We start from the raw sequence: 261,071 nt of genomic DNA, 5'->3' as shown, positions 1-261,071 counted from the left end.
CTGGCTAACTGTATAATGTACATTTCCCTCTGCATGTCAGCCCTCTCTCCACTCTTAGACATCTTTCTTACCAATAAACTGAGGCTTTTTGAAAAGGCTTAATTGAGGTTAAACCAGCTGATACTCAACAGACAACCAGAGTTGTGAAGAGGGAGAGATTGAGCTGTTTTTTATTTATAAGATGCATTTGTGTGGAAGGGAATGTTTTAACAAAATTATCAGAAATATGAACGGAAATCATTTGTATTTCTCTTTAAGATGTTCCAAAATATTTGACATACACAACAAATCTAGCATCTACACACTTAAATAAAAGCTAGTTTATATTAAGTTTTGCAAAAACTTTTTTCAATTATCATAGTAAATCAAACTTCGCTCAAGGAATTCCACTGAACCTGTTTACTGTAATATAATACTCGACTTGTTTTGATGATTGCATTTGAGCATATGGACAGTTAGACCCATTCATTGTGCTTGCCTCCACCTCCTGTTCCTCCCCACAGAGCCATTGAGAAGTTAACAGGGCACCAGTTCGAAGACTACTCCTTCAAAGTGTCGTATATCGTGGACATGGATGCTGCTCCGCCCGACCAGGCTCCCCGCACACGGCGTGGGGGTCGGTCATCCCGGGACCAGGGCAGCTCTCAGCCCGGGCCCTCAGGAGACTTTGGCCCTCCCCGCACCAGACAACACGACTTCCCCCTGCGCATGCTCGTGCCTACTCAGTTTGTGGGAGCCATCATCGGCAAGGAGGGCCTCACCATCAAGAATGTCACCAAACAGACACAGTCTAAGTAAGCAGATTCCGATAGACCTGCCTGGTTCCTGCTGTGTTTCGTTTTCCTGTTTTGTTAGCTACACTCTAATTTTGTTATGGAGACATTACATAATAATGTAGACAATGTGGCAATGTGCCCGGACTTGCATTTTTAAGACCAGTTGTCTGAGATATAATGCAAGACAGCACACAGTAAAAGCTTTGAGTTGCACAATTTTGAAAAAAAGAAGCTCAAGTTTTTCATGGCATGTTTACTGTGAAATACTTTTTGTATACACAACATCCAATTGTTCCATTTTCTTTTCAACATCTTAAAAGTACCATTATTTTTTCTTTATGTCCTTTCAGTCAGTAATGCACAATAAGACAAATGTTATTATGAATTCATACTCTAACCTCCTTCTTTGTCTTTCTCTACTTTGTGTTTATCCCTCTGTCTGTCTCTCCCTCTCTCAGGGTGGACATTCATCGGAAAGAAAATGCAGGGGCAGCAGAAAAGCCCATTACTATCCACTCTACTCCCGAAGGCTGCTCCTCCGCCTGTCGCATGATCCTGGACATCATGCAGAAGGAGGCCAACGAGACCAAGACGTGAGTCTGCACTTTGACACGCACAAACTCTCAGATGTTGTTTATGCAGAGCAGGTATACACTCCAACAGGGAGATACTGTAAGCCATAATATATACGGGGCTGTAATCTCATCCTTTAACCTGCCTGCACACCTTTTAATCTCACTGTGCATTATCTTGCTTGGACCACTAACACAGTGCACACCACACACTCACAAAGGATAACACGTGATCACAGCTTAGCATTTAAGAAACAAGGCCAACTTGTCTAATTGAGCTTGACACTTTTAACAAGACACTGCACCTTTTAAACTCTTTGAGCTCTGCTGGATCCAAGTGTCAACGCCCAGCTTGCATTTGTATTTAAGTGTGTATTTTGTCGAAGGGTTGGCGATGCGTACACTCAGTGTTGCTTGAATTATAAGAGCTAGATCCTTCATTGCTGGATACATAAAAAATAATTTGCTTCTTTTAAATATTAAAATGTTTCCACAGATTTGCAAGATACATCCTAGATAACACGACACTTAAATTGGTTTTGTCAAAGAGTGTTTATTTTGTTGTTTTGTTCTTGTCCCTAGTGTTTTGAGTCAGTGTGGTCTCCCGTAGAGCCAGAGAATACTTCAGGCTGTCGGGAGGGATGATTATGGCTTTTGAGCATAAATAGATTTTTCTAGCTTTAGCCTCATAGTTATTGTACAGAGAGATATCGATCTTCTAATCTTTTCTCTGCAAGAAAGCAAATGAGCATATTTCCCTAAATGGTTAACTATTCATATAAGTATGAAAATGAATAAGAAGTTAACTGTTTTTTTAAATGGAACGACAATGGCCTGCATTAGTGAGTGGGCTGTGGCTCTAAATGCCACCAATATTTCCTCTAAATTAAAAGACACTCTTGGACAAACAACAAACTCTTGTTCCTGTTGAGTTTTATGTGTGTTGCTAAATCAATCGGCTGCTACATCCACCTCAATAATTTCCCTCTGAGATCAATATTTATCGTATCTGCCTGATCAGTAATTCTCCTCACAAAATTCAAAATAACCTCCACCTGCCGCTGCCAGCGTGTCAATCCTTCCAAAATTAACATGTCATCTCACCACCCTGTAATTTTTTACTGAGCGTAAGGAGAGAAATAAATTCCAAAAAATGAACAATGAAATCGTCAGGCCTTTTATCTTTACAAAACAATTCATAAACTACTTGCAAATAAAAACCATATACCCTATAATACTGGAGAAATCAGCATACATATTATTAAAATGGTTTGTTTAGCCTCCTTCTGCTTTTGAGACATAATAAGAGACTCAAAATAAAAAACACCATTATTTTTTCCATCTGCTCACCAGAATATTTCAGGGTTTTGTGCAGCCATAAAATGGAAAATTAAGTCAATTAAATCATCCATTTTTACAGCACAAAATAAATTTCAATTTACTCTCAACTTCACTGAGAGATACACAGTAGACACAATATGTTTTCGTTGTTTTTAGATCCATCCACATCATAAAAGCAAGTGGAAATATACAACATATCCACTGTGAGGTATACACTCCTAGATGAACCTATATTTGTTGTTGACATTGTTTTGTCAGTCTCAAACTTTCTGTCTGATGCTGTATATCATATTAGTCTTTTAAGTCTTTCAAAAGTAACATTTAGTTTAGAAACATTATTATTCTGTATGTTGAGCTGCTGTGTGCCAACTATAAGAGGTGATGCTAAATTAATAGGAAGTGTAACACACTTCAACTATCCTATACTAACGACTGACAAACTGTATTGTTCCCCCGTAGGAACACCCTAGGTTAAAAACAAGGGAAGCATTCAGGATTGATGATGAAACATTTAAAAAACAAATACAAATTAAATGAAAAATGTCAAATAATGCAAAGATTTTGAAGAAATCTGTAATTTAAGTTTTTGTGACTCTGAGGGACTCCAGCACATTAGGTCTTCTTTGTTTATACCCTCATCTTCTATTACCAGAGGCAGTTTTATGAGCTGTTGTTGTTGCAAATGTTCTTGTTTACTGTAAACTATGCTAAACAGTTCTTGCAGCAGGAATCTTCTGAGTTCATGTGGACGAAATCTTTACAGGAAAATGAGTTTATTACTGATCTTCCTCCCTTTAAAAATCTGGCTATTCTTCTGTGATAACAAAAAGCGGCGATATTACAAACATAGAATATAATGTCTTACATTTATTTACACTCACATTCCTATTCATCCTCATCACTCATCCTCAGACCACATTTGTGAAAGGAATCCTATCTTCTCCTATCTCTCTCTAACCTGAGTGTGTATGTTTGTGTTTGTGTGTGTAGGACGGAGGACATCCCTCTGAAGATCCTCGCCCACAACAGCCTAGTGGGGCGGCTGATTGGGAAGGAGGGTCGAAACCTGAAGAAGATCGAGGAGGACACAGGGACCAAGATAACCATCTCCTCGTAAGTCGCCTCTCCCGCTGCACCAGACTTCCTCACGCTGTCACACTCGCCCACGTCAATCTAGCACCGCCAGAAAATCACACACTGGATATTAAAACACTTGTGAGCACTTGTGTGTGTGGCATTGTTGAACAGCATCAATTTGGACTATTATTAATTTAACCAAAGAGCAAACAGGCAGGGATTTCAACTTCTTAGACTATAGCAACAGCTTTTTTACAACCATTCCCATTAGCCGCTCAACATGTAGTTTTACTTATCTGAGCTGTTAGGGAGTTGCTTATAGCTCCTTTACTCCAGAACATGATATTAAAGGTGGTGATTACACCCCATTTACCAGGCCATGCTCGCCAACCTTTCTTCAGTTAGGGCTAATGAATTGCTCTGTCTCTGTGAGCTGTACAGACGTAATGAGCCTTGAGAAAGAGACAGAGATGAGGAGCGAGATGAACAGGGGTTTACAAAAGGGCGTTGCCGAGATGGTTTGAGTCCAATAATTGCCTTATCTTTACCCTTTACCTTTAATCTACCCTATCAAAATATGAAAGGGAGGAGGCAGCTTCTTACAGACTTAAACGGTGCAGAAAGTCCTCCAACAATTGAATTGTGAAATTGTGAATTTTAATAAACTAATGATTATACATGAAGTGAGAAGACATTTTGTCATAAACTTGGATACAAACTTCTTTTGGCAACCAGGAGATCTACCCCTGCTGGTCATCAGAAAATGCTGGTTTTCTATATGTGTTAGGGTGTTTAGCGGAGGTGGGAGGTGTACTCAGATCTTGTACTTAAGTAAAAGTGGAAGTACCAGAGTGTAGGAATACTGTGTTACAAGTAGAAAATCCTGCAATCAAAATGTTACTAAAGTAAAGTGCAAAAGTATTAGCATCAAAATATACTTAGGGCGGTGGAGGCAAAGTGGTTAGAGGCTTTGCCTGGGAACTGGAACTGGAAGGTCACCAATTCAAATCCCCGAAAGACCAAGTGCTACCGTGGTGTCCCTTGGAGCAAGGCACCGTTCCCTACACTGCTCCCCAGGCGCCGTACATATGGCAGCCCACTCCTCCTAACACTAGGATGGGTCAAATGAAGAATTCTCAAATTTCCCCACGGAAAGTTCCAAAAGTACAAGTACTCATTATGCAGATTGGTCAATTTCAGAATAATATATCTGATATGTTTTATAATTATTGATGCATTAAAGTGTTAGCAAAGCTGGTAAAGGTGCAGCTAGTTTTAATGACTTTGTATACTGCAGGGTAGCTTGTGCATTTACTCCAGGTGTAACTGAAGTCTGATTTAAGTGAATATTATATTTCACATCATTAACCCAAAACTGTAAAGTAACTAAAGGTAGTAAATAAATGTAGTGGAGTAAAAGTACTCTGAATTGTAGTAGAGTAGTACAAAGTAGCATAACATGGAAATATACTCAAGTAAAGTACAAGTACTTAAGTACATTACTTGAGTAAGTGTACTCAGTTTCTTCCCATCTTCGGTGTTTAGTTCATATACCCACAATCTTTCTCTAGAATCACAGACTCCTTACAATTAGATAAACACAAGGACAGGAAATAACTTTAAATGTAACTCAGTTATATGTAACTTCTGATAAAATAATGAGCAGAGTGTCAGTGTGTCTGTAAGCTCTATTTGCATACACTAATTTATGTGAGTGTGTTCTCCCCTGCAGGTTACACGACTTAACCTATTGCAACCCTGAGAGGATCGTCACGGTGAAGGGCACCTTGGATGATTGTTGTAAAGCCCAGGTGGAGATTGCGAAGAAACTGATGGAAGCCTATGAGAATGACATTGCTGCTATAAATGTAAGCCGAGCTTAAAGGTTACCATCTGCAGACCTGTTCCAACGATCAGTGTGTGTGTATGTGTGTGTGTGTGTGTGTGTGTGTGTGTGTGTGTGTGTGTGTGTGTGTGTGTGTGTGTGTGTGTGTGTGTGTGTGTGTGTGTGTGTGTGTGTGTGTGTGTGTGTGGTTATGATCTCAGGTTGACTCACAAAGACTGACAGGTGAACATCGAAGAGGGAGTGATGATATACTGTAGGATGATATCACGTTCCATTCAGTGCATGTTACCACCAGCATTAGTAATACCCTTTGTTGTGTGCTTGGTAGATGGATAACAGTAAACAGTTGCTGAATAGCTCATCAGTGAGTGTTTGAGCACAGCATGTTTTCAAACATGTGTGTGTTTGTGTGAGTGTGCCTGTTCCTCAGAGCCTCTGACTCATGCTCACTTCCCCGCTGTGTGTGTCTGTGTTCCCGCTGTAACACACTGCGTTTCCCAGCATCCATCTGATATCTGTAGGCCGCTCTCTCATCCAGATCCTCTTTCACACTGCCTGGATGACATCACTGGGGCAGAGTCAGTCCGAGAGGTCGACCTCCAGAGGAAGAGAGCTAGTGAAGATGATATCACAGGCTGCACACTCCCTATAATACTGAGACGATTAATGATAAAGTGTGTGGTGATGCTCTTTATGATGAGCAACATTTACTCAGAGTTACTATGCCAGTATGTTTGCTGCTTTCACAAGAGCTGCCCGTGCCCATTTTTCTCACCTAAATATTGGCTAAGAAATAATCATCAGAAGTAACACATAGCATGCGATTAAATAGTACATGCTTGTGAGCGCTGGGCTGGCAGCTGAGCGCCAAACTCCACAGCAAGCGGTGAGGGCCATCTAGCGTGACACTGAGGATATTACACAAAGCTTTCTGGGAAAAAGGAAGTGAAAGAAGGCCGTGTGTCTCTGCAGGGACATGAAACCAGTAGAGCTGACCTGACTTTGAGGGAGACATTTTATGTCATGCCATCAAAACAGCAAACATCCCCATTCATCTCTTTCCTGTGGATCTTTAAATGGTTTATTCAGCTATAGAAGAAACGTATTCTCCAGCCATAAATGTTAATGTTCTTAATATTTCAAAGTTACCCTCTTTGGAGATGCATATTTTTTTTGGCCAGAAACGAAATACACAAATAAAAGTAACACTTGTAATGTGATGTTCTGCAACTAAATTATATTTCTATTAGCAATGAATCTTAACATTTATTTGCTCAAAGTTGTTATTGTTTCCAAGTGCACAAGTTGACAGTTTCAGAGTGCTTGTTTTTAAAACCCAAATATATTAAACTAGTATCAGAGACAACAATGAAAAATAATCAAATACTTATATTTGACTTAAAAGATTGCTTGATTATTGCCCATTTTGAAGGATATATAACACTTCTTTAAAAAAGCCCTGCACAGTTAGATTGACGTCCGGAGTATCTTTGTTGTAGTAAAAAAACATTAAAACAATTATTTATGTTTATTTATCATTTAGGTTTAACTTTTATTTTGAAGAACTCATTTGCATTCTTCTTCCTTTTTCTCTTGAACTCTTAAATGTTTACTTACTGGCAACAGATTGATTTACTGTAAAATGCTTCAGTATGCCTCTTGTTAATAGTCCAAGTGAAAACCTGTTTGATCTGATCTGATCCTTTAAAAAAAAGATTAAAATTGGTTTCAAAAAAAAGAAAGATGAAAGTTGAGATCCAAATAAATCCTAATGTATCATGTTTTGCTTTAAGCTCAAATCTGCCCCTTTTCTTCTGCCCAGCAACAGGCCAACCTGATCCCAGGCTTGAACCTGAACGCTCTGGGCATCTTCTCCTCCGGCCTGCCGGTGCTGCCCCCTGCTGCCGGACCCCGCGGTGCAGTGCCCCCTGTGGCTCCAGCAGGATACAACCCATTCTTAGTGAGTATGCTCTTATTTCGCAAAACCATAAGAGGTGGTGAAAATATAATCTAAAATGGTTGCTTTGCAATGACTTTTCTGCTGTTAGTCTTACCCGCCCTGTGCAGTGATGCGCAGCTCCTACAGGGATTAGTTTTGACTTGATTAAAGCAATTTGTTACCAACAGGTGGTTAACCAATTTTCCACTGAAGTGCTATTTGAAGAAACAACACAATGTTGATTCAGGTGTTCCTGCAAGATATTGTATACAGTTTCAAACAACCAGAATCAGAATTCCCCCATCTTCCGCAGGGATGAGTCAGGTTGTCTGTAAAACAAAGTCTCCACTCATTGCCTGATGAGGTCAAGACCCAGTAGTGTGAGACATTGTGCGAGAATGTATTTGTGTGCTTCATAGTCCAGAAAGTTAGTGATTCACTGGCACTTTATGCCCCTGAAATTCCCCCTAATAGGAGCTTTAGTTGAGTGTGTGCATGTGTCTGTGAATTTGTGTTTTTCTGATTGGTCTGCTTGTCTCTTTCAGAGTCACTCTTCACATCTCAGTGGCCTGTACGGGGGTCCTCCACCAAGTGCCATCACCCACCAGCACTCAGTATGTTCTCTTATATTTTGCACCTAAAGTCAATGTTGCCTTAGGGATTTGAGACCCTAAGAACTAATTGCTTGTGATTTGTGAAGCTACAATAATATTTTAAGATTTGAGAGCATGTTGAGAGCACAAGAATTCTGTGAAACCTCAGGAAGGTATTTATTCGCAAGTGACTTATGGTATGAATGCTGCCACAGTAAAAAGAGAAAGAGAAAGAAAATAATATCCAATGGATGGGAAGACTTAAATAAGAAACCATGACGACCTCTCAGTCAGCGTCTATGATGAACAGAGAGTCTGGCATTTTTGCGTACCATCACCCAGCCACCAGTACACCACAAAAATGTTTGGAAGGCCAGATTTGTCCTGTGGCTCATAAGAAAATCACTTCATAAACCTCGAGTACATGACTGTTGCCATGCTTGGGAAAACATAGGGCACCTAATAGGAAATATTCCATTCAGACCCAGCTAGGGTGGGATGTTTACCCAACGAGAAGGCTTGAAGAGAGCTCAATTTAACTTAACTTGCATGTGGTGTCTTCTTTTTTCGGCATCTCTTCGAGTATCTGACAAGTTCATTTTAATATGTTTGACTGTTAAGCAGTTTTTAAATGTTTCTCCCTTTCAGCAGTAACGTTGAGTAATAATGGAGTGAAATATATTTTTCTGTGTGACTTTTCTTTCAGCAACAGACTCCAGAACAGGAGGTTGTCTACCTCTTTATTCCAACTCAGGCAGTCGGGGCCTTGATCGGCAAGAAGGGCCAGCACATCAAACAACTCGCTCACTTCGCTGGAGCTTCAATCAAGGTGGGTATGTCAGCGTCAATAGAGTGCCGACTTCAATTTGAAGGGCGGTAAAAAAGGTTGTCTACACCTCTGATCACCATGCATTGCATTCTCTGAAGGTTCACACCGAGCAGTAAGGTGAAGTTAACAATTTGCTTGTCCGTTCTGCCAGGATGTTAGTTATTTATGGTCATAAAAGCAGCTACGCTTTTAAAAAATCCTCTCAGCGCCGCCTGGAGAAGTGGGACAGATGCTCATTATTTTTTTGAATTGGCAGACTTCTTGACTGATGATTCAGTGGTTACATGTACTGAATGACCATAGAGAAAAATCACCAGATTTTGGACAAATGTTCTTCTTATTTTCTCTCTATAACCTGTGTGTGTGTTCCAGATTGCGCCAGCTGAGCATCCAGATAGTAATGACAGGATGGTTACTATTACTGGAAATGCAGAGGCTCAGTTTAAGGTAACCACATAAAACAAAAAAGTGCTACTTAACATGATTTTTTTTTGTTGTTGACGGTAAAAGGCAGTGGTCCGCTGTGTGTCCTCATTTCCCAGTCTTTCTTTGTCTCATTCCCTCCTCTGTATTCCAGGCCCAAGGTCGGATATTTGGGAAGCTGAAAGAGGAAAACTTCTTCTCAGCAAAGGAGGAGGTCAAACTGGAGACACACATCAAGGTTCCCTCAACTGCAGCTGGCAGGGTCATTGGGAAAGGCGGAAAGACGGTGAGTTGTTGCTTGAACTGACCTGAATCATGGACAAGTATGGAGAAAAAAAACTATTGCATTTACTTTAGTTACATTAGCCATAAATAGCACCTGGTTTGCTTGGTTTAACCAAACAGTATATCAGTTTACCTGATTTGTTTTTTCAGGTAAATGAGCTGCAGAACCTAACAAGTGCTGAGGTCATCGTACCGCGGGACCAAACTCCAGACGAGAATGATGAAGTCTTTGTGAAAATCAGCGGTCATTTCTTTGCCAGCCAGGTATGCAAATACAAAGCTAAGACCCTGTAACTGAACACAGGGGGTGTTTGTTATTTGGGCTTATTAGAGGTCTGATTATGTATTCAAAACGGTTGCTTAACTGGTGCAGCGGTTTTCTTGTATTAAGTTTTCTGAAGTGTTTATGCAATTATACAGATTATGCATAATTATTATGATTATCTTCTTTAATTCTTTTAGCTCTGAACATCGGTTAAACCCAGGTATACAATCATGTGTTCGATTTGTTTTGTCAAAGGTTAAGTGTTTCAATTTATAACACAGTTATTTTGTATCCATTTTATAAATGGTGCATTGTCAAAATCTTAAATATGGATGATGCTTTGCAATTCAAAAAGTCTCATAGGTTGAACTAAATTGTTTACATGTAGCATTTAATTAAGTCAGTCTTGAACGTGTTTTTACATAACAGTTAACACCTTATCATGTGCGTCATGTTTCTCCGCACAGACTGCACAGAGGAAGATCCGGGAGATCATTCAGCAGGTCAAACAGCAGGAACAGAAACACCAGCAGGGCACCGCCGTGTCACCGCACCACTCCAAGTGACCAGCGGGGCGGCTCCGGCGGGTGCCAGCCAATGAATGTAGCCCTCCCCAATGGACAGAGACCTACCCAGACAAAGGCCACGGCCAAGAGGGACATGCAGGGCAGACCAGCAGCACCGGGATCAAAACCAAAGAACTTCACTAGGGGGGAAACAAGTAAGAGCCAAAGGCTGAGGGCATTGTGTGCACTGCCAGCCCTGTGAGAGCAGATAGCGTTGGAAAAAAACGTACTGATATAATATAACACAAAAAAAGACCAAAAAAAATCTATAAGGAAGGTGGACATGGCAGAGAAATTTGGAACTGTTGTCCTTACAGTTCGAAACAGGAAATAGTATGTCGCCCTGCATAACGTTATCTCTTTAGTTGGACTAACATAGGCCTAACAAACTGATAAAGCAAATGTATTAACACGAGCGTATACGAGGCATTGTGATAAATATTTTAGGTTAGGACGAGCGCGAGGGACAATGGACTCTCACAAGAGTTAGAGATATTCAGATAGAAAGATTAAATATCCTTAGCAGTATTAACACCGAGTAGAAAAGTATATTGATACACACTGAGAGTACGCCCTGTTATTTTTCTTATCAAAATGACAGAGCAACTTGGTTTAGTTTCTAATATTTTTGCTTGTTCCAGAGATTGATTGTGCTCTGACAGCCTCATAAGGCAATTCCCCTTGTGTGTTCACAGTATAGGCCACTGAAATCAAAAGAAAAACACTTATATTAGAAAATATGGTGAATGGGTCTTTTTAACAAGCCTGTGTGTGTGCCAACGCGAAAGATAACGTCCCTTTTAAGTGTCTCTCACCAATCATATCTGGTGCTTCAAAGCTTTTTACTTTTATTTCTTTATTTTCTGCTAATTTCTGCTTTAATTTCTCATCACTCTCTCTCATCTGGCATGGTTTTTAATAGGTTAAAAAAAAAAATTGTTGTCAAGGAACCGTTTTTTTCCCGTAGCCCTCAGATAAAATTGAACTGACTGCCACTTTCACTCATCAGAGGTTAAATGCAACAGATGATTTTTTGTTAACCTGATATCATTCTTCCATGCTGTACAGTAACTATATCAGCATTCATGGTTGTTGTCCTGATATTTAAAAAAAAATAAAACCTAAAAAAGGACGATCAGAGCAAAAATTGACAATTTGTGCACCTTTGCTTGTTTACAGGTGACCAGTCCTTATGAATGTGCAGCGCCACACACTCAGGCTTATTTAGGAAGTCATAAGGTCCGACACAAATTATGACCTGAGGGCCCTGAAATTAGACGTTGGTTTGAGGGAGGGTTCAGACTTTTGGTGTGTGAAGTGGCAGTGAGGGAAAAGTTTTGGGTAAGAGGGTGGGGGGGTGGAATTGTGAGGCACCGTATGACCTGTGGTACACACACAACCGTAAACATGACCGCAGCCGTGTTTGGCTTTAACCCTCTCTTGTCAGGGAGCTTTCTAAAACGGCATGACAGCTGTGAATGTACGATATGCAGCCTTTTAGAAGAATCACCCCTACCGTGTCCAGCAGGCGGGGCCACAGGCACAGACACACAGATTGTCATTCTCACCCTCTCTCTTTCCTTTAACTTTTCATTTTTCATTTTGTTTTATTTTGGCGAGCCGGCCGACCACTCTGCGGGTGCGCTGGACACGCAGGTCCTCCTGATGTCCCTTTGTGCTTTACTTCGGAGACCATGGAAGCTTGTTGCCTTATTTTTTCACCTTTTAGACATCACCCATCAGCTTCATCTTCCAGACGCAAGGTTATTGCCAATACGCACAGCTTCCTCCGTGTGTGTGCGTTTGTGTGCGAGTGCGCATGTGTGTGTATATATATATAAAAAGAGAGAGTAATATTTATGAATCTATTTTTTCCTATTTTGTGATGAGAGCTATTGATAAGAAACAAAAAGAAAACAAAGTCCTTTTCTTTTCTTCCTCAGTGGGACACTGCCATATTATTTTGAAGGGAAGTGTTTATTTTCTTGAAAACTAGACTATGAATAATAATATAAACAAAAACCTGAAAAATAGGAGAACAGTTAAGTGAACCATCGTTAACTTTGGTCAGGATGTGAACAGTGCGCATGTCAGTATTGTGATCTACCTCAGGCTTCAGGGTACCTCAGTCCAATCTTTCCCCTTTTTCCACATTTTGTATGCCTTGTTAACTGATCATTTTGAGCGTTTTTAATTTTCTTTTTTAATGAAAAAAAGACAAAACATCTACAGTAATCTCTAAACTCTTCAGGTGCAGTCAACTAGTGAAACTGTGTCACCAATAGTCAACTCTGTTGGACTGTCTTTACCTGGACACCATACAACCTCTTAATGATACACGTCAAAAAGGATTTCAAAGTACATTTTTGTTAGAAAGGAATGAAGAGCAGGATCTAAGGGGTACATACCTGCCCGAAGTGGTTCTGAATGTGGATGTTGTGTACTGATTTCACCATCAATGAAAGGAAAATAAAAAGTCAGTTGAAAGCAAAACAGAAACTAACCATCTGTACCTCCTGCTATCCCAACTGTACCTCCAGGGTTTTTTTAAACTTAAAAAACAAACAAACAATGAAGTTTATTCGCTTGTTTTTTTAAACAACCCAATTCAACCGTACCAGCTCTATTTGATAAAAACATACTCTGGGGTTGATTTGAAGAAAACACAAAGCTGCAAAAATACACTGACGGGACTCTTGAACATGGTGTAAAAACCCTAGTCTTCTGTGTAGAATGTAGAACAACTCTAGTCGTTGAAATGTCACTGTGTACGACAAGATAACTGTATATCTGTAAACATGTACAATAGAGTCACACATTAATGCATAGTTTTCTGTCTCTCTATAACACTTATCAGTCTACACCTGCATTGTGAGAGATGGTGGGAGAAGTTTTACAGCGTCACATGCCTAAAAACTGACCTCTAAGCGGTTTTCTCTTCAATCTAAAGAAGATTTTTTGTTTTGTTTTGATGTGCTGTACATTTCAGAATTACCTCTCAGAATCCAAGGCTGACTTTAGTTACTAAAACCAATGTAGGGCGAAACATAATTAAATAAATGAATGATATAGTGAAAATTAGTGTTTGTCTTTGGACTTCTTTTAACTGTTGAGAGCTGATTTTATTTTTTTCCCCAAGGGCAGATCTGTCATCAGATGAGCTGGATCATTGCTGTCCCAGTGAACACAGATTAGTAGTGCTGAAATAAAACATAAAAGGTCTATCGAACTCACACAATGCCTGAGGCTGTTACAGCAAGCCTCCCCACAGCCGGTACAGTACCTCATACTGATGATGATCGCTCAACAGACCTGATTCAAATACCCTGACCTTACCCACACAAATGCAGTACAGTGCTTTAACTCGAAACGCGCGACTCCTGTGGTGGTCTGCTTCACTGTAGTAGGGCATGTCATGGAGAAAACAGCTCTTCGCTGTAGCGCTGGAAATTGCGGTTTGTCACTCATGGTTTGACTTGTCAGGACTAGCTTTTTGGAGTGCAGTTTTGAAGGTTCTTTTCTTGCATTGCAGAGGACTCTTCAGATCTCTGTCTCTCTTGTGTTTTTGGATCTTTACACAGTCAGTGCAGGTTTCCCTCCAGCTGGTTCGGTTTCACTGTGTAGGTGTCAGCACAGCGTCCTGGTTGTTCAGACCTCCGTAGGCCGGCCGCTGTCTGAGGAGAAAACTTGTCAAACGTAATAGTTACTTTTTAATTAGAATTTTTACTTCCAAGGATTCGTGTTTCTAGGTTTTGTGGGGTGTTGCTAGGCATTACTATTCAGTACCAGAGAACCACAATTACACACATCACTGAGGGTGTAATGTGTTGTTAGTCATATCACATGGTGGTTGGATAGTTTAGGCTTTATTTTCCTGTTGATTTGGTTTTTTCTCGTCATTTACACTGATTTAATGATCTAGTCAGGAGCAGTAGCTGGGATTCTTTGCTTTAATATTCATTCCTGTTAGATCACTACCAATAATACTAGTTGTTAAGTTGTGGTTGAAAACTATCCTAACTAGAATGTTTACCAGATTTTGGAATCATGATGGAAAAATAAATGAATCTTTGATGCATAAAAGGTGGTTCGACAGAGTAAACCAGGTCAGGCCTCTGCGATTGAACATAAAGAGGGCATTCAAAAACCATCCAAAAAAGATAGTTAGCTAAGGAAGGATTTAGTAAAGTCTGGTTGGATGTATGCAGAACCACAGCAGTGTTTTTGTCTTGTCTTGTTGTTAAATGGGAAAACACAAAGCATTGCATGAGACTGTTGTAGGCGATCCAGTATGTACACTTTATATAGCACTAGACTTTCAGTAGTGGTTTTCCATGGATCCATTTCTTAACTGCTTTTCACCATTTGGGAGATTCCTTTTGCCCTCAGTAGGTCTCAACCCTCAAGTCCTACATTTCCCACGGGCCAAAAGGTCCCAGACACCTCAAGGTAATCGGTGACTGTGCGCTAGACAGACATATATGATCCATTTTTAATCCATCCCGTGGATTCATGCCTTTCTGGTAACAGCCAAGCTGTTGTTTTGAGTTGTGAGTGAACTGTATTGCTGAGCAACCTGGATCTGAGCAATAAAGATTATTTGACAAAAGAAAATGCTGTTTTTTGTGTTTACTGTTGTTTTATTATTTCAAAGCGTTTTTCCTCTGGGATCCAGCACACCTCAATTGTACATTAAATTGAAAATAATTAACATCTTTAAAGAGACAGAAAGCTGACATAACATTTTAAATCTTAACCCAAACGAAGAAAGAGTTTTAAAATAACACTGTGCAGTGTGAATAGCACTGTACAAAAGACTGTAAAAAGAGGCAGAGAGAAGAATTAACTTACCTTAAATAGTGAGGCCAAATTACACAATTTGAAAAACTTTGAGTTCCAACAAAGTTTAAAAATGTTAAAAATTGCCCAACACCCTTTATTACAATTTATACTTAAAATGTGATTGTCAAAAAAGAAAAATACAATTTCCAAGTATATGCTGCAGACCTTTTTCAGTTACCAATACAAGTATTCACACGAAACCAAATACCAATTATCTGAGCCAATAAGCTACAACAAACATGAGCAGGCTGTTACATTAGTTTTCCCAAACTGGTGGAGGTAGAAGTTTGAATCAGAGTCCAGCACTGCAGACAGGCACTTGAAACACTGGCTGTTTACATTGAAGCAAGGTCCCCTTTAAATTCTTCCCTCTGTCCTTATGATTGCTGTACATTCATATATCTTTATACATATTCTGTGCCCAAAGATGCTGGGGCATAGAAACACAAAGATTTGGTTAAACAAAATACCTGGCTACAAATCCCCATGTGCCAGTTCTATTTTTATTTTATTTTTTAAAGCTCTCCATCCTCAGGTGGCTCCAGGTAAGATAAAAGAAACCTTTACACGTTTCTGCAGTTTTTTTCTGAAGAGTCCCCACTTTGATTACATTCAATCTTGGGGGTAGAGAGCCAGGGAAAAAACTCCAAGAACAAATCACTGGACCTTCTTCTCCGTGTTGAGCCCGTTCTGTGATGGGAAGTCAAGTTTGAGACGTTTCTGACTGAAGCGGCGGATGAGGGCGCCGGGTAGCAGCGCCATGCAGGCGATGGCCAGCAGCTGCAGCAGCCTGTCCCAGGAGAACAAGTCGTCCAGCGACGCCACCTCAGACAGCATGACGCCCGTCTGGACACAGATGAAGTTGTACGGCAGGAGGCCTACAGACACAGAGGGCAGGTCAGAAAGAAAACTGTAGTTAGACATCATATGAAGGTTTATGAGCAGTGTTGGAAGAAACGTTCAATACTTTAAATTTGAAGGCAAGTTATAATGTGATGTAAATCGAGTCAAGACCTTGTTGTGAGCCCTTTTACTTCAAAATAACACAATCACATGTTGAAATGGATGATTTGACAGGGGGACGATTACAATTAGTCATATTAATTAGCCTAAACTAATACAAACAACCATTAAAGCAGTCTTTAAGTGTGGGTTTAGGTGAATGTGAGGTCCTTTTCTTTTCATGTTATGTGATCCTTGTGTTCTTACCAATGAAGACTGAGCAGAAGAAGAAGGTGATGGGGATGTTGACAATAGGAGCAGACATGTTCAAAAACCAGTTGGGAGTCATGGGAAAAAATCGCAGGAAGAGTAGAAAGAATAACAAACAGTCCTTGTTCTCCTCAACCTGATAGAAAAGATAATATTGTAAAAGAGATTTTAGAATATATAGGGACAGTAGTAGTGTGTTTGTTGCTTTGCGAGATATTTTCGGTGTCAATGTTATGTCATCTTGCTTTCTAGTACTGTCATTTAAAAGAAAATGCTGTTCGAAATGACATTTGGCCCATTTTGGGGAACAAAAATAGATATTCCTGTTGCACATTTATATACACAGAACGATAACGTGTGAGCATAGCATTCGGGTCAGGAAAATAAAACGTGATAGTCTAAATGAAAGCAAACCATAAAGACTTGTTTATCGTTATAACATACAGTGGAAGTGAATCAATAGTTGTTGCCTTGAATAAGTTGTTTACATGGTGTCACAGATTTACCTTCCTCTGCAGCATGGAGACTTTATCAGGGAAGAGGTTAGCGATGTAGCGCTTTCCAAAGGCCTGGGACAGGAGGTAGCATATGGTGGAGCCCACAGTAGTGAGCACACAGGCAAGCAGAAGTCCTTGATAGGGTCCAAATATAGCTCCTGCTAAAATATTCTGCATAATGACAAGTGGAGAGGACCAGAGTTATTACACATCATAAAAGTGTGTAATGATCCTCACAGACATGCACATCAAGACAGTTTACTGCATATCTCTTCCTGCAAAAAGAAGAGAAGTACTCTCAAACTCTGTTAGGGGAGTTGAATCAATGTAACTGGGGAAGAAAAGCTGTCACACAAGTCTAATAAAGTCTGCACACAAAAGGGAATTCTGACATCCTTTTATTGTTTGAGCTTGCAGGATATTTTTTATCCTCTGCAGTGTGTGTTTAGAGAAGGGGCCTAGCTTTTTCATTTTTCCTTAAAGCCTACTTCATTTGTGTCACACCTACCATACATTTTAATTTTCCAAATTGGCCTTAAATCAATCATTTTTTCTGTAAAACATGTCAATAAATACTGTGACTACATCTCACGTATGAAGATCAAATGACTTGCTTTAATTGGTGTAAACATTTGAAAGACATTCGACATGTAAGATGTCCACATCCATGGTTTTGCCTTGTTATCCCGCATCAGTACAAAGAACACCTTAAACCATTTTACCTTACCAGAAATGAAGATCCAGGAATGGCAAAGGACTGCTTGTAAAGATATGCACTACAGAAGAGTAGCAGGACATATCCAGTGTGCTCCGTCTTGTAAAACTGCAGGAGCTCAGCCAGTTCCCTCAGCTCCTCCAAGTCTGAGGGGAACTTCAACCTGCAAGGACATCCATTCCCAAGTTAGTCCCATCATGCACTTCCTTCAGGAACAAACAGTGTTGGGAATCATGAACAGATATAACAAAGGATATTATGGTAATCAAAAACATTTAACTATTGACATAGTATACCTAATGGTGACAAGTTTATAAATGCTTATATGTGCTTGTTTTTCCAATTTTACACTGAATTACTGTTGATACTATATCAGATGACTGAAGTTAACACTTTGGCCTTAAGGTGTATTGGGTTTATAGCCATTAACAGTTATCTTACAGAGTCCAGCACTGCAGACAGTTATATCTTACAGTACATAAACTATACACGTACAAAGTGAGTGTTTCTCTGCATGATGATATTGAGTGTGAGATAGGAGCATGCTTACATAAGCGGTATTGATATTATCGTTACAGTTAAACACCATTTCTAGATAAAGACCTATATTACATAACTAAGAGATAACTTTATCATCTCTGGCTAAGGTACTAAGCCTTTATCAGTCACCTGCTGGGCTCCTCGGAGCTGTCAGCGGGCTGCCCGTTCTCCTCATGGTGACTGCGGGCAGCTGGAGGTCTCCGTGGCGCCGCAGGAAGGTACAGGGACAGAGAGTACAGGTACACACTGGCTGCAGCAACAACAGCGAGTAGTCCCAAAAGTGAGCGCATATTCCTCCCCACACTGTCAGCCTGGAGACGGCTGCTTCTCCTCGGTGTCAGTCCCCACACTGTCAGCCTGGAGACGGCTGCTTCTCCTCGGTGTCAGTCAGAGCACCGGAGACATGAGAAATGGCCAACCGCTGCCTCTTCTTCTACTACTTTGAGATTTAACTGCAACTGGAATACTTGTTGTTACTGCCATCTTCTGGAGGCCTTTAACCGCTGAAAGATAAGGGGGGTCCAACAAAAATTAAGTGAACGCCGAAAATATATTGCAAGAACGAATTCCCTGCCAATTTCTTTTAAAATAACAACCTTTTTTTTTAAAAAATCATTTTGGGGAATATTCCTTGTTTACAAAAACTCAATAACTCTATTATGCAGCGTATTGCAACCAAAACAAACACCTCTCTAATTCATGGTCTCCTGCTGGCAAAAGTACAACACTTATAGTGAAGAAACATTCGTTTGAATTATTTTGACAATTATTTATTTATATGTTTTTGTAATTAAAAAAAGCATTGCCTTATAATAATAATAATAATAATAATAATAATAATAATAATAATAATAATAATCATCAGCATTAATAATAATAATAATAATAATAATAATAATAATAATAATAATAATAATAATAATGATCATCAGCATTAATAATAATAATAATAGATTATATTTTCTTTGAGCTTGTACTGGTGCTCAAAGACGCGTTATTATGAATTAAACGATACTACACTAAAATAGGCAAATTAAAAGCATACGCAGAAAAAAGGGACAAATGGACATATTTAGTTTTTCTAACTAACTCCAGGCCAGATGGGGGCGCTAAAGCCCGGAATCGTTACCCCCAAAACCGCCCACTATAAACAACTCAGAAAAGAAGTGAAGAAGAAGAGGGACCGCAAAAGTGTGATAAAGGTGATGCAGTCTTGGCAGCAGGACTAAAGTTACAAAGTTCAGTCCACAAACCAGAAACAAGTGCGACAGTGTCTGGTATTCGGAAAGATGGCTGCATATAAGCGTGTTTCGGAGTCTGTCGCTTTGATTACTCTCCAGAATCCGCCTGTCAACGCACTCAGGTGAGCTAAAGTCAACAGGAAGCAGAGCTTCTTTGATCCATGAGCTTACCTGGAGTTTTTTTGTTCCTCTACTGAGAATACTGCATGGTCCTACATGGTGGGACTTTTATAGAAGCGTTAGGGATGTTGAATTCAAAACGTCCACAGGATAACGCACACAAGATAGCGATAGTAATAACTTGTTTTGTCAGAACAATATTAAATATATATAAATATTGCCAGATCAAAGGGGAAGGTATTTGCTGAAGTATTTAGGTCTATTATAGGTGTAGGAATTTCCATTTTCAATTATATATACTTTATCCGACAGAATTGACATGGTAGAGGAAATTATTACATTAACAAAATGTATGATAACCTTGCATACAATGAAACATTGATGTAGACAATATACAATGTATATGTATACAATAACCTTCTATCTTGACCTGCTAGAATTGGCTGCTTACTAGATAATTGATCTGTGAAAATAATTGACAGGGGAAAATTGTGCTGAATAATGAATACTTCTGATAGTTTTAATTGCTTTTGATGATTAGTTTTCTCTAAATTTACTTAAGTGAACTATTGAATGCAGGACTTTTACTTATAGTATTGTGGTGTTGCAAAGCCTAATCTGCTGGTCAATGATCTACTTCTGCAGACGGCTTCAGTTATGGGTTAAAAGCAGCGCTACAACAGAATGGGTGCTTGTCCCAAATATTTATCCTGAAGATCACTACTAAATGTAGGTCATAATAATTAACATTATTTAGAGGAAGAAGTCCTGTAACAGAAAGGTGTAAATCGTCGCTTTACTGGACTTATAACAATTTAAAGGGTTACTGAAAGGTGAACTTTAGAAATATTGTGCATCCAGTATAATGTAAACATGTTATTTTTTTATGCAGTGCAGCGGTGAGGCAGGGCATCGTCGATACAGTGGAGAGAGCCCTCAGTGACCCAAACGTGACAGCTGTGGTCATCTGTGGCCAGAATGGAGTCTTCTGTGGAGGTATGGACATTATTTTTATGTCTTGTATTTTCTGCAACTCTACAATGGTTGCACAAATAGGTCCCAAAATATGTTTGAATTGTGTTTTGACTTGACTTCTTCCAATTGTCTATTACAAACCTTGAAATGGTTGTAGAGATCAGTGCAAAAGGTGACAAGAGTACATTATACAACCCCAGTAGGCTTGCAAAAACATTTTTAAATAGAATTTGTTGATTAAATAAAAACTTCTTCCAATTGTCTATTGCAAACCAAATGGGGAGCAGGGAACCATCTAAGCTGTGTACAGTAAGGATGGGACGCTGTTGACCTCAACTGATAGTGTGTTAGGGCGGTGGAAGGAACACTTTGAGGAACTCCTGAATCCAACAACTCCGCCCTCTATGTTAGAGGCGGAGCTGGAGTATGAAGGGGGATCAACTCCAATCTCACGGGGGGGAAGTCACTGATGTAGTCAAACAGCTCCACAGTGGCAAAGCCCCGGGGATGGATGAGATCCGCCCAGAAATGCTGAAGGCTCTGGGTGTTGAGGGACTGTCATGGTTGACACGTCTCATCAACATTGCGTGGAAGTCGGAAACAGTACCGAAGGAATGGCAGACCGGGGTGGTGGTTCCCCTTTTTAAAAAGGGGGATCAGAGGGTGTGTGCCAATTACAGAGGTATCACATTACTCAGCCTCCCCGGGAAAGTTTACTCTAAGGTGCTTGAAAGGAGGGTCCGGCCGATTGTCGAACCTCAGATTGAAGAGGAACAATGCGGATTTCGTCCTGGTCGTGGAACGACGGACCAGCTTTTCACTCTCGCAAGGATCCTGGATGGGGCCTGGGAGTACGCTCATCCGGTCTACATGTGCATTGTGGATTTGGAGAAGGCGTATGACCGGGTTCCCAGGGAGATACTGTGGGAGGTGCTGCGGGAGTATGGGGTGAGGGGGTCTCGACTCAGGGCCATCCAATCTCTGTACTCTCAAAGCGAGAGCTGTGTCCGGGTCCTCGGCAGCACGTCGGACCGATTTCCGGTGAGGGTTGGCCTCCGCCAGGGCTGCACTTTGTCACCAATCCTGTTTGTGATATTCATGGGCAGGATTTTGAGGCGTAGTCGTGGGGGAAGGGGTCTGCAGTTCGGTGGGCTAAGGATTGCACCTCTGCTTTTTGCAGATGATGTGATCCTAATGGCTTCATCGGCCTGTTACCTTCAGCACTCACTGGATCGGTTCGCGGCCGAGTGTGAAGCGGCTGGGATGAGGATCAGCACCTCAAAATCTGAGGCCATGGTTCTCAGCAGGAAACCGATGGACTGTCCACTCCAGGTAGGGAATGAAGCCTCACCCCAAGTGAAGGAGTTCAAGTATCTTGCGGGTCTTGTTCTCGAGTGAGGGAACAATGGAGCGTGAAATGGGCCGGAGAATCGGAGCAGCGGGACCAGTACTGCAGTTGCTTTACCACACCGTTGTGACGAAAAGAGAGCTGAGCCAGAAGGCAAAGCTCTCTGTCTACTGGGACATCTTCGTTCCTACCCTCACCTATGGTCATGAAGGATGGGTCATGACCGAAAGAACGAGATCGCGGATACAAGCAGCCAAAATGGGATTTCTCTGCAGGGTGGCTGGCATCTCCCTTAGGGATAAGGTGAGAAGTTCAGTCATCCGGGAGGGACTCGGCGTAGAACCGCTGCTCCTTTGCGTTGAAAGGAGCCAGTTGAGGTGGTTCGGGCACCTAGTGAGGATGCCACCTGGGCGCCTCCCTAGGGAGGTGTTCCAGGCACGTCCAGCTGGGAAGAGACCGAGGGGTAGACCTAGGACCAGGTGGAGGGATTATATCTCTTCGCTGGCCTGGGAGCGCCTTGGAATCCCCCAGTCAGAGCTGGTTGATGTGGCCAGGGAAAGGAAAGTTTGGGGCTCTCTGCTGGAGCTGTTACCTCCGCGACCCTGACGGAAAAGCGGGAGAAGATGGATGGATGGATGGATGGATGGATTAAATAAAAACAATACTGTGTCATTTAATAAATGTTTAACAATTGAAGTGTGTGTATATATATATATATATATATATACAGTGGGGAGAACAAGTATTTGATACACTGCCGATTTTGCAGGTTTTCCCACTTACAGAGCATGTAGAAGTCTGTAATTTTTATCAAAGGTACTCTTCAACTGTGAGAGACGGAATCTAAAACAAAAATCCAGAAAATCACATTGTATGATTTTTAAATAATTAGTTTGCATTTTATTGCATAACATAAGTATTTGATACATCAGAAAAACTGAAATTAATATTTGGTACAGAAACCTTTGTTTGCAATTACAGAGAGCAGATGTTTCCTGTAGTTCTTGACCAGGATTGCACACACTGCAGCAGGGATTTTCTCTTCTCTCTTTCTCTTCTCCAGATCCTTCAGGTTTCGGGGCTGTTGCTGGGCAATATGGACTTTCAGCTCCCTCCAAAGATTTTCTATTGGGTTCAGGTCTGGAGGCCACTCCAGGACCTTGAGATGCTTCTCACGGAGCCACTCCTTAGTTGCCCTGGCTGTGTTTCGGGTCGTTGTCATGCTGGAAGACCCAGCCACGACCTATCTTCAATGCTCTTACTGAGGGAAGGAGGTTGTTGGCCAAGATCTCGCGATACATGGCCCCATCCATCCTCCCCTCAATACGGTGCAGTCGTCCTGTCCCCTTTGCAGAAAAGCATCCCCAAAGAATGATGTTTCCACCTCCATGCTTCAGGGTTGGGATGGTGTTCTTGGGGTTGTACTCATCCTTGTTCTTCCTCCAAACACGGCGAGTGGAGTTTAGACCAAAAAGCTCTATTTTTGTCTCATCAGACCACATGACCTTCTCCCATTCCTCCTCTGGATCATCCAGATAGTCATTGGCAAACTTCAGACGGGCCAGGACATGCGCTGGCTTGAGCAGGGGGACCTTGCGTGCGCTGCAGGATTTTAATCCATGACGGCGTAGTGTGGTTTTTCTTTGAGACTGTGGTCCCAGCTCTCTTCAGGTCATTGACCAGGTCCTGCCGTGTAGTTCTTGGCTGATCCTTCACCTTCCTCATGATCATTGATGCCCCACGAGGTGAGATCTTGCATGGAGCCCCAGACCCAGGGAGATTGACCGTCCTCTTGAACTTCTTCCATTTTCTAATAACTGCGCCAACAGTTGTTGCCTTCTCACCAAGCTGCTTGCCTATTGTCCTGTAGCCCATCCCAGCCTTGTGCAGGTCTACAATTGTATCCCTGATGTCCTTACAGAGCTCTCTGGTCTTGGCCATTGTGGAGAGGTTGGAGTCTGTTTGATTGAGTGTGTGGACAGGTCTCTTTTATACAGGTAACGAGTTCAAACAGGTGCAGTTAATACAGGTAATGAGTGGAGAACAAGAGGGCTTCTTAAAGAAACACTAACAGGTCTGTGAGAGCCGGAATTCTTACTGGTTGGTAGGTGATCAAATACTTGTCATGCAATAAAATGCTAATTCATTATTTAAAAATCATACAATGTGATTTGGGGGATTTTTGTTTTAGATTCCATCTCTCACAGTTGAAGTGTACCTATGATAAAAATGACAGACCTCTACATGCTTTGTAAGTGGGAAAACCTGCAAAATCGGCAGTGTATCAAATACCACTGTATATATGCCTCCCGGGGGTTTGTTCATTTCCTCAGAGACAGAAGCACAACCAAACATTTGTGTTGAACCAGATGCAACTTATTATATAGTCTGTTGTTTCTGTCTTTCTTTTTGAACACTTTTGATAACAAAATCCATTGCATTTTGCACAACAGGAGCAGACATCAAGGAGTTTGGGTCAAACATGTCTGGCCCTCCACTAATTCCGATGATCCACGCCATTGAGTCTGCCAACAAGCCGGTGGTGGCTGCCATAGAAGGAAGCGCTTTAGGTGGAGGGCTTGAGTTGGCGCTTGGTTGTCATTATCGAATTGCACACTCTAAAGTGAGTTCATGCTTCAGATTGCTCTCTCTCTCTTTTTAATGTCAGTGTAGTGCTGCATCAGTGTCTAACCAGCATGTTGTAATGAGTAAGTGTTGGTTTATTTGTTAGGTTCAAAACACAACCTTCACTATTGTGCAAAAGGTAATAACCTGTGCAATATATAGTTATTGTTAAGCGTAAGAATGACATGAAAAACCCACACTGTTAAGCCCCTTCTGTTACTCATACTTTATGCCTTCGTGTCCTTTCAGGCCAGGCTGGGGCTTCCAGAGGTGAGTTTGGGTCTGCTGCCAGCCGCAGGAGGAAGCCAACGTCTGCCAAGGCTCATCGGGGTCCCAGCTGCCTTAAACCTCATCACCACAGGTAGTGAAGACAGGTTAACCCAGCTTGACTATTAAAGAAATGATTATAAAAGTGTTGACATTCTTTAAAGTGTCAGGCTAGAAAAAGGGAAGTGTATATTTATATGAATAAGTCACAATGCATCTTAATATAATCCTGATACCCAAATTATGACTTTGACACAACTCCTGCCCTAAAATGATTGATTTTGATACTGTGACTATAGCAAAATCCTGAAATATCAGGCGATGTCATGGATTACTATTGGTGTTATCAGTATTGTGATATCTTTCTAGAATCAGTATGCCATGCAATCATATCAAATGTTGGTCTGAGTGTTCTGTTTTTACACCCACATGTAGATGTCCCTGCATATTGTTGATCTAAAAATGTATTATTAACAATCATTGACTTGGCAGAGCTGTTGATGGACGCCCTTTTCACAACATGCAGCTGCTGCTAACATAAGATTGGTAGTTTACTCTGATGACCAGCAGAGGTCAGCATGTGTCTAATATTCTGCCCTGTTCAGATCATTAGACATTTTGGTTAAGCAAACTGTTATTCTTTATCGTATTCTGACATTTATCAAGGACACAAATGGCTTTTGTCCAAATCTAAAAGGGAATAATGTAGTTATACTGTGCTTGGCTGGAAAGCGTGTTATCCCTCATCTAAGCATTTGAAATGTCACATGTCATCCAGATAGACCTTTGATGCCCTTCTTATCTCCCACAGGCCGCCATGTCACTGCCGCTGAGGCCCTGCAACTTGGCATAGTCGATCAGGTTACTGACCACAACACTGTGGACGCAGCTGTGAAGTTTGCCCTGAGTGTTGCAGGTGAGGCACAGAAAACCGATTGCAAAAGTTTTAAAATCCATTCACTTTCTACTGGCTTAAAAAATGAATTTAGTGGAAAGAAGTTACATTCCTCCCCAGAGAAGTTATTTTGGGCAAGTCCGAACATCAAGAACTGTCGACATGTAGGTTCGTGGAAATCAAAGGAAGCAGAAAACACGGCAGGCAGATCCTCTACCACAGAAGCCATAAATGTTTCATGGCTCTGTCAGATCTGCTCTGATGTCTTCACTGCTTTTGCTCTATTATTTAAAAGGGCGAAAAGGGACAAACTATCCTTGAATATTAATAACTGGCTCTAGCCAGTCATTTAGGAGGATATGGTTTTCTCTGTGTTCGTGAATCAGAATAATTAACACTCTAAATGGACTGATAAAGTGGCCCACATCGCCACAGTTTACCAAAAAGGATTTCTATGTATGTGTAAAGGGTGTGTTAAATGAAAAAGCAACTTTTAGGAACAATTTGTAGTCTATTTTTGTACAATGCTTACATTTTCTAATTCTGCTGTTGATCAGATGATGTTTTATACTTTACAATAATTCAACAGTAGCCAAACATTTATACATCTCCTTTTCATAGTAAAGTAATACCTTTTTATACAACATTTTCAGTGGTACTACTCTTTCAGACCTGCTATTGATTCTCTTACCTTAGCTTATCATAACGACTGAAAGCAGTGAGAAACAGCTAGCCTTGTTCTTTCCATAGTTGCCTAGCAGCAAACCTCTAATCAACGCATTGTGTAGTTTTTTATCCGTTCAAAAGCTAAAGTGTAAAAACCACAAATTGCAGGTTATTTGCTGGACTGGTTCTTGGCCTGAGCGCTCAGACCCCCTAGCTGTTTCCCCTTTCTGCTAGTCTCAACACTTTTTATATTTAACGTACAGATATGATTATGATATCAATAATTTCATACAACTCTCAATAGGAAAGTCCTTAAGCATATTTCTTCAAAAGTATCAAGAAATGCTTTTACCAAGCTCATATTGTGAAGTACTGCACATACCATCTACTCCAGCGTGCAGTTTTGAGTGTTTATATTTTTTCTGATTATGAGGTCAATGTGAATTATGTTTTAGCTGGTTTTACAACAGCCTTTGATTCTTTTGTATAAAGTGAAAATAAGGATGTTTTCATGACTGTAATTTAAGAAGCAAGTTACTTGTCATCTTTAACAGTTTGTTGCTAGCTTACTTGGCAATGATGGGACCTTTTTAAGATATTTAAATTGGTCTGAAAACTGTTAGTTTGTGCAAAATGTTCCACCTGTAGCAAATGATCACTCTAAGTCTGCACGAAATGCTAAAAGCAAGTCCCTAGGATTGCCTGTAAAACAACATTTCACAATCACAAGATGATTGCAGTCTGTTTATTTTTACAAATACACTTTTTTCCACATAGTACTGCCAAGATGACTTTGAGTGGGTGAGAAAGTGAGTGTTGTTTTTAAAGCTGAAGCTTAGAGTGAGTCAGACAGTGAAGCCAACAGCATATATGAGGGGAGATTTGAGGAGACGGGAAGGAAATCTGTGGAGACTTTGACCGATACTCGACTTTTGAGTTGAGTTAAGCAGGGGTGTTAAATTGGGAAGGGAAATATGTATCTAAATTTGCAATCGAAACGTCTGAATGTTTGAGAGATTGAGATGCACGGCCAGTGAGTCAACAAGCATAGAATAGATTTAGATACATTCATACATAAAAACACTAAACAGCAGTATAGCTGGCACATAAATAATTTTTAAAAAACGGTTTGACAACCTTCATTGATCCACGGGGGAGGGGAGGGTTGTACACACACACACACACACACACACACATGCGCAGATTCAAGTCTCTGCTGGTGACCAGATTAACTTTTTTACCTCAGTAGTTGCAACATCTGCCCGCTACATCTGTCAGAACAGCCAGGCTTTCCTCTTGCTGCACAACAAATCCATCGATGCAGCTCAACCATTTACAGATTAACCGCTGCAATAATGCCCTTCTAAAGTACATTGGAATCACATTGCGTTGCCACACAGCATCTCATCGACATTTATAATTGTACTTTTAACTGACCTGTTATGACCTTCAGCATGTACTGTTCTGCAGTGATATATTGATCGTGACTTTATTAGACACAATTGAAAGTTAGTGGACTAAGTGGAGATAACAGATTAGATGTGGCTGCTGTCACTTTAAGCTTTGCCATGGTGACCCAGTTTCTGGCCCAGACCCAGTGAATGTAATTCAGTGAAGCTGTGAGGGATTCCTACTACTGTCTCATGTGATCATGTCAGACGAGACAGGAATGGGTATTAAGATGCTTTTAACAAGGTTTTAGCAGACTGGTGGTCGTCTTCTCTCTCATTCTTCGTAGGCTTTAAATACAGCAGACCGGAAGCTTTGAGGATCTAATTTTAAGTCTTGTCATGTAGTTTCACCTGGAAAATTGCCCTGGTATTGTATCGTTGCTTGCAGGCATGAGAATCACAAAAATTCAATCACTCCCCTCTTTGCTAACAGAGTCGGAAATGCACTAGCTGTATTTCGCCCAGAACCAAATTGTTGCCTTCATTTAGTTTCATATCGGTGTTATTCTAAGTATACTGCATCTGTGAAGTGGCACTGGAGTCTCTATAATTATTTTGAGAATTGATCTATCATATCACTCTGCTCTTTAAACTACTGGGGTACCTAGTGATTGAGGAACCAATTATATACAGGCTGGAGAAAAATGACTAATGGGAAGTAGGAAGCACTTTTGAGTCTAGAAATAATATTCTGCAATAATTTATATTTATTTTTAGAAAAGTCAGAAAACTCCATGTAAACATGTCATTCATGGAGTCATGTTTCCTCCTTGTTTGTATTGCAGGTCGGTCACTGGATCCTCGTCGTATAAGTACTTATCCGTGTCCACAACAGCCTGATTTGGACGCTCTCTTTGAGGAGGTCATGCAGAAGGTGCGTCGGAGTGCCCGTGGAGCTATTGCACCCATTGCATGTGTCCAGGCAGTGCGGGCAGCTGCCACCCTGCCGTACACTCAGGGCATGGCGCGAGAGCAAGAGCTCATGGCCACTCTCTTCACCTCAGGCCAGGCCCGGGCCCTGCAGTACTGCTTCTTTGCTCAGAGAGCTGTTGGCAGGTGGAGGATGCCCAGTGGAGCCCGCTGGGACACAAGCAAGCCCAGGCCCGTACATAAAGCAGCTGTCATTGGTAAAAGCTTCTTTAATTTCTATTTATCTGAGCTAACAATACGCACAAGCTCATCTATAGTTACGCTGAATATATATGGATGAGCTCTCTCTTCTCTGCAGCAAGGGTTGGATTAATGACAATCTGGATACGTTAAGCCCAGCAGCTTGTGCATTAAAATTGCAAGCGTTGAAAAACTCCCAGTCTAAAACTATTTGCCTACTAGCATTATGAGAACACAAACACATTATTTACTGTGATTCTTCTTGTATATATTGTTGTTTTTTCTTGTCTAAAATTGTCTGTGGTATGTGTGAATTGTGATTCTGAGGTATTATTTGATTTGTGATATTGTCTAAAAAGGCCTCGGCACCATGGGGAGAGGCATTACCGTGGCCCTGGCTCAGACCGGGTTGTCTGTGATCGCCGTGGAGACCCAAGAGAAGCAGTTGATGGAGGCAAAGCAGGCGGTATCTGGCATGTTGGAGCGAGGAGCCAAGAGACGTGGTGTGGCTCCTGCGCTTGATAGAATCATCTACAGCCAGAACATCCAGGCTGTGGCGGATGTCGACCTGGTCATCGAGGCTGTCTTCGAGGACGTGGCCCTGAAGACCAAAGTCTTCAAACAGCTTTCTGCTGTTTGTAAACCCGGCACTTTACTGTGCACCAACACTTCTGCTCTAGACGTGGACCAGCTTGCCTCTGAGACCCCAAACCCCGAGCTGGTGGTCGGGATGCACTTCTTTGCTCCAGCCCATGTCATGAAGCTGTTGGAGGTGGTGTACGGGCCTCGGTCCTCTCCTGAAGCTGTGGCCACTGCCATGCAACTGGGGAAGAAAATGGGCAAAGCCAGTGTGGCAGTTGGCAACTGCCGAGGCTTTGTAGGGAACCGCATGCTGAAGCCATATGTTGAACAAGCTTTCTTTCTTTTGGAGGAGGGAGCTACACCTGAGTTGGTCGATCGAGCACTGGAGGAGTTTGGTTTTCCCATGGGTGTGTTCACAATGTCCGACCTCTCTGGGCTTGATGTGGGCTGGAGAGTCAGGAAAGGAGACGGGCTAGTGGAGCCTGGCGGGGCATCAGGGCGATCTGCTAGAGTCCGACAAGGTCGCAGGTACAGTCCTCTGGGAGACCTGCTCTGTGAGCATGGAAGGTTTGGCCAGAAAACCTGCAGGGGATGGTACCAGTATGACAAACCTGGGAGTCGCGTTGCCAGGTCTGACCCCTGGCTGCACAGCTTTCTGGAGGCGTACCGAGCCGAGCACGGCTTGGTGGCGCGACGCATCGACCACCAGGAGGTGCTGGAGCGCTGCCTCTATGCCCTGATCAACGAGGGCTTCCATATCCTGGATGATGGAATAGCTGCCGGTCCAGAAGACATTGATGTCATCTATGTCTCTGGTTACGGCTGGCCCAGGCACCGTGGAGGTCCGATGTTCTACGCCAACATGGTCGGGCTGGCAAAGGTCCTGGAGAGGCTGGAGCACTACCACCAGGCTCACCCTGATGTGCCCCACCTGCAGCCCTGCAGCCTGCTCAGGCGGCTGGTAGCCAGTGGCAGCCCACCTATCCACAGGTGGGGGGAAGTCATCAAGAAACTTCACAGTCAGCTTTAAATCTTAAGTAATTCAGCTTTAAGCTCTTTATTCACTACAATAATGACAAGCTTATACTGTGATAAACGGTAAATTGACTGTGCTTATATGGCAGTCTTCTGATCTTTTTGTTTTATATATTGTGATTATGAATTATTATCGGAGGCTGTTATGCTTGCTGTGATTTAATAATCATAATAGCTTTGTTTGTGCCAATTTATTAGGTACACAATGTATTATAATGAAATACAACAGTACATCTTATCTTAAACGATGTGTTGACATTTTATCAAATACATTGTTTTGACTTGCAATACATTGATGGTTGAATTGTTATCAAAAGATTGTCTCTTGTGTGTGTAAGTAGTGGCTGATCAAAACACTATAAACACAAGAAAGAGAGAATTATATTGATTTTCCTATATTAGGCTTGAATGTTTTTTAAGGAATCATGTTTAATAAATGTTGACACATTTTTTACTGTATGTACTATATGTGATAATAAAAATAATCTGATGTCTAAGGACCTGTTTTATACTGATTTATTAATTTGTACTGTACTTGTACTGTCCTGTTTGTGTGAAACTGACAGTATCTAGAGTAGCTGTTGTTTGGCTTGTTATTCCAGCTCTCAATGTGTCCAGGTAACTGCTTGTGGCATTTCATTTCATTTGTTTCATCAGTCAAACGACCTTCTCTGCAGGAGAGAAAAATCTAACTCTTCTTCATGTGTTAGTCTCTGGTTTCTAAATTTATGCTGACTCAGGCACAGCGGAGAGCCGAGGGGGACACGCGGTAAACTGCTCTTTATAAATCAATGGCTGACTCCCAAAGAAATGTCACGCCTCAGAACAGTAGATGATAGGGCTGCCATCTAGCGGTTTAGGTCTTCAGACTGAGCAGCTGGATTTGACATTATAATGATCTATTTTGTACTGCAGCTACACTGATTATGAACGTTTGTCTTTTAAAAACAGGAAAATAAATGATAACAAAAGTCATGAATTAAGAATGTAAAGGATAATGAAATGTATCCAGGATTACAAAAAAAAGCGGATAATCAGAACACTTGGACTATATGTGAATATTATTTAGGTTGATTTAATCTTTCTTACAGATCCAGACCCTGGTGTTTTGAAGTTTTATAGAGGGGCCGAGCCAATGAAAGCTGGATGTGTGTTTGAAGTGCGCAGAGCAGCTGGCTTTGTGTGAGTGGACTCCTCCCGTTGTGTGATGAAGTTCAGATGCGCGCCGTTGTTCCGTACGCGCGTCACCAGCGCACAGAGGAGCTTCCCTACGCCAGGGGGAGGCTGGAGAGATGTGTGGATCACGACCATGGAAGGCTTTGCATATCTCATTATATGCTTCTAATTGACGCTATTCGACTTTTACAGGATATGTTTCCACCCTCCATATGAGCAGTAACCCAGCTGCTCGGGATTTAGAGATCCAGCGCCGCCTTTCGCGTCTGTCTCCCAGTTGAGAAGCTTCCTGGGCTGCGTGGACCGTACAATCTCGACTCCGTCCTTGGCGATTATGTTATAGTTTACTCGGACGAGGCTTTTTGTTTTCATCCAGGAAATGTTGGCATGGCCGCTTCGCGAGATAAGAAGTGTCCGAAGAGTGAGAAGTTGGACGAGGCACAGGCTTTGGCCAAGAGCTGCGCGGGGAGACCAGACTTCCTGCCTTGTGATGGGCTCTCCATCTGCGCGACCCACAGCCATGGGAAGTGCTTCAAGCTGCACTGGTGCTGCCACCTGGGATGGTGTCATTGTAAGTATGTTTAAAGGCTTCAATAGTATTACCAGAATTATGTGTCACTCTCGCTGTGGTGCCAAAATCTGGCCATTGTGTGGGCAGAAACATCAGTTCGCTAGAGTCTTACAGTCTTCACTATGTGAAGAGGAGAAATGATAGTGAACATTTGCTGCCCTGTGATGTTATAACATCTTAGATAAAACCTCCTAAATATTTACGAGTGTTGTTTGTATTGTTCTAATATAAAGGTGAAACTTGTTATCTAGAGTCAAATTCATCGTTGATCCAAGATTCATAAACAGATACCCTTGAAGGAATAGTTTATGTAGTCTAAACAATGGTGGAGGCAACATTCAGAAGCAGGGAAGTATGTTTTAGATTAAAGGTTTCAGTGTTACTAGGCCTACTATTATTTTGTTTTTGTTTAAACTATTTTTTTTGCACAATTTCAGTATCCAGGCCAACATGGCAGTGTGCTGTAGTTTGTTGAAGGCCATAGATGACATATTCCATCAATTAAGCTTCCAGCTGCCCATAATCTTAGCTGTCAATGGCGATGTTACGTTATTGAATACTACAGATAATTTTAAATAATAATGAAATATTTATCTTTAAGTGCATTTATGTACTCTAAATGGTATGTAGTCCAGCTTAAAGATGAAACTCGAATAACTGAAACATCTCAATTTTGGATATTCTGTTGTTTTCCAAATGATTTACTATAACTCCAAGTGAGCCTATGGCTTTTATCTATCATACTGGTGACGAATGCATCTGTTCGTGTTATATTATTAATTTGATATAAATATAGTATGTAAAATACTCCAAATGTCTGAACAGGAACAAAAATGTCAACCAATTTCACAAACTATTTGCTGAGATACTTGTAAAAATGCTAATTGACGTCACACTTAAGTCCTTATTTTCACTTCTGCTTTAAAGGATGAGTCTTGTGATATTTTTCTTGCCATCAACACATTCCATGAAAAGACCAAAACCAACAATGATTTGATTTTCCTAACAGGAACAGCCTGTGTAGCCACAGCCTGAAACAGCTTATTCCTCTGTGTGATAGACATAAACCATTTTAAACACACTATTATTTCATCATGGTGACCGTGGGCTTTGAGTCAATCCCACATTAAAAACCAAGCACAGTAAATACTCTCTAGTGCATCAAATGTGCATCAATCAACAATTTAAAAATAGTCCCAGCGGATTTAGTAAAGCATTAATGGCTGACATTTTCACTCAACCAAATATAGGGCTGGAACCATATCACAATTATCATAACCAAAACAGTTAATGATGAAATGAAAATTTGGAAAAAGATAATTAATGCTATCAGTGAAATTCTTTTGTTACTTTTCTATTGTGAGGGTTGTATTTTGTCTAAATTGCAGTTAAATACCAAGTTGGGGAGTTGGAGAGGGAATCTGTAACATACCTTCACTAAGTACAAAGAAATTGAAAGGATTAAGGAGGTGATGGATATTTTAATTTATATTTTCAAGTATGTTTTTAACATGATATCAATATAACATTTTTAAAATGTCATGAATCTTTTCTGATACCCTGTATTGCGACACTTCTAGGCCAAACACTTGATTATATCAACTAAACTCAACCTTATTACCACATTATATGAAGAATATGTTTTATATTCAGTGTTGAATTGACTGTGTTGGTAGCAAAGAACAGGGCCGCACCTACTCAGACATGGACAATGTTCGCTTTCATTTTAAATGTATTTTCGAAGTGTTAGTGGCATTTTCACTACCCACGTATCCTGGACACTTTCTCTCCATTTGAACCTTTCTCGACCTGTCACTTACACACAACTTCAGAACCACAATAGCCGAGCTTTAACATGACAGGATGCCCATCTCTTTGTACTGCACTAATTTATCCCAGCTCTGGCTCCTCTACCCTCATAAAATCCTCAGATCAGTGTAAAACACAATCACCCTCCACTCTGCACCACTCAGTCAGGGCTTATAGTGTGCAACTGCACAAGTCACATTGTAATCTTTGCCGTGTAATCATTGGATTTAGATGCCTGCCTCCGTCCAGAATGAGCCAAGCGATTTGAAATATCTGATGTGTCTGATTCTTTCCGGTGTTTATTATGATCCACATCTGGGATTCTCAGAAATGCCAGTGTTATATCATCTGTAAACATTTTGACCTGATCCTCCTTTCTGCTTTGAAATATTCATCACTCATTGAAAATGTGTGACAAAATGGACATAGATAGGTATTATTATTCCTTTATTTATTCAGGTATAGAAGAAAGAGCCAGCCTCATCATAATGGAGCTTCTCACCTTCACATTTCCTACTACTCTAATTCACCGGTTCCCCTCACAGGACACTAATGCACCACAGTTTGAATAAACCAGCTTAGACTGCTGAATCAGGCAGAAACTGGGCACCCGGTGAGAAAGAAATAGCAGTGTGCTGCTGCATGAAATGCCCCCCGTCTCAAACCCTTCTTTGTAGCAATTCATAATAATGCTAGATGCATCTCTCACCTAACCTGGTCACATAATATTTTTAAACATGCCTTTGACTGTTGCCTTGAATATAAACTTGTTCTACGGCTGATAATTGTGCATTTGCCACAGGAAGCCTTGCCAGACCTCCTTTTTAATTACATTTTTAATGGGTTTCTAGGCAAACAAATACAAATGGTTAATGTTTAGTAAGACTTTGCCTCAGCAATTTAATTCTCAAACACAAATTATTTCCCTTATCGTACTTCTGGAACAGCGATTACCTGTGACTCAATTCCTGGCTTCTACTACTTAGAACCATTGCATCCGAAAAATCTTCAGCTCTTCTTTGTCTCTGTCTCTGCTCGGAGACAACACCTTTACAGGCCACATAAACAAAATGATGCTTTGACGGCCCTCTGTTGAAGTTTCCACTTAGTTGAAGCTTTGTTAAACGTCTGGCTGAGAAAAAAAGCGAAAACAGGAATTGGATATACAGCCCCGGAAAAAATTAAGAGACCACTTCAGCATTATCAGTTTCTCTTGTTTTATTTTTTAAAGGTACATCTTTTGAGTTAAATGTTTTTATATTATTTTTTATTGTATTCTCTAAACTACTGGGAATTTTTCTATGTTTTGGAATTCAACACACACTGGATTGGCTGCCATACATGTAGAGATAAATATTTAATCAAAAATTGGAGTGGTCTCTTAATTTTTTCCACGGCTGTATGTGGAGGCAGTGTTCCCAGCTGGTGACAACATCAGTCCAAGCCTCTCATTAGTTGTAATTAGCTGTGTTTAGTGTCACAGCCAATATGTCATGTCTGATGAGAGCTTCTGCTAACAGCAAGCAACGCTGGAACCACCTGGTCTGAATAATCTTTCTCTCTCTTTATCCTCTACTAACTGATTACAATTACCAGTCAGAGCGAAGAATTGCTCATTAAGAAATTCTAACAGAGTCTAATGAGTCCTGAACAGTCTTGTCAGTTTGTTCGTTCCCTGCCAGCTCCAATTTCGTATCTTACAACTTGTACTTCTATTGTTGTTACAAGAAAGTGGGATCTTTCTATTAGACTTTGTCATCTCATCTGTCACATCACACAGCGAGCTTGCAGCTATTTCTAAAGGGAAATCGGATAAAGCCATCGGATAAAGCTCTTATTGATTAATTTGCTTACCGATTCTACATTTGCTGCAGTGCTCGACCATAAAAAGCTTCAACTGTAATCAAAGGATTGATTCATTGTTAGCACAGGCCAGAAGGAATGTTTTTAGCTAGACTGTTGGGAAGCACTTTAACATTAACTGTTTGAAACAGGGCAGCACCAAACAAAAGTTAATCACGTTTTTAAAGGATTGCAGATTAATACAATACCACATGTTATGTTTGTTGCTGTCTACTCATTGCAGTTTAGAAATGAATTGTTAGAGAAAAACTCAAAGAGGCCATATCATTAAAAAAGCAGCTTTGTGAGATACCCCCATCTTTTGATTGCTGAAGACTCATATTAGCTTTGATCTAAATACAAATTTAGTTACATGAAGAAAAAAAATATAGCTGATTGATTGAAATACAACCTATGCCAACCTAAGTGTTGTCTCTGGTGTTATTGGTGATTCTTCTAACTTACTGTAGTGACAAGCTAGGAGATGACTAAAATCTTGTTGTAATGTCTCTTGTAAACAGAATCGTATTTATCAACGCATTTTCAAGTAAGGTGCTGAATCCAAATGGTGCTTTGTGTCATAATTATATGTTCAGCATGCATCAAGAATTTTCCCAGGAAGACATTTTGACATGTCACAGTAGGAAAAGTACAGGTGTAAATAATTGAATGAATGACAGTTGAATTCCATTAGCTGCTTCACTTTCAGGGTCCTGGTGTTTTGTATGCTGGCTCACCGTCACACTGTTATGGCTTAATGGGAAATTGAATAAAATACATCCATCGTTAATGTTATAAGTTCATCTGTGCTTTCTGTGCTCAAAATGTCTGCTTTGAAGAAGACCTATTTTTCTGAAGACACATTTTAAAAATACATTTGCATGGTAATATAAGAAATCTGAACCTATGCGTTGAAGCCTTTAAAGATGTTGCTTAATGTTCACTATGCACAGGGAAATCAGCCCTCAGAAATGCATTTATTCCCTATGGAGACAGATTGAACAGTGAATTTCAAACTGGCTGCAAGTCAGAACAGCCTTTTGCCTCTGGAGGCATAAAACAGGAAACAGGAAAGGAGTTTCAGATGATGCAGGGTCTAACCTTCCCCTTTGCTGAAACCTGAAACTTGTGTTTTTCCTCCTGGCTGCCGCCTCTTTGTTGGACAGATTTAGACACAAAGAGCAGCGGATGTGTGAGCGGATGGTATGCACTGGCCAAATGGGTGCAGCAGCTGTTGATAAATGAGAGCAATTTGCTAAAATAACTGTTTTTGTTCACCTAGTTGCTAGTGGCAGCTTTAAATAAGCATTTAAATTGCATTTACAGTAGAGCAACTGCTCAGGCTGCACTTAAAGACTTCTGGCTCAAATGTGCAAAACATCTGACTGAGGGGTTTGGTAATGAATTAATCACTTCCGAGGCTTTGATATAAGCCAATATTAAAATAACACAATGTATGTGAGATACTTGTGCCCATTTATCTTCACTACATGTTGAGATTGCAGCAATTAAACCTCAATCTCCAGGACATTCAGTCTGCTGTCTGTAGAGCGACAGTAGATCAGAACATTTGGACAAAATGATGCCAAAGCTCTGTGTGAGAGAGAGAGAGAGAGAGTGAGATGAGGAGCTACATTCTGCATTATTCAGAGAGACCTCCTGCTGTATTTAACCAGACTGTGCAGCCATCGCCAGCCACAGGCCCAGGAGAGAGCAGAGAAGGCATGCAAGATGGAGGCAGGTGGGAGGTGAGGAGTTCCTAATCCTGCAGCTCCTCTACTGTACTCCTTCCTCAAGAGAGCAATCTGTAACTTGTGAGGAATGACACATAAATGTATTTTTTAAAATATATTTTGGCTGTACATAAAACTTTCTCTCTCCTCGTCCCAAATGAAGCTTTTCAATTCTTACTCTGACTCATATGATTTTCCCTAATATACACTGTGCATGTTTTTGTAGTATTCTACTATGTTTCAACACCTTTCTTTTTATTTATTCCCCAGATTTTCTGAATTCATAATTACATCTTTGTGTTTTAATTAAGAGCTGTTACTTTCTCTCTTTATGTACCAAACTGCCTTATTTGCATCTCCCAGGCTGTGATCCCTTACATCCCCTAAAATGCCTTTTATCAGTCTCCAGTGAACATGTTGCTCCAAGTGACCTTTAATGATAACGTGACGAAAGGTTTTCCAGTTAAGGATTTTCTTTTGCCTCTGCAGTTGATTTTCACAATATGAATGTAGGTGTAAAGTGTGGGGTCTGCAGCAAACCTTTTAGTGTTTAGTATGAAGCATTGACTCAATAACCTTTACATTTACTGTCATTTTTTTCTTTCCTGACAGCATGTTGTGTAGGGCCATTTTGCTTTAGGGAAGAGAAATTAAACTGGAATAAATAACACAAAAGAGGGTTGTGTACAGTGAGATGTATCACCAATCAATTTCACCATTGTAAAAGACCAAATCCAAGAAGGATTGATCCTTACAATTATGTTCTTTGCAGCCAGAGCATCATTTCCCCCTGGGCCATTGACTTCTATTTCTGCTCAGAAACTATTCAAAACACACTCTGAACAGTGTGGTGTTTTACTTCAATTTGTACTTTCTATCCTATATAAACCATCCTGTTGCCATACAGTAAATAGTCAGCCTTCCAAATGTGTATTAATCCACATAAAATAGCCTCTACAGATGTGACATTTCCTCCTAAGCAAGTGTCTTAAAACCACAGTGATCTTCTGTTTTAGGAAATTATTATTAGCAATTTTCAGTGACCTATACATTTGTCACTGAATTTCATCATCAGTGTGTGTGTGTGTGTGTGTGTGTGTGTGTGTGTGTGTGTGTGTGTGTGTGTGTGTGTGTGTGTGTGTGTGTGTGTGTGTGTGTGTGTGTGTGTGTGTGTGTGTGTGTGTGTGTGTGTGTGTGTGTGTGTGTGTGTGTGTGTGTGTGTGTGTGTGTGTGTGTGTGTGTGTGTGTGTGTGTGTGTGTGTGTGTGTGTGTGTGTGTGAGAGCGAGCTCTCAGTGTCATTACACTATACTAAAAAGTGGAACAATATCATCAGTGTTTTTGAATTTAGGGGTGACTTTGTGAAGAGATCTGGTCTTTGAAACACAAAACCACACACAGGACAGTGGGAGAGGGTGCAGAGGCCACTTAACAACTGACATTGTCATGCAAGGGCTCCAGCACTGGGTAACAGAAGGGCAGAGAACGAGTGAATATCAATAAAGCTGCAGACAGTGTTCACTGGCTGTCAGCGTTTGTATATTTCCAGTTCTAGCAGCTTTTCTAAGACTTAGTGTTTGTCTTTTATTGAGTCAATTTTTGTTAACTTTGTTGCTTTCAGTTGATGGATATGCAGCATATCACTTTTCTGGCAACCAACTCATGACAGGATTTTAAAATTCAATTTGCCCTGTCAGTTTTTTTGAAACTATCCATTGTTGCTCACTTGAATGGAATGTGGAATCTTAGCTGCCTGAAGCGTGCTGAATGCATTTCCTCCCTCAAACAGCGTTTGCAAAGTCGTCTAAAGAATATTTCAAATTATGCAACTGCTACTATCCGTCTGTGGCTTAACGATTTCTGCTTTCTGCTCTATAAGCATGCGTTTGAGCATGATGTAAACAAAACTCGGGACCCACTATAAAAAAGCAATGCTCTTTAGCACTACTAGTGGTAAAAACTCTAAAAGTTAGCTTTAAACGAGTCAAATAATGTGGAGGAATATCATGCAATTAGGCCTAAAACCAACTTTTTTTCCACTATTGATTAATGGGCCATTATTTGTTCCATAATTGATCAAAAAACTGAAAAAACGTTTTTTATTATTTTAGAGGCTAAGTTGATGTCTTCAGTTATTTAAGTCTATTCAGTTAGTTTCAAATGTTGCACAAAAGAACCTTAGATCCTCTAAATAAGAAGTTACAACCTGCAAATGTTTGGCTTTTTAGCTCAAACATGAGTGTCTTCAAATTAGTATGAACCACCACAGTATTGGTAATAATAGCATTTGTAATTGTACAGTATTTGCCATAATCCAACTCAGATTTTCTTAGAGCCTGCATTTAAGTATTAGAAAACATAAACATGTGTTTTGCTTGATGTAAAGATTCTGCTCTTCTACTGTTTGCCAGGCTAAGTGAGATTAATCTCCCACGTAAGGCTCAGTCCTCTGGGGCTGATGGAATCAGTGATATTTCGACCTTATTCCAAAGTGATTCTGCACACACCCTGTTAATCTACAGACAGGATGTGTTTCTTCTGCAAAGCTGTTGTGGCTGACCAGTTTTGGTCTTGTGTTAGCTCCGTATTTTTGGTTGTCTGCCCATGCATCTGTCTGTCCCCCAGAATTGCTCATGGTATTTGAAACTCCAGATGGAAAGATGCAATTAAATGTAATATGCTGAAAACTAAATGTCAACACATTGCCTTCTTCAGTTTAAGCTCTCATTTGTTGCCGCTATGGTGCCTGCCTGAATGGGCTCGTCTCATTATGAACATGGACCATTGAGTTTTTCTCATTATACAGAGGGCGGTTACTGTTCCTCCCTGTTGTCTGTGTCAACATCAGCTCCTGTGTTTTGTGTTAACTGTGTTTACTAAATGTATGGACATTGAGCCTCTTTTCATTGCTCCAAATGGTTGGATGAAGCAGCTGTGTGTCCTTAATGAAAAGGTGGCCATTAGAACTAAGTTAAAAATATTTAATTAAACCAAATATCTTTTGTGTGGAGCGAAAATGTCTCTTCAAACTCTCAAAACAGAGTCACTTCCTCTGAAGTAGTTTGATGATTTCAAGGTAACCAGGGAAAAGATTTCGATTGAATGGACCCGGTGAAACAAAAGACAAGGACACAGAGTGAGAGGAAGTGATGCGTAGGCCTGTCATCTTCTTTAGGTTCCCTCTCTCCAGGGAGCCAGTTAAACACACATCTTAGCCGCACTCTTCAGGCAGTGTTGGAGGCAGTGGGCTGCAAACAATGAGTAACGTTTGGGAGCAGTCACTTTGCACAATCTCCACCAGTATATGAGCTGCGAAAATGGGAGGCATAACTCACATGGAAGGCATTTTGTATTATGAATATAAACATTTTCCTGAAGAAATGTATGCTCAGTAGTTTTATTACCCCATCAAAATCTATTATGTCAGTCAGCCAGATGTAAATCAGCACCACATTTTTGTTTGGCCTTTTGTCTATCTGTTTATCTAAAGATTTTGTTTTGCCTTTAGAGGATGGTGTAGTAATAAGGGACAGAAGGGTAGTTGTAGTTATAGGGCATTGGTTATGACAACTCCGCTATGAAGGTGCCCTATTTCGTAATTTCCCCCAAAAATGAAAGTCTTGCATCAGTGATAGCTGCACAAACTGGGTAGCCTGGATTTTAAAAGTATGTTACACCCTGGCAGGTATTTTTGCCGTTGGCAGCTGGTAATGCTTTGTGATGGGGAAATTGCTCCCTGCTTTTGAAAAGGAGGCATGATAAGTTATCAAAGACACACTTTTTGCTCTAGCCTGCCAGTCCCCACCAACTTCTGCTTAAACCACATGATGGGAAGGGTTCACATTTGAGAAATATGTTCTGCATATGTAAGCCCCCAAGTATCATCAAAGTTATATATCTGGTTGAAAGGAAAGATAAAAGGGATTTTGATATGTAAACACTCAAAAATGCTTTGCAGAACAGTAAATGCAGAGAAACAAGAAAACAAGTTGTGAAATGTTGTCGTTTTTTTTATTGTATCTTTTGAGCAAAGCTTATTTATATGAAATACAATGAAGTCTGTTTTTATGCTGCTGTTTGGATTGCTGCCAAATGTCTCCACGTGGTGCCATAGTTTGGCTTAATGTACTATTTTTGATTGATTTAAAACTTCATTCAATGTGTTTTTGGTTGCTTTGGAGCAGCAGATACAAGCTATTGACACAACACCAACCTCTTATCACCTTTTAAACTGAACCCATTAGTAAACAGAGAGCTACATTATGATTATTTATGAGGAATATTTCTGCCTGGCCACCTAATACAAAACTGAATGGAGTCCACCATTCATGTCTCCAACTTCTCCAGAAAATATCTACACCAGCTAGTTGCTAAGCAGCTAAACTGGGAGCTGTTTTAGTACAGTCAGTTAATCAGAGCTTTTTGTGTTTGTTTTCTCCTTTTAGGCAAGTATGTGTACCAGCCCATGACCAATGTGTGCCAGCTGCCCAGCACGTCGGTGCCAGCGGTTGAGACTGAGTACAGTAACACCATGGACCTGTCCGTCTCTCTGGCTGAGCGCTTCCTGAAGCTCGCCCCCAGCTTCCGGTCTCCGCCTCACCTCGAGTCCCCTAAGTACTGCATCATCGCCGATCTGTTTGTGGATGACTACATCGTCAAACGCATCAACGGAAAGATGTGCTATGTGCAGCGCCCGCCGCCCCCCTTACCAGAACCTCCTCATCCTCCCACTCCTCCCCCACCTGCTCCCGCTACACCTCAGATGCCACAAAATCCCGCGCAGCCTCGACAACCGGTTAAGCCAACTAAACACGTGCCTGCCCCTGTGCAGCCGGTCCAGCAGGTGTACAGTGAACATAAACATCCTACCCCCGTGGATAAGATAAAAGGCCCAAAAATGGACCACTGTTCCTCTCCGTCCAGCTCCGAGGACTCTGGTATCAATGCACTGGGTCTGCACTACCTGGAGTCCTGTGAGGAGGAGAGCGAGGAGGAGGAGGACGAGTTGAGCACCGACGGGAACTCCAGCCCCGGCAGCCTCTGGGATCAGGACGACTGCTCTCTGCTGTCCCCCTCCAAGTCCATGATAGAGATCATCGAAAAGATCGAAACAACTGTGTAACGGACAAGGACCCACGCTGTGAGGGAGTATGAGCTTCAGAGCAGAATAACAGAGAGTTACTCTTGTGGATTCATCCTACATAGACCAATAGGACAAAAACTGCTCTAATGCTTCAGCAGGGCTTTGACAGGTTGTTTAGTTGGAGTTGCTGTCCTGCAGTTGGCCGAGGACTGTACGTCTGCACTCACACACAGCCTCTCATCTGTCGACTTACCCTGCATGGAGTACATTTTCTAGAACTTATTACAATACAGGATAAAGGCACAAGCACAAGAATATCAAGCACATGCACAGTGGACCAAAAAAACCTCCTGTAGCCTACAGTACCTGGAACTTATACAGGAACTTCTAAATGAAATCTAAGCTAAAGTCAAGTCAAGGGGTGGTATAGTGAGTTTTCTGATGATAATGAGCAGATAAATTATTCTTAGTGCTCTCCAGTCGTCAGACTTTGTCTAATTCAACATTTAAGTGGCAGATAAGCCTGACATTACTTGTTCTCTGCTCAATGGCTCCACCTACACGTTTTAGTAATTCTGACACTTCAGCATAATAGCTACAAGGCCAGCTACCTCTCGTGGGCCTAAAGCACATCAGCCTTTTAACCCCGTTAATCACTCAGCGCTGCTGGGAAACGCTTGCTTTTGTCACGTACGCAAAAAGATTCCTGGGCCCACAGTTTGTGTGCACTTTACTAACACGAGGGGTAAGTTAGTCAGTGTTCGACAATCAAGGATTACACAGAAGCACATTCCTTTACTGTACCTGCCAAGGGCCAAGGGTACACTTATATCATTTATCAGACATTAACATGTTGTTCTGACCACATTTCCTGGTCGAGCTTGACTGAACTGCATTGCTGTAGAAGGTCAAACAGGCCTTTAAGTAAAACACGACTTGCATTGACCCCTATTAGCAGCCAAGAAATGAAATAGTGCGAACGTGTCCCTGGCAGAGCTACAGTGAAAAAAGACACAGCAGAAACTAGCAAGACACATAATGAAGAGGGAATATAATTTAATATATATATATATATAAACGTATACAAAAATACAGATGCATTGTTATTTGCTCTCTGGGTTTGACGGTGAAATGTCTTGTGATGCCAGCTGAGAAGGGAGTCTAGAAAGGTGTGCAGGCTAGAGTAGTACAGTGTGTCACAGTTATTTTGTGCTTTGGGGCAGAAAAATGTCACTTAATGAACCATTTTAAAAGACGTTACCGTTTGGAATAGGATGCTGAGTAGGTGTTGTTATGTGATGGACATGATGTATGAGAAATGCTCTCAATTATAATATTTGTGAGACAGCCCCTTATTAGTCAGTTAGTGAAATGAAGATGGGCTGGGTCTTCTGTTTTTTTATTTTTTTATGTTTTACCAAGTTATCCACAGAGTAATCTACAAAAATCACAGAAATATTCACGAATATATGTTGCTGCAATCTAGATGTAAAAAAATCAAGTCATTCTGCATGACTCGAGTCATTTGGTTAAGTCCCTGATGTCAAAAAATAATTTAACAAATTTGTGATTCAGAGTGTTAAAAAAGTGAATGAATAATCTGTAATTCAATTAAAAGGTTTTTTTTAATTCAGGGACAGACCTTGACATTACACTCAACACAGTCCTTCATAACACAGTTTAAAACATCTGTTGTGTTATCATATGTCATATTATTTTCATATGAATAAATCTTAATGAACATTTTTCTCCCTCAGTCTGTCTTTTTGTAGCCAAGTGGGGCAGTATCTCGTTAAAAACAAGTTGAAAAAGCATTCAAACTTCCTCACATTAATAATGCTCCGCAGCGATTGAGTGGAACAGCAAAGGCAAGTAAAAGGTGTACAACAATTCTTTATATTCTCTGAAATCTCTTGAGAAATGTTCTTTCTCTTCGTTTCCCACAATTACTTCTAATAACCCTTTCCCTGTGTTGACATTGGAATTCGATTAAAGCAAGAGAAAAACTCAATTAAGTGAGATTAAGAAGTGATAGGATGACTTTTGACTTAATTTTCATTTTGCATACAATTATGGTGTGAGAAATACAATACAGGTTAGATTCCAGCCCTTCCACTTCTGACCCCATGTTATTGATCCACAGCAGCGACGGCCTCCGGGTCTCTGCAGCAGACAGTCTTTGTCTAGCAGCTGATTTTACCAGAGACCATGCAAGGGACTTTTCTCACCTTGACTTCAAGCCTGGATTGATTTAGCTATGCTTCTCTTTTACCGCTTCATTGTATCTATTGATTGTTTGTGCTCCGCTAATGCAAAGAGAAAACCAAGTCAGGGATAAAATGGTAATTGTCATCCCTGCCAATGTCATTTCTTATTTAATTTTACATTTTTCTGTTATGTGATAAAGAACAGGAAGAGCTGGCTGCTGGAGAGACCGGATTTAAACTCAAAATGGGAGAAGAAAAGAAAGTGGGATGTATTGAGGGAGTGCAGCAGCAGGCAGAGGAAGCTCAATCACTGTAAAGGGATGATGATGCAAGCACATGTAAAGTCTTTGCCTGGACTTGCGTGTCTGTGTGTGCGCATGCTGTAGTCAAACATTTTGAAATTACTTTTTCAAGAGCTACAGACAGATTTCATAAAGAGATAGATAGCTGTTACTGTTAATCCCTCCTTGCAAAGTCATTCAATTGGCAGGCACCACCTTGAGCAGTGGAGATCTCACAAAGTCTCACACACAGGCACGGCAAATCAAAAAACGCCCTTGTTCAAGGACTTCTTCACATGCAGGGTTGGCACAGTTCGTGTCACACAAGCTGCAGAGAGATGTTGTCAGCTCCACTTTGTTTTTCCTTTTGATGTGCATACAAACACATTATCTTACTCAGGAGGTTTCCTTTTAATTTCATACAATTGCTCTTTCTCCCAGAGGCCGTCTATTAGAAGAGCAAAAACCCATAAACTCACAGGAGATTTTAAGAGACAAAAGGAAAACATAGAGTGCCAACAGTGCCTACCAGTTATGCTTATAATTTCATGCCTTCATTTCATTCCACAGATGGAAAGAAGTCCCTTGTATTCCTCAGATAATTTTAACGTGTTTACAATTTTAAGAAGGGGTGTCATGATATAGGCTACTGATGTTGCTATAACCATAATGTTAAAACAAGCATATTTTGGCAAGGAATAATCAAATATTATAATGTTGTGAAAAAAATCCAAAGCTTCTTAAATCACACTTTTAAACATTGATGGTTATAGACTATTTATTCCACGTCTTGTTTTGTTAATATTGAAGTTTAAAAATGTTCAGGTGTTTAAATTGTGGCATACAGTAGCATTGACATCTATAGTGCAAATGCCAAAAAAGAAAACCTTTCTTTACCCCATGTTTGGGTGGGCAACATCATAAAGCTTAAAAGTGGAACAAGCTGACATAACTTATACATTGGGTCTCTTTGAAGCCATCAGTAGAAGTAAAAGGGTTAACATCATCTATAATTTGACAGGGAATCTGAAAAAAATCTGTATTAGTTCCCAGTAGGGAACCACTATATTGCAGGCATACTGCTTCCTCATATAGCCCATCTCTAATCTGAGACATTCAGAGCCAAATTTCCACAGCAGCACTCCATCAAAAAGGTCATTTATATGTCCAATTTACAGCGTAATGTCCCTGTGATTGTCCTGATGCAGGTAACAGGGGACCACACACAGGCTGCTGATAAACAATCAGACACATGACTTTGCCTTGGTCGTTCCTGATAGGTGTGGGTTTCTGATATAGTCTATAAGCGTGAGTGTCACCTGGAGTGCAGCTCAGCACTCCCTGCCTGTAAAATATTCATTACTTTTTCCCGTCACTGTCTGCCCTCGTCTTTGAAATGGATTTAGAGCACTTTTTTCCCTTTTAAACACAGAGCGTGACTTTCTCCCTGCAAACTCCAGACAACAGCTTCAAGTTTTAGTGTGGATAAACTGGGTTGGGTTAGACAGTGCTTCTTTCTTGTTGCCTAAATCAACTTGCTGATTCATCCTTTCACTGCTTCTGCAGAAGAGCCTGTGAGTGCTTTTGTGCAATGGCAGAATGACTCACAGTGGTATACCGTAATGTCATTAGTTGGCTCTGTTGCTGTGGGTTTAGTTAGTATTAGAAGATGATTCTGTAGTTGGCAAAAGTGCTGCATTAATGATCACATTTGCATATAACATTTACAACATATTCTGCAGGTATAACATATTGAACTCTCCATTTCTCACTAAATGGTCCTAAATTAATGTAATTTAAATGGACAAAATATTACTATACGAAACAGAGTTATTATCTTTATACTTTACTGCAGTGCTCATGGTTTAGATAGTGGCCATTAGCAGAGCAATTGTGTGTTTTTTGTGCACTGAGGGAAAGTCTGAATCCATCTTAATCACATCAAAGAGTCGGAGGATGTTGAGGATTCCTTCACTGGCTTTCAACTTGAAAGCCAGTGAAATTAACATGGCCGCCTTCTCTAGTGTTTTCTTCTCACTTTGTTAAATCTCTTCTCCTGTAACTTTTATCCTTTTAGCGATTTCGATTTTTTAGAAACAAGACAAGGGGAACACTAACTGCAGTTATTAGGAATGGTCAGATGATTCTGTTGTCCAAGACTTGAAGGAAAATGGGATTATTGTGCACTCTTGTTTTTGTTCTTTTTATCTGAAGTTTTAGTTCTTCATGTTATATATTTTTAATCATAGGAACTGTGTTAGACATCAAAGGCACACTATCTTGTGTACGCCCTTTACTGAACACTTTATTAGAACATTATATATGATGAAAAGAGAGTATTTTTTGTTCTTTTCTTCCTCACTCTGCACTGAAATAAAACAGAGATTTCACTTGTAGAGAGACTCTGTCCCCAAAGCAGAGTCCAGCATCCAGCTAAAACCAGTAAATGATTGCATTCCCAGTGGGGCTTGCAATCACTTGAACTCTGAGGACACACAAACTACAGTTATGAATCACGTTAATGTAACCTAATGCATGCAAACTGATGTGCTACTGAGACTTTAACTTTATAAAACTCTATTTTCTCTCTGTGTGCAGCCCTCGAGAGTTAATAGTATTACGGTCTGCATTCACATGATTGATGTTGCTCCAGTCCTCTCTCACAACACTTTGGACAGATGTGGCACTCATCTGCGAAAGTATTTCATAATGCTGCTGCTCAAAAATTGCATTGTTCTCCTCTGTTTAATACTTTCTAAAGGGTTGCCCAAAATAGAGGGACACAACTAGGCCATCACTGGACCCAGATTGCTACTAGCAGATATGGCTGGAAAAAATGGGATGTAAGCTTTCTAAATCTAAATGCCTGGTGCCTGTCAACCATAAAAAACATTGGTTTCGGGGGAATTATTGCATTATGGGATCTCATCCATTTTAGCGCCCTAGGATTAGCTTTGTGCATCCATTAATGTGGAGATCTTGAAGGAAAATACTGCCCTGAGAAACACATCATCCTGAACTAACTTTGAAAAGCAATCATAAACGTTTTAGAAACTTTTATCTCATCCAGGGTTTCTAAAACGTGAGTAGGTTTTTATTAAACCATTCGCAATCATTTGTTGTTTCACAGAGGGATGCTGTTGTTCAATCATTCAAAAAAAAGGTGATTTAAACATAAATTAAACTGTCTGAACACAGACATAGTCCAATATGTCTGATAAGGGTGCTTTAAAATGGTTAATATTTTTGACATTTGGGGAGACACGCTTATGTTATATCAATCATCTCATAGGGTTCAATTGTCTTAAAAACTGCAAATAAGCGTATTTCCCAAAATATCAAACAATAACTTTAATTTCCCTTTTGTGAAGCACACTCAATTAACATTAGACTCTTTCCGTGCATGGAAGTACCTGTTTTTACCCTTGTCACTACAGGTGTTGTATACCAGACATGTCTTTTTCTTGTTTGTTTTTTGTGTATACATTTTCAGACGAATTGAAGAATTTCCTATACATTCAATACATACAATCTATAATGTAATAAGCTTCCATATGACCTTGAATAAAACGAAATACAGAATATAGCAAATGTAGAACAGAAACTCGAGATGTTTCTATGTAAATGGTTTGTCTCCCTGTCACAGATTGTTCTTGGTCATAAATGTCACAGTTTCTCTCGTGTGTTTCTCTTTACTGCAGCATCTTCATGAATGTGAAGTGGTGTAAATCTCTACGACAAAACAACCTCTCGTAATTATACTAAGAATCAAGCCAACCTGACCGCTCAACACCCACCCCCACATAATCCCACAACAATGAGGAAAATTATATTAATTCAGCGAGAAGCTGGAGGTCTGGTGCAGCCTATCAGCACCCACAGGCGAAGGGGCTCAGCTGTCATTTACATGCTAATGGTGTAAGTGGAGGGGATGAGAATGGGGCCGGGGCAGGGGGCCACGCTGTGTTGCTAGTTGAGGAGATTTTGGAGGCCATGGTGCGGCACAGAGCAGCAGATACAACACCACGGTGTGAAAACCATCTGCTGGTCCTCGTCTGGTCCAACCAGCGGCTCCCTTTGCTCACTGCTTAATCAAGCTTGACTTTTGCAAGATCCTCCTCCTTCTCTGGCTCACTCACTGACAGGCCTCTTTTTATACACAAATAAGGCTTTCTTATGTATTTCCTGCTGCTGAATTTGGTCACCTCTAATGTGTCGCAGTTTGGGGGAGTCTGTTTTTGTTTGTCAGGTTCAGGCTGACCTGGAGTTATCAGTTTTTGGACATTCACGTATGTTTTGATTTGAACTATTCTGATATTATAATGCAGATAGATTACAATGTACATTTGTTTTCATGAAGATTGAAGGTACTGAGAGCAGGTTTCAAAACACAAGCACCTCCTTTATTTTTCACTCACACGCTGCATTTGTGGTGTAGGTGTTAGGTCCTCTAGATGCAATACAAATGTTAGTGTGGGTGTGCTGCAACTTAAGTCCTCCAGGAAAAGAAAAAACCAAGAATAGCCTCCTAGAGCCACGACTGAATTCAGGTAACACCAACAAACAGCTCTGAGGCATTTATACTCAAATTTAAAATAAAAGGCAGTGGACGATTTGCCAAGCAGCTGAGCAAAATGGTTGGAACATACCTCAATGAGATATTAACTAACACATTTTTGCCAAATTTAATTCATTTGTGAGATTTAGTGGTACTATAAAGCATATTTAGCTACCTTAAGAGTTTGGACAGACCCTGCAGTTTGCCCTCATTTCTGTATACTAAGCTAAGCTAAAAGGCTGCTGGCACCATCTAATGCACATACAGTATAGACAAAGATGTTATTAAAAGGCAAGAATGCTCCCTTGACCTTGAAAAACCAAAGTCTGAGTGCTGTATATAAGGCTACAGCCAGAAGCTGGTTGGCTTAGCTTATCATAAAGATTGGAATTAAGGAAACTCAAGTCAACAGTACTTTTTGTTGAATGTGTACTTATGTAAATATGGATTATATTGACTGATTCTTGCTTAACTAAGCTAACCGCCTGTTACTTCATACTTGCAGTGTATAAGTGGAAGTGGAATCAATCTTTTCACCAAACTCTTAAAAGCCTATTCCCCAAAATGTCAAAGAAATTCTCTGAATAGTTAGAAGGCCTACATTAAGCTGCTCTTTAAAGGGACTCATAAATCAACATGCACCAGTAAGTTGCAATTGCTTTCTGATATAGTAGTAGCCTAAAGGAACCACAAATCTTTCCCACTTTTGTTTTACAAAATATGACACACTGCAGCAAAGTCAATGAGTAGAGTAGGAGTATGCTGTAAACATTAACACTCATTTCAGTCATGCATCTTCATCATGTCTCTTGTGGATTCCTCTGCCTTTAATCCTGATTCCTTGTCTTTATTTCCAAGGTCTATTTCCCGGCTCTGTTTTGTTTGTCATTTTTATGCAGCACATTCAGCTTGTGAACACAATTACAATACATTTGATTAATTGCTGACTGTAAGGCTGCCGTTTTTAGCCGAAAGGCCGCAATGCTCTCTTAACCAAATGAACAGACATTGGGCTACTGAGATGTACGCAAATGCAACTAACAGGACATAAATACAAAAACATTAACTGGAAAACACAACCTTTATTAACTCATCCTTATCATGAACCATGATTCACAAATACATACTGTATTTAGAGCTGGACAGTATTAGAGTTGATTTTATTTATTTATTTAAAAGCGAAAAATGTGTATTCAAACCATGATCAACCTCCTTTTCTCCTCATCCTGACGGTTGCAGGAGTCCAGAGGATGAACCCGAACTATACCCCTGCTGCCTGACTTCATTCTGCATGTTTATATTTTAATCATCAGACTAGTCTACTGAGTTCTTAAACAAACCTTTAATCTGCCTGATTTACACACAGCAAAATGTGCCTTGTGCTTTTGGTGAATAGTTTGGTTTGTTTTTACATAAAGTCAACTCTAACCATTGTCGGTATGATGCAAGTGTTTTTGCAGTCTGTGTTCAGTGTTATATGAAACTGCAGGTATTGAAAATAAGTCACAGAACTTTGGTACACTAAAGTAAATCCAAACAATACAAACAAGAAATAATCTTCATTCTTTTATGTGGTGTGATGCCTTTAACTCCCAAGGTAGTTCATTTAGCAACTCACACACACACACACACACACACACACACACACACACACACACACACACACACACACACACACACACACACACACACACACACACACACACACACACACACACACACACACACACACACACAGATGTATGAAACACCCACAGAAGGTCATGGGTTTAGATAGTTTGTACATACTACACCGTAAGTTCTTCTCAGTGAATGCCTGTGTCCTTCCCTGCTCCAAGCTTTCTGGGGCTGCTCTAAATTATTTAAGAGACAACAGCCATCTCTGAGGAAACCAAATAGACCCTCCTCTGTGTCCCATGAGCCCAAGAGGAGGCAGACGGGTAGCTAGGGCACTGATGCCGGAAATAACATGGCAGTGAAAATTGCCAAAAGCTGCTTTAGCACAGGGCTGGTATCTGGTTCAGAGACTCTTGCTGCAAATGGAGGAGAGTGAAGGTTTCCAAGCAGATGTTTCTGATGCCAGGGTGGAACAAAGGACCCCTCTCTCGGATGGGGCTGGATCACAGTTGAGAGGATGGCTGTTTGTCTAAAGAGCATTTTCAGAGCTGTGGGCACAGCCAGATCCAAACAAAAGAGACTCAGTTCTCAACTCCACCTCTGCTGCCTTTTGGCTCGTTGCCAGAGCCCCTACTTCCCCACACTGAGAAGCTTTCACTCTGTGGAAAGTGACATGCCATCTTTCCTCATCCTCAGGCATGACCAATCAACCCTGAGAAGGGTGATGGATGATCACAGAGTCCTCTCACTCGTGCTCCCAGCACCTTGCTACATATCACCCTGCAAATCCATGTGTGCAAAACCACACAGTCTGTTTTTCTCCCCCCACTTACCTGGGGGAAATATTACAATGCATACATTTGCACATTGAGTTGTTGTACCACTCGCCCACACAAACCGTTATGGAAAAGCTATGCTTCTGCTCAATGATTACCATAATAGATTCCAAGAATTTGGCACTTGAAACTCCACTGGCCACATATCAGACAGGTGTCCCTGTGTTTTTACTTTGTTTTAACCTTTGCTCTCTCTTTTGTCAGCAAACACAAAAGTACAAAAAAAACCTAAAGCTTGGTTTTCCATTTGTGCTGTAAGTAGCAACAGCTTCTAGCTATAGTGCAAAACAAATTTAGAGGAGTCTTGATTCTACGTTCTTAAGCCTGCAGCCAAAACCATCTCAGGTACAAAACCTTCATTCTGCTCTGTACTTATCAGTACGTCTGGATCTGTTTCACGGTTGTCAAAGTTGTCAAAGTTTCTATGGTTGCATGCTCAGCTGTGTCCGTGGCAAAGACAGACAGGCACACAAATCATTTGATTTAATATGGTGTAATTAGATTAAAATTCAAAATGACAGGACACAAGGTTTTACTCACCTTCACACCTACACATGCTTACACAAACATACAGAGATGTTGGCGGTGTGTCCTTTCAAACTGACAAAACGCTAAGTCAGGAGCTGTCTGGTGACCGTCTGGGGCCTGCTGTCATCCTTCTCTCTCCGTATAATAATCACCCATCATCTTTCTCATGGCTCGGATCCATCCTGTCAAAGCACCGGCCTGCATTTAAATATCACTCACCGTCTAAAGCTGCATGAATGCATGTTGCAAAGGTCACTGTGGAGCAATAATGTTAAGCAGCAGATATTGACTCGGAATTGCCTCTGGCTAAAAAAAGTGCACACTAAATGAAGACTAAGTTGTTTTAGTCGGTGTCTCTCGAATGTCTGAAGAGTGTTTTCTCTCACGGCCCAAGACACAGCTGCGCTGTCAGACAAGAGGAAATGCCTTCCTCCTGTTTTAGTTTCCTTAATTTGTTCTCTTAATTTAAAACAATTTAATTTATTCTCTACAAACAGGTGTGTTATGTAATTTATTGGATAAGGCCTGGAGAATTGCCCTAGGAGATGTATTTTTATGCTCACAAATCTCATCCTATTTCCCAGGGACGGCGGTGAGGCTATTTTTTCCTCTAAGATGTCAGGCACATTTTGTTTTGTGGATGACATCATGCACTGCCGCTGTTCATTGTGGAAAACACACAACACTCCTGGGCCCATTGTTAGCGGCTGTCTTGTTTTGTCTCTGAGATCATTCAAGACAGGCTGAAGCTGCAAATATGCAAGCAAATAAAAAACAACCTGGAATGGGAAGTTGTGCAAAAGTGATGAATGTATAAAGAATGGAACAGGAGCTGATAACAGTGTTTTTCAAATAACTTTGTCTCATTTGACAAGTTAAGCTATCTACTTCAAAGGCTGTTCAAGGAAATTAGAAGATACAGTAGATCATGTGCCACACCATAGCTGGGAGAAGTACTCAGATCTTGTACTTAAGTAAAAGTAGAAGTACCAGAGTGTAGGAATATTCTGTTAGAAGTAAAAGTCCTGCATTCAAAATGTTACTCAAGTAAAAGTACAAAAGTATGAGCAGCAAAATATACTTAAAGTACCAAAAGAGAAAAAGTATTAAAGTAGTCATTGTGCAGATTGTTAAATTTCAGAATAATATATCATATGTTTTGATTATAATTTGTTATGCATTAAAGTGTTATCAAAGCTGGTAAAGGCTCAGCCAGTTTTAATGACTTTGTATACTGCAGGGTAACTTGTGAATTTACTCCAGGTGTAACTGAAGTCTTATTTAAGATTTAGTTATATTCCACATCATTAATCCAAATCTGTAAAGTAACTAAAGGTATTGAACAAATGTAGTGGAGTAAGAGTACACGATTTACCTCTGAATTGTAGTGGAGTAGAACAAAGTAGCATCAAACGGAAATACTCTAATAAAGTATCTCAAAATTGTCCGAAAGTACAGTTCTTGAGTCCATGTACTTAGTTACTTCCCATCCCTGTTATGTCCAGAATTTACTTCACATTATACTAGGAACATGATGCATTTTTAAATCAAAACACAGGGCATGACCCTCTCAGAGAGGAATATTTCAGCCTCACAGCAGGACTTCTGTCGTTAATGTCAGTAGCTCTGCATGCATGGTGAAATTTGATACAAACTTTTCCCCAGTTTACTCTAACTCTCCATTTCCCAATTTAATTTCCCGTTGTCTTTAGCTGAAAGTGTCTTTGATTTATGCTTCATTGTTCTCCATCATCGATCATTACAGATGTTGTTGCAAACCTCCCAGCATTGCTCGGCATTGCATTTACGTTCCTATTAGTGGCTTGCAGAAATAGGAGTAATTTAATTTTGAGCTGTTGATGTTGGGAAAAGCAGGCACTTAATGGTTATATTTCCAGCTGTGTCTTTTCTTACCTTTCTATTCCGTTCACAAAATAAAATTGTAAAATATTCAGCAAATTATGCGATTCCCAAAATCTCTAAGTTACTATATCTTACAGTTTAGCCTCCTTAATCTTGAGGGTATGTCCTCCTGTACTGTAACTGTAATATGATTTAAGGTTATCTTGTGTAAGAGCTTTTCTTCTGGAAGTCAGAGACAATGAAAAACTTTAGGCTGTGATCCAGTTGTTCTTTGTTTTGTGACAAAATTAAACAATAATTGTAAGATAATAAGATCTGTTGGATGATATTGTATTCACCAAGGTAATTGCTGAGATTTGCTTTAATATCCAGAAAGTTTGATGTGTATGAGCAGCCAGATGATCAGACAGATTGTAAACAAGCCAACTCTTTAGCTGGATTATCAGATTATCTAAACCACTGTATTTGGAAGTAAAACTAAAAATGAACACACCCATAATGTCTATTAATCTGTCGTTTCACGATCAAAGTATGTCAGTGCACAGCTAGCGTAAGTACAGTAGGTCGAGGTAGAACCAGGTCAGTCTGCAAAGTAATGGAAGCTACCAGTTTGGGAAATACTGTATTTTAAGGTTTGCCTTTGTTTCTTTTACTCCAACTAAACTGTTTCACATAAATTATTTTTATACATCTAACTCATAACACACAACTCTTTTTATAAGAAACAGAAGGCCTCTAAGATTAAATATCAAAAATTGGTTATATTTGCTGAATGCTCACTGACAACATATTTAAATAATTTCCCTGCAAAATATGGTTGTAGGAATACAATATTTATTCATAGAAATTCAATCATTGTCACCTATTTATGGTTATGTTTAAGCACAAAAAGCTCTTTGTTAAAGTGTTAAAAGAAAATGTTGTCATTTGTTGACTATTTTAAAAAGTCACATGTTTAATTATATATATCCTTATGTAGGCCAAACTGTAGGAGCTTGCCAAGAAACTATCAAAGACTTCTTCTTACTCAACTTTTGAACTTCAAAAATATTCTAAATCTTTTAAAAAAAAGTGATACAGCTAACAGTGATGTACCCATACCCCTGGTTGAAAGATTCCCAGCACTGTCACGGCTCCAGTTTGCATGCTGTAACCTTCCTAATCCCTCTCTTCGAAACTTGTAAATTGGCATGTCGTTATAGCTTAAGTGTCAGGATTTGAGTTCCCTTCTCTTGCTATAGGGGATCCAGGTGAATAAGGCTACATTCAAAGGTGAACTGAGTTGTCCTTGGGCGAAACAATGACACATTTTTATTGCAAAGGTGCACCCTGCCTTCTTTGAAAGTTGCAGGTTACTAATCTTCACTTGTCAAACAGACAGGTTGTCTGACTGAAACTAGCACTTTGAAGGTCTCCCCTGTAGAGAAAGTAACTACAGTATGATACTGGTGTTTTATAAGCAGGGCTCAGCCTTAAGGAACACAGTCTCTGAGTCACGACTTTGTCAGAGCCTTTGAAGGATATCATTAGCAGCTGCTGCAAATGGTTAACATTGACAGGGGAAGCAAGCACAATAATGTTATGTACTGTGAAAAAGCTGTATAAAAACTAATTCAAGCTTAGTGTATACCTGCAAAATAATCTACTTCTTATGAATGACTCTTCTTATGATGCACATTTGGTGGTTCCCTGTTGCATAATATGTTTGAGTTGCGCAAAAGTCATGCACCCCAGGTTCTTCTTAATATCACCAAACAGTACAATCACAAGGCTAAGAGTTAGAGGTGAAAGAGAAGGGACTGGAGGGATGAACAGAAGAATGCAGATGAATTGGCATCAGAACTAAAGGCACAGAGGAACAGCAGGTCCCACACGCCCCAGCCCCCTCAGCTGGCTTTGTTCCTGCATCTTCTTTGCAACAATTCAAAAGCAGCTTGCACAAATTAGACCCATGGGAAGAGAGAACAGACCAACGTGCAGCAAACTACTGTCACTCAGACAGCCTTCTACAGAGGAGAGCGAGGAAGGGGACACTGGATACGCCACGTGCACAACAGACGAATTGGCCATGGGGGACCAGATGTTTCTCTACAGTGAATCGTCCTCTAGCTAATACATGCTCTTGGCAATACACTCCAGCGTACACTTACATATTTTCTCACAACTTTATTTGAAGGTGTGGTGGACTTTATCTAAGAGCAGAGGAAGTATTTGTGCAGTAAAGATGTATATATTTCTGCTCCTCAATGGCGCTAAATTATATAACACAATATATGATATGATAAAACGTTGTCAGTTCTAGTTGGACATTTTTATTGTAGCATTATTTGCAACATGAATAAGGACATATATTCCAGACAAGAAAACAGTGGTTTCCACCACTGAAGACAATTTGTCAAGAACTTATAACCTCTGTTTGATCTGGGAACAAACACCGTATTTATATTTTAGGATTAACTGCAGCTCAAAAGAGTGCTTCAGTCCAACATTATTACATAATCGGATCCTGTATCTCAGATATGATGGTGACAATTTATATTCGCTATTTGTGCTCAGTGTCAAACTCTTGCACTCACACACACACACACACACACACACACACACACACACACACACACACACACACACACACACACACACACACACACACACACACACACACACACACACACCTGGTACAGATGGTGACGGCAGGTGCCAAAAATTCACCAAAAGAAAGAAAGACATGCACAGAGGGTAACCACCATGGGAGGAGGTTGGCAGTTTTCTCAACTTTGTAGATTGCAGGTGTTGTGTTGACAATTGTGATGGAGTTAAGAATGCTGCACATCAGTGAAGACTGGCAGAAGAGATGGCACATGTTGTCCATAGAGAGATGCGTGGCATATGCAGATGGGGTTGGAGGAACAGAAAAAAACCTTATTCTGTCAAAGCCAGCCTTGTGATATTCATCTTGGTTAGATCTACTGAACTCAAGCACCCCAACATCTACAGAAGCTGTTCACAGCGCCAGAGGACTCTTGAGTTGAATTATGTGTGTGTGTGTATGTGAGCGCGCGCGTGCGTGCGTGTGCGTGCGTGTGTGCGTTATTTGAATGAAGAAGCTCTGCAGCATTTTACTGCTTATATTGGATTCTCCACACTTTTTTGTTACACATATATTATCCATAGACTATGTGAATGAACCCAATAGAGGGGATTAAACATACGTAATACATGGGGAATGACGCCCCAATATTATGGACCTGAAATTAAATTAACCATCCAAATCAAAAGGGGGTAAAGAGAGCTTTACAGCACAGCAGGTCTAGTTAAAGCAATTAGACTGATACTTAAACATTTGTGAGCATCTGTACAACATAGAAAACAAATGAAAGACATTACAAACAACCATTTCCCTTTAAACAATGAGCTTGTATTGCTCATTGGCAGATATAGTGTTTTAAAGATGGTCGAGGGAACATTTCTTCTTGCGATTTCAATGCCATTGTCACGGATGGCGTACAGTTTGTAATGGCAGCCAATTACAGCAGCTTTTCATCCAGGAGGCAGCATCAAACGATTCGACTGTCAGCTTTTGTTGCTGGAGGCAGACAGGCAGACCAGCCTGGGGCGAGACTGATGCACACAGCAATACTTTCTCCTCCGAATGCACATCTCCACGATCTCAACGGCCTTCAGAGCGATGGGGCAAACTCTTCAGCAATTACCACCCCTGCACGGGTGAAAAGGTGAAAGCACTTTTCAATATGGCAAACCAGCTTCATCATCATCAGGGAAAAATGTAAGCATGTGCATCTGCTTTAGCACCAAAGAGGCATGCGTATATTGGCTACTTTCTTACTTACTTGACCCACCCTGTTTGTCAGTCTGCTGTATCACTCCGTTGCCACCTGAGGGACTTTCTTAAGTACTGTAGCCGGCCTCCTCCTGGGACCATGATAGAAATCACAGATGCAGCATCTGAGCGATGAAAAAGCTCTCAGCTCTCACACACACACACACACACACACACACACACACACACACACACACACACACACACACACACACACACACACACACACACACACACACACACACACACACACACACACACACACACACACACACACACACACACTGTATGCATAAACACAAACAGAGGAAGGCAGTGAGGGACAAACGGTTCCTGCCTGGGAGGGGGTATATTTAGAGTCTTGCGTAATGTGCTTTTAACACAACACAGAGTGGATGAATTTTTAATGCCAGATGAAGATGGGAGGGAGGGAGAGAGAAAAAAAATGAATAAAGTTAAGTATTTAATCTGTGCCGTTGCTTAGGGGTTAGACAGGGATCTGAGATCAGCCTGTAAGCATCGGGCGCGGCACATAGGATAGCCTCCGATGTACCAGCTACGCATGAATGGCTCCTGCTAGAGAGGGGATGGAAAGCAGGAAAGTGAGCAAAGTGAGGGAGGCAAGAGAGAGAGGGGAATATTGGAAGATGTGCAAGGCAAGAGAGTGAGGACGAGGAGAGTGTTTGCATGAATGATCGAGCAGGAATAACTATGAGCCATGTCAGCATGGTGCTGGGAAACCCAGGGGAAACAAAGAAGTGAATAGTGCAACGGTTTCTCTGGCAGAGCCCACACGCTCTCGGATGTGAATGTTTATGATGCAAAGACATGTGCAGACATGTCTACCACATTGTATGGCTGGCAGGAATACTCCTCAGCATGATAAAATATGAAGGAAATCCTCAATTTATAAAAATGGTATTTATGGCTTAAAAAACTGCATTTATTTTTCATTTATTATAAAGCTGTGAGAATAAATACATCAGATAGTGGTGGTGATCACTTCGTCTACAAAAAGGCAACAGAATGATACCAGAGACGTCATTGTCATGACGCTGAAAGGGCATTGATAAGGTGCACTGCCATTTACTCCACAACGGGAGAAGGTTGCTAAATGATTAGAATCTGATTCATTTGTTTGTTGATTTTATGTTCATATTTACTTGTTTTAATTATTCCAAACAACAGTTTTATTCAAAGTATCAACAATATATGAAACATATAATCCCAGGGCAGATACTATAACTGAACACAATATAACACACACATGAACAGACAACAACAAAATCACTTTCAGCGTGGAATAACTCACATTTGAAACTCTATTTACAGCAGCGGAAGAGTGCTAGTGGGATTCAATAAAACACTACAGTGCCGGTGTACTACATATCACCTCACGACCTCTTGACCAATGTAGCTCACTGATGTGTCTTTAATACTTCTTGAACAACAGTGGAAGTCCACGGCCCAGAGGAAGATGCTTCATCAGGCATTGGCTTAACTGAAAACACTTTTAGTTGATTGGTGGCTTATAAACAGTAGGTGCTTCAATGGGGTTTATGTAAGAAAAATATAGAATCACCAGACACATCATTTAAAATGTTAATTTAAATGATTATCTCTATAAATAGTTGATGAAGGCAAACGAAGTAATCTAAAGTCTATTCTGTCTTTTTTTCTACCAAGCAGTATACATTTTATTTGGTTATATGGATATAAAACACTTAAGTTTGTAAATGTTTTGAGATTAATTATTGAAGCGATATATGCAATAAATCCCAAGTCCAAAACATCAAGAGTGAAAACTATGGAAAACAATAGAGTGTTTTTTTTTTGTAAAAAACTAAAACCAAAGCAGTCTTCCACTACATCCCTAAATTTAATTCCCATAACTCTGCCTCATTTCCTTTATATGCTCTTTCCCCTACAATGACAGGCTTTCAAAATTTGCCAACGTATTAGCTTGACAAGCTCCAGGGATTACACGATGGTGTGCCAGCAAAAGCTTTGGGAATGACATTTCATCAGGGTTAGGCTACATGACCGACACACTGACTCACTGACATATTTCATACTCTGAAACCTGTGCAGGAACCAAAAGAGACCAAAACGTCATGTTTAAATTATCAACATATAGCTTCCCTTAACGAAAAAGGAAATACTTGAAACGTCTTGAGATGTCTTGGAAACACCTGCCTTTAAAACCAGCTGGCGAGGCGAGACCCACTGGGGGCTTCATCTCCTGCTGCGTGACTCACTACATGGTTTCCCTCTCAGCCTTTTTTGTTTCTTTGCCAGAGAAATGCTTGAGATGACAGAAAACATACCTCAAAGGCTGTTTGGGCTATGCTACTGTTTGCTTAAAAACATTATGACATGTAGTGTCGCTGAGATCCGTTTGAAACAGATTCTATCCCTTTAAACCGTGTGTGTTTGGTGCTGATGCAGCAGGAAATGGCAGATGGCCGATGAGGAACTGCCTATCTGTCTTCTCACACGCCTTTATTGTACAAGGGAATCCTTAAGGGCAGAGGATTGCAAAACGATCAGCATCCCCGATCAGCAGACGTATAGGCTCACTGTTGCTAATCCTGCCCATATGCTCAAATCTCCTATAAGAGTGACAAGACAGTGTCAGTGAGTTATGATCAGATTGCATCGGTTGTGGGTGATGAGGAAATAACATCAGCACAGGCAGCAGCATTGAAAGAGAAAAGGTCAAACAAGGTGCCAAACATTCAATCATTCTTTCAGATGCACTGCGCAGTAGTTTACCCTCTCTTCACCTCGTATTTCACTCACTGTCAGTAAAGTCGAGGAACGTCTGCTTACAGTTCTTACTCTCTTTCAGTAGGAGTCTTTACTTCCTTAATCTTGATGTATTGATGTACAGTATTTTGGCCCTTAGTTGATACTTAGATTGTATCCACACTATAACACTCAATTGTGTGTAACCATAAGGAGTCTATTTTATTATGGACTTTGGTTCGGGAATGATCTGCACGATAGACTAACTTCTCCGTCCAGTGTTTTTGTCACAAACTGTTCTTTCTAAAATTAGTGGTGATTTTTACATGTCTTGTAGTTTGAGTGTACATCAGTTCTCTAGTTCTTGTAGGATTCTTATGATTTTTTTGTTGTACGTGTGTGATGCTTTTTCACAAATTATGACTTTATTAACTTGTTTGCCATCCAAGCATAAAAGAGATTATTTTTTCCCAATTGGTTTTATCTCGTTAAATAAAAAATAAATAAACAGGACAATCATTTCTTAATGCTTAGAAAAAATGTAAACATCTACAATTCCACAACATGTTGATACACACAATGGCGGTTACATTCAATGACAGCTTTTCAAATGTGATATAATCAAAAGCTGCAGAAAAGCTACAAAATACGACCTTGTGAAGAGACAGTTTTCAAGGTGTCTCCTTAATTTAATTGATGACATGTCAAACATTATTCCACTGTTACATACAGGCATATTTGGTTTGCAAACATTAGGGATTTTACATCAACTGAAGAAGATACGTACTGTGTAACAACAATTTCACATGGGTTTATTTTGTCTTTCCTTCTGTGTATTTTGGTGTCCGCTATGATGACAATTCAGGGAATGTAAAGCCCCACTCTTTACCATGTATTACAAAGAGTATAGTTTTGTTTATTCTGTGTGACTGGCAAAGCCGCACACAGTCTAGTATGCCTCCTATAAAAGATTCGCCTAGTCATTTTCACGCAAATCGCAGAAAACTGTGATCATTTTCTCCATAGGAATGAATGGGAAATCCATTTGAACAGAGCTCAAATACACCCCACTTTGACCCCATACAGATTCTGCATACTTTAACGTAGAACAAAAATTACAAGTTTAAACGGTTCTCAAAACTATGGACTTTTTTTGATAGCTAATACAGTTCTCATGTAGTCACAGCTTACGTTTTGTGAAAATGTCACACTGTTTCACATTTTATAATGGGTGTGTATGGGAGAGCTCTTTAAGACTTAGAGTGGGGGACCACACTTTGAACACACCTATTGGTCGTTAACTAAATCCAGTGGTAATCTAAAGATGTTCCGAAACGATGCAGGAATGTGGTCCAAGAATCCCAAAATGTAATAGATAAACAGTTCAAATAGTCAGCTAAAAGTGAGCTCAAATAATGGTTCTAACATGCCATAGCAACTTGCACACCCAAGTTTCAGTCTCACAGTCAACATTTCTCAGAATTTTCTAGTTCCTAAATAAAATTCATAGCTTTGTTCTCCTGCTCTTTCTATTCTATTCTAGTCAAGAGTGGCAGTGTTTACTGGGTTTTCAAACATGTTTGTATGCAGACTCAAGGGGCATCTCTTCATGCTGACTTTGCTGATAGCAGATATAAACTCAGAGCCCCATCCATCAGAGGTGGGAGTGATCTCTCTTCCAGCCACAGCTTCCCACTGAGGCTATAAACTGATCTCTGTCACATGGAGTAAAAAAGCAGCCTCACCAGACTGTACACAAGTAGCTGTAGCATATACAGGAGCAGGATCATTGCCACAGTGGAGCTTTTTATGTGGATTTTATTCTGACTGGACTCGAAGCTGAAGCACCAGATGTGCTGTTGTGGTTTCCTGTCGAGTTTCAGATGCTGTATAAGACGATAAAGAAAGTAAAGGGGGCAGTGATATTCATGTAATGAAATTGAAGATTTCATAAAAAGAACAACACATACAGCTGTTGGCTCTTAACATTCAAGATGTGTTTCTCTCAAATGGTCATACTGGCATACCACATTGAAAAAAACAACAAATCAAAGTCATCCTTTAGCACCAGCAGCCTTTAAACTTTGTTCCTTCCTCTCTCTTACAGATAGGCTGTGACTGATGGAGCCCAGAGGTGAGGGAGCTGACATCCTGGGCTCATCTGGGCCATGAGGGCCCTGAGGCGCCGACAGTCACCAGCAGAGTCGACCTCCTTCCCCCAGATGTGGTTTCCATTTGGCGGAGGCCGACTAATGAGGACGTTATCAGATCAGTGTCTTCAGCCTGACACAAGCCTAGCCGCCAGCACAACGGATTCAACCTTTTCCCACCTGCTCTTAAGATGAACGACTAGGATCTTCACGCAATAAAGACACAGGAGGAGGGAGGTCATAGATATTGAGCTTTATTTCAAGAAGAAAATAACCTCAGAAATGAATAAGAGAAATGATAATGTAACACAGTTCCATTTTAGAACTTATTTCATACAGTGCTTATTTTAGTTGACGCTTTTCATATTAAATGTAAGCTCTATTACGTAGTAAGCTTGAAAACATGACCATACAAATTTGAATTGCAAACAAATGGTCAAATTCCATGCACTAATAAAGATAACAAAAGTTCCACAACAACTAAAAACGATTTTTAAGGTAAGGTTGTCTGCTGTGTTTGAGAGCTGCAGGAAATAGTCCTAAAAAAAAATTGGGTGGTTTGTGGTTTTCCAGAATGGGTTTTAGGTTTGATGTCTGTAATAAAATATTATTTTAAAACAAGCTTAAGAGACTTTTATGTTTTGTTCTACTACATAAAATACATCATTAATATATTGACCAACCAAGACTGACATTGCATCACTAAAACCACAAAAAAAAAAAAAAAAGATAACCAAAGAAATCCAATTTGGGTGATGTCCTTGGCTTTCTCACTTTATTATCTAACAGTCAGCCACTGCTGTTGATAACAAGCGTGTATTTTTTCACAAGTTGTTGAAATAAGTCATTTAAATATTAAAAAATGTAATTAAAAGTCCAAAGCGTGTGATTAATGATTTGTCAGATTTGCATACTTTGGAATTCTTTCTTTAATTAAAAAGTGTTAATATGACACAGAGTGTGAAGTGATTAAATAAGTGCTGCCGTTTAAATAAAAACACGCTCTGAATCAGTGACAGAGACTCTTAGTCACTCCCCTGAATACGCCTCCTTGGTGATGTGTATTTGTTGTGGTTGTCCAAGTGTGGCTCCCACACTCTGCTGAACACAGTCATTAGAAAAACCATGCACCACAAGCAGGGAAGACATCAGCTAGCTATCTCGCTGTCAACAGTGTTGATGCTGCTTTTAGATGTCTGTGAACCTAAGCGGGGTGCAAATCAAAAGTAAAAACTCGCTCTGATTGCTGCGTATGCACTGCTGATCATTTGCTTGACAGGGCGATGTTACAACAGATGACGACTGAGCAAAAGCAGAGTGCCTTCTGTTTTAACCCCATTCCTGAGACGACGGTAAACATCTCATTGCCATGACTGTGAGTTTACATCATGAGGAACGAAATGGCAACATTTTTCAGCTTTTTCAGAGCAAACAACTTTGCATTTAAACAGAAACATTCAACGCTGCAGCCAGGAAAGCATCATTTTCTCTCACCGGAGAGTAAATTAACATTGTTTGCAATAATACATCAACATAATTATCACCAGTTTGATGGAAGACAAGTATCAGAAAAACATTTTAACTTTCAATCGTCATTTCCAAAACATGGCCATTCTGTCATTTTGAAGGCCTTATGTGGGCCATTAGTATGCACAATGAGGTGCACTTCATCTTCGCTCACTGGGAGCAAATTAACTTCAAGCACTCGCACTGAAGGTGCGTTGTATAATGGTGAGGGTAGATGTTGTTTTTCTGCAGTTGGTTGCTTAGTCAGATAGGGACACCAAGGTTGTGTTTGAAATCCCATACTAGCATACTGCATACTAACATACTGCATACTGTACTACATTACATACTCAATGTGTTTCTAGTACATTTTGCCTACTACAACAACTGTGATTAACTATTCACGCTGAAACAAACTGAAGCAGTACAACTCTTCTGCATTAGATCACTGGATCATAATGCTACTGGTCTGTGCTATAATGAAAATTGTAAATAAACAAACATAATGCAGCACAAAGCATCAGTACCTGTCAATGTTAGTGCCAGGGACATGAAGTAAGATTTAGCTTCTCTCTTTGTGGTTCTGTTAATGAATACTGTATCTGTTTTGTCCTGGTTGAACAAAAGGACATCCTGAGGCTTCTGAGAAATCAGGTCTCAGAAACACTTATGGAAGGCATCAAAGGCTGATGTCACAAGGAGACACAGCAATGCAGAGCTGAGTGCGCTCGGTGTAACTGTGAAAATTGTTGCTATGTCTGACACTGCCAAAGGGCAGCATATGCAGACTGAAAAGGGCCTAGTGCACATCACATGACATCTTATCATTGTATTTATCCTTCCACCCAGTCAGCCGTGTGGGCAGAAATACATCCTTATTTCCTTCATACATTGCATCTATTTAAAAAAAAATAGCCTTTTGTGATCCACAGATCTATATGCTCGGAACATGTTTGAGAGAGCCTCAATAGGTGACAGATTAATGTGGTCGGTGACAGCTAATTTGGCTATGTGGGAGTGAGATGGAGCTGCGGGAGTGTTTGTTACCCTCAGAAAAATCAAGATATCTGATCTCGGGTGGGAGGAAGAGTCATTTGTGTGAGACAGTAACGTCTGTCACAGGCTGCACAAGATCACTGCCTCCTATTTTCACAGGATGCTTTTCTAAATGGAGATTAGTCACAGAGGAATGCTGTTACTAAATGCATGCATTCAACACTTTCCTGCAGGCAACTTAATGAACCTAGCAACCTTGGATGAATATGAAAGAAACAAAGCCACAGTGAGAAATGGAGACAGAAGTACACAGAGCAGGGCCGAGAGCATTAAAGCTGAAAGCCTCGTCACTGTGGTGTATTTCTCATACATTCATTCACATGCTAAGTACAGTAACCTGTATACTACAATCATTGTGAAGATATGTCGTATAAAAAATATTAATGTTGGACTAGGCTACAGTGGAAAGAGCTAACACTATTAAAAGATGTCTTCTATTTGCCTATAATGATTTATAAAATGTGCATGACCACAATTTGTTTAATAACACTTGTGTTAATTATCAAGGGATTCTACAAATCAGGTTTATCTATTGAATACAATCATATAGTATGAATGAATTGTGATAAGATTTATTTCTGTTGTCAGAAAATATCTGAGAGCTCACTATTCCAATACAATTAGCACGAACATCAGGCTGGATTTAAAATGTTCTTGGCTTATCAACCCATTGTGAGATTTAGACAATTATTTTCTTTGTCTTTGGTGCTACATTCAGCGTTGTGAGAGTAAGATGCTCTTTGAGGCTTATTCCCACAACATTCAGATAAAAACACCCACCTTCCCTATTTATAAATCTGATGAAAGTCTCCTGTGTGTGTGACAATCTGAATGCTGAATAGATTTCAATTATAATCCAATATCATCAATGTAATATCACGGCGGCAGCCTTCAGCATGAGCCCGTCCCCGCGCCCAGAGGTAATAAAAAGGTGACCAGCCGCATTATTGTACTTGTTTGAATCACACCGCATCCCCTGACAGCTGAGAGGCCGTCACATTTATTAACACTTCACACAAAGCCCAATGTTGTTGCTGCTCAGGAGGGAGTAACTGGCCATATAAAGCAGAGTGAAAGCCTCATGGAGTCTGAAAGAATGAGCAACAACAACAACAGAGCCAAGGTGAAAATAAATGTATTCTTTGAGCTTGGAAACTAAATTGCCGTCTCATTCAAATTCACAGTGTTTTGTGAAATATGTATCGGTACAGGGACTTCCCCTTTTTTGATCTAGTATTGTAAATCCAAGGTCCGAGTGATGAATCAACCCAGTCATACCCCTCATCTGTTTAGAGCATTTTAACGTCCTGCAGTTCATTGTTTGGGTTTACCCAGGTCTTATCACAGTGATGTTGAGCAACAGCAGGTAGCTGTTTACCAGGGAAAAGCTCTAACAACCTAATACACTTGGAGGCTGCTGTTTTTCAGGACACTGGTTCAAACCTCGTCACCTCAATACTGGACAAAGGCTGAGCACATTGTGAAGGTGATTCGTGCAGCCTCTCCCTCTGTCTCTCTGAGCAGATGGGTGAGTTGGATCAGCGCCTCTAGATTGGCTGCTATCTTCTCATCTGTGGCCTGTCTGTGGCAATCAACAGCTGCCTCCCGGGCAGTAAACGTATTGATTACAGGTGGCACTGATGCCTGCACAGCCAAGCTGGGGCTCAGAAAACAAAAACACAAGGAGGAACAAACTCCAAACAGAGGAAATGTAATATAAAGAGTTATTGCTCATATCATGCGATTATTTCACTGAGAAGGACAATCACAGTATAAAACTTTAGTTCCCCTATGTAGTGCCTGTGTTGTAGAAAAGTGTGTGAGATACTGCTAACTACAGAAAACCAATTGCCCTCAAACCAGGTAACAAGTTTAATTAATGTCAGCGAACATGACAGATACAGAACATGCACACGTCCTCCCACACAGACAAACGCACACTAATTAGTTACAGTGCACTTCCTGAGCGATAAATGATTCATGGCGGCCTTCTCTACAGGAGTGATCACAATTTCTGTTTCCAAGTGTCCTAAGCTGTGTAGGAGGCGTTCTGCATTAACCCTCATTAAAACACCTGATTACACTGACTGACCTCTGACAGTGTCTATTGTGCTAGGATTTACATTATCTTTAATATTCAGATGAATATTTAACAGATTTTTTGGCCGCAGCACTCATCTTTGTCCTTTGAATAACAACTGGATCAAAAAAAAAAAGATTTTCCAAACAATTGACTAACATACAGACATCACATCTTCAGAGCTGCCTGACTCAAAATATAATTTACTCAAATATACAGTAGCAGGATTGTATATTTTGAGGACATTTTTAACAGTACTGCAGTTAATAGGAATGTTATTGGGCTGTCGGATCATATCTAAATATTAGATTTGTGCATAGTATCTGGTAAGAAAAACACATTGTATAGTGGATCTTTGGAAAAAACATAAAGGCATTATACATTTGATCTTATTTGCATTCTTGCAGAGTGTCTCATGAGAGCTACAGGAGACGGACATCCTACAGCTTCAAAGCTAGCCTGGCTCTGTCCAAAGGTGGTTTAATCTGTACAAAAACTGTGTCAAAGCAACAAATAGTGTTTTTACAGGGTATCAAATGATTTCTCAGCAGGTCGCACTAACTTTCTGTAGTTTCTGCTGGTTGCCTAGCAACTTCACAGCAAATACAAAGCTGCAGGATGCCCCCGGCCAAGAAAAAGTCCAGCACATAACCTCCTTTGAAACCACAAATAGCTGCTTTTACATCTTGGTTTTTTATTGCACGAGCTAGAACATGTTAATTAGCGCTCTTCAGACATTCTACTTCCCTCTTCGTCTGTATGCTAAAGCTAGGCTAACCAGCTGCTGCTCTAGCTTCATACTGAACTGACAGAACTGACTATCTTTGTTCTCCTGACAAGAAAGAATAATTTGTAATTATTGCCCTGTTTTTAAGGTGCTTGAACGCCCATGAGTGTCTTTCTTAGCCTGAATGGAATTGAATGTTCCGTTAAGGAATTTATTATTTGAGATCCCAGTGTTAAGAGACCCAGGAGCGGACATCTGGATGACACAGCCAACATGTTTTGTACAGTAACCATGTCAGCATCATGTAAGGTTCACTGGATTCAAGTCAGCATGAAAACATTCTGCACCCTGGAGCTAAAGAGAACAAAGCAGCTATAGAGGGAAAGAAAAGCAACTCCTAACAAGAATGACTCTTAGCTTTCAAAATGTCAGTGAGCACTGACACAGAATTTACTCAGACCTCTCTGTCTAAAATTAGCTTTTGTAACCAGGCCCATCGAGGAGTATTTAAGAACATCTGAAGGTATTTCTCCAAGGCTGCAATAATAAGGTTAGGGCCTTGTGGAGCACTTTTTAATTACGTAGTCATAGCCAGAGTCCTGCGAGAGACACAGGCGTGCTACCCCGCTCCCAAACTTTGCTGTAGAGGCTGCAAGGTCAGAAACTTGAAGAAAAAAAGGAACAGACGTAAAACACTAAAATCAAAGAGTCCCTTCAGGTACTTCTCTTAATTAGCAAAGTTTTACATATTGTGTTCAACTTTAAAACAGTTATGGAGTATGCAGGCCAGGCCTAATTAGAAATGTCTCATAAGAATGTCATAAATCCTCAACAGCACCTTTACCTCATTGAAACAGCGTGTCACAGTATCCTCATGAGCCTGATATTATTGCTAAATGTCATGGTAACAACCTTGCCAAGCAGGGTGCAGTGTATCCCTCTGACAGCCTCCTTACTGACTTTCATCATTAAACTGCACACATGGGCAAGAGGCTTTGAAAAGCCTGCCACTATTGAGCACTCTTGAAAGGAAGGCTCTTTTCATTTAGTGGTCTACTGATGATGATTTGCATTCAGGGTTTTTAATTGTGCCGTGTGATGTTCAACAGGCTGAGCTGATCCAGAGAGCTTGCTTTTCTCATCTGCATTAGTGATTGATGGAGGGCTGATTTCCCCTTGAACTTCGAAGGCTGAAGAGCTCACAGCGCTGGGGGGGCAGGAGAGATGGTGAGGGTGTAGGAGGACGAGTAGGGGGGTGGGCAGGCAGGAAGAAGGGTGGGCTCAAGGAGGACCGGCTCTGTAGTCAGAACCATATTCATAGATAATCAGACATTCAGTCAGAATTACCTTTTGAAAAGGCCTGATTGTAGTTCTCTGTACTGAATATTCATCCAGTAATCTTCAAAATGGGGCTTTTAGATATCACCCGGCGAGCACCATCGAAAAAATAACATTATATTCACAGTGCAGCGGTGCTCTGAGAACACCTTGCATAATTTAACATATGTTCTGTTGAAGGGGGATGTGAAGTAACACATGTAGAGATTGTGCTTACAACTGGAGAAATGAATCAGGGAATAAGGGCAATTTTACAAAGTGTGACATCCCTATTGAACATTTTTATGATAAAGATTGAGTGCAGATAAGAATGTATTTACTTTTGGCACATAGACCTGTACATATATATATAAGGGTATGCAGGATTTGATACAAAAATATACTATATATATTTATATATATTCTGCATTGATATTTGAATTTGCATTTTGTGTTAACAGGCCAGTCACTAGGAACTACCGACAGGTCGACACAATTTTCCAAATCTTGACTTCCATTTCCTCATCTTTTACCCCCCCACCCTAAACAGTCTTTTACAGGCTATTAAAAGCCAGAATAAGACATCCACAGGATTCACTCTTCTCTTTTACAGTTCAGCTTTACCTTAAGTGCAGTGTTAATTAGTGATGCACGCTGGGTAACTTCTTATTTGATATTGTGCAAATTGTGGGGCGAGAAATACAGAAACTCCCCCTGTATGGATGCTATGATGAATAACGTAAAAAAAATACAAAGAAGATAAAATACAAATAGAACAACATAATAAACTTTATCCGGCAGGGTGAGAATAGTGCAAATAACTCATGTACAATGCAGCATTAAAACCAAAGCTGTACGAAGACAAAACATGATGTAAAGAACATATTATTGGTGATTGTATAACTCCATACCTAGGGTTACTTTAAAGTTCTAGAGCAGCTTTCACCTTGTTGTACTAGTCAGATATGCAAGACTTGGCAGAGACAGACTGGGACATTAAGTGTCTGATTCAGTGAAGTTATAGCTCTTTGTAAAGCCATTTCTCAGGCTGGAGGTGCAGGCTTAGAAACCCTTATAAGGTCTACCAGATGAAGGAAGTTTAAAAAGAACGGGGCATCATGGGTGTGTGGAGTCCTGACAGATGCTGGTGGCTTTTGTGAAGCAGTGTGTGCTGTACATGGCCTCCAGGACTATAAGCTTTGTCTCTTCTGTGCTCTGGAAATAACCCACTGCAAAGCTTTCCTATCTGCTGATATGTGGACGAGGGACCAAAAATGCATCTGGTTAAAGAAATGTCATCCTTTAAATCTTGTTTAAATGATGTAACCAAGTCTAGATATTGAACCTGTCAGGAATGGGGGAAAGGACCCAGGCGCAGAAGCAATAGAGGAGGCAGGGGTACAAATTTATAACAAAGGGCGAGCTTTTATTTATAAAAAAAGCTGATAACAAAAATGCAAAACTAGGAACACAGGAAAAGTATCAAATGAAAACAAAGGCAAACCGGTGGAAAAGGGAGGGCTGAAAAAGGGAGATCCAAGACATCATGGGGAAACAGCAAACAATGACGACGACGCGATAAAGAACACAAAGGAAAGACAAGACTAAATACAGAGGAGGGTAATCACAAGACAAGACACAGCTGGGAAGGGGAGGTGAAACAGGGGCAACAGGTGAGCACTATCAGACAATCAGACAGGAGGGAAACTAAAGACAGGAAGTAAACTGGACAAGACAGGAAGTGACAAAACAAGATACATTTCAAAATAAAACTAGAAAAATATAAATACAACAACTGAGATCCTAACAGGACCTACATATTGTCAATAATTGCTTAACAGTTAAGGCTTTTCACTGTGTCTCCTTATCTGAATGTTTCATCACTACTGTTTCATTACTCTACCCACAGGGTTCAGAATGAAACAACATACACAGGATGGCTGGCCGGCACTCATTGCATTTTGCATACCAGTCAAGCAGCTTGTTTACTTAAAATATCAGAGAAGTATTTTTGATTTATGAATCAATTTAGATCAGTCGTTAGAGACAGCATCTCGAACAACTGCCTTTTGCCAGATTATTTAAAGGCAACTCAACAAGGAATCTTAGATGCATTCAACATTGTATTTACACTACAGGGATTCCTACATTTGGGGATGTTGCAGATGATTCAATGATCCTGCATTGTGAGTGTAATACCAGGTAATTGAGTCTACCTTTCAACACAGAAGAAAAAGGAGATTATCTCAGCCTACAGATTCTAGGTGTGCTGCTGACATTATCTGGTGATAAAAGCATACACAGCTGAACCAAAGTGCATGTGACTCCCATTCACTTTAAAGACTTATTTAATAAACTTTCATGTTCCCTACATGCACCTTAAATGGTTGCTGAAATCTACTGCTGAGTGAGAAAATATCCTCTCTGCTGAGAGGTAAACAGAAAGCAGGCTGCATTGGTTTCTAGCATATATAGCAAGAAATAATAGCTTAAATAAGATTGGGATGCTCAATATGTTTACCTTTTCTTGGGAATACTTGGATACTAACAATGGTGGAATGGAGTTAGACTTATAACGTTGATTAAGTAATGGTAAATCTGAGCAGTATTGAGGGAAACAGCTAACTATGATAGCTTATGGTAGCAGTCCATCCTTCAGTGTGAGTCAGGCACATCATCTTTGCTGCATTCAATCTTTGAATAATGCATGCTAGCAAGTGGCATGCTTCAGCAGCAGATGCACCACCCTGTATGGTGTTTCTTCTCCTCACAGCCAGGCTGTTGGCACCCTTATCTGAACCCATCAGCACTGAGGCAGCAGCGATAGTGCTACAGACACAAGAAAGTTGAGGATTGAAAAGCTCACTTGAATAAAGGAAACACTGCATCAGAATCTGTTCTGTTTTTAGAAGGTTGTTTTGGCAGTGTATGTCATGGTGGGAAAGAGATGTCTTAGATTGTGATAGATGAAAGACAGAGACGGAGCTGGTAGTTGAGCACCTCAGCTCTCTCTGCATTTCGATGCCAAAGATCGCAGCTTTTTTTTTGTTGCTATCTGCAGCACTCTGACGAGGCACTTATTTGAGAAGATTTACAATGAGGTTTTAAGATCTTGAAGAAATTCCCCAGGCTCTCGTGCATGTCTCCAACTGTATACTGTCAGTGATCTGCAAAAAAGATCAGGGAGCATTCTGTGGTTTGACAATGTGAGAAGCAGACCAATTGCCTCCCCTCCACAGAGGTTTTGGTTGTTTCACATCTCTCAATCATTGCGTCATTGTCTGAGATATTATGATTATATGCTTAGAGTTTAAGACTATTGTATCACCTCACGGCCGAAGAGGTTTGGTGATCATAAATCAATTGCTGCCATGTAAAGCATATGTGCCAAAAATCAAAGAACTTGGCAGCCGCATTACTTGACAGGAGTCCGTACTCTCTGTGTGTTTTCCAAACACTTCAGCTGCATCAACAAACCATTCAAACAACAGACAGAACTACTGAAAGTAAGAAAAGAGCATTTTTGTCTGTAGCTTTCACAAAAAGACCCACAAATGGATTGGAGGAATGTAGTGTCTGTCTGTTCTCTTCATGACTCACAGTGGCCTCAGACTGATTGCTTTTGTCAAGTGCATAAGAATGCAACTATTGTTAGAGTCACACAGAGCAGTACAAAAATAAAATCTGATGAGTACGAGACTACAAATAAAATCTTATATTCTCATAAGACCTGAAGACAAAGTGAGCAGGAAATGAGGGTATAACTGGTAGGGGAATACATTCTGAGAGAGCTGCAAGCTTCAATAGGAGGAGTCTATTATCTTTAATCATTTGGGAGGCTATCCGAAACAAGACCTTTAAATGACAAGCCAACCCTCTGTGGACTGTCTACCCACTAATAAACTGGCTTTTCAATTAGCACCTATCTGACGTTGCAACGATAACACAAAACCAATTACATGCTGTGCTGCAGATAACTCCTAATCCACTTAATGGGTCTGATTTGACTTTTCTTTTCCCCTTCCACCACTGCTGCCCGGGGGCTTTTTGTTCTCCAACCAGGACAAGGTATCACTCTGAATTATCAGTATTGAAGGCACATCAGAGATAGCAGGCCGGCCAATCTCCTGGAGGTCCTGATAGTGTTTTTGTGTTGGGAGTGTTGATGACAGCTTTGGATGTGAGATGAGCAAAGCCATATTTGGGTGTTAACACATGGATTCACAGTTCAGTGTCACACCTTCAATACCCCCTGGCGCTTCTTTCTTGGTTAATGCTGTTAATTAGCTTTTAACCTTAACCAAAAGTCTGTAGTATAACATTGTTTTTTTGCATATTTTACATTGAATTCTTTTGTTTAGGGATGGAACAAATTATTATTGTATCATTGTTTAATGGCTTGATTTAAAAGTAAGTCTGTAAAGTGAAATATATATTTGCCAAAACCAAAGATGATGTTTTCATGTCTTGTCTTTCCTTATGAGAAATCCAAACTGCAAAAATATTCGGTTTACTGTCATGTAAAAAAGAAAAAAAGGCCAGGGTCATTAAAGATTAAGCATTGAGATTCTAATTGATTATAAAAATAGCTGCCACTTAATCTGCTTTCAAACAACGAATCAATAAATTAACTTATTGAAGGCTCTACTCCTTTGACTGTCTTATCAGTGTGTCACTGTAAAGCACTTTATCGGGCTTATTTTGTGAAATTTAACAATAGCAAAGAGTGTGATGTAAACAGAGAGAGATTGTTGGTTTAATATTTTTCATGGATAGAAAGAATTATCCTGGCAGAAGTAAAGGATTTCTGCTTATCAGTCCAACATACACTGTATGCTAAAGAGAGGGAGAGAAAGTGAGCTGGAGATTTGAGAAGTGAAGCTCTCTGAAAGCAGCAGAGCTGAATAAGTATCTGAGTGACTGCAGCTATTAACCCGGAGCTGCTACAGCTGTGTCAGATAACAGAGACCTGCCTCTACTGATGCCACATTCCTACCAACAATGTTGTACCTTATTTCCGAGAAGAAGACGCAAAAACTGACGGTAACGTTCAAACTACGGTGTGGAGCCATCACTTGCAAATTTGCTGCTTGTGCTAACCAACAAACAAAAGATAAATAAATAAATAATTAAAACATAATAATAATAATAATAATAATAATAATAATAATAATAATAATAATAATAATAATAATAATAATAATAATAATAATAATAATAATAGTGGCATCCACAAAAACAGAATCATTAATTTCCACATTTTAATTAAAGCAGGTCTACTGTGTATTCCCCAAGGGGATTTTCTTTCATTTGATATGAGGCGACCCATACAATGCAAAAGTCAGTCATAATTTGCAAAATGATATTTCACAAGAATTCTTTCTCACGTCTCATTGCTTTTTTCCCATTTTTAAGAAAGCAAACAAAAGGCATTCTTTGCTTCAGGCTGACTTTACAAATGGGGGGGGGGGGGGCTGGTGGATACATCTATCAAACATGGCAATTTGCTTAATGGACTCTGACAAAGCCATTGGCGGTCTTTATTTAGATGCAGATGACTTCCTCCATAGTGGCTTCCTCTGTCACTGGTAGAGCCGCATGTCAGGGAGAAGAGAAGAAATCTCCCTCATGTTCGCAAAGACTGACAGTCAATCACTACCGCTGTCTGTCTGTGACTTTCTGACTGACTGACAGACAGTCTACGCTCCCCTCAACCCCCTTTGACTCACACTAGTTCCCTTTCACTCTGTATAAATTCTCCATTAGGGCAGAAAAAAATAGAACAAACCACCTCTCAGTTGGACTCCTCCATGTGCATGCAGGCACAGAGCCTCAGTCATGCTGGTCACAATGTAAAAGAAAAATGGGAAGTTGTCAGTGAGAAATACTCTTAGGTCTAAAACTGTGTCTATACTTCATTAAATCCCACGGGATAAGTTCAAAGGCATTGCTCTCTTTCCTAAACACAGTCTGGTAAAACAGTGAGATAAAATAGAATTTCTAACTCTTCAGTTTGACAGTATTGGACATTATACACCATGACGTTTAAAATATTTGCCAGCAAAAAATTAAGCTATTCTGTATTCAACTGCTGTATTGCTTATAGGATAAGTTTTAGGCCTGGAAGAGCTGATACGCTTGCAACCAGCATATTAAAAGCAAAGGGCTTTCCTGCTATTAAAACACTCACAGAGCAGTGTGTGTGTGTGTGTGTGTGTGTGTGTGTGTGTGTGTGTGTGTGTGTGTGTGTGTGTGTGTGTGTGTGTGTGTGTGTGTGTGTGTGTGTGTGTGTGTGTGTGTGTGTGTGTTGGAAGGAGTGAGATTGGGAGGAGGGGTGAAACAATGTTGAGGCAACAGTGCCCTCTAGGGAGGAGCAAAGTGACAGCCTTTAAATGAGTGTCTCGTCACGTAGTTCTGTTGTTTTATTAGTTAATTTCGTTGGAGTTTATTTAACAGGTTCCTGAGCAACAAAACTGCTGAGCCAGAGTTAGCTGTACAGCTCATGTATATCTCCAATGGCAGGAAGATATTAGAGAACAATACAGAGCAATATAAACAATTAAAACCAAAACAGTTTTCAACATTTACAAACATCACATATAAGACAATGTCATAGAAATATAATAACATATGGAACCTGTTTGAAAAGGTTTCAACTATTATAATTATTATTATATTCAAACGTCAGCATTTTGATCTTGTATTGACATTGCAGCAATCATCAGCTGAAACACTTCATTCAATTTCATCAATCGATATGTCAATTAAAAGAAAAAAAATAAGCTTAACATAATTGTTACGGTCATTTTAAACCAATAATAATACGATTTCTTTTTAGCACTTTTGGTCAATAATGAAAATAAGTGTTAACTGGTGCCCTACAGCAATCCATTTTGGCTAATGGTGTAATATTGTGTCTCACAGTAGAAAAAGAAAAAAATGTAAGTACACAAAGTATGATATTTTTTGTTTGTTTTGAACTAATTCTTGAGAGTACAAAGCTGCAGACAAACTGGGATTTCTCCAACATTTCTCAGAACAATTAGCTAAAGCCCTTTGGGCCTGTGGGTTGAGGATGGTGGGATGAAGCCTCTATAAAAATAAATAACACAAATGGAGTTATTGTTAATGAGGCTTAAATATGACTTCTGTGCTTAAGATGTGCTAATGGAGATTAATCTTCAAAAGCCTAAACTTCTGAGTCTTCCATCACTGAGGAGAGATTAACAGCAATTCACCAGAGAAGATGATAAGTGGTTTCCTCAAGGCCACATAGGGACCAAATCTAATGAGGGACTTGCATTGTATTGTACCATGGAAACCTTTTACTGTGAGGTAACCAGCTTCAAGCAAAGACCTTCAAAGTCTGTCATACAAATGGGCTGTGGAAAAGACTGACATCCTGGAGAATAATTTTCTCAGAATTCAGTTGAGGGTCAGTGGTGAAGAGCTGTGGGCATTCAAAGTATTTTGTTTGATGTTTATGAAACAGAATAGGCCTAAATATTAAAAGAGCCTATGCATTGAGACATGATTCGGAGGGACAAGTAAACAAAGGTTTGTCAGTAACTGTGAGAGGAACCTAAATCAGACAGACAAAATATTGAAATGTAAAAAATAAAAATTGCCTTCATAATTGTGGTGTGTACAGCCTTGATTTGTCTGAACATGCGCCATATTGACTTGCAGCAGTGATGAATTCAGCTGCACCACTTCGAATGAGTTAGTGACATCTCGTCTAAATACCCTCCAACAATATTCTCCCAGTGCCCTCCCCTGGGACAGAGCAATCACATTGCAGTTGCAGGAGCATATTTGTTCTGCAAGCACGCAGCAGCAGTCATTACTGATGACATTCGACAACACAAAGGCCAATATTTGAATTGGGCACATGGGACAACAGCATCAAATCCATGTTTCTCATTGACTTGATAGAACAAAAGCAATCGCTTCCTTTCATCTCTCTGATGAAAAGTAGAACAAAAACACACTCCTGAATTTTAAGGCACTGTATGAATCTTATTTCTGAGGTCAAAGACCTTGTCACAGCGGCCATGATGGAGGGGAGGTGAGTGTGGTTCCCATATGGCTGTATAATGAGCTCAGAGCGAGACTCAGGGTTACTAATAGAAACATGTCATACAGCAGAGTGAGACCAAAACAAACTGCAGGGCTTTGTCGCTAGCACAAAGGACCCTGCCGTTTGAGTGTCTCATTTTACCATTCTCTTTCTCACTCACTGTTGCAGCGCACTGATTTGTCCTTTTTACAAAATTACTCTAATTGTTCAACTTGTTTTTCTCGGTCCACTTTGAAAAGGGAGGAGGCGGTGGAGCTCAACCGCTTAAGTGCAAGCAGTTCATTGAAATTCAAGCGGGAAGCGCATGCAGAAGTGGTCTGATCTCTAGAGGACCTATTTCACTATTAAATGAAATGTTACAGTTGGAGGGAAACCTCTTTGAGGTGTCAGGATAGCAGTGAGTGAAAAATATGAGCATTTCTATACCAAAGGAAAAATAGGCTACTCATAGTGTTTTTGGAGAAAATAACCTAAATAACTTGCAGTAAACTCCTGATTCTATACAGTACTACAGCACTTGAAGCCACATAAACTAGCATTTACATAACATGGAATAACACTTGGTGGGGGAACTGCTCATTTTAAAATATGTTGTTGTTACTTGCATAGAGTGAACAGTCCTACATAAATATGTGCAGTGGTTTATATGGATTCAGTTTTGCACTTTTCAGCGACTTCCAGGAGAAAAAATAGCAGAGATAAACTAACCAGTACCTCTGGGTGAAGCTCTGAAAAACCTGGATCCCATAATTCCAAAAAAGCAGTCTACATTTTCTCCCACTTAAAAAAAGGTTTTGAGGGGATTTCTTTAAAAGTAGCAAAGGAAATTAAATACCATAATCCTGCATTCAAATTGTTCTTAACTAAAAGTCAATAACACAATGTATTAGGCTACAAATGTAAGTATTAGTCACACTTTGCAGTTGATTAAGGTGGAGCTATTTATAATGGCTTCATGCTGGGCAGGTTAACCGTTAACAATGCATTCCATTTTGTAGTGATCAAATGTGGAGTATTAAAAAATCTCAACGTCAAAAGTTGTCAAAGCTGTGAAATAAATGTAGTTAAAAGTATCTCTATGATCTGGGGAATCGTGTACAGTAAGTAAAGCCAACATCAAAACTACTTAAATCTACAATAATTCAGTACAGTGGTGGGTAACAGCAGACAAAACGTGATAAAGTGCCCTCTGAGGAGCCCTTACACTGGACAAAACAAGATGCAATGCACTGTATGTGTGCCGTTATATAAAGAAAAAATGATTTAGTGCCACAATGGCTGCCCTGAATTTGCTACACAGCAAAGTAGGAGGTGACTCACTTCAAGAAAGCCTGAGTCCACCTATGCCTGAGTAAATGTACTGCTTGAGTAAATGTACAAATTTGCTTTACAACTCTGCTCTGTGCACCTTCTCTGTCATGAAAACACTGCTTAGTCTCTATAGCCCACTTTTTCGATAACATACTGCTTCGAAATCCTAGGAATTAACTCAAAGTAATGCAAAGTTAAACAGGGTTAAAGCTAACTTGGCAAAATGAGTTGTTTCCTGTAACTTTAGTTGTTACATCTTGATGACGCTGTGGCTAATTGGGGTAACTGGGCGTTTACCAATTAGGGTGTCATTGGTTTGATCCCCAGCCCCTGCAGTCAACATGTTAAAGGTCAACATGCAATATTTTGACACAAAGTTTCCCCCATAGGCATGTCTACAGTAAAGAAGTGGTAGTTGCTTTGGTAAAAAAAGAGTCCGCTAAATCAGTGGTTCTCAACTGGTGGGTCGGTACTCGTTGTACATCCATGTCATTTAGCTTCTTTTTATAATAACGAAAAAAAAATGTGTAGGCTGTCTTTCATTTTGACCCACAGAACAATGGCGGCTATCTACCCTTATCCACAATTTAAAGTAATACACACAGCAGCTCTCCTCTCTCCTCCTCTCTGTGAGGAGCAGCAGCTTCAGCTGTCAGAACAAAGTAAGAAAAGATAAATGGCATTAAATATTATTAAATATGCTGGGTAATATTAGATGTATTTATTTTTCTTCTCAGAGTGTACCCGAATGTATAGTTTACATGTTAGTATTTAAAAAAATCTCTGGGGTTGGGTTTACAATATGTCACATTTTTCAGAGTGGTGAGTTTCCAGGATTGATTCCAAGTCTGTTTTGTTTGTTTTTTTATACAAAAATGTGCCTTTTTTATTTCATAAAGTTCCATTTTGATTGTAGAAAATGTGATGCCCATCACCAGTTTAAACTTTTTTTTAAAGCATGCTTTAGTTCTGGGAAGGGATATAATCTGCCTTGCATGGCATATAGCCTATAGGCTATAGCCTACAGCCCCGGAGAAAACTAAAGAGACCATTCCAAATGTATCTTAAATCTTGATCTCTACATGTAGCTGGCAGCCATAATGATTTAACTCAAAGACATACCTATAATAAAACAAGAGAAAAAATGATAATGCTGAAGTGGTCTCTTAATTCTTTCAGCGGCTGTATATAGACTTTGAGTCGTGATTGATTGACAAAGGAAAAAGTGGGTCCTGAGTCTTGACCAGTTGAGAACCACTGCCCTAAATGACATCCAATGCAACGTAGGAGTAACAGGACTGAATTATTTGCATGGCAATAGCAAAAGACATTAACAGATTGGTCTATCAAAGCTATCTATAAAAAATGACAATTAATCATCATGAAATAATTAAGATCAAGGCACCATAGCCCCTGCATTGAGATGTGATCAGATAAATAAAAAATAGTGTAAAAATAACTTACTGTGGTCTCCCCATGGCCTACAGCACATTCACATTATGCTATATCCTGTTGAACATGTTATATAAAAATATTGTTTTCAGTTTTCAAAGTAGTCTTCGCAAAGAGCATGGCAATGCTTATTCAGATACTTTTATTGTGCATGTTATGTTTTGGGGACGGAAACGGAAACGCCCTAGGAACTGCAGTGCTTTAGAAGAGAGAAGAAGAAGAAGAAGAAGAAGAAGAATTGTAGTTCTAGCTCTCAGTCTGACTGCCATGTGTCCTACAATAACCAAACGGTATGACAATACGAAACCCCGACCAGCTTTGGTGTTAATTAATAGGGACAACAACACAAGATAACGATCTTAAAAAGTTAATGAAGCGCACTTCCATCGAAAAACAGAAGGCGGAAAGCATCGTTGCTTAGCGACCAACGGGCCAAACAAGTGCAGGCAGCAATTGAGCAGCTGGATCAAGTAATCAGCATAACGTTTGTAGCATTTCATGTGGATTCAAAACTATAATATTAACTAATGAAATGGCAGGCAAGAAGAAAGAAGCGAGTTTGCAGGTTGGAAAAACACAACATGGCGTCTGTAATGTTGGCAACTTCATGAAGCCCTGATGTTAATTCGTTTTTTTACAGGCGTCTATCACAAACCAAGAGCAGTGGGAGGAGATGCTTGCAACCAAAGGTTTAACAGGTAATAATGTCTGATTTAACTGATTGTAGGTCAATTAGTAGAGCACATTTTAACAACACACTTTGACAAAAAGTGTGTTTTTAAATATTGGATAAACACGCATGATCAAATAATGATGCTGACATGAACTATACAGTCTAAGTAAATGAATAAAAGCTATTGATAAAACCATAACAAACCATGAAAATCAGGATGTTTTTAGCACTGGCCACTCTTCTATAAAGCACAGTTCTGTGGAGTGTACAGCTTAAAGTTGTCTATGGACAGATACTCAAATTTCTTTGGTTTTTAGAATATTTAAAACAAGACTACTTCGTGTTGGTCAATTACATACAATTCAAGTAAAAATCCATTATAATTGCAGGTTCTAAATCAACAAAATGGCAACAAAACTCATTAGTATTCGCACCCCCAACCAATTGTGTCATCCATCCCTAACACGCACAGCCACACAATCACATAGATGACCCAGATCATCCACTCTACCAGAACTTTACCCCCTTTTTCTCTGGACACAGATTTTAACAAGAGGTTTGTAACTGCAGTAAAACGATAATAAAATACGTAACCTTCGCCTAAGTTATAAGTAAACCAGTCTGTAGTTTGTCAATGTTAGTCCATCTTATCTATTTCTGTGTCTTACTTGTTTGAGTTTTATATTCACCCCCTATGGAAAATAATGTCCTCATGAGATTAAATAACAATTTATTCATTTAAAATAATCTTTAAAATGTATTCAGAACTCACTGGTAACAAGTGAAACAAAATTGAATGGTGACTGTCATGAGTATCATTTCTTGTAAGCTTCTGCCACACTGTGTTCATTGGGAAAACTGCAGTTTGAATGCTTGCACCAGTCCACTCACCCTCATCACTCACAACTGTTCCAGTTGTAGATGTGTACCAGCAGTGGTGTGGCCCCTCTCGAGCTGTGGTCAGTCTCTTACGGAAAATAAAGAACGAACTGGCTGATGACCTATTACATTTTGCCACAGTAAGTTCAAATTAAATTTACAAAGTGAATAATTAAAATGTGTAAACAAGAGAAGGAGCAGCCTTAAACGCGTTTTAATGTGTTTGTGTGCTTGCGGTGCAGGCCGAGGCAGACAGTATTGACACTTTGGAGAAGTATCGAGGGAAATGCGAGCCCACTTTCCTCTTCTTTGGGGTGAGTGTGTGTGGATATATATTGTGTTTGCCTGCTTGCTTGTATAGTAAATGTTTGTTTTCACACTGTGCATCCTTTGTTTAAAATGTTCTTAATGAAGTTATTCACATTCATTTCCTGTATATATTTCTTTTTACATCGTATCCTTAATCAGAGGTGTTATGATAATGGCAAGGGAAAAGGACCATCATGATCATGAGCCTTACACATTATAACCTGTGTCTTATCTTTTCATAGAGTTTGTTTTATTCCTAAACCTGCACTCATGTTTTGTTCTTGTTACAAACTCATGCTATTTGTGCATCCTGCTTGCATGGGCCTGAAGTTGTTTCAATGCATTTCAATATGTTTCCACTTGTTAAGTTAAATTGGACTGTGTTGAATGAACAGGGTGGGGAGCTGGTGGCTGTGCTGCGAGGGGCCAACGCTCCTCTCCTTCAAAGGATAATTGTGGAGGAACTGGCCAAGGAAAAATTGGTCCTGGAGCAAGGTGTTGAACGCAAAGGGGTGAGCAGTAAAATACATAAACATACACAGTAAAGTTATTTCACATATTACAGAGCTGGAACCACAATGCAGAAATGTTGTTTAGTATCCCAGTCAGCAATGACAAATTTGAGGTGTTTAAACTGAAGCAGCTAAACAAATTCAGTTGTCAATATGTTTTTATTTACTGCTGTGCTTTTCCTTCTGTGACACGTTAAATGTCTTTCTGATGAAACGGCCGTAGCCACTCGACAAAGAAAGTGAATCAGCAGCTGCAAGTCAATCGATTAATTGTGTTGTTTTTTTTACTTTAACTTTTGACATAACATTGTCTCCTGGGAACCTCTCAAGTATTCACAGGAACAAGTTGAACCCTTGATAAGGTTCTGTTGGTCACAAAATTCCCGGGATGATGATCAAATAAAATAATCAATGGCATTGCAGAGTTTGTACACAACCATGTTCAGGGATTCACTGCTTTATCTGGTATTTTTACAGGTTATAGATGAAGGTCTGGTGGATGATGAGAAAAAAGACGAGGAGAAGACACCTGAGCAGTCAGAAGAAGAAGAAAGCATAATTGGTAATGTGGAGACGGTATAATACTACTTGTGTTCAATATGTTTTTAGTCATTTTTTATTATACCTCAAATGTTGTTACCATGATAATCACTGTTGTTAACCAGCATCATCATGATTCCATTCACCATTTTATTTTTGCATTATCAACCGTCACTCAAGCTGTTTTTTCCTGTAGTTCCTGCCAGTAAATCCTACACAGTTGCCATCATAAAACCAGATGCTGTTGCTCACGGCAAGGCAAATGAGCTCATTATGAAGGTACACAGACTGCTCACATTCTGAGAGACAATATTGCCTCAACCTTTCCTGCTGACATTAGTTCATTAACCTGACTTTAATCCCCTGGCTAGATTCAAGACGCTGGGTTTGAGATCCTGGCCCAAGAGGAACGCATGCTGACTGAGGTTGAGGCTCGAGATTTTTACCAGCAAAAAGCAGAAGAGGTATGGAGCTAAAGCTAAATAGCACATCTCACCCAAACATGAGAGAAGAAATACGACAGATAAATACACTAATTGTGTTTTGTACCTCATTGTAGAGTTGGCACACTCGTCTGTGAGATTAGTCTGGGCAATTTAAATTCTGAATAAACATCCTAATGGTAGAGCAGTCACGACCAGTGCAAAAATCATTTCAATTAGTTTGCAATACATCACACTTCCATCTACATTTCTGCACTGGGCTTAAAATAGGTCTGCTCTGTAAGCGTTTTTGGTTTTTTTGCTTATCGGGCTGTTTGTGATGAGACTAAATGATTAGGGATTCAGAAAAACAAAACATGAGGAAAGGGGCTAGTTAGAGAACAATGTACATACAAAATATGATAATATATATTGTTTATCTGCCTTTCTTCATTCTTTTTCACTTTGTAAATGTAAGGCCTGATTTTGCCCTAACACATGTGTCTTCTCTTGTCTCTGTGTTTATGTGGTTTGTAGGCTTGCTTTGAGGAGTTGGTGCAGTTTATGTCCAGTGGTCCGTCCCACATTCTGGTACTCTCTCAGGTTGAGGGCTCAGCTAACGTTGTCCCAGCATGGCGTGAGTTCATTGGTCCAGCAGACATAGAGGAAGCCAGGAGGGAAAACCCAGAAAGGTTAGTTGTTGGAAATTATACTACATTCACAAAAAGAGTTAAAACTGTAAGATATGATATGATGGGAAGATCATTCTCCAGTATTTGTAAGAAAGAACATTTATAGTGTGTGTGTATTCACACTGTTTATTGCAATGTGTGCAGTGTGAAACGATCTCAGGCTTAAGTCGCGTAAAGCAAATGAACAGCACATTCTTGCATGCTCCGTCAGACACACCCAAACATTATGCTTCTCTCTGGTTGAGCACCAGCCGAGCAACCATCTGCTCTCCTCTCGTTACTCCCCCCTGGCTTCCTGCAGCTTGCGGGCACAATACGCCACACAGACACTGTTCAACGCAGTGCACGGTAGTGAGGACATCGACCAGGCCAGCAGGGAGCTCGCCTTCTTCTTCCCCAACTTTAGGACGGCCTCAGCAACGGAGCAGGATGGGGAGGAAGAGCGTGTGGAGAGGACACTGGCTCTTATCCAGCCTGACGTTGCCAGAGAAAATAGAGGTGGGGTCGGGGCCAAATGCTAAAACAAGTTAACACGTTTGTGAACACAGGTACACGCACATAAAGATGGTTCATAGTGAAATGGTGGGACTGCTTTTTGATTTCCACAGTAAAGATGTTGAATAAAACATCTGCTGTTGCAGATTTTTTCGCTGAATGATTTCTGCAACAAATAAAATATATGACAATGTTTCAAAATAAAATATGCCAATTTATAAGATACACATAGCTTAAACTAATGCATTATAATACAAAACAATAAACAAACTGCTAACAAAAGCCAACTGCTTAAACAATTTGAACTAAAACTTAATAGAAAAACATTCATGATTAGGATTTATTGTATAACTGTTGCATTACACTGCATTAGCTAGATGTCTCGACCTAAACTGGCAAATGAGTGTGTCTTTTATTTTCACCGGTCTGCAGAGGAGATCTTGGATCATATCCATAAGTCAGGCTTCACCGTGGCTCTCCAAAGAGACGTGATGTTGACAGAGGAGCAGGTCAGACAGTTTTACTACCAACACGTTGAGGCGGACTATTTTCCTGCACTGCTTCGAAACATGACCAGGTGACACACGTGCTCTAAAAAAACATTCTAAAGAGTAGTATGTTCCTGCAGATACGTATTTAAACCGTGAGTATTTACAGTGGGCCAGTGCTAGCTTTGGCTCTGTCCAGAACGGGAGCTGTCTATCTCTGGAAGAACATGCTTGGTCCCTCTGACGTTAATGAAGCCAAAGAAGAAAATCCCGAATGGTGAGTGATGCGAGGCTGTATTCATTTACACACTGCAATGAGTCATGAAGTCGCTGTGGAAAAATGACTTCTCCTTTTTAATTGATCTGACGGCTAGTTAGGAATAACTGTAACCTCTTTTTAACCTTGTCAGTTTTTTGCAGGTTATTTAAATCACTAGTGCAATTAAAGATAGAATAGGCTTGCCATTGTACAATCACGCAGGAAGAATTCAACAGTTGAAAACAGTTTCTCTTCTGACAGTAGTACAGCCAAAGGCAAAGATACATTTAGAGAGAACATTCTGTTGTAATCTCTTTCTGCCTGCAATGCACCATGCTCCAGTTTCTGCAGCTTCTTGGAAGGCAATCTTAAAAATGTGGGAAACCACTAGTTGAAGTAGAAGCAGACAAGGCAGGTTGAAGAAAAGTACAATAGAGTACACCACCTAGTCCAAAAATAATGCCATGAAACTCTCAAATGTGAGCTATTAGATATTGATTGTACGTCCCTGCAGAGCTGACTTCTGTATCCCTCCTCACTCAGTCTAAGGGCCCGGTTTTCAGTGGAGAATGAGCCCATCAACCAGCTGCATGGCAGCGAAAGCCTGGAAGAGGCCGAACAAGAGATTAACTTCTTCTTCCCTAAACAGAAAACTCTAGCAGTGATCAAACCTGATGCAATGGAAGAACACAGAGGTACCTTTGGGCCATCAATAAAAATGTATTTGTGTTTGTTAAAATGTGCTTAAATAATCAATTCCATTTTCTATTCACTCTTAACAGATACAATTTTAGAGGAGATCAGGGGCAGAGGTTTCTCTGTAACGCAATTGAAGGAGGCGGTGCTGTCGAGGGAGATGGCCGAGGAGTTTTACAAAGAGCACAAAGAGAAGCCTTTCTTTAAACAACTGGTGGAATTCATGTGTCGGTAAGTTTGTACCCGAACACAGCAAAAAGAAAGGAGCAGAGTGACCCCAGCAGACCCGCCCTAATTCCTGTTGCCGCTGGAAGATTTAACAGTAATGTTGGCTGCATTAAATCGAGGCAGCCTCAGGCAAGTGGCTATGAAGTCCTTCTCAATTTCTTTCTTTGTTCCATTGTGCAAAGAAATATTAGATTTTTTTAGATCTTCTGCCCCGATAGCTCTGTTCACTTGGCTGTTACACAACTGCTCGGTTACTAAGTGCAGAGAGATATGTGCAGCTGGGCATTTCAGCCTGAAAAGAAACACCTTTACTGTCACTATCCCTCAATGTTAGCTCAGGTTTAGCCTAATTTTAGTTTTATATTCTTGCCCAAGGGTGGCCGACATGTCTAGGAGTGTATTAGTACCTGTATTTCCCCAAATGTATCCACACTGGGTAAGGCAGCTTTTTGTTACAATAAAAAAGAGCCATGTTATAGAGGATTTTCATTATTCTACAAATTAATTAAAGTTATTATTTTTCATATATATAACAAAGAGCACATTATGGTGAATAGCTTAACTTTGTTTTGATCATCAAAATCACCTAAACAGAAATAATAAAAAGGTGCAATGCTCTTTCACCTCTTAGTTTGAAGGTGTAACATGCATTGACGTTGAATAGTTACGGTTCTTCAGTCATAAAGCATGTGTCATCAATCACTGTCATATAAACTAGCCCTGCATGTAAAATAATCCAATGCACAGTCCTCTATATGCCTCAGGCTTCAACAGGAAACAGTCAAAATACCCAAATTGACACACATTTTGGTGTGTTGTTTAAACCTCCTTTCAATTTGTGTTTCAGGGGTCCCTGTATGATGCTTGTACTCACCAAGGAAAATGCAGTGGAGGAGTGGAGGGCCATAATGGGCCCCACAGACCCAGACCAAGCAAAGATGACATCCCCAGACTCTCTTAGGGCGCGCTTTGCCTCCGACATGCTCCACAACTCGGTCCACGGCTCCTCCAATGAGCTGCATGCAGAGGAGAAGATCCGTTTTATCTTCGGTGACATCTGCTCTGACGCAGAGCTCACTGCTGATGGAGGGACTAACACAATCACTTCAGGTAATCATATGATGTGTGCGACAGTCTCTTCCATCTGGCACACCATCTGCCTGCAAATAACTAACACCACTTCACAGTTTGTTTCTTGTTGCCTTTTATACTCTCTTTTTGCTGGAAACGATATTTCACCCAGCTATAACTCCTACGATTGAAAAGAAAAATGTTTTAAACCCGAGACTTTAAATGGGTACATTTTTTGCAGAGAAAGAGCAAGACAGTTCTTCAGATGAAAACACAGGAATGTCCAGATCTTCTACTGAAGAAATGTCTGGTAACCTTCATGAAGGTATGAAGTTATTCCAATTTCAGGGCTTGATCCTTCAAAGTCTGTAGGTCAGCTATGTTAACACTAAAGCTGCTACACTTGGATGGTGAATTCCGGACAACATTACTCTTGGTACTTGGTGTTTTTCGGAGGAGACGCATTTGGCCAGACTTCTTTGTGTTAGAATCGAAAGATGAAACTCTTTTCTTTCACACACACGTAAATGCACTCAAATTGGACTTCTGCATTTAACCCAACCTAGTAAGGGAAGTGGGCAGGTATTGTACAGCGCCCGGGGTTTGCTCATTGACATCAGTGTCCAGGAGGTGAACTGGGACCACCCCAGGTACCAGTACACACACCACATTTAGGTCTGTTCAGGGACTTGAACCGGCGACCCTATGGTTACCAGGCCAAATCCATACAGACTGAGCCATTGCCAGACATATGCATATTTACCAGGATTTTGTGAAACAGGGTGCAGTTATTACCACATAACATTGTCAGGAGTCTGAGTATCGAGCAAGTAGATAAGTCTCTTGATAATGAATATTCAGATTGCTTCCAGTGGCAAGAGAGGCCTCTCTTCAGATACAGATAAATGAGGCCATTGATCTTCATATTGTCCCTAACATCAGCTGGCATGGAGTTGTAAAACTGCACCTAGAGTGAAGTTAATCATGACGGCTGCAGTGTAAAGGATCATTTAAATTGAAGTGTGTATATCTTCTCATGATGCCAATTTACTAAAGCATTAGTTTTAGTGCCTGAGGAATATGAACATTGATATTATTGTTTTATTGGTGGCAGGGTCTCGCTCCATACATTACTTATTAATATGTTGCATTTAGATAATTTGAGCTAATTTTCCTCTTTAATTTACAGGTGACCAACATAATTCAGATCCCTGCAACCCACAGAGAGAAGGAAGTGCTGATCCGGAGCAGTGAGACTGAGGTCTTCTAGTGTCTCTTGTATTTTGGGGCTTATTCTGTAACATAATGGTAAAACACAAAATCTGTCACTCCATGAATCATGAAATATACATTAAGAGATGACATGTACACACTTTAAAGACTTGCAGATGATGGATCTATAATAAAGTGACCATGTATTCCTTTCCCTGTTAAAGGTAGTTCTTTTTGATCTTTTCGATAGCCTTTAGCTCAATCGAGACTATACATTCATCTCAGATTGCCAACTACTACAATGAAGGGTTAACTCTGTATGGATGTCGCGATTAACAAGTTAAAATGTGTTACACATTTCTTTATTTTTTCTTATCTGTCAAAATATATATAGGGTTGTTCAGTTATTTTACATCTTTTACAAAAAGTAGCTCTGAAAAGTCATGATAGGCTCAACAGGGAGGGTTTCAGAGTCATCTGCTGAAAAGGTCTATCATGCCGCTTTTGCTGGGGTTTTGTCCGACAACACCATGGCGTTGAGCAGAACTGTTTTCAGGCGGGGTGTCATCCCAGTCGTCTGCAGCCTCCAGTAAGAGGGCTTCATCCATGTCGTTATCCCCAGTGAAAGACCTCTGGAACATCTCCATGATGCTCCTCTGTTTAGGGTCCTGAACAAATCCAAACCATCCGTTCATTCAATCCACTGAAACCATTTCTTATTTATTTAGCCATGTAAGCTCTGTTGTACTGTGTAGTAAATATGGTAATGCTATTCAAAAACTGTGAACAGGATTATACATTTTGTTCTATACGGATGCAGAGCTTACCTTGGAGTGGAAGCTGGCGATCACTGCTTTGTCGGAGAGGTTTGACTCAGACAAACCCACCTGCTCCAAGACATTCATTTTCTGCTGGATCATTGGCCTGGATCAATAAAGATAAACATTGTTAAAAAAAGAGCAGGAACAATTAATGCAGTCCTTGTCACAATCGGTGTCAGACAATTAATGCTACCGTGAGCCCTTGAGCCCTCCTCCCCCCCCATTACAGTAGACGGATGAATATGGAAGGAAAAGGACTTTAAAACATTTGGGTCGCACTGCCCACTTGCCCACATACCACAGGTGATCATCAGCTGTTCCCTTGGCAACCAGGTAGTGAATGTTCACGTTGCTGGTCTGTCCAATACGGTGCACCCTGTCCTCGGCCTGCACGAGAACCTGCAGGGGACAAAAAGCAATTGCAAAAATTAGCATTTGCGTTTTCCTTTTTATTACCAAACCTTTATTCAGGTTTACGTTGACTACTGCGCTGCATAAAGAGAAAAGTCAATAAAATGCTGAGTCACTATTCAGGAATAAAGCTTCCGACAGCTGGAAATGAAAGATATGGTTACTTATGCAGAGTTCAGGTAGAGTGCAAGAATTAGATCCGTTTGAATGGAGTTTTTTTTGTGGATTTGTCCCCCTTTTGCTGCCCAATTTTAGAAAGCCCCATTCGACTGTATTGCCATTTGTGTCACATTGTTGTCACAAAAAGCGACTGGGAAATTCCTATATTGGCTGGAAGAAAAGCCACGAAAAGTCAAATTCAGTTCCATTTTACATAGCAGCAATAGAAAGTGTTTTATAAGTCACTTTCTAACACAGGGCAGATGAAGAAGATGTACAGCTTTGATGTTGGCCCCTGAAGGGCAAATAAACATCTCAACCACCACTATGTAAATCTTCTCTGTCTGTCATTTTTGGGAGATACATCAAAACCTAAGCTTCTGTTGACGAAAAAGAAGCTAAAAGACAAGATGGGCATGAACCAAAATTAGGTTGAAAATGAAAATACTACTAAATAAAAAAACAATCCTAGTAAAATAGCCACAATGAGTACACAGTATGTTGTTGCATTAACTTCCTGTGGCTCACCCCTGGGTTCCAGAAAAGCTCAGCAAAGACCACCAGGTCTGCAGCGTGCAGGGTGAGGCCCATGTTGGCCGCAGTGATGGAGAGTACAGCCACGCAGGTCTGAGTGGTGCTCTGAAACCGATCACACAGCTGCTGCCGATCAGCAGAGGATGTGGAGCCGTCAATACGGATAAAACTCACGTTCTATAGGAAAAGAAAGAAGAGATTAATAGCAGACCAGCACAAATCAACAAAAATTAACAACCCTTGTAAAAAGGCATAATAAAGTCATTGTAGTAGTATAACTGAGCTCAAATGTGCTGCCCACACATGTTCCCTGCAGCTCATTTTTCTTTCACACATGGCTTTTGTATCCAAACATCTGACTCACCTTTTTTCCCAATTCGCTGCTGATATGATCCAGGACTAACCTATGATGGGCGAACACAAGAAACTTCTCCCTCCCACACTCCAGCATGTCTGTGATGTACTCCCTGGCAGTGACAGAAACAAAAAACCCAGTTTAAAAGAAAGCAGTGAAATATTTAGTCCTCAAGTGTATTTATTAAAACTCTTTAAAGACATCTCCAAAACCAGTGCAATCACAATGGCCTGACAAAAGATTCTGTTTCATTTTACATGTTTAATCTCAGTGCTCATCACATTTAAGCTGATTTGATTTACTGATCCCCGACTGTTAGAGGGTCTGCACTTACATAATGGCTTGCAGCTTGGCTTCAGCTGTGTGGTTATAAAAGACGAGGAGGGCGTCCTTCTCTTCCTTCTTCTGAAAAGAGAGATAAGAAAAGCACTAGATAAGAACTGACAGTAGATTTTGACTGATGATTTGATAAGACTGCCATTACTCTGAGGAGCTGTATGATAATAAAGAATCACGCTAAGCGACTCAGTGTGAAAGTATTCTTAAAATAAGACTTGCTGGGGTATTCTGGGTCAGTTTAAAAGCACTCATTTGTGTTCCCAGCCTGAAAGGATGACCTCGTGTGAACCAATTCATGTAACTTTCTTGGGCTATTTTTTAATCTGTTTTTGGCTATGATGACTTTGTAATCACAAAGATTACTTTTCAAGTAGAACAAACTTTTTATTGTTCCTGTTAAATACATTTTATCAAAAGGTTTGGGTTTTGAATACTTCAATATCCTCTGGTATGGATGGATTATGAAAAATTAGATCTCTAAGTCCAACAGAATCTTTTCTTGTAATTTCTGCAACATAATTCAGAGTAGCATCTCTGGAGTAAGGATGTATTCGTCAGGATTTTAAGTTTTTCTTCCAATTCTTCCAGTTTTTGATTTAAAAACTATAATTTCCCTACATGATCTCTGACAAGGCACGATGAGTAGGATGAGTGAATCTGGAGTTGGGTTTCACAGTCTGAGCCCGAAAGAGATTGAATGTTTAGTTTACAATCTGCAACCAGAAAGTCTACACTGTGACTTTAGGGTTTGTGAATACGTGTAACTCCAGAACTTTAAAATGATGTGACTTTATGAGTTTTCTCAAGGACTATAACACACAGTTTTCACTTACATTGCTCTGTTCATTGGCCAACTGCTTGGCAGCAGCTGACAGAGCGGCTTTTATGCGGCTGTTTACACCGTCTATTGTCACTGTGACAACCTTGCGCTGTTTAGCAGGAAGCTGGGAGAGGACTTCGCTTTTGAGCCGGCGCAACATCAAACACTCCTCCAGCAACAGCTTCAATTCTCCCAGGTTAGAGGAGCCAGAGTAGTCCCACCCCCAAGGCGACTGGAGAAGACAGGAAGACGGGAGAGGAAATTGGTAACAGAATATATAATGGTGGTAGGAGGGACCGGAGATAAAAGACATGAGGGGAATTTGACAGAAGAACATCAAGAGTATTTAGACAGAGCCCTGGAGTGCTCATGAAAGTCAAAGCTGAGACTAACTAGAAGTCATAGAAATAAAAGTCATATCCCTAGAGTCTCCATCGACATGCGACGCCATGTTATGCCTCTTCATAGCGGAATAACTGACATTTTACAGAGCAGGGAAAAATCTCCCCAATCTAGAAAATGAGTCATAAGGACCAAATTAGAGGGTTTAATTGGCCTTTAATCATGTAGCATTCTTCCTATTTCCACAGACTAAAAATAATTAAGAAGATTAAGTGTCTAGAGCCAAGCAACAAAAGAGGAGGGAGAAAAAATTAATCAGAGCAGAGGAATCTGCTGATAACTAAAAATCTGTTTCAACATATTTACTGTTCACCAATTTACACTGACGTTTAAGTGAGTGCACTCGTTTCATTTAAACAATCCTGTTCGTCTCATCACACCTGATTTCTCGCCCAAGTGCACGTAAAAGACATCCATTCTAGTAGCTGCAGCCTAAACATTTGGCAGATAAGCAAACATTTACTAAAGCCACACCTGAAGCCATATATGTTCTCTGAGATGTACCAGAATTACAGCTCAGCAGCAGTCAGAATCACAGTTAGACAGACAAGGTTGCTTTAAGGCTGTAGCTACCTGTGTGGCAGCGCAGTAGCGCATGCCGAACTCATGGAAGCGAGGGAATAGTGTAGGTCGGACGGCCAGAATCTGTGTGTAGAGCTCAGAGGGTCTGGACATGGCGGGGGTGCCGGACAGAAGCATCACTCTCTTTGCTGCCTGAGGAAGGACAAACAACTCTGATCAGAGCACTGTAGAGGAAATCCAGCTGACAAAGCAAGAAATAAAACCCAGCCATGAGCCAAACGCAGCAATGTGTCTGCTTCAGCTGGTTTAATGTTACCAGGTGAAATAGAGATACAGCACATGTGCAACGCAATGATTTATCTCCATTTACCACTTAATAAAAGGGACAAAGGGAAAACTGTGCATGCGTTTACCCTGGGACTGATTGTGTATTTTCCCTTTAAATGATGCTTTATTTCCACTCCTTCTGTAACTGCTGGGTCCAGCCTCTTTTGGTTCAGGCTAAAAAAGCAATTGTTGTTTAACGTTAGAAGCCCTAGATCTGGCTTCCCTGTAAATCTTGGTTTTGTTTTGTATGTTTAAAATAAATAAAAACTCATAATTATAACAAATCTGATTTGAGACTTAATGTTAAGACGCCTCCTCTAGGTTTAACCCAGCAAAGTTTTACCTCAATACCCATGTGAACCTGCTTCTGTGAACATATTTAATTAAAAATGAATCAAAAAGAGATTTCACAATAAAACAGAATGACAATGAGCACCTTCAGCAGAGGCAAGGCTGCTTTACACCGAGCAGTCTTCATGTTCTTCAGAAAGTGACTCTCATCCTGCACAGAATGACAAAATAAGATATTTTGATTTAAACATACATAGTAATTATTTTCGAATGCTTAAAAGGGTGAGCCAATTATAAGCACAGCAAAGCTAACCATGATGAGGACATAGAAGGTGTTTGCTAGCTGCTGCTTGTCAATCCTGCTCAACAGGTCGTAGCTGACGATGTTGACCAAACCAGCGTGCAGATTTTCTTTGGCCTTCACCACCACGTTGATGCTGTCAGCACTCAGGGAGGGGAGCCAGCGTCTGAAGGCCTGCAGGCAGGGTAACTCACTCATGTCAGAGACGCAGAGTGAAACAACACAATAACACAGTACTAGCTCTACTTTATCCCCTACCACTGGGAATAAGTCAGACTCCGACATTTGATATGAACACCATAGAAACATTCATAATCATTTTGTGACTGACAGCTGGTTTGAATGATCCTAATCACCAATAATTCACTCCAACTGATATCACAGCATTTCCAATTAAAAAATAACCAATTATGTTAAGAAAAAATCCCCTGTGGCCCAAATCCTTCTGACAGTTCATTTACTTCCTCTCCATGCGCCTGTCAACCTGGCTTACACTCACTAAGTTATAGCCCCCATGTTTTGCAGTAGATTTGGCCAAAGACTAACAGTGGAGATAAGAGCCAAGCCAGACAGAGTAAATGTCCTTTAATGGGCTGGCTTCCTGTGACTAAACCCCCTATGCGATTCCAACTCCTGATTGGGAGACTGTGTTGGATCCAAGATATATATTTAGAGAGCAGACAGTCTTGTCTTGTCAATAGACAGAAGGCCAAGTAAAGCTCTGCTCAAAATGTGCCGCTAGTGGCAGGTTGGTAATGCTGCTGTGAGTTAAGCAGAGAATAGATGCTACAGAAGATGAGACACAAACTCAGAGAAAGAGGGACACATGAAATTAGATAGACACTATTGAAATTATGGAAGGAAAACAATGACAAAACGAAACCAACATTCAATTAAGTTTTGGGTCATCGTAATGATGTGACCCCTAGGTCTTAGACCAGTATATCTTTCCAATATAGTTCAAGCTATAGCAGCAAAATCCAGTGAAGCAGATATTTATGATTGATAATGGCCAAATGAATAACCTATTTTAATAAATAGCTACTATACATCAATTCCCCTCACAATCCAAATCATCCTCTGCAACTGTGAGACATTTAAATGGATGCAAAGATTTCAATACTGCCATCTGCCCTACTCAAGATAAAGTACTTAACAGCGTTCGAGCAGTCCTTGGGGAACAGTATTAACATACCTGGAATGCAGATGATGAGCTTTAATCTGCATTACAATGTGTAAGGCAACACTTTTCTTAAGGAGGCCAGGATAATACCCTTAAGAGCATAACTGCTGAATTAATTCAGACCGATAATGACAATTAAATGGAACCACAGTGTTAACCTCTGACACTTACCAAGTCATTTTCTCTTTTAAAACACACTCTGCAGAATGTTTAAATGTTTTACCTCGGCCCAGGTGAATCGCACAGAGGAGGGAGCCACCACCAGCAAGGGCCACTCTTTCCTGTAGTAAGCTGCTATACAGATGGCCTGCACAGTCTTTCCCAGGCCCATGTCATCAGCCAGGAGGAGGCGGCCTTGTTTAGACACTGCAAAACTACAGGGACACAAGGAAATGCTCAAATGAAAAGCCACAGCCCACAGTGGGTGGGAGTTAAACTGATCCATCCCATTATCTATTATCATATCTGAAAACTTGAAGTCACAGAGGAATGGCAAAGAAATATTGGCTTCTATCAAAAGATTATTGTTGTTTGCACAAGACTGAGCCCATTTTAGATGAAGGCTGCCTCTTTGTATTGATTTATTGGCTACTCCATGCGCAAAGAGCACTGATGGCAGTCCAAAGGCACCTACTTGACTCCTTCCCTCTGGAAGGGCATAAGGCTGCAGGTGAGCGAGGAGTCGATGCTGGAGAGGTCTGCCTCAGGGACGTCTAAAGACCTGGCTTCTGTCCCGTCAAAGCTGGCAGAGAAAGCCTGGATTATTGCCCTGGGCAAAGGCTCCACCTCCACTGCTGCTATCCCACTGAGGACATCCACTGGGTATGGAACACAGCACGGTCAGACAAGATGGCAAATGTACCAGAGACAAACAGTAGGACCACAGAGAGAAACCAGCTAAATAAAGCAAATGTTGACACTCACAGAGTCTCTTGTAGTCCCCTAGCGAAAATTTCCACTTTTTTGTTTTCATGTCTGCCACACAACAACAAAAATAACAATAGTCTGGATCACATAAAACTCAAATTAACCATTATTACATATTGTTAAATGCATAGGTTCACTGTTTACCATAGTTCTTTGTTGGCATCTGCTTGAATGCTGCAATGACGTCTACATGGAAACCGATGTCGACCTCAAACTTTGTCGGAGAAACCAGGACACACTGGCCCTGCACAGTGGCTCCTGGTTTCTGCCAGCCGTTACACAGCTTCAGCAGCGCCCCCAGTGCCGCACCGTCACAAGCTGCGCTGGTGGCTGCCGCAACGTCTAAAACCTCCATTCCCTCCAGAGGCCGCAAAGACACAGAAGCCACCGCAGTAGCTTTCTCCACTGCAAGACAGGGTAAAAAAATAGGGGATGTAGCAGCAACCTGAAGAAAACCAATACTCTCATGCCTATAATGTAGTTTGCTTCAAAATGGGAAGATAAGGGGTGCATGTTCGAAATGATTGTTTCCCTGATGTTCATACTTAGCACTTGATAGTCCTCCAGACCGAAGTTCCACATCTTTGTGGCTGGGTCTAATGCAGAAGATAAGACTTTATTATAAGACAGTGCAGACATAGAAATGAACATACATATATGTTAAAAATAACTACCACTAATAACTAACCAGTATCATTTTTCTAAATAGAAAACTGATACTGGTTAGTATGAAAGATTTAAGCACATGGCTTCTTTAGCAGAGGAAAGCTTTGAAGCTTTTGCCAGATTTATTTTTATAGTGGTGAGTTCAGTTATTGGTTATGTTTCCTTGTATGGGAGACTGTCCTGATTGTGTGTTTATATGTTGAATTGTGGCAGTATGGCTGGGTATTATTTGAAAATTGCAACACCTGCTGCTAACACAAAACAGTAAGTCATTACTTAGGTTTGATACACAGAGCTATTTGGTGCATAATGGTGCATAACTAACATCTTCATCATACAGCCTTGTTATTTTCTGAATGAGCCATATACTTGAAATATATCAATCAGCCTGAGAGCCTGTAGTTGCTTCATATACAATAAATTAGGAATAGACCCTTTGCCCCCCTTTGCTCGGACCATACAGCTGTCAAACAGTCTGCCGGTATATTTGCACTGGCAGATACTTACCATAGTTCTTTGAGGGAATGGATTTGAAAACTGCAATCAGCTCGGCGTGGTAGCCCACTTCTACTCTGAAGCGGCCCTCTGTGTGAACTAAACATTTTCCTCTTACAGAGATGGCAGGCTTTTTTGCAGGTACAGCAGCGAAAGTTGATGAGGTGGAGGAAAGCGGTGCCACAGGACTCTGGCACGGTTTACTGGTTTGCTTGTAGAATGGCACAACTGTACCACCAGAACTGTTGGAGGTTAGGTTAGGTTTGGGATGAGCTGGCTTCACACCAAAGCTTTCTCCGCTGGACAAGACAGGGCTGCTCACACGAGGAAGTGGGTCAATTACTTTTATCTTCAAGGAAAAACAGTACACGGAATGAGGAAACACTTTGTTAATTTGACTATAAATAATAAGTGATTGAATATTACAGCACACATCTTACCTGTCTGGTAGATGCAGAGTTAGTATTTTGGTGGATTCGTTTGTCAGATGTAGATAATAGCTGCTGCTTTGAGCCTTGATTGTAATTATTTAAGCTCCGAGAATCTTTTTGGAAAGGCGGAACAAACCGTTTAGGTGCAGAAGCTGAGCTCAGTGTCTCTCTGTGAGGAGCCGCAACAGGATCAGAGTCAAGTTGACGTTTGTAGGTGTGCAATGAAGTACTGTTGAAGCCTGCCGAGGTCTGCTTATTGTCGCCGATAGTCTGTCCAAGTCTCTGTGCTCTTCTCTCCAAAGCTTTGCGTTTGTTTTCCTCAATCATTCGCTGCTGCTCTGTGGTCAGCTGATTAGACATGATGATGAGGAACCGAACTGCAACTAACGCAAACGCACTTCTAACGAGGTATTCATAAATTAACCTGAGAGTTAGCCAAAACGTTTGATTACTTACAAGCGCATGATCCATACATTGAAAGGAATGTCAGTTCAATTATATCCCTGTTTTTAAACTTTTACCGCAGTCTCCCTTGCTAATGGTACCAGCTAACGTTGCTAGCGGCATTCAACTAGCAACATTAAGCGTAGAAAATATGTCAACAGCGGTTAGAGTAAGCACTTAATCGGAGATCATATGACAAACAGTGCAATCTAAAGACTGCAATGAAGACTGCAAAGTTTACGAACGATGCAGAGCAAAAACATTTGAATCTTATTGAAATGCTGCTAAAAGTTAGCTGGTTCAAGTGTCTGCCATCCAGGAAGTGACGTAGAAAAACAAGCAGGCACGTGGAGAAGGCGTCGGTTGCTTGGCAGTGTAGAGACATGTCACAGTGTGGTATCAATATAAACCAAAGTGTGGAAAGTATTCAGATCTTGTACTTCAATCAAAATACCAGAGTGTAGGAATACTATCTTAAAATTTACAACTTAGTCCTGCAATTAAAATGTTACTTGAGTAAAAAAGTCATTGAAAATGAGGGAAACCTCAATGCCCTACGAGTATAAAATAAAGGTTAGAGAGAAAAGTATTGGCATCAAAATATACTTAAAGTACCAAAAGTAAAAGTACTAATTATGCAGATTGGTCCAGTCAGATATGATATGTTTGAAATATAAATGTTGATACATTAAAGTGTTTATCAAAGCTGGTAAAGGTGCACCTAATTCTAATTAGTTGCAGGGTAGCTTGTGAACTTTACTCCATCATGTTTAACTTCAATATTTTAAGTGTTGATTATATTTCACATCATTAATCCAAATCTGCAAAGTAACTATACTAAATATATGTAGTGGAGTAAAAGTACACGATTTACCTCTGAATTGTGGTGAAGTAGAAGTGAAAAGTAACAAAAAGTTGAAATACTCAACTAATCCACAACTACCTCAAAGTTGAATAAGTACAGTACTTGAATAAATGGACTTAGGTACTTTACACTACTGTATCTATGATAGAAACATGTGTTCATAGTTTTTATTTCTCTCTTTTTGTTGTTTTGTTGATCCAGCTGTCTTCCATCCCTGTTGTATTCAATAGTTATTTCATCAAAAACATACTTGGCAATTACCTGCCAGACAGAAAAGAGGCAGGAGTTAGAGCTACACAGTGATTGTCTCAGTTCAGTGTTGGCATTAAATACCTATCGCCCCATGGCTGCTAGCCTGACGGCATTCTTACATGTATTCTTACACAAAATGTCACAGGTTTGTTCATTTCAATCGTGCAGGCAAGGCACACAGCTGCCCTAAATTGTTCCCACTGTTTCTGTCTGTTCTATCAAGAATCTCTGAATTGTTAACTTTTTTATCCCTCTATTCATAAAATGACTCCAAAGTTAGCATAATCATTGGTGGTGAAAAATAATAAAGCATATTTGCATTTGCACTCATGTTCAATTTTGAGGTCTTTGTAGTTGATTTTTAGTAGTCGATCTACTACATATTTAGGATATGTTATATATTATAGTATTCAACACTAAGTTGGCTTAGTAAAACAGTTTTGCATTACATTAAGTACATTTACAAGTATACGGAAATGTGCTCAAACTTTTACTTCAGTTTACTTTTAAATGCAATGCTTTTTGTATGTGGATAATTGTGCTTTTCCCAATTTTAGTAGCCTGTAATTTCTCCCTTAGACTGACCCTTGTTTAGATTTTAGCCACTTTGTTCCTAATTGATATTTGTGCTGAGAATAATGACACTATTTAGCTAAGCTTTTATGAATAATTTGTGTTGGCCATGTGTTGCCTGATAATTGAGCTGTTTAATTATTGATAATTAAGGGATGCATCTTCATTTCCTGCTTTCTGTTTGCATGATGAAAGGTAGTTAACATCTCCTACTTTGGGAATAAAACATTAACGTGACCTTTAACATTATGTATCCTTCTATAGTGATGAATGTCTCGGCTAAAAGAAGCAATTTAGCATGTTCCTGTGCATTTTCTCAGTTGTAATGAGTTGGCTGCTTGCATCACTGTGCGGAGGTGACGTGCGGCGTCTGGGAGCTGTCCCAGGAATCATGGTGCTGAAGCTGCAGCACCTTTTCAGCAGCCAATGATCACAGGACAATCCGGGGCAACGGATGCTTTCACCCGGAGCAGGACAGTCCGACAATGCTGGTGGATTTTAACGGAGGGATTTAAACCCATCGGCTTGTTCCTCGGACATGGAAATGCGACAATTGGGAATGTAAGCTCCACGCAGACTTGCCAGCGACCTGCAGTCGGCAGGAGATCTATCAAAAAAATAAAACTGTAAGCATTAAGGCTGTGGAAATCGGGATAGCTTGCCAGGTAAGATATATTTCTCGGCACGACATCGATTGATTTGAAAGGATGAGACAGTCTGAGCTCTGCTGATTAAGTGTGTGCATTTCGGTGTTGGAATATTTGAATTTAAAGATTAACCGCTTATGTTATTTGTCAATATCAACCCATTGTAGCTACTACAAGGCATATGTGATTCTTGGTTTGTGCACTCGTCGTGAATCTGGAGGGAAAAGCTTGTCAAGATAGTTTATGTTTTACAGAACAGACAGACCATTACAGCCATGAATGACAGTGGACACTGAGTGAACGAGCCGTAGCCTTATTACTTGAATGCATTTCCTATCAATCTAACATTTGCCTTTCCTCTTTTAGCTGTGACATTTATTGAACTTAATGGCTTCAGACACTTGTTTGCATCGATGGGATTTGTTTGCCTTTCGGATGTACATTCTCGTGGGGAAACAATAAAATACTTTTAATTACAATTAATCAACAAAGAAAACTGCAGACTTCTTAAAGCCCCAACACACGCTCGAAAACGCACCTCGCGACCCCATCCCACAACATATGAGAAAGTGTTGGCTCATGACGGGGAGAGTTCAGATATCCAGTAGGCTACATGCTGTCTTCTTCCAGCACCTTTGCATGGTGCTGTGAGTTTGTGGCCGGTTCAGCCTGATGCTGCGCAGCCAGGGAATGCTGAAGAGCCGCTGTTGCGTCCTGCTCGGTGACCTGAGGGTGTTCCTTCTCGGGCCACCGACACCACTGCCTCCGCTGACCCCCATGTCAGTCCAAGGAACTGAAAGCCATCAAACAGGCATCGCCATCCCCGACAATAACAACACGTTAACGAGGAGCCACCAGCCCGCAGGGGACCGGGTTGCCCCACCTGCAGCAGGAGCCACTTGCGCACCGGGCCGAGACCGGCCGGGCTGGGTGGATGCTGCAGAGCTGTCGGTGGCCCTACGCGGCTGCAGCAGCTCCTCCGACGACTGCTCAAAGGGCAAACTAGAGGAGCGGTTCTCCCTCACAAGCTACACTGAGAGCGGCTTCAGGACTCCGCTGTGCAGGATCTGCTTCCAGGGACCAGAACAAGTAAGACAAGCACATTTAAAATCACATAACTGTTAGAAGAAGATATTTATGTCATGCACTCTGATCCATGCATTAACTGCACACACCTTTCCACTATAATCTTAGTGGGATCAGTTATATTTAGTTAGATTGGAAACTCCTACTACTCTGGAGCAAATCTGCTAACCAGGTGATAGTAATGTTAATCATTTAGCCCCCAAAACATCCCCTTTTACATACAGGCTTTCTATGACCTGAGAATGAACTGGTCGTTTTTTTTTGGGGGGCTTTTTGCCTTTAATCGGTTGGAGAGTGACAGGAAAGTGGGAGAGAGAGTTGGGGTGGGATCCGGAAAGGACCACGGGTTGGGAATCGAACCCGGGTCGCCGGCGTACGATGCAGGTGCCCCAGCCAGTTGCGCCACGGCCGGGGCCAATGCACTGGTCTTTTAAGGGAGAAAACCCAGTGTCTTGGGTTGATATCAATAGTGGAGAGCCCTCTGAGCATGGATCCCAGTGGATCCTGCACTCTTCCCTTTGCATTTCAAAAGACAGACAGCTATAGCAGCGGGAAGATAATGAAAGACAGTGTCCCAATGGTTAACAATTGGAGAATACACAGGGATGCAGTAACAACTCATTATAGCAAAACAGTGTGAATCCATAAAAGTGTTATGTGCATGAAAAAAATCAAATAATACTTCTCTCTCATCTGCTCACATGAAACACCAGAAAACTGACAAAAAATGATGTGCAAAGAACAGGAGCGAAGAGCCTTCAGTCCGTTTGTTTTCGCCTTTAGGGCCACACTGATGATAATGTCACACTACATCAATCAAGAGAGGAAAATCTAAGAAGATGGCTTAGGTGTGCCACAATAAATGATATGAAATGACATCAGAGAAGCAAGTACTTACCAATTGCACACACATTTGTTACACTGTTTGGCAGAGCATTTGAAAATACATTGACAAATATGTCACATCTCACCAATTGGTAATGGATGTATGGAGGTTATGCAAAATGTGAGGCAAGATAACTGAGGTGTAGAATATAACTTTACCCTGAAACCTGTACTCATGGTTTACTGTATCAGTTAATGGTCATTGCACTGTGTGTTCTATAATCTCTCAAGGTTTCATCATCTAATTACTCCTATAGTCTGCATCACTCCACCTCTAAGCACAGACTTTTTAATTATTACTGACATTGGGTACATTGTGAGATTGCAAGACAAGGTCTCATCCTTCTTTTTTTGGCAAAAATTCACATAGTCAGCCCATTCTGCAGTCCATGCAAAGCACCTTCTTCCAAATTTGCAGCGTTTCCCATGGCCTCCTCAAACTCATCTCATCGATGTTTCTGGAGACATTGCAGCTAGTCAATAGCACTTGATTTCATGCCATCTTATCATTATGCAAGTTCTTATCTATCACCGGCCTCCCTTTTCCTGCCGTGTCTGCTGTTAGTTTGGGTGAAGTCCAGATATAGATCTGCTGAGGTGTAAATGGGAACAAGGAGAATGAGGCTCCATCTGAAAAGAGAGATGAGTGGACTTTCTGTGTGTCACTGTGTGATACAGGCAGTGGGGACATTAGTTATACTCCGTTCTCCTTTAGCCTCCAGCATGTCACATAGACCGAGGCAGCCAAGTATCTGGTCTGACAATCCACCTCTAAAACACTTCCAACCCCAAGGCTGAGATACTCAAGACAGAGTAGAGAAGGGAACGGCAGGCATTGCTTTCCTCAAGAACCCACTAGAAAAGGGCCTTGAGTGTCTGACAGAGGCAACCAATGACAAATTATTGTACTGTGATTTAATATGACACCAAACGATGTATAAGTCTGTGTAATCGAATTTCTGTCCGCTTTTTTTGTTGCCGTTTTCTTTGAGGTTCCTTTTGTGATTCATAACCAAAGTCCTGCTGTTTTTACGATGGCCACTGAAAGGCTCTGGTCGCTGTTATCATTACTCTTGGCCATGAAGCTATCCCTTCAGAAGTCTGGAAGCCAAATAAAGTGGATATCTTCCAGAGTTTTTTAAAGTCCCTGTTTGAGTTATTATCCTTTCCTCACAATTTAGGAAATACTATATGAGGAAACTCAAATACAGATTTTATAAGTAAAAGAGTATTGATCAGATAAAACCCAATTGATAACAAAGACTGTTTGTTGCCCCTCATTTTCCCCTTTAGATTAACAAAGGGAGGGATCATTTCATAGCAGATGGCTGATTACAGAGACCAATACTTAATTTAATGTATTTATTGACCTCATCCTTCAAAGAATAAGATATTTTTTCTGCTAGAGCTTTTGACCATAGAGATTTTCAAGAAATAGTCATGTAGTTCAAATACTTATAAAAGGGATATGTAAAAAGATGATATTTGTGTGTAAGGGAACCTTCCCTGAGTTGTTATGCACTATTATATTAAAGTGCCCTTTAGGGCCAGTGCTACCACTGTCCCATCCTTATTTCAACTGCATGTTGATAATATGCAAGTTCCTTCCTGCTGCTTAGAAAAAATGTTGTCTCCCCTTCCTAAATCATAACACAGATAATGCACTCGCACAGTGAGTCTGTCTGAGGCACAATGGGAAGCCTCAAGGGGTCAAGTTAGCATCATTCCTTCTATATGGCCCCACAGTGCCGAGACATTACGCTCTCTGTGCTCCATCATATGCACATAGAATGGTTCCTCTGCCATTTGTTTGAAATTGAATATAAACAAGTTACACAAGCCATGACATGTTTTGGCCTTGCTGAAGTCTACAGACAGGAGCTGAAAATCCATAAACTTAAATTATAAACCACGTTTGTTATACAATTACTTTTTAAATATCCATTAGCTGTCACTGTAATGGTTCCCATAAATTAAGCAATGACTGGAACATCCTCCAGTTTTTTTCTGACAAGCATTAATAGGTAAATAAATGTGAAATTATATGACATTAAAGATGATATTCTCACTGACTCTTTCCCTCAGACTTGTAGAATATGGTCATAATGCTAATATAAAGCTGTTTTTCGATGACTGCATTATTGCAGTAATGCTTGTGGCCTGAATGTCATTGCCTATTGTATAAATTGCTTTTGTTCAGTTTCTGTGGGAGCTACTTTATTATACAGCAATATCCCATCGTCTGAAGTTACTGTAATAGAGTTCCCTTGCATTAATTCCTAGACCCTTAGGAAACATGAATAGCCACCTCTAATTTAGTTTAATGTCGTTATATACACTGGGAGTTAATTCAATTCTATAAGGAAAGAATTAGGCGTACTGAGTTGTTTTTAGGATAATGCAGCCCAGAAAATCTTTCAATACATTGTTCTGTTGTTTTCCTTGAATCATTGCTGTTTGATCAACAAGTGACATTTAGATATCACTTTCAGTATGCGTGGGCTGTAATGCCACATTTGTTATCAGTCTCTCGCTGTCTCTTCAGCCTCAGTTGTACTGGATTGATCTGGGTTTCAGCTCTTGGCTACAAGGAGGCCAGTCACAGTGAGCGGTCTGAGTCCCACTGGAAACGGCAGAAGTGTTCTGCTGCTCCTGCCAATACACTCCCACCCTGACCATCTGTAGATGGGCCTTTTCTGCTCTAACTCCCTGCTCTCCCCTCCCTTCTCCTCGACCAGGGTGCTGCTCCGTCTGTCAGAGATGCCATGGAGAAATAATTTAACTTTTGCATATCTTCCCACAATCTCTATGCCATGTTCATGGTACTGGGACAGGTGATATTTAATATTAAATGAACTGTACCTTGGTTTGGAAAATTGAATGCCTAAGCTTAGAGGGGTGGGGAGCTTTCTTGCAGCACAGGAGGTCGGCCAATTTATTTTTTCATTCACTACAGGCTTTTTACTCAGTCCAATTAAGATTAAAACATCTATACAATACGGCCATAATTTGAATTTTATAGATCCAAGTTTCTTTTAATGCAGGTCAGGTCCTAAAAAGGGCAGCAGGCTTAATATACATCATTTGGGCCATCATCTATATCCAATATGACAAGACTAGTAATGTATTTTAACGAGCTTGGGGCCCAGAGCGAGAGATTATAAATCTCATTTGTTCCTCAGGCTGAATGTGGCACAAGAATAATGGCTGGTTAGGCTGAGCACATATTGCTGTTAAGTGAAAACCTTTTGATGCCAAATTAAGTGAATTATGTATTATCACTTTAGCTGATGAGTTTCTGACTGTTTTTCTGTAAAAACTTGTCAAGCCCCACTGGATAAACTGAAAACACGTGTAGGTCAAGTAATAGATAGGGCTGCTAATTCTCAGCGCATTCTGCTGACAGTAATGCTTCATTAAATATTCACGCGGTTCCATAGTTCACAGGCCGACCACTGAGAACCTCTTCACAAGGAAACTGATGTTTCTGCCCTGCTGAAATGCTTTCCTAAACGTATCTCCACTCCAACAGCTTTTGGTTAACCACACTATACAAGCATACTGTCAGTGAAATCAACACTATATGTATTTGTCACCAGGCTTACTTGAAATGTCCTCAATTATACTTTGGTGGACCTCAGAAAAAGTATTTCAAGATTGTCAACATGATAATATCTTTCCCAATAACTGTACCAGATTGTACATTTTGTTGAATTTCTCTCGTATATAAATGCATGACACAAGATGTTATCTTTTCCTTTTTATAAAGATCCGGTGTAGGTAGAAAAGGAAAGCACAAAATGTGTGTTTTTTTTCCTGTGTTTGCGTTTGGTCTGCTTGAACTTACCATATTTACAACTACAAAAGAATATGTATGTGACAGCTAGTGTACATTCATTGCAGTTTTTTGCAGGTTTGTTGTGGTTTGCTCTTTGAAAAAAGCTTCAGTGACTAATTCTCCACAAGTGTGGAAATCAAGCATTTTGCCTGTCAACTTGGTGTGAGGCAAAGCTTTAATTTCACACCTGAACTCTGCTGTATTATGACAGAGTTGTGCAGAGCTGTGTAGCCTGTATGTGTGTGTGTGCACTCACACGCTTATCTAACTGTGCATGCAGAGCTCTCAGAAAATCAATACGCTGGCACAGCGAACTGCAAAAATATGTACATGTATAGAGTAACCTGCAAAGGGGTTAAAGGGTTATCTACAGGGAGTAAATACGATGATAAAACAAAGGATTATCAGCAGATAAATGATTGTTACACATTTTCTTGATTTTGGCAGCATTTCATTGAAACTTAAATCCAGTACATCAGCATACATCAGCATCAGTGTTTCACCTGCAGCGGCAGTGATTTTCCGAACTCAATAGACTGTAAATGTTTGTGTTGATCTGATCTGAATCTTGGAGGAACTTTCGTCCTGTGGTTGCTGGTATTGATGAATTCTCTCCCACAGGGGGAGCTCCTGAGCCCCTGCCGGTGCAGCGGGTCAGTACGCTGCACCCACCATCCCTGCCTCATCAAGTGGATCAGCGAGAGAGGATCCTGGGCCTGTGAGCTCTGCTACTACAAATATCAGGTCATTGCCATCAGCACCAAAAACCCACTACAGGTGAGATGTTTTTGTAAAGAGCAGCAATGTGGAAATTTTAAAAGGAAAAGAGCTAAATGAGAAGCAATGGTTTTATCCCTTGGTGAAATTTTTAACAAGTTGGCAATCATGACAAAGATATAGTAGACTCAAGACACTGAGGAGTAACAAAGCGTATCAAAAAAACTGAAAGACACTAAGACCTGGAACGTCTGTTTTGCCATGTGACATAGCACAATTGTTGGTGTTTATCAGCATGGGAGTTGATAGCCCAAGGCTTTTCTCTGATGGGACTAATTTGGATGCATTTTTGTTATATTACATGTATTTGGGACAAAAGACAATTTTCAGGGATCACACTAGTTATAATCTGATCACAAACCGAAGAATTCAACTGAAGATGAAAGTTTTTGAATTAAAAAGGCTTTTCCCTCTGATCTCCAGAACAGAATGATTTCATAAGCAATTTTCCTCTCCGTTTTGGACTTTCCGGATATGATAGGATGCTTAGAAATTAGTTTTGTAAGGTTTCTTTCAGGCACCACTGATTATGTGCTTGATATTCAGTTGTATCGTTCCCTGATGTTTTATTTATGTCAAAAAATCTGAAAACGCTGAACTAAATGACAGGTACAAATAATGTGCATGTTTGCAAACACAAATTATGCACAACTGTGTTTTCCCTACCATTGCAGCATTCAGGAGTAGTGTTATGATCAGCCTGATAAACTTATATAGTGATGTTATTGTAATGAATGCTCGTTATCACCTATTAAATATATCTTTCTCTTGCTGGTTTTATTCTGAATATTCCTCTTAATGCTTGTATCTCCAATGTTTCCTTAAATTCAGTAAAGCTAAAAGAGGAATGAGAATTCAATTAAAGAACCCTACTGTGGTCTGTGTCTTCCTCCAGTGGCAGGCCATCTCCCTGACAGTGATAGAGAAAGTGCAGATAGCAGCAGCCATCTTGGGCTCCCTGTTCCTGATGGCCAGTATCTCCTGGCTGGTGTGGTCGTCCTTCAGCTCGTCAGCCCGCTGGCAGCGCCAGGATCTCCTGTTCCAGATCTGCTACGGCATGTACGGCTTCATGGACATCGTCTGCATCGGTGAGGTGCTAGATTATTACATTGACTTGTTTAAGGGAATTTCTCTTCCTCTTTGAATCAATCAGTGAATTAGACAAAGAAATGATATTGTGTGTTTCCAGTCTGGTGCATTATGCATTTAAAACAAACACAATAAAGGTCAAAGATTTACCTTTGAGTCAATAATTATACCAGTCAGCTGTGACATGAGCAGTTTACACTGTTGACAATCAATACGACAAATCTATACCACAGACTACATCATATAAATATGAATATGTGGTGTCTTATTATTGCATTACACATGTTATTGTTTGTCCACCGTTATTCATATTGTTCTAACAAATCCCTGTTATTATATTAGTCATAGCTTACTTTAAGTGTGCATTTAAACATTGAACATTCAGTTTTTTCAGCAGAGTTCATGGCATATATAAAAAAATGTGTCTCACTGTATAATAAAAACTGCAATTGCAAATGCAGGCAAACTTTGAGGACCGCTGTGCACTGATGTAAAACAACACGAGATGATGAAAGTGGATCAAAGATATTTTAATCATCTTCTGGATTTGTGTAGGTGTCAAAATTCAGACTTGTAGCTTCCTTTTCATGCCTGCTGTCTGTCTCTGCAGCTGTTTTGTACTGTTGTGTGATGGCACGTCACATTAAGAAACTCTAAATGCCACTGCAGCAGACAGCTGGATAAGAGGAAGAGCAGATTGATTGTCTCCGGTTTGGTGGCAAGGATTTATTAACTCTGCACTTTACAGAGATTAACTTCTCACCTGGTAGACTCAAAGATCTGGCTTTCTCTTATCCACAAAAACAAACTGAGACTGGATTTTATCAATAAACCCTATAAGTATAAAAGACGCAGGGAATTATTCAGCATCCCTTTGCAGCAGACTGCTACGGCAGTGAGCCAGAGGATAATATTGCATCATAATTGTAATAAGAAAACAATTAAATGCATTAGCTGTAGGATGATGCCTCTATGTATACCTGCTGTAGTGATGATGAATGGTACGGACGATAACAAGTTCAAATGTTAGGCAGACTACAAAACATCCCATTTTATAGTATTACTCTCTGCATGACTTGCAAATGAAATATATGTAGTCAAGAAAATGAGGTCTAAGCATCTTGTTACAGATTGATTTCAATTTTCCAGATACCGAGTTCAATGAACATGAATCAATAAGCAATTTTAAAATGTGATAAGATGTTATCGAACAACCCCAGAGAACAGATGCATCATTTTTGCTAACCTTAATCTAAAAGTAGAGAGTATTGCTGTGTCATAAATTGTGCCACGTCTACAATTTTTCCAAGAAATAAAGATCTTATCTCAGGATTATGGTGCCATACTGTAAAGATAAGTTGCTTTGTTGTCTGCTTATCCCTCAGCTAATATTTCCTGCAGCCTTTAACACCCACTGCAGAGATATATATCACTTTGAGGTGTCATTAAGACGGCTGCCAGACAGTGACATTGACTAATTGATGCTCTGATCTCCACAGCATTAATTGTCCACGAGGGACCTTCTGTGTTTCGAATCTTCCACCGCTGGCAGGCTGTGAACCAGCAGTGGAAAGTCCTGAACTATAGCAAGTCAATGGACAATGAGGATCTGAAGAACGCTGTGGACAGAACTGTGACTCAGCCCAGCCCAGGCTACCAAACTGGGGTAGGAGTGTCCACCTCCACCTCCTCGCTGATGGTGGTAGCCTCCACAGCCGAAGGCTCCATTTCTACAACCGCGGTGACGTCTGCAGGAGGACTGGGAGCACATGTGGATCCCAACAGCAGCAGCAACGCAGTGCCAGACCAACACTGTTCCTACAACATCCTCCACCTCCTCAGCAACCTCAGGCAGCCGGAGCCCCGCAGCCAACCCAGCAATAGCACAAGAGAGCTGGTCATGAGAGTCACAACAGTCTGAGGAGCCAAGAGAGGCCTTATCTCACATGGAGGGGAAAGATTTATGAACCAGCTGACAGTTGAAAAAAAAAAGTCTTATCTTAACTGCACTGGATTGATACCATGTTCTTGTTTGTCTCAAAATGCATCTCTGATGTCCTTACATGGATTGAATAAAAGACGAAGTTGTTTGATTTGCAGAATTGGTTGGAACATTTTTATTTTGGATATTTAGGGTCAAGAATATTTGCTTATGTGTGTTGATATTCATTCCTGATCCTTTTAAACAATATTTGAAGAAAATAATATAATCTTAAAAGGTCCCCTTACTAATTTCAGTTGATGGAAGACCAAATGTATCTCCAGCTCTGTTTGAGGAACAAAGACTTAAAAACTGTAGTTCATTAAGGTTAGATTTTCTACACCTAACACATTTACCTCATCATGTGTTTGCATTACAATGATTCTTAAATAGGAAGAACTCCCTATAGTTGACATTTTTTTTTTCATATAGGTGTAATAAATGTAATAAAATGCATCTGAATTTGTATAAAGCAGTGCAGTTTTTAACTTAAGTTAGTGTGGTATATTGTAATTATAAACAAAGTCTTCATATCTTTGCATGAATAATTGATCAGTAACTTTTATCTAATGTCCGGATGCATTGCATACATTGTGTTCAGGTTGAACGTCTGCTGTTTGTAAAAGCAGAATAGAGAGTACGAATTGCAACCGTGAAAAAATATATGTGCATAATTATTTTTCTTCTACATGACAGGCAAGATATAGAGTCATAAATCAATACAACAATGATGCACTGTTTTGTACTGTTGAGTCTTAGATTTTCTTTCAAGAAACCATTGTGTGATTTTGATGCATGCCACCTTTTCTCAAATTAAAGCTTTTAACAGTACATCTAACAATACATCAATTTACTATCCATCCATACAACATACAGAAAAACGAAACAAGACAAATCTCTTGTTGCAGCTCCAAAGCAGTGGTTACACTTTCAGTCCATTAGGCACACATTCATGTTCACACTCGGCAAAGTCAGTGATTTCCTCCTCTCTTGGCTCTCAGATTCAGATATGCTCTTTGATATATCTCCTCCTCTTTTTTCATGTCCATGAGAGATGAATTTTATCCCAAGAGACTGTAGATATCAAAAGCATGTTGAAGGAGGGAAGAAACACGCTCATAGTGGGGTAGGGATTGGGGCGGCGGGCTTTTTTCATTTTACCCTTTTTTTTCCTTCAACACACCGTGATGCTATGCAGGGAAGTCACTTTTTATAACTGTACAGTTTATCATTTGCAGTGTCCAAAAATGAAAAAGGAATTTGATGCTAATATTATCCATTACGAGCAAAATGCCCAAAGCTGATCATAGTGTGAAACCACTTTCAGGAGCTCTGCTTTTGAGCCGTTTCCAACATGAATTACTTAAGTTGTGCTTAAAATGCATGAGGCTAATAGAGGATGTCATGCAATTTATTTTTATTACTAAAGGATTATGCAATGCAACAGTTCACTGTAATGTTGTTTTATCAATATAACGCTATTTAACATCATTGCTGTGTCAAAGATCAAAACATACAACTAGAATTGCATCACCTGCTTTCTGTTTAGCCTTTAGTATTTCATCTAAATAATGTTAACTGGTGGATATGCTATTTTGCTCGTCTGCTGTGTCTCATTATAATCAAATGCCAGTATCTGCAGAGAATCAGGTAGCACCGTGATTTTCTGCTGAATTATTTAAGCCATCAAGTGCTGATATTAATGGGTGGGAGCTGATGTATAGAAGCGACTTGCAAGAGCTGGGAGGTTGCATCATCAAACTGCTTGCCTCAGTTCTCTTTATACCTTGTCTCTTTGTTCTGCGTTCACATAGCTTTGATAAATCTCACAAAACAAACAAATGCACATAAGAATGTATTTCCTCTTTCAGGATTAATACAAACCACATCCTAAGTAATTACATTTTTGAATTGTGCGCAGCTGCACAAGTTGAGATCATATCTATTTGATGCTTTGGAAGTTGCAATATGAATTGTACTATTTTTAGATTGAAGTTATCTTTGTTCTCTTTTAAACATACACCAACCTCTTCAAGGTGCTTTCCATTTCTATTTTTAGTTTTCAGGTTTTATTTAATCGATTGATAACCTACACTCTGGTCCCATTAGAAAACATGACCAAAAGTTGTTCATGAAACTCAATCAAATGTTAAAGCTTTTAAAATTCCTATCACCTCTGCTAAAGCAAGTAATTGAGGCACTTTGCAGAGCCTGAATGTATGAAATTCATTCGGAGCAGACATTTCAGACACAGTGTCTTTCTCCTGGTTGGTTGTAACAAAACCATTGAATACGCATTGCTTTCATCTGCAGAAAATTGACCCAAAAAGGTTTTTTTGCAGACTATATACAACAGAGAACCTTTGAAACTGGGTAAATTGCATACAGCTAAATGTGCTATTTATGCAGGTCAAAACTGAATCAGACAGGCTGGAAGCATTGCATTCATGTCATGCATCTTCTCATGCCACTGAAAATGAAAAGGAATATTTCTGAAGTGTTGCTCTGTTCTGTTGAGTTGAGATGAAATGATGATAGAAGCAAAGACGGTCAGGCTGCGAAATAGCAGGAGAGGCAGCCATAACACTTATGGTCAGATCTTTCTTTTTGTAACTTTTAAACAAAGACACATTTGTCCTTTTCATATACACACTAACTAGCTTATAGATTCAGAGGCTGCTGAAGCCTAAAGCAGAATCTTTTGATTGAATTATCCCAAAAAGAAAAACAACATATGGTCAATTCAGAGGTCCAAGATAACTAATCAGCATGTTTTAGACACGGAAGGAAACACACACACATACACACTGGAAGAAACTCCAAACAGGAAGTTTACAGCAGACATTCACACCCAAAACCTTCCTAGTGTGAGATGACAAGACTATATAACCACTGAGCCTCTGCACGCATTCAGTTCCCATTCCCATTCCCATTACTATATTCATTACTTTATCTTCCGTCAGCATTAAAAAGACTTATAAAAGCAAGGAAACAATTGAAAAGATAAAAAGCATCCTTGTCCAAAAAAGATCTTCAGTAATATTAATCATTCTTAGCAATAGGTTTTTGTAGCTTGTGTTCTCCCCCCGGTGGCTCATTGATGTACTGCTCTGGAGCACAATCAGCTTTGTATTCACACTCAAGTGGCAACATTTGGGATGTGGGTAGAGATTAAAGGCTAAAGGCATTAGCTAGTATGCTTTTAAAATTGCCATATAGTCAGATGTACATTTACAAGTACAAGAAGGAGAAAAATGTCTTGTTGGCATGTGTACGTGAACATGGAGATCCCGTGCTCACTAAGTGATTGAGCTTGTCTGTGTTGAACCACGATGATACACCGCTTAGTCATCACTAGTGTTTTAAAGTAACTAAATACATGTATGCTTTGAATTCCACCCACACAAATTCACAAAGGAAAAAAGGGGAACAGAGGGTTAACTCAGTGTCCTCAATGCTTTGTAGCATGTGATAAGGTTGTGATTCAATGTTAAGATACGATTCAATGTTAAGATACGATTCAATGTTAAGGAATAATCTAACCAAAAAGTTCACTCCACCTCCATGAGCTGCAACACTGAAGTAGTGATTGGATATCTCTAAATACATAATAATCCAACATTAAAATAATACTTAACAATCCTTTTGTGCATTGTTGTTTTAATACTGAAACGTAATGTTCTTCTTCCATAAAAATGATCTGTTATATGGTTTAGATTTAGATTGTTTAGGTAACAGCATAAACAGTTAAGGGTGTCAAAGCTGAATTGTATAAGATACTGTGTGCCCTAGTTAATGGAGGTTATAATAATCATTGCTTCTCACACTGCACAGCTGCTATTCCTGTAAGTGTTCATCTGGATGCAGCAGGCGTTTTAAAAGACTGTTGCCCAGGAGGAAAAATCTCAGATCGCCTGCTCTCTCTTAATCGTTCACACGCTCACTCAGCATCTCTTTGGAAATGCACCCCCACCTACCACACACACACACACACACACACACACACACACACACACACACACACACACACACACACACACACACACACACACACACACACACACACACACACACACACACACACACACACACACACACACACACACACACACACACACAGCAGGCCACTGTGAGCAGGCTAATAGCAGTACCACTGCGTTTCTCTAACGGAGCCCCTGTTGGGGGACCTCCTGTGCATGCTGCCTTTAAATATTGATAAGTTGACTGCCTTGTGCACTGAAGTATTCCTGCTGATTGTCATATAGCGTCAGAGTGTGACCTGATCAAAATACATCTCAAATGCCTCTAAATGTCCAATCCCAAAAGGGCAGTAGTCCAAAATGTTCCTGTTTAACATGGCTAAAAGTAAAAAACTATCAAATGCAAAGCTTCAATGTTTGTTTGTTTCCCTACATTCTTCTAAATTGCAGAAAAGAAAGTAAATGTGTTTTTGTTTTTGCTTTACTTTATTCCTGACACAACATAGACGATATCAACATAAAACATTTAGAACATCTGTTGGTCACTAAAGCTAAGTTTGTATAAACTTTATAATTATTGTGTTACTAAAGAAACTGTTCCATCGGTTTGATTAACCCAAGCACTTAATGCATCCCAGCATAAAAACATAATTGGTTCATAATGGTGGGAGTCCTTGGTCAGCAATGGAAACACTAACAGTGAAGCAGGACACTTGTGAGTTCAGTAAGTGCCTCACATAACATTTCCACCAAAGGATATCTGTACTTGCATTTAAATACTAAAGTTAAACGAAGCATACAATTTCAATCATCAGGGCCACTAAGCGACCTCATCAGTTACTGCAGAGGGGACGCCTCTCTGCCCTTGACTTATATTTAAAAAAAGAAAAGAATAAAATCATAGAGGCATGAAAAGACAGGCAGGTCACCTGTAATAATCTAAAGCGTCTCAGAGGGAAAACGTCCTTCAGGAGACAATGAAAAATAGATTTGATGTCTCATGGCAGTGCATACAAAGCTCCTGCTGCTGCGTCTCGAGTGCCAATCCAGAGGACCTGTGTGTGTTCCTTTCTACAGCATATATTAAGGTGTTTTAAGAATGAAACAACATAAAAAGAAATTGAAATTAAATTTGGGTGGCATTAAAAACTCTAATAAATGTATTAAAAAAAATCTAAACCCTGAGATAGACGTTGGAACAGTCTTTATTCAAAAGTGCCCTGATAGAGTTTTTGGCCACTAGAGCCATACTTTTAATAGTAGATGATAGTTTTATTGCACTCATGCAAAGGAGTAAGTATTGCCCCAATGCAGCTAGGTGTCAGATAAGTGAAGAAGAAGATTGCTAAGAAAAGATTGATAACATAGTAGGCCTATAAGCTTCAAAGATTTAAGAAAAAGCTTTTAGAGAAAGAAAATGCAATCAACATGTTTGTTAGATCTCAAGGATACGAACAATGCGTGTCGATGAGAACACCCACAGACAGTGTATAAAAATGTTACATGTGGGCCAAGGTCATTTGGGGCAAGCGTTGAAAGGCCCTACTTGAAGGAAATAGAAAAGAAAAGTGGTTTAGGACTAATGCTTGGCTTAAAACATGTGTTGCATAATGCATCATTACATACAGAATAGTTTAAAAAGCGTGTTTTAGTTAACTGCTTCCTGTTGCAATCTCATGTACTACCAAAAGTGTGGAAAAACAGCACTGTGCATGTCAATGTTATGCAGAAGAATGCCCCCCTGAGCCCCCCCTGTTATTATTATTATTATTATTATTATTATTATTATTATTATTATTATTATTATTATTATTACTTGGGGGAACATGTTTACTATTTAATACATTGTTGAAATCAAATACATACCATTCTTAAAGCTTGTGTATGTTTATGTAAAATCTTTATCTGTAGGGCAAGGTGTTCAGAATGTAAAAGTAAAGTAGCAGTATACCTCAAAAACTGCATAGGCTGCAGTGTCTGAGTACATGTACTTGTATTCGTGAGCCACTGCAGATGTATGGGTCCACCACACAAACAGAAAGTAGCAAGTGTTCACAGTTGACGAGCTGAAATAAGTTAATATGTGGTATTTTAGCTTGAAAAAATATGATTGATGAATCATAAATACACTGATTGGGACATTATTTTCATCGACTACTTTATGAAAAAATAATTCGTTGATGTATAGTTGCGGCAGTTAAATTCCAACATGCCATGTCTGGCGCTGTAGGGTCTTAACATCTAAACACTGTGTGAGTGTGTGCAGCTCTCTCCATGTAAGGATGTGAAGCAGAGGAGTGTTTGGACAGAATCAGCCTGTGACTAACATTCATTCTGTCTAATCCGGTAGATAAATAGATTATAAGGCATGTTGTATTTATTTAAAACGTAAATTCCAGAATGCTCTCTCTGAGGCTTTCAGTGGATTTGTCAAACTCAGACTTCATCTAAACATCAGCTCTCCAATGAAATTCCATTCTGCATGCGTGCGTGTGTGCGCGCGCTCCCCAAGCGAGTTCGTGCGTGTGTTGAGATTAAACGGGCGGCTCCTCTACCACGAGCTGACCCTGGCTGAGATGGGTGACCGAGATGATTATCTGTAGTTTACAGTCACTGGAAACCGCTTGAATTTCCTGACAGAGTCGAGGTGCAGCTCACAGTTTCACATTGTCCGCAGAGTCGCCGCGGTGAGTCATTTATTTCTACTTTTCTGAAGGTTTAGAGAGGTAAGGTGTATAAAGCACATACCAGATAAGAATCGGAACATTTTATTCTAGTCGTGTTTTGATTATATGAAGGCCTGCTTAACTTTACAGCGGACGTGTGCTTTTGAAACGAAATAACTCCAAGTTAGGAAAGTAAAATTACAAAGATAGTCTGGTAAAAAGTTTAAATAAGAGGTAAATCTGTAAAGCATCAACAGTAAAAGTGTGGGCCCTTCGCCGAGTTTAATATTATTTATTATAAATTGGACTAAAATAGCAAATTCATTTATATATGGTTGGAGGGTGGAAGGTAACCAGGAATCACATTTTTTGAGGTACTTGTTGACTATGGTTAGTTTCTGCTTTATTCTGATACTCCAGAGGCATATTTAGTAGTTTTTAATCTAATACATTTATACTATGACTTAAATGACGGTATTTGTACATTCAGAATATAATATTTAACATAAATAAACAATGATTTTGTGCAGATTAAGATGAGCCTAATTGAACCCTGGAGGATATATATATAGCAAATAAAATAAATGAAATAACCATCATTAGCCATGCTTTTACCAGCTTTAGGATTTCAACAATGCATCAACATTTATAATTGAATAACACAATATACATTACTCTGCAGTGGGCAGTTTTGCATAGCCTAATGATTGCTTTAGGTAGTACATTTGAATTTGCATTTTGTTTTTAAAGTTAACATTTAAATCCAGGACTTAAAATGTTGTAAAGTACAAAATCAGAGTTTTTCCTTTGATAAGCAGCATTTTAATGCTGAAGTGTGTCCAGTAGAGTAAATACTGTGTTAAGTGTTAAGTAAAATTAATACTCACTTACAGCACACAGCTGTCCTAACCAAACAGTACATGTGTTCTCAAACTCAGGGCCATATTTACACAAACCTTCATCTGGATCCTCGTTTGTCTTTATGTTTTATCGCTCTTGACAAGAAATTGTTTGGGAACACAGTCATAGATGCTTCACCAAGCAGGTGGGATGTAACAACTTGAATTAGGATTTAAGCTACAATCTTAAATATTGAGCTCTTTTTTCACAGTCGGGTCATTCACTGACACTGTTTAAAACAACTATGAACATTCCTGAGCTCTGGAAAGATGCCTTCTGTGAAGACTCACTTGTTTGACAGCTATTTCCTGAATTTAAAAAGAGCGTTTGAGTTAAAAGTAAGCCTTCAACAACTGTTCTCTGCTCTGCCTTTTTTTTTTTGCAGGAAAAAATGGCGATGATTTTAGGGTTGCTCTTTCTGTGCATGCTCCAAGCTGCAATCTCTCAGGATCTGACAGTTCGGGGGCCGAGACCAGTACCTGGGCGAGGGGACAGCCCAGGACCGACTCCTCCTCCTTTCGAGCCCTTACCAAGACCTCAAGGTTGTGACAGTGAGTTCAATATAGAATATATTAAACGGTTATTTTCCTAAAAGTAAAGGCAATTTCATGGTGTAAAAACTATTCAAGTCCTTAACTCAAGTAGAAAAATACAGCTACTGGATGATTTTTGCTGATGATCCCAACATATAAGAGCTCTACTGTCAAGGGTGAGCTCATTCTTATTGCTCTAAATATGTTTTGGGGGTTTGAATTTATAACAATACATCATAAACTGATCATTTGTTTTGTATGAACAATGCAAATCTGGAAAGTATCCAGAAAATATAGCTTTGGGGTAAAAAGATGTAAAGTAAAAACTATATTTCCCTGTGTAATGTAGATGAGTAATACCAGTGGTGGAAACTGCATTCAGATTATTTACTGATGTCATTCTAAACATTATTTAACAACATTTCATTACAATTTTAAGGTTTATCTATGATATAAACATCACAAGCTTAGTTCAATTAATACTTTACGCCTCAATTATTAAAGTTAATTGAAATGATTTAAATGATCATAGACAACAAATCCTCACATTTCAGAAGCGCAAACAATTAAATGTTGTGAAATGACAAGAAATTATAAAAGTGTTGCCAAATAATGTAAACTGACTAATTTGTTTTTGAATCACCCTTTCAGCTCCACTTGACTTGATGTTGAGTTTAATGTTTACAAAGCATAATATATAAATATTAAAACCTCTTTATATGTTTTTTGAGCAAAATTGTTAATACCTAAACTAAATAGTGCACCCTAAATGTTCATCTGAAATGTGGTGGATGAATAATCTCTAAAATAAAAGTGAAGTAAAAAAGACCTGAATTTAGCACTTGAGTAAAAGGACATTGTTGCTTTCCACTCTGCTTGCAGTTGTGCAACACTTAACATTTGAATTGCAGCAAAGCATTAAAGATGTTTACACTGTTGCCAATTTCTCTCCTCCAGCTGGGATAATTGAATGTCCTATCAAGCTGTTTTTCACCCTGGACACCTCAGAGAGTATTGCCTTACAGGAGTCCCCACCTGGGAGCCTGGTGAAAAAAGTCATGGAGTTCACCAAGATATTTGTCCAAAAGCTGGATGATGAGAAGTACAGGGGTCAGATCCAGATCTCCTGGTCAATAGGAGGCTTGAATTTCTCCGACACGCAGCATGTCTTCAGCCAGTTTACTACAAAGGAGAATTTCATCAGGAACCTTAACGGGATTATATACAAGGGTAAAGGCACCTACACCGACTGCGCCATCAGGAGAATGACTCACCATATGACCACCCACTACTCACAGACGAAGGCCGTCCTCTTTTCTGTGGTCATTACCGACGGGCATGTGACAGCAGAGAAATGTGGAGGGGTAAAGGCTGAGGCAGAGAAAGCCCGCGATAAAGGGATCCAGATTTTCTCCGTGGCAGCGTCCAGGAGCATCGATGAACTGGGGTTGAGGGATATAGCCGGCTCTCCCACTGAACTTTACCGAGATGACTACATTGTTGTGGACATCGCTGATGGGAAACCAGAGATAAAGACCGAGTCCATCGATCGTATCATAAAAGTCATGGTGATCTAAACCTTTTTTCGTTTCTCACTACAGGATTATCACAGGCAAAAGAATCATTATATTATAAGAAAATCTGAAATGATTATAGTAATGGAGGTTAAGAGAGAGGAACCATAAAGGCACAAACACAAATGATAATATCATAAAAGGTGGAATGAGTTCCCCATTAATATCAAATTCCAATTCAATTTTTTGTTATCGTCAATACCCGTAAACAGTGTCACCCCTATCTTGCTAATACTTTTTTCAGATTTAAATGACAGTATCATTTTGTACTTTTCACTTACTGTTGTTTTTTCTTTGCAGAAACATCAAGCCTACTTACAGGTAGGAAAGACCTTACTATTATTATTGGTGAAGTAAACACGACAAGTCATTACATGTCAGTTTTTAAAAATGCCCTTGATTTCTCGGTTTTCATGTGTTAGTAGATTTAATGTTGTTTGTTGTCCTCTTTGATCGCGTAGTGTTTTGAATATAAATGCTTTCAAACTCCTGGGATCGATGGACCAAAAGGGCCAATAGGTCCAAAAGTGAGTATAAACAAACAAAATCAAATCAAAGATATATAAATTGTGTATATTATGCTTGACTTTACATTGTTTTGGTGAAATGCTGATATTTCCACTTATTTCTAGGGTATGAAAGGAGACAGAGGTCAAACTGGGCCAAACGGTGTAAAGGGTCAACCGGTAGGAGGAAGTTATTACAATTGAAATTCTGTAAAAACAATATTATATTGTTTTAATTCTGAGTGTGTTTTTTTGTATTACAGGGCGATCCTGGCATTGAAGGTCCAATCGGACAACCTGGTCCAAAGGTTTGCTGAGGTCCCTGATTAATGATCTTGTGTACTATAGGTATTGTTATTCTTAATTTCACTAACATGTCCCTCTGTGCTCTGATATAGGGAGAGATTGGTTCAAATGGTGACAAGGTGAGAGATAAATGTTTATATCCCAGCTTTATCCGTCAAATTAAATGAAATGCTGTTAAATTAATGGTTTTGTTTTAACAGGGGGAAATCGGAACAGGTGGAGCAAAGGTAAATAATGGTTTTAGTTTGTGCTTACACATATTTTACATTAGAGCATGTCTTACACTCGTAGTGTCTGCATACTGTTGTTAATCAGCTCTCTTCACTGACGTTTAAATACTCAGGGAGTGGCAGGAGTTACTGGCATGAATGGAACTGATGGTCAAAAGGTGAGTCTACAACAACAAAGTACAATATATAGTATACAATAATTTAACCTGTTCATTTTACTGATCTTTTATTGTCTACTGGGATATCTTTAGGGTAAAATGGGCCGAATCGGAGCTCCTGGTTGCAAAGGTGATTCAGGTGACAAGGTAAGTCAAGTAGTCCAGGGCTAGTTCACCATTATATTCAATTATGAGATAAAATAATGCATCAGTGGTTAATTTTACAATCCATCAGATATAAAGCTATAAAGAATGATTTGTTTGTTTACTGACCTATCTTATAATTTTGATTATCTGCCTTAAAGGGACCGGATGGTTACAATGGAGATGTTGGTGACACTGGGCCACCTGGTGACAACGGAGCAAAGGTCTGTGTAAAACAAAAACTCGGATCTGTCTCGTCTTTGACTCTGTGAGATATCTGCTTAGGCACCAACGTGCTTTGAGTTAATACTCACACGCTGTTGTAAACATAAATCACTATTTTGTCTTTTTAGCATGTATGCTAGCAACAAAAACTACAGCAGAAGTGGATGGGAATGTTGTTTGTTTAGACAGGCAGTCATAATGTATAAATAAATTCATATCTTGACATGATAACAGTGCTAGGAGAAAAGGGAATGACTCCCCAAAGTTACTACAATGAAGCAAATCTCATTCAATAAAAAATATTTCTGGGACATTTCACTTGCATGTCAACCTGCTGGTGACGTTGGAGGAAAAGACAAAGGATCTCCAAAGTCAATAGGATTTATCCTTCGGGGAATATGAACATCTCCACAGGAATTATTACAGCAGATAATTCAATAGCTGAGATATTTCAGTAAGAACCAAAGTGAAGAACCGAGAATCTGTTAAAGGCTTAAAAAGTACAGTATTTTTAAACTGTAGCCCTTATTATTTCAAATCATTATCGATCATTATTCCACTTAATCAGCTGTTGTATATAAAACAACACTTGAAAACTGTGATTAGCCATGCAAGAGCTTAAGGGATGGAACGTTGCTCATTTATTTACTATGTGCTGTATATACTCAATCGTGGATTTGGCTATAGCTATTAAACCAAGTCTCGATGTTATTGGCGATCCCCAAAAACTTTGGTGCGTTTTCATCTCATTTCACCAACAGGTCACAATTTGTATGACAGGATAGGTCTCAACCTCAAGCCGGCAAATCATTCCACCGTTTTCTGTGTGTTTTCTTTGTTTCAAATATGAATGAGTAGATTTCTTTAGTATTGTATGTGTGTTTGTTTAGGGTGACTCAGGACTTGCTGGAAAGTCGGGTCCCACTGGCCCTAGAGGTGACACAGGACCAAAGGTAAACCTAAAATTTAACATAACAGAGAAGACAGTCAAAAAATGAACATTTTCCTGAACTGCAAAAAAAACTCAGAAATCTATGTTTGTCAGGGTGAAGATGGAAATGCTGGAAATCCAGGACCGCCTGGAGAAAAGGGACCTCGGGTACAGGACAAGATTTATTTTCATCTTCAGTTCTTGTGTGATATGTCACTGTAAGTTAATGTTACAAAGCTGAATCTGATATAAAACTACCATCTTTTGCAGGGGACTCCTGGCACACGTGGACCAAGAGGCGAAGGGGTATCTCAACACTAACATATATATCATCATTTTTAGAATTTGCCATTGTTTGTTTTAATAATCATCAAATAAATATTTACAGGGAAGGAGAGGAGACCCTGGAACAAAAGGAGGACAGGGTACTGGTGGGCTAAAAGGAGAGAAGGTAAGTCCAGCGCCCAGTGAAAAAAACAACCTTGTAAAAATGACAATTCTGTAGATATTCATCTGAAATATTACTTAATTAATTAAACTAAGAACTACAAGATGCTTAAAAATGAACATGCAAAGAGGAACATGGTGGGAAAAAAGCTGGTGTTGGTAATATGAGAGCTAAATAACAGCCTATTTTGAGACCTTCACAAAACAAGGTTCTGTGTTAACTTTACAAGAGAATGTAACTTCCATGAGTTTCAAATCCCTCTGCAGGGATTTGGTCTACCAGAGAAAGATCAGAAACACTTCCTTGTCCTGTTTGATGAATTGAGTTGTTATGGGGATTTTCCTAACCAATTTCTCAGGGAAAATCCTCCCACATTCTATATAGAATTGATGACTCTTGGTTGCATATTCAACATTGATTAATGATTTATTCTGCATTGTAAATTCGGACTCAATCATTTACTTCTCGAGGGAGAGCGAGGGCTGGAGGGACTCAGAGGCCGGCCAGGAGAAGATGGACTCAAGGGCGCAAAGGTGAGGGGATGGTGCTGTAGGTGGATTTTGGCAGAGGGATGACTCAGCAGCTCCCTAAGTATTCCTCAGACCAACAATACTGAACTGCATGTCCTGACTGTGCTGCCAATTTTTTATTAGTTACAGTGAAAATACATTTTTTCTGGGAATTGTTTTTTTGACAAGCTTCTTTAAAAAAACTAGTGTGCGTTTCTAAATTGACATCAACTTAATCAGGTCAGTTACTTTGTCTGGAGTCGAGCTGATGTGCAGTGATGATGTTTTCTTTCTCTTCCAGGGAGATCTAGGACTCCCGGGACCGAGGGGTCAGCCCGGAGAAACAGGCGGTCCCGGAGGAAATGTGCGTTGTTTGTAACATACTTGGTTATTGTTGGAGCTTGAGTTTTGATAAAAAAATAAACAGTGGATGGTACATGTTTTTCTTCTGCAAATTTCAGGGCAGCATTGGAAATACCGGAGATCCAGGACCAAGGGGAGACTCTGGGAGCCCTGGACCAAAAGTAAGTCACAATATTCTGTTCCTCACTTTCAAAATGGCATGTTTTAAAATGTTTAACATTTTCTGAATGATGTATTTCTTTCAAAGGGTGACAACGGAAGAACAGGATTCAACTACCCTGGATCGAGAGGATCTACTGTACGGTTTTCTGTTTACCACACAAAATTCTTGCATGTGGTGCATACCTGAGTCTAAAGTGCCTCTGATCTTTCCAGGGAGACAGAGGGGATCCCGGTAGAAGAGGTCCCAGGGGGGGAAGAGGTGATTGTGGTGCCAAAGGAGAACTTGGAAACAAAGGATCACCAGGAGGGCCTGTAAGATTAATAACAAAAAAAGTGGAATTTGATAGTAAGAAGAGAAAGCATAGTAATGAAACTGCGTTGTTTGAGTTTAGCTGAAGAACATGGTTTGAAGTCAGTAGATATTGTACCAGGTGCAGTTGCTCATTTAGAACACACCAACAGTCACAAGGAATTTGTAAGCACAGTTTGGGATGTTTTGTTAAGCAATCGCGTGCCTACATGGAATATAGTTCTTAAAAAACACTCTTATTACATTAATATTCTGTGGAACACTTTGCTAATCTTCTGCGGAAAAATGTAGAATTGGTTTGAATCAGCTGCAGCCTGTAATGAAAAAAATATAGCTTCTTTTTTAAAATGACTCACCTACTTTAAAAAAAAAAATCCTGTGCAGGGGGAACCAGGTCAGCTGGGTGAGCCAGGAAAGAGAGGACCCAGAGGAGACGCTGGATCTGATGTAAACACCAGCACAACCACTCAAATAATGACTTGACCATGCGTGCAAATTTGAGCTCCAATTGCTTTTCTCTCTCTCTGTGCAGGGCGATCCAGGACCAGTGGGCGATTCTGGGCTCAATGTGAGTCAACTTTAAAAAAGTCACACCATTTTGAAAATCCTATAATGATAAGATTTTCCTGGTTGTATCTGACTTGCACACTTGTCACCACAGGAATGTGATGTCATGACCTACATCAGGGAGACGTGTGGTTGTTGTGGTAAATGTCTCCTCCGATCAAACACAGCTACATCGTTTTATTTCTTTTGCATTACTGATCCTGTTCTTGTCTTTCGTCTCAGACTGTGAGAAGCACTGTGGACCTCTGGACATTGTATTTGTAATTGATAGCTCAGAGAGTGTGGGACTGACAAACTTCACCCTGGAAAAGAATTTTGTCATCAACACCATCAACAGGCTGGGATCTATGGCCAACGACCCAGCGTCATTAACCGGTACAGTGTAGCAAAACCGCCGCTCAGACAGCCCTTCAAATCCCTTTGCAGACACAGTTTAAAATGTCAACAAGTAGATTTTGCTATTAAAGATGAACCATTTCCAAAGAATGAATCACTTAATCCAAATTCAATATACATATTGGGCTGAATATAAAATAACAGTAACCCTTTTTGGCACTGCACTAGTGTTTGACAGTCGGACAGTTGTAACGGCAGAGCATGATTATCATGTTAAATTACCTACCTAGTGTACCTAGTTAATTTTCCTTGGATTTGTTGAGAGTAACAACTAATAGAGCAAAGACAGTTTGATCTGCACCACTTGACTTGTCTTCATCTTTCAGGCACAAGAGTCGGAGTTGTACAATTTAGTCACAACGGGACCTTTGAAGCCATTCGTCTCAATGACCCCAAGATCAACTCCATGTCTGCTTTTAAAACAGCAGTGAAGAGCCTACAGTGGATTGCTGGGGGCACCTTCACACCCTCAGCCCTCAAGTTCGCCTACGACAACCTTATCAGAGACGGCAAGCGAGCCCAGGCTAAAGTATCTGTGGTGGTGATCACAGATGGCCGCTATGACCCGCGCGACAATGAGAATCTGCTGCAGTACCTTTGCAACGATGACGATGTGGTGGTGAATGCGATTGGGATTGGTGACATGTTTGAGAAGAGACAGGATAATGAGATCCTGGGCTCGATTGCGTGCAACAAGAAGGAACGCGTCACTGGGATGAGGCGTTACGCTGACTTGGTGGCTGAGGACTTTATACAGACGATGGAGACTGTGCTTTGTCCCAGTAAGCCTGTTTCCATACACACAGCAGAATGACAATAGAGTTTAAGCACATTGTTAGCAACCCGTTTGGCACTTAGAAGTTTCAGACATTCACAAGTGCAGTATTTCATGACGTATCCCTTCGGCTTGTGTAAACCATGGACCTCATTTTAGGCATCTAACCAAAAAGCCCATTTAAAAAATGTTGACTTTAAGACAAAGAATAGAAGTCATAAATGCTGACTCGAAGTTTAACTATTAACTTGTGCACCCAGTATACTGGTTCTGCTTACCAGTTTTCTAACCTATATCAATTTCATTTCACTTCTAGATCCTGTGGTTGTGTGCCCTGATCTTCCCTGTAAAAGAGGTAGGTGTAATTCACGGCTATATGATTTGTTAATGGTATGATGGAGTGCGGATCAGTGATTTATACACTTTATGTCATTGCAGAACCTGATGTAGCTCCGTGTGTCCAGCGGCCGGTGGATTTGGTATTTTTATTGGATGGCTCAGAGCGCCTGGGGATGGAGAACTTCCGGTATGTCCGTGAATTTCTGCAAAAAGCGGCAGACCGACTGGGTCTGGCTGCGGGCAAGAATGATCGAATGCGAGCTCGCTTGGCACTGATAGAGTTTGGTAAGGAGAACGAGAACCTCGTGGCCTTCCCTCTCACTCACGACCCTGCTGTAATCGCTGATGGCATAGCACACTTGAGATATATGGATTCTTCTTCAAGTGTAGGGCCGGCCATCATCCACACCATCGACACAGTCTTGGGTAAAGGAAATGCTCGCCTGACGAGACGCAACACAGAGGTCTCATTTGTATTCATCACAGACGGCGTCACTGACAGCAAAAACCTGGACGAGGCCATTAGTGCGATGCGCAGCGCACAGGTCGTCTCCACAGTGGTAACCACAAGAAGTGACGTTGACCAAAAAGTCCTCATGAAGCTGGCCATGGACGACCAGGACGCCATCTTTAAAGTAAAAGACTTTGCGGATATGTCCCAGTCCAGTTTGTTTGACCGTTTCATCCAGTGGGTGTGTTAAAGTGCGGCCACATTTAGGCAAAAGTCATTCTGGTGCTACTGCTGTTTATCTAGCATTTTAATATAAGATACAGGTTTACTCGATTCTACTTTGCACTGTTCAATTATCAAATGACAACATGGCCATTGTGTTTTACTACATTTGTCAGGAAAACTGTATTAATTTGCAATATTTTGTTATATATTAAAAAAATCTGTACGTGGAGCATTCATCATCAACCATTAAGCTTTAAGATATTAAACCTGCAGTTTATTGGACAAGGCAGTGCTCTCTTTTGTAAAGTCACAAAGGGTTTTTAGTGCAAACAAATCTGAGATTTTAAGCATTCACTGTTCTGACATTACTGATAATTAACATTGAAATTAGAAAACAATATAAAATAAATTTGATATTAGACAAAACAAATGTCAGAGGCAGAAAAATGGACGGCTGAATTGATGAATGATGCATTCTTCTCGGTTCCCTGCATGTCCGCTGCAGACCTTCCCTATTTTCTTACATCATGTCCAGCTGCACAGGAAGAGAAAAAAAAAAGTAAGACTAGGGAGTTTATATGAACGTCCCAACAGTGCATCCGGCAAATACACAGGAAATGGTCCTTACATGGGTTTTGGGCAATGCAGCTAAATATTTAAAACCTACAAAGGTTTTAAATATTTAAAATTACACAACAATCAAACTTGCCAAGTCATCAACATCTCCAGTATCTTCAGCAGGAGGTGCAGCAGCCTCGTCCTTCTTCTCCTCAGTAATCAGAAACTGAGGACAAAATAAGCTTCAGTTAGAAGGACGGCCACCAAAACAGGGTTTGTTTCCTCGACAGCTCACACTGGTTTATATTGGGGAGTCACCTGATTAGCTTCATTTTTAGACACAGTGCTTCCTTCAACCTCGTCCTTGCTGATCAGTGTAATGGCATCTGTCAATAAACAGCGAGAATTAAGTGAAAAAACACCAAGCTGCTTTAAGCAAACTTGATATTCAGGCTCATTTTAAAGCATAAATGAACTCCAACTTTTGCACTTATTGTTCTCGCACTCTTGAAATTTCATGGAAATGTCTTCTCATCTCAAGGGAGGAATGGTTTTCAAGAAATCCTGCAGCCGTGAGTAAAGAGGCTTATCATACCTTGAACAAGCAGATCCCAGAAGACCTCTAGCCCTCTGTTTGGGATGCTTCTTTTCAGGGACTGCAAGTAGTCATTGTACAGATTGGCATCCCCCAGCTGAATAACGAAAAGACATGCACCATTCATCATCTGTTTATGAGTTTCCTAAAAGCTCTTTCCCACATGCAGACACATAAACACAACTCACACAAGAACTGGCCTTGATTCAAGTCGCGAGAAATGAAACATCCTCATTGTTATCTTCTAAAAGTGTGCTCGTTATCTCCAAAGGAAAAAACTAAATGTTGCGTTCTGATAGGTCAAGATTTGTTCCACACAGCAGTACCACAAATGCAAGATAGGGATTGTTTGTTTACCTTAACAGACTGCTCTCTATAAGCCTGGATGCAGGTGATGCTTTTCATGTAGTAGTGTGTGTTCTTGTTGCTAAGCAACTGCTCTATCCTGCGAGTCAGTTGCTGGCAGACTGGGAAGGACACGGGGGTCACCACAGGCAAACAAAGACATAAACACAATTACAAGGGCTGAACTTGAGTCATGGGCGTTCATAAGATAAACAGAAACATTTTTTATCAGTCCAGCTCCATCGGGAAAATAAAGGAAGAATTTGACCTCACCCTCTTCAAATGAAAGGCTCTTCTTCTTCAGCAGAGTCCGGAAGTCTCTGGCGGGATCTACGCTTCCCACCTAGTTAAGTGTTGAAAATTACAGAGGACTGAAGTGAAATGGAAATTGTAAGATATGATGGCTCAAAAGGGTGGTGAAGTACTCTTCTATAAACAGCTGATGTTTTTAAAAAGTGATTATTATTATTATTATGCAGTCCAGCTCCCTTGATTCTCACCGAAGTAACAGAGCCTTCAGCGATGTCAGCCAGGCTATAACCCTCCTCTTCTTCCTCTTCTTTTGCCTTCTTGGCATCTGGCTCCTCAGAGCTGTACACAGCAAAAGGGGTCATTATAACACTCAGATGAAGAAACACTTCACACATCTATTTCATACGACAGGGGAGGGACAAGTAGTTTAATGGTTGCAGACTTGCACTCCGTCTAGCAAAAAGACCTTATACATTTTATAGGAATCTGCACATTTCATTTGAGCATTTTGAAGGCAGACTTCAGATTGGTTCTATACAGACGTTTACTTTTCTAGCATTTAGGATACTGTTGATCTTATAAGGGTAAACAAATGGTAGTTAAGTCTTTCTATTGCACATGGACAATGTAATGAGGTTATGTCGCAGACTTACAACCACCCCCCATTTAAGATTGATTCTTATTTACAAAATTCATGGCCTGAGAAAGGTCTAACAAAACAAATACATTTATTTTCTATTAAATTAACTTTGACTCTTATGGGCAGTTTGAATACTGAAAATAGTTTTATAAATCTGTGAAACCTTGGCACTGACATACCACAGACACTACTGTAAGATTATGGAAAACATAATAAATAAATCCCATTTCTGATTATTTTACATAATCTCGTAATATACAGCCACGGAAAAAATTAAGAGAGCACTTCAGAATGATCAGTTTCTCTGGTTTGACTATTTGTAGGTATTTCTTTCTGTTACATGTTTTTTTTTATTGTATTCTATAAACTAGTGACAACATTTCTCTGTGTTGGAATTCAACAGACAATGGAATGGCTGCCCCAAATGTAGAGATAAATATTGAAGAAAAATGTGGAGTGGTCTTCTTTTTTTTGTTGTACTACTTTTCATTCCATGGCTAACAGCTCTATCTTTAACCCACCCACCACCGCACTTAATTTAACTTACTCTTTGCCAAAGATCTGAGCACTAGTCTTGACCTTCTTCTTCTTCTCCACTTCTGTGAGAGGAAACTTCCTCTTCATCTCCTCGAGTGGAGCCTGGCAGCGTTCAGTAATGACATCAGGGCGCTCAAGAGCAGCCTTCAGCCATTGCTCCATGGGGGGAAGCGGGGTGCCGGGACTTACTGCCCGATGATGCAGACACTAAAAGAAAGGTCGGTAAGCTGGGTGAGACATAGAGCGACCGAGTGAGAAGAAATCTACAAGCAGCCTCTAGGGTTAGACACATCAAATCCTTTTTTTTGGGTCATTAAAAAAAGTACTTCTCTGTCTCCTTCAAAACTTAACCTCAAAATGAGAAAGTAATACATGTACTGTATCTCTTCAATACATTGTGAAGTACCTGGAAGTGCCTCTGGAAGGCAGGGTTTGGAATGTGATGGACCTTGTACATATCCTTTTCATCCTTATCTACCAACATCATGGAGTCAATGAGGGAGTCAACAGCAGATAGCTGGGTGTCTAGGGGAGTCACATAACACAAACAATCCACTCAAGTCCATTCTGCATCTGTCACTGAAGTTTGAATTATTTTTATATCTGAAAAGATGTACACAGTGTTGATGACATTAGCTCTTGAAGGGGCCACCATGTCATGTTCAGATCCACAGACCTAAATAGGGTAGCTGCTGCTGTGATCAGAACGCTCCCTCTTGTGGACAATCTGCAGTTAGTTTTGCGAGTTATCAGTTAATTCTATGAGGTGTTTTGTACCTGACGGAGTAAACTTTTTGTTGTTTTCAAGGGAAGGGAATGTAAACTGTCTCAGGTCTTCCATGAAGGGCAGCTGGACGTACATCAGGCACTATTGAGGGAGAGAGACAGATCATTAGCTCTGTGCTATATGACAAATTCAATAAAAACAGCGTGCTTAGGAGTCTGGGATGTCACCTCATAGTCCAGCTTGATGTACGGGAAAGCTGCTCCTACTTGAGGATTAGCGCGTCGGTCATACGCGTACCGTACAATGGCCACCATGTTGAGTTCATCTAGTGCTCGGATGAGAGAGGACAGTGCAACTCCTGCATGCTGCTCAGAGAGAACAGTAGAACACAGACAGGTCAGTGTCAACATGCAGTCACCAGCAAAGTGTTGAGTCTCTCATTCTTACCTCATCATCTTTGGCAGGGAAAATCTTGATGACTTGAGTCCCCATGAACTGATTGCGGTGTATCTGCAGACAGATGGAAAAAAGGCGTGGGTGAATTAAGTAACCAGAAGAATTTGTGACAGGAAATGATTCAAATGATATTAAAATAATCACGAGGGAAGAAAGAAAACACGGTAGCATTAGCATATCACAGTAGCATCACGAGTGTTATACCGCATTCTGTTTGGTGAATCCGAGAACAGCAAAGCATTTTCCGTCGTGCTTGTATTTCATATGTTCTTGATCAACTTTGGAGAAGGGAACAATATCACTTCCATAACGAAAACCTGTGTACAAGTAAAAAAAAATGGATTTATTAAGAAATAAATACAACATTGAGTTATTGAATTACAAAATAAAGGTCTCACTTTCGATGAACTTTCTCACCTTGGATGGTATCCTCATTTGGCACCTCTGTCTCATTGTCATCATCCATGCAGTAGACAGTTTCTCTCTTCACGTCCTCCTTCTGGTTTGTTTGAGCATCGACTGTAGTCCACGTTTTCTTCAGTTTCTCCTCAGTCACCTGAAATATGGTAAGAAGTGGTTGTTGATGAGAAAACCTTTGTATGACTATCACTGACGGGTTGTCATCTGTGATCTAACATGACACAATAGCGAGGTGAAATAAATGTCAGAGATTCCTTTCAAATACAGTACGTAAATGAGCCAAACATAACATAAAAAACACAAATTTACTCAAAACAAAAAAGTATTATTAAAAACAAATTTGAGTTAAAAAAAAACACGTACTTGGAAAAACTTGATTGTATTAATTTTACACTAAGTAAACAGAAAAACAGGACAACAATTTTGACATTAATTGTAGTAAGAAATGAGTGGAATTCATGTTGCTACAAGGTCTCAGAAAGTAGTTTTAACTGCAGTGACATGACAGAAAGGAATTCAACATTTTTACATTCAAAAGAGCTGTGTCATATGCATATAGTACATATTTATCCAGTTGTCTTCACTGTAGACTTACTGCTTTGTATCCAACAATACGGATAGACAGGCAGCTGCCGATGGTCAGCTGACAGGGCCAGGCCATGGGTGTCCTCTCGATACGCTTGAACATGCACAGCTGCTCGATTGCTTTCCTACAGCGCGAGTGATATATATATAAAACATATACACGAAAACATATACACAAGAGAAATATCCATACACTGTATACACTAGGTAATGTTGTGTGTGTGTAATATGAGCCCACGGACCTGAAGGAGTATATTTCATTAAGGCCGTCCTCCTCATCCAGGCTCAGCATGATGTGTTTCACCATGTCCAGGCCACTTTCCTGTTCCCTGGACAGACCTTTTCCTGTGCCTGGGTGACTGGGGCCTCCTTCGCCAGAATCTCCTTCACCCTCTTCATCCTCCTCCACTGGGAATGGCAAACTGAAAATGGTTTGGTCAAAGGAAGGATACACTGGTAAGAGTAAATGTCATTAACTATACTCAATGTTCTTTACAAGAGACACATTTTACATTGAAGGTTTGATCAGAATAAAGGGCTGGCATTTAAGTATTGATAAATGCAAATACAATAGTATTCATCATTATTCTATAACATTATTGGTAAACATTTTTGGGGCGATATACATTCTATTTGCTTTAAAATGACACATAGTTTGTGTGTCTGAACCTTACAAAAACTGCAGGGTGATGTTGGCTTGTTTCAGGTTTTCAATAATGACATCGAGCTGCTCTGAGCTGGCCTGCGTGTTAAGGTCAGTCAGGAGGACAATGTTGAGACGATCACACTTTTTCCCCCTGAAAAGAACGACAGAAACAATGAAAAATAAACAATATAATCAGTAAGATAAACATTTTAATGCATACACATTATTTTTGTTCTTTGTCTGAATTGTGAAAACTATGAATGAGATACAGGGAACTTCTTACTGTGTTTCTGTCTTAAGGAGATTCATGCACACAACAAGAGCATCCAGCCCTGGAGATCGGAGTTAAGGAGGTCACATATTCTCTCACATCATATATATTGAATAGCCATTACACCGCACAACTTCACAATGATAGGTTAAAGCAAATATTGTGTCTTTTGCTACCTTAATGACATGTTAAAACTAAGTATTTCACACTGATGCAACATTCACACACAAATCCAATAAAACAACAACTGACCTTGGATCCGATAAAAACGTATCTCAAATCACTAATCAATCAAAATCCTACCTACTGTATACATTCTTCCAATGCAAAATACTATAAGTTGTATTCTTTATACATGTTTACTTTCAATGTTAAAGTATTGAGCAAAAGGATACAATCACCCTGCTGACTCTCTGGATGGATCTGATTCTCTATTTCCTCCAGAAGCTCAAAATCAGGCACCATAAGGTGCCGATGGACGGTGATGTTCTTGTACTGGTCGTCCTGCTCCAGTGAGTTATTGGTGGAGTCAGTGCCAAATAGAACTAAAGCCAGTTCATCCTTGGTCTCTGCAAAAACCTGTCAACGACATGTTTATTGTGTGTCAAAGATTACAGAGATCGTCATGGTATGTGTTCCTTGTTTTAAGAAGAAGTGTAGTTAACGTTTACCTGGCGCTGGACAAACTTCTGAATTACTTTTTTCGCAAGTTCAAAGGTTGGCTCTTCGCCCGGGGCGGAGTTGGACATGGAGAACCCAACATCCATGCACAAGACCAAAGCTGACTACAGAAAACATACAATAAAAGAACACATTGTGTATTTCATTATAGGCGGGACCTGGTCCTCAGTCTGTCAAACCAGTACAGTTTTGAATACAATCAATAGGGTGCGTGACAGCCTCAACATGTCTGTTGCCACCATACTATTGTCCCCGCCGTATAACTTCTGAAGCTCAGAAACAACGAAACAACGTGTCTTATTGTGTTTGGAAACCTCAGCACATTTAAACAGCAAACAAAAGCTAACAACACTGTACATTACGTGTATACATTTCTTATAGAAATGGAAGAGAAATGAACTTACTTTGGAACGTGCCATCTTCTGTTTTCCCTCTTCCAGAGACTGCGTTTCACTCTGTTATGGCTCCGGAGAGAAACAGTGAACTGCAGGAACCAAACCTTTGTTCCGATTTCGAGGAATAATTGTTACGCATTCAGTTATCATACAGCTCTTAACGAAGCGGTCGAGTTTGTTGGAGGCTAATCTAAAATCAGTATATAGGTCTACCTTTTTAAAGAAAAATACCGGATCTGTATCAAGTGAATACAGTGTCGTGCTATTCTTTTGCCCGAGAGGAGTGCAATGAAATGTAATTATCGGATGTAGGTCAAACGCCCTCCAGCGTTTCACATTGCACATTGCAAAGTGTGTCCCATAGTTTGTGCTTATTATGCAAATATACTGGTAGCCAGGATATTATAAATGTTATATAAAAAATAAATAACTAAACACATAATAAATAAATACGAGTGATGCAAATAACTATAAAGCAACCCATCATAGTTATTCCAGCACTACTTGCACTTTGCACAAGTGTACTCTGTTTAACTGTTCCAAGTTATATTGTGTTATTTGTATATATTGTACATTAGTTGTGAAATGTTTATTGTAGTATATGTTTATGTAATAAATTCAAATGCTTTTTTTAGGTTTAGTTTTTCCTACATAAAAGCTTTAAATGCTGCTTAAATCTTCTTTACACCAAATACTTAAACTTCTACATTTCCACAAAAAGTATTTCAGGACTACAGAAATTGTTTTAACATTAGTTCCCCACAATCAGACTTAACCGGCCTTCTTGGTTAATGTGTGTTTTGGAAAGTATGGATTTTATTTACTAAGCATCCCAATGTAACACCAGGGTGCCAATAATCAGATCTCAAAACACCCCAACCCCAGGGAGCGAGCTGCATCTGTTGTCCCAATGCAGGGAAACACTGTAAGCCGACTGTTTTTCAAGACATTATCAACTACCCATAAAGCAGTGTCTTGTGTTTCTATCCCCAAAATGTCACATACTGTAGTTGTGACGCAATGACAGAACACTTTATTTAATGTGTGTAATTATTTACTTTGCATCCTGTGGTTTCACAACATGTAACATGGAATAAAGACACAACCACTAGTCAATGTCACCGTTTGTTTGAAACAAAATTGAATAATTCAACCAAACAAGGACTGATCATAAATATTTAACAAACAAATATTTAAACTATCTGATCAACTTAAACCGACACAATCTGTTCATGATAGCCATTTGCAATACATGTACTTCAAAGTGTCAGAGTATAAACCAAATAGATACAATAAAGACAGGAGTGACTAGTCTTAAATATTTAAAATAAATTAAATCAACATTCAAATATAACTGTTTGGAAATGTAACATCAACACTCAAAATGACTCCTTTCTTCTTTTTTGTTACTTTTGTGTGTGGAACAAAATGATGAACACCGCATATGTTGTTTAAGATCACACACATCTGTGTTGATTATGCATTAAACGTATAAATGACAATGAAAACACATGACGTCACCAGAGAAATTAGGATTTGTCAACTTTTTCTCACTATGGCTTCAAAAAATGGCTGGATTAACCTGCTGTTGATCCCAATTCTTCTGTCTGCCAGAAAACTGTTTATGTACTCTGTACTTAATGTGTGCACAAAGCAGCAACATTTAGATGCCCGGACACTAATACTCATGTGTCAGCTACTTTCTTTAAGAAACGCCAAAACTTTTTAGCAATATGCACCATTTCAAACAATATCATAAAAAATACAGGTAACTATTAATTGATAAAGCTGTTTTGACAAGGATTTCCTATCTACTGTAATAATGCTATTTGCACAATAGAAACAGGAAGAAGCACAAAGGAAGAGGAATAGGATGCATCTCTCTTCTTCCTGGTAGCTATCCCCAGATAACAAAGAAAAACAATGTAAGTTCTTTGCGAATACTATCCCCAAAAACGTAACTAGCGCACAGTGGAAAAACTGCAGTAACTAAAGGAAATACTAATGGGGTGATGACGTGACATACAAGCATTTGAAATGCATCCAGTTTTCTATGTCAGTGCACAGCTCTGTGAGCACATGCATTTAGTTACAGATATTTACAGATGAAGTGGAACTTGGTGAGACTTTTAGGCCTCCAACAACACATGTGGCAGTGTCCAAAGTGAGTTTATTTAAACTTCACTACAGGAGGCACTGAGGCCTTAACACATCAAAAAGTTATAAGAAGGATTCAGTTGTTGAAGGATAGCAATAACAACTTAATAACAACCTAAAATCAACAAAAATTACCACTCGCATGCTTAGAGGAATCATTTATAACGGCCTGGATCCCATGATGCATAATAGATCTGTATTTCAAAACAGTTCAGGCAGTGTTTGACAGATAATTTACAGAAACGTTTTTAAGTACTTCCCTGTAGCGACTCTAATTTTCTGGCACAAGTTTGACGTATAACTTGGATTGAGGCCTACTTCAAATGTGCCTTGCATCTCAGCATACCACCACTTCACACAGATGATGTCTGGGCGAGTTCACTGGGGGCTTTGCTATGCAGAGTGCCACAAACAGTATCAGAGTCAAGAAGCTCTACTATGCTGTATGGGGAACAGTCCTCCAGTCCCAGCTTCCCACAGGCCCAGCCACAGAAGCCTTTCTCCAGGTCTCTCACGTCCTGCCACCACTCACTGAAGGCCCAGGACACCTGCACCACGGCGGAGTACAGAGCCAGGGACAATGCCATGGGCATGATGAGCATGGGATAAAAAATGATGAGGAAGGGACAAATTGTAATCTTGTGCCAGAACGTCCGCTCCTCATTGTACACCAGGAAGACATTGTACCATGTAAGAGTGCCGTAGTAGAAGGAAGTGATGAAGGAGAGGAGGAAAATCACGGGGGCGCAGGAGAGGCTCCACAGGACGACATGGGGTCCCTGACACACACCTAAGCCGCAGTTGCGTTTATAGCCTTCCCCTCCCTCGCACTCTGCGTCGAGACGTTCCTTTGATTTAGCCAGATCCCTGATTTCCTTCTCCGTCAAAGTGAGGTGAATGTCCACCAGCTGACCCTTCTTCTTTCCTCGGGTGATGGTGCCTGTCAGGGTCACGTAGCGGCTGTCTGGAGGAAGGCTCCACCCTTCGTCTGTTAAGAGATTATGAAACAAGAGACAGTTACCTATATGACAAACAGCTAAATGAAAAGCCAACAAAAGAACATTTGGCAAACTAACATTCTTGCTCTTCAACTGGGACCATCATTTATATAGGTCCACTCCAAAAATGCTAAACCTTTCCCTGCCGCAGTTTTCCGCCCTAGGAGTTTGAATTAATACTTGAATCAAGTGTGTGGGTGTATGAGTGTATGATTATGCTCATTCCAATTAAAAAATGGATGTTGCAGTGAGAGTGGCCTACAACAAAGAGGCATGGATGCAAGCAGTTCCTATTATTTTATCCTTAACATGGCCCTATGCTAATAACAAATACATACACTTTTCTTTAGTTTTATCATGTAGTCAAGATATGCATGGTGTTAATTGCACAGTATACTGTATGTCAAACACATCACTGAACTTTCCTTCTGTGATAATAATGCATGTAGATTATTGATAATAAAAGACAACTCTCTCACCTTCTCCTGTAGGTGTGCAGAGGAATTTTGCTCCCTCCTCCGTGCTCCTCTCTGCTCCCTCCTCACTGCCTTGGTCCTCTCCAGACCCCCTCTCCATTTCAGAGCGGTAAATAATAATGGACTCTGGACGCGGGTCTTTCTTCTTCTTCCTCTTCCTCCTTATGGGGGCACCCACTTCTCCATCGACCACATGGTTCCCTGACATCTCTGATCTTAAGGAGATCAACTGGGGGCTGCCCTCTCCCTCAGTGTGGGACTCCTCTACCTGAGTCATGCTCTCACCTGATCCTGTAAACTCTTTGACTCTTGGGCTACTTTCTAATGAGCTATATATGGAGACTAATAGTGCAGATCTTAGCAGCAAAGATTACGTCCACCCATTATGTTCAAAAGTTAAATCTAGGGGGGAGAGAGAGAGAGAGAGGCATTAAAGAACAGCCATGTTTTTTATCACAATAATGCACTCTATGTAGAGTGAGTCTGGCCTATATTTTGCAGAGGCGTTATACCAGATATACAAAATCTCACATTATCTTTGATATAGCATTATACATCTAGAACAGGACCAACGAAATACTGATAACAAACGTGAATGAATTCTTCAAATAGGGGGGTTGTCCCTCTTTTGCATGACAGCACAATGATAGCCTACTCTCAGTAAATGTGCCGCAAGGTTGATCTATTTACATCATCCTGCTTCCTTTACAGACAAAATGAAAATGTACACAATTAATTGACGGATTGGACTGTTTTCGAAAATACGGCTTGATTTCAAGCCCTATCTCCTTTTGGGTTAAATCGACACTGCAAACCATTCTTCACACAGCTGATCCCCTCCCATTTAAATCCCACCCATGTCCTCTCTTTTGTCTGCAGACGCCAGCCGGCGAACAGCATGTAATCTAAAAAGAAGTGCAATTCAAATGTAATCTTACCTTTAAAATGTTAGACAACAGCCGGGTAAAAAAAATGAACCGTGTGTGGATAAATCACTGGAATGGTTCTGGAAGACCCCACTCATCACAAGGCTGTGTTTTTGCCGATACAAATCATACAGATGCGCTACGCAAAATGATTTCCAGAATAGCACTAAACCCGCCCCTCCAGCTTCCAGCCCGCTGTCACACCAATCCTGGTTCGTGATCCTCCTGATTGACATAGTGAACAGTGGAAAAGGATGGAGGGAAGTACACTGGAAGCACTATTTTAAGCACCGTATGCCTTAAAAACGTGGGGAATACATTTAAATAATCTTATATAATAGTATATAATAACCTAGATTGTACACACTATGAACATTTATTGCGTCAGTTTAAAAACGTTAGCCTATGCATACTTTATAATGCAACACAACATTTGCTAGGCCATAGGCTTGGCTTCATACAAATGTTGGATACAAAATATTAAATATATTAAGAAATGTATAGCAGTGTCGCTACGGTGGTCAAGAGCGTTCACTTAAAGCAAACTACAATATATTGTTAATTGAATGTGCTTTAAGGCCATGGGCTCTATGGCCAGAAAACGTTTGCTAGCCTACATGCACAAAGCTAACTACGGCTAGCAAGCCTTATTTGGTACCTTACTCTACTTAGTAGTACGTACTATATTTTATTTTAAATCTTGCTTCCCAAACTGATGTCAATTTATGTAAGGACATATGAACCTGACTCCTAAATATAATAGGTAACATAATGAATGCATTGTCTTTCCCTCAATGACCAAAACATTTAAAACGTTTTAGTTTACTTAGAAGGGTTTCACAAGAGTCGTTTGAGTGCAACTAAAGTCTCCTCACATCTGAGCCGTTGACAGCAGCAGCCCGTCTGAGCTAACGTTGCTAACCGCTAACATTAGCGTGGTGTAAAAATGAACGACCAATATTCACTTAATAATATTGACAGCCTACTCTTTCAGTTTGGTGAGTTCAAATATTAGCCTTAATTGTATGTCAAAAGATGTGGTTTTATTTTCAATTGATGTTAGCATGGCTTGCAAGTATACATTGAGCTAATTCTAGCAGCTTGGCTAAAGTATCTCACTCGATAGCCAGTTTTGGTGCTAACAGCAAATACAACCGAAGATATAATTACACTTATTGATAATAATAATAATAGTGAAAAGGATAACAATTGTTTGTGTTATAGCTCTTCAAACTCGGGAGCTTTCCCAAAACAAGAATGATATCAACCAACAAATTAAAGGTAAGGTTACATACTTCAAGTTCTTACCCATCTAACGTAGTTATATCAAATAGACATTTTATGAATGACTGACACATAAATAGTTAGTTTACCATAAAGTTTATGTTTTTAAATAGTTTCTCTGAAGTGTCACATTTTTGTGAACAGTTTGTAGAGCTGACACTGCTGAGAGGAGGTCTTGCATTCAAACAATCCACAGAGAAATCCAGAAACTTGAGGAGGAAATCAGGGTGAAGCAGAGCACTATGATACATAATAAGGCTAATGCTAAAAGGTATGAGGTTGACTAGGTAATGCACGAGCCAAGCTATTATGGACCAAGTTGATACTTAACCAAATGTACAACTTATTATTAGCAGTGCAGGGAAGTATGGATATTAATATATTTATTCTGCTTGTTATCCATGTAACTTTAGCATGAAGGCAACTAACAGCCTGCTTCTTCAGTATGAGCAGTCACTGAAAGCAGAACTGGAGAACAGAAAAGACAGCTACAACCATGACATGTGGGTTCAGTTAGCTATGGTGTTTGCATTTAATTGATTTTGAGGGGCCATGATAAACCAAGCTGAATTGTTCTTTATTTGTTCCCCCCAAAAGAGAAGTCTACGAAGAGAGAATTGCAAGTTACAGGAAGGTATTCCAGTCACACAAAGAATATTACTACCAACATCCTCTTGCTCAAAAACTCCTTGGGCTGCGGGCTGAAAAAGAGGAGATTGAGTCTAGGATCATGGCTTGGGATGATCAAATAACAACGAACCAGAAGGAGCTGGACCATTTCACTGGTAATGCACTTTTAATAGCATAACTTGCTCTGGAATATTTACAGCTCCTGATACAGTTAATTTAATGTCTGCCTAACCAGGTCCAGAAGTCGATTCTTCTTCCCCTGAGAAATTACCAGACAGGTATCTTTCAGTGATTCTTATAAATATCACAATGACACAAAGCCAAAGCAAAGTTCAGTATTTCTCATATTCAGTTAATTTTTCCTTCTAGTGTTTCTGACCAGCATCCCATAGCAGAAGCAGAGAAACAATTAGAGCCTCAGGCAGAGGATGATAGTTCTTCCTTTGACATCTCCTCTCTTCATCTCAACCAGACAAAGGTACTTAGTTACATATCAAACAACAGTACTTATGGAATCCTACAGCTGACAAAATACCAACAATTTATCAAATGTAAAAGTTCAAGCAGGTCTTATAGTCCCTAAAATAAACCTGGAAACATCCTGCATCTGATCAAGAAGCTTCCTACGACAAGTAGAGCACACATTATGCCACTTTTAGATATATTATTAGTTTGGTCAATTGCTTGTAAAGCACCTTTTAAGTGCATTTGATTTGTTTCCGAATGTGCTAGGTAAATAGTGTTTCATTAATTGATTGCAGAATGGTCATAAAACATCTGTAGAGGCAAATGCAGACATTTCTGAGGAAAATGAGGTCCAGTATTCTATGACCTGCAGCCCTTCCCCAGAGAAAGAAAACGATGAGCTGTGGTCATCTCATCCATTGGATGGTAAGTAGATTAAACCTTACTATGCATATCAGTTATTAGTAACACTTTACACATAAAAGCCACATCTGCATGTTTATGTTTAATCATCCCAATCAGCAAATTTCTTATTCTTCAGAACAAATATCGCCACGTGAGATGCACACTGAGGAGCACAGAACTGGACAAGAGGATCAGGTCTTGTGTGTTTTTGAAGCTTTACTCGTACTAGGAACTTAAGTATTATTTATAGATGTACAGTATTTCTTGTAATCCGTCCCAACATGCTTACCACCTTTATGGAGTTCAAATACTAAACTGTGAGATTTTGTTCTGTCTCTCAGAGCATCTCTCAGACCCAAACCCAATCAAGAATCCAAGAGTCAATCTCTATCAATCAATCTACCAAGGATAATCACACATACTGTGAACAGTTATACATATTAAGCGTTAAAGAGATGTTTTTCTGCATATGAACAGCAACCCACTGTGTCAGATGTGGGGGAAGGAGTGGAGGCTGGTGTGGGGAAAGACGTAGCTTTAGATGAAGAGCAGCCACCAAGCGACAATGAGGAGCTTGTTACTTTTCATCAGACATCTAAAGAGATGCATCCTCAGTCCTCCGTGGCAGAAATGACAGCTGGGTCTTCCAGCCCAGCATTTCCATTTAAGTAAGCCTTTTTGAATTGTCCAATACTTTTAATTATTAGCAAGACTGCCACTGAAAACTATGTGTAATTTGTTCACTTCAGCTTTAGCCCTGCCGCCTCCCCACAACCACTCTCCGCTGACACCAAATCTCCAGCTTTCCTGTTCTCTCTGCACTCTGATCCCAGCACCCCAGGCTTCTCTGGGTTTGGATTTGATGTCGGATCGTCAGTTGATGAGGTGAGCAGTGGGCAAAAGGAAGGAGTAATTTAACAGAAATAAATTGTCTTAGTTTTGTATTACATCCTATTTTCTCTACAGGAATCATCTTTCGCTTTCACCAGCCCTTTTTTTAATGAAAAGGTACTGCATTTTTACTTTAATCCAACTATATTCTATACAATATTACTCAAACAAAAATATCAAATTATTTTTTATCTTCTTTCAGAAAACCACAGAAACACAGTCTGCATCTTGTAAGTTTAAAATCAAATGTCTTTCATTTAGAGATGTGTATTACCTGCTTTGAACTACAGATATGTGTAACATTTTGCAGGTCCCGAGTTTCTGTTCGGCCAACCAGAGCAAAGTGAAGACTTCCATTTTGATTTTAGCTCCACCAGCCCTCAGACAACGGACAAAGATACAACCAGGGATGACTTTCCATTTTCATTCCACTTTTGAGATATATAGAAAACAATTTAAATGCTGAAAATTATGTTTCTAAGACCAGTTTGTTACCTGTTTTGTTCTGTAATGTTCTGATATAGTTTGTTATTAAGCCTAGGTAAGGGTTAATGGTTTAACATCACCACGTTAAATGGTATGTATTTTTTTTTTATGTAACTTAAAACCATATTTCAATAACTATTCACACAACAAAGAACATGTTGTAACAGTATTAACTGTTGATAGACCTTTAATAGAAGAAAGCAATAGTATCAAAATTATACTCAACATATGTTCATATTCCTTTTCAGTTTTCGCTGTTGTAAGTAAAGTAGTTGTGAAGTTTGTTACATGATGAAATAAACTGCAGTATTAAACTTCAGTCATGACGGTAAATGAAATGATCACCTCTCTGTTCCCATAAGTCACTTCCTGATTAGGGAGACACTACAGGCAAAAACATGTTGTCTGTTATACTAGTGGAAAAAGAAAACAAATGACAATTTTAAGTACAGTGTACATTATTATGTATGTATTAATATGTAAATAATTATCTGGGAAAGTTGCTTGGGAATATCTTTTAGTTTACACTGAGCACTAAGTGTGAATAGGGTAGTCTTGACAAATGTATGCATTTAATTATACATATTTTAAAAGGCAGAATCTACACATTTATTTTTTGTCACAATCGGGGCAGAAATGTACATTCAAATTATAGAAGGTCTCATTTTAAGCTTGATAACATGAACATGATGTACATATTTTACCCAAGGTTCATGATCAGATTATTACTTAAACTCAACATACATTCTACTTTATATATTATATTTAGTAGTGAATTCATTTAAGCTTACTGTATGGCACACTTGATTGTGTTTGGCAGTGATTTGACTACACAAAGAGGAGCACAATGTGCAATAAATGAATACCTGAAGTCCATCTTTACATTTCATTTACTGTAGCTACAACTGTGACACCGACAAGGCTGACAATCAATGCTGGCTTTACAAGATTTCAGCCTTAACATGGACAGCAGTGAAATAGGAAAATGTTTTTTAAGAAGTCTGCAAATGAAAGGTCGGACAGATAAGGATTAAAAAGTGCAGAGAGTTTACTGTAGTTTCAGAGAGCCTAGAACCCGGAGTCAATGCTGATAGAGCGCCGGGTCACATGTTCAATCTCTCCTGGGACATATTCACAGAAGCTGGTTTGGTACTTGGCCAACATTTTTAGCATCTGCCGCAGATTAAACCACCACTGGACCTTGGGCATCCGGTGCCTGAAAAACACAAATAGAATATTATTATTAAATCTAAATTATAATGAACTCTTCTGTTTTCGACATGTTTTGAGATTGCTTACTCAAAATCAGTCACATCCTTGAGTTCAGTGACGGGCTTGAATGAGATCACCTTCCTGTTGAGGCCGAGCACGCATGCTGTTTCTGGGGAATTAGCGAAGACGCGTCCTGGTGGGGAAAAAAACATTTGAATGATTAAATTGCTGTTGTTTTGACTGTAACTGAGTTTATAAAGTGACATTACCTTGTCTGAAGTTTTGAGTTAATTTCCCTGAAATCCACTCAATTGCCCTCACACCCAACTTGGTGCCAAAGTTTCTATCGAACGGAGAAGGTGCTCCACCCTGGATTACCAACACAAGGGAGGGATAAATATAATGCAAGACTCTTCACAAGATATGAGTAATTTGTTATATTGTCACTGTAATAAAAGCCATTTGAAAGTTTCCAAGCTGTGAGTCAATGCCTCTTGTACCTGCTGAAGGTGTCCCAAAATATTGACCCTGCAGTCGAAGATGCCCTTCCCCTCTGATGTATACAGCTTATGGATGAAATCTGTGGTGTAGTTTTCATGGCATTTCTCATTCCTGTTATGACGAACAACAGAAAAACTTGTTTCGGCAATGTTATGTATATACAATGTGATATAAAGGCAGTACAGTATGTTCTTGTGATTTAAGTTTTAAAAAATAAATCTGTCATAGTTTATGTCATAAACTTTATGACATCACCAAAAGAAAATACTACATTTTAAGAAATGTTTAGTCAGATTTTACGAGTAGGTACATTTTTCATTACATTTTATTGGAACCTTTAATAAAACTCTTCCCTTTGTATGTTGCAAGCAGCAGAGCAATCTGTTTTTCCACAGACATAAACATGATTTTGTAAGGCTATTTGCCCAAAAACATTGATTACAATCTTAAATTAAAACATTTTGTGATTTTTAGAAATGGGTACATTTGTGTTATCCGCATAACCATGAGTTAATTAACATCCTATTTCTATAGATAGTATAATACCATTAATAAATGTGTAGCCTAATTTTTGTCCAAAACGGCACTGGTTGTGGCACTGGAGGTGGTTACAGCGCCCGCTCTGGTGCACGGATAAGAGTAACCCAATAATAATAATAATAATAATAATAACTTACACTTATATAGCGCCTTTCATGGTACCCAAGGTCACTTTACAAATAGGAAGGAGAAAAGGGGAGTGGGGGTTAGGGATCAAAGGACTTGCAGTGCAGAGAAAGGTTTTGAGGTGCTTTTTGAACATGGGCAGTGATTGGGCAGAGCGGATGTGGAGTGGTAGACTGTTCCAGAGTGTGGGAACATTGGCAGAGAAGGCCCTGTCCCGAAAGGTTCGCAATCTGGTGCGGGGAGTGGGCAGCAGGTCCTTGTCAGAGGACCGCAGGGAACGTGACTGAGTGTAAGGGTGGAGGGGAGATCTGTGAGGTATTGTGGTGAGAGTCCATGGAGAGATTTGTAGGTGAGCAGGAGGATCTTGTAGGTGATGCGTGACTTGACTGGCAACCAGTGGAGCTGTTGGATGATTGGAGTGATATGCTGCCAGGGCTTTGTGTGGGTTAGAACCCTGGCAGCTGAGTTCTGGACGTACTGGAGTCTGCTAAGGGCCTTGGTGGGCAGTCCAGACAGGACACCGTTGCAGTAGTCCAGACGGGAGGTGATGAAAGCATGGACGAGTGTCTCTGTGACTGGATGCTTGAGTGAAGGCCGGAGTCGTGAGATGTTTCTGAGGTTTGTGCTGATATAGAGTTGGGTGTCATCGGCGTAGCAGTGTAAGTTGAGTCCATGTTTACGGATGATATGACCTAGGGGTAGCATGTAAATAGTGAACAGCAGAGGACCTGGCACAGAGCCCTGGGGCACGCCATGGTTGACGGGTGATGTATGAGAGTTGGAGCCATTTAGGGTGATGAATTGTTTCCGGTCTGTGAGGTAGGACCGGAACCAGGACAGTGCTGAACCACTGAGCCCGATGAGCTCAGAGAGGTGGTGGAGAAGGATGGTATGGGAGACTGTATCAAAAGCTGCAGAAAGGTCAAGGAGGATGAGGATGGAGATGAGGCCATTGTCGGCAGCAAGCAGAAGGTCATTAGTGATTTTGATGTGGGCAGTCTCAGTGCTATGGTGGGTTCTAAAACCAGATTGGAGGGGTTAGAAGAGCTCATGGTGGGACAGGTGATGTTGAAGCTGTGCAGCCACTGCTCTTTCCAAGATTTTGCTGAGGAAAGGGAGGTTGGAGATTGGACGGTAGTTGTTGGGGTCGTCTGGGTCAGAGCCTGGCTTTTTGAGAGTGGGGATGACTGCTGCCATTTTAAAGCTTGATGGTACCACACCAGAGGCAAGAGAAGCATTTATGATGTTTTCCACTGGATGGCAGAGGATGGGAAGACAGCCTTTACCAGGGTGGTGGGCATTGGGTCAAGACTGCTGGTTGAAGACTTGGCTGAGGTGACCAGTTTTTTTACTTGGTCGGCATCCAGTGGAGAGAAGGCGGCTAGGCAGCACTGAGGTAAGCGGGCAGCAGAGTGGTGAGAATCCTGTTGGGGCAGTGAGGGGCACAGGGAGAGCCCAGGAGACTGGAGCTGCCGGTGAATGTTGTCCACTTTCTGCTTGAAGAAATCCAGGAACCTGGAGCAGATGTCAGCTGCATCTGAGGGTTTAGCTGCATCAGGAGGGTGAAGAAGACGGTTGATGGTGGAGAAGAGCAATTTGGGGTGTTTTTGTTTATTGATGAGTGTGGAGTAGTACCTTATTTTTGCCTGAGCAAGGGCTTCTTTGTAGCTTGTGACGTGTTCTTTAAATGCTTCACGATGGATAGTGAGGCCTGATCTTCTGTATCGTCTCTCGAGCCTACATCCTGTGGTCTTCATCCTGCGGAGCTCAGGGGTGAACCAGGGGGCGGAACGAGAGAAAGACACGTAACGCGTGGTGAGATGTGCTACAAAGTCCAGGCTGAGAGAGAGGGCACGGTTGTAGTATTCCACCATGCCATCAATTGTTTTGTAGGGGTGGCAGGTGGCAAGGTGGGTCGCTAGAGTACCACAAAGTGTTGACGTACACACCCGTTTGATGATCCTGAACGTGATGGGCCGTTTGGTGCACTGCTTAGGGAGAGGCACAGGGACCAAGAATAGAATGGCAAGGTGGTCAGAGACAGCCAGGTCAGTGCACTGCAGGTGGGAGGGGGTTATGCCAGCACAGCACACCAGGTCCAGAGTGTGCCCTTTGTCATGTTTGGGGCCCTGTACATGTTGTGTAAAATTAAAGCAGTCCAGCAGTGAAAGGAAATCAGTAGCAAGGGAGCAGCTGCTGGAATCCACATGAATGTTAAAATCATCCAGCAGGATGGTAGACGGGGATTTCGGGCAAACAGTGGCAAGCAGTTCAGTGAGCTCTGATATGAAGCAGGCAGAGGCTTTGGGGGGGCGGTAGATTAGGATAACCTGTAGCTGTGTGGACCCAGTCAACATGAAGTGAACACAATCAAAGGAGGTAGTATTCACTGGGATGTCTTTTACCAGGATCTCAGCCCAATGAATAACAGCCAACCCGCCACCACGGCCAAGGCTGCGAGGCTTCTGGATATAGCCATAACCTGGGGGAGTGGCTTGGTTGAGAATTATAAATTCTTGTTGGTTCTGCCATGTCTCAGTAAGACATAAAAAAATCCAGTGATTTTTCAAAGATGAGGTCATGGATGAGAAGGGCTTTGTTATTTAATGAGCGAATGTTAAGCAGCATAAATGTGTTGTCCTGGTTAGTGCAGTGTCAGGGGTGATAGTATTGTCTACACAGACCAAGGATAGCAGATTTGCGTGTGATGACGTCGCCAACGTGAGGCATGGCACCAAACAGCTGGGACAGACCAAGTTTCGTGAAAATAAACAAACTTATGACGGGCAGCCCTATGGACATAGGGGGGACGACGCAGGAGATGGAGAGATTTTACCACCTCAAGGCAACTCGGAGATGTGTTAGAGCTAAGACTCATGAGTTCCACTGCGGTATATTTGAAGAAAGTTGTGGCCGTTGCTAGCATCCTAGCTTGGTTTGCTAATTCCATAACGGTGACAGGAGGCCAGGAAGACCACAGCACAGCGGAGGGAAAACTTTTTGGGATAGTAGTTACAGGAACCCGCTGAGATGGACCTATCGTAGGACACACGGTAGGTCACCCACTGTACTTCAGTAGCAGGTGTCGTCTGATGGGTTGAAGGTGTAGAAAGTTTGCAGCGGTGCAAGCAGCGTTAGACAGCCATGACAAATGCAGCATAACCGAGCTAAACAGCAGTATGATCCCGACACTGATGTTGAGGGTGGCCAACGTGTTTAGGTTGGTTTTAGAGCATAAGATCCACAAAAAAATAAAGCAAAACAAAACATCGGTTTGGTTGGAGATGAGAAGCGGCGACGTAGACACCAGCGTCCTCTCAACGCCGGAAGTCGAGTGAGAATGACCTAGGCTGAGATCAGACAGCTGCACATAATCAGGTAATAAACCAAATAATATAATTATGCTGGTATCCTGCTTCTTGTCTCTTGCAAGATGCTGTGTCCTGAAGGAGGAGCATGTGCGAAACAGAGCGGCCTCTGGGCACTTGGGGATATTTAAGTTTATTGTTTTGTCAGAGCCTGTTATGTTTTAGCAGGAAAGGCTAGGATAGTAAAATCCAAATATGATTGTTTCGACTGAACCTCTTCCCTTTCCGTCATTTGTAACTGAGTGAGAGCCGGGTATGGGTTCAAACTGAATCCACTTTAAAAAAAAAGCTGAGAACGAATCGTTCTTAGAACACGTCATTTAGAATAATAAATGGCAATGTTTATGGAAAGCTTTGAAATATTGAGAACAGCCCAGAAAATACTACTTTATATTCAGCAAGCTAACCTGCTAAACTAAATTGGTGAAAAAAAATAGATGAACTACACTTCCTTGGTTAGCTTCTGCATTTCATAATAATCTCTGTATTGCTGAATTAATGTTGTGTACCTCAGTACTAGACCACGCTGAATGTCCTTCTTCATCTTTTCAGCCAAATGCTCCACGTTGGTCTGTTAAAAGGAGAGATAATTGGAGAGACAGAGAGATCATTTACATTATTGATCCAAAGGAATAGAAAAATCTGCACATTTCTTCTTTTGGACTCACAGTCAGGTCGTGGATGTTGAAGGGGTCTTCAAAGATGTAGGCTGCGTCCGCTCCCACAGCTATGCCAGTGGAGGTTGCCAGATATCCACAGAATCCACCCATAGTCTCCACCACAAACACCCGTCTCTTGGTCCCGGTGGCCGACTGCTTGATCTTGTCGCAACCCTTAGGAAGAAAAATGGCAGAGTGAAAGCAGAAATTAGCAATTGAACGCAGGGTCAAAATTGTAGAAGTGGAGATGGAGTAAATTCGTAATAACCCTTACCTATACAATACTGTGTACAGTTTAAAAGCCCATCATGCAACTTCTAGACAAGTAGTGGAAGGGTCTTTATTACATGAATTACCATGTCTTGTGCTAAAAGCTGGACTTTGTTATTTATTAAATAAAAAGGCAAAGGCAAGTCACCAGAGCATGTCTCTGACCCCCATTCAAAGCTTAAAGAAAGTACTATAGTTCTAAATACTGTCACCTCTGTTTCAATCAAAGAATACAGAGTTTAAAATGTATCGTAGTAGGAATGGCAGGTCATTTTACTATATATTTTAGGTTTTCTAGCTTCATGCAGCCTATTGTGTAAATCCTCCTGAAACATCAAATTGACACTGTTAATGTGTTACCTGCTCAGCATTACCTGCATGGCAGCATTGACGGCCGTGTCTGCTCCCAGGCTGAAGTCCGTTCCCGGGACGTTGTTGCTGATGGTAGCAGGGATTACACACATTGGGATGCAGAGCTCATCAAAGAGACCCCGGGCTTCAAACAACTGCAACACTCCTGCATACGCCTTTAAAAGTCAGAGATAGAATGAAAAACCTCTTTGATGTTACATTGACAGTAAAACAGTAAAAACATAGTACACAAGTACAGCCTTTGGAGGTTTGTGTTATACCTCGAACCCTCCAATTACAAGCAGAGCTGAGATGTTAAACTTTGCGATGGTTTCCACAATCCCCTCCATGTTTTTGTTGGGAAGAGTTCTGAAATAGCACATAAAACAGCAGTGAAAAATCTCTTCGGAGGCACTCTGACAATTCCACAGTTCGCAGATCCCCTGCTAGTAGGAAGTATAGCACATCCCGTGAGAAGGTGTACGTTGTAATACTGTGTAATTAAAGTCTCTCCTGCATCAATTAATGCTCTAAAAAATATTGCTCTCTCCAAAGTCCCAGAACATCATAAAAGTACAAACTAATCTGTTGCAGTGCTGTTAGAAATATTTAAACATGTTTATGGAAATTGTCCTGTTGCTCACCGTTTCGTCCCCAGCAGTGAGCCCCCTTGCCCTGTCCAGCCTGCAACACTGTGCCATCCCATCTCAAGGACCTGCAGACAGACAGCACAGAACAGTCTTCTCTCAGTTCCATACAGATACTTGGTTGTTAAAATCTGCTTCAGTGTGGTGTAGATGTAGAGTTAGACTCCCTCACGTTTCCATTGGCAAGTCCCTGAAAGCCATTGTGGACAGCGTAGACCTTGTGTCCACTAGCGAGCGCCAACCTCACAGCAGACCTCCCTGCTGCGTTCATCCCCGGAGCCGGAGCCCCCACATTCAGGATAGCCAGGGAGAAGTTGCTCTGAGACAACAGGAGTCAGATATTAATAAACATGTTTGTGCTTAACCTTTGTAATTGTGTATTTAGGATACTACTGAATGTGTTTGTGTGTATGTTCGTGTTAGTGAGACACTTACCTCAGACTGGGAGGGCTTATGGAAGGCAAGACGCTTGTAGATGTTCCAGTTGTTCTCAAAGCTCCTACAAGAAAACAATTTTAGCCTGGACATGTTTATTATTTGCATAAAAACAACAAAATATAATCTTGTGGATGATAAACATGAATTGATTGAGTGTAACATTTACAGAAGGTATTCACACAAATGCGTTGATCTACAGGGCATTAAGGCTGTTTTGCATTCAGTTATAATGATTTTTAACAATTTAATATACATGAAAAACATCTCACCCTCCCCGCAGTTTGACAGCCTCATCAAACCTCTTCTCATTCATGGCTGTCTGCACCAACTTAGTCTGCAAATAATGGTACAGTTGAAAAACACAGCAACCTCCCACTGTTTGTGAGAATTGTCTGATAAAATCAATTATGAAATAGATGAGAGAAACTCACCATCTCCACACACTCCATCAGAGGCAGACGAACAGCCTGGTTACCTGACAGACCAATGACACAGGCTGGGGTGTCAGGAGTGGCATCCATCAGGGCAACCACTGCCTCCACACCCAACTTAGTGCTCTGAAACACAAGAGAGTCCATACAGTTAGAGGGGACCTTCTGAAGGCTTGATATTTCAGGTATTGTGTGCCTGATGTGCATTCTTGTAGGCCTACACTAGGTTGTCTCATCACGATTTGGATAACTAGCAGTAATGTAAACTTTATTTTAAAATTAACCTTATCTTTAGTTTAACTCCAAAATTCAACCTGCATAAGACCTAGCAAATAGTAGCTTTAAACAGAGATTATTTTCTTAAATTGTTGTTGTCATCATTAATTAAAAAATGTTTGCCACTTGTACTGCCGTTAAACTTCAAACGTTATGGACTGGTTCAGATTTAAAAATTACATTTATGTGACTGCTGTGAAATTCTCAAATTGACCATCAAATTGTGATATTGGTTTGTATACATAATAAAATAGTGCTGATTTTCATGTACATGTACATTTGCATGTTGTCCAACTCACCAGTATTCTGTCAAACGCTGAGGGAGTTCCTCCTCGCTGAACATGGCCGAGGACTGTCACTCTGGTGTCATAGCCGAGCCTCTGTACCACCAGCTTTAAACACACATGGAAGCATTTCAGTGTGTTGTTGGTTTGTCATTGAGCAGCCATACACACCAGAGAAGAAAATCTTACTTTACAAACATTTAAGGGAAACATTTGAACTAACTGATCCCTGTCAGTTTAATCTTTTACAAAATTCTAATTTTCTTCAATATTCAATATTCAATTCAACCAGATAAGTGATGTTGTGTGCCCTCATTGTTCTTTGTGAACGTTGATGGAAGTGATGAAATGCTGCACTCGTGCCTTTCATGTGAAGTGAGCACTGAGACACATTGATAATAATTTGAAGAAACTTTACAGTCTTTAATTAGAAAATGGAATTTGGGGTGTTGGTAAGAGGAAAAATGAGCTGCTCAACTGAGTGGAAACACCGAGATCTTCAAACTTAAACCTCTAAACTTACTTCTTTTACATAAGTTGAAGTGATGGGCTTGCCATTTCTGTCAATGGCTCCTTCTGCAAGGATTACAATGTTGAGTCTTGACCCCGTTGTGCGGCTCTGGAGGTAAAAAAATAAAGAATAACAGAACAAGCACTGGGGCAGTCAGTACAATCCTGCTTCTAAGTTGTCTACTGAATATCTATTTGGCCTTTATTCCTGTAATGCGTGTAGACCAAAGATCATAATTATTAATCCCCTACTTTAAAACCCTCTCCTGCAAAAAAAAAAAACACAAGTGCCTGGGGCTAATAATATACAAGTCTTGAGTTGACAGTTTTTTTTTAATCTTACCCCCTCTAGACGGGCACACATACGTTCTTCCCAGCCTTCCTTGGGGGGAGCCTCTGGAATAAAGAGCCATTCTGCCCCAGAAGCCAGTGCTGACACTAAGGCCAGATATCTAAAGGGATGGCACAATAATTAGCTTTATTCAATGGCTGCTTATGAAGGATAGCAGAATTGGTCATAGTGTTACTCACCCACAGTGTCGCCCCATAACTTCCAGAACAAATGTGCGCTGGTGGCTGGAGGAGGTACCAAAGATTTATAATGAAACAAAACATTTTGCAACAAACGCTTAAGCATACAAACAGAACATTTCCAGATTGTAGCAGCGTGCCAAGGTCTAAGGGAGCAAGTCCAGGCAAGATCACATGCCAAAGAGGCTTGAATGGGGAAATGGTTATAACATGATTGCATTCCAATTACTAATTACACCATGCAGGAACATACACACATGAGGGTGATTCTGATAGAGTCTAAAAATGCTCTCTATGAAAATTGTCAAGTGATTAGTACTGTTTCAATTTGGCGCTCTATAATTAAAATTATTCATATTATTATACCAACTAGTTATTTTGAGTTTTAATTAATCTGCTGCATTTTATTATAATTTTTTAATTTGTGAAATATCATTCAATTACAATACAATTCTGAGCACTAGATGACATCTTCAAATTGCATGCTTTTTTCAAACAATTGTTTGAACTCATAAGATCAAGTCGACAAATTCTTAAGATTTTGTAACTAGCTAATGTTTTTGGGGAATAATCGATTAATCATCTAAAGATTTCCGCTGTAGTTTGATACCATCTATCACAGCTAGAAGTATTTAAACTGTATATTTACCACTATGTTATTGTCGTTTCTTCATATTCTAGAAATTATGTAAGAAGTGATCTCATAATAATTGCTTTGATGAAATACCAGCTGCTTGTGTGCTGCAACTGTTCAATGTCACTCGGTGTCTGACCTTTGTGCTGTTGTCATGATAGCGTCAATTATCTCCATGATGCGGTGCAGAGCAGAGTCGGCTCCAATTGTCATGTCAGTGCCGCAGAAGTCGTTGTCAATGGAGCCCACGAGCCCCACGATGTTCAGGTGGTCATGCTGCTTGGCCAGAGTGTCTGTGATTCTTCCTGAAGAAATACACATGCCCATTGTTATCGATATTATTCTAGCAGCTTACCATTTTATACACCAAACAATAAGAAATCATTACTCCTGTATCAAGCTACAGATAAGTGTGTTTCAGAGGACATTTGGATACTGCTAACGTTTGTTCAGCTTGTCTCTCTAAAAACGCAGTATTTAAAATCCCTTATCTGGATAAAATATGTATTTAGAAACAACCATTACCTTATTGAATTGTAAATATGTGGGTTGCAACTGGTTGAAAAGCAAATTTAAGATTCTGGCAGACAACCACAACACTAATGCCTGTACAAAGGGCATATGTCACCAAAACAGGCAACCAAATGAAACTGACAAATTATTTCAATTAAAATAACAGATATCTATAAGTATGAAAGTTGTTGGAAACATTTGGAATAAGAAGTCAATTTAACTGAAAATATAACACACGTGTAGTCAGTTTTTTCGACAGGTTAATGTGGAAATGTTACATATTTTTATGAGGTATTTTTCAGCATAGATATTTGATTTACCATGCTGTAGCCAGAATGCAGTAAAAGTACATACTTACAGTAAACTATACAGTGACAAGTTGACCTTGAGATCACCTTACCTTTCTTTACAAGCTCAGCCAGCAGATTGCTCCACTCGCTGCGGAAGATGTTGGCCCCGGTGAGGCTGCCGTCTCCACCACACACACACAGGTTGGTGATGCCTTTCTTCACCAGGTTGAAGGCAGCAGCAAGCCTTCCCTCACGAGTTATGAAGGCCTTGCATCGGGCGCTTCCTATCACAGTTCCACCCTGCAGAAGAGATCACAGACAAACCAAATCAAGACAAACAGGACATAGTAATATGTCAATGAGAAAATGTCATGCAAAGATATAGAAATATTTACTTTTGTTTGGCGTCCTGATGGTGTTATTAGATAAATCTGATGTCTGAGATGGAAGATTAGAAACAGAGCCAGATCACAAGCAGGCACTCTAGATAAATGTGTGTTTTAATGCCGAATGTAACCTGTCATCCACCTTCTTTACAGCAGGGGTTATAAAGTTGTGGATGGTGACCCCCATGAAAAGGGACACAAGAATAAACTAGGGGGTCATAAGAAAATAATTAGCGTGGTTAATAATAAAAATAAAAATATTCTGCTTAATAAAATTGGGTTTATTTGTCTTAAAGTTATTCAAATTAAACAGTCTAAGAACAGAAATATCAGTACTTGAACTGCTCAAAATTCATAAACTTCAACATTAAGACTACATGGAATTGCAACTAATAAGGCTGAGAGCACATATGCAGCAAGGCCCCTTACCAGGGTAGAACCTGAATTAGACAGGCAGGGAGAGAAGAGATGAGAGCAGATGGAAGAAATCATAAAATTCCTAGTAAATACATGAAAAGGAAAGAGAAATAGAGAGATATGTAAACCACAATGAAACAAAAAAATCCAAATCATGATACAATTAATGCAGGATTGGTGGAAACATTTAGAGAAGTATAGCTATAGTCACCACTGCTGTCAACAGGGATTGATGGCTATTTTTTAACTCACCAGTTGGATGATGTTGGTCACACTCTGCCAGTGTGCTAGTTTGATGTTGTCTCCCCCATCCACCAGGCCCTGGTAACCCTGAAAAGTATTTTCCAATGGTATGTTACTGTTAAAAATAACAATGTGGGCAAGTCATCAAGAATAAAGTCCAAAATCATTGTTCAATAGGTCATATTGAAGAAAGCGCGTTTACCTCATAAATAAGATAAACCTTGGCCCCCACATAGATGGCCATTCTGGTCACAGCTCGGACAGCAGCATTCATCCCTGGAGGGTAGAAAAAAAATGATTAGATTCACCTCTGTTCCTCATTACACACAAGCTGTTTGCACAATAACCTTGAACAGGAAATCAAACACTGGATAATACTTTTTATTTCTCATTGGGCAAAGGTGAAACCCACTCTGAACATAGTAGCAATGGCGTAGAAGCATTAGTTGAACGGTCCTTGATACTCTGAGTTACTGGAGGTAGAATATGTTGTTGTGAAATAAAGTAGCAGTACCAGAGAATAGAAACACTCAGCTAGGACTTAGTTAAAGTCCTGCATTACTAATTTGGCTTAATTAAAAGAACAAATCATTAATCCTATGCTGGAAGACCTACAAACTAAAATTGTATTAACCTTAATCTGCAAAGTTTCAGTAAATGCATGCACAGTGGTATAAACAGTACTATGTTTAAGTCAATAAGTTGTAATGGAGAAGACCTTTGTAAGTAGCAGAAAAGTTACTCAAGAAATGTACCTGCAATTGTGCAGGAATTGGGCAATATACTTAGTTGCAGTAAATTACGTTATTTAGGCTTCTCACACACGACCTTCGACACACTAAACGATTTCCGGTGTTTACATTTGTTGCAGAAAGTAAGCTTAATATCAACTTGTACTTAAAGAATGGCTGAACAAAATAACCGTTACATATATTTGTAAACATGTTTAAAAGTAGAGCTAAAGTCACCTTGTGCATCTCCACCGCTGGTCAACACTGCCATGGCTCGACCAGCTCCCGTCATCTTCAGCTTCTCCAGGTCAATGGAGTTCATTTTGATCCCTCAGTTTACAACAGTGAACCGGGAGAAAAACTAAGAAATATCCGTAATCTAGCAAAATAAAGTGGTTCTTAAAGTGACGTTCAGGTCATCCAGGTGTCGTTTCCTTGTTAGCAGTAAACTAAACGCCATGGACTGTATATGTAAGCGCACGTCAGATACACCAGGGTGTGACTCCGCCCTGCAGTATGGGCGTTAGTTTATCATCCCATGTCCTGCAGAGTAGTGCCTGCTCACCGGAGTTGTATGCAGCTTGGAGCGTCCACAACGTTAAGCAAAAACTTCCACAAACAATCGTGATTTCAAAAGGCAAATTACTGTTTTAAACGATATGCGTAGCGATTTTAGAAATATATCATACCAAGAGAACCCCCAAACGGATTGAGAAGTATCTACATGTGTAGGGCTGTTGAAGCGCACCGGAAAGACGCTCTGCTACCACGTTTTCTGAGGAAAATGTGCAGTTCATAAAAAGAAACGCAAACATGCGGTCCAGCTTTTGAGTGTGCGATCAAAAGCGCTACGGCTGCGTCCTTATCTTGAAAGTATTTGAACTTTTAGGAAGAAGCAGCGATCACCGCTTGTCATGTGACGAGGAACAACCAATGACAGCCGGCACATATCCTTGCTTCCGTAAACATCAATCTTTGGCAATACGTTACCCATAGCTTCCACTTTATACAAGATGTGGGCGCCACAATTCAGATGTTTTTTCTGGAAAAGAGAAGCAAATCGTTGTCCTGGCAGGCAGGCAGACACACACACACACACACACACACACACACACACACACACACACACACACACACACACACACACACACACAAATCACCACAAAGACAGACGGGTGGTGGGTAACAATCAAGGAATTTGCTTTTATATCGATAGTGTTAAAAAAAAAAAAGAAGTTTTAATCATTGTATTAAATTATGTATCGGTGTCCTGTGAACTAGCTTCACCATTTTAGCCATTGGGCAGGCTGCTCCTGATCCCCGCCCCTCTCTGACGTATCCTGATCCACCTGTCAGTCGGCACAGAGCCGCACGGTGCAGGTGGGGAAGTGAGAGGGATGCTCTGAGATGACCGGACAGGACGATGTTGACATACCCGGTGAGATACCTACCTTCTACACATGATATTAACCTGCATATCAAGTATTCTTCTTCACGACGGGAACTCACCTGCCCTTTCTGCTCAGGATGACAAATGGTTGACCTGTACTATTTCTGTCAGGCTGCTACTTAAATAGCTTGAGAATTGACAGCAGGTTAGGACTTAGCTGGGGTTAAGGTGTAGAAGAGTCAGGCAATGTTGCCAATAGGTCCTTCAGAGTGTCTATTGTTCCTATCAATGGCAGTTTAGAAAGGAATCTTACATTTGTCTTCAGAAAAAGGAGCCATCTTTACATTTGGAAAGAGCAGTTTTGCTGACAACGTGCCTAGTACATTCTGGTTGAAGAAGGACCTGCCTGTGCACATATCCTGTGGCTGGGAGCACACTGCTGTAACCACAGGCACATACAACCTTTATTTTACTTATTCATATTTACTATGTGTAGTGGGTTTTCTGTATAGCCTGATTGAACAATTCTTATTCCTGCAGAAAATGGCAGGCTGCTCATGTTTGGTGGTAATACTTGGGGCCAACTGGGGATTGGATTTAAGCCTGCTACAGGCAAACCTGCCACTGTGAAAGGTGAATTACTTTATAATGAAACTGTGAATGTTGATTATGCTATCATTGTACTTTATGCTATTTGTCAACTCTTTAAAAATGTCAGGGAAACAGTGAAAAAGCCCAACTGAAATGTTTAAATCACTATTATGTTGTTTGTATTTGTATGTTAAAAACAACTTTACTTTTTTAATGCATGACTTTTATTGCTCAAGAGTATTTCTACAATGTGGTCTTGCTACTTTTGCTTGAATAAAATACCTGAGTTCTTCTTTGAGCTTATTATTCTGACCAACATGCCAAAAGCCAAAGATATCCACTTTTTGATCACAGAAGAAGAGACATTTGTCACAGTTGGAGCTGGAAGCTGGAACAAGAGAATTACTCATACAAATTAATAGATAATCAAACTATTTGCTAATGAATGGATTTAAATCGACTAATCTATTAATCAATTTCTTGTCTTAGCATCTCATTTAAATATAAACAGAGGAGCATTCTATGTAGTATTTCAATAAAATTGTACTATTTTCCTTTCAGCCTTAAAGTCTGAGAAGGTGAAGCTTGTTGCTTGTGGGAGGGATCACACAATCGTCTCCACATGTAAGATGATGTTTAAACAATATCAGAATGTTTCCTTGAAGTGTGAGTTTGGATCTTTTGAGATGGGGTTGAATTAAGATCTACAGTGTATAAGTTCCCTGTCAAAAATGAAAGCAAGTTAAGTTTAAAAAATGTTTTAAACACTGTATATAGTACACTTTAATCTATGTTGTAGGTGGGCCTTCTTTTAATTTTTCCCTTCTACAGCCATATGTTGCTTTGTTTCTGTGTTATTACTACTGTCTGTTTCTCCAGACTCAGGGCTTGTAATATATTGGCTGCATAGATTCCTCCTGCTACCCCTCTTCAAAACATCAAATGTGTCCCTTTGAACGTGTTTTCAGTTTTGGTTATTTTATTTTTAGGGCAGGGAAGTGTGTACAGTGCTGGCAGAAACCAAGAGGGGCAGCTCGGTTTGGGCCACTGCGACAACACTTCATCCTTTCTCCTACTGCAGCCCTTCTGTTGCTACGCACCAATCACACAGCTTTCTGCAGGATGCAATACCTCAGCTGCCTTAACAGGTTCAGACAGTGACTAATAATAATGTTAGAGGTGTTTCCGTAGCAAAATGTACTCATAATAGTGTGCCTCACTGTGTTTGTGTTGCTAGAGGACGGGAGGCTGTTCATGTGGGGAGACAATTCGCAGGGTCAGATTGGTCTGGGGGACGAGGGTTTTTCGGCAGAACCAAGAGAGGTGGGTGTCGGTGAGGCGGTGATCTGGGTCTCCTGTGGGTACCACCACTCAGCATTTGTCACAGGTACAGCACAGTCCTACCAAACACAGCACAAGAAACCACTAACTCAGATTGAGTGTCTGTTCAACCAACAATATTGTGTTTGCCTTGTTGTTCTAGCGGAAGGAGATCTCTTCACATTTGGTGAGAGCGCAAATGGAAGGCTTGGTCTCCAGGGGGAGCAGCTGGCCAATCACAGAGTCCCTCAGAGGGTGCAAGGGATTCTGGGTAATGTCACTCAGGTTTCTTGTGGAGGCGAGCACACCGTGGCACTCACAGGTAGAAGAACAGATCAGAGGCATTTCTACTGACACCTTTCTCTATGACACTCTTGACTGTTGTATTATTAGATATATTGTAATACAAATTCAAATATTTCCCAGCTTAACCGGTTAATTGTTGGTGGAAGATGTATTAAGATCCTTTACTTAGCTGCATTTAGTAATGTTAAGTTTTATTTGAGTAAAACTTAATTATCAGTTAAATGTAACTCAAGTACCAAAAGTACATCAAGTACTCCTTATGCATACTGTCCATTTTATACATTTGTATTACAATATAGTATGTATTAACATGTAAGCAGCACTTTAATGTCAGCGACTCAAGGTGGAGCTGATACTATTTTATTTTTAAATTGTTCACAAAAAGTGAACAATTCTTTAGATGTATTCAAACCTCCAGTATAGTCTAATTAGATACGTTCAGCCAACATGAATTACCGGTAATTAGCTTCAACAATATTTAAGAAAATGGTGTACATATCATGGAAAAACCAGATAAATATTAGCTGCATTACTTTCAAGAAAAATGTCCACTTATTCTAGATTCTAGTTGACTTCTATTAAAACTAGCTTGAATTACTTCTCACAGCAATGGGTTTGGAATTTTTTCAACTATGCAAACCACTTAATGACTCAAGGGATCAAACAAATGCTGTGAGGTAAACCTAATTGTTTTTCTCTTTGAAATGTAAATGAAAGTTATCAGTAAATGTACATCCCTTCCACCCCTGTGGTTTATATACAGTAAGTGGGTTGTTTGATTGGTTGTGTGTTGCTTTGACAGAGGAAAACGTATACACGTTTGGCCGAGGTCAGTATGGTCAGCTGGGCCACGGGACATTTCTGTTTGAAGTTGATTTGCCAAAACCACTGGAGCAATTTTCTAACAGCAGCATCAAAAATGTCGCCTGTGGAGAAAGCCACACTGCTGTGATCACAAGTAAGGAAACTCTGAAGCTCATTCTGCTAATTATGATACAGCCTGGTAACGTTTCATCATTGAAATGTAAAGCAATTGAATGAAAATGTATCTTAATGCATTTGCCCTCCTCCTCCAAAGACAGCGGGCTTCTCTACACGTTTGGTAATTGTCGGCATGGGAAACTGGGATTAGGGGAGGAGAACTTAATCAACCACTTCAGCCCGGCCCTCTGCACACGTTTCCTAAAGAACAAAGTTCTATTAGTAAGTCAATATTGAGCAACATCTCAGGATGGTCATGTCATCTTTAGCACATTTCTGTTGGCCCTTAAGCGAAACACTAAACCCCATATTGAGAGGACATGCACAACACATGCGATAAACTATCCTGAGTCATGTGTGTTCTTTGGTTTAGGTGTCCTGCGGTGGAAACCACATGCTGGTAATTGCTGCACCCAGACCACCAGAGAGTCAAGTGTTGCCAGAGGAGAATGTGAAAATCACAGATACCTTTTTGGAGCTAAATTACCGAGAAACCCTGCTGCTCGACACTTTGATCGATCCTAATTTAATCGTCCCACTCTCAGCAATCTCTGCTCGAGCCCGCCACAGACAAAAAGTGAGAACCTACCCCTTGATACTTATTTCTAGACAAAATCAAGTTCACTCACTTTTTTTTAAACACCTATAAACTAAAAGTGGGATTGTTGTGATAGTAGATTGTGCATGCAGGACACTGTTGAATCCCTTTTTGGTGGGGATTGAGTCAGCACCATCAGACCTGTAGCAAACCTAGATATGTGATATAATAAATAAATCATTCTAAACAATAAAACAGTTTTGCTATTACAATTAACTTCACTACTATAACCTATTTAATAATGAAATGGGTATGATTTAGCATTCTATGTGGTATTAAGAGGTCTTTAAAAAGTTACAGTAGAAAGTTTGTTATCTCAGCTTTAGATAATTGTAATCACACTCTAGCTGCAGTAGATGGCAGTGTTACACTAAGATGTAGCTCTGCCGCAGTGCCGCTTACTAAGTGGTTGGGGGAGCTCCATAGATGTGGTTCAAATCTTTAACTCACTGATGTTTTTGGCTGTTTTTCCTCTCCTCTTTCAGGGAATCTCTGAGGAGATGTTTCACAACCTCCCACGTCTAAATTCTGGTTTCCTCAACACCTCCTGGCAAACATCCAGAAATATTCCAACTCCCAAAACGCTCTCAAAGGACTTTACTACCCCTACATCATCCCCTAAACCACAATCAGAAGTGACAATAAGCCCCCCACTCTCCCCTAGATCTCCAGTGATCTCATCTAAACCATCCAGCCCACATTCTCAGTCATCAAACACCTCTCAGAATAAATCCTCTGCTTCCTCGAGTTCTACATCCAAAGAGTTGCCTTCTCCTATACTATCACCAGAGTATTTAAATAAACATAACACATCAATATCTCCTAACAGTACACCAGAAAAAGGTCTTTATAAAGAGGCAACCACTAAAAAAGCCTTAATTGAAGAATCTCCTTTAGCACCTAATGAGCCCTGCAGCCCCACCAGACCGTCCAGTGATGTTTCCAATCAACCTCTCAGTGAGGAAGAAGAGCATCCTGCCTCGCAATCAACAGGTAATTATAAGCTATACTTTTAACAAATGTCTGTTTAAGCCAGCGCTTAGCTGAGTTTGAGTGTGTAAGATACTCTAGTATGCAACTGTTTATTAACCAAGTCTCTGTCTGTTGTTTTTCAGAGGGAGAAACTATGCAGAGGCAAATGACCATAGAAGATGTGGAGGAGAATCTGTCCGAGAAAAGATCTCACTCTGACTTTTTGCCAAAAAGGGTGAGAAAAGTTTGGTTTGACTTTGATAGAGAGTAAAGGAATACTATATAATCTCCACAAAGTCATTACTGTAGAGTCAGTTGAACGTTTTTTTTTCCTCTTCAAGCTTCTTGGTTGTGGTCTAGATTATGTGCACTCCAGGGCAGGAAGCAGCAATGTTGAACACTCACGGACTTTTCCAGGAAATGTGCATAGCTCAGCACATGTTGTGTGTGTGTGTGGGGGACATTTTCCATTTGGTATTATGCTGAGTTGAAATATGGGACTGAATTCAGATTTGGTTACTTAATTTTTTTACATTAATTTACTTTTTTTCCCCCAAGAATATGTGTAACAAATCTCCTCAAAGCAGATTCAGAGATTAGGATTGCGTCTGCCAATACGCATATGTGTTTAGGTTCCAGATTCAAAGCTACAGATACCCATACACACTCGCTCACACATGCACACACACGATGCATTGAGAAAGTTGGCAGGAATCTTGCCACATCATATCAGTTTTTCCACAGCCAGAGATGAAGCAAGCTTTGAAAGAGTCTCCAGCGTTGTTGTGTATTACAGAGTAACACACAGCGCTCAGTAAACCACTCCTGTCCAGCTGTAATGATAAGTGTGTGTGCATGTGCATTCATGAGCAGTGGTGGAAGGAGAGTTCAGGGCCTTTACTTAAGTAAAACTATGAACTCAAATACTTCATTATGAGTGTAAGGCATGCATTCAAAATCAGATGCAAGTTTTATCAGTAAAATGTACTCAATTTGTAAAGCAGTTTGGAATTAAAAGGCTTATTTGATTATGTTTTATTTAATGTAAATTGAGATACAAACACTTTTTTCTGTAAACAAGTGACTAAAGTTGTTCTTGCAAAAGTTTAAAGTTAATTGGCAAAAAAGGCATTTTAGCTTTTATAAATGAGACTTTAAGGACTAGGTTGTGCGCACTGCAATATGCAACATTTACAAACTGTTCACATGTCTTAAAAGTAAAGAGGTGAAATAGTCTACTCACTAGTGAAGTGAGTAGACTATTTCACTTCAAAATGTAGAAGTATGTTAATAAGTTATAAGTAAAGTCCCTCAATATTGCACTACATTACCTTAGTAAATGTTCTTTCTGCTCTCTCATGAGTGGGCTATGTGACAGAGAGGACTATCTCTAATGCCACAAGTTATTGAAGAGGCATTTTAAAGTCTGCTGTGACGTTGAAGTCATGTCTATTTGTACATCACACCCCACTGACCCAAGAAAACCACAGTCTGTTTTTATCCAGTTCCTATGGAAGAATAAGGATTCCTCTCATCTTCTTTCAATCATCACCATGGTTTCCTTTACCTCCTACCACATATGTATTTACACCTGCTAACAGATTTCTTGGTGAGTCATCAACATAATTAGTTATGACTATTCTGCAAAGAAAACCAATCATTTTCCATGTGCTTTAACCAAAAATCAGATTTAAATAATTATGTAAGTCATTATTTATGTAATTATTTCAGAAGATTCAAACAAATTCCAAACACAAATACTGCTTTGGTCTCCAAAATAAATCTTAAAGTCTTCTCTGCTTCAGTTATTGAAGTGAGTCTTTGAACTCGCAAACTAGATCGGACATGCTTTTGGCAGTAAAAGACAAGTAACATAAAATGCCAAAACTACACATGCTGACATGTTGATTGCAGGTCTGCTGCTGCGTGCCTAAAGCTTTCCATTTTTATAACGCAGTATCATCGGTCATAGGACCTTTTCTGTCAGCATTATTTATTTTCACATCTGACTGAATCCCTCTTTTCTTTTTGATTTATTATAGGACTTGAAGATCGGCAGGCCTCTTATAGGAACTATGGAAGAGGCAGAGTTGTTTGCCAAACAGTTCAATGTGGAGGAAGAACACCATTTTCCTGAGGCTTCAGCCACAGAGCTCCTGAAGGGCTCTTTAAACAAAGAAGTGACTCCGACGAAGAGTTTAAAAAACACTCCCAAAAAAGTTGTATCTAAAGGCAAAGAGAACATCACCAAGCAGTCCATTAAAATTAAAAGTCATGAAGCTCAAAATCAATCTTCCCATTTTAAATCAAAATTAGCAGCACCCAGGAGTCCAAAAATTCCACTATCTGCCCAAAAGACATTGACTGAAGCACCCCAGAGACTGACTAAAAGGAAGGCAAATGACGGAAAAAATAGGAATGGGAAAGAAAGTATAACAAACAAAGAGGATATAAAAGAAGATGTGGTTAATTTAACAGAGGGAAAGGACATCACTAGCATTTCTATCCAAAGTGAAAGTTTGTTGTCCCTAAAAAAACATGAAGAAATCCAGAGAGAAACAACTGAAGTGAAACCTTTTGAAGAAGAGATGCAACAGGAAACAAGGCGAGTCAAAACGACTCCATCAAAAGATTTGGTCAAGGTTAAATCTGTCCTTGGAAAAGGTCAAAACAAAGGACTTGGTTTAAAATCACTTCCAGGGAAAATTCAAAGTAAAAGTGCAAGAAGTAGTCCCGTTAAAAGCAAAGGAAAGGTAGTGAAAGATGAGTTGAACACAGGTAAAAAAATGAATAGTACATCTGCAGGTAGGCAGAAGATACCTGAAGGTGACAGCGCTAAGGTAAAAGACAAAAAGATAGCAAAAGAATCTCAAATAAAGACAAAACCAGGAGGAGATGACATCAGAGTGAGAGGTGCTGACTCTGAAGGTAATAAGAAGGCAAAGCCCAGTAGTAAGCAGATTGAATCATCCAGCCCGCTGTTATCACAGCAGGACTCAGCTACTGAAGTGCTATGTAACCCTATTTCCCCACAAAGCACTCAGAGAACAGAGGTGGTTTCCGTATCTGGAGCCAAATCCCGGCATGGCCCTGAACCTGCTGATGGGGATCTGCTTGTTTCTGGAACACACAGAGAGGTCACTCAGAGCCCCACTGAAGAAAAGCCAAAGTGGGGGGAGATCATTAGTACCGCAGCTTCTCTTCTTCCTGCTGTTGGAATAGCAGGTGCAGCTATGGGGGTCCTTAGTGAGGCAGGGACAAGAGTACAGGGTTTCCAGTCTAACTCTACACCACCCAAATCACCCAGCCGAGCCAAGCAATTCACAAAGCAGAGTGCCGTTATGCAACCTTCCTTTTCCACGACAATGTCACGTTCTTCTTCAAATCCACAAGAAGAAAGCCCACAGAAAGATGTTCAGGTCAGGAAGAATGAAGCTCAAAAAGAAGAAAGTACACTACAGGGGGTGGTGAAAAGTGACGGAGAAGACGTTTCACAAACTGAGGGCAATAACAGTGGTGCAGAAGTGGAAACTTTCCAGCAAGTACATGAAGAAGATGAGGAAACCTACAAGGATCATGCAAACGAAGACGGTGTACATGAGGAAAAAAATGAAGATGAAGATAGTGGAAGTGATGTGGAAAACAAAAAAGTAGAGGAGGAGGAGGGTAAACAAAGCGAGAGTGTTTCTATAGAGAATGAGGAAGAACAAGATAATAAAACTGCAGAGGAAGATGGGGAGGATACAGGCTGCAGCATCGAGGAAGAGGATGAAGGAAGTGAGAAAAGTCAGGTCCAAGAGGAGGAGGAGGAGGAGGAAGAAAGCAGTGAGGATGCAGATGGAGAAGGTAGTGACTTTGAGGAAAGTGTGGCATCAGAGGAGGTGGAGGGAAGTGAAAGTGAAGAGTCCAGGAGCAGCGAGAGCAAGGAGGAAGAGCCCAGAGGTGACACTTCCGAGTCTGCCTCGGAAGAAGAAGACAATGAGGTTGACGAAGACGAAGAGGAAGAGGAAGAAAGTGAGGAACAAAAAGATTCCAACGAAAGTGAGGATGATGAGAAAGACTCTGAAGAAGGTCAGGAAACAGGTAAGAGTGAAGAAGAGGAGAGTGAAAAGCAGGATGATGCCAGTGGTGAGGAGGAAGAGGAAAATGAGGAAGAGCAAGATGAAAAGAGTGATGGAAAGGATGAGGTTACAGAGGAGAAGGAAGATGACGACAGCGAGGAAGAGGAGGAAAAGGGTAGTGACTCTGAGGGAAGTGAGGAAGTTACAGAACAGGAGGATGAGGGTAAAGAGGAGGAAGAAGAGAGTAAGGATGAGGTCACAGAGGATCAGGAAGAAGAGGGTGAAGAGGAGGAAGAACAAGAGAGTAAAAATGAGGTCACAGAGGATCAGGAAGAAGAGGAGGAAAAACAAGAGAGTAAAGAGGAGGTTGCAGAGGAGGAAGAAGAGGGTGAGGAGGCGGAAGAAGAAGAAGAACAGAGTAAGGGGGAGGTTACAGAGGATCAGGAAGAAGAGGAGGAAGACGAGAGTAAGGATGAGGTCACAGATGATCAGGAAGAAGAGGGTGAGGAGGAGGAAGAAGAAGAGAGTAAGGGGGAGGTTACAGAGGACGATGAAGAAGAGGAGGAAGAAGAGAGTAAAGAAGAGGGTGAGGAAGAGGAGAAAGAAGAGAGTAAGGAGGAGGTTTCAGGGGATGAGGAAGAAGAGGGTGAAGAGGAGGAAGAAGACAGTAAAGAGGAGGAAGAAGAGGAGGAAGAAGACAGTAAAGAGGAGGAAGAAGAGGGGGAAGAGGAGGGGGAAGAGGGTGAGGAGGAGGAAGAAAACAGTAAAGAGGAGGAAGAAGAGGGTGAAGAGGAGGGTGAAAAGGAGGAAGAAGACAGCAAAGAGGAGGAAGAAGATGGTGAAGGGGAGGAAGAAGAGCGCAAAGAGGAGGTTACAGAGGAAGAAGAGGGTGAGGAGGAGGAAGAAGAAAGTAAAGAGGAGGAGGAGGAGGAAGGAGAGAGTAAAGAGGAGGTTACAGAGGATGAAGAAGAGGGGGAAGAGGAGGAAGAAAACAGTAAAGAGGAGGAAGAAGAGGGTGAAGAGGAGGGTGAAAAGGAGGAAGAAGACAGTAAAGAGGAGGAAGAAGAGAGTGAAGAGGAAGGAGAAGAGAGTAAAGAGGAGGGGGAAGAGGAGGAAGAAGACAGCAAAGAGGAGGAAGAAGATGGTGAAGGGGAGGAAGAAGAGAGCAAAGAGGAGGTTACAGAGGAAGAAGAGGGTGAGGAGGAGGAAGAAGAAAGTAAGGAGGATGAGGAAGAGGATGAGGAAGAGGAGGGTGAAGAGGAGGAAGAAGAGAGTAAAGAGGAGGAGGAGGAGGAAGAAGAGAGTAAAGAGGAGGTTACAGAGGATGAAGAAGAGGTGGAGGAGGAGGAAGAGGAGGAGGAGGAGGAGGAAGAAGAAAGTAAGGAGGAGGTTTCAGAGGAAAAGGAAGAAGAGAGTGATGAGGAAGAAGAAGAGAGTAAGGAGGAGGATACAGAGGAGAAGGAAGATGACGACAGCGAGGAAGAGGAGGAAGGGGGTGAGGAAGAGGATGAGAGAGATAGTGAGGGAAATGAGGATGAGGAGAGTGAGGAAGAAGCTAACGAAGAAAGTGAGGAAGATGAGGAGAGTATGGAAAAAGGAAAGGGTTCTAATGTCAAACATAGTGAAAATCCCACTAGCAAGGAGGACGAGGAAGAAATAGATGAGGAGGAGGAAGAAGAAGAAGAAGAAGAGGAAGAAGAAGAGGAAGAAGAGGAGGAGAAACAAGTCAAAGCATCAACAACAAAGAGCAAACAGAAGCTGCCTCCTGACAGGAAAGACAAACAACAGATAGAAACTCCCAAACCAGCTCCGAGGAGGAGGAAGATGAGCGCTGCAGGGGAGAAGAAGTGAGATGACTCAGCAGGTACAGACTGATGTTCAGCCTCAGCCCTCGACCTGCAGGGAAGTCATCTCACCGTGTTTAACGAAGAGGACACAGACATCTTTGTCGTATTACTGGTATTGTCAACACATCCCATTAAAAGACAAAAACCAGCAATGCATCACTTTATCATTTACCGACTGTCTGCGATCATTTTTCCTTTTTGACAACGAAGAATAAGTTGAAATTGTTGCTGGTTCATAAACGTGTGTGTGTGTGTGTGTGTGTGTGTGTGTGTGTGTGTGTGTGTGTGTGTGTGTGTGTGTGTGTGTGTGTGTGTGTGTGTGTGTGTGTGTGTGTGTGTGTGTGTGTGTGTGTGTGTGTGTGTGTGTGTGTGTGTGCGTGTGTGTTCGTGTGTGTTCATGTGTCTATTCTGTATTCAACTGCTGTATTGCTTATCGGATAAGTTGTAGGCCTGGAAGAGCTGATACGCTTGCAACCAGCATATTGAAAGCAAAGGGCTTTCCTGCTATTAAAACACTCACAGAGCAGTGTGTGTGTGTGTGTGTGTGTGTAAATAATTAAAAGAAAACAAAACCCAGTGAGAATCTTAATCTGAGATCATCGACCATAACCCCACATCAAAGTGTTCAATTCTCCAGATCCAGGTGAGCAGAGATGGAGTCACAGTTTCTTCACCTGACCCGAGATAATGTCTAATTGTTGGCTGAAACATCACTATATAATTACAGCTCAGGAGATCCTCTCACAGTCACTTTATCAACACGCCTCCCCCTTCCTGTTCCCGTCAACTCAAAGAGCACCTCGTGTGTGAACTCGCCCCCTCGCACTCTGCACAGGGTCGACAACCAAACATCAGCTTCCTACTTTCACCGCCCCCGCAGTGTCTTTGTTATTAACAGAATAATAATCAGGTCGAGTGCCATGCAAATGTCAAGACAGGATTTCAGTATGGTAACATTTCAATTGAATAGCAAAGCAAGGAAGCAACAGGGATCCAACTCTCAGATCCAAAACACTGTTTACTGGTAACTGCAGGATGGACCATGTACTGTATCTTTCATGTTGTTAATTTACTATAGGAAGTTGCTGAAAATACTTGTAAGCAAAACAATTACTTTATACCAAAATCACTACATGGTGAAACCTTGATTTAATTTCTTCTTGGTTGAGAAAGAGCACCAGTAAAACCACTTGACCCCTTAGAAAATATACCTTAAATAATATAAATGTTTTGGATTTTTGCTTATGCATCAATTTTTTTCATGACTCTTTGATTCATGTCTTGAGACATGGGTATGAGGCCACAGCCCTCAGTTTGGGAACCCCTAGTTCAGTTTACAACATGTAGACAGTATCTTATAAACAGTTTGCGCAGATGTTGCTGTAAAGTACTGTGAATAAACTTGATGTACCTAAGCAGTGTAACTAAAGCAATTAAATACAGTACATACTTGTGACATACATGTAATTTTTATCATAGGTATACCTCAACTATGAGAGACAAAATGAGAAAAAAAAAATCCAGAAAATCACATTGTCTGATTTTTAAAGAATTTATTTTCAAATGATTGTGGAAAATAAGTATTTGGTCAATAACAAAAGTTCATCTCAATACTTTGTTATATACCCTTTGTTGGTAATGACAGAGGTCAAACGTTTTCTGTAAGTCTTCACAAGGTTTTCACACACTGTTGCTGGTATTTTGGCCCATTCCTCCATGCAGATCTCCTCTAAAGCAGTGATGTTTTGGGGCTGTCGCTGGGCAACACGGACTTTCAACTCCCTCCAAAGATTTTCTATGCGGTTGAGATCTGGAGACTGGCTAGGCCACTCCAGGACCTTGAAATGCTTCTTACGAAGCCACTCCTTCATTGCCCTGGCGGTGTGTTTGGGATCATTGTCATGCTGAAAGACCCAGCCACGCTTCATCTTCAGTGCCCTTGCTGATGGAAGGAGGTTTTCACTCAAAATCTCACGATACATGGCCCCATTCATTCTTTCCTTTACACGGATCAGTCGTCCTGGTCCCTTTGCAGAAAAACAGCCCCAAAGCATGATGTTTCCACCCCCATGCTTCACAGTAGGTATGGTGTTCTTTGGATGCAACTCTGCATTCTTTCTCCTCCAAACACGACGAGTTGAGTTTTTACCAAAAAGTTCTATTTTGGTTTCATCTGACCATATGACATCCTCCCAATCCTCTTCTGGATCATCCAAATGCCCTCTAGCAAACTTCAGACGGGCCTGGACATGTACTGGCTTAAGCAGGGGGACACGTCTGGAACTGCAGGATTTAAGTCCCTGGCGGCGTAGTGTGTTACTGATGGTAGCCTCTGTTACTTTGGTCCCAGCTCTCTGCAGGTCATTCACTAGGTCCCCCCGTGTGGTTCTGGGATTTTTGCTCACCGTTCTTGTGATGATTTTGACCCCACGGGGTGAGATCTTGCGTGGAGCCCCAGATCGAGGGAGATTAGCAGTGGTCTTGTATGTCTTCCATTTTCTAATAATTGCTCCCACAGTTGATTTCTTCACACCAAGCTGCTTACCTATTGCAGATTCAGTTTTCCCAGCCTGGTGCAGGTCTACAATTTTGTCTCTGGTCTCCTTTGACAGCTCTTTGGTCTTTGCCATAGTGGAGTTTGGAGTATAACTGTTTGAGGTTGTGGACAGGTGTCTTTTATACTGATAACGAGTTCAAAAATGTGCCATTAATACAGGTAACGAGTGGAGGACAGAGGAGCCTCTTAAAGAAGAAGTTACAGGTCTGTGAGAGCCAGAAATCTTGCTTGTTTGTAGGTGACCAAATACTTATTTTACCGAGGAATTTACCAATTAATTCATTAAAAATCAGACAATGTGATTTCCTGGATTTTTTTTTCTCATTCTGTCTCTCATAGTTGAGGTATACCTATGATAAAAATTACAGGCCTCTCTCATCTTTTTAAATGGGAGAACTTGCACAATTGGTGGCTGACTAAATACTTTTTTGCCCCACTGTACTTGCACTTGCGTCTATTTCCATTCTGTTATCTAGCCTACTCTGCATTTCAGAGGGAAATAATGTCATTTTAACGACACTAAGCTTCATGCATTGGAGTGTATAAGTTGGCTCCACATTGCAAAACTGTCAAATTAAAATGTTCTTGTACATGTGTTATCAAGAAGGACACATTTTTTATTAATAACACAGCACTGTGAAAAAAGCTTTTATCCTTAATGATTAGCCCTAATTTCGCTATAGGTTACTTTTAGTGCATTTACCTGATTACACATCGTTACTGTTACACACATTTTAAATTGAGCGGTAGGTGACCAGGGTGTTTCTATTTTTACTTCAAGGAGGGATCTGCATAGCTTTCTTCTTCCACAACTGAGAAGTAGCCCAACTTCTGAGCACCTCAAATTAAAGGCTTCTTACGTAACTAGTAGAGTAGGCTAGATGTGGCTTAAATTGTGTTTACTGTAGAGAAGCCTGAGAGGGGTTTAATAATGAGAGCTGGGGTGGTTTGCATTATTTAGTCTTGTGGCGATACTCGGCTGGATGTCACAGTTTACCCACAGGGGCTGGCACCGCCTCATGCCGGTATCCTGGCCTGGCTGTTTGGAGAATCCTCCCTTGTTTCTGGAGCAAGAGGCGGGCCTTTGGGAAGCAGGAATGCGCTGGAAGTTTTCCTGCGAGCTCCTTCTTCACATGTTGAAGAGTCCCGCTCATCGACATGGACATGTGGCCGCTGGTGCTCCTGTTCGTGCAGCTCTGCTTCTGCTCCGGGTATGAAGGTAAGGAACCGACAAAGACCTCACTCATCTCCTGGGCAATATTAACACTGCTGGACCCAGGGGGGTAATCAAATAGTTTATTATTAAATTGCCTGGGGGGAAAAAGTATTAGATCTATGTCACTTATTTTACATTAAACTTGTTGTGTTGGTATTGCTTTTATGACACGTTTTTGCATGCTTCTGAGGCTTCTTATCCTACAGCTGGTTTTTGGGTGAGCTGCGGTTGTGTTTACGTGGAGGGGGTGGACAGCGGGGGGAGTGCAGTGTGCATCTGGGGGACGTTTCTGTGCACAGAGCTCAGTCTGTGGCAGACTGCTAATGAAAGCCCTGCTACTGTAGTGTAAGTGCTATGTCAATCTTGCCCTTTACTTATACTTTCACAAGAGCTACCTATTCATTGCTTCTTTGATTTAAACGTATACCAAAGAGAATCACATCTTGGAATTGTTTAAGGTATTTAACTGATGAGTTTCGGTTCTGGTGTAAACACAGACGCACTGACACAAACACACGCACGTACACTTAAGTGGAGCAGCAACGATTAATTTATTAATTAATAGGCAGAGAATTGTTTTGAGATTGATTAGTTGCCTGAGTCACTTTTTCTAGCAAATCCCGGAATCTGTATGGTTTCAATTGTTGTAATGTGAGGATTCCGGTTCTGCTTTGTTTCCCCATCATATTATTTGAATATCTAAAGGCTTTGGACTGTTGGTTGGATAAAAATAACAAGCCATGTTATTATATTATAAATGTCTTCAACTTTTATAGAAATAATGAATAATGTATTTGTTTAAAAGTAACTGATAGAGCCCTACACTGAAGAATAGCATCCAATGTAAGAAAACATGTACTCTCCAGATGAACAGAGCCCAACAAGAGCAGGTCAGTAGAACTGCAGTGAGGAGCTGAACTGACTTCAAAGCTGTGTGTGTGTGTGTGTTTAAATGTGTGTGCAGTCACAGTGGTGATGTGCCTGTAGATGGTTTGAGAGTGTCTCACTGCTGTATGATCATCATGCAGGCTGAAACATGAACACATGCTGCCGAGCAGATTTATACTGACAGACTAAAAACTGTCGGTTGAGCAGTAGGGACTCTGGTCTGTACTTAGTGTGTGTGTGTGTGTGTGTGTGTGTGTGTGTGTGTGTGTGTGTGTGTGTGTGTGTGTGTGTGTGTGTGTGTGTGTGTGTGTGTGTGTGTGTGTGTGTTTATGAGGAGTTTATTTTACAGTGTTGTGTTTGTTTGTTCTGGCGGTCAATTACCCAGTTGACACGTTGAGTATGCATGCCTTGAAACTGGGTGGCAGTGCACAAGAATAACTACTTTTGGGTTCGCTTTTAAGAATGGAAATCTTTTGCTTGAGTTCTACATAGCTTCTTACATATAATCTCCATCTACAGTGGGTATACTTGAAAGCATGATCACATTTTCCATGAGGATTCTTGTGCTGATGAGAGGTACTGGCAGATAAATCCTCCACACACAGGGAGCCCCTTGAGGAAATGCCAGAAGGCACCATCACTCTGGAGAACAGTCACTGTAAGTGCTCAGTTGTCTCTCTGCCAGGAGATGAGAAACACTTCACAACAACTTACAGTAAATCCGAAATAGTCACAAAGGAAAACCAAAGAAAATTAATCAGTATCTAACTGTAAATCAATGAAAGCAAAGGGGTATTTACCGCTCTGTGCATTCAAAAACACATTGAAAATGATCTAGAAGACTGCAGCACACTCTAATACCTACTGCCCTGCTTGTCTTGATTAAATCCCACAGCTCAGCCTATTAAAATGTCCCACATGTGAAACTAGAAAACTTTACGTTTGCCCTTTTCAAGTAACAGAATAAATCTTGTTGGATTTATAGTAAAGTAAAAGCTTGTTTTACTTTAAGCTGCAGTAATTGACGTGAGTGAAAGAAGATGAGAACACAACATGAACACATTGTCACAGCTTATAAAGTTAATTTAGTGAACAGTTAGCAAACACTGCCTATTTAAAACCAATCACACACACATCAACATATGTATGTGAAGTGGTGTGATCTATTTAAGTCCAATATTCATCCTCCTTTTAGCTCTGTGTTAAGTATCCCCCAACTCCAGAGGGAAACCTTTTAGTGTCTAAATGCTACACTGTTTCACCACAGACTTTTTAGCTGAGAAGAGCTGCCTTATTTTGGGAATGACGTGGATGCGAGGGGAGTATGGGCTAAAAGACAAGATCGTAATTTACTGTTGATTCATCTTCATGAGCGATCCCTTTCACATGAAACATAGTCATTTAATCCATCGATTTAAAAGTATTTATTAGTGCAGCATTCAGTGCAGACAGATAAATGCCATATTAATAAATCACCACCATAATGAGTTTCTAATCAGAAAACCTAATACTTTGATGGTTGAATAATTTCAAATTAACTCTGCTCACAACTATGCTATATAATAAGCACGATCGGTATAGTGTAGTGAGCTATGGGATCATCAGCACTAACAACTGTAGTCCCTCACTTCAAAGTGTGAGCGGAGTTGAAAACAGCATCAGCTTTAACCTCGGGGTCAGAAATTGCTGATGTGATTAAAGAACCAGCCGCTGAAATGTTGGTTCACAGATTTAATGGGACAGAAATAATTAGTGCACTAAAAGGATTTACATAACCCTGTTACACTGGTGTGTTGAATTGAGCGATAAAGAAGTGACATTTATTGTTTGTTCTCTCACGCTCTGATTGCCTTTAGCTATACTTCAACAGGAGATGAGCATCCATATAATGACAGTTTATAGTACAGGCCTGCAGAGAAAGACTAATTGGAATATCGTGCTCTGTAATTTAAAGGTTTATTCACTCCCAGAGGTTTGTCTGCTTCAATGCTTCCTGCCCTATTAACATTTGACATCTTTCTTGCATTTTAAGTAGATGAGCAGGAATATGAAATCACTGCCGATCCCACTTCAGCATGCAGACGAGTCTCAGATCACATTTTCTTTTCTTCGGTTTGTTTGAATCTGGAGTGCTTTGACGAACAAAGGCCAAACCAGACCGAGCCAATTTAATCTAAATTGAAATGCAGAGCTGAAGTGCAGTTTCAGGCCCGGATATGCAATCCAACCTGCGTCACCTGCTGGAAAGAAAGTAACAGTAGCACTTTTTACGATATGCAGACAAAGACAAGGAGACACATTTCCTGTTCAGGAATTAAACAACTCTTGACTTCTGTTGGTAGTTTAGCTGGTTTTTTATCATGGAAAAATATGAATTTACAACATCATGTCAAAATTAGCGTTCTGTTTTTCACAGCCATAAGACAAATTCTCCCAGGTTGTCTAGAAGTCAAAGCGGCTACATTTGCAACACATGGATTTTAAAATCTATTCCGTTTGAACATTGGATATCCTCTGGAGGCTGGTGTGGCACAATGATGTACATTTGATATATTTTAAGATAAGTATAATGTAGTTTTGGGCTCTTTTCATTCCCTGGTAGAGTGGTATTGATTACAGGCTCCTGTGCTTGAAGGAGGATTATCATTCATCATAGATTTCATATCCAGCCTGATCTTTTTTATATCAGATCTAATTCTCCTGCTTTAGGATTAGGACTTCACTGTGCATTCAAGTACTGGATTTGAGTGAACTGAAATTAAATAACAGGACAGAATAGCAGTTCTAAAAGGACATCATGGATAATACAGCCTACTGATAAAAAAAACCCTCTTATCATTCTCCTGTAACTACAAAAAGGTGACTGCAAGTATCGTATAATGTGGGGGGCTGTTTCTCTGACTATAAATTGTACTTGTTTAATGTTTTTGGTGGGGGACAGGAGCGTGTCAAGTTTTACAGTCTGGTTAAGTTAAGTTGTCATTACGTTACATGACTTTGCAGCTAATTTCATTCAATTTCAATTTGTCAAAATGTTAAGCAATATAACTAAGCGATTTTTGTCTGAAAGATTAAAGTAGTGAGTCACATTTTTGGCAACACCTGCCAGTCGATCACAAACAAGGAGCTGCTGTTGGTCATGGTGTAAATTCCTGTGTCCTGTTTGCTTGGAATGGCTGCAAGTTGTTAGAACGGATCAATGTTCTGCTGCATTTGGCTTTAACTAATGCTCACTTTGAAAGACACACACACACACACACACACACACACACACACACACACACACACACACACACACACACACACACACACACACACACACACACACACACACACACACACACACACACACACACACACACACTCCTGTAATTAGTTTTCCAAACCTTTCTCTGCCTTCCCTCCCTCTCCCCATTAAGAAGCAGACACTGAAGTTTTCCCAATAGGCAGCTAAATCTGACTCACTCAGTATGTGGGTTTGCTCGGTACAATTCATGCGGCGTGATCTGACTGCTTAAAAACCTCAGAACTTTGTGTGTGTCTTTGTGTGCCTGTGTGTATTAGACAACTTGCGGCATTATGGTCCAGACAGCTTTAATTAAACTGACAGAAAGGCCATGATGAGGAATGTAGTGACTGTTCACAGTATCAGGTTCAGTGGCCAACATGCGGCTAATACATAAAGCTGAAGGAGGCTTGAACACTCTTCCCTTGTGGATCCTGAACAGAGGACACATTCACACCGGGGTTCATAACATCCCAGGGCCAAGGTTGAACACCCCTCCCCCTATGTTAACCCCTTCCTCACCTGTTTCCTCTTTCCTTACTGTTTTTACTGCTTCCTGACCCCCTCCCTTATTCATACTTTCATAAAATAATCCCCCTTGCTCATCACAATTCCTCTCACCTGTGTCTTTTACCAGTATCACTCAACTGTGCCCTCCTCCCCCTCTGCAGCTACCACTGAGACATATTTCAGTTCTCCTTGGATGCTTCTGTTTTATTGTTGAAATGTATTCCCTGTGTCTGAATGCTCTGTGCATTCTTACAATGGTAAGTATTAACTATGGCGTTGATTTGGAAGAAGACATTTCAAAATCAAACGCATAAAGGCCACAGCAAAAACAACACACTGGATTGAACAGAATGAATCTTTGTTTTGAACAGATTCATTTTCCAAACCAGCTGTAAAAGATTGATCTTTTGTGATTTATTCATGTGCATGTAGTCAGTCCAAAAGATCCAGATCCCCCACTGAGTCTGGTTCAGATGAAAAGTTAGGCAACATGTTTAAGCCTGTTCCTGGTGATCAAGGTCAGTCCAGGACAGGGCTTTTAAACATTGCCTAACATCTTGGATGCAGCTCTTTTTGCCGTGTCAGTTGCTTTTCTTCCTTTCTTTCCTCCCCAGGGTCAGGACAATACGCCAATGGAGACGATGAGGACTGGCATTCTCGTAGATATAAAGGTGACCGCAATTTGACACTGTCGATACATACAGTACATGTATCCTGAAACGTGATTCAAATATCTATTCAGAGACTACTTGTCAAAGAATGGTCTCCTGAATTGTCATGCAGACCAACAGAGTTAACCCAGTTCTTTGAGTCAATTGTCCCAATAAAACAGCAGTGACAGCATCATTATCTAATGTGAGATATTTCAGAATAATACTGACTATATCTGTGATGGTGATTTGCGAAACTATTTAAATGAAATCCTCCCGATTGCCCAAACTTCCCTCAACAGCTTTCAAAGATCAGAAACAGAAGGTCAGAAGAGAAATAAATAGATGGAGAAAATGTCAGGAAACAGATGTGACCTTTTATAATCCTCTACTAGCTGCTAGCACATCCCACTAGCTAAAAGTTAAATATAGTTGCCCTAAATCAGACAGGAGTGGATTCAGAAGGGATGAAATTTGATTATGCACTATATTCACATATGTCTAGAGTATAACAAAACTAAATAGAAATGTATTAAAACTATTATTTGATTGTGTCTTTTAAGCGGCATAATCAACTCCAGGAAGTTCAGCCAGTTTTGTAAACTGACTCAGTTACGTCAAAGCAGCTTCCTGGCCAAATCAAACTCTCCCCTTGTGTAAAAGCTCAAACTTTATTTTCTCGTACTCAGTGGTTGTGGAGACTTGGCCAATACAGCGAGAGAGAGGCAACAAGGGGAGGTTTGCTGTGTAATGAATAGGCTACTCAATTTTTGTCCAACTGGAAATTAGCCTAAACTATTCTCTCCAACTGCGTGCATGTGTGTGTCAGTCTACTGAGTGTTTGTTCGGAGCCAGCAGGAAATAACTGCAGATCTGGATTTCACTATATTGGAATAAGAACCATGCGGCCCCTCAAACTTGGCATGAAACAAAGAATTTATACACATGCTTTGTAGAGATGAAGTGGTATCTGCCACAAGAGGAGAACATTAAAACGTAGTTATTTTATTAAAGTATTACTTTAAAAAAAACACTTTCTTGATGATAAACTGATAAGAAAATGTATGCCACTATCTGTACATAGAATATGTCATAACCATAAATGTTAGCTTAGCTTAACATGGCCTGGCTCTGTCCAAAGGTAATAAAATTCAACTCTAAAGGCAAGGAAAGTTTATTTATGTAGCACAGTTCAACACAAGCAATTCAAATGCTTACAAAGAATGAAAAACATTAAGAGCACTAAAATATAGTGCAGCATAAACACATTATAAAATGACATTTTGAAAACGTTTTTTCCAGATACTGTATATGGAGTATAAAATGCTGCATCTCCATGTGTCGTTTTGACTCTGCGAACAGAAAGAAGATCCGTCCCAGAAGACCAAAGAGTTCTGGATGGTTCATAATGTAGGAGATGACCAAAGATGCTCAAAAACGCTGATAAAACTTTTTTAAATAAGTCATTTTGTCTTTGCTCAATTCAGAAAGTTATGTAGGCACTATGTCTTGCCAAGAATAGCCTTGCCCATACTCCAATTTATCTGTCATTCTTACACTTTGCTAGTGTGGCAGAGTTGCTCGTAGATGAATTGTCTTAACTTTACGAATAGCGCCAAGCTTGTTACCTCAGCCTGTTTACAGTCCTTGTGCTAAGCTGACAGGCTGCTGCAGCACAACTTTAAATGAACTCCACAGATACAAAATGATTTGTATTTGTAGAATTAATCTAGGGATGGAACACAAACCTGCATTAGTTCTTAAGAATTAGTCGTAGTAATACTTGAAGAGCAATAAAGAGCTTTACTTGTGTTAACACACAGTGTGTTCTCACTATATCACACTCACTTTCAGTGGGTTTAAGTGCTCTCTTTCCATCATTATCTGGATTTTCTACAAGTAACACTATCATGAGACACTGTTGGACCATGGAGAGTAGCAGAAAAGGTAACAAGAAATCCTCCGTATCTGTCTGAATTCAGATGATGGGCGGGTTTCACATTTTAACAGAAGAAAAGTCTGCCTAATCTTTAATAGTCCTCAGGTAAGTGCTCATCATTGAATACTGATACTCTCTCACTCCAAGGCCGTACCATGAAAAATATACTTACAGAAAGGAAAGGTCAATGCAGCTATCTTTCCTCCAGGGACACCGTGGTGTGCGCCTGTTAAGTTGAAACATGGAGACGTGAGCTGTCGTGCGCCCAGAGGAGAACACTACAGGAACGTGATGGGGACTCGCTGTAAAATCCGCTGCAAGCAGGGATACGAGTCCCAGAACTCAGAGGTGGTGTGTATGGCCAACAAGCATTGGTCCTCTAACTACGCCTGCCGAGGTAAGATCTGACATTAATCTGAACACATGTGTACTCATGCAGCACATAGTAGGTTTTGCCTCATGAGGATACCTAAAGTTATTTCTTACCTTTTTGAGCAACTTCACACCGCAGCAAAAATAGCATGTCCTTAGTTTCTTCTTCACCATTGGACTAAATATAACTGTCTTCTCATCAAGGGAGGAATTTTATTGGCCTAAATCTTACATTTTTATGAACAAAAAGTAGTGCATGTAGTTAAGGTTCAGGATTTCTTTAATTAATTTATGTTAAAACATAACATTGTGTATCACTTACTTGGGTCAATTTCTTCTTTGTGATGTCTATACATGGAAAGATATTAAAACCTTCTTAAAAACAGTATTTACCCCACGGGAAACTTAACCACTCCATGGAAAATGACTGCCACTACTACTACGGCTGTTAGGTTTAGGTTTCTTTAATGACAGAAGCCTATGCTTGGCGGCAACACTTGATGTAAGGTAATTAGGTTTGTCAAATTGTCATCACCCAATCCCCAAAACAAAAAAACTTGCATTAAAACCATTGAAACAAAGACAATTAATGCCAGATTTAGCAATTAGTTAGTATCCATCTGTAGCGAGTTTCCATCTGAAACCCTTGGCAGGCACACATAGCAATAAAAGCTTTAAACATTTACATGCAACATCTCTATCTCAAAGACAAATCTATCAGCAGACATCAAGTACCACCAAATGTATCAATTACATCCTGAAAGCACCTTGTAGTGGCATACTGACCCTTTATTCCCTGCCTTTTTATTAAGGATATTGAATGAAGATTACTCCCACTGCAGTTTTTATTATGTCTATTACAACTGCTTCTTGGTTCGAGTTAAAGGGTTCTCCTTGTCATAATTTTGAAATAAGACAAACAATGAGTGGTTGAGTTATGCATTTTAGATAAAGATGGACCACTTTCATTAACCCCAATGTATTTTATGTACCTGAAGTAAAATAAGCAAAGCAAGTCACCCCTTTGCTCAAAGCAAACCCTTTAATAACACTGAGATTCCGTCTAACAGAGATCCGCTGCCCCAAGCTGAGCATGCCCGCTAACGGCGGGTACAAGTGTTCAGACGGCTCCTACTTCAACTCTCGCTGCGAGTTCATCTGCTCCCCTGGATTCAGTCTGAAGGGCTACAAGACGGCAACCTGCCAGCACAACAAGGTGTGGAGCGCTGAAGTCCCCATCTGTGTTGGTAAGACTGTGTTTTGTTCTTATGTGCATAGATTCATCTCCCACTGAGGACTAGAGGCTGCAGACTACTGAGCTGCAAAAACACGTGTTACAGGGGATTACTTGCTGCAGGCATAATGTCAGCTGCAGACTACAGAGTATTCCTCATAATATAAGGTTATATGATTGATGTTTGGAAGAAGCCTCTAGACATGTACACAGACACACAGGGGTTTGTCTCTTGTCACCAGAAATGATAAATGTTTTTCACATCTTTGCAGCCCGAGTCTGAAAATGACACTTTGTGGAGTGACATTGAGTCTCCTAAGGAGTAATTATTGACTTTACTTGTTTTTGTATTGAACCTGTACTTGGCTACATCACTTCTTTAAATACTTGAAACCCGTGGTGTCTCATAGTACAAGGAAAGTACGGTGCCACAGGAGGGACGTAAGTCTCTTTCAGAACCAACAATACATGAATGGATTAAACAGTACTTTGATCTGCTCTAATGTTAGCTGCAATTGTTGGCATATCTGCTAATAAGCTTACAGCATACAATCGTATCCAAGAGTTAGTTCTAATGCAAAGGAAGATTTTTTGTGACAGGAATATAGTCCAGTTTTAAGCATGTTATGTACCTCTGGAAAGCGACTTAGAGCACCTTACAAAGCACTTGTAAAATAAATGTATTATTATTATTATTATTATTATGTCACATTTAGGGTTGTCTTTTTTGTCATTTTACTTAATTTTCTTCTCTCTCTCTCTGTAGATATGGATTCCCCAAAAATCAAGTGTCCTACTGTGAAGGATAAGTGGGCAGAGCCTGGAAAACTGACAGCGAGGGTGAGCTGGGACACACCCGAGGGTGTAGACACTGCAGACGGCATCCTTACAGAGTCAGTCTCATCTCCACCTCTCTTTTAAGCTGTTTCTTCCTTGTCTGTTAATATGCGACTCTGAGCACTGAGATCACAGTGAAAGATTAAAACAGAGCATTTCTTTTTCAGCGTTATCCTGAAAGGGAAACCTCCGAAATCAGACTTCCCGGAGGGGCTCCATAAAATCTCCTACACTGTGTTTGACCGTGCAGGGAACAAAGGATCCTGTCGCTTCACTGTCAGAGTGCGAGGTGAATTAATAAAAGGGTTTTGATAATGAGTGTCAATCAGGATTTTTGAGTAGCATTTTATCTTATCGGTTAATACAAAGAAGTAAGACCTTGAATATGTCAAATAAGATGCTGTTGTAACCTACTGTACATGACCTACTTGTCAGTGCACAGCAAGTCAACTGAATAAACAGAAATGTAGTAATAGCTAACAGGCAATGGTGCAGTATTCATGGAGAACATACAGAAGGCCAATCTTTCTCTGTCTTTTTTATTTGTTTTAATGCAACCACGCTGCCTGTAATCTAATGTGGTTCTTTGTCTGTGCAGTGCGCCGCTGCAGCCCGCTGTTTGCCCCAGACAACGGTTATATGAAGTGTGACAGTGACGGAGACAACTACGGAGCCTCTTGTGAGTTCAAATGCACCGGCGGCTACGAGCTGCAGGGCAGCGCGGCCAGAGTGTGTCAGTACGGCTTCACCTGGTCCGGCTTAGACACCACCTGTACAGGTACGTACTGCGTCCAGATAAACGCACATTCACTTAAATCAACAATCTTTAATTTATCTATTGTTTCTTATAGCAATTTGCAAGAAATATTGAAAAATTCTACAGCAGAAACATTTTTAACAAAAAAAAGAAAAACAATCAATTAGCAAAATAATTCAAATGTATTAAAAGTAATAGATAATAACATACAGAGTGCAACGATTTGCAATTAAATAATGGTATTATGACTTGACATTAGCATTCATTATTCACTGTTTAACAGACTTACATTAAGTCATTATTTCTAATTACTGGGAACCATTTTCCCAAATGTTATTGTTTGTAGTTTACTCAACCTGCTATGAAGTCTATGACCTTGCCGTATTGATGTTTACAATTTTCAAGGATATTCCTAGCACTGCAGCCTTGGGATTCATTCGATAAAATACCTCCATGATAAGATGTTCTCCACACAGGCTCCTTTTAATTCAGTTTACATTTCTTCACTGTCCTGGTGGAAGTTAAAACATATCTGTTTATAATTCTCCATTGGAAGTATATAGAAGTATTTCCATCATTAAGGAACTGTAGATTTTCTTCATATATTTTTCTATGCAGTGTTCCCAAATAAGTCTAGTTTTTTCTTTTAAAATCATCATTTGTCCAGTTCTGCGATAAAGGCATAATCTCTTTATATGAAAGAAAAATGTTACCATTGACAAATGTAATGTAAAACAATGTGGAGATATTTTTTTATAATTTGGTTTTCTTGGGACTGGTGTTCAGCCATGATTGGGATTTGTTTTAGTCCATTCTGGCAACAGTTTCCTCATCTCATTCTCGAAGCTCTGGCTCATTTATTTTCAATTTGTGCTTTCGAGTGGCAATAAACACCCCAGTGTTGCGTAAAGTTTGCATACCTGTGCTAAACAGGTAATATGTAAGAAGCTCAGTGGACGAGAGAATTGGGCCCCCTGTGCCATCTATCGATTAGAAAATCAATACTAGACACCACTCTAAAGAATGTCTGTGAGTCATGAACAAGTAGCAGTTTGGAGAGACTGTTGAAAACATCAGTAATTTAAACTCAATGTTACAGGTTTAGTTCACAGTTGAATACACTTCCATTGTGCATCTGCTCAACAGCCTTGCAGATTCAAATGACGCATTACGTCAGTGTAATATTGAGTTGTATTAAGTGTTGTACGTTTGCACAGTGTGTCATATCTTGTCATATCACTTAATTGTACATTCAATGTCATCACAGCCATGAACATTAACGTGGGAGTGCGTACAGCTGCTGCACTGCTGGATCAGTTCTATGAGAAACGACGGCTTCTCATTATCTCGGCCCCAACGGCTGCCAATCATAATTACCGCTTCCAGATGACTAACTTACAGGTGAGGCACGAGTCCGGAACATGAGCTGTAAGAGGGGGGACTGAAGTGGAGGGAAGAGTTGATGTAAGGTCCTGCTGCAGTGATTCGTGTCTCCACTGCTGCTCACACACAGGAACGCAGTGTGACTGTTTCTTCCTTGCTTTGCTGCCGAATGGGATAAAGAAGTGAGACATCAAATAAGACAATAGCGGGACGTAGTTTGCTGTCAGAAAATGCCAACACGATGAATAAATCGCACTGACACCAGCTTTGAAAAGGTTTATTCTGGTGATGGATGATTCCACGGATCGCCAAATGCCGTTAAGTTGAAGCTGTCTTTAAACACCTGACCTTTTGAAGTTATCACTTCTCATCTGAAAGACAAGATCGCGTTAAAAGTTTGTGAGCATCCTCAGCGATAAGGTTGTGTGTTGTTTGTGGGTTTCATAGCAGAATGTATTAGCCAGATATCGTTAATGGAGTGAGGATTTATCTATTTTGGACTGTTGCTGGGCAAAACCAGGACCTTTTCGGACATCGCCTTGAACTTTCAGAAATGTTAAATGACCTTTTACTGTTACGTGTACTCCAGAATGTTTGAATTAGCTAATATTTCTTATTAAAAAAATGAAAAGTTTTAATGCTAGTCAAAATACGCCTCCAACTTTACTAAGATCTCAGAGGATTTAAGTTTCAACATAACAGTTGTGTAGGCTGCAGACTGAGCCATGATTGATTTATAAATCATATTCAAATGTCAACATCTTGAACTCAGATTTAAGGTGAGCTGAGAGAAACTTTTCCACCCTAGGCAGATAAATGTGTAAACATCCTTAGTGTTAAACTCTGCACAGTGCGCACACATCATTATTTACAGGGAAAGTCAAACAAAAAGTCAAACTCACTTTTGACTGCAGGTTGTCTTTTATTAATCATGCAAGTAATCGATCGTTACAGCCCTGGTGTTATCTATGCCCACTTTGGTTCAAATTAGTTTCATATCCTACGTGAAATGAACTGTGCTCAGGTTTTTTGCCTGCATAGAAATCAATGACAAAGCTTTAAAACGGCAGAGCGTATTGATCAGTCTCTTTTTCTTGTCTCAGCATGCTCAGTGTGGACTGGACCTGAGGCACGTCACAGTGATTGAGCTGGTTGGGACTTACCCTGCTCAAATTGGCCGAATTCGACACAGACTGCTCCCTCCACCATTGTCCCTGCAAGTCAGGTACACACAGAAACACACACACAGAAATTCATAACATTCATCTGAATACTGAGAGCCAAGGACAAAGAGATTCATGTCATGTCTTTAGCAGCGAGCCAGGGACATGTCATGAATATCCTTATCCTTGGCTCCGCTATTCATATCCTTTTTTAAAGTAGTACAACAATTCACTACAAGTTGAAGTCCTGCATTCATAAGTAGGTAAAAGTACTTGTTTTGTAGTAAAATATACCCTGTCAGTGTTTTCTAATTTGTTTTTGGATTCATTTTAATGCTTGAGGTGTTTCTGGTTGTGCCAATGTGAATTCCCTTATATCCTGTTTTTTTTGGCTAGTTACATTTACAACAAAAAACCTACTTAGTGATTATATGATCAAGTATAACTCTTGAGCGGATATACTAAGTTAAGTTTATTTGGCTGCTCACTGAAATGATGTGCGTTTCCTAGGTTACTGCTCCAGATTCCTCAAAGGTCTTTCCAAATGGTGCTGGTCGACAAACAGGGCATGGATAAGCAGCGCTACCCGTTCCCGATCACAGCAGCTGAATTATTCACCACCATCGACACCTTCCCCCTCCGCAAGGATGAGATGGTGCTACAGCAGGAAGCGGGCCAGACGTGTCAATCATAAAACACATCAACGGACTGTCAGCCATCTTTGATCCTTCCCCTCCTCCGAAACAGCAGACCGTCACACACTCCTACCTGAAATCATTCAGGCCTGTTTCCAGAAGGTGTGTGAGTGCGTGTGTGTGTGTGTGTGTGTGCGTGCGTGTGCTGTTCTGAAGCATTATTGAGGTTTACTAAATGGAAGGGGTCATACAGTACATTACAATCATATTGATTCCTGTGTCTTGTCTATCTTTATGTTTTATTATTATTATTTTTTAATATTTTCAAAAGCCATATGTTTTACTATTTTTTACAAAAAAGTATTTTTACTGTATGAACTGGGAAACTTTTCACCTGTCTAATATTTATGTCTCACTTCTTTTTAATAATGAAAGTACACTCTCTGGAATACTGTATGTGTGTTTTTTGTACAGGACAGTGATCTTGCTGTTAGTACGCTGTACATCTACGTCAGAATCTACAAGACACAGATTAAATATGTCTATCGGCGAGGATGTTGTCTTCTGTGTGTCAGTGTGAGTGCGAGAGACAGGCATGATCGTCTGAGGATAATTCAAGAGAAAAATTTAAGAAAAGCAGACCAAAGCAAGTTTTGTGTTAAATTAAATAAAATGTGTCTTAAGACAACAACAAAACATTATTACAACCTTTTTCTAGTTCCAACAACTTGAAAGCATTCGTTTTAACAGATCGACATTTTAGGAAATACTCTTCTGCTTCTGCTATTTTGCCAAGAGTTCAGATGAATTTATGAATCTGTTCATTCAGATCAATAAAGCTGTAAGGCTCAAATATAAACCAAGCCCGTAGTTAACTTAGAAAAAGTCTAGCATGGCAATGTTCAAAGGTCACAAAAACAGCCAACTCTAAAAATGTGTTTGGACAAAGATCGAGTCAGATTTCTGTTTGTGATGTTGGCCATTTTTTTCTTTCAATACGTATAAGTATATTTTTTTAATTTAACCTAATCAATCATAAAAATAGTTCTATATCCTCAAACAGAAAAGGCAAACAGTAAATCTATGGAAAGATGCGTTTATTTCAAAATATTCCTGTGACACATTTGGGGTAAAATAGGTATGAATACAGTGACTTTGTTGCTTGGACACCAGACACAACAGAGATAGTACGTGCTGTACATTGAGTTTTTTCAGTAATCAGGTATTGTACTAGCCTCTCATCTAAAGTATGTTGTACAGTGAACACCATGTATTATTACTATACTTGTGCAGTGTCTAACTGTTGTGCTCCATGAGTTCAGAGCAAATGGTTAGCCAAGGACAAGCGCGACAAAATTGGCATTCCATATGAGAAATGGTTTCACAGGGTTTCACTTGAGAATCATTTTGTGTATTTGGTGATTCATCACAGGAGGGTGGAAGGCAGAGCCCTGAGCAACAAGGACAAGGTGACTGACTCATTATGAGGCTCCCCCTGAGATGAAGACAGGTCGCCTCAGCGCTGACTCACTCTGTAACACGCAGCCTCTGTCTCAGGGCTCCTGCTCTTAAAATCACACTTTCTCTAAAATGATGCGGTTATCAGTGCTTTACATTATCTTATATGGTTCTTCTACCTGTTTTATCTAAGACCATGCAGTTTCCATTATCACACTGATGCAGTGTTACAAATGTACATCAAAACTAATCTAAATTGTGGATTTTTCCTCCTCTGACAACCAGAGGTGTAAAGTAACTAACTACAGGTACTCTTACTTGATCAGCAGAAAACTGTTTGAGCAACATTGTTGTTGACAACATTTTTCCTTGGAATTCAGTCATCAATCAACGAGACTAGAAGTCTACAGGCATGCCAGCAACTCCGTAAAGGTATCCATAAACGAAGCTTTGAGCTAATTGCTAACATCAGCCTGCTAACATGCTCACAGAAACGACGCTACCATGCTGATGTTTCGTCAGGTTCACCAAAGTGTTAAATGTACACTGATTGGAAAACATGAATATCTGTACAAAACTTTGAGCAAATTTATTTAGTAGATGTTGAGATATTTCCCTTGTTAAATACAAAGTATAGACAAAAGTGTTGGACCAAAAAAAGGTCAGACTATCCATAGAGCATGTAGCGTGGCTACAAATGCTTCATCACAGGAGGGGGGACGGCAGAGCTCAGAGACGTCGCATAGCTCAGTTGTTTCATTTGATTGTAAATTGAGACTGTTTGTATTTTAGACTGTTGGTCGAGCAACGCACGCTCTTGAAATTTGAAGTCGCCCACAGCTACAGCAACTTCGAAAACTATTTTTTACAAATCTTGAAAAATGATTAATCAAGTAATGAACAGAGTCACTTTCAGTCCTAGTTCATTCTGAAATTAGTAGATATATCTTAACCTCAAGCATTATAATAGTGCCTGTAGAGGGACACTCCATGTTGCTTAATTTTCATAAAACGATCAAAAGAGAAAGCTTATGAATAAAAGAAGGATGGAGGACTTCTGTGATGTCGGAGGGATGTAGAAGTTCTCTAAATTGCTACTTTTTTACTTTCCTCAGTAATAATAAGTCTTCTTGTAGAATAATACAGTAGTACATGAAATAGTCACTTTTCACCTCTGTATACAACTGTTTATAAGCTGATTTATAATGTACCTCAGACCAGGATGAGCTGTGTGATGTAAAAAAGGGAATGTCTAAGTTTCTAAATTATTGATCTGTGCCGCTTCCTCTAACGCCTGATAAAAATGGTTTCCGTCAGCTGTAACTTCATGCAGAAATGACTCGGGTTCATGAGTCGTAGAGACAAGGACGGCCACATCAGGTATCACACGTGTGCTTTTTCGGCTAGGTACAGTAAGTTACATACAACACATGTTTTTGTTTTCATATACAGCAGTAAACAGCAGTGCTTGGTCAATACTAGATGCTTTTGAGGGCAGGGGGGTTCATGTGGATGAGTGTGTAAGGCATGACTGGCTGAACAGGGCATCTCGGGAGGAAAGAAGTAGGAAGAGGCATGATCCCTGTTGCTCTCAGTCCTGGGCTTTTACACTCGATCGGTCCACTTCTCCAGATCTCTCCTCCCTTCTTCACATCACCTCTTCCTCCCTCATTCATTCTCTTTTATCCTCGTCTGTGCTTAGATCTGGCTCATGTGTTGCGACTTCTCATGCTGGATCGAAGCATCAGAGTACACTCATGAGGGACTTCTGGGTTTTCAATCATGCGTTGCCACAGCCGCTGTTCCTCCCCGTATGAGTCCATCCAGTCTACCTCGTTACCGTAGCTTTTGCCTTTAGCGGAAAATGGATGAAAAACATAAACATTTGTTTTACTTTGTTGGAACTAATGAAGAGCCCTGAGGACATTAACAGTCTCTCAACACTGGTTTTGGATAGATGATGTTAACTTTGTAAGAAAATGAAATAAGCTTGTGCCCTGCAACCATAAGGGACCCACAAGACATAAATAAAGAATAGGTGTTGTTTTTTAAAGAGAATGTGCCTTACGTTCCACTTCGACCAAATCACAATCTGTTTTCGCTCTCACTGATATATTGAATATCTGTCAACTTCAAAAGCCAGAGGAAGAATACCAGCTCTCAACTGAACAACAACAAACAAAAAAATTCTTGCAGATAAAAAGCATCAGTCTCCTCAGAGTTTCAGTAAAGCTCTTCAGCCCATCGCTAAATATACAACGTTTCAGGGGTGTTAACCACCTTAATTGACATTCAGTGCAATGCAGTGACCTTAAAATGTCTCAAACAGGAACTTTTCTTTTCCAGAAGTGAACTTTTCACACACCTGTTCCAGCTCCAAGCCTGACCCCTCCCAGGAAGACATTGCTGGCCAGCGCCTCTTTGTCCCACACCGTGAGCTCCAGGCAGACGTTGTTGAGGTCTCCGGGCTGCAGGCCGCAGTAGGTGAAGGTGTGGTTCCACTGCGGGTTCACAGAGCGTCGCTCCACTACCGTCTTGTGCTTGGTTGACTTGTTGCTGTCGGGAAGGAGGTATCTGTAGAAAAAAAAACAACTTTGTTTTCAAATCGCCTGGGCCACTACGATCACAGAGACTTGCACAGCCCAGTGATGTTCCCTCTTACAGAGTCAGAAGGTGTAAGGTTGTTGTTTTTTATTAATATCATGGATGATTTCCTGAACAAGGCTACTGGGTACAGGCCTAGCAACGGCTGGACTGCTTACATTAGTTGTGGGAACGGCAATCAAATGACCACAAAGAGACAAAAGAGAAAACTATAAAAAATTGAAGTACTAAATCGTACTTACAACCACAAGTGACTTCAAGGAGGACATTATATTACATGTTATTTAGCAGAAGTTTTTACCCAAAGCAACTAGATTCAGTTCATTAAGACACTAAGCAACACAACCACACTGTAACACAACCACAAAGAAAACCAGAGCAGCCACAGAGATGGGCAAAAACACACAAGAGAAGCTAAACAACCACAAACAGTTCCAAAACTACAGCAGAAACTAAAACAGAAAGAGAAGCAAAATGACCACAAAGACTCAAAAAATGAAAAAAAATGAACTGACTCCCGCTCTTTTAAAACTGTTTCCCAGACTGGCCCCCATTCAAAAGTTTCCAACCCGCCCCTGAATGCAGCGTCTTACCCTTTCACAAAAGGATCTGAAGTTCCTCCAGACTTGACTGCAGTCAGGTTTTTGGCTCCTTTGACCAGCAGCTCAACCATGCCCCCTTTAGGCAGAGTGAAGCTGCTCGTCTTCTTTGTTTTCAGGAAGCCTTTCTTTACTGAGGGAGCAGGGAAGAATAAGCAGACTTCAATTTCAAAGGCTTCGGTTTATTTACATAAAACACAAACATGCACCTTTTCTGTATGCCAAGCTGATACACACAGGACATTGACTTGTGATTATAAGCATGTACTGTATGGTTTGTCCTTTAAAACAAAAAAGAACAACCTAATGTATATTCAACCACTAAATGAAAGAAATACACAAGCAGCATCAGCGCAGTTTGGGACTATTTCTGTCATCGTTACCACATCTTAGCAGCAGCAATAAAAAAAATATAACTGAGTTGAAAAGTTATTTTTCACTCCGTTAACAAGAAGCCTTTCAGTGGTAGGTCAATCATTAATACCATCTCCCGCTGTGCAGGCAACTCTTGGTCCAACCAAACCCAGAAAAACGTTACTTTAATTTCTATATACAGTATGTCACGTTAAGTTTTTGGGAAAACAAGTTTTAATGACCTTGCCGTCTTTTGAGGCATTCTTAATGTGATCTATTATGGTCATCACAGTGATGCATGTACCTTGTACTTGGTCGAGGGGCAGCATGAGGTTCTTCTCTGCAGGAATGTATTTCAACACGACGGTCAGCTCTCCTTTATACTGCATGGTGGAATCCATATTGCTCTCCGCCTACACATTCATCATTCACAATTACAAAGAAGAAGAGGACGACATGCTTGGCAATGTGCTGGTTGTGGTTTCTACCTTAGGCTGCAGAGTGTACCAATCCTCCATCTGGGAATCAAACTCCCAGGAGTCAAAGGTCAGCTCCACCTCTCCCAGGAAGCTGTTGTGTCCGAAGCGGTCGTGGTGCCACACGGAGAGCTGCAGGGTCCGAGTCTCCAGCTGCGAGTGGCTGATCACGTACTGCACAGGAACGACAGGGGCTTAGTTGTTTAAAAATGTTAAATTCAGCAACTTGAAATCACAGAATACTGTTGTAAGTATTTACCCTCAGATTCTCATTGAAGACAGGGTTGATGGTGTTGGCCTTGATGCTCGTCTTCCTCTTGCTCTGTCGTGACGTATCTGGCAGCAGGTACGTCTTCACATATCTGACACGAGAAAAACACAGTGGCTCAGTCTGCTCCTCAGATGGAGATGGAGATGGACACCATTAATCCAAATACTAACAACGTAACATTTCAGCAGCCCCTGTTTTCTTTCACTGAGCAGAAAAATCTTGAGAGCAACATTAAATGGAAATAATAAATGAATATAAATACAAAATATTAAAGAGAGTATTTTAATTGTAATGCTTTGATTTTTAATCCAGCATTAGCGAGAAATACAGTAAATGGACCTTGAAGTGAAATCATTTTTTAACCTATTATTCGTGGGTGTTATTTTTGTCTATCTTACGAGTCCGTGCGTTGCCTCTTGTCGTCTCCTGTTGCCAGGTTGTGACACTCCTTCACCAGGACGTTGAGGGCACCCGTTTTGTAGCTGTAGCTGACGTTCAGCAGGATCTCACCGCTCACCCGGGCGTTGCCATAGTCCCCAGTCTCACTGTACATGCTCATCATGCTGTTTATGCTACTCTGTTGGGTGAAGACCGGAGATAAGAGAGGTTGAGATGTCAGAGGTGGAGAGGTCAAAGAGAGTTGAACAGGTGTGGAAAGCAAAACATGAGAGAAATAAAGAAAAACATCTGAAGTAGCGATGAACGCTGATGAAATATGGTAGAAATAAAACAACCTTTTATGAATTTCTTTGACAATACATGGTGATTGTTAGGATTATGAAAGGGGTTGTATGAGGTACTTGTGTGACTTTAATACCTAAAGCAGATGAACTTCGGCAAGCCTGCAGTTTGGAGAAAAAAAGCAATCTGCTGTGGATGGGGCAGAATCAAAGTGTATATTGTTGTGTTTAATATGTTAATTCACAGCTTTTCCTTGCCGTCAGGGAACTGAAACTGTTTCATTGACAAGAAAGTAATTTTACCTGGATGCAAACAGGGGTAGTCTAGAAGCTGCCTCGAAAAATGTTGAATATTTTTGTTATTTTTGTGGTTTTTGGTGTCTTAAAGAGACAGAAAAAAAGTCACAGTGAGTGCAAAGGTAGACTATCAACACCTCTGTTCTGCAAGGTTAAACCAATGTTTTAGTCAATGGAATTTGGTGGCTTTAGTTCCATGTAAATTTGAAAATATAAAAATGGCCCACAATCAAACTGGTTTATTAAGGTTGTCCTTTCTTTAAGGGGGGTAAATACAGTCTATTTTTCTGCTACCCCCTTCCACAGCAGTACATCCTTTTCATAAACTCATGTCTGTTTCCCCTGAGTGGTGGTGTATATTGCAATGACTATGGATAGAAACTTTATACAACCCATCTTCAAAACACCCAAACTATTCTTTTAGGGTAAGGCTCACGCCCTTTAAAATTTCATCTGCACCCTCAGGCAGTCGAATACTGCACACCTCAGAGTTCACATAATTCAAACGCCCTTGGACACATAGGGAGAACTAGATTACTCTACTATAGAGGAACTTGCCTGGATAAAAAAAGGCTTTCAACATATGATATCAAAAATAAGTTAATAATCTGTGTCTGGGTCTAAAAAATAATCATGACAGGATGGATGGTGAATTATTAATCTGGGGAATGAGTTCTTAAAGTTACTGCATATGAAAGGATTTGTGATAAAGCAGAAAACTTGACTAAATTATTTCTTTCATGAATTAGCAAGAGAAAGGATGAGGTGGAAGAATATGAGAGACACTGATCTCCATACGGAATTTATGCTTCTGCAGTTTCATTCAGTATAATGTGGTTCTTTCTTTTCTTTTTCTCTAAGATACTCGCTTCAACCTGTTTTTGTTCGGTTCATTTTGTAAGACTGGGTAAGTGGTGTCGGGAAGGAAATTGGAGGAGTTGTGGATTTCAAAATAGACTGAATTTCCTATCTCGTAACAATGTTGATGTTTTGGTTTGATTAAAAAGCTAAACCTGAAAGCAAGTAATACTGCAACTTATAACTATTTCTTATTTATAAACCTGTCAATTATGTTCTTAACTTTAAATCATTGTGGCCTTTTAAATACCAAATGATCTCTTTTGTCCAAAATCCAAAACCTAGTCAATGTACTTTTACTTATTATGTCATGTAAATGCGGTAAACAATCAGAACTTATATTGTGGAATTAAGAAGTTTATGATTGAAAAATGACTTTGACAACTCAATTCTTTACCTCATCGCTTAGCTCAAGTCAAAAACAAAAAACACACTCGGTCAAACAATAGACAGATTACATAAAAGGAAGGAAGTGTAAAATATGAAAGTGAAATTAACATAGATTCAAAAGACAAACAGTTAAAAGAATGTTAAAGCTGTTTGTAAGAGCAGTGAACAATCGGTCTTGATATTACCAGTAACATGACATGTGCTGTCGAACAGTGAGTGTGTTGACCTGAGGCAGCACCTCTGCAGTTTCATAGTCTACCAAATTAAAGAGCTTGCAGAGCACATTTTGGTACCTGCAAAACATATTTCACCAACAAAAGACTCTAAATAAGTACAAGCACAGCAGGTAGTTTTGTCTGACACACATACGGTGTCGTAGCTCTGGACAGGATTTAGCTAATAATATTTCTGTCTGAAAAGTGTTGAGGAAAGAAAGAAAGCGAGAATTGAGTCACGCTGTGCATCTTCTGCTGGAAAATCTACCACATTTAAATCCTGCTGGGAGCCAGTGTGATTAATGACTAAAAAAATAATGAGGAGCTTAATGGAAGTAGATGTAGCTAACATCACATTAAAAAGCAAAGCCAAACTAAACATAGTGGTATATTCAGGAAAACTCAGCATCCATTGATGAATTTTGTAGCTGTTTTTGTGCTTTTCTCCTGCATTTTAACCAGAGATGGGGGATGGCTCAGTATGCTTATTTATTGTCTCTCAATGGGACCATATATTGTTGAAATCCAAAATGTCATGATACACAATAAATGTGTTGTGATAATAGGGAGCTAAAAGGGGTTTGTTGCATTATAACAATTTGGTTGGTTAAAATAAATTATAGTTCACTGTTTTCCAACCGGAGCATGCTGGACTTTATTTGTTCAGCTTTATTGGTCAAATCCTGCATCCCACACACAGGAAGTGTTTACGGGAATACTTCAGTATTGTTATTGTATTTTTTTTTCATGAAACATTATTTATTGAATTACAAAAAAACATGTTATATCCTTATGTTGTTATCAAGATTCAAAACATGTCTATACCTGGATGGAAGAGTTTGGTCACATCGCCTAGCCCTGATTTTCATCGTTATAATGTTGTGAATATAAATGCATGCAGAAACGTTGAAACAGGAATCTTACGGTCTCAGCGTCCGAGTCGGGGACATTGAGGTGCCCCCACCTCCTCTCTGAGCCTGGAGTGGAACACTAGCAGCGATTCATTTATGAGATAACAGGGGGCAGGAAGGAAAGAGAGAGAGGAGAAGGAGAGAGATCTGAGCTCTTTGATGTGTTAGTGATAAAGACAGACCCCGAGCACAGACCCCCCCGGCCCCTGAGGAGGAGCTGCTCAATCCCCGTCTGCAGCAGCACAGCCAGAAACCACATTACATACGGTTACCATGGTGATTATCAGATGGAACCACAGAGATTACAACTCATCTGGAACCAGCAAAAACTGAACACACACACACACACACACACACACACACACACACACACACACACACACACACACACACACACACACACACACACACACACACACACACACACACACACTGTATATAAAGATTTGTATTTTTGTTTATATATTTTAGTCATGCCAGTGTGGCTCAAATGATGATAGAGACTGAAATTTCACCAGAAGATATACATTTGTGTTTTTGAGTCTTGACAACTGCTGGTTGGATTTATTTGTCAGCTTGTTTTACGACCAAAACAACATATTAAACTATGGAAGCCCTGAGAGGCACGAGAGAATGAAATAAATAAAATCAGTTTTTTTTCTCCCAGATTGAAAATAAAGGTCTAACCATTGACGGAAATTGCACTGTTACATAAATGGCACCAACTACAGTTGTGCTTTTATTATATATCCAAAGCCCTGCGTGAGATGAATCATCAGCGGGCCGAGTATATTACAGTGCATTTCAACTTCAGGCTATCTGCATAATGTCCCACATCACCTCCCTCCACTTCCATTCATACTGAAAACAGAGGCTCAGTGACGGCTGTTAGTCACTTATGAGATGACATGGTAAATGTCAGACAGGCAGGACGTCTGTCTCGCTTGTTTATCTGTGAGGATCTTCGCACAAACAAACACACACTGAACAAAGACCATGGTATGAGTCAGGAAATGGGCCCAATTATTCAGGCCATTTGAATAACTAGAATTTCTGCCAGACTAAGTACCCAAGTGTAAACATGGTAATCAGAGACAACCAGTTTAAGATGCGTGTGATAAAAAACAACATCACTGAAACCCAGTCGTCCCCAAGCGTGCAGCAGCAGAGGAAGGTGTTTGTGACACACACTGCCCCAAAGCACACACTATGAGTCAACAATAGAGCAGACACCTGAGACACACGTCAGGTGATGAAGAGTCTATGTGCACATGTACGTCTTTGTACTTTGTGGGAAAATACAGGACTTCCATAAATCTCTGTTTGATTTCTTTTGAATTTTGAGGGAATGTTTGCCTTTAAATGACAAAGAACAGTGTACAAATAGTGTACTATTGGCTTCTAAGACACTTCTATATTTGTACTTGTTTGAACACAGGTTTTACCGATGACAGTGCATTGCTGATGCGTCGGCTAGGAGTCTTGCTGTGAGCCGACATCAGGGCATCGATGTCTTCCTCTGCATCCTCATCAGAAAACTCCTGCGGATGACAGCATTCAGATTTAATCAAAAGAGGAGGTTGGCACGGGAAGCTGGCCAAAGCGACTTTGTACGTTATACAGTTTCCCACACAGTAGCTCTGTGTGGGTGGATGCAGCCAGCTTCCATAAATTCAACCAGACAAGGCGTGATAGAGTGTGGCAATTTGTGTACATGCGTAAAATCACAATGTCATTGGGTTTATAGTAAACCTGTGATCATGAATGGATGAGTGAATACAAAAATACGTGTGTGTTTGGAGTGCCAGCCCTTTGAATGCAAATGAAAACAAAGACAAAGCAGCACTATACCGACCATCAGATACTCAGCCTGTTATCAGCCTACAGACGTTTAGAGGTTTGCCATGCTCTTTGAAGTGAGCTCTGATGTGAAATTAACATTCAGCTCCACATGTGATGCTTTACTTTGAGTTTACAGATGCTGAGCTGGATATGGACACACGGTATAGTAGATGTATGTATTCAAAAAGGGGATTGAAAAACAGAATGTGTGCTTGTGTGCTGAGTTTCTGGTCCTGTGGTGAATGTGTTAATATATGATCAGTGTGATACATAGATTCAGCTGAAGCAGAAAGAGGGGATGATGGCGCTTACAGCTTCGTTGAGGCCGGGGACGGAGCGGCTCCTGAGACTGAATGCGTCCTCGCTGGGTTCAGACCCCGCCGCTGACAGGTCCATCTCTGAGCGGCTGTGATCTGGTGCAGGGAGAGGAGAGAGGGAGAAAGGGGGAGCAGAGGAGGAAAGAAGAAAAAAAAATGTTTCAAAGATGCAGTTTGAAGGGAGTGAGGGGCTGGAAGGCAAACACAGACAAAATACAAGCAGACAGTTACAAAGACGGGAGACACTAACGATTGTAACCATGTTATCTGAACCATGCTTAAACTCAATATTGTGAGCAAGAAATGCAGGTTGCAATATATAGTTAAAGCGCCAAGTAAGATCAGTGGTGATAAAATGCCTGATCTGAATAATATCTTTCATAAATAAGCATGTTTACTAAAGAAGTGTCCTTGTCTTTCTCTGTATGGAGAAGTTCAGCCCTACACTCCAGACACAGATTAATACTTCTTATTGCTGAATTATTACTTTGCTTCTGACACCAATGACACCAAGTTGTTACATTTCCTCAGAAACCAATTGATGAATAGTTTTCCCCTTAACCACAGGGGGCTGATGTTGATGCTTTTAGGGCTGGTACAATCAGAGCTTATAATGAGGTTTTCTCAAAAGGCTTCAAAGCAAACAAACATCCAAGAATTGAAGTTTGAATAAAGTGATTCCTTGTGGTAGCATGTGTTATGTTCATGATAATGAACTATTTTCAGTATTTATAATAGTGATAATAAGCTCTGACACATCTGTAGCCGTGAGTGGACCTTCAACTACGGTAAACATAACCACTTCAGAAGAACTCGACACACTTCTGAGCAGCCGTTACTAGTAGGGATAAAGGGTCTGGCACTGAGAGACAAATTGGAAGAGATTATACTTTAGAGTTCAACATAAGCAGCAGACAGACAGAGAGGAGTAAGGTAATAGCAGTATTTGTGAAGATGTGATATTTGCTCTTGACATAAGGAGAATTGTGTCCTTTACAAGATACTAGTTGGAGAGCAGAAAGATGTGAAAGAGCCAAAACTGTGATTCAAACTTTGAGACAACAGCAGGAGCTGAAGGTGAAATAAAAACATCTGCTGTAGTGAGGTACCTGATGAAACCGAGGCTCGGGAGACAGAAATGGTCGGAGTCCCTGAATCCTTCCTCTGATGGCCGGTAGCTGTTTTCTCAGACACACTGTCACTGGAGTTTACACTGGCAACGCTCTCTGCTCCATCAGGCTGTGTGCAAACACAAATAAAACACACCCAAGCTGTTAAAACAACAATTGAATCTGCCTAGTTGTCCATGGTGTGTTGCTGTTTGCGTATCATTTGCTGACCCTGACCCTCCGGCTGTCGCTGAGAGAGGAGGATCTGTCCAGAGTTTGTGAGCGCAGGTTGTTGAGTACAGTGGGCATCCCCGAGGACTCCAAGGCCACCACACTGAGAACCAGAGAGAAATCAGTCATCAACAAGTTTAACACCCCGGACATTTAAACTGCTTTCAGTCATCAAGGGTTGAAGTTTTTACCTGCCTGAGGCTCTTTGGCTGCCTAAATAAAAATGCACTGAGAAATCAAAGGATTTTTTTAATGTGATTGAGCTTTTAAGAACTGTCAAGGATATCTCTGGATTTTTATTTGATGTTTGTTTCTTCTTAAGTCATTCAACTGCTTTGCCCTGAGGCCTGAAAGTGTTCACTTTTCAAAGAGACATCACCCATTGAGATAAGTAAATAGTCAAAACCAAAGTTACTATTCACTTGAAACTGACATGAGGCTGCGTCAGTGCAGAGAGATTGACTATTAATCTAGAAACACGTTCAAAGATTCAAAAGCAGTTAAAGTGAACTCGGACATAGCAATGATATCATTTGTGTTATCTTTGTATTTTCAGTTTTGTCTTTTGTTTATTTTCCAGTAGATCTTTGTTTGATTGTGCTTTGCTAATACAAATATATGGAAACCTGTTAGAACGTGGACTCGGTGCAGAGCAAACACTTCGCCCGCTTTGAGCGTCTCCATCCGAAACCGTTTTGACACTGGCGCTGTCAACTCCATTCTCCGGCTTCATGGCCTTTCGGTTTCCTTTTTTCTCCATCTTCATCCTTCTACACACACACACACACACACACACACACACACACACACACACACACACACACACACACACACACACACACACACACACACACACACACACACACACACACACACACACACACACACACACACACACACACACACACACACACACACACACAAACAGATCATCTTTTATTTGCCTTATATATTTAACCTAACTCAGTTTTCAAACAGCAAAGGGGGTCTTGTTAGAGATGAATGTACAATCCAATGAACTCAATTGTTTGAAATTATTTTCACTAAGTAGGTTATTTTGTTTCCTGTTTTTTCAATTTCTTGTTTGTTGTCGTTAGTAGGATGAAAAAAAGGTTCTTCTACATTGTAGTCGACCCCCACTCTGGCTGCAAAGATGACAAGGTGGGTTTATCAGTTGGTCCCACACTTAGGTCCATACTAACGAATCTCAATATCTACGGGATGGACCGGCAGAACTTCTGTTACAGGCATATGCAGGTTTATGTTTACATGATCAATTAGGAACCTGGAAACGTATATCATTCCCATCAGCCTCAGCTACTACCGCTATACTTGATACCACTATACTTAAGTGAATCCGATCATTGTCTATCACTACTTTTTTCTGAATTTCGATGCACATTTAAAATCTAAACTTTTTCACTTGAGTTGCAAAATGTAGTGTGTTTGAATAAATGATGTCTGATTATTTCATTGTTTTATTAAATGGGTTATTTAATAAAATAATAAGGGGCATTTGCAAAATTGCAGCTTCTTTTGTCGTTTTGTAAGTATTTATTTTTGTGCATATTGCTTCTCAGTCTGAATCACCGTGATGCCTTCAGGAACCATCAGAGTGCAGCCGAGATGAGGAGCAATGCTAGCCTACACAATTAAATTACTGCTGTTCTGCTCGGCCAGATGTATTTCAAAATGCATTCAGAGTCTCTGTAAAATCAAATAAACTGATCTTTCTAATGCCTTTGTACTGAAGCAAGTCCTCAACACACTGCAGATTGCTCTATCACATACCGTTTGGGTATATTTTACGCTGTACGCCCTGTGCTTACGGCTTACTGCATATCTTGGATATTTTATGAGAGTCAACCCTATTAAATTCAGATATGTATGTGTTTGGACCTAAGATTTTCATTGCCATTGATAAACTGCAGCTGCTGAGCATACTTTATAACAATAAAAACCCTTGAACTTTTGAAGGAACATAAATGGAGCTGTTTTGTTCGGTATTTCCACTGCTTACCCTTTCCTCCTGGCCCCATCCACAAGGTTGAGTACAGCACTTTTTTTGGATTTTGGGGTGTCGGGTCTCTCTGACTCAGAAGTGGCTGATGGGTTTTCTGTCGACTTTTTGTCAGTGACTGTGGATCAAAAACAGAAAACATGTCCCACACTACCTCACATATCATTGTGGTTTTGGTAACATTAGAGGTGTAACTCACTGGTCGGGCTACTCATGATTGTCTGTTTGATCACGTCACTGCTCGCCACTCCCTGCTCAAAGCGCTTTGATCGCTCCTCCAGGAACCATTCACCTGTCACCACCTTCAGCTCCCTGCAAACACAACACCCACCTCACTCAATAAACACTTAATGAGAAATACACCAAAGCTTTGGGATATCTTGTGTTCAATAAGTTTAAAAGATATACATTTTATGAGTTCTTTATAAGCAAGTACAATACAATTTAAATGGTTTCATTGTTATAACGGAACATATGAAACAAAACCAGGAGGGATAATATAGCATACTTTTCTTTTGTAAGTGTGTAGAATAACTTCACAGTGTTTAATATATTTAACTTTAACTTCCCAGCTGTATGCAACATTAATTCCTTCATCTTTAATCATGCCTTTCTCCTGGATAACAACAGGAAGTGGATGGATGGATTAACCAATATTTAAAATAAAGTCTTTTTTTAAGGTCCACAAATTATTTTTAAGAAAAACCTTTTGTAACCAACATAATGTCCTACTGTGAGACACAAAAACATTTAGTTTCTTGTTTACGGATTGTGTTTTTAGACTTTTCAGGACCTGCAGGTACCCGTAATGAAGAATGACTTTCCCTCCGTCTGTCTGCTTGAGTTTCTAATGGTGATTTTCAGCATATGTCTTTAGCCTTAGGTTTCTTGTGTAGGTGTATAGAGCTAAAACATTTGCATAAGCCAAAAGTTTAGAAAAAGTTTTACTTCTTGCCCTTACAGACTCCAAAACCTCTTGTGGGCAAAGTGTATTTTTTATATACTGGCTGCAGTGAATGAATTGGCATCTCTGCTACTTCCCGGATCGATTGGTACTTTTGTTGTGTGAATGTTGACTTTGATTACAGATAGGACACCAGAAACACTAAATAAGTATTTAGGGAGAGTTTGGTGAATTCTTTTTTAAAGTCATGTAGAAGATGGCAGCCCTGAAACCCCCAAGGCCCTCACAGACAAATGGAGACAGATGTCTGTCATTGACCATCTGATCCTAGCCATCTGGAGTCCATTCCTCTTCTAAACACTAAGCTGTTCTGGTCCTTGGTAGTCATGGCACTTACGAAATCTTGGCGCAAACGCTACACCTCCACTGGCGTGCTTTAGGAGTTGAAATTCGGCAGTCATTGCAGACGCGCAGCTGACAATCCTCGCAGAGATCTCCGCGGTCGAAGATAAGGCCCAAACTCTTGAGGCAGCGTGCGCACTGTCGCTCCCCGAGCTCCTGTTGCCGACGGGACCCTTTGCGTTTAATTTCAAGCAACTCATTTTTTAGCTTTCTGTCGGAAAGAAAAGAAGAGGAGGCATTGAGGAAACTCTGAGTGAGTTGAACATGAGTTTAAAAGGTGATGCTGAAGTACTCACCTTATCCTCTTCTCCTCACGTTTCCTCAATTTCTCATCCTTCTGCAGCACCTTCAGGATCATGTCTCTTTCATGTTCCAGCAGAAAGGAGAGGTTCAGATCCTCCTCGACCTGCTCCATTGGTCCTTCAGTCTACTCGCTGCTGGTGAAATCAGCTAAGCAAAGATGTTGCATGGAGGAGGTTTAGAGAGAACTACATTATGCTGGAAAACGCTCCAGTAATTTTACTGCTTAAGATTGGATCGCTGGCATAGTCTGAACTTTGTCCATCCAGTTTTTCAGTGTGATCTCCTCTGGTGTTCTGTTTCTTGAGGATGGCAAAAGGGGACCCCTCTCAGAAAGTCTATATGACGTCAAACAGACACAAGAAAAAAAAGTGTAAAACTTAGCTGGCATTATTCCTGGTTAAATTGCTTATTTTTTTGTTGCCAGTGTCAAAAATACAATTATTATAATACAAAAATGATTGACAGGATTTATAACAGGGAGCAAAATAATTAGTGGACATTTAAAAGCTCCACAGCAGCTTAACAAGCACACAATTAGACTCCAAGCCTGACATTTAGAGCACAACACCCACATGTCTCAGCTTCTATTTGCAGAGATCCATCTTTTCCTCATTTAATGACAAGACTTGTTCTAATTATCTGCACACCTGCGTGCCAAAACACACATCCACATAATATTAATTGGGATTGGGAGACTTTTGCTCAAAGAGTCTGACATTTTAGCTATACGAGTGAGGCTGTAGGAATCGAAATGTCAGTCTTTCCGTCCTCCACTTTGGTCTACACTAAATATCTTAACAAGTATTGGTTGGATGGAGCAGCAGTAGAAGCATACAACAACCCAAGGTGACAATGATGAGGGCGGTCATAGATGGAAATATTTCTTGAGAGGCTGATGGGAGAATAAAGTTAAAAATCGTATTAAAGATTATAGGGTTTTAAGAAAACAATCCGGTGCTGGAGCCCCTTGAAACACACTCCTCATAGTAGGCCCGTGTGAAGAATGTAGTAAAAATGTTGCTCAAGATGTTACTGTTTCTGATGAGCGAGAGACATATAGAGCAGTTTGAAGTTCAATATCTAATAAAAACACACTATGACATATGGACTGGAGGAGCTGGGGAATAAACCACCTTACATTTAAAGTGTGTATAACATTAGATACAGCTGCCTGTATTATGACAAATAACCATAGCGAACAGTGTGAAGAAATAAAAAAGTCATTCCTACTGTAGCCTTGATGAGAACTGCTAAGAGTCCCTGGTGCCACTTTAGGACAGAAAAATGATTTGATTTGAATGCTACACATGAACACACACTGACACACAGACTCAATTACCAATCTAGCTGCAGTGCCTGATCAAGTGCACTGCAGTGAATAACCTGATTGGCACAAAAATGGCTTTCCATGCTGTCTATAAAAATCGACCATGAATATCGGTAAGTAATAAAAATGGGGTACATGAGCCACTGAGGGACAGAATTCTGCTTGTGCAGGGGCTGATGAAGTCAGGAAATAAAAATTGAATGGAGTGCAGGGATATGCATAAGCCCACACCAGCCTCCTTCAGTCCATATTCATTACTGTCCCTTTCATCCTCGTCCTCTCTTCTCTCGCCTCTTCCCCTCACTTTACATGAATTAGCACTAATGAACCGGCAGACATTATCTCAGCTTCATTTGCAACCAAAAGCACACCATGACATCAGTGATTATGGCATTTTAAGCTCAACTGCAGCTGCATTGTAGCCAATGAAGAAATGTTCCTTCACCTTTTGCTTAAGATGGGGATTTAAAAGAAGAAATAATAATGATATACAGATAGCTTTGCATTTGAGAGACTCACACTCCTGAATACCAATATGCGTTGCTGAACTATTCACTCTCTTGGAACAAGAATAGTTTACAGACATGCTAGCAGCTCTGTCAGGCTGCATTGAGCCGGAGCAATGCTGCTAACGTCAGCATGATAACATTAGCATTTAGCATTCGCCTTTGCAATTAGCACTAAACATAACATGCAGCTGAGGCTGAAAGCGTGACTCATTTAGTAGGTACTTGGCAATGGTGGACACTTTAGACTTGCTGTTGGCACTGGATGACTGTATGAATAACGTTTTACTCTTAAGCACAAATGTCAAACTTATAGTGGAAGGAGAATAAATCCCTGTTCAAAGTGTAGTGCCAATTCATTTGGTAGATCTTGAGATATTAAAATTAGGACCCCAGTGATGGATTGACTGACCTTAGAGCCAGGGAAGCTAAAAGACCTTTGATGTCTGTGTAATGAGCAGCTTTCATATTCTGTCTTTCTGACCTGCTAAATGTATTCTGACTTAATGATGCTGTGAGTTACTTCCTTGACTGCGAGTTGTTCTGAGACAAACACTTTGTACCACGATATCACTTTAAAGATAAAAGGTCAGTGATGTGAGCCAGAAACATCATGAGCATTTTTACAACACAACCTGGATTGAATTTTAAAATTGGTCAAAATCAAATGTAAGTTTGCCAGCTTATTAGGTGCACCTTCATAAAGTTATAATGTGCAGTTTCGGTTGAAACTTTCGAGTTGAAAATATTGGTAAATCTATTATTTAGTTGGCCCTTATTCATATCACTATGATAAACACAGAAAATGAAATGATAACATTCGTGAGGGTAGGATTAATTGTGTATATTACACTGCATTGGTTTTCATTTCAGATTTAATAAACTGGCAAGTAGTGGAGTGTGTAAAGTAGAAAGCCAAAACCAAACAGAACATCCAAGCAGCCACCTGATACTGCTGACTTAAACTTGGTCAACAACATTAATAAAGCAAAACTAATATTTATCTGAGCATCTCTCATATAACAGTCATGCTGTGAGAGCACCACAGTATCTCAGAGTTTGTATTGTGTTGCAGTAGGCGTGCGTCCCCTCGCAGTCCTCCCTGAGTACACACCGCACACATTCCTGCTCTCTCTGCCCTGAGCAAACACCAGGCAGTTAAAGTTTGGCTTCTGTGCAGAGGAAACACACTCACTTTTCAGCTCTGCATTAATACTGTAGCCCAGAGGAAACTCTCAGAGAAAGCACAGTGACTCATTTTGCTTGCTTTCTAGTCAGGGAAGGTTGAAAGTCTATCTTTTTCGCACTGTCTTTCCAACCTATAATGGATCGTTTGTCACTGAGTCTTTGCTCCACCCAGGACATCTGGCCACAGAGCCACAGGTGGTGTGCTCGGTGTTTCGTAACTCTGGCATTTTACCACCAGTCGGTCTGGTGTTTTCTGCAGGTGGTCGGGCTTACAGACAGCAGAATCAATCTGCCAATTAAAGACCACAGGTGTGCTGGGAGGAACTGAGCACCACTTGGCAGTAAAGCAAAGTAGACATGGATGAGAAATGTACTTGGGATCATCCATTTATTACTGAATGTTCATCGGGAAAAGAAACGATCAGAAACGAAGGTCACACGATGGCTGCACATCACAAGAACTTCAGTCCTTCAGTTCACTAATCTCAGCTAGAAGGAAAACCTTCAAATGGAAAGAGCTTCAAGAGGAAAAGATTGCAAGATGACTCATTTTACTTTATTATGTTCTGTCATTGCAACACTGTGCTTCATACACCCGGTTATGTTTGGCTTTGGATGATACACTCTGCAAATAGCAGCCCAGTATGAAACAACAGTTCAATGAGGCTTTAAAATTATTATCATTATTATATTGGGCAGCACTTTTGAAACTCAACATGACTTTGAAACATTTCTCCCTCTAGCAATCAGCACTCCTGTGATTTAAACAACAAACATATGTCTCTCCAGTGGTTTGTTATTTTGTTTTGAATTGAAATTGTAATTTAATACAAGTAAAACAGTGACGGTAAGACCTCTTAAGCTGGTGTGGTTGCTAACTGGAACTCTGGTTTGTCTGGAAGTCTTTGGGATGGTGATTTGGTTATTTGGGCATTAAGTTTCACATAACACAATATTCTTTTCAATATACGCCCTCATCCAACCATGTCATTAGGGTCAGGAAACAAACGAGAACAGCGTGTATATCCTTTCCCCTGTGTGGGTTTTCTCTGGCTTTCTACCACAGTCCAAAGACATGCAGGTTCGATCACTTGTAGAGGTGGAAGAAAATCAATACATTTATTGTATCACAATGTTATCGTTTGTGCTACTGTATTGATTACTTCCCTTTTATTTAGAGTGTAAAATGTATAGGGGAATTCTGCCTTTAAATATTTGTTTCACTTTTTTTACCCGAAGACTTCTGCAAGCTCTTTAAATGTATGTTTTACGGATATAAATAGGTAAATGTTCTTTTCTTGAGTGCATGTGTAATAGTGCTGTGCAGGGACTGTGATAAATGCAAATGCCGTTCAAACTGTTCTGATATAGAATCTTGTGTGTTTAATGCTAAAATAATTGCCTTGCTTAGAATATCACAGTATACCAGAGAGTATCAGATCATAACCTGGAATCTGATATATAATTTTGGCAGATTTGCAAGCAATTAGTTAATAAGCTCCTAAAAATCATACATAGTTGTGAATGTTAAAGATCTATGATTCATCTCTGTGATTGATTGGCAACCTATCCAGGATGTGCATGCCCCCCCCCCCCACACCCACACACACACACGTTTAAAGGTTGAGTGGATATATCTGATGGATGGAGCCCTACATACAACTGTGCATTTTTCCCTGACTCATCTCTCAAGACCCTGCACACTCCGCAGCTCATATTTCTCTTACTTGTTCACTCTTCACTTCTGAACTTCAATTTTCATTGCAGAAGGCAGCAACAACTTATCGGTATAACACACACCTTTCTCTCTGTGCAAATGCAGTTACTATACTCAATCTTCCAGTGAGAGAAAAGTGGGATGAATGAGGTTGAGAGAAACGATATGGTGTGTGGTGTATTTCTGCAGAAATGTGGGTCACCCACATGCCTTTTAATATGGAAAAATAATCAGCCACAACTTTAGCTCTAGCCTTGTTATTTCAGCGAAGGGCAGGAGATATCTTTTTAGCCTGAAAGCAAATAAATCATAGGGTGGATATTTTACCTTATATCAGCACATTCTTTATATCCTGGGAGGCTGGGGCTTTTCCAGATAAGTTTTCTAGCATGTTCCCTACCACAACATGTTGACAAAGGCAGCAACAGTGTTAAGAGCAGCATCACGAGATTATTAATCAATTATATAAATTGCAGTTCTATGTAAGAGACAGCAACAAAAACCAAACCTTTTTCTTGGATGGTTTTCTTGAGCAGGAACTACAGTCCTTAATGCACCATGCATCTTCTCCTTTGTTGTAATTTATGACCCTTAAATCCCCCAGAGGTAATTTACAGGATGCTGTACATTTTCTTTCTGAATCATTAATGTGAGGCGGCAGTAGACAGGGATGATGAGTGGCAGAGAGCATCTCTGGTGACCATTAAACAGCAGGTCACCTTAGCTCTGCCAGAGACCTCCTCCTGCGGCTGCAGGCAGCCAACACAGCCTCTTATATGATCCACATATACATTCAGACATGCATTAAGTGTAGAGAACATTAATGATTCATCAATCATAATGATATATCTCATAGGTGGATACACCAGTGCCATGGTAAACGCAAGAGAATATAAGCTATACTGATATGAGTGTCTGCTGGTACAAGACGGGGATGATTTTGGGTCTCTAATCAACACCCAATAACCATGCATGCCTCATTCATGCCATGTGGGAGTTACCATAATTACCACTTGTTTAATATACTCACATACTCCTCGCATCAACATTCAAGTCGTGATCACAACCTCCTGAACGATATGGAAGTGCTGGACGCAAAGAGGATGTCATTCAAGTTAATCAAAGGATAAGTCTGGAGGTGTTCTTTATTTTTCCTTTTGTTCATAACTCCCATTAAAAGATCAAAACCAGAAATGAATTGATCCCACAAATGAGTAATGTCTGTGGGGTTTATTTCTCTGATTGCTCCATTGTCTTCTAAAAACAATTTAAAAAAACATATGCTGCAGTTAATACCCACTAGACCAGCACTATTATTCTGCATATCTTAAGAGCGTCAAAACTAAAGTGCAAGGCAGCTTTTTATTAAGTAATATTTACAGAGCCTTTTACCAAAAGTGAAACTATAGATTATTGAACAGTGTAAAGAGACTATATTGGGGAGAGCTGACTGACACATGTTGACCTTTTAATGGAATTTATTGACACACCCTTTTTCCTATTTGATCCTTCTTTAAAATAAAAGCATACATATTAGTAGGTTTAGTATTGTATTGACTCATGTAAGTGATAAAATCAGTTGCTTTGGATTGAATTCCTACCTATTTACTGCTAGTGATCTGATTTGAAATATTTCCTTTAATATTTTAGCTTTTCATGTAAACCATCCATTCATGAAAAAGCAGGGGAAAAAAGGATGAATCACACCAGACAGCAGACAAACTGGACTTTGAAGCCCAGGCAGGTGTTAAAAGGCTTTACTCCAGGGGGAAACATCACGACAATGACAGATAAAGCGATGTTTAAAGTGCAGCAAAACTCAGCAGACATCAAATTCAATTGCTTTTTGAAGTAAGAGGAAGCGATGAAGGACAACGCTCTCAACATATATTTCACATAAAGGCTACAGTCAACCCAATCACATCTACCAGGAGCTACAAAAGTCTGAGAGCTTTATTATAAAAAAACTGTGTCTTTAACAACAGTGCTGTGCAAATTCTGACAAAGATATATGATGATGTTGTACTTGAGAAAGTTTCCAGCACGCACAGTGTGTCACAATTTAAAGGCATTGAAGCAAATAGGATTCATCCTGCTCAACCGTGCATCTGCCTGCATGTAATCCTCTTCCTGAGATCGGATGTAGGAACTGTGTTCACAGCAAGGTATAATCAATGGGCGGACATCGTCTTCACAGGGAGCTGAAGATGAGATCTGGCAGCGCTGGAGGAGACAGGAGAGGTTTCTAGAAAGAGACACTGGGATGGAGGACGCAACATCTTCAATGATACATGACGTGTTTGTCTGAGCGGAAAGTATATGTGTACTTTTCACTGAAGTGGTGACCTCTCTGTGTCCATCTCTCCACACACACACACACACACACACACACACACACACACACACACACACACACACACACACACACACACACACACACACACACACACACACACACACACACACACACACACACACACACACACACACACACACACACACACACACACACACACACACACACACCTCAGGGCAGATAGCATATCCACACCACTGCAGTGCACTAATAACCTCTCTCAGCCTGTCGACCTGTCAGACACACTGTCCATGTCACTACCAATCAAGCGAGGAGCTGTCTGCAAACACTCCTCTTTATCCTCCGGACTCTCTGCATGTCAATAAGTCCTCTGAAACACAGCCACCATCATTGACACGGTGTCAGTCAGAATCCAATTTGCAACCTTAATTAGTTGAGTGACTCTAAAGGTAATGAGGTGACTTTGGACAGCGATGTGAATAACTCACCTGCGTCAAGCCGGAGACTTTGCATAACGGTGACTAGCATTCTGTCCCCGCCAGATTTGGCCTTTTGTCTCTGATTATGAGTCTACAGGGAGGGCGGAGATGTCAGGCTGCAGCTGAGAGACAGATCCACGGGAACAGCAGCCAATCCTTTGATCTAATCTCTAAACTGGCTGTCTAACAAATATTTCATGCTTGGACTGGAGATGAGTGTTATAGCACAAGAGAGAAGGTCGACTTAATAACATTGCCAAAACCAAACTAGTAAGTGCTGCAGAAGAAAAAAGGCTGTCATTTAGAAGGAATTATTGCTCAAATGGTATTAACATCACATACTTTCTGACAATCTCTCCTGCAAGGCATTCTAGGTGTTGCACTAGTTTTTAGACACAAATCAATTGTTTAGAGAATGAAAAAAAGAGAGCTGAAGTTCAGGGTCTCACTTCCACACTTGTATACTTTTGATTACAGGAAGTTACAAAAAAAAATGTAAATACTTAAATGTGAATATGCTTCAGCTGAAGTGCGTGGATAAATAATGTCTGGAACTCGAAAAGAACAATCTGAAATACTCAGTGTTCAGCAATAATTGGCTGGTAGTTTGGAGAATGAAATGGGAACCGTGTGGAAAAATGTATGACTCATTTTGAAAACACAGGTTTATCTGTAATGTTGCCATTCAGCTGTGGTGGTAAAGCAATTCCTCTGAACCACCTCTCACGTTTAAAATGCTGCGGTTCAGTCTGTGGGAACCTGGACTTTGGTCTGAAGAGTCGCCGGTTCACGTCCCGATCGGACCAAACAAATAATAATAATATGGAGTGGACTGGTACTCGAGAGGAGCCAGTTCACCTCCTGGGCCACTGTCGAGGTGCCTTTGAGCAAGGCATCAAACCCTCATCTGCTCCCTAGCACCGGCTAGACTGGCTTCCTCTCCGCTCTGAATCCTCCCAAATGCATGTGTGCATGTAACTGTTTTGGAGTGGAAAACTGAATTTTCCCTTCTGGGATCAATAAAGGTCCATCTTCTTCTTCTTCTTCTTCTTACAGCCATGGAGCACTCATGTCACAGCCACCGTAAGATTACAGCTCTCTCAGGAGCCATCACCAGTAATGACTTATTAAGCCTGCAGGCCTCGACAGTTCACCGCAGCGTTCAATGGAGCAGAAAATAGGAAAAACAAACCAACAGAGTTAGTGCCTCTAAAAACGTTATCTAGAGTTTTGCTGTCAGCTGTTTTGTCTTATACAACCCAGCACTCCTTCTACTTTTTGCTCCTTTCACCTTCACTGAACTCAGTCTTACGTGTATGCTGCTTCATTGTCCCCGAATTGATGGGTTGTTTGTGTCATTTCACCCACTAATTAAGAGGAAAGGGCAGCTTGGGCTCAGGAAAAGGCTGCCACTCCTCCTAACAAAACCAGCGGAGAGAGAGCACGGATCTTAAGACGGAAAATGGATGATTTGTTTGTGGGTGTGACTGAAGGAATAAAAGACTAGCAGGAAGGGGAAAGCAGATTTGGGGAGTTGTCGCAGGAAAGTCAAATCAGGTGTTCGGTGATGACTTCAATGCCAGTTACGTCTTCTGTAAGTGTTGTTTTTCAGTCAGTGCACAGGGAGAAATGCATAAAAGAAAGACGGTTCTCCTGCGCACAGAGCAGATGAAACACAGTAGCAGTACTGTGGTCACTGTTGCGTTAAACTGACATTTTCTGGGAAATTGCTTTATTATTTAATGATGTGTTATGAAATACACTCATGTTAAAAATAACCTATTACATTAAAATTGCATCACCAAAAATAATCCTCACCCATTTCCTAAGCTGTGAAGTCTAAAGCCGGTGGAGCCTGACAGAAAAAGAGTCTTGATTAAATTTCCATTAATTCCAGGCTTTATTTTTTCATATAATGAAAATAATTGTCAAACAAGCACAACCCAAACACAGTCACAAAAATCTGAGTGGTTCTAAAAAAGTCAAAGGAAAATAATTTGGAGTAAAATCTGAGTTTAATCCTACAAGGCATGAGAAGCTATGTTGGCAAATTAGTCATGGTGGTGTTGAGCTAAATGCTAATGTCAGCAGCATGCTTACAATGCCAAAGCTAAAATGCTGATGTAAGCAGGTTAATTTTTGTTTACCATGTTCATAATCTTAGTTCCTCGGTGAGTACTAACATGTGGTAATAAGCAGCCAAAGCTGATGGGAATGCCGTTGGTCTTGCAGGTATTTAGTCACAAAGTGAAGTATAGGACGATTTCTCATTTAATTTAATTTCATGGATGGATAATCATCCGCACTAACTGGGAAAATGCCCTGCGGGTCCAGATGAGCTGAACAACTGTGTTAAATGGATTAAGTGAATGTGAATGTGTTTGTTAATATTCATAAAGCAATATTGTAAACCGAAATGTCGTGGAAATCCTTTCAAAACACCACATAATCCTTATAATCCAAATGCATTTCTAAATGTGCATCTCCTTTAACTCCTTATCTTCTATGTCCCTTCTACCCGCGGTTACCTCAATGCATCTTAAATAAATCATCAAGTGTCTTAATGTGATTAATTACATACATGACAAGAGCTGTCTGTGTGAAACAAGATCCTTTCATTTGCCAGAAACAACAGAGATTTTTAGCCAGTTTGCATTCTACACCACAGAGCTGGCACGGTTCAGGCTTATGATGAAAACTGTGAGACAGTTCAAGTGAAGGCAGTCTGGCTGTTGGAAAAACATACACATATTCTGTTGAGAGTATCTCAAATCTCAAATCTGAAAAGAACGCTGTCAGCGAGCATCAACAGATAAAACTAAGATATCAAAAAGAAGTATTCTTTGTGATCTTTTATGACATGCATCTTTCAGGAAACCTTTTGTTTTTCAGTGCGTTATGTGTTCTCCAAGACAAGCTTTTAAAGGACAAGAGAGGAGAGGTTTTTAAACAGAGGCTGGATCTCATTAACCCAATTTCAGTTGTGGCCTGTGCATCTTCTTCCCAGAGAGAAACAGAGAGAGACATTCAGGTTATAAACAGCTCCCTCTCCTTTCACCAACATGGCTGAATATTTCATGGCACTCATTCCTGTTTAACTGCTGCTTGCCACATTGTACTGCACTTTGTCTTTTGCTGCACTTCCGGCTAATGGAGAGAGGGAATCCTTTGAAAGTGCTTGTGTGTGTGTGTGTGTGTGTGTGTGTGTGTGTGTGTGTGTGTGTGTGTGTGTGTGTGTGTGTGTGTGTGTGTGTGTGTGTGTGTGTGTGTGTGTGTGTGTGTGTGTGTGTGTGTGTGTGTGTGTATACATTTTAACCTTTAATCAGAGTATCAACTAAAATGCATGAGTAATTTAAAGCCAAGGGGTCGCTAATGGATTATGAATTTTCTTTTAAGATTAGCCTGTCATTTCAGTTTTATCACACTGTATGTGGATACATCAGCGTAACTATGGCACACAGGAGACAGATGCACAATGAAATTCAGTGTTTGGAGGACAGATAAGTGTCTTGGCGGGCCTCCAGAATGGATCAATGAATAAAGATCCTGCAGAAAAGACAAGCAGCTGTTTTCAGCAGGTGGACTAGGTATCAACAGTCAAACAAGTCAAAAAACATGTTTGAAAAGATTGGCGTCAGAAGAGTCGTTTTGCTTGAAGATCATGATTGGTGAGGGAATTTAAGATGGTCATGACATTAACTTAAACACGGACTTCGAGAAACTAAAACATTAAAACGAGTTCATTTCTGACAGCAAGCTCTCAACGACCCACACACTTCCAAAAAATCCTGGCTATGAGCCAAAACAACTGCATTTATCAAATAAACCTTTTGACAAAAAAAGGTCAACCTGACAATAACTGAAATCTAGCGCTCGTAAAGCCTGCAGAGGTACTTCAGCAACTTTGCAATTAGCTGCTGGTGTTGTGTCATAACCATGTTGTATACAGTTGAAATCATCATTATTGTATTAATGTTTCATATGAGTTATAAGCCATAATTTAGAATAATGTTCAGGTCTGTCAAAAATGGTGGGTAGTATAAACACATCCTGTGTGCAAGTTGTTAATGATAGTAAGAATTGTCAGAAGCTGTTGGTGACAATTTGAATTTTTTAAGGTTTCTTATTAGAAAGTTACTTTACCTGTAAAACCCTAAAAAACCTTCATCAGCTGCACCAATTACAGAATCCAATAACAATAAAAAGATCAAAACATCGACTCAATCACTTTACATCACATTACATTACGCTTTTATCCAAAACAACTTTCCACAAGTGCAAAAAAACATAATGATACATAATGAACAGCAAGAACCTGCATATCCACTCAGAAAATATAACAACCAATCACAGGTGATCCGATTCCTATTGTGCTCTTAGCATGTGCAGACATTGTGTCTCACTGTTAAGAACCAACACAATGCATGTGGACTTTGCCCTTTACAGCAAATATAGGCGAGGTGGACAGGAAATTCCACTGAAGCTAATATTCAAGATTATGTGATTAAAATATGTCCCTGAGAACCACATCTAAATCATACCACTCCTCAGTGGTCCCCACCAATACCAATGTCATAAAGTATGTGACCTTCTTTCTTGAATAGATACAAGCACTCAACAAAATGTTGTCCTATGCCTTTAAAAAAGATAACCATGGAGTTCATGTGAACAGGTTTCACCTTCACACACTTTACCTTGTACTAGCTTTGCAATTACTGTAGTTTATTGTGTTTTATGTATTTCTTCGAACTGGGATAGACATTTTCCCTAATTTTATAGACCGAATCATTAATTGATAAAAAGTAAACAATCAGCACATTATTTCATAAAGAACAGAATTCAGAATTGTAGCTAAAGTCTTGTTCAGCATTTCCTAGTCCGTTATTAGAATATAAATATTAGAACACAATATCATAAAATGTGCTATGTGCTATAAAGACCATCGTTTTAATGTCAATATTAAGACTAATCACTATAGTTTTCCACTGCATGTCCCAATTTCAACCATGTGTCATGCTCCAAAGCTCTCAGAAAAATATAAATTAACCTTAAGTTTAAGATTATTTTGTCTAGTCCCACTGTCACTAACTATGTTTCGTTCTCTATCCAATGAAAACTGAATAATTGTTTTGGGTTATCAATGTATACTCTCAGGCTATGACTCCCTGTCACATTACAGCTGTCCTTAATCTGTTCAAATATATTTATTGATTCATGGATGTGCATGACTTTCTAACAATGATTCTAATTAATGTCAGTGCTTGATGTACGCTCTGCTGTGTTGACTTTTCCATACAGCACACCATGGTCAACATGCTGGTGCTGGGAAACTACAAAATAATTATGTCATTTTAACAAGAGATGGTTTTGAGCATGTGTACAGCCACATATTTGCAGGCTGAAGTGTCCCATCATCCCATCACAGCCCAGCATCCCCCTCAGGGCTGCAGGTCAACATCACAGAGCGCCCACAGTGTGTGTGTGTGTGTGTGTGTGTGTGTGTGTGTGTGTGTGTGTGTGTGTGTGTGTGTGTGTGTGTGTGTGTGTGTGTGTGTGTGTGTGTGTGTGTGTGTGTGTGTGTATGTGTGTGTGTTTGTGTGTGGCATGTGTCAACATCACATCAGAGGTTTAGGGAGGGCGACACACAGAGGCATCACTGCCGGACCGGCAATCTATCACAGACCTGAGTCATTCCTCTCAGCACTGCCTCCAAATTACATTTCTTATTTTTTAAGTGTTTCCTGCCCTCCCACATCTTCAGTGTATGTGCATCGACGGGTTTCCACTGAATGCCTTGCTGAGGCTCTGATTGAACGAGGAGGCTATTGCATCTCATGGGGCTATAGGCTGCATACCAAACGGGGTGCACCAGAGCCGCATCAGTGAGTGGGCGGGAGGGAAACCCCGCGCATCACGGCACTACAGAGATTCGACTTTATTGTATGCAGCAGCACAGACAAGCTCTGTGGCAGCAGCTCGGGTCCTCAACTGAGATAATCCTGATATAATCGTGCGGATTATAGTAGGTTTATTGAGATAATATTAAATGATAGCTCATGTTTTTAAAGGCAGAATATTATGTGAGACAGAGTCTACATCCCACTAACATATTTGAACTTCATTGTTCTCTTGTTTGTGGTGACTCAATGTTTGTTTTCTCTAAGGTTGTGCCGAGATGGTAGAGTAACCCTTGATTTTTAAAAATTGGTGAAAACTCTTGGAAGATTGGAATCCCAAAAGACCTGTCTAACCTCACCACTTGAGTTAAATGCTCAAACCTTAACCATATTGCGATAGTTTCAGGGCTAAAATCTCACCAGCTCTAAAATCTAAATCTGAGACGGCAGAATATTGAACTGATTAATAATGATAATAAATATTTTTTTGGTTTATTGTTCAGTTAAAGTTAACAGTAAAATCTATTTTTCCAGCTAAGGCTACATCAGCAGCTATAGCTTCCATTTGATATAAGGCTATTAGCTGTTTCTCTCTGTCAAACTGTGTGTGATGTAGTTATTGCTAATTGTACATCCCGCAGGCTATAATAATTATGCCTTAATGTCAAAACTCTTAGTCTAGTCTGAACTCCAAATAAACCAACTAATCACAGTGTTTTGGTTTTGTAGGTCAGAGTACATCAGTCTTACACCATGAGTTGCAGCCTTTTTACAGCAATGTCTGGGATAATGATGTAAAATGTTAGAATTTATATGCCCGCACACACACACACACACACACACACACACACACACACACACACACACACACACACACACACACACACACACACACACACACACACACACACACACACACACACACACACACACACACACACACACACACACACACACACACACACACACACACACTTTTACAGTGTCTTGCCAGATCGTGGCGACGCAGACCTCTAATCCTGTGTGACTGCACTGCCCAGGGGCTTCTTTCTGCTCAGCTGGATGAGCTCTATATAGCTGCCTGCATACTGTGTGTAGAGAAGTCAGGGAATCCCTTCCTTCCCATGCTTTTTTCCTTCTTTATTCCCCCATGAACCCCCCCTTCAGCTGCCTTGTGTGCGTGAGCTGCATTAAAGCGTGGTTATCACTAGGAAGCCATTCTCCCCATGACAATGATAAAACAGCATCAGCAGAATTGCATGCTGCTCACAGGAGCCAAATGAACCAATTTATGAAAGCGTCACTATGAAAAATGATAGTATGGCAGAATGTATTACGCAGCAAAGGCTGGTTGTCTGAAGAGCAAATAAACAGCAATGTAAAGTGTGTCATGGAAGTGAATTTACTTTTTCAAAGGAAAAGCTTTTACTATCAACCTCCAACATGCTGCTTATTTCAAATGTACATCAACTTATAGTGCTTCATAATGGACCTAATGATAATGAATGAAATCATGGGTGTTATTTAAACTCATTAGCACACTGGCTTTCTTTTAATTTATAGCTGTTCCAGTCTTAAAGACAAAGACCTTGTGGCTAATTTAAAAACGCAAAGTGTGTGGCTACTTCGTCAGAGTAAGAGGACACTTTGGCCAGCAGCCACTCTGACAGCCACTTTAATGAGATAACTTTATCGATTAAACTTGCCAATAATAATGAAACACTTAACAACAGCGAATAAGACAGTGATTAGACCATGTTTAATAAACAAAATCAATCTGAGCTTCAATCCAACAGAATTTCAAGTGGAAACAGACAACCTTTCAACATTTGATAGTCAACAGATTGCATTTTAGTTTTGAACTATTGGTTGGAACAACAAATGACTGCTTAGTCTTGTGCAGCTCCATTCATAATTGATTCATCAAAATCCTTATCAGAGTCATCAATAATCACTTAAAATCCTTGCAGTTCTTACTTGGTTGAACATTAAGTGTAATCTGCCCTACAAACTTAATGTTATTCATCCTCCATGAATCATGAATTCCAGCCTCAAACCAAGACTTCTGGCTCCTGATGAGGCTTTAAATCCTGCGGCTGACAAAATCTCACCATCTTCAAAAGAAGCTTTACATTTCTTTTATCAACTAGATTTCACATCTCATGGCAGCAAACACAAACGTAACACCAACTAATCTGAGGCACAAAAAAACACACCTCTGAATTGTAATGAGGTCAGCATGTTGCTTCATCAGAGAGGACCTAACATTTCTTCTGCTGCACCTCAAGAACATTGAGCCAGACATCCAGCCCTGCAGACAGTTAGCAACATCTCTATGTGTTTGTCACCCCTTTAGTAGTCCCTGAAATCCCTGGGGTATCCTGGTAACTCCACGAGAAACTACACAAGGTCATCATTAATTAGCAACTGACCTATTATAGGGACATTAAATTGGTTTTCTCAAGTCACTTTGGTTTTAAAAAAGCCATGAAAATGTAGTCTAATCAAATCTAGAAGGGCATCAATTGATTAAACCACTGTCCTCCATACATATCATGACATGGACATTTCTCAACCTCTCCAGCCACCAAGTATATTAATGCAACATTATTTTTAATAATTTTCCTGAGCTGTAGGTTAATCTACCGTCGAAACCAGCAGAGCCAACAAGAGGCAAGAAAATAAGCTTTTTGCTGCATTGCACCTGCCCAAACGCGCTCAACTTTAGCCGGGGAAGTGGGGCTGTCTGGTCCCGCTGCTGTGTGACTAATCCTCCGAGGTCGTGAGGGTGGAAAGACCACTTAAAACACACACACACCAAAAAAAATCAAGAAAAAGACAACGACTATAAACTGGAGACAAGCCGGTAGCGACTGACTGTGCCATATGCCAGAGAAACACGGTGGTTTTGTTCCCGGTGTGTGGCCAGTTGACCTGCGGAGTGGTGGTGTCTTACCTGGTGGCTGCAGAGAGAGGAAAAGGTTCCGGCAGCAGGGGAGCACGGCGGGCAGAGAGCGTACCGGGATCAAGGGAGCGTGTGTCGGTGTGTGCGCCTAGGCACCGTCTGAAGGCAGAGCACCACATCCAGGGTGTTCCCGACAGGAGGGGGCGTGGTGTGTGTGTGTGTGTGTGTGTGTGTGTGTGTGTGTGTGTGTGTGTGTGTGTGTGTGTGTGTGTGTGTGTGTGTGTGTGTGTGACTGTGTGTGACTGTGTGTGTGTGTGTGTGTGTGTGTGTGTGTGTGTGTGTGTGTGTGTGTGTGTGTGTGTGTGTGTGTGTGTGTGTGTGTGTGTGTGTGTGTGTGTGTGTGTAACAAATACGCTTATTTCTCTTATTCCTAACTATGCGATAGGTATTTTCTGCACAAACTCAGATTGTTGTTTTCTTGCCTAATGACTCAATTAAACCGGGTCACTACTTTATATACTGCAGTGCTGGGCCATAAAGAGGTTCAGGGAAACTCCTTCCTGTCACCGGTCGTCCATTATGTGTTATGGATTTCCCTGCTCAGTTCCTCTGGGAGTGTGTAGCTCTCCTGCAGATTGACAGTTTATTTAATACTGTGTGAAATAAATGGGTTGGTCATGCGTAACTTGACAAGCAAGGCTGTGAAAAAAGATGGTGATATGGGGGAGAAACACAATAAGAGGACCTTAGTCCAGATCAATACTGGTTGTTATACACCCAGTTTGTCTGTGCTGTTATCAGTCTGACCTGATATTAGATGGTGGCCTCTTTTCTTGCTTAGTACCACAGTCGTTTTAGTTTTGTATGTATTTCTGTGTAGCATCATGTTATTAGGCACATGGCCATGCAATATAATAATGTCCTGCATAACACATCACAACATTGTATAACGCTTGTTTCACATCCCCAGCATACATAAGCCTTATTGCAACATTCGATTTAATGATACATGCTCTATGTAATAAGCTTTGGGTCATAGATGATGAAAAACAGTATTTTAGGTAACTCTGGTGCATTTACAGCAACCATATATAAACTATGTAAAATAAATAACCAGTAAAATAAAAATAAATTGAATAAGTCTGTTTTCATAATGCAAGTGTTATTGTAAAACAGAATAACATATTTTAAATTATTTTTTATACAGTGTTGATGTAGTGGTTGTAGTGCCTGGCTTCACCACAGTGAGGCGACATAATAAAACCAGTCAGATGTTTTCTGTGGTCTTTGACTCCGGACAGCAGGAAGTAAACAGGAAACTGAACCGGTGAGAATAAAGATAACGGACCAAAAATACCTCTGTGTCGGTAGAAGCGATGGAGGAATATAACTCTGGAGATGAGGTGAAGTGTTTTTTCTGAATTGCATTTAATTCACTGTATAAATGTTCACAGTAAAAAGGCCTCGGTTAGTGCTATCGTTAGCTTAGTGAGGCAGGCTGTTTCCATCGGGGTGTGGTCCCTGTCATTACATTTACAGTAATTTAACTACATTTAAAAAATCAGTATTGACATTAGAAACAGCAAGAAATGAAAACTATTTAACTCGCATTGTAAAAACGTTATTAAAAAAGAGTAAATGCATTACAATAGTCCTACTGTAAACTGCTACTACATGTATGTGGTATTTTATATATAATGTGTACCCATTTCTGTCTTTTGTTTTATTTACCGTAACTATAAGTGCAAGTCTTGCATTTTGTTATCATATCATATATATTTTTCAGAGTCTTTATTATAACACACTTTTAAAGATATACCCACACCTGCAAGTGGGATGTGTGGTGGACTACCGATTTCTGTAAAACCTCTTTGCATTTTTAAGCTCAATTTGAAGTCTATGACAGATTGACCATTATATATAATAAGGAAAACACTCTACAGGGTGAATTCTCCTTGGAAAAACACCAAATAGAACAAGCATGATGCTACAAACTTACTGGCTCTTCTTTTCTAATTGTTCACAGGTTGCCTTCAATGCCGATGAGGTCAATATCTCAATTAAAGAGGTACATTTTTAATTACTGTTAACATCAATTAATTGTATTGTTTGCACATGAATGTGATAAGTGTTCATGAGCTTCTCTCTCTGTGGTTTTGTCTCAGTGTGTGGAAGGTGTTATTGGTGGAACAGATTACAACCAGAATAAAGTGAACCAGTGGACGGCCAGTATCGTGGAGCACTCTCTGACTCACCTGGTGAAACAGGGGCGGCCGTTCAAATACATAGGTGATAAAAGCTGATCATCCTAAACAATAACATGAAGAAAACTCAGGATGCAATGTTGACATGTGGAGCTTTTTCTTGACTCATGACTGCTCTCTGTTGTATTACAGTAAACTGTGCGATAATGCAGAAGAGCGGCGCTGGTCTCCACACAGCCAACTCCTGCTACTGGGACACTGCCACTGATGGTGAGAAATGACTTATAACTAGAGCTGGTAACTCTTTTAAATGTGTTTGATACATAGGAGAGACTATAATTCTGTTTCTGCACCTGTATAAAAAAATGTTTTCAATCAGGAAAAAGCAAACATGATTATCAATCTTAATATGAATTGCTAGTTGTTTTTATGTTCTATAATTTGATATTGTATACTATTTATTTATGTACACTACTAACCCCATCACAGGTTTATAACTTCAGGTTTTCCAAGTTTCTCCCACTTTACTAGTAACTTAATAAATGACACCACTAGAAAGACTAGATATTGGATGTGGTAGCAGGGACGCCTGCGTCATTTCTCCTGCTTGTTTATCTTCTAGGAAGCTGCACAGTCCGTTGGGAGAATCGCACCATGTACTGTGTGGTCAGTGTGTTTGCTGTTGCTGTGACGCTGTGAGCTGCTATCTCTCTCCTCACTCCTTCATGTCTGAAGCTTGAAGTGGCACCGTGACCAAGAAAATTCTCTGATACCCTCTGTATGTACAAGTAGAGTTTTTCTCCCCACAGGCTCAAACAACCGCACCTCATGATAAAGAGTTGTGGTTTGAGTCGACTGCATTTCTCTGAGATGTGGAATTTTAGGGACCAGGTGGGGGAAAAAAACCCTGAAGCAATCTTTGTGTGAAATTACACCTCAAACACTCATGTACTTTAGTGTGACAGGCAGTCTTGGGAAGTGAAAACTAAATATTCTCTCAATATGTCTGACATATTATCTGTGCATAATGTCAAACTTGAATAGTTTATAGCCATGCCAGTACGAAGGTTCTAAGAATTCCAGTGTCAACCTTTGGAGTACACATTCAAATCCTCATCGGGATACATTGAAAAACTGTAGAGCCGCACAGAGCGTCTAACATGGCTGTGGACTCTTAATGTTGTCTTCATTCCTCTCCTTCAGTACATTCCAAAATAAAACCCAAAAGTGTGATATTCAAGAAAGTCTAAATACCTACCTGAATTCTTCTGTGATCTGTATTTATTGCAGATATGAGGGTGCATTTTTCAGAATGATGGAGTTTAATGTTCAGAGGGACTAATGCACTTTTACTGGTATTCTTCTGTAGAAATCCTGAAATTCTTCTGTAAAATTGAGTAAATGAAGGCTGTGTAATAAATTAATTTATTGTAACATCAACAATGCATTTATGAATTGTTCCAGTTGCATCTGAGTGAGAGTTGATCGCTACAAACTGCGTTTTTTTTAAGCAGACAGACATGAAGGGTACTAATGGTGCAGCTTCGTTTTCCGTCCACTAGAGGTCAGAAGAGGACAATATTTGGTTGCTTCTCAGCTGAAAATAAGACAAGTCTGAGAATTTTCACATATAAATATAAATTTATTTCGATTTTTAATTAGGATTTGTTTTTTAAAAGCCTTTTATCTCACTCTTTTTGAGAATGCTCAATGTGTACAATAGATTTCTCATATTTGTTTGGCTCATCTTATTCACTCATAAGGAGCACTCATTTGATACCCGAGGTTTTCTTCCCTCTGCAGATACAGTGCCAAAACAAACAACACTGATATTCTCTCCCTCGTACACAATATATCACGATAAAGGTTGAAAATAAGTTAAAAAAACGGGTTACAACTCCAAACATTTTCCTATTAGATATAAACTATTTCAGTGTGCACTTGGTGTAAATATTCTAACTAAAGAGACTCACAAACACAGAGCTGATGGACATAACAAGCATGAATTAGAAAAGCACATATCCAAACACAGCGTTTCACATCACTGCAGCCATTTCTGTTCAACAGTTGAACCAAAGCCACTTAAATCCTTTTTGTAAACGTGCAAAAACATTATGCTTGGAGACGTCAGTGTCTTAAAGTTAACGTGTGTGACCGAGCACTTTAAACAGTATGTGGATATTCACATCTTATCGCCAAGCACAGAAACATCACAAAAGCAGCGCGTGTTAATGATAAAGCTCTCATCAAGGAGTAAAAAAGCTGATTGCTTGCAGCCATACAACTAGAGGGAGGGGTTCAGAAATCCCCCTGTACAAAACAGTGCCCCCCCACCCACCTTGCAGAATCTTCATCTGATTCTCCAAACATGCACACTCCATGCCTAATAGAGATACTAAATACAATCAATTCCTATGCATGGCGCCTTGTGATCAGTAATGCAGCATATAAGTGGACACAATCTCAAAATCTTGAGGAGCAACTGTGTTGTCCGTGTTTGTATTTGTAGCAAAGGCTGCAGGACGCAGGGATTGGATGTTAGATGAGCACCGACTCCCGGCTTCCATGTTGCATTTCCAGGCATTGAACACATTAGCTTCTTATTGATTAACAGTGGTAGAAAACAGAGCTGAGATGGATATATGAAAAGGGCAATGTGTAAACTCAACAAAGGAATTCACGTGGCACTTAAAAGGTTACAGAGGGTATGATAACTCTCAGTGGCTCCTCTAGATGGCACATCGACAGTTGTGATGCTTTAAGCGTTGCAGGATACACTGTGGTTAATGTCTCCGTTGATTCCACCACAGATGTTATTGCTCACTTCATTGGGAGAGTCACAGATTGTATCATTGAGCATGTCATACGTTGTTTCATTAGGCATGTCGTCGGTGGTGTCGCTGGATGTGTCCTGGGCTCCGTCATTAGCCGGCTCTTTGCGTGTGGTGGGACATGGTGACTTTCCTGTGGGCCTGTTCTGTGGAGAAGCCGAGTTGCATGAGAGACAGAGGAGTGAGGAGCAGGTCCAGAGGCCCTGGGTCATGCTGGAGGAGAACAGCCTCCGACAAGGGTGACAGAACTGGTAGAAGACCAGCATGAAGAAAATGGCGATGCCGTAGGCAAGCAGCAGCAGCAGCACCAGCAGCGGGGCACAGATGAAGTTGTATACATCAGTTTTATAGATGTACCACAGCAGAAGTAGCGAGGCGTTCTCCACAAAACGCAACATGTAGTACACTACCATGCGATACCAGTTCTGGGACTTATTGATGAGGTCCGGGTCGCAGAGCTTTATCTGCACAGCGGACCAGCAGAACATGTTGATGCCGGCGTAGAGGAAAGTGAGCAGGCAAAGCACGATGGTGGTTCCCACCCTGGTCAGAGTTTTTTCTATATTCTCAGGGAACGGAGAGTGACTCAGCCAGAACAGGATCCAGGGGTAGAAGAAGAAAACTATGAAGTTGAGCAGAACCACAGGGAGGATCCAGAGCTGCAGCACAGAGCTGAACAGAACCAGCACCACCACACGACTGGCGATCTCAAAGCTCCTCCACAGGAAAATGCACATATAAGCCACAGGCCGGACGTCCACTTCATAGTCATCGTATTTGATCTTAATGGCCAGGATGTTGCAGCGCAGCGCTCCATACACGATGGACAGGAGGGAAATCACCATCAGCGTGCCTGATAGTGAGGGGGTACAGAAATATGAAGACAATATATGAGTTTCACTGATTTTCTATGCATTGTTTTTGTCTTTGTAAGGTAGCCTTTAAAATGCCATTACATGCATGGTATCAAAGGTAACTATAAGTAAGTACTACTGTTTTTGGTACAAGCTATGAGGAAAATACATGAAAATTACACAGGTGCCTTTAAATACATTTACTCATAAGTACTCAAAATATTCCAATACTACAGTTTACTAAAACAGAAATTCTTACATGTAAAGTTTTTTATCCAAACTTGTTCTTGCACCTCTCTTATATAGAGTCTATGTACAACTGTAAATCACAAAAATGTCAATCATTCTGTTTCAAAAAGTATTTCAAATCCATTTTATGGTCAACAGATTTGATTGTTTTTCTCAGCTTGTCTGTGATATATAAACATAGTTTCTATAAATAATCATGATCAGTGTATTCAGTGAAGAATAGACAAACTCCTGATGGTTGAAACAACATGCAGGTGATCGTAGAAACATTCACTTTTGCTTGCTGCAATCTCTTCTCCTTTTCACATTGACCGTTAAAGTCTTGTTTCTAACATGTTTCCATTGGGAAATCTAAGATCTAAGATATTCCAAAGATTAAATAAAGTAAATAGGAGACTTTAGTTAAATCCATGTGCAGAGAATAGGGATCCAAATAAAAAGAAATCATTTTAAAGACTGAAACTGCGGATGAAGAAGGATTCTACTCCTATAAAGATAGCTTCATATTAGCTTTGGATAAAGTAAAACAGGACTGCAGATCACTATCACTGAAAACACATTCTAAGTAGCTTTGTATTGCTTGTTAAAACGTGTTAATTGTACATATGGGCTTTGGTGGAGGCTCTCCTTCAAAGAGGCCTTCAAGCTCCCATTCATCAAATGGAGGCCGTTAAATCGGTCAGCGTGAAATAGAAGTGTCAGATCGCCGGAGCACAGGAAGTAAGATTTATGTATTTATAACCTTTTTTATCTTGTCCTTGTTTGACGACCAGATGTCCTGGCTTGACTTTGTGTGAACTTTTGATAAATATCTCGGAGGAAAAGAAACTGGCTCCTACAGAGAGTTGGACAGTCAGTTCTGCAGCGTCTGGCAGAGGGAAACACCATATTTGCTATCCTTGGTATCAGGGAGGCGGTTACATAACACCACTTTGACTCAGGAAAACATCATCCTCTTATGTCGAATATGGCACTTAGCTGATCAGCCCACATCACGGTGAAGTGGACTGGGGGATTGATTTGACACGATGCCAGAGAGTCACACATTAAAGTACAGGTAGCACCCTTTCCTCACCTCTCCCGATGGACACCCCCTGCTGCAGGGCGCAGATGTAGAGCTGCAGGGTGAGCTGGGGGGCAGATCCCAGGAAGGCCTGAATGACAGAGGAGCGGGCGAAGGCTGCTCGATGTGTGAACAGTTTCCCCTCCGCCTGCCCCACCTGCCGCTCCACCTCCTCAGACTGACCCCCGCGAGGTATCTGTTTCTTCCTGGTGATGCTGACATACGGCTCCTCCACACGGCCCACACTGCCATAAATACAGAACGCCTCCAGACACCTGCATGATCAACAACAGTGGGAGAGCATTCAGAGCTGCAGACTCAATGACAGAGGGAACACAAAGCACAGATCAGGATGATGGGAGGGTAAATATTCCTGCAGGTATTCATCATAAACCAGTGTGGGATGGAGAAGCAAAAAGTTCATCAAATAACTACAATGAGGGAAACATAAAATATTATTTAAATGTATACATTTCTGACATATAGGTACAGTTTGTTGAATGTAAGTTAACATAGATACTAATCAAACAGATTGTTCCTCATAGAAAGTGAATTGCTTACGGCTCTAGGACAGCAAATAAACTCTTTTACTTAAACTCTGGATAACATCTGAAATACTCTCAGTACAGCTTCAGCCAAATGACTTGTAGAGTACCCTGCAGCTTTAAATAATTAGGTTTGCACTGAAGGATAATAGCATTTATTTAAGATAATTTGGTTTCCCTTAATGGCTTCTCTGGAAGACATCCATCAAACAGCTCTCTTAAGGGAGGAGGGTGGTTTAGTGGGAAGAGCTATGCTTGTATGTATTTATTACTCTATTCATTTCCAATCTTTCCTTATTTCTTTGTGGGTTTGTTTTCATCGGTTACATACTCTTAAATAAGACTTCAGATCAACTGTGTTCACAGTTATTTTGTTACTATTTTGCATTCTGTTGCACTGAAGCGATTCATTATTGACTAATGTTTTGATTTTTGTATTTGTGTTTTGGTCAATAACATTTCAGAAAATGGTAAAACAATGGCTCAGAGCGCAAGGTGACATCTTTGAAAACCTTACTTTGGAAGAACACCAGTCCATAACCAAGATATAAGTCTACAAATACACACATTTGGGGAGTTGATCTTGATAAAGGATGTAAACTTCTCATTGACTTTATTCATTATTCTCTGCCGCTCTCAGTGCTTTATGGATCACGTTCAATATAGCTCCATATGATGGTTTATTGATTGATTCAGCACTAACTTAGTTAGACTGGAGAGGATTGTTAACACATATTATCAATCATTATCATCTATTGGTACATGTACGCCAGCAATTAGCTCGCTGTGAGGGGGAGTCAGGTCGGGGTGACTTCAAGGAAATGAAACAGTGAGGCAGGAAGATTTACACCCAGGGGTGCTGCAGGACAGCCCATCAACTGGGCTGACAAGCATCAGTGACTTGATTCAATAATAAAAATAAATACAAATGGAAAGTTTGAGCGAGTCGGCAGCTTTTTAGATGTTAAAGAAAATAGCAAAATCCCATTCAAAGATGAGTAGATAAAAATCCATCACACACTGTGTTTCTGCTGAGTTCAGCATGCTGTAAAGAAGATGTGTCTCTTAAGATGGAGTGGCTGCAGAGAACAGACAGATATCATAACTCACAGCCCCTGTAAGCAATTTCTTTCCAGTTTCTACGTGCCGGTAAAGATGTCCCTCGAAGCAAATTATGACCCAACTCTAGAGTTTCTTTCAGGTCAAAAAAGGTTAAAAGCATCTAAAAACCTCTTTGTTTTTTCATGGCCAAAACGGTTTGCTTGGGACACCCTCACAGCACATATTTTTGTTTTCAGCAGCAGAAGGCAGTTGTTTTCAGTAAAAAAAAAGCTCTCAAAACATTATATTATCTGCTCAGCACCAAACAGCAGAAAGAAACAATACCCTTAAATTATTTTGAGTTATTTGTCAGACAGTTCACATATTTATTATTCCCACAACTTCAATATTTTCAGTCTTTTAGTTCTGTTTTATCTGCTATTTTGAGATGTTTATATTGTAATATTGTTTATAGTATACTATTTTTTCATTTTTAATTATGTGCAACATTTGTTTTACATGCTACAATGAAAGCATTTCCCTATTCGGGATTAATAAAGTATATCTTATCTTATCTGAATTAGAGACTAGCCTCTGAACATAGTTGAGCATTAAGAGAGAGAACCTTAAAACAGCTTAAATACAATGATTATTGGGCTAACATTCACCAGGTGGCTACTAACACGACTCCAAAGGAACAATTTTACTAACATTTCACCTCCTCACCTTGAACATTGCAATGTCAGCGATGACTTACGGGTTACTGGTGACAAAAAACTTCACATATTGCTTGTTGAAAGATCTTTAAAGACTTGAAAAAATACTATGCATTGAATGACTATAAGGGAACTGCTAGAGCACAGACCTCCACCCAAGTTTCATAACAATCTGGCTCCTTAGAGGACATAATGTGTGTCTTATATGTTTTCCAGTGCAAATGTTTAATACCTTGATTAAAAACATAAAGAATATTACAAACTTCAATTGCGTGACTCACGATGTCTCCTACTTCCCAGAAATGTGTATTCCCAGACCTAGTGTAGACATATGTCTCGTGTTAGTTTCATTTTGAAATAGAATTTGTTGTTAAGGTAATTTTGATGTTATAAGTCACATCAACCTCGAACATGTTGTCTTATCCTCAGAGTGTGTTCCTCCTTAAATAATCCACTAGTTTAAACTCTGCACATAAACAACCCTACATTGTTACCTAAAATTACAGTAATTATAAGCAAAATGCATGTGTGAGTGGAGGGAGACTTTAAAAGTATAAAAAGCTTAAGTACATGGACCTTGCATTTATTTTGTAAAAGGCAAGCAAAGTACTTTCGTAGAAGTATTCTCCACTTCTGTTTAGATTTGTGAGAGAAGAAACGATCACACTTGCACAACATTCATATATAAGGAACTACAATAATATTTCTAATTAGTTAAGGACTGATGGTATGGCCCTTAATGATAGGAAATGTGTATATGTTATAAGTAGTGTTGTTTTGGGCGGATGGGAAGAGGAAGTGCAGCTGTCGGCAGAGGGAACCAACATTTCCCTCTCTGGTTGTGTTATTTAGAGATAAGGAGCCGGCAACGACTCTGTGCTATTCTTAGTTCTGCTCTTCACTAAAGCAAGATGTACAAGTCTGAACATTTATCTTCTGAAAAACACTCAAGGGGAAGCAGGCGAGGCAAACGGCAGACTGCTGGGAGTCAACTTGCTGCGAGTGACGTGTGTTCAACTGGTCCACCTGGGGAATACAACTAGAATAAGAAACTAAAATATCAATGTCTGAGTGGTCAATGATATAACTGTCTTTATCAAATGTTAGGTTTGTACTCACCAGAACTTAAGGAGTGGTGTTAAACCAGAAATGCAACTAACAATCCAAATATTGAATTTATGGTAATAAGAACAGAGAACGGCTGCACACTTCACATTGTAGCTCCTAGAAGTAGTGAATCATGACCAACTGAATGTGCTATTCCTATGGTATGTGAAATGTCTGAAAATAGTTTTTTTAAATGTGTTTAAAGCCCAAATTGATACAGTCAAACCACTTATTTTGACCACTCATTTAAGAAACTTGAACAAGCTGAAATTTGTTTTTTTATCTTAAAAAACTAAATGATTTGATTAGTGACAGCATCCTATAAGTCTTTGCTCCATAGATTAAATGTTAACTGGGATTTCCACTAAAAACTGGACTCTTTTCGGTCTTTTGGCCCAGGCACTGGTTATGTATGTTGACTCGTATCAAGTCCTATCAAGCATACATATATTGATATAACTATTTTGGTGACCTGCTCTTTCTTATGTTTATGGGAGTTAAAATGTTTTCCCTTATTTTCACACATTGATAGCGTTCATGTACTTTTTATCTCTACTCTGCATCTAAATTGTATGTATATGATCTTGCCCGTAACTGCTGCCATATGCCAACCTTTTATGTACTCAATCAAACCTTCATTTTCTAGAAATCTACTGATAATGGCTTTGCAAAAGCTGACAGTTTCTTGAAAAATTACTCGAATGGTTGATCTTATGATAAAAAGATATAAGCCGACTGATCGGCAAATCACAGATCATTACAGCTTAGTTTACTTTACAGAAGATGAGATGGGATTCATCACCATTCATTTCTACATCAGGCAGGATTAGGCTCATATAGCTAAGGCAGATTGTCCATCCAAGTCAGGCCAAGGCTTACACCATGTATATATACGAATAAAGAAAGACCAGGCCTATCATGGTTTACAGCAGATGCTTAAAAGGGTCCTCTATCTGTGTGTCAGCCTCTTCTTCCTTGTGTGTGATCCAACGACCCTTCAGGCAGAGCAGCCATGAATAAATCAGACCCAGCTGAAGATGATTAAACTGTGCAGGGGAGGAGGAGATCTTATGGAAAGGAGCCTACAAACAGTGGTGGCTGCCAGCTGTGTGGCTATGCAGACACATCGATAGGAATATTGATAAGCGTGTGGCTGAACTATATCCCACAGACACACATCCACTGCACCAGCATGTATGTATGTATGAGGCAGAAAAAAGGCTGGTTAAATGAAAACAACAGCATGTGCGCAAATCATTAATCAAACCGTCTGTAAGCAGCTTATGCAAACAGGCCAGGCATGTTTTTAACCACACAAAATAGTCATGGACACCTAGATGTGTGGTCACGTGACACAGTGATTAGGGCCACTGGGGGATCTTCATGAAAGAGAAATAAACAAGGCACCACAAACCTGACGATGGGTCCGAGCTGCAGGATGTGCAGCAGCAGGACGAGCGGTCTGTCCCTGCCCAGGTCCCGGTGGATGAAGGTAAGAGTCAGCTGCACCAGCACGGACGGTACGAGCGTGAAGAGGAGCGTGAGCCCCTGCCAGATCTGGTCCCCGGCGGAGCGGTACGTGGAGCTGAGGTACAGCGCTGCCGTGGTCTCGGCCGTGAACAGTGACACCGACACAAAGATGGAGCTGGGGAGGCGCATCCTCACTCACTCCGCCATCTGGGGGACGCGGCTTGGCTCGGGGTCCGCGCGTCCATACCGGGCTCCCTGCCGGGCAGTCAGTGGGTCTCCGGCCGGAGGTGTTGATCTGATCAGGCTCCCTCCGCCGCTGATCTGCAGTGTTGAGGCAGGCAAGATGTTTTCACACGCAGCTGTTGTCCCGCAGAGAGTCAGCAGGGGGCGCCTGTCAGTGACTAGAGACGCCCTGCAGACAGTGATGTGTTTGATGTTGCTCAGACTCTGGAGCATTTTTTTACTCAATATTTAAGAGGTTACAAGCAACAGCATATTTTCCATATTTGCATTTTCTTATTTAGGTTTCAGGATGTAAATTGAAAGGAAATGTTTCTTACATATGTTTACTGATGTTATCTTGGGAAAATAAGGAACACAAATATAGTGTAAATCTGAATGAATTGGTCTAAGAGGAGAAAAAGAAGCAGAACGGTTTCGTTAAGTGAAACATTTTACAAACAGCAAAATTAGTCTAAGTAAAACAAATATTTAAATGAAGAGAAATGGGAAAGGGATCATGACCTGGAATCAAAGTCATGACCTGGAAATTCATGGTTTTGTTCTTTAACTGAGTATGTTTGGTACATTTAGTTAATGATTATTAACATTTGGAAAATACGTTGGTCAGGTTAAGTTGTTATTATTAAGAAATATGTGCATACAAATAATTGGTTTAAGGTTTAAAGGAGAAATATGCCCTTTGACCTGTTTTACATATTTGTTTTTAATCTATTATATAATATGCCATATTTAATGAAGTGAGTTTCTTATTTAATGTGCTTGTTTTGTATTTGTACCAGCTATATACTTGTTTTAATCACTCATGATGTGTTCAGGAGCATCGAAAAGATGTATCTTATCACTCAGACCGTGTTTTAATAAAACGTGTTCCTTCATATTCTGCATTTTCTCAACCTGGTTTAATCTTTCCGTGAATAAAATATTGTACTATTGTAAAATGACTGCTCAGATTTAATTATAATAATTATAATACAATAATCTGATAGTCTAATGTAATATTGTTAAATAATAGTTGTGTTACCCTTGTTTTATATGTAAAATGTTTCAATTAAGGAAACTTTTCTCCTTTATTTTCTCCTCTTAGACCAATTAATTCTGATTTATATACTATATTTTTGTTCCTTCTTTTCCCCAAATAACATTTACCCAATAATGTCAACCCAATATTTCAGATGGACATTTAACACATAAAACCCTGGCTGAAAGTATTTTAAAAACTGTGATTTTGGTTTTTAAATAAACAAACACATTCCATAAACATGCTCAAATCATTTCAAATTAAAAAAATAACTCACCCCTGCAAAAATACATTTGTCCTGCATAAGAAGTATTACACAGTACTTTATCTAGTAACCATTCACATAAATCCCGAAAGTTAAATTCACAAAAGTTATCCCCACAACAATGTAGTGTTTTACTTGTGTTAAATGGTGTAAATTGTAGTACCACATTAGCCACAGACCACTAGTGTACTTGTTCGCTTGATTAGAATTTCATATAGTAAAAAACGTTTTGTTCATCTGGTGCAATCCTGTTGTGTCACTACAGGAACAAATATTTCTCCGGGAAATCAAAATGTAAACTTTTCTATATTTCTCTCAGACTTCAGGTCAGCGTCTTGACCAGCAGGTGGCGACAGAAGCCTGCAGATTGCTCTCCATGGTGCTGAAAGAAAAGACACATGTATTTAGTAAATAAATACAGGCTCAGTTGGTTTTATCTTAATGGGATATTTTAAATGTAACCCAATGACCTAATAGCATTTCAGGGCTCATTTATAGTATAGTAGTTTAGAGTATTTCCACTTTCTGCCACTGTATAAATCTGCTTCTGTTTAGAAAATATGTTATTTTAACCAACTATGTTAATCTGACAGATGTAGTTACTTTGCATATTAAGATATGACGTTAAAATTTGATTTTTTTTTATTTTAATACAACACACAAAATCGGACAGCCGACTAATGTCATAAATTATATTACGTCAAACACCGGGGACAAGTACGAATACTTTTACTTTGATACTTTAAACACATTTCTTTATTATCTTACTTTGTTGTAACCTGTAACCATTCCACCTTCTAGGCAGATTTTAAGTTTTAACAACCGAAACACACAATAATCTCATAGTGTAAAACATGATTCATTGTTTTGTTTTGATCTCCAAACACATGAAATGTACACATGCGTGTGTTCCTTATACTCAGGTCACACTGTGGGGCAATTACAACATTTTATTATCTTAGTACAGGTTGTGTGAAAGAAGCATAGATTCACCTTTAATTTGAATTTATTTTCCCCAATAACAAAGATATATGCAGATGAAAATATGATGAATACCAGTGACATGAATGATGAAGCAAATGTCAGCTTATGAATATAGAACTAAATGAATATCTGACCATTAAAAAAGGAAAATTAATGCAAATTGACAAAGACTTTTCTATGGGTTTATTTTGAAATGGAAAAACATGAAGTCTGAGCATAATGGAAAGAGAGAGAGAGAGAGAGAGATGTTGAGAGGCCTCGACATCAGAGGAGAACAGAAGTGGATGCAGTTGAACTCAGAGCTCTAAAGAAAATCAATTAGTTCAACGTTATCCATCTACATAATACTTGAAATAACAGGCAGTAGAATAAGTATCAGCTTTTAGATTCTGTTCCTGTTTGTGAGTTCAGAAAAAAGCATGGTTCTTGTCCAAGCAGTCATTTTACTTTGATGAATGTTTTGTTTTCATACGCATTTGGGGTGGAAATACTTTTGAGAATTATCAACTCTTCAGCCATTCTGGCTACACAAGAGTGTGGCAAATTAAAATGATTTAAGTCATGCTGAGAGATGCATATTTTCGTCTCTGATATCTCCTGCTTTGATACAGGAAACAATTATTTGCATTTATATGAGAAAATGACTTTGAGCCAAATTGGCACAAACTGATGCACAAGCAAATAAAGTCTGAAGTTTGTATCTGAGAATTTTAACAATGTGTTAAGGAATTTTAAAATAAAATAAAACACAATGTTTTGAAACATTTGACATTTACTTTCACACCTCATTTTATTTTCAAGTGAGCATTGAAGGTCAGCGGGGACTGGAAGAGCAAAAATTATTCACAGAAAGGTTGTACAGCTTATACCAATATAAATTGTATGTGGTATAAAGATTGATCATTTACAACTTACCAACATAAGATGGTGACAGACATTTCATCATCATACGGACAACTGCTAATAGTATAACCAGAGGTGCAGCGAGAGGAGATTGCATTATTCCACTCAGGAAAAGTTCTTTCTGTCAGTCTTCGTTTTCTGTTAAAGCTGCTCAGCAATGGAACTCAATCCCAGCAACAATCAGAGACCAGACTACATTCAGTTTATTTAAATCACAATACAAAACATGGTTAGTGAGGAATCAGTGCTGCCAACAATGATACGATCCTCTGCTCCTTACAACCCACTGTCTGTCTGCACTGCCTGGATTTTAACATGTTTCTTTTTTTGTTTTGTATTATTTTGTTATGTATAATTGTCTTGAAATGTTTCTTTAGGGTGACTAACAACATCTGTTTAGGGACTACAAATGAAAAGTAGCCTCTTGGCTAACTCTGGCTCATTTGCAGAAATGTTTATTAATGTGTATTGTCCCTGTTAAATAAATGAATAAAGGCAAACCACATCATTCCTTTTTGAAGGTATTGATACTTTATTTTAATCAAATAAATAATACATATATTTGTGCATTAACTCTGGACAGAGCAGATTTCAATAGTTAGTCAGTGGTTGGACTTAATTAAGTAGCCTATGTTTAATCAAGTAGTTTTTGAATTGAAAAGAAAGAAGGTGCCAAGGCAGCTGTAGAAAATTATGATTTCACCAGCAAATAGGTGCAGAGCAGGCTGAAGTTGCCCAAACAACAGGCCATTTGCTTTCCTTTGGATGACCTGCCCATTAAAATGCAAACCAACTTCATACAATCTCCACTTAAATTGAAAGCACTGTCCACATTGGTTGCTATGCACCCTCAGAGATGACAACTCCAAATCTATCCAATCATAGACAACCACTTTGCGTATTCTTGAAGGAAATAATAGGGGCTATAACCTATTTAAAGACATTTTTCCATAATATTTACAGCATGAAGCTCGTGAATGACGCACGCAGCAGCAGGATCATAGCCCATAGTATATAAAGTCAGTCACCAAGGCAATTGTAGACCCAACCAGACTTCCCCATTGAACACCTCTACCTGTACAGGCTGCAATGTCTCTTGAGGATTCCGTCTTCACAACCCCCGAGGACAGCGGGGACCCGGTCCTGAATGTCTCCACATTGGAGCAGCACCAGTACCATATTTGGCTCCCTGGCATCGGGATCGCTGCTGTCTACGGGATCATAATTTTCGTTGGTCTGGTGGGGAATGTCACCTTAATGCGGACGTGTCTGATGGTGAAGTCCATGCGCACGGTGCCCAACTTGTTCCTGTCCAGCCTGGCTCTGGGGGATGTGGTGCTGCTTCTGACCTGCGCCCCTGTGGACGCCAGCAGATACCTGGTGGACGAGTGGCTGTTTGGCCGTGTTGGATGCAAACTGATCCCATTCATCCAGCTCAGCTCGGTTGGAGTCTCCGTGTTCACCCTCACTGCTCTCGCCGCTGACCGGTAACTCAGGCATGCCTTTTCATGAGTTTTCTTTAGGTGTCATAATAATCAGAATGGTACTTTTCTGATGCATGAGGAATAAACATAGGTTAAAAAATGTATTTTAATGCTCACATTTACCCCCTTTCCCTCCTAATTAGCGTCTTTATAATGTTCTAGATTGTTCATGTTTATTTATCAAGTTGGCTGTTCCTAGTTTGTTCATTTTATTTGGAATGACTGTATATAAATGACTATAAATCGACCAAAGCTACATTATCAGATATGTTTCTGTTTTCCTCCTTTTAAATATACACATAAATACTATATAATATAAGTGAAATGCTGTCTTGTTTATCTTAACCTTTAATTATAGATCATGCTTTATTTATTGATTGATAATATTAATACGTTATTATTTCATAATCTGAATCATAGAAGTAGTACATATAAATTACATAAGTAAAGAATATAGTTACTTTACATTAATGATGTCCTCGCATATGGAAAGTGTATTGCTGAGTGTTTTTGAGTTGCTGTTATATTGAGGGACCCCAATATTGGTTCTCAAGATGATTAACAGAACAGAAAAGAAGGAAGTACATCAAAATGTGTTTTATTTTGTCACATTTTTGTCTAATCCCTGGTTATTTAATTTGATAATATATCTGAAAATGATTTAAATACTGAAAGGGAATAAATCAATTCTTTAGTGACACAATACGGATGTGCAGCAATTGACAATAAGTCTAATTATTCCTTCTTCATGAGTCACATACAACAAAGGCGTATAGGTAATTTAACTGAAAGGCAGAACTACGGGGTCTTGGTGAAGATAAATCAACCTAAAAGAGAAAAAATATGTCGAGAAATACACATACACAGAAGGGTAGAAAGAGGACTCCTTTTGTTCTGAGCAGCACTTAGATTCTCAAAAAAACCAAAAACATTAAATATCAGTTTTGATGAATAAACCTTCATCCTTGATCTTTAACTCTAACTATTAAGGGGATAATATAATCGACTGTGGTTCCTGTTTCCAATCATTTAAAGACTAATTAAATGTTTCTGCAATAATCTTCAGTCAGATAAGCTATCAAAGTGAATTTCTATCTGCAGTTGAATATTAACCAGCTGGCTAACACTGGTGCATCTATAGAAATGTTCATTTGTCTGTGATGTAAATAAATAAAACAGTCTTTCTTGGAATAAAATAACTATGTGATTCTTTTTCAGTAATAGGAGGTGCTCTAGGGATGCAGTGGTTTTTGACTAATCAGTTGAGTTCTGTATTATGCAAACAGTCTTTCCACACAATTCCAGAATGTTTACTTGATGCTTCACATATTTCTCCTCTTTGTTCAGGTACAAAGCTATAGTCAGACCTCTGGACATCCACAGGTCCAGCGCTACTCGCAGCATCTGTCTTCGAGCGGGGGCCATCTGGCTGATCTCAATGAGCCTGGCCATTCCTGAGGCCATCTTCTCCGACCTGCACACTTTCATCACCAGCAACACCAACGAGACATTTGTGACCTGTGCGCCCTACCCCAGCGCGGGGGAGCTGCACCCCAAAATCCACTCCACTGCGTTCTTCCTCATCTTCTACATCATCCCACTCTACATCATCTCTGTTTACTACTGCTTCATTGCTCACAGTCTGGTCAGGAGCTCGGTGGAAATCCCTGCTGAAGGACACCTGCATCTCCAGAAACAGGTCTGAGAAGGTTCCTCGTCCTTTTTCTCATTCATAAAGAGCCCTTTAGAAACCACGATCTGATCCATGTTTGTTAAACCTACTATGAGAGAAACAGAGGGATATGATTTATTTATTCAGACAAGCAAAACTCAATGAAGTTAGCAAAATGGCAAAGCTAACATGATGTTAAGCAGGTGTTAGATTGACTGCTCCTACATAGTTGAGCTGAGGATGATGGAAATGTGAGTTTAGCAGGTTTCTTGTCATACACCAACACATGTAATTGTTGTTGTGTTGATGGTGCAAGTTGACACTACAGAGGTCCATGAATTCTTATAGAGAATATTAAGAAATCAACCCAATAGCGTTTGAAAGATTTCAGTCTAGATCAAAGCGACTGTACAAGCTGATTTCTTCTCTCTCTACTCTCCTGTCAGATCAAGTCCAGAAAGCGTCTGGCCAAAACAGTGCTGGTGTTTGTTGGCTTGTTTGCTGTCTGTTGGCTGCCAAGTCATGTGATCTACCTGTACCGCTCCTACCACTACGACCAGGTGGACACCTCGCTGGGCCACTTTATCGCCAGCGTGTGCGCCCGCATTTTGGCTTTCACCAACTCCTGTGTGAACCCATTTGCCCTCTACCTGATGAGCAAAAGCTTCAGAAAACACTTCAACAAGCAACTCCTGTGCTGCACGTCCCCCAGCCGCTTTAATATTCAAAACAGTGGAAGCACAAACATCACCACCGTCTGAAGGGAACTGCTCTTAAACCTGTTCACACCTGTGCTTCAGCAGCCATGGAGTCATGTTCATCGCCGTTGCTCACACATGTTTAACTCTGATTCAGAAGTGACAACCTCAGTGTGAATTGCTAGAGGATTAGAAAGATCGGTAGGGGGTGGAGAAGAGCGATGCTAGAGGTTGATTGTTTGGGGAGGAACTGGGGCGAACATGTCAGGGTGTCTTTGAGTGTTTGGAAACACAGGGGTTTAGTCTCAGGGTGTTGGCAAGCCTTGAAAGGTATCATGCTTAATTATGCAACCACTGCAGATGTGAAGTCAATTGATGATGTTTAGATTAATTTTATCATTGCATGAGATTCATATTTGATGATCCCTAAGAGATAAATAAAATACAAGAAAAAGTTTTCCCTGTTTGCCCTTTGTAAAATGAAACTGTATATGACTGTGTAAAATAAATGTAGTTGTTGGTCCCCAATAGCCAAGTGTTTTTGGGCTTTACCCCATGAGCAACACCCCACTTCAATTACCATAAGGTCGGACTGTTTCCTGCATGTGATTTTCTTATTCTTTATACCCTGTCTCTTTCAACCATCACTTTCAAATAAAGGCATCAAACCCCCAAAATATAATCTTTAAAAAACCCCAACAGATTCCACACACAGAACTGTCATTTGTAGTGAAAACCATGCATGAAAGGCCAGGCATTAGCTTTATGGTGCATGTTTCTATTTACAAAAAGCAACATTTAAATAAAAAGATGATGAAATGCTGAAGATAAAGCAGAAGTCTTTCTGACATTTGATGTTTGTGAAATATTCTGAACATCTGCTGATGTGCATAACAGAGAAGTGTTATATGGCAAATATAGAAATTTGTGAAATATTGAGTTATTAGATTTGTCAAATGTCAAGTACATGCTGTAGACGTGTTTCCTTTAAAATTATATGTGTTATTTAATGTTGGTTGGAAGTACTACTGTATCTATAAATATCCTTTTACTTTCTAAATGGTGTTTAATTGTAGCCACAACGCATGTACTATAACTTTGGTTTAAAAGTGTTGTTGTTTTGAATTGTCTTCACCGTGAATATCTTGATGTTTGTATTTAATAAAACTTTATTGAGATGTCTGAGCTCCTCTGGCTGTAACCTTTCTAAAGAGTTTTGTGATTGTAACATGAGCAGTAAAATCTTAATGAAATAAAACATAACACTTACCTTAATGTATTTGTAACCTATCACGTCTCAGAGTCTTTCGTTTTGCTGCATATCTCTCTGCAAGGTAAAAGTCTCGACTGCATATCTGTTTGCAAAGTAAAGGGCTCTGCTCGATATCTCTGTGCAAGTTGGAAGACTCTGCTGCATATCTGACCTTTACCCACGGCAACACACATGAATGGAGCTCAAAGATGAGGAGTAAATTAAATTATATTTCATTTGAACGCAGGACACAGACTCCGTGAATGGGTAAGATAGGAAAAGGTTTATTTACTGGGTTCTATTGAATGTAGGTAGATGAGGGGAAATAACTGACTTGTGGAGGCAAAGAGAAGATGAGAGCTGGTGGCTCGGGAAGCAGAATGAGAGAAAACAGCACAAAGTTCAGGGTGATGAACCATGTTTGTCTTACACTTTGAATGAATGGCTGAACAACCTTATACAAACAGTGCATAGTAAACGATTGTTGGATTGCATGTGTGCAGTTTGTATCAGTGCCACATACAGCCTCATCCAGCACTGACCAGAGCCTTTGTATCCCTGGAGAGACATACAGACTGCACCTCATGGTCGTACACCTTCTTTCTCACAAGTTAAGGCAATGCATTTGATTGTGAGTTTTTGAGCTATAAAAAAAAGATCTCTGCAAATTGATCTACACAAACACACTTTCATTCTTGGGCCCTAATAATGAGAACAAAAACAATGCATTTCCAGCAGCAGCAAAGCTTACTAAGAAATTCTCGTTGTATTGCACTAACCTGGACCCTTAGGATAACCCACTGTGAACTGTGACTTCACAGAAAATGCCAACATTAGTGGTTTTTGATCTTATGTGCTCAGCGCCTTGCCTTTGTAAAGCATGGGTTAGTGACCACATGATGCCAGACACAAACAGTAGGAAACTGAAACACACACAGCTTCTCCAAACTTTTGCTGAAAGCCCAGGTTTTTCTTTGCCTTTTACGTGGAATTGTCAAGTAATATCAGCTCAAACAAGATATTTCAAGTCTCTGCAGAAGTGACCTTTTGGGGTGACATTTGAATCAGGAAATTAATTCCCTTTCAGCAACATCGGATACAAGACTCAGTCTCTCTCTCTTTTTATCAGATCATTTTTTCACAGGCCTTATCCTGTAATACTAACTTATTTAGTTTGTTTTGTACTTATTCTAATTCCATCACAGTTTAAGCATTCGACACCTCTCACTTCATCAGCTGCTTTAAGCACTCAAAGAATCAGGGCAGGATCTTCATGTCAGCTGAATTTATTGTAGGAAGTGATGTTGATACACATTCAGTATGTGCCAATAGAAGGGTAACAACGCTAGTGATATTCACAGAAATGTAGAAGACCAGCTTGCAAGTCCTCAAATGACTGCAAATGTACTTCTGCACGTTAAAGTTCAAGCCTGCAAACAACTTTACATTACTGGTTATAAACTTCTATACAATATCTGAGCCTTACAGTCTTGGAATTGCAATAGTGAAAATAGGTGCCAATAAAGGCTAAAACAGTGAAGTAACACCTACTGAATGAAATCACTTGTCCAGCTTTCTGACAGTGAAGATAATAAAAATACAAAAGAGCATTACAATCTATAAAAAAAACACTTTTTACAAAATACAGAATTTACTCTTAGTAGACACAGAGAGTGTTCTTCTTTCATACTTTACAACCCCAGATCTTTTTCATTTTCAAACTTGAAGTACTTAACGGACAGATACTCAGGTGACATGAGGTAACTCACTCAGTCTTTGGAGCCAAAAATACTACTTTTTTCACATTTGCAGTAGTATTTCCAACTGCTGTAAAAATATGTGTTTGTATAATCTGAAGAGTTACCCTTTAAAAGGTTTTGGAATAAAGTACTATTTATGAAAATGAAATAGAAAACACTTCATTATACGTATAAAAATACCAAACCTGACACAAATTAACTGCAATATGTTTGTCTTGGAACTTCTCATGCTTGTATCCAACATATTTCATCAGTAATAAGTGAATAACAATAATTATAATAAAAGCAACAATACTATAAGATACAGATGACTGACTGAGTCCCATTCTTTGCATGTTCTCTGGATGTCCATTTTTTCACTTGATTTGTTAGCCAGGGACAAAGCACAAATGTGAAGGTCAATCAGCATGTGGCACACAAAGAGGCAAGGTGGCAGGGCAGACGTCTCATTGATAGAGGAGGAAGTCCTTGATACTGTGAGGGAGGAAGAGGGCAGAGGCTCGGTGAAAACGACTCCTTCCCAGACTGCGACGAATACCGAGGCGACAGAGCTGCGACAGAGAGCAGGGACCTGGGCAGAGATAAAGGTTGGATTTGTTACATCTCACAATGAATAAATGTAGTTTATGTAACATGCATGAGTGTCCACAACAAACCTTTTTTCTGCAATGCGACTCTGACTGTGCTGTTTGGAAATGACAGATCCAGAGGAGTCTTTCCCTCTGCGTTCCTACAACACCCATTCGCCCCAAATTCCAGCATAAGATCCACAACATTTGCTCCTCCACCTCGAACTGCAGCATGTAAAGGACTGTCCTGCCCACACCCGATTCGAACATCTGCTCCTACATGTGCAAACAAAGTGGTTTAACAACAGATTCAGACAGATTAAGACCTTGAAAACAAAAAAAGTAGCCGCACTGTTTTGTTCCGGTACTGTCAGGTCATATTATAAGGAAGCTGTACAGAGACAAAATAGGTGTCTAATAAAAGCATGAAAAGATGGAAACCTATGGAGAATATTTACTTCTATACGGTTTTTCCAATCATTGAATCTTAAGATTTGTTTTCAATTCTCAAATGTGTGTATTTTTTTCAGACCAACACGCCTAGACCTAAAGATATTCAGACCACTATCATATATAACAACTGAAAGGCACCACATAATTCCATTTGATAGACTGGAAACAGAATAATATTTGGTATTCATTATTGATTGCTGGAGTTTGGCTATTGACAACTTCCCTAATGATACACTATGGTACCTTGTGCCTTTGGTTTGTTTCATTCCACTGGCATATTTTATTTAACTTGTGTAAAATGTTTTTGAGTTTCTTGGAAAATACTTTAGTTTTGCAATTTTGTTTGTGTTAATATTTTAAATCAGTAAAACCAGTAAAGATAACACTTGATTGGCTTGGGTGTTTTATTACTCTGTATATTTGTGACATTGCAAAGTGTGCAGATTACCTGAGTACAGCAGCACCCTGACACAGGCTGCGGCCTGGGCCATGCAGGCAGAGTACAGCGGCGTCCCCACCACCTGCAGCTCCATGTCGATCTGAGCACCATACGACAGCAGCAACTCCAGACACTCTCTGTGACCTTGTGGAGAAACAGCATGAGAATCTGTGCACTGACATATCACATCTTTGCACTTAGACATGTTGAACACACACCTTTCTTAGCAGCCTCATGTATGGGTGATACTAGATGGTAGGGGGTGTGTGTAGAGGCACCGTGCTGCAACATGAGCCTGACACAAGCGGCACTCCCGCTGCTGCAAGAGTTGAAGAGAGGTGTGGCGCCATCTGTTGAAACTACTTCCACCTTTGGGAGGATATGAAAGAGAGGAAAATTATACCAGGGCCAGAAGCACTTCACAGAAATAAACAAGGACATGTGACACACAAAAAACATAAAACAAGAAATATGGTTAATAGAAAAATGTCCTTAACATTACCACTGACCCTTTTCATTTTTAGACTCTGGAGTGTTGTGTCTTGCTAGTAGAGGCTAATGTAGCCTTGAGATGAGAATGGGCTACCATCGTATACTAAGTTCACCTCTCTCTTTCTCCACACCTTAGGATTTATTTTCAATCTTGAAGTCCTCAATAAGGAATTAAATGATTTATATAGCTTTACATAGACAGTAATACTCCCACCCTTCCCCCTTTATGTCTTTGACATCAGCCGTGTGATACATGGACATATCTTTTTTTTAACTGGCATGCCAACTATCTCAGCTTCTCATTCATGTCTTTACTCATTTAACTTTCTTTAAATGTCTTTTTGAATATTGCCTGGTTCAAGTGTTGAAAGTAGAGATTTAGTTTTAAGGGGTCTGCTAAACCAACTACTCAGTTTTCAAACTGTTGATGACCAAAAGGAGGAATACAAGAATACAACACAGACCTATTGCAACCGTTAATTATGAAATGCGCAAAGGAAGGGGTCAGGACATGAAGTATATAGATGAAGGCGACGAGGACTGATGATGTGAATTATATCAGCTGATAACATTTAAACAGATGGGATTTTTCTCCCTGGACACGTGTGATCCCCATATATGCTCATTTAGATCCATTACACCCCAAAAATACATTTTACACTAAACATACACAACTGTTCTTACATTTGCACCATTTTCCAGCAGGAACTTGGCACAAGCATAATGACCGCCAAGGCAAGCTTCATGGAGAGGAGAGACTCTGTCCAAACTGAGTGTGTCTACATGGAAGCCCTGCAGGGGAGATCAGAGAAGGACACTCAGTCAGATACAGCCTAGTTTCACATTGTGAGCACAAATCAAGATGGACCCTAGTTCACCTGTGTAATGAGGCTCCTCAAGTGTAGTAGCCTGCCTTGGTAGGCGGCTTCATGGAGAGGAGTTCTGTCAGACCAGAAATCTAAAACACAAAAATAATATCAGGAAGGACTCCACATTCAGAAAACACAAAGATACACTCATAGCCAACTGATCCTGCTCTCGGTGCATTGTAATGTTAAGATGACCTCATGTCAATGCGTGTTTATCTGGTTTTTCAGGGTCACTACAAACCAGAATGGCAAACCTACTGAACAATACACCCACTGGTTTGTTTTTACTACTGCAGAGCCAAGAAAGCAATTTCACATGCAAATGTTTCAGGTACAATCAATCTGTTATCCTGACCAAATATTAATCACACAGGGATCTGTTTCTTTAACTAATTACTTGCAAAGCTAGACCACACTCCAAGAAAGTTGACACATTTGATCAAGAAAATACAAAAGTAATCCACTTGTAATTTTCTCATTACACAAGAAAATAGCTTATAAAGGGCAAACAACACAAAGAAAAAACTCACCAGCCATCAGTGAGTTACATGCCAACCCCCCGTAGATGTACAGGGGCCTCTGCCAAGGCTGTGTGCACAGGGAAACCTCAGTCTGAACTGCAGCCATGATGTAAATGAAACAGAAGACGTGTCCACGACTGACCAGGACTCAAGCTCACTCGAATACACAGACCTGAAGTCGGCCTTCCTTTTTCCCACTCTTATCTGGGTCCTTGGCCACCTCCCCCACATTGCCACCTCCGCCCACCCTTGTCCCATTCCATGGATAAAGTCTACAGCATGAGCATAACAATGGTTCTTTGGAAGGGCCTGTTCTGATGATACACCTTGAATAAAGCACTAAGAAATGCGCATGCACACACCTACAAGCAGAGCGGCGCACAGATACTTGGTGAAAAATCTATGCTTTGATAACGTATTTTCCAACTTTCCAAATATGTGCGACTGCAGAATCTTAATTTAATGAAAACTTACAGTAAATCGTAACTCATTGCGAGGCTATGTGAATCCCCATTGTAAGCCATGGCACCTCATTGCTCTCACCTCCTGTTCCACAGCTAATCTGTGTTTTGCTAATCTGGCACTCTTCAGTCCACAGAGCCCCCTCTTTTGTTAAACTAATTTAGCAGTTGTCTACTGTGTTCACACTGTCATGTAATGGTCTGGGAAAAGATGAAACTCCAACAATGTGGCAGACGATTCCCATGAAATTACATGAAAACACATGAAACATTACAAAGTACACTTTATTTTCCATTGTGAACTGTCCGGGACTCAAACCAAAAAAACTCCCAGGTGTTATATAAATATGTAACACTTTTGAGTCAAAGTAGTGGCATTCATGATTTTAAACCAGACAAATAATAACTTGCACAAAAATACATATAAATATATGGATTTTATCAAGAAGTAATTGTTCGAAATGCTTTATGATTATAAATGAAAAATAAATTCCTTTTTTCCCCCCAGTAATTGTACAATTTACCAGCCCTTTAATCCATCTTTTCAGTGCATTCTTTACCAAGTTAAACAAAAAAGTGCTTGTTAAAGCTCAAAAGGTGTGCCACAGGTTTCCATTTCCATCGATACATATTAAAAAAGCTCTCTTTAAGTCTTACATTAGTAACATTCGCACAAGTTGGTCCCTTTGGATTAGTAAACAATAATCTGGGTTACCATTAGCATATTTAGCATGTAGTAGCCATGTTTTAAATGTCAGAAGGCACCATGGAGAGAACATATAGCACATGTAAGCGGCTCAGATGATGCAGCCGTATGGAGCTATCATAATATTGACATTTTTGGTTCTGCTGCTCGCTCAAGGGTACTTTTAGAATTGGCTCTGATTTCACCGCAGTCTTCCTTCCACAGTCCCGTAGGGCCGGTAGCATCCACTGCCACATCCATGACCTCATCTGGCGCCCACCACTGCAAAAACAACAGGAACAGGAAGTCCAAAACAGCAATGAATGCAAAGATGGATCCAGCTACGGGGCCACAGTGAGCCCTCAGCCTCCGTAACCGTTTATCCAGGGGAAGCACCTCCTCTCGAGCTACTCGATTGTACACCTGAGAGGAAAACACAATGAACAGAGTCACCATTTATATTCAGTGTGAAGCTTTCAGCTTTGTGAGTGAACAGTAGTTTGCACAGAAGAAAATCAGGTTAAACAACAAATCTGAGAACATGTTAATACTTGGCTACCATATCAATGTGTCCATTCATCAGGAAAGATGAAGATATTTCCTTAAGGTGTGAATTACTCAACTCTTACTGAGGTATTCCACTGTAAACTACTAAATTGAGGCATTTAAGTCAAATAAAATAAAATACTTTGAGGTTATATTCCACTTTAATTTGCACTACCCAAATATTGATAAGTTTGGCTCTAGTTAATATGATATACCTAGATTACAGTACATAATATTTATAATAATTAGTAATTGAATATGACTAAGTCAGTAAATTACAGCGCTACACTATCAATGACCGAACAATTGAGTTCACGTCCCAAAATCCAAACTAAAGCTTGAACTTAAGCTCGCTTTGGTCTGTGGAGGGAACAAAAGCTGCAAAAAAGAAAGTGCAGCTGAACTAACATCGCTTCATTCAGAAGGCATGCGCTTGTGTTAGTGAACCCACCTTTTCTGTCCTCTCAGCAACATTTCTCCAGGTGTAGAGGTTTTGAACTCGAGCATGGATAGTGGCGGGGGAGGGGACAAAGCCTGAACGTTGCCGGTCGATGACCGTCTCGAGACCAGCACACAGTGCCCGCACCGTAGGCTCACACATGGTTATCAACTCTTCAGGCAACACCTCAGGAATGCCCCCCACACGAGTGCTGACCACCTGAGAAATAAAACAAAAAGTGTATGAACACATTGTATACTATTATTAATGCATAATAAACTTGCCTTGCCTATAGAAACACACATAAGGATAAATCACACTTTCTGTGAGAGTACATCTGCCCTAGCATCCCTTTCAAACTAAGAAGAGATTCAATAGCTGAAAACGTCTTCGACCTCTTATTGATAACAAGTTAAAATCAGTTTTACCACACCCTGCATCACATCCAACAGTGATGCCAATGAACGCACCCAGAGAAAACTGTGAACCAGACAAAACCAGACTTTCATGTTGTTGTAACTGACTCCTAAATAAGCCATTAGCCTTAATGTTTTTCTTTAAAATAAAATATATATATCACACTCAGGGGACATTTCAGGCACAGATTATGTTAAATCGCTGGCTTTGTCAGTCCGCGGTGGCTTTTGAATCGTTCAGAAATAAGTGACCTTTTTTGCATTAATATTCCTTACAGCTTTTTTCAGAGACGACAGTAAGGGTTCTTCTAGCGTTTCATTACTCAGTTAAGCCTAATTCCAGAGAAAAGTGGTTGTTTTCTCTTCTTCCTGAGAAACCCTACTTCCCCTTTCAATTGTGAGCAGCAACCTGCAAGCTGAACCAAAGGAAATCTGCCACAATGAAACTTCCTCAACTGTGTCAAGATAACTATATCCAGTTGTAAAGAAGAATGTTAAGCACGGAAAATAAAAGTTTCATCATTGAATAAAAGCACATTTAAACAGACAAAATGTCAAAGGGTGAGAAACAATGAGGGGAGTAACAAAAAGCAGAGACGGAGAGACAGAATACCTACTGTACAAGGTTACAACTTTTTAATATTATAATACCTGATGCTGTAACAGAATCGTTTCCATATGTCTGTCTGTCTGTCTGTCTGTCTGTCTGTCTGTCTGTCTGTCTGGAGAAAGAGTTATATAAAAAAGACAGACAGAAAATCCCTATCCTTCAGCTATTTTATAAATGGAAACGTACCTGCAGTCCACAGCTGGCTCCTTCTAAGATGGCCATGCAGAACGCCTCAGTCAGAGACGTGTTGAGAAAGATGTGACCCTGCACCAGAACGCTACGAACATCTTTGTGCTCTAAGGCCCCAAGCAGACGCACTCTGCAGGAACACAAATTAAAGGAGTAGGGCAAATGCAATACCACCTTACACATAAAGAGTTCCGAGTTTTACTATCAATGTCAATGTCATGGGTCAATTGCAGGAAATTCACATCACAGTCACTTTGTTGACTGCCTAATTACAATCACTTCTTAACATTTGAACACTCAGTAAACTAAACAGTGCTGTCATCCTATAGTGCTTGAAATGCAGCTGCTGCGATATGACACTGCTGGTGAAGTCATGGCGTCTTGTGAAGTAGCAGCAGAGAGCATGTATTAATTAACAAAGGTTTAGGTGGTACCTCCCATATAACTTTTTGGGGATATGAGCATACCTGTCGTGTAGTTGGTATTTCTCTCTCACTTCCTCCAGAACAAGTCTCTTTGGTCCCTCTCCACCAATTAGGAATTGCAGATCTGGATGTTTGAGGCAGAGCTCTGGGATTATTCCACCAAGAAGGTCGATACCTTAACAGAGGACGAGTTTGTGAACACTTGCTAGAAAATGAATATGATGTCCTTCTTAATTAAATCCTAGTATAGGCCAAACAAAGCTGACTATTTTAATAGATTTTAATGTTTAGGGATCAGATATTTATATTGACTGATTTTTTTATTTATTTTTTGACTCCAACACCTTCCCTGGAAAAAATATTTAGGCAGGTACAGTGGGGCAAAAAAGTATTTAGTCAGCCACCAATTGTGCAAGTTCTCCCATTTAAAAAGATGAGAGAGGCCTGTAATTTTCATCATAGGTACACTTCAACTATGAGAGACAGAATGGGGGAAACAATCCAGAAAATCACATTGTCTGATTTTTAATGAATTAATTGGTAAATTCCTCGGTAAAATAAGTATTTGGTCACCTACAAACAAGCAAGATTTCTGGCTCTCACAGACCTGTAACTTCTTCTTTAAGAGGCTCCTCTGTCCTCCACTCGTTACCTGTATTAAAGGCACCTTTTTGAACTCGTTATCAGTATAAAAGACACCTGTCCTCAACCTCAAACAGTCATACTCCAAACTCCACTATGGCCAAGACCAAAGAGCTGTCAAAGGAGACCAGAGACAAAACTGTAGACCTGCACCAGGCTGGGAAAACTGAATCTGCAATAGGTAAGCAGCTTGGTGTGAAGAAATCAACTGTGGGAGCAATTATTAGAAAATGGAAGACGTACAAGACCACTGCTAATCTCCCTCGATCTGGGGCTCCACGCAAGATCCCACCCCGTGGGGTCAAAATGATCACAAGAACGGTGAGCAAAAATCCCAGAACCACACGGGGGGACCTAGTGAATGACCTGCAGAGAGCTGGGACCAAAGTAACAGAGGCTACCATCAGTAACACACTACGCCGCCAGGGACTTAAATCCTGCAGTTCCAGACGTGTCCCCCTGCTTAAGCCAGTACATGTCCAGGCCCGTCTGAAGTTTGCTAGAGGGCATTTGGATGATCCAGAAGAGGATTGGGAGAATGTCATATGGTCAGATGAAACCAAAATAGAACTTTTTGGTAAAAATTCAACTCGTCGTGTTTGGAGGAGAAAGAATGCAGAGTTGCATCCAAAGAACACCATACCTACTGTGAAGCATGGGGGTGGAAACATCATGCTTTGGGGCTGTTTTTCTGCAAAGGGACCAGGACGACTGATCCGTGTAAAGGAAAGAATGAATGGGGCCATGTATCGTGAGATTTTGAGTGAAAACCTCCTTCCATCAGCAAGGGCACTGAAGATGAAGCGTGGCTGGGTCTTTCAGCATGACAATGATCCCAAACACACCGCCAGGGCAACGAAGGAGTGGCTTCGTAAGAAGCATTTCAAGGTCCTGGAGTGGCCTTGCCAGTCTCCAGATCTCAACCGCATAGAAAATCTTTGGAGGGAGTTGAAAGTCCGTGTTGCCCAGCGACAGCCCAAAAACATCACTGCTTTAGAGGAGATCTGCATGGAGGAATGGGCCAAAATACCAGCAACAGTGTGTGGAAACCTTGTGAAGACTTACAGAAAACGTTTGACCTCTGTCATTGCCAACAAAGGGTATATAACAAAGTATTGAGATGAACTTTTGTTATTGACCAAATACTTATTTTCCACAATCATTTGAAAATAAATTCTTTAAAAATCCTACAATGTGATTTTCTGGATTTATTTTTCTCATTCTGTCTCTCATAGTTGAGGTATACCTATGATAAAAATCATACAGGCCTCTCATCTTTTTAAATGGGAGAACTTGCACAATTGGTGGCTGACTAAATACTTTTTTGCCCCACTGTATGTGTTGTGCAAACTCAAGTGTTTGTAAAAAAAAAAGGGCAGTGTCCCATTCACCACAATTCACATTCTGCTGACCCCCAATGTCCATCCAAAATGTAATCAATACGCTGAATGTCTAACACAAGAGCTTCTCAGTACCTTTGCGGTAGACGAGACGGCTGACAACAACAATAGTGATCCTGTCATCTTGGCGCTGGGAGGGGTCAGGGGTGAAGTCAGTAGGGTCGACAGCGTTGGGAATAACAGACACAATCTCTGGGTTGAGTGCTGCGCGGAGCACCGTGTTCTCCTTACTGGTGTAAGACACGCACACAGTGTGGTTGGTGTCACACAGCGACACAGTCAGAAGCTTGTTGGTCAGCACGGAACTCACATCAGCAAATCCGAAAAGGGAGTGGTCGGTGAACACCTGAAAATGACAATACGCTTTAGATTTATGTCAGCAGAATATGTGCAGAGAAATGCTTCTGAGTAATAAGTCAATTACCGTGGTCAGGCCCATGGTCTTGGCGTGGAAGAGGGCATCATGGCCCATGGCGGAGAACGAGCTGTGTGCATGCACCACAGTGATGCGTTCCCTTACAAACACACAGCGCATCAGTGGGAGACTGTGGAAGCAGGTGGTGGCTGTGGACTGGTTGTACATCACCTGCAGTGGAAGGTAGTAGACCTTCAGTCCGTTAGTCAGGTGCCTGACACCTTTCCTCCTGCCATAGGCATGCGTGACAATGACCACCTTATGTCCCTTTTCAATCAAACACTGGGATAGCTGGTAAATGTGACTTTCTACTCCTCCCATATTTGGGTAGAAGAAGTCTGACACCATGCAGATGTTGTGTCTCCTGTTGGGGATCCCATCAGCCTCTGCAGGAGCTGCCGAGGTTCTCTGGGATGAAGTGTTATTCACAGCTGCCGCTCTTCTTCGTTGGCCCATTGTAGATGCCTTGTGTGTCTCTGATCCTTCCTGAAATAATAAGTTCAATGACCGATTAATTAATGAAAAGCAAAATGAATGGGTGAAATATCTATTTTGATAAATATAAATAAGTGAAATACATTTCAAGACAAAATAAATTACCAAGAAAAAAAGAAGAAAGAAAACGTACCTTATTTATGAACAAGAATGCACACTCCCTGTTTAAATTGTTAAGCTTATATCTGTTAAGCTGTCAATAAGTATGTTTATTTAATTGTCATTAAGTAGTAAAACATGCTTATTTGGTTTCTCAGAGCAAAAGCTGACATCCTAACTTCTTTTTTTTCACCAACAATACAATAATGAAAGATGTTAAGTCTAATGTTAAAATTGCAATAATTCAAAGAATAAAATAGAGAATTAATCACATTTAAGAAGATGAAACAAAAGCAATGTTTTGTTCATGTTTAAGAATGACTTAAATGGTTAATTTATTACAAAGGTTAATGATAACTAGACCACACTAACTACATCAAACTGAAATCAAGATTTAATTTCTTTATTATCATGAGCACAACTACAGACAAGCAGTAATTGCAGTGAAAATCTTAGCTAAGGCTCTCTCCAACAAGAATAATTATTATAGTTTAATTTGTAGACCATAAAAAAGAGTAAAAGCAAAATGCAAAAATTCAGACAATATAAAAGTTAATATAAAAGGAACAAATGAAATAGAAAAATATAGCTATATATATTTGTGGAATACAGTATTGCAAAAGATAAACTGAATGTAAAGAGTCGTGTAGTAAATGTATTTTAAATGAATAAATATGTATAACGTTGTACAGTGACGTAAACAAGAACGCAGTGATAATAGTTTATAACTAAACTCAGGTAATTGATAGTGAATCACACATAGCATTATCAATGATCAATAAATAATAGCATATCTGTGATAAACCACCCCTGTGAACAGTGTAAGTTCGCATCTGTCTCATTATAGCAGCTTCTGTCAATGCAATAGTTGTGGTTTAGGGTGAATAATTCATTCAACTTGCATTCACTATGCATTAAATATAGTAGGATGTACACGCTCGCTCATCAGCACATACAGAAAGTCTTTACAAAAAGATTACGTACGTATATCTGCAAAATATAAACCACATTAACGTTGTTTATATCTAGTTCATTCTACGGTAGCATCAAGCTAACACACTTTGTTCCTACGTTAACACTTTACTGACATTGCAGCTGGGATTATTCCTATCCTTCGTAAATGCCTTACCTTGGACGAAATGTCAATTCTGTTTCAAACTGGGAAAAAACACAAAACTCCTTGTCAAATTCATTTCAACTCGATAGCCCTGAGCTAGCACGTCAGCCACCTGTTTCACTTCCTGGTGCGCTACTACGTCACACGCAATGACGCAACTGCTAAGACGTTTGTGGCACGTGACATTATATTTGTAGTTTATTTAACATTTACATTTGTTTTTGTAACTCTAGAGTGTCACAACGGAAACCTACCGCTGATATCATCGCCCTTTGGAATATAACTTCTATGATAAATTGGTTAAGGCTAGTAGAAATGTACATTTGAAAAGTCCCCTTGATTTATATTTTTACAGCTATTACTGTTACATTTACTTTAATTTCTAACTTATTGATTTAATTCACAGGTGAATGGTGTGTATTTACAAAGTAATGCACCATACAGCTGGCTGTATGCAGATGTGTGCCATATGTATGAGATCACAGTGTCACTTGTGGTTTTATGAAACGTTTTAACTTGCTAAGTTTGAGGTCATGAACTTATTTAAAATTGTTGAAATCCATGAAAATGTTCTGTGATATTGATGCTGATTTTAGGTATAATTGTTTTCTGCTTATGAGCTTACCAAGAATGTGGTAAAGGTGAAGCAACCAAAATTGTAGTATCATGTCACCATGCACACAAAAGAGCAATTGATAGAAAGAAAGTAACAATGATGAAATGATACAAAAAAACATCAGGATTAGGCAACTCAGAAGTCTAAAGAAAAAGTGTTTAAGGTTTGTTTAGTTATTCTTACATTACATTACAGTACAAAACATTACATTACATTCTTTGAGCTGAGAGAAGTACATGTGGTAGACTGTATGGTTTTACCATATCCTGGATGTAATAGATAAGGCTGGATCCCTTCACAGCATGGTAGGCCAGAACCAGTGACTCTGGGTCAGTACTGGACCCAGCAAAGGATTTTGTCATATTTAACTTTTAAACCTTTATGGAAAGGTCCACACATTATGCAGGGCAGCAACTCCTTTTCAGACTTGGGAAGAATAATCATTATCTGACTTTCTATGCAACGATCATCGCAGACATTTGTTTTCGGTTTCAGACCTCGTCATTTTACAAAACTGTCAAAGGGGTTCCCATCAGACGTTTTTGTACCACATATTACATACAATGACCAAGAATAGGGAAGTTTTGGCATTTACAGAAAAATAGCATGCATTTTAACACACCATTATAATGGGAAAAAAGAGACTTGATCAACAACCTCAAAGAAAATCACAGTGTAAAGTCCCTGATAGGTAAATACATGTTATAGACCTATACATTTTATGCATTTATTTTTGTTCTAATGTGTAATTAAGATGTATAGTACTTATATTGTGCTATATAAATATGACTATTTTAGTTTTATTTGAAAACATGTTTGCATATAAACAAAGATTTCCTATGATTGATGCAAACGCTTGCAATATCAGATAAGGTCCAAAATCCTAAATGTGAAGTATGGCAGCTACGTTTTATCATTAAATGGCTCTGTTTTATACAGTATTTCAGTAATAAAATATACAGGAGTAGAAATTAATCAGCTTAACTGTTGGGTGTATTTAAAAAAATCTAATTTTGATATTTACCAACTAAAAAAGACAACTTTCAAAAAATAAAAGTAAATACCTTGCTACAAACATCCATAGAAGTTCACAACAGTGACATTTCAAAAAACACATTCCCAGAATGGCATGAAAACAGGATGTAGCCTGTCGATTAACGTGTAATTGCAAGCATGTTAAGTCCTGCAGTCGTCACAGTAGGATTGAAGGTGCTTTCCATTTCCTTATGTTCCTTTTTCCTTTTGTTAGTCTCCACTTGTTGTATCCTGGGTAAACTCCTTTATCAAAGACAGAAAATATGGAAAGATAAAACACATTGAGAGATCTGCTCAAAACGGACAACAACTATTACTTGTATTTAAATGTTTTCCCCCAACATTTATTTTTTTTCCAAGCCAATTGGTTTACACACATGCTGTATTATACTGTTATGTTTTTTTCCCCCCTATATTTTTTAGTTTGTTTTACTTTCCATCGTCATGTTTGGCTGTTTATGTGTCAAGTGTTGTGCAGCTCTGGTTAAACAAGTACAAACTGCATTATGACAAACACTTACTATGAGACATTCCAACGGCACCACAAGAGAAATGAAAGTCCGAGCACAAACATAATGGGAAAGTAAAAGTAGTAACTTCTCATGGGACGGTGGTGTTGTTTATCAGGGATCAATTCATCTGTGTCAGAAAAATGGGAAAAAATGCAATTATTTGATGGCTCATCCTAAAATGTACTTTTGTCTTAATGAGAGATTGGTCAAATTGTGTAGATTTTCAGAAGGAATGACTTACTATAAATGTTTAGATTTACATCTTTTTTCCGGTATGTCTCATTAATCCAAAAAATGCATCTGTATGTCCCTTTGTCGTCTGCTCTGAGGTTGCTGAGGAGAATTGAGCAGTTTTTCTTGTTCTCAGGCAGAAACGCTTTGCCTCTGACCTGGTATTGGCCATGGAATGTTTCATTGGCCTGGTTGTGTGTGAACACAACCTCGTCTTTCTGCCACTTAACTTCCCTGCTCACATTTCTGTTTGAGCAGTCGCATGGCAGAAGGACACTGTGATTTAGGGTGCCATTGACAGCTTCATCTTCACCTACAACAGAAGAAGTAAATTGGGGTGAGTCCAGTTCCCAGACTATCGTCAAAATGTTAGATTTTAAGATCTTTAAACCCTCCATCCAGTTAAGATATTTATTTAAAAGGATCTGAATAGTGTATCTTAAAAAGGGACTTAAAAGTACACTTAAGACAGTTCTGACAGACAACCAAAAAGAAAAACACAATTTCAGCACACAACTTAACAACTTATATAACATAAATGTACATATACCTTTAATAATGTGAGAATAAACAGTAAATTAGTTCAATTGTGAAAAAATAAAACCAACTGAGTTAGATGTACTATAGAGAAAAAAGTTCAGTAGATTTTGAAAGATTAAGTTAGTGTAGTAACTTTATAACCACCACCGTCTGCACCGCATGAAGTCTGTTCCGCAGAACAAATCCTCCGAACTGGTTGTCTGCTACCATCTTCAACTACAATTTCACGTCCCTGAATTTCTTCCCATCCATGTGATCTTCTTTTTGCGCCCCAATTTCTTTATTAAGTCATTATGACAGCACATGAAGACATCCAATCTCCTTTTCTTCCTGTCAATTCAAACTATTACAAAGCATTGCCTCCTAAAACTGGCATGGCAAGTAGGCCTCATTCTGGACAAATAAGTTATTAATTCTAACCTGGATTTCTGCTGTGTAGGAAGGACATCAAAACAACCAATATTTTGTTATTGCAATTACGGAATTAAAGCTAAATAAAGTCTAATCGTAATGTAATGTAATCTTTTCATGGATGTTATCCTGAAATGGTTGTAAAATCCTGTGATACTGATGCTTTGGTGTCTTAGGAAGGGTGTGTGACGTTACAGGAAAGAGAGGGAGGAAGACAATAGTTTTAGGCTTTACGACATCCTTTGTAGGTGGGCATCCGATGAGTGTTTTGGTCTGTTGTGATAGGGCGACCTCCTAGACCTATACCTGTTCCTATTAAGAGTCTGTCTCACAGAAATCTGCACGCACTCTTGGGGAGGCGTCATGCGTGCACGCTTTAAAGATTTTAAAGGACATAATATTAATGTTGTGTTTCTATGCATATTTGCCTAACTCATCATATTCTAAGTTGCAACAACAATTTCCATTCCTGCCACCTTTCTTATGAACACCTTGCCATCACCAAACTATGTGTTTCCGCTCGCTTTGTCAACACCTTCATCTACGCCCCCTACCAAAACCCAAATCAGTCCCATCCATTTACTCAGCATCCTGATACAGTGGAGGAAATAAGTATTTGATCCCCTGACAATTTAGTTAGTTTACCCACTTACAAAGAAATTAACAGTCTGTCATTTTTATGGTAGGTTTATTTCCACAGTGATAGGAGATATAATATATATTTTTTAAATCCAGAAATGTACATTAAAAAAAAGATATAAATGAATATGCATTTAATTGGGGGAAATAACTATTTGATCACCTTGCAAAACATCCATGGATGGATTTTAATCACTTGCGGCGAAGTATTACCAATAGTTTTCTTGGTGACTCCCAGCTGCCTTCAGATCATTAACAAGTCCCTCCTGTGTAGTTCTTGGCTGATCCCTCACCTTTCTCATGATCATTGATGCCCCAAGAGGCGAGATCTTAGATAGTGGAGCCCCAGATTGAGGGCGATTGATGGTCATTTTGTGCCTCTTCCATTTTCTAATAATCAAACCAGTTGTCTCTTTCTCACCAAGCTGCTTGCTGGTGGTCTTGTCTTCTATGACAGCCTTGTGCAGATCTACAATCGTGTCCCTGATGTCCTTATACATTTGTTCCACCATGATCACAAGACCTGTCTACGGTCTTCCCATTGTGGAGCTGCTGTAATCTGTTTTAGTGACTGTGGACAGGTCTCTTTTATCCAGGTAACGAGTTGACATCAGGTGTACTTTCTTAAAGCAAGAGGACTTATTTAAACTCTCCATGGGAGCCAGAATTCTTGTTGGTTGCAAGGGGATCAAATACTTATTGTTAGGATCTCAGTTTTTGTATTTATAGTTTACTGTTTTAGGTTTTCCATTAATAAAAGCTTGCCTTTTGTACCCCTGCGTCCTCTATCGGTTCTGTGTCTGGGTCCTTTTCCCCGATCCGTGACACTTATTTCCCCCAATTAAATGCAAATCAATTTATATCTTTTTTTTAATGTACATTTCTGGATTTTTTTTAATATTCCGTCTCTCACTGTTAAAGTAAACCTACCATAACAATTACAGACTGTTAATTTCTTTGTAAGTGGGTAAATTAACTAAATTGGAGGGGGTTCAAATACTTATTTCCTCCACTGTATACCCTTAAACTTCACCAAATCAAATCCTGTAAGTGAGGACTGGAGAGGGGCTTCATTTGACAGATGACAAAATCTGCATAACTGGTAGTCTGGACCAGACAGTAATACATGTGGCATCTACCTGTGGTGAAAAACGGCCACATGATGTTGGGAGAAAAAAGGGTGGAAGAAAAAGCACAAGATGATCCAGATTTGGTGGCCATATTCCATCAAGTGGTGAAACACCTTTTCCACCTACATGAGTCTAATGTGTGCACACAATGAAAGATGGTACATGTGCATCTACCTCCATTTTCTTGATGTTACATCTGAATCAATGCCTGACATCCTCGAATATCTAACAAACACATGCATCTGCTTGATTTCCAAGCAAACATCTGCAGTGAACCTTTGACACACACACACACACACACACACACACACACACACACATACACACACACACACACACACACACACACACACACACACACACACACACACACACACACACACACACACACACACACACACATTATTTTTAAACTCTTTTTTTTACTTTAATTGGATAGGACAGTGGGAGAAAGAGTCGGGGTGAGATCCAGAAAGGACCACAGGTCAGGAATCGAACATTATTTGTATTGTCTGCCTTGTTCCATAGTAACATTGTCAGTGTGTTTAGAAATGTAAATTCCATTCTGTATCCTGAGAAGACTTTATTGTCTACAGCCAATTTGATTTCTAGCAAAACAACTGCACAGCCACTCCTTAAACACATACTTTCAGTTTGTTTGTATTTGGCAAACAGAACGTTACTAAATACAGTTCTTGAGAGACAAATGTTAACTATGTGAAGCTCCAGTCTTACAAATATTCAAAATGAAGTTGTTGGTTTCAAACAAGAAGAAAAGTCAGATTTTGATCTCTTTCAAAATAATGGACACAAGTGACTCTACATACTTTTTCACTGAACCTTGTGTTGCAGACAATTATCAATAAATATAAACCCATCATGGAGATTTGATTTGAGTTAGAGCTCTATAACACTATTCAAGAAATAACGTTTTGCAAAACATTTCCAAATATGTTAAGAGACTGACATACAATTAAAATCATACAGAAATAATTACATCAGTGTAAACCATATCAGTTCACCTAAATACATTAACAACTAATTGATCGCACAAGGGAGGTTACATGTACAGTATGTGTAGTGGGGTGCTTGGGAATTCAGCTCAGGGCCTGACTCCTCCCCCCAGCCACTTCCTGAATTAGTATTTCCATTTTTGTTAGTAAAGCTGAGTGCCGGTCATTCGGGGTGAGGAGCTAGTCACCCTCATTATATGTTGTGGTGAAGATCACCGGGGAGTGAGTGACCTGTTTGCTGTGTCTGCAACTGCTGAGTATTTGGTTGCACCCTATTGTCACGAGAAGTAGCCTGCCACCCCATTAACTGGCCTCAGCTCACTTTAGATTTAGTTTCTTTCTTTTTTTTGTAATAGACTTTTAAATGTTACATTTTAGATAACAATTTTAATCCCATTATATAATAAGGATCATTTTAAACCTGAGTAATTCTTGTTGTTTATCACTCATTATTTTGTCTTCCAGCACCGTTTTCCTGAGTTCCCTTTTTTCTTTGATTTACAATGAATTAAAGTTACTTTATTCAGAAATACGTCTCCTCAGTCCTGAACCTGTGTCCTACTCTTTTTATGTTTATATCCCAGGTGGCGTTGTCGGTCTTCTATCCCAGTTCATTATAATTTAAAATCAACCACACCACCTTGACGTCAAGACAGGGTTTAGGTTCCTCTTTTATAGACATTAAATGATCGTTTTTGAAGGAAGGCTTGAATCTAAGATTTCATTGCTAACGGCTGTTTCTTTGTCATTGGTGTGCAACTAACACCTTTTGTTATTTAGAATTAGGCAACCACTGAACGAACGATCACAGACATAGCATGCAACATGTCTATAAGCATTACACATCTAACAGTATTTCCCATACAAGGTCCACATGCTGAAGTAGCCTACTAAAACTCACACATTTATGTCATAACTCTGCAGGATATGAGGATTAGGTTGAGTGGTTTGAATAGGTGGAGGCTTACCCGAGACAGTTAACACCATAACAATTCCCAGGAAAATCCTCATGTTGCGACAGTGTCTCGATGATATGCTGTGTTGGCAGCCTAGCTATTACAACTTCGAAAAGTGTTTCTTATTCTAATTTCCTCCGTGTGTTTTAATTAGCCAACATTATTTCCAGCGTGGGAACCAACCAGAGAGCAATCCCTGCATGTCCTAAACCGAAAGTCCAGGTATGTGGTGTGAATTTCCAGTCTATCTCCATAAAATAAATCCGTCACCACAGATGAGCCCACGCCTCCAGTTAGACGTGTTGAGCAACAGTCCATTATAAATCAGTCGGTGGGACTTATTTGAGGTCATTATTACTTTAAAATAACACCAACCTTTTTTATACCGATAAGTAAACCTCTACAACTCAAAACAACAGATCCACCACACAGTTTTCAAGTAATTCTCAGATAACAGTTTTTGGTCCAGTGAATGTTCACATAGCCAAATTGTGTACAACTGAAGTGCTGGTTTGAAAAATCTAAGTGAGTAGCGTACTTCTCCTTAATGGTGCTGTAACTGTGCTGATAATGCAGAGTCCACATGTATAAGTAAGATTTCAAATGCAGGACTTTTTGTTGAGAGAGCAAATAACACAACACGTTTTATTTATAACATAATAATTTCTTCAGTGTTGCGTAAGAGCTATGGAAGCCCATTTCCGCCATAAAAAAAGAAAAAAAGTCGAAATTATGAGATAAAATTTCGATAAAAAGTCGAAATTATGAGATAAAAAGTCATAATTATGAGATAAAAAAGTCGAAATTATGAGATAAAAAGTCATAATTATGAGATAAAAAGTCATAATTATGAGATAAAAAAGTAGAAATTATGAGATAAAAAGTCATAATTATGAGATAAAAAAGTCGAAATTATGAGATAAAAAGTCGAAATTATGAGATAAAAAGTCATAATTATGAGATAAAAAAGTCGAAATTATGAGATAAAAAGTCGAAATTATGAGATAAAAAGTCGAAATTATGAGATACAAAGTGCGCATGCGCCTCAATGGCAGTGTCCAATGGTCCCTTCATTCATCATCTCGCTGCCTAACCACGCTATATGCAATCCTAAATGAGGTAACTATAGGTGACTTTAGTTAGATCGGATGTTAGACGTAATCGTTAAGTCTTTTAGTCTGTCGTTGCTGTTAATTTAGCTTCGGATATGTGAATATGTCATTGAACCCATAAAGTTTCGTTGTAACGTTCACGCCACTAAATGGTGTCCCTGAAATGACAAGTGTGTGTTAACCGTGTGTTTACTGCGGCAGTGAGTAGCTTTATTTTACTCGAAGGCGGTTACAATACCATAGCAGCCTAAACATATCTCTGTAACCAAGAGTTGGTAAGTCAAATATTGTCATAGCTATATCCTACGTTTAATTAAACGTGACGCTGTGAAGACCTAAAGCATGCGGCAATACAGATATTTTAACGTTACGTGTGCACCGAGTTG

At 40.0% G+C, this 261,071-nt stretch overlaps 20 protein-coding genes and 1 long non-coding RNA gene across 31 annotated transcripts in view; 11 read left to right on the top strand and 10 right to left on the bottom strand.

The window, feature by feature from the left end:
- igf2bp2a (insulin-like growth factor 2 mRNA binding protein 2a) overlaps positions 1-15,126 on the top strand; it is a 41,573-nt gene extending 26,447 nt beyond the window's left edge. For 3 of the 4 annotated variants that reach the window (XM_063887113.1, XM_063887115.1, XM_063887116.1), the window contains exons 6-16: positions 504-794; positions 1,235-1,369; positions 3,680-3,802; positions 5,499-5,634; positions 7,435-7,572; positions 8,097-8,165; positions 8,851-8,973; positions 9,346-9,420; positions 9,551-9,682; positions 9,832-9,945; positions 10,414-15,126. In XM_063887113.1, the coding sequence (XP_063743183.1) occupies positions 504-794; positions 1,235-1,369; positions 3,680-3,802; positions 5,499-5,634; positions 7,435-7,572; positions 8,097-8,165; positions 8,851-8,973; positions 9,346-9,420; positions 9,551-9,682; positions 9,832-9,945; positions 10,414-10,512 (1,435 nt within the window). In that variant the 3' untranslated portion in view covers positions 10,513-15,126. The remainder of the gene's footprint in view (positions 1-503; positions 795-1,234; positions 1,370-3,679; positions 3,803-5,498; positions 5,635-7,434; positions 7,573-8,096; positions 8,166-8,850; positions 8,974-9,345; positions 9,421-9,550; positions 9,683-9,831; positions 9,946-10,413) is intronic. The other variant, XM_063887114.1, reaches the window with a different exon arrangement.
- A 291-nt stretch (positions 15,127-15,417) lies between these two features.
- Positions 15,418-18,771, bottom strand: tmem41aa (transmembrane protein 41aa). The gene is made up of 6 exons (XM_063887118.1): positions 18,700-18,771; positions 18,448-18,656; positions 17,791-17,941; positions 17,073-17,234; positions 16,564-16,702; positions 15,418-16,232 (listed from the first exon to the last, which is right to left on the bottom strand). Exons 2-6 carry the CDS (start codon positions 18,606-18,608, stop codon positions 16,012-16,014), a joined length of 834 nt encoding a protein of 277 aa, XP_063743188.1. The 5' UTR covers positions 18,609-18,656; positions 18,700-18,771; the 3' UTR covers positions 15,418-16,011.
- Positions 18,772-19,478: 707 nt separating this feature from the next.
- ehhadh (enoyl-CoA, hydratase/3-hydroxyacyl CoA dehydrogenase) lies at positions 19,479-31,130 on the top strand. Its single transcript, XM_063886977.1, has 7 exons — positions 19,479-19,681; positions 20,572-20,675; positions 24,456-24,625; positions 24,877-24,988; positions 25,706-25,810; positions 28,692-29,033; positions 29,376-31,130. The coding sequence occupies exons 1-7, from the start codon at positions 19,608-19,610 to the stop codon at positions 30,626-30,628; spliced, it is 2,160 nt and encodes a 719-aa protein (XP_063743047.1). The 5' UTR covers positions 19,479-19,607; the 3' UTR covers positions 30,629-31,130.
- A 718-nt stretch (positions 31,131-31,848) lies between these two features.
- Positions 31,849-44,590, top strand: zgc:162707 (UPF0524 protein C3orf70 homolog B). The gene is made up of 2 exons (XM_063888713.1): positions 31,849-32,380; positions 42,208-44,590. The coding sequence occupies exons 1-2, from the start codon at positions 32,197-32,199 to the stop codon at positions 42,882-42,884; spliced, it is 861 nt and encodes a 286-aa protein (XP_063744783.1). The 5' UTR covers positions 31,849-32,196; the 3' UTR covers positions 42,885-44,590.
- A 13,761-nt stretch (positions 44,591-58,351) lies between these two features.
- LOC134867037 (uncharacterized) lies at positions 58,352-81,134 on the bottom strand. The gene is made up of 3 exons (XR_010166109.1): positions 81,013-81,134; positions 58,584-58,723; positions 58,352-58,450 (listed from the first exon to the last, which is right to left on the bottom strand). It is a non-coding gene; the product is annotated as an uncharacterized LOC134867037 (long non-coding RNA).
- A 54-nt stretch (positions 81,135-81,188) lies between these two features.
- nme9 (NME/NM23 family member 9) lies at positions 81,189-91,173 on the top strand. 3 transcript variants are annotated; one of them, XM_063888495.1, is made up of 17 exons: positions 81,189-81,290; positions 81,641-81,698; positions 82,589-82,692; positions 82,795-82,866; positions 83,257-83,373; positions 83,851-83,935; positions 84,110-84,192; positions 84,285-84,377; positions 84,873-85,027; positions 85,329-85,525; positions 85,955-86,099; positions 86,180-86,287; positions 86,813-86,964; positions 87,052-87,196; positions 88,041-88,303; positions 88,506-88,589; positions 89,454-91,173. In XM_063888495.1, exons 2-17 carry the CDS (start codon positions 81,674-81,676, stop codon positions 89,516-89,518), a joined length of 1,893 nt encoding a protein of 630 aa, XP_063744565.1. In that variant the 5' UTR covers positions 81,189-81,290; positions 81,641-81,673; the 3' UTR covers positions 89,519-91,173. The 3 variants fall into 3 exon arrangements, with proteins under 3 accessions (XP_063744565.1, XP_063744564.1, XP_063744566.1); XM_063888494.1 differs by having other exon boundaries at positions 81,228-81,565; XM_063888496.1 differs by lacking the exon at positions 88,506-88,589 and having other exon boundaries at positions 81,228-81,565.
- smarcal1 (SWI/SNF related, matrix associated, actin dependent regulator of chromatin, subfamily a-like 1) lies at positions 89,823-99,257 on the bottom strand. Its single transcript, XM_063888493.1, has 17 exons — positions 98,470-99,257; positions 98,042-98,378; positions 97,414-97,464; positions 97,013-97,273; positions 96,866-96,916; positions 96,576-96,759; positions 96,165-96,315; positions 94,771-94,932; positions 94,603-94,668; positions 93,891-94,031; positions 92,929-93,147; positions 92,091-92,161; positions 91,766-91,868; positions 91,396-91,578; positions 90,596-90,696; positions 90,304-90,400; positions 89,823-90,144 (listed from the first exon to the last, which is right to left on the bottom strand). Exons 1-17 carry the CDS (start codon positions 98,929-98,931, stop codon positions 89,950-89,952), a joined length of 2,835 nt encoding a protein of 944 aa, XP_063744563.1. The 5' UTR covers positions 98,932-99,257; the 3' UTR covers positions 89,823-89,949.
- A 2,597-nt stretch (positions 99,258-101,854) lies between these two features.
- marchf4b (membrane associated ring-CH-type finger 4b) lies at positions 101,855-111,300 on the top strand. The gene is given in 5 exon segments (XM_063888161.1): positions 101,855-101,903; positions 101,906-102,330; positions 107,672-107,827; positions 108,723-108,915; positions 110,416-111,300. Coding segments are annotated over 5 exon segments (1,245 nt in total). The 3' UTR covers positions 110,838-111,300.
- Positions 111,301-117,399: 6,099 nt separating this feature from the next.
- LOC134867301 (collagen alpha-2(VI) chain-like) lies at positions 117,400-127,880 on the top strand. Of its 2 annotated transcripts, none has more exons than XM_063887762.1 (28): positions 117,400-117,564; positions 118,829-118,985; positions 119,934-120,544; positions 120,851-120,871; positions 121,012-121,077; positions 121,183-121,236; positions 121,320-121,364; positions 121,455-121,481; positions 121,563-121,589; positions 121,706-121,750; positions 121,844-121,897; positions 122,056-122,118; positions 123,010-123,072; positions 123,165-123,218; positions 123,321-123,356; positions 123,439-123,501; positions 123,969-124,031; positions 124,309-124,371; positions 124,469-124,531; positions 124,618-124,668; positions 124,746-124,844; positions 125,227-125,289; positions 125,375-125,410; positions 125,504-125,549; positions 125,632-125,784; positions 126,132-126,587; positions 126,897-126,935; positions 127,019-127,880. In XM_063887762.1, the coding sequence occupies exons 2-28, from the start codon at positions 118,835-118,837 to the stop codon at positions 127,618-127,620; spliced, it is 3,114 nt and encodes a 1,037-aa protein (XP_063743832.1). In that variant the 5' UTR covers positions 117,400-117,564; positions 118,829-118,834; the 3' UTR covers positions 127,621-127,880. The 2 variants fall into 2 exon arrangements, with proteins under 2 accessions (XP_063743832.1, XP_063743831.1); XM_063887761.1 differs by having other exon boundaries at positions 118,829-118,994.
- xrcc5 (X-ray repair complementing defective repair in Chinese hamster cells 5) lies at positions 127,660-134,978 on the bottom strand. Its single transcript, XM_063887765.1, has 21 exons — positions 134,713-134,978; positions 134,299-134,412; positions 134,023-134,206; positions 133,640-133,688; positions 133,385-133,507; positions 132,953-133,132; positions 132,721-132,835; positions 132,123-132,261; positions 131,910-132,022; positions 131,697-131,759; positions 131,477-131,614; positions 131,300-131,390; positions 130,929-131,047; positions 130,533-130,729; positions 129,594-129,684; positions 129,367-129,436; positions 129,106-129,215; positions 128,749-128,845; positions 128,472-128,539; positions 128,305-128,379; positions 127,660-128,130 (listed from the first exon to the last, which is right to left on the bottom strand). The coding sequence occupies exons 1-21, from the start codon at positions 134,725-134,727 to the stop codon at positions 128,116-128,118; spliced, it is 2,166 nt and encodes a 721-aa protein (XP_063743835.1). The 5' UTR covers positions 134,728-134,978; the 3' UTR covers positions 127,660-128,115.
- Positions 134,979-135,770: 792 nt separating this feature from the next.
- On the bottom strand, positions 135,771-139,473 carry tmem169b (transmembrane protein 169b). Its single transcript, XM_063887214.1, has 3 exons — positions 139,273-139,473; positions 138,338-138,736; positions 135,771-137,848 (listed from the first exon to the last, which is right to left on the bottom strand). Exons 2-3 carry the CDS (start codon positions 138,609-138,611, stop codon positions 137,214-137,216), a joined length of 909 nt encoding a protein of 302 aa, XP_063743284.1. The 5' UTR covers positions 138,612-138,736; positions 139,273-139,473; the 3' UTR covers positions 135,771-137,213.
- A 463-nt stretch (positions 139,474-139,936) lies between these two features.
- On the top strand, positions 139,937-144,827 carry LOC134867304 (protein SIX6OS1). 3 transcript variants are annotated; one of them, XM_063887767.1, is made up of 14 exons: positions 139,941-140,023; positions 140,485-140,541; positions 140,689-140,815; positions 140,958-141,047; positions 141,142-141,329; positions 141,410-141,452; positions 141,544-141,652; positions 141,936-142,065; positions 142,181-142,239; positions 142,522-142,712; positions 142,794-142,929; positions 143,011-143,052; positions 143,138-143,165; positions 143,246-144,827. In XM_063887767.1, the coding sequence occupies exons 3-14, from the start codon at positions 140,787-140,789 to the stop codon at positions 143,371-143,373; spliced, it is 1,173 nt and encodes a 390-aa protein (XP_063743837.1). In that variant the 5' UTR covers positions 139,941-140,023; positions 140,485-140,541; positions 140,689-140,786; the 3' UTR covers positions 143,374-144,827. The 3 variants fall into 3 exon arrangements, with proteins under 3 accessions (XP_063743838.1, XP_063743837.1, XP_063743836.1); XM_063887766.1 differs by lacking the exon at positions 139,941-140,023 and adding an exon at positions 140,033-140,258; XM_063887768.1 differs by lacking the exon at positions 140,689-140,815 and having other exon boundaries at positions 139,937-140,023.
- Positions 143,578-157,788, bottom strand: pfkla (phosphofructokinase, liver a). The gene is made up of 22 exons (XM_063887764.1): positions 157,017-157,788; positions 156,251-156,324; positions 156,058-156,135; positions 155,113-155,302; positions 154,339-154,504; positions 153,566-153,610; positions 153,378-153,486; positions 153,048-153,143; positions 152,540-152,632; positions 151,965-152,090; positions 151,803-151,867; positions 151,531-151,594; positions 151,268-151,414; positions 151,093-151,163; positions 150,730-150,817; positions 150,472-150,624; positions 149,837-150,001; positions 149,678-149,739; positions 145,134-145,245; positions 144,903-145,002; positions 144,721-144,826; positions 143,578-144,637 (listed from the first exon to the last, which is right to left on the bottom strand). The coding sequence occupies exons 1-22, from the start codon at positions 157,099-157,101 to the stop codon at positions 144,490-144,492; spliced, it is 2,343 nt and encodes a 780-aa protein (XP_063743834.1). The 5' UTR covers positions 157,102-157,788; the 3' UTR covers positions 143,578-144,489.
- Positions 157,359-169,105, top strand: rpgra (retinitis pigmentosa GTPase regulator a). The gene is made up of 13 exons (XM_063887760.1): positions 157,359-158,217; positions 158,495-158,620; positions 158,710-158,802; positions 159,322-159,384; positions 159,750-159,908; positions 159,998-160,147; positions 160,244-160,402; positions 161,189-161,344; positions 161,465-161,589; positions 161,741-161,944; positions 162,451-162,958; positions 163,081-163,172; positions 164,980-169,105. Exons 1-13 carry the CDS (start codon positions 158,187-158,189, stop codon positions 168,847-168,849), a joined length of 5,736 nt encoding a protein of 1,911 aa, XP_063743830.1. The 5' UTR covers positions 157,359-158,186; the 3' UTR covers positions 168,850-169,105.
- Positions 169,106-172,504: 3,399 nt separating this feature from the next.
- On the top strand, positions 172,505-186,822 carry srpx (sushi-repeat containing protein X-linked). Its single transcript, XM_063887096.1, has 10 exons — positions 172,505-172,621; positions 177,917-177,973; positions 180,100-180,288; positions 181,334-181,510; positions 182,264-182,390; positions 182,502-182,623; positions 182,933-183,112; positions 184,359-184,492; positions 185,578-185,699; positions 186,148-186,822. The coding sequence occupies exons 1-10, from the start codon at positions 172,561-172,563 to the stop codon at positions 186,329-186,331; spliced, it is 1,353 nt and encodes a 450-aa protein (XP_063743166.1). The 5' UTR covers positions 172,505-172,560; the 3' UTR covers positions 186,332-186,822.
- A 530-nt stretch (positions 186,823-187,352) lies between these two features.
- On the bottom strand, positions 187,353-219,045 carry sytl5 (synaptotagmin-like 5). Of its 3 annotated transcripts, none has more exons than XM_063888585.1 (18): positions 218,901-219,045; positions 202,507-202,848; positions 202,206-202,421; positions 201,104-201,216; positions 200,905-201,022; positions 199,511-199,654; positions 198,885-198,987; positions 198,654-198,783; positions 197,540-197,640; positions 196,831-196,926; positions 195,399-195,464; positions 192,433-192,611; positions 192,023-192,125; positions 191,776-191,937; positions 191,592-191,700; positions 190,928-191,066; positions 190,096-190,304; positions 187,353-189,582 (listed from the first exon to the last, which is right to left on the bottom strand). In XM_063888585.1, exons 2-18 carry the CDS (start codon positions 202,623-202,625, stop codon positions 189,440-189,442), a joined length of 2,250 nt encoding a protein of 749 aa, XP_063744655.1. In that variant the 5' UTR covers positions 202,626-202,848; positions 218,901-219,045; the 3' UTR covers positions 187,353-189,439. The 3 variants fall into 3 exon arrangements, with proteins under 3 accessions (XP_063744655.1, XP_063744656.1, XP_063744657.1); XM_063888586.1 differs by having other exon boundaries at positions 198,891-198,987; XM_063888587.1 differs by lacking the exon at positions 195,399-195,464.
- Positions 219,046-220,112: 1,067 nt separating this feature from the next.
- LOC134867256 (dynein light chain Tctex-type 3-like) lies at positions 220,113-222,483 on the top strand. Its single transcript, XM_063887685.1, has 5 exons — positions 220,113-220,252; positions 220,876-220,917; positions 221,015-221,138; positions 221,246-221,323; positions 221,676-222,483. Exons 1-5 carry the CDS (start codon positions 220,226-220,228, stop codon positions 221,750-221,752), a joined length of 348 nt encoding a protein of 115 aa, XP_063743755.1. The 5' UTR covers positions 220,113-220,225; the 3' UTR covers positions 221,753-222,483.
- A 191-nt stretch (positions 222,484-222,674) lies between these two features.
- Positions 222,675-231,305, bottom strand: xk (X-linked Kx blood group (McLeod syndrome)). The gene is made up of 3 exons (XM_063887683.1): positions 230,874-231,305; positions 226,063-226,325; positions 222,675-224,737 (listed from the first exon to the last, which is right to left on the bottom strand). The coding sequence occupies exons 1-3, from the start codon at positions 231,116-231,118 to the stop codon at positions 223,812-223,814; spliced, it is 1,434 nt and encodes a 477-aa protein (XP_063743753.1). The 5' UTR covers positions 231,119-231,305; the 3' UTR covers positions 222,675-223,811.
- Positions 231,306-235,405: 4,100 nt separating this feature from the next.
- Positions 235,406-238,259, top strand: LOC134867288 (gastrin-releasing peptide receptor-like). The gene is made up of 3 exons (XM_063887735.1): positions 235,406-235,829; positions 237,174-237,525; positions 237,945-238,259. The coding sequence occupies exons 1-3, from the start codon at positions 235,432-235,434 to the stop codon at positions 238,257-238,259; spliced, it is 1,065 nt and encodes a 354-aa protein (XP_063743805.1). The 5' UTR covers positions 235,406-235,431.
- Positions 238,260-240,706: 2,447 nt separating this feature from the next.
- asb11 (ankyrin repeat and SOCS box containing 11) lies at positions 240,707-245,104 on the bottom strand. The gene is made up of 7 exons (XM_063887736.1): positions 244,561-245,104; positions 244,040-244,119; positions 243,846-243,953; positions 242,888-243,038; positions 242,679-242,813; positions 241,865-242,053; positions 240,707-241,779 (listed from the first exon to the last, which is right to left on the bottom strand). Exons 1-7 carry the CDS (start codon positions 244,655-244,657, stop codon positions 241,655-241,657), a joined length of 885 nt encoding a protein of 294 aa, XP_063743806.1. The 5' UTR covers positions 244,658-245,104; the 3' UTR covers positions 240,707-241,654.
- A 175-nt stretch (positions 245,105-245,279) lies between these two features.
- Positions 245,280-252,670, bottom strand: piga (phosphatidylinositol glycan anchor biosynthesis, class A). The gene is made up of 7 exons (XM_063887734.1): positions 252,503-252,670; positions 250,789-251,265; positions 250,440-250,710; positions 248,365-248,497; positions 247,895-248,027; positions 246,695-246,901; positions 245,280-246,120 (listed from the first exon to the last, which is right to left on the bottom strand). Exons 2-7 carry the CDS (start codon positions 251,233-251,235, stop codon positions 245,836-245,838), a joined length of 1,476 nt encoding a protein of 491 aa, XP_063743804.1. The 5' UTR covers positions 251,236-251,265; positions 252,503-252,670; the 3' UTR covers positions 245,280-245,835.
- Positions 252,671-261,071: the final 8,401 nt, after the last annotated feature.

This window comes from Eleginops maclovinus, chromosome 7, assembly GCF_036324505.1.
Source record: "Eleginops maclovinus isolate JMC-PN-2008 ecotype Puerto Natales chromosome 7, JC_Emac_rtc_rv5, whole genome shotgun sequence".
In the NCBI taxonomy this organism is placed as follows: Eukaryota; Metazoa; Chordata; class Actinopteri; order Perciformes; family Eleginopidae; genus Eleginops; species Eleginops maclovinus.
The sequence above is the reverse complement of the archived record's forward strand: the minus strand, read 5'-3'. Positions and strand labels throughout refer to the sequence as shown.

Excerpts from the sequence above, each read along its gene's own strand:
- tmem41aa (XM_063887118.1), bottom strand. The coding sequence starts at position 18,608 with ATGCGCTCACTTTTGGGACTACTCGCTGTTGTTGCTGCAGCCAGTGTG. Across the intron at positions 17,942-18,447 it reads AGCTCCGAGGAGCCCAGCAG|GTTGAAGTTCCCCTCAGACT; the intron begins GTGACTGATAAA and ends ATGTCCTTGCAG. Across the intron at positions 17,235-17,790 it reads TTCCTGGATCTTCATTTCTG|AATATTTTAGCAGGAGCTAT; the intron begins GTAAGGTAAAAT and ends GTCATTATGCAG.
- ehhadh (XM_063886977.1), top strand. The coding sequence starts at position 19,608 with ATGGCTGCATATAAGCGTGTTTCGGAGTCTGTCGCTTTGATTACTCTC. Across the intron at positions 20,676-24,455 it reads GAATGGAGTCTTCTGTGGAG|GAGCAGACATCAAGGAGTTT; the intron begins GTATGGACATTA and ends TTTGCACAACAG. Across the intron at positions 25,811-28,691 it reads GTTTGCCCTGAGTGTTGCAG|GTCGGTCACTGGATCCTCGT; the intron begins GTGAGGCACAGA and ends TTTGTATTGCAG.
- zgc:162707 (XM_063888713.1), top strand. The coding sequence starts at position 32,197 with ATGGCCGCTTCGCGAGATAAGAAGTGTCCGAAGAGTGAGAAGTTGGAC. Across the intron at positions 32,381-42,207 it reads CCACCTGGGATGGTGTCATT|GCAAGTATGTGTACCAGCCC; the intron begins GTAAGTATGTTT and ends TTCTCCTTTTAG.
- nme9 (XM_063888494.1), top strand. The coding sequence starts at position 81,533 with ATGGCAGGCAAGAAGAAAGAAGCGAGTTTGCAG. Across the intron at positions 85,028-85,328 it reads AGGAGGGAAAACCCAGAAAG|CTTGCGGGCACAATACGCCA; the intron begins GTTAGTTGTTGG and ends GGCTTCCTGCAG. Across the intron at positions 86,965-87,051 it reads TGCAATGGAAGAACACAGAG|ATACAATTTTAGAGGAGATC; the intron begins GTACCTTTGGGC and ends CACTCTTAACAG.
- smarcal1 (XM_063888493.1), bottom strand. The coding sequence starts at position 98,931 with ATGGATCATGCGCTTGTAAGTAATCAAACGTTTTGGCTAACTCTCAGG. Across the intron at positions 94,933-96,164 it reads TGCGATTCACCTGGGCCGAG|GCCTTCAGACGCTGGCTCCC; the intron begins GTAAAACATTTA and ends CCCTGCCTGCAG. Across the intron at positions 90,145-90,303 it reads TCGCCAGCTTCCACTCCAAG|GACCCTAAACAGAGGAGCAT; the intron begins GTAAGCTCTGCA and ends GGATTTGTTCAG.
- LOC134867301 (XM_063887761.1), top strand. The coding sequence starts at position 118,835 with ATGGCGATGATTTTAGGGTTGCTCTTTCTGTGCATGCTCCAAGCTGCA. Across the intron at positions 124,372-124,468 it reads CAGGCGGTCCCGGAGGAAAT|GGCAGCATTGGAAATACCGG; the intron begins GTGCGTTGTTTG and ends TGCAAATTTCAG. Across the intron at positions 125,550-125,631 it reads GGAGACGTGTGGTTGTTGTG|ACTGTGAGAAGCACTGTGGA; the intron begins GTAAATGTCTCC and ends CTTTCGTCTCAG.
- xrcc5 (XM_063887765.1), bottom strand. Across the intron at positions 132,836-132,952 it reads AATGAAATATACTCCTTCAG|GAAAGCAATCGAGCAGCTGT; the intron begins GTCCGTGGGCTC and ends CTCGCGCTGTAG. Across the intron at positions 129,685-130,532 it reads GCTCAGATCTTTGGCAAAGA|CTCTGAGGAGCCAGATGCCA; the intron begins GTAAGTTAAATT and ends TGCTGTGTACAG.
- tmem169b (XM_063887214.1), bottom strand. The coding sequence starts at position 138,611 with ATGACTCAGGTAGAGGAGTCCCACACTGAGGGAGAGGGCAGCCCCCAG. Across the intron at positions 137,849-138,337 it reads CTGCACACCTACAGGAGAAG|ACGAAGGGTGGAGCCTTCCT; the intron begins GTGAGAGAGTTG and ends ATCTCTTAACAG.
- LOC134867304 (XM_063887766.1), top strand. The coding sequence starts at position 140,207 with ATGAACGACCAATATTCACTTAATAATATTGACAGCCTACTCTTTCAG. Across the intron at positions 140,542-140,688 it reads TATCAACCAACAAATTAAAG|TTTGTAGAGCTGACACTGCT; the intron begins GTAAGGTTACAT and ends TTTTGTGAACAG. Across the intron at positions 141,453-141,543 it reads CCTGAGAAATTACCAGACAG|TGTTTCTGACCAGCATCCCA; the intron begins GTATCTTTCAGT and ends TTTTCCTTCTAG.
- pfkla (XM_063887764.1), bottom strand. The coding sequence starts at position 157,101 with ATGAACTCCATTGACCTGGAGAAGCTGAAGATGACGGGAGCTGGTCGA. Across the intron at positions 156,136-156,250 it reads AGGTTTATCTTATTTATGAG|GGTTACCAGGGCCTGGTGGA; the intron begins GTAAACGCGCTT and ends AATACTTTTCAG. Across the intron at positions 150,002-150,471 it reads CCGTCAATGCTGCCATGCAG|GGTTGCGACAAGATCAAGCA; the intron begins GTAATGCTGAGC and ends TTTCTTCCTAAG.
- rpgra (XM_063887760.1), top strand. The coding sequence starts at position 158,187 with ATGACCGGACAGGACGATGTTGACATACCCG. Across the intron at positions 159,385-159,749 it reads TCACACAATCGTCTCCACAT|GGCAGGGAAGTGTGTACAGT; the intron begins GTAAGATGATGT and ends TTTTATTTTTAG. Across the intron at positions 160,148-160,243 it reads CCACTCAGCATTTGTCACAG|CGGAAGGAGATCTCTTCACA; the intron begins GTACAGCACAGT and ends TTGTTGTTCTAG.
- srpx (XM_063887096.1), top strand. The coding sequence starts at position 172,561 with ATGGACATGTGGCCGCTGGTGCTCCTGTTCGTGCAGCTCTGCTTCTGC. Across the intron at positions 181,511-182,263 it reads TGAAGTCCCCATCTGTGTTG|ATATGGATTCCCCAAAAATC; the intron begins GTAAGACTGTGT and ends CTCTCTCTGTAG. Across the intron at positions 184,493-185,577 it reads TCCAGATGACTAACTTACAG|CATGCTCAGTGTGGACTGGA; the intron begins GTGAGGCACGAG and ends TTCTTGTCTCAG.
- sytl5 (XM_063888585.1), bottom strand. The coding sequence starts at position 202,625 with ATGGAGCAGGTCGAGGAGGATCTGAACCTCTCCTTTCTGCTGGAACAT. Across the intron at positions 192,126-192,432 it reads AAGAGGCAACGCACGGACTC|ATATGTGAAGACGTACCTGC; the intron begins GTAAGATAGACA and ends TTCTCGTGTCAG. Across the intron at positions 191,701-191,775 it reads GGTACACTCTGCAGCCTAAG|GCGGAGAGCAATATGGATTC; the intron begins GTAGAAACCACA and ends ATGAATGTGTAG.
- LOC134867256 (XM_063887685.1), top strand. The coding sequence starts at position 220,226 with ATGGAGGAATATAACTCTGGAGATGAG. Across the intron at positions 220,253-220,875 it reads AATATAACTCTGGAGATGAG|GTTGCCTTCAATGCCGATGA; the intron begins GTGAAGTGTTTT and ends AATTGTTCACAG. Across the intron at positions 221,324-221,675 it reads CTGGGACACTGCCACTGATG|GAAGCTGCACAGTCCGTTGG; the intron begins GTGAGAAATGAC and ends TTTATCTTCTAG.
- xk (XM_063887683.1), bottom strand. The coding sequence starts at position 231,118 with ATGCGCCTCCCCAGCTCCATCTTTGTGTCGGTGTCACTGTTCACGGCC. Across the intron at positions 226,326-230,873 it reads CAGCTCGGACCCATCGTCAG|GTGTCTGGAGGCGTTCTGTA; the intron begins GTTTGTGGTGCC and ends TTGATCATGCAG. Across the intron at positions 224,738-226,062 it reads GGGGGTGTCCATCGGGAGAG|GCACGCTGATGGTGATTTCC; the intron begins GTGAGGAAAGGG and ends CCTCACTATCAG.
- LOC134867288 (XM_063887735.1), top strand. The coding sequence starts at position 235,432 with ATGTCTCTTGAGGATTCCGTCTTCACAACCCCCGAGGACAGCGGGGAC. Across the intron at positions 235,830-237,173 it reads ACTGCTCTCGCCGCTGACCG|GTACAAAGCTATAGTCAGAC; the intron begins GTAACTCAGGCA and ends CTCTTTGTTCAG. Across the intron at positions 237,526-237,944 it reads ACCTGCATCTCCAGAAACAG|ATCAAGTCCAGAAAGCGTCT; the intron begins GTCTGAGAAGGT and ends CTCTCCTGTCAG.
- asb11 (XM_063887736.1), bottom strand. The coding sequence starts at position 244,657 with ATGGCTGCAGTTCAGACTGAGGTTTCCCTGTGCACACAGCCTTGGCAG. Across the intron at positions 244,120-244,560 it reads ATGTAACTCACTGATGGCTG|ATTTCTGGTCTGACAGAACT; the intron begins GTGAGTTTTTTC and ends TTTGTGTTTTAG. Across the intron at positions 243,039-243,845 it reads TGCTGGAAAATGGTGCAAAT|GTGGAAGTAGTTTCAACAGA; the intron begins GTAAGAACAGTT and ends ATCCTCCCAAAG.
- piga (XM_063887734.1), bottom strand. The coding sequence starts at position 251,235 with ATGGGCCAACGAAGAAGAGCGGCAGCTGTGAATAACACTTCATCCCAG. Across the intron at positions 248,028-248,364 it reads AAATACCAACTACACGACAG|AGTGCGTCTGCTTGGGGCCT; the intron begins GTATGCTCATAT and ends GTGTTCCTGCAG. Across the intron at positions 246,121-246,694 it reads TTGCTGAGAGGACAGAAAAG|GTGTACAATCGAGTAGCTCG; the intron begins GTGGGTTCACTA and ends TTTTCCTCTCAG.